At 47.3% G+C, this 254,278-nt stretch overlaps 13 protein-coding genes, 2 long non-coding RNA genes and 3 pseudogenes across 32 annotated transcripts; 6 read left to right on the top strand and 12 right to left on the bottom strand.

The window, feature by feature from the left end:
• Window positions 1-1,887: 1,887 nt before the first annotated feature.
• Gm4553 (predicted gene 4553) lies at window positions 1,888-2,943 on the bottom strand. Its single transcript, NM_001378683.1, has one exon. It carries the CDS (start codon window positions 2,879-2,881, stop codon window positions 2,027-2,029), a length of 855 nt encoding a protein of 284 aa, NP_001365612.1. The 5' UTR covers window positions 2,882-2,943; the 3' UTR covers window positions 1,888-2,026.
• An 8,780-nt stretch (window positions 2,944-11,723) lies between these two features.
• Window positions 11,724-13,197, bottom strand: Krtap5-2 (keratin associated protein 5-2). The gene has a single exon (NM_027844.4). It carries the CDS (start codon window positions 13,131-13,133, stop codon window positions 12,030-12,032), a length of 1,104 nt encoding a protein of 367 aa, NP_082120.3. The 5' UTR covers window positions 13,134-13,197; the 3' UTR covers window positions 11,724-12,029.
• A 25,358-nt stretch (window positions 13,198-38,555) lies between these two features.
• On the top strand, window positions 38,556-40,207 carry Krtap5-3 (keratin associated protein 5-3). The gene has a single exon (NM_023860.1). It carries the CDS (start codon window positions 38,620-38,622, stop codon window positions 39,688-39,690), a length of 1,071 nt encoding a protein of 356 aa, NP_076349.1. The 5' UTR covers window positions 38,556-38,619; the 3' UTR covers window positions 39,691-40,207.
• Window positions 40,208-49,008: 8,801 nt separating this feature from the next.
• On the top strand, window positions 49,009-50,273 carry Gm7579 (predicted gene 7579). Its single transcript, NM_001347555.1, has one exon. It carries the CDS (start codon window positions 49,051-49,053, stop codon window positions 49,780-49,782), a length of 732 nt encoding a protein of 243 aa, NP_001334484.1. The 5' UTR covers window positions 49,009-49,050; the 3' UTR covers window positions 49,783-50,273.
• On the top strand, window positions 60,713-61,955 carry Gm19094 (predicted gene, 19094; annotated as a pseudogene).
• Krtap5-5 (keratin associated protein 5-5) lies at window positions 65,987-67,163 on the bottom strand. Its single transcript, NM_001037822.1, has one exon. It carries the CDS (start codon window positions 67,101-67,103, stop codon window positions 66,378-66,380), a length of 726 nt encoding a protein of 241 aa, NP_001032911.1. The 5' UTR covers window positions 67,104-67,163; the 3' UTR covers window positions 65,987-66,377.
• On the bottom strand, window positions 66,348-78,305 carry Gm40460 (predicted gene, 40460). 2 transcript variants are annotated; one of them, XM_030243138.1, is made up of 2 exons: window positions 77,535-78,305; window positions 66,348-66,376 (listed from the first exon to the last, which is right to left on the bottom strand). In XM_030243138.1, exon 1 carries the CDS (start codon window positions 78,268-78,270, stop codon window positions 77,536-77,538), a length of 735 nt encoding a protein of 244 aa, XP_030098998.1. In that variant the 5' UTR covers window positions 78,271-78,305; the 3' UTR covers window positions 66,348-66,376; window position 77,535. The 2 variants fall into 2 exon arrangements, with proteins under 2 accessions (XP_030098998.1, XP_030098999.1); XM_030243139.1 differs by lacking the exon at window positions 66,348-66,376 and having other exon boundaries at window positions 76,947-77,954; window positions 78,105-78,305.
• A 6,787-nt stretch (window positions 78,306-85,092) lies between these two features.
• On the bottom strand, window positions 85,093-92,476 carry Gm46022 (predicted gene, 46022). 3 transcript variants are annotated; one of them, XR_001778358.1, is made up of 4 exons: window positions 91,174-92,476; window positions 88,811-88,933; window positions 87,515-87,548; window positions 85,093-85,638 (listed from the first exon to the last, which is right to left on the bottom strand). XR_001778358.1 is itself a non-coding variant. In XM_030243198.1 (3 exons), the coding sequence occupies exons 2-3, from the start codon at window positions 88,677-88,679 to the stop codon at window positions 88,014-88,016; spliced, it is 600 nt and encodes a 199-aa protein (XP_030099058.1). In that variant the 5' UTR covers window positions 88,680-88,933; window positions 91,174-92,476; the 3' UTR covers window positions 87,580-88,013. The 3 variants fall into 3 exon arrangements, 1 of the variants encoding a protein (XP_030099058.1); XR_003946898.1 differs by lacking the exon at window positions 85,093-85,638 and having other exon boundaries at window positions 87,447-87,548; XM_030243198.1 differs by lacking the exons at window positions 85,093-85,638; window positions 87,515-87,548 and adding an exon at window positions 87,580-88,499 and having other exon boundaries at window positions 88,566-88,933.
• Window positions 92,477-94,838: 2,362 nt separating this feature from the next.
• Window positions 94,839-95,572, bottom strand: Gm2431 (predicted gene 2431; annotated as a pseudogene). The gene has a single exon (NR_163798.1). The product of NR_163798.1 is annotated as a predicted gene 2431 (transcript).
• A 15,383-nt stretch (window positions 95,573-110,955) lies between these two features.
• On the bottom strand, window positions 110,956-111,555 carry Gm4559 (predicted gene 4559). The gene has a single exon (NM_001199309.1). The coding sequence runs from the start codon at window positions 111,553-111,555 to the stop codon at window positions 110,956-110,958; it is 600 nt and encodes a 199-aa protein (NP_001186238.1).
• Window positions 111,556-117,393: 5,838 nt separating this feature from the next.
• On the bottom strand, window positions 117,394-118,131 carry Gm10013 (predicted gene 10013). Its single transcript, XM_011242029.2, has 2 exons — window positions 117,504-118,131; window positions 117,394-117,466 (listed from the first exon to the last, which is right to left on the bottom strand). The coding sequence occupies exons 1-2, from the start codon at window positions 118,129-118,131 to the stop codon at window positions 117,417-117,419; spliced, it is 678 nt and encodes a 225-aa protein (XP_011240331.1). The 3' UTR covers window positions 117,394-117,416.
• A 2,274-nt stretch (window positions 118,132-120,405) lies between these two features.
• Window positions 120,406-126,946, top strand: Gm45889. Its single transcript, XR_870059.2, has 2 exons — window positions 120,406-120,658; window positions 125,260-126,946. It is a non-coding gene; the product is annotated as a predicted gene 45889 (long non-coding RNA).
• B130016D09Rik lies at window positions 120,655-126,946 on the top strand. Its single transcript, XR_003946899.1, has one exon. It is a non-coding gene; the product is annotated as an RIKEN cDNA B130016D09 cDNA (long non-coding RNA).
• A 6,622-nt stretch (window positions 126,947-133,568) lies between these two features.
• Krtap5-1 (keratin associated protein 5-1) lies at window positions 133,569-134,326 on the bottom strand. Its single transcript, NM_015808.2, has one exon. The coding sequence runs from the start codon at window positions 134,259-134,261 to the stop codon at window positions 133,569-133,571; it is 693 nt and encodes a 230-aa protein (NP_056623.1). The 5' UTR covers window positions 134,262-134,326.
• Window positions 134,327-140,693: 6,367 nt separating this feature from the next.
• Window positions 140,694-141,695, top strand: Krtap5-4 (keratin associated protein 5-4). The gene has a single exon (NM_015809.2). The coding sequence runs from the start codon at window positions 140,787-140,789 to the stop codon at window positions 141,456-141,458; it is 672 nt and encodes a 223-aa protein (NP_056624.1). The 5' UTR covers window positions 140,694-140,786; the 3' UTR covers window positions 141,459-141,695.
• A 1,306-nt stretch (window positions 141,696-143,001) lies between these two features.
• Window positions 143,002-143,744, bottom strand: Gm5054 (annotated as a pseudogene).
• Window positions 143,745-163,026: 19,282 nt separating this feature from the next.
• Ifitm10 (interferon induced transmembrane protein 10) lies at window positions 163,027-210,971 on the bottom strand. 14 transcript variants are annotated; one of them, XM_011242002.2, is made up of 4 exons: window positions 210,768-210,971; window positions 208,050-208,502; window positions 187,602-187,698; window positions 163,027-165,883 (listed from the first exon to the last, which is right to left on the bottom strand). In XM_011242002.2, the coding sequence occupies exons 1-4, from the start codon at window positions 210,768-210,770 to the stop codon at window positions 165,735-165,737; spliced, it is 702 nt and encodes a 233-aa protein (XP_011240304.1). In that variant the 5' UTR covers window positions 210,771-210,971; the 3' UTR covers window positions 163,027-165,734. The 14 variants fall into 14 exon arrangements, with proteins under 14 accessions (XP_011240304.1, XP_011240310.1, XP_011240312.1 ...); XM_011242008.3 differs by lacking the exon at window positions 210,768-210,971 and adding an exon at window positions 209,358-210,208; XM_011242010.2 differs by lacking the exon at window positions 210,768-210,971 and adding an exon at window positions 209,147-209,341.
• Window positions 210,972-213,101: 2,130 nt separating this feature from the next.
• Ctsd (cathepsin D) lies at window positions 213,102-225,019 on the bottom strand. The gene is made up of 9 exons (NM_009983.3): window positions 224,929-225,019; window positions 222,651-222,810; window positions 220,610-220,733; window positions 219,784-219,902; window positions 217,958-218,184; window positions 214,525-214,647; window positions 214,218-214,362; window positions 214,025-214,123; window positions 213,102-213,930 (listed from the first exon to the last, which is right to left on the bottom strand). Exons 1-9 carry the CDS (start codon window positions 224,994-224,996, stop codon window positions 213,763-213,765), a joined length of 1,233 nt encoding a protein of 410 aa, NP_034113.1. The 5' UTR covers window positions 224,997-225,019; the 3' UTR covers window positions 213,102-213,762.
• Window positions 225,020-254,278: the final 29,259 nt, after the last annotated feature.

The following is a 254,278-nucleotide window of genomic DNA, read 5'->3' on the forward strand; positions in this document are numbered from 1 at the left end:
CCAGGACCACTCCTCTAAGACCCTGGCTATGATTCTGGCCACACCCACTCTCTCCTTGGTGACCTAGATCCTACCTTTAGCCTCCGTTGCCCTGGTTCCTGTGATCCTGTCACAGCAGTGAGATCTATGGGAAAGAGTGAGCCCGTAGTTGTTGAGAATACTGGTCCCTCTACAAACGGACTAGTCTATACTGTCAGTGGGAAAGGTGAGTTCTGTTCACTTCCGGCTGGGGAGTCAAGTCTTATAGGACAGAGTGCCAAATGGGACTGTTTTTCCCTTTAGTATAGGATACCTTCACGGGGATGAGATGGGTTACCTACCCAATCTTGCAGTTCTCCATAGCCACCTGAACAGCCTTTAGATGCATTCCCCACACTTCCCAGATGCTTGCCAGTGAACACTGGGAATCCTGCTACATTCCTCTGAAAGAGAGTGAAGCTCCTCCTAGGCCCACCTTAAGCTGGGCAGACTCTCCAGCCCACCACGTGAGTTCTTATGTGATGTGTATTTTTAGCTCTCTTTGGTAAACACACAAGAGCTGATCACCAGGTCCTAAAGTTATGTTCTGAACTTAATACTTGGAAAGAGCCAAGTTGTCTTTTAAAGTTCCTGCCTGCCTTCTCATTCTTACCAGCCAGGCATAAGGCTATGACTACGCCTTGACAACACTTGACCTCTTTTTTTTATTTTTTCTTTTGGCCAGCAGTCATCTGAGGAGGTGAGAACTAGCTTCTACCTGTAGTTTTGATTTGCATTGTTCTGATGACTGATAGTTCTGGGTATCTGTATGAATTACTTTTCTGTTGCTGTGGTAATGCATCATGACCATGGCAACTTTATAGGAGGAAAGGTTTATTTGGGCTCACAGTTCCAGAGGGATAAGAGTCTATTAAGATGCAGAGACAAGGCAGCAGGCTGGGGCAAAGAGCCGAGTGCTCACATCTTGAGCCACAAGCAGTAAGCAGAGAAGCAAACTAGGATTGACACATTAAAACTTCAAAGCCCAAATATTTAGGAGGCAGACGAGGCAGATCTTGGTGTTTCAGCTAATCAGGTATACAGAGAGAGTCCCAGGACAGCCAGGGTTACACAGAGAAAAAGTAAAACATACTAAAAGAAACAACAACAAGAACAACAACAAAAAAAAAACCCTATCCCCAAACCATCGAACCTAAAAGCACACTTGCCCAGTGACATGCTTTCAATGAGGACTCCTAAGACTCCCAAAACAGTGCCACCAAACACGGACCAAAATTTAAAACATCTGAACCCACAGTGGACAGCTTCCTTCAAACTGCCACAGAACTTCCCCAAATCTCACTCTCCACTTGTTCTCTGATGTGACACAGTTTCATGTTTGCTTCCCTTAGACTCTCAGCAAAGAAGGTGGTCTCTGTCCCACTTTGTGTCCTGGGTCTGACCCTCACTCTGGTACAACATGAGCACACTGACCAACTAGACCCCTTCCTCAACACCGTCCTACACTAAGGACCCCATCCACTGATAGACTCACCTTAAATGGTGAAATCACCATCGCTGGATCCTATTCTATTGCCCTTCACACTTAGGAGCTGTGACTCCTCTGCACATTCACTCAGTCCACGTGCATCACACATTGTAACAACAGGTTTTATGCATGGTGCTAGCTTGGCATCCATCTATAAGGGAAGGGGATCTGGGGAAGATGATCGCTTTAACAATGAGACGACACTCTGAGACTGAGGATGGTGGGGGAGGATTTATTTAATAAATTTTGGATACATTTCAGAACTTCACAGATTATCTTTATGATGGCAAGCCTGGTTAGACATAGTAGGGAATGTGAGAAAGACAGGTTAAAGAATCTGGGGACTAAGTTACAATGTGAGCCTGTCAGGGAAGCATCAGGGCAGTGATTTGCTCCTTCCCATCAAGGGCTGGAGAAGGAAGCCTTGAACTTGAGTAGGAAAGTCATTATAATCCCACAGCTTCCAAAGAAGGTAGACTACAGAAGTAAAGGAATAGTAGAGGTACTTCTTGGAAAGTCTCAGATCTTACACTGGCAGCATACAGGAGCACAGCAGCTGGACTGACAGCAGCAGGGCTTGCAACAGCTGGACTGGCAGCAGCAGGGCTTGCAGCAGCTGGACTGGCAGCAGCAGGGCTTGCAGCAGCTGGACTGGCAGCAGGAAGACCCACAGCCTGAAGAACAACAGGGTTTGCAGCAGCTGGACTGACAGCAACCGGGCTTACAACAGCTGGACTGGCAGCAACCACAGGAGCCACAGCCCCCACAGGAGCCACAGCCTCCCTTGCAGCCCCCACAGGAGCCACAACCACCCTTGCAGCCACCACAGGAGCCACAACCACCCTTGCAGCCACCACAGGAGCCACAGCCCCCACAGGAGCTACAGCCTCCCTTGCAGCCCCCACAGGAACTACAACCACCCTTGCAGCCACCACAGGAGCCACAGCCCCCACAGGAGCTACAGCCTCCCTTGCAGCCCCCACAGGAACTACAACCACCCTTGCAGCCACCACAGGAGCCACAGCCCCCACAGGAGCTACAGCCTCCCTTGCAGCCCCCACAGGAACTACAACCACCCTTGCAGCCACCACAGGAGCCACAACCACCCTTGCAGCCACCACAGGAGCCACAGCCCCCACAGGAGCTACAGCCTCCCTTGCAGCCACCACAGGAGCCACAGCCCCCACAGGAGCTACAGCCTCCCTTGCAGCCCCCACAGGAGCCACAGCCTCCCTTGCAGCCCCCACAGCTGGAGCAGGAACAGGCTGGCACACAGCAGCACACAGGCTTGCAGCAGCACACAGGCTTGCAACAGCTGGAGCCACAGCCCCCACAGCTGGAGCCACAGCCTCCTGAACAGCCACAGCAGCTCATGGTTCTGGTATTGGTTTGAGGGATGAGTAGGTCAGAGGAGCAGGTGGAAAGGGAAGATGTGTAGGTTGGAGGCTCCTGAGCCTGGGGCTTTTATACCCCTGCCCAGGTCATGTGGAAGGCTGCATGTGGTCACTTCCTAATTCCTGTTTGTTCCATTTCCCCCAGGGAAATCCTGTTTGTTTTCATTTCATGTTGCTCTACTTTTCCACTCTTGTTAGAATTTCCTGGAAATGGTCTCCAAAATGGAAGCTCATGTGTTTCCAGTTCTGAGTGTGAGGGCACATGAGGCTGAGGTATGATTTAGGTTTTCTCAGACTTCCTTTGGCAAAAGCACCCCAGGCACCCCAGGTGCCGTGTTGTACAGACAGCGCCCGGGCTGTGAGCTCCCAGTATCCACCCCTGCTGGGGCCAGGACTCCACTTGCATGCTGGCACACTGTCTCACCCCAGGATGGAATGCTGTCCTTGTCCTCCAAGATCATGTCTTCTTCCCAGCTGGAGGAGCGGAACACAGCCTGACCCCCAGACACATGCTTCCATGCGGGTCCCCTATAGGTCCAGCCCTCCTCAGTCAGCTATCACTCTCTTGACAGGAGGCATGTGTAGAGGTACAGGCCTGTTCTACTTCTGAGACCTGTTCAGGTAGAGGGCCTAGGGAGGCCATGGTCTTGGGGATTTGTGTAAACAAATGACCAAACACTGGGCTAATGAAACGACAGAATTATATTCTTCCCCAATCCTGGAGTCCAGAAGTGAGGTGTCAAGGTTTCGATAATGCTTTATTTCTTTTCAAGTCTTTTCTGGTTTCTGGTGCTTCCAGGCTTCTCTTGGTATCCCTTTGATCTCAGTTAGGGTTCTTCTTGCTGTGAGGACACACCATGACCACAGCAATTCTTACAAAAGAAAATATTTAATCAGGGCTGGCTTACAGTTCAGAGGTTTAGTCCATCATTGTCATGACAGGAACCATAGTGGTATGTGGGCAGATATGATGCTGGAGAAGGAGCTGAGAGTGTTATAACTTGATCTTCAGGAAGCAGCAGGTGGCTATGTCACACTGGTTAGATGAGCATACAGGAGACCTCAATGCCCACTTCCACCCTGAAACCCTTCCCCCAACAAGGCCAGGCCCACCCCTGAAGGTTGTACTTCTGAATAGTGCCACTCCTTATGGGACATGCATTTAAACATACAAGTCTATGGGGGCCACCCATTCAAACCACCATATCTTAGTTATGGCTGTATCCCTTCAACCTCCTATCCATGTTCTCTGAATGTTGTCACGTAGGACTCTGATCTTTGAATCACCTCACTCTCTTCACTGGTAAAACCATCCTGTATTTTAATAGGATCCCTGATGTGTAGATGTTCTGTATAGTTTTACAGTAGCTTGACACAAAGGAGCTAACCCCAATTGAGAAAATGCCTTCATAAGATCCAGTTATAGGGCATTTTCTTAATTAGTGATTGGTGTGGGAGGGCATAGCCCATTGTGGGCGGTGTCATCCCTCCCTCAAAATAACCAAACAACCAAACAACAGAAACTATCAAAACCTAAAAGACAAACAACAGCAACAAAAAAACCAAGCAACAAACTAGAAAAACAAAAATATACAATTTCTTTATATTTTCAGTCTTTTTTCTCAAAAAATGTTTTAATTAAAAATGTATTTTCTCAGGGCTGGAGAGATGGCTCAGCGGGTAAAAGCACTGACTGCTCTTCCAAATGTCCTGAGTTAAAATCCCAGCAACCATATGGTGGCTCACAGCCACCCGTAATGAGATGTGATGCCCTCTTCTGGTGTGTCTGAAGACAGCTACAGTGTACTTACATATAACAAATAAATAAATATTTGAAAAGAAAACAAAAAATATATGTTCTCTCATAAAATACACCCTGACTACCATTTTCACTCATTTCATTCCTTCTAGCACCCCATTTCCTCCTTTGCCCTAGATCTATTCCTCTCCATTTCTTTTAAAGAAAAGCAAAAGCCTGGAAGATACCACAGTCAGGAGGACCAAACAGTATACAATAAGACAAGGCACAAGCCCTCATATGGAGCCTGCATAAGGCAACTCAAGGAAGAGTTCCAAGAGCAGGCCAAAGACTCAGAGTCATTTCTGCTCCCAACGTTAGGAGTCCCACCAAGCTAACAGTCATAAACTACACAGTCGGTCTGGTGCAGACGCACGCTGGCCCATGCCCGCTGCTTCCATCTACACCTGGAAATCCTGTCTTGAAAAAACAAATAAAACCAAGCCAAACAAAACAACAAACAAACAAAATATAGGCCCCCAAAAGCTACTTCCTCAGTGGTACATTTCCTCTAGCAAGGTCCCACCTCCTAAGTCCCCATAAACAGTGCTGTGTTGGGATGTATTTTTGTGACGATTGTCTTTGTTTATTCAACTGTTGATTACTGTACTGGCAGAGAGCCAAGTACTAGCCAGAGCTTGGTACTGTGATTTTCATGGCCCATCACCAGGCTCCTATTTTGTAAAAACATCCTTTCTCCCTCATGTGTTGATTGACTTGAAAAAGAGCTAATGGCATTAGCTAGGCAAGAAAGAGAAGGAAAGGACTTCTGTTCTGAGAGAGGATCTCTGAGAGAAGAGCCAGACAAGGGGGAGTCACCAACAGGACCCAGGTGCTCAGATAAACTAGGACTGAAAGAGAGGTAAAGAACCACAAGGCAGGCTGTAGGCTAGAATAATAAGATTAATTTAGGTGAGCTCGCCGGGATGTAGCCCAAGCTAAAAGCATAGCTGTAATAAATATTAATAACTCTATGTGTCATGACTTAACCATTGGTGGGTCTAGAAAGGCCTGTTATATTTGACACTCAACATAGGGGCAGAAATGCAAGCCTAGGACATTAGATTCAAGCTTAGGGCCTGAGAAAAGTTTCAAGTATGGAGCTGGATGTGGCTTCCTTGCAACATCAGTCTCTCAGGCAGGCCAGGTGCTGGCAGCATGCAGAGGCATGGCCCCTTGAAGAGACCCTACCGTGCAGCAAGGCTGGCCATCAGGGCACTTGCGTTCTGCCTATAAGAAGCCAGTGTAGCAGGTGAATGGAGGGTCTCCTTTGAAACAGAGACAAAGTCTGGAGCAGGGACTGAAGGAAAGGCCATCCATAGACTGCCCTACCTGGGGATCCATCTCATATAAACCAGACACTGTTGTAGATGCCAACAAGTGCTTGCTGACAGAAGCCTGATATAGCTGTCTCCTGAGAGGCTCTTCTACTGCCTGACAAATACAGAGGTAGATGCTCTTAGCCAACCACTGGACTGAGCACAGGGTCCTCAATGGAGGAACTAGAGAAAGGACCCAAGGAGCTGAAGGGGTTTGCAGCCTTATAGGAGGACCAACCAGTACCCCCAGAGCTCCCAGGGACTAAACTACCAACCAAAGAGTGTACATGGTGGAACCCATGGCTCCAGCTGCATATGTAGCAGAGGGTGACCTTGTCAGATATCAATGGGAGGAGAGGTCTTTGGTCCTGTGAAGGCTCAAGGCCCCAGTGTAGGGGAATGCCAGGACAGGAAAGTGGGAGTGGGTGGGTTGGTGAGCAGGGGGAAGGGGGTTTTCAGAGGGGAAACCAGGAAAGGGGATAACATTTGAAATGTAAATTTAAAAAATTTAATAAAAAAGAAAGAAAGAAAGAAAAGGAGGGGCTTCTTTAAGAGTGAGCTGGGGTGCCAGAACCTCAATGCATGTCCTCCTCAGTTTCCTGGGCCTCTGGAGCTGCAGCAGGTGCCCTCTGTGAAAGCCAGCAGTCACTCAGAATCATAGGGGCTGGTAGACAGTGGCTGCTGGCAGTCAGTGACTGCAGTCAGAGTCAGGTGGAAGATGGAACCAGTAGGGCAACCTGCTGAACCTACAAGAAGGGGCCTGCATCATTTGCCATTGTCATGTACTGGTCAGAAAATCACTACAGCACGCATGAAGGCAGACTGAGATGGATGCGGGAAAATGTGCTTAGGTGCTGAAGAAAAAAAAAAACTATGTATAGACAGTCATACGAATTTATTATTTAGTTTGAAAATAATAAGGTGAAGTTTTTGAAGGGAGGAGAGTTAGAGATTAAAAGAAAAATATTTCTTTTGTATGTTAAAAAATGCAGAATACAATGGCAGAGGGCAATTGAACCCATAGAATTTTGTTTCGATTATTAACATAGAAAAAATTATATGTTTGGCGATGATTGAGATTTTGTATATCCTCTTTAAGAATAAAGTAGACTTAGATAAGGAGAGGGCTAAATAAGCAATAGAACAAAAATTAGAAGATCCTTGAAACCAGAATAATGAACCTTCTGAAGAAACCAATCTAAAGCCTACAGCACCACCTTATGGCGAGACTGCAGAATGGCAGCCCATAGAGATGCTATTTGCTGAATTAAGAATACAGAATCTGTTTGATGGAGCCATTTTAGAGCAATGTCATACAATAGCATACCATACAATTTCAATTTGCACAGTTTGGGCAATTAAAGTATGCAGGTATGTTATTATATCATACAATTGATACCTATTCAGGATTTCAGTGGGCTTTTGCCTTAAATTCTGAAAAAGATGATCTAAAATTGCACATTTATTAGTGGTGATGACTATATTAGAGATGCCATAGCAGAATGAAATTGAGGATGCTCCGGCATATGTATCCAATAGAGTACAAGTTTTTAGACAGTATGACATAGAACATGCTACAGATATATCTTATAATCCTACAGGTCAAACACGTCTAAGAAGATTTAAGTACATTTTAAAGGAGATGTTCATAAAACTAAAGGGGGATATGGAATCTTCCAGAGATAGATTAAATAATGCTTTATTGACTTTAAATTTTTTAAATGTCAATGAGACAGGTAGTACAGCGGCTAAGGAAAAAAAACAAAAACCACGGTTGGTGAGATGGCTCAGTGGGTAAGAGCACTGACTGCTCTTCCAAAGGTACTCAGTTCAAATCCCAGCAACCACATGGTGGCTCACAACCACCCATAATGAGATCTGATGCCCTCTTCTGGTGCGTTTGAAGACAGCTACAGTCAACTTATAATAATAAATAAATCTAAAAAACAAACAAACAAAACAAAAAAAAACAAAAAACACTGGATTTTAGAAAGAACTGCCGAATTAAATCATCCCATATAGTGTAAAGATGTGTTAACTTCAGAATGGAAATGTGTTCCATTGGGGAAGAGGATTTGTTCTTGTTTCAACCAGAAGTTAAAAGCTGTGTAGCCCATTCAAAGTTAACTGAGATTTGACCAGGGGAGACATCCTGAAAATCTTGGCTGCAGACATGAAGAAAGAAGAAACAGAACAGTAGAACAAATCAGGTGACATAGATGTTTATCCCCTTTCATGGGAACAGCTCATGAATGCCTCCACAGTAGCCAACGCATCATGTTGGTCTCAGAGTCCCCATGACTTACTATTACATGCCATCCTTTCAGGTGGCATGGATGGAGATTTATATTTTGCAGTTCAAATGGACTTATAAAGTTAGTAGATGCCTTTTATCTGCTCAAACACAGAGCAGAGAAAATCATTAACTAAATTGTGTACACCACACATTCCATACATGTGTTAATGCAGAAATGTCCCTACAATATTATCTTTAAAAATCTGTGTGTTTTTAGGACAAAACGGATCAGATGCCAGTGAACACAAAATAAGTAGCCCAGGTGATTCAGCCCCACAGGCTACCTCAGTTATTCTCTCCCCAAAAATGGTATCCATGACAACTTAAAGAAGCTAGCTCAGATGGTCCAGCCTCACAGAATGCTTAGCCCTGCACTCTCCTATCACACAGACACAGGACAGCAAATGAAACAGCTAGCTCTCCCAGAATGTGGTCAATATCCCAATTTTTCTACTGTCCCCCAAAGATGTCATCACCCCCAGATAACAGGAGGCAATTTAAAGAACACGACACTTCCATTCCCAAGAGGGGAGGTGGGTGGGTTTTCATTGTTTGGTAGGTTATGGATGTTTGTTGTCATTTAGGGGGTTGGTTACAAGTTGTTACTGGTCTTGATCAGGGAGGAAACAAAGTAAAGGAGGCTAGACATGGGGATGTCTTTCTTTATCTTTCCCTCTATCCATCTTCCTATCCTATTTAGAGTTAGGGGATAGAGGGGAAACGGGGGAAAAATAAGAAAGGAGGGGGATATAGTGATGACAGGGCGAAAGGTGGAAGGGTAGATTATTGAATCTAGTTTTAGACTAGAAAGCAGCAAGAAGTCTCGAATATTTTACATTGATATGGATTTTTGCATATTAATAAAATTTAATGTTACTTTTGTTACAATATACTGTATATATGTTTCAACTCTTGTTTTAGGTATTGTACATATGCAGCTCACTTAAAATTTGATGTAAAGTTATAGTCCTTAGGAAAGGTGTATTGTAAACTGTTTAGGATAATTAAGAAATGCAGGTTAGTAGTAGTTACCTATGAATAATCAAACTTGTAGTGTTGTTAGGCAACAGTTTAGTTAATTACAGAATAAGCTTTTTTTAAAAATCTCCTATATATGTTTTCAAAGTTAAGCAGATAGTGAATAGCTAGAAAAAAAAACAGCATTTGTCTATGCAGATATATTTTAGAGAGAGAGATTGTCTCCAAACACTTCAAGGATCTACAGAATATGACATTTAAGATGTTTTCATAATAAAAGGCTTTTCATGATAGTAAGACACTTCAGTTCCTGGCAGCACCCTCAATCTACTTCAAAGAAGATAATGGACATGAAGAACCACCACATGGAGTTGGTTTCAAATGTGGCAAAACTAGGTACTGAGCAAAACCTGCCCTTACCCGTGACTGCTGACAGCATGCTCTCTAAATTGTGGACAGACAGGACACTGGTAAGTTGACTGATTAACTTTGCTGAGACAAGGCAAGCCAATCCTTCAAAATTCCTCCTTCACAGAAAAGACTGGCAGATATTCTGGGCCTGTTGATCTAAGATCGATGCCCCAACAATACAAAGGAAACTTGGGTGACTGTTATGGGTAGCTTTTCCTACCCAGCCTAAGCTCTATGAATGGACAACACTACCAGCCACCACCCAGAGAATATTGGCACTGTGGGTGAAAACAAAGACACACATTTTGAATTGAAGTTGTTCAAACTCAAATTGTAGGATCAGCCACAGGCCATTGCTCTGTCTAAGATCTCACATGGATGGTCACCTTTTATCCTTCAGAACATGGCAAACTGCATGGCAAACTCTGTCTCTCCTCTCCTTGTGTCTGTCTGTCTGTCTGCCTCCCTCTAGGGGCCTGGAAGTCCCACCTATTCCTTCAACCCAGCAATTGGCCCATGGCTTATTTACTGACAGATCAAGAACCAATTGGAGAACAGGACCTAAGCATCAGAACAACCCTTACAGGATTTTGTCCAGGCAGCCAGCAGTCTCTGTCCTGTCTATAGTTTCAGAAGCTGCTTGCTCTGCACTTCCTTTTTCCTTTAAGTATTATTTGTCCTCAGATCTCTGATGGTGTTGAAGGGTAGATAGTTATAGTCTTACAGTTTTCCTTATTAAAGATTAAAGACTTAAGCTTTTATAAGCTTACGTTGTTTTGGATCTAAGATTTGAGGGCCTAAAAGGAGGTCTTTAGGTTGGTAATATGTTATGAAAGTTAGAGGATATAGAAGCTTAAATAATGATAGAAAATTATTTAGGTATAGAACTTTGGACTCATCAAGATAGGATAGATAGTGAAGTTCTTTTTCTGGGTTGACAAATATAAAAGGACTGGACATCATGAATGTAATTCTCACCTGATAGTTCTCATCACTGTTCATATTGTACATAGTTTATTGATGTTATTGCTAACATCTATACTTATTAGACTAAAAGGGGGAGATGTTGGGGTGCACTGTGTGAAGGTTGTCCCTGTAAATTCAATCGTTGATGGCTGTACTGACAGAGAGCTAAGTGCTAGCTAGAGCTTGGTATTGCTATTCTTATGGCATATCACCAGGCTCAGATTTTCTAAACACTCTTTCTCCCTCAGATGTTGATTGGCTTAATGAAAATCTGACGATATTAGCTAGGCAGGAAACAGAAAGGGAGACTTCCAAGCTGAGGGTGGGTCTCTGGGAGAGATGCAGGGAATTAGCCAGCAAAGAGACAAATGTTCTACATACCATGACTGAGAAAGAGGTAAAGAACTAGCCACCTGTCTGGTTGTGGTCTAGGATAATAAGATTAATTAGATGAGCTTCTTTAGGGTAGCCCAAGCTAAAGACCTAGCTATAATATATATTGATGAGTCTCCAAGTCATTATTTAACTGCTGGTAGGTCCAGAAATTCCTGTAAAAGTGCCACCCAAACATGAACTAGACATTCAAACATCTGAGCCCACAGGGGACAGCTTCCTTCAAACTGCCACAGAAGCCCCCTAAATCTCACTATCCACTTGTTCCTGATGTGACACAGTTTCATGTTTGCTTCCCTTAGACTCTCAGCAAAGAAGGTGGTCTCTGTCCCACTTTGTGTCCTGGGTCTGACCCTCACTCTGGTACAACATGAGCACACTGGCCAACTAGACCCCTTCCTCAACACCGTCCTACACTAAGGACCCCATCCACTGATAGACTCAACCTAAGTGGTGAAAACACCATCCCTGGATTCTATACTATTGCCCTTCACACTTAGGAGCTGTGACTCCTCTGCACATTCACTCAGTCCACGTGCATCACACATTGTAACAACAGGTTTTATGCATGGTGCTAGCTTGGCATGGATGGCATCCATCTATTAGGGAAGGGGATCTGGGGAAGATGATCGCTTTAACAATGAGACAACACTCTGAGACTGAGGATGGTGGGGGAGGATTTATTTAATAAATTTTGGATACATTTCAGAACTTCACAGATTATCTTTATGATGGCAAGCCTGGTTAGACATAGTAGGGAATGTGAGAAAGACAGGTTAAAGAATCTGGGGACTAAGTTACAATGTGAGCCTGTCAGGAAAGCATCAGGGCAGTGATTTGCTCCTTCCCATCAAGGGCTGGAGAAGGAAGCCTTGAACTTGAGTAGGAAAGTCATTATAATCCCACAGCTTCCAAAGAAGGTAGACTACAGAAGTAAAGGAATAGTAGAGGTACTTCTTGGAAAGTGTCAGATCTTACACTGGCAGCATACAGGAGCACAGCAGCTGGACTGACAGCAGCAGGGCTTGCAACAGCTGGACTGGCAGCAGCAGGGCTTGCAGCAGCTGGACTGGCAGCAGCTGGATTGGCAGCAGCAGGGCTTGCAACAGCTGGATTGGCAACAACAGGGCTTGCAGCAGCTGGACTGGCAGCAACCACAGGAGCCACAGCCCCCACAGGAGCCACAGCCTCCACAAGAGCCACAGCCTCCCTTGCAGCCCCCACAGGAGCCACAGCCTCCACAGGAACTACAGCCTCCCTTGCAGCCCCCACAGGAACCACAGCCCCCACAGGAACTACAACCACCCTTGCAGCCTCCACAGGAGCCACAGCTTCCCTTGCACCCACCACAGGAACCACAGCCCCCACAGGAGCCACAGCCTCCCTTGCAACCCCCACAGGAGCCACAGCCCCCACAGGAACTACAGCCTCCCTTGCAGCCCCCACAAGAACCACAGCCCCCACAAGAACTACATCCACCCTTGCAGCCTCCACAGGAGCCACAGCCTCCCTTGCAGCCTCCACAGGAGCCACAGCCTCCACAGGAGCCACAGCCTCCCTTGCAGCCCCCACAGGAACCACAGCCTCCCTTGCAGCCTCCACAGGAGCCACAGCCTCCACAGGAGCCACAGCCTCCCTTGCAGCCACCACAGGAACCACAGCCTCCCTTGCAGCCCCCACAGGAACCACAGCCTCCCTTGCAGCCTCCACAGGAGCCACAGCCTCCACAGGAGCCACAGCCTCCCTTGCAGCCTCCACAGGAGCCACAGCCTCCACAGGAACTACAGCCTCCCTTGCAGCCCCCACAGGAGCCACAGCCTCCACAGGAGCCACAGCCTCCCTTGCAGCCTCCACAGGAGCCACAGCCTCCCTTGCAGCCACCACAGGAGCCACAGCCTCCCTTGCAGCCCCCACAGGAGCCACAGCCTCCCTTGCAGTCCCCACAGCTGGAGCAGGAACAGGCTGGCACACAGCAGCACACAGGCTTGCAGCAGCACACAGGCTTGCAACAGCTGGAGCCACAGCCCCCACAGCTGGAGCCACAGCCTCCTGAACAGCCACAGCAGCTCATGGTTCTGGTATTGGTTTGAGGGATGAGTAGGTCAGAGGAGCAGGTGGAGAGACAAGATGTGTAGGTTGGAGGCTCCTGAGCCTGGGGCTTTTATACCCCTGCCCAGGTCAAGCAGGAGGCTGCATGTGGTCACTTCCTAATTCCTGTTTGTGCCATTTCCCCCAGGAAATCCTGTTTGTTTTCATTTCATGTTGCTCTACTTTTCCACTCTTGTTAGAATTTCCTGGAAATGGTCTCCAGAGTGGAAGCTCATGTGTTTCCAGTTCTGAGTGTGAGGGCACATGAGGCTGAGGTATGATTTAGGTTTTCTCAGACTTCCTTTGGCAAAAGCACCCCAGGCACCCCAGGTGCCATGTTGTACAGACAGCGCCCAGGCTGTGAGCTCCCAGTATCCACCCCTGCTGGGGCCAGGACTCCACTTGCATGCTGGCAGACTGTCTCACCCCAGGATGGAATGCTGTCCTTGTCCTCCAAGATCTGGTCTTCTTCCCAGCTGGAGGAGCGGAACACAGCCTGACCCCCCAGACACATGCTTCCATGTGGGTCCCCTATAGGTCCAGCCCTCCTCAGTCAGCTATCACTCTCTTGACAGGAGGCATGTGTAGAGGTACAGGCCTGTTCTACTTCTGAGACCTGTTCAGGTAGAGGGCCTAGGGAGGCCATGGTCTTGGGGATTTGTGTAAACAAATGACCAAACACTGGGCTAATGAAACGACAGAATTATATTCTTCCCCAATCCTGGAGTCCAGAAGTGAGTTGTAAAGGTGCTGATAATGCTTTATTTCTTTTCAAGTCTTTCCTGGTTTCTGGTGGTTCCAGTTTTCCCTTGGTATCCTTTTGTGTGTGTGAGAGCAGTAAACACTCTTGACTACTAAGCCATTTCTCTTTTGTAACCCCTGAATTACTTATACTAGAGAGATTTCAGTGTTGTGTACAGACATTTTGCCTCTGTGTTCCTTGCCTCCCCCCACTCCCAACCTGGTTTCTATTGAGTCCAGCAGCAAGCCCAGGGCTCCCTCTCCTCTAGCATTAGAATGGCTATCTCCCCCTTAATGAGGACATTCTGAGGTGACAGCACAAGATATCCTCCCTGTCTTCGTGTCTCCAAAAACCAACCCACCTCCTGATAAGTAGCAGAACTCACCAGGTGCCTGTCCTTGAGAGCTTAGAGAAATAACAAATTCAAGGGAGATCAGAGGTCAGGTCACAGACAGTTACGACTGGACATAAAATTAATCCCTGAACAGACACCTATTAACAACCCCCTCAGTACTATTCCACCAAATGATTACAGTCCTCTACTCCCCTTTTCTGTGAACATTCACACTATTCCTAAGTATACTGTATATAAACCCAGTGTTTTCTGGACTCAGGGTTGCTTGCCAGCATTCACAAGGTGAGTGCGAGGTGGGCGATCTGAGTTCGAACTTGAAACAATAAAAGACTCTTTTTCGAGTTGCAGAGGACTTCGAAATTCTTGGGCTCATCTGGGTTTCCCGTGGACTCAGGGCACAACATCTCCATTCCCTATGCTCCAAAGACAAGAGTGCATTTCCCTTCTTCCTTCTGCAACTCTTTGGAATTCAATGTTCAGAGGATGAGTCTGGAAGTGCCCCTTCCTATTCTGTTTTCTGAAAAGGCTTAGAAATTATTAGTGAATTCACTAAAACCACTATGTCACATTTTGGGGGAATTTTTACTTAGGAAACTGATTTCAGCTGGATGGTATTAAGTGCACACCTTTAATCCCAGCACTTGGGAGGTAGAGGCAGGCAGATATCTGAGTAGTCCGGTCTACAGAGTGAGTTCCGGGACAGCCAGGAATACACATAGAAAACCTGTCTCAAAAATCAAAACATACCAACCAACCAAATAAACAAATATCTAATTTCTTAATTTTTTCAAAACAACTATTTTTACTGAAAATAGATTCTTCTCTCATACAATAACCCTGACCACAGTGTCCCTTCCTCCACTCACTCCAGGAACCCCCCCCCCCATTTTTCTTCTCCCCCAGATCTGCTCCCCCCCCATTTCCTCTTCAGAAAAGAGCAGGTCTACAAGAGACCACAGTCAAACAGGAGTATACAAATAAGACAAAGCAAAATCCCTAATATTGAGAATAGACAAGGCAACCCAATAAGAGGAAAAGAATCCCAAGAATAGGCCAAAGAGTCAGAGACAAACCTTATTCTGCTATTAGAAGTCCCACAAAACACCAAGCTAAGAGCTATGATATATACACAGTTGACCTGGTGCAGATCCATTCCGTTCCCATGCCTGCTACTTGAGTCTCTGTAAGCCCATGCGAGCATCCGCTTAGTTGATTCTGTGGCCTGTGCTCTTCTGGTGTCTTCTATCCTCTCTGACTCCTATAATCTTTCATCTCCCTGCTTCCATGAGGTTCCATGTAACTGTGGTCTTTTCTACCTACACTGTAGTTCCTGAATAATGATCCAAAGGCTTATTATGTAATAATAAATGCCTAGGCCTTAAGCTCGCTTGTTCCCTCACTAGCTCGTATCCCAGTTATCCTGTGTATACTATTCTAGATCTGCCACATGGATTCCCTCTCCTCAGTTTCATAGTCTGACTTCCTCTGAGTCCGGGTGGTGAATCTTCCATGCCTGACTCTTTGCCAGAGTCCTCTCTCTCTGCTGGATGTTCTACATTCTAATCAGCTTCAGCTTATTGTCCAACATCAGCTTTTTATTTTTGACCAATCAGAAGGTGCCTTAGGCAGGCAAGGGGGCAGAGACACATCTTCACACAGTGCATATAAATATTATCCCTACATTCCCCAACTTCTTAGGAGAGGGGCCTGATGGAGACCTCCAATTTAGATTCCTTCTCACCATAATGTCTGGATCTGGGTCTTTGCACTCACTTCCATCTGCTGCAGGAGGAAATGTCTCTGATGATGACTGTACAAGGCACCAGCACACTCCCCCGCCCCCACACCCTTTTCTGTGAGTACAGCAGAATATCATTTGGAATCATATGATTTTTTTCCCCCAGTCATGTTGGTTCTATCCTAGGTCTCCAGGCAATCCAGTTTTGAGGAGTTCCTAGCCATCCAGGCAGTACAGGGTATGAGATCCTCTCATGGAGGGGGCTCAAGTTAAACCAAACATTAGTTGTTCACTCCCACAATTTCTGTGCCATCATTGTCCCAGCACACCTTGCAGGCAGGACAGATTGTAGGCCAAGGGTTTTGTGGCTGGGTTGGTGTGGTGGTTTGAATAAGATTCATGTGTTTGGAATGCTTGGCCCATAGGGAATGACACTATCAGGAGGTGTGGCCTTGTTGGCAGAGGTGTGGCCTTGTTGGAGGAATTGTGTCACTGTGAGGGTGGGCTTTGAGGTCTCCTATGCTCAGGCTAAGCCCAGTGTGGCACACAGTCTCTTTCTGTTTCCTGAGGATTAAGATGTAGAATTTTAGGCTCTCCTAGTACCATGTCTGCATGAATGTCACTATGCTTCCTGGCATGATGACAATGGACTAAACCTCTGAAACTGTAAGCCATCCCAGTTAAATGTTTTCCTTTATAAGAGTTGCTTTGGTCATGGTGTCTCTTTACAGCAATAAAACCCTAACTAAGACAGCTGGTGTCTAGGATTCTCTTTCCATAGCCTGCAGAGTATCTTCTCACACCAAAGAGACTAGAATGTAAGGGTGAAGGCTCAATGCAGGCACCAGCACAGCCACTCTATGCGGAGTGAGTTTGTGGATGTTGTTCCCAGCAATGTCAGAGCAATCTTCTGTTTTACCACTAGCCTGGGTTGTTTAGAGTTATCCATGCCCCCGCCCCTTAGCCAAAAATTCAACCGAATGCAACCTAGTCCCATCACTGGAAGCTTGCCTGGCTACAAAAGATGGCCAGTTCAGACTCTGTATCCTCCATTACTAGAAGACCTCACTAGGGTCACTGCCATTGATTCTAGGAAATTTCCACTGCACTAAGTCCCACATGCCCCAATACTCCCTAATTCCAGATGTCTCTGCCCATACTCTCTCCCTCCCTTTCTCCCACCCCTCACCTGCTCCCTTATTCTCCCACCCCTGTTCACCCCCAGTCCACCTGCAAGATTTAATCTATTTCCCCTTCCTAGGGAGGTCTATGCATTCCCCCTAGAGCCCTCTTCTTTGCCTAATCTCTCCGGGTCAGTGGGTTGTAGCTTGGTTGTCATTTACTTAACAGCTAATTTCTACTTATAATTGAATATATACCATATTTGTCTTTCTGGGTCTGGGTTACCTTACTCAGGATGATTTTATTTACTTCCAACCATTTGTCTGAAAACTTTCATCAAATTTTTTCCCACTCTACCCATCATCAAAATTTTAAAACTTTTTGTAAATTTTTTGGGAATTTCACATCATCAACACCAATCTCACTCATCTTCCTATCTATTCATATCCACCCTACACCCTTGCAGTCTCCCCCCCCCCGCAAAGAAACCAGAAGAAAAAAAAAACACCAAAAAACCATCTTGCCATGGAAGCTGCAATGTGTCACTGTGCATCATATGGTACACCCTTTTGCCCAAACGGCCTTGCTTTCAAATGTTCATTACTGTGAGTCATTGGTGTGTTTGAGGCCTCTGGTTTCAATACCATCACTATTCAATACTATCAATATTCAGTATTATCAATACTATCAATATGCTATCAATACACTATCATTAGAAAGAAATGTGCTGCACTCATTTCAACAGACCTTAAAGGAGTTGGGGACTTGAAGAGCATTTTGACATCAGACATGGAGATGCTGAACTTGGAGTTTGTCCAGTTAGTTTTTAGCCTTGCTTTGGTCCAGTATTTCCTCAGTATGCTCCCTTCCCTACATTTTGGAATGATAATGTATATCCATAGTGTATAATGTATATTCAATACTATTGACACATTATCAATACTAAATCCTCACCGGGACTCTTCTCAGATAGTCTGCTGTTGCCACATGTTGTAGAGATCCTGCAGCTTTGGTTCTGTAGGCCTGGCCCCTTCACATGATCCAGCAATTCATAGGTAGGGTAGATGGTGGGGTGGATCGACTCGAAGCCCTGGATCTGGGCCTGGGTGGTGGCTGTGTTATTCAGCCTCCAGCTTTCCTGTGCCCATCCCACCAAGGCCAGCTCTCCTGCTTTGCTCAGGTGAGGAGCAGGGCCTGCTCTCTTGCTTGTGGAAGCCAATAAAAGGAGGGACTGGCTGTCCCAAGCTCATGCCAGGGGTGCCAGACAGCTCTGAAGCACCATCTGGCTAGGGGCAGGGCCAGCTCTTCTTCTCTCACATCAGGGCCATCTCTTCTGCACGAATGCCAGCCATCTGGGGCAGCTCTCCTAAGCTGTTCAAGCAAAGGGTGGGACAGACTTTCCTCCTGATGCAGAGATGAGTGTCTTTAGGGGTGGGAAGTTCTTTTACTGTACAGGGTTGTTTTAGCTATCTCAGTTTTTTTTTTCATTTTTCCATATAAAGTTGAGAATTGTCCTTTCAAGGTCTGTAAAAAATTGTGTAGGAATTTTGATGTGGGTTACATTGAATCTATGAATTGATTTTGATTGAATAGTCATTTTTATTATGTTAATTCTACCCATCCATGATCATGGGAGATCTTTCTTCTGATGTCTTCTTCAATTTCTTTCTTCAAAGACTTGATATTTTTGTCATACAAGTCTTTCACTTGTTTGGTTAGAGTTACTCCAAGATGTTTTATATTATTAGAGGCTATTGTGAGGGGTGTTGTTTGTCTTATGTCTTTCTCAACCCATTTATCATTTGTATATAGGAAAGCTACTGTTTTGTTTTGTTTTGTTTTGTTTGTACTCAGACACTTTGTAAATGTGTTTATCAGCAGTAGGAGTTCCCTACAGAATTTTCAAGGCCACTTATGAATACCATTCTATCATCTGCAAACAGCCATACTTTGACTTTTTCCTTTCTGATTTGTATCCCCTTGATCTCTTTCAGTTGTATTATTGCTCTATCTAAAACATCAAGTACTATATTGAATAGATAAGGAGAGAGCATACAACTTTGTCTTGTTCCTTATTTCAGTGGAATTGCTTTGAGTTTCTCTCCATTTTATTTGATGTTGCCTATAGGCTTGCTGTAAAATGCCTTTATTATGTTTAGGTATGTTCCTTGTATCCCTAATCTCTCCAGTATTTTTAATATGATGGGCCATTAGATTTTATCAAAGGTTTTTTCGGTTTCTAATGAGATAATCATGTTGTTTTATTTATTGCAGTTTATTTTTATGGTGGATTACATTTACTGATTTTCCTGTGTTGAACAATTCCTCCTTCTCTAGGATAAAGCCAACATGATCATGGTGGATGATTGTTTTAATGTGTTCTTGTTTTTGTTTGCAAGTGTTTTATTGTGTATCTTTGCACCTATGTTCATGAGGGAAATTGGTTCTTTGGTGAGTATGTGGTTTGGGTATCAGGGTAACTAGGGACTTATAAAGTGAAACAGGTAATGTTCCTCCTGCTTCTATTTTGTGGAATAATTTGAGGAGTATTGGTATTAGCTCTTCTTTGAAAGTCTGGTAGAATTCTATGCTAAAACTGTCTGGTCTTGGGCTTTTTTTTTTTTTTTCTCTTTGATTGGGAGATTTTTAATGATTGGTTCTATTTCACTAGGGGTTATAGGTCTATTTAAATTGTTTATCTGATTTTGATTTAACTTTGGTGAGTAGTACCAATTTAGAAAATTATCCATTTCTTTTACATTTTCCAATTTGGTGGAGTACAGTTTTGTTTGTTTGTTTGTTTGTATTTTATTTTTGTTTTTTTCTCAGGCAGGATTTCTATGTAAAACAGCCCTAACTATCTCGGCACGTGTTTTGTAGACCAGGCTGGCCTTGAACTCAGAGATACACATGTCTCTCTGCCTCCAGAGTGCTGGGATTAAAGGCATGTGCCACCACAACCAGCTTTCAGCAATTTTTTGTTTGTTTGTTTGTTTGTTTTGTTTTGGAGTACAAGTTTTACATTATGTCCTTCTGGTTCTCTGGATTTCCTTGGCCTCTGTCGTTAGGTCCCCCTTTTCATGTCTGGTTATATTAATTTGGATATTCTCTATCCATCTTTTAGTTTGGATAAGGGTTTGTCTATCTTGTTGATTTTCTCAGAGAACCAACTCTTTGTTTCATTAATTCTTTGTATTGTTCTTTTTGTTTCTACTTTGTTGATTTCAGCCCATTTATTTCTTGTTGTCTAGTCCTCCTGTGTGTGTTTACTTCATTTAGTTCCAGAGCCTGTGGGTGTGCTGCTAAGTTGCTAGTGTGATATCTTTCCAGCTTTAATCCATGGTGATCTAATAGGATTCAGGGAGCTATCTCCTTCTTTTAAAAATCTGTTGAGACTTACTTTGTGTCTGAATATGTAGACAACTTTTGAGAAAGTTCTGTGAGGTACTGAGAAGAAGGTATATTCTTTTGTGTTTGGGTGACATATTCTGTAAACATGCTAGGTTCTTTGGATTTATAACATCAACTATCTTCAGCATTTCTCTGTTTAATTTTTGTATGAATGACCTGTCTATTTGGTGAGAGTGAGGTAGGTACTGAAGTCTCCTACTCTCAGTGTATATGGGATCAATACGGGTTTTAAGCTGTAATAATGTTTCTTTTACAAAAGTGGGTACCCTTGTGCTTGAAGCATAGATGTTAAGAATTGAAATGTCATCTTGGGGAATTTTTACTTTGATGAGCATGTAGTGTTTTCCTTACCTCTTTTGATTTATTTTGGTTTGAGATCGATTTTGTTAGATATCAAAATGGCTATAGCAGCTTGCTTCTTAGGTCCATTTGCTTTTGATACCCCTTTACCTTAGGGCAACATCTACCCTTGATGTTAAAGTTTATTTCTTGGATGCAGCAGAAGGATGGAAAGGATGGATCCTGTTTTCATATCCATTCTGTTAATCTATGTCTTTTTATTAGGGAGTTGATGCTATTGATATTTACTGATACCAATTGCCACTGATTGTTAATTCCTGTTATTTTTGTTGTTGCTGGTGGTGGTGATGGTGTGGTCTGTATGTGAGTTTGTGTGTGTTTCCCTTCTTTTGGTTTTGCTGATGTGAGATTATTTATTTCCTGTGTTTCTGTAGATGTAGTTAATCTCCTTTGTTTATATTGTCTTAGTTAGGGTTTTACTGCTGTGAAGAGACACCATGACCAAGGCAACTCTTATAAGGACAGCATTTAATTGGAGCTGGTTTAGAGGTTCAGAAGTTCAGTCCATTATCATCAAGGAGGAAACACGGCAGCATCCAGGCAGGCATGATGCAGGCAGAGCTGAGAGTTCTACATCTTCATCTGAAGGCTGTTAGCAGAACACAGACTTCCAGTCAGACAGGATAAGGGTCTTATAGCCCACACCCACAGTGGCACACCTATTCCAACAGGACTACACCTTCTAATAGTGCCACTCCCTGGGCTGAGCATATATAAACCATCACAGTATTGTTTAAATTTGACTTTATCATGGAATATCTTATTTTTCCATCTATAGTGATTGAAAGTTTTGTTGGAGCTGACTGAAACAGCTGCAGATGCCCACAGCCAAACTTTGGATAGAGATCAGGAATTCCTATGGAAGAATTGGGGGAGAGGATTAAAGGCCCTGAAGGGGATAAGAACTCCACAGGAAGACCAAGAGAGTCAACTAACTTGGACCCTTGGGAGCTCTCAGAGACTGAGCCACCAACCAAAGAATATGCACAGGCTGGACTGAGGCTCCCAACACTTATGCAACAGATGTGCAGCTCAGTTTCTACGTGGCTTCCCCAACAACTAGTGCTGGGCTCTCCCTAAAGCTGTTGCCTGTCTGTGGAATCCATTCCTCAATAGGGCTTTCTTGTCTGGACTCAGTGGGAGAGGATGCACCTAACCCTGCAGAGACTTGATGCACCAGGGTGGAGGGATACCCAGGAGGTTCCCACCCTTTCAAAGGAGAAGGGGAAGGGAGTGGGAGAAGGAACTCTGAGTGTGCTGGTAGGGAATTGGAGGGGTTAGCAATTGGGATAAGAAGGAAAGAAAGTTTTGCTGGGTATAGTAGTCTGGACTGGAATCTGTGGTCTCTTAGAGTCTGAAAGCACAGCTGTCTAGGCCCTTTTAGTTTTTAGAGTCTCCATTGAAAAGTAAGTTGTAATTCTAATAGGTCTGCCTTTATATGTTATTGGTCTTTTTCCCTTTGCAATTTTTAATGTTCTTTCTTTGTTCTGTACTATTGATTATTATGTGAAATGGGGACATTAATTTTTGGTCCAATCAATTTTGTGTTCTATATATCTCTTGTATCTCCTTCTTCAGGTTAGGAAATTTTTCTTCTCTGATTTTATTGAAAATAATTTTTGGGTCTTTGAGCTGGAATTCTTCTATTTCCTCCATTTTTCTTATTCTTAGGTTTGTTTGTTTTTTTCATAGTGTCCCAGATTTCCGGGATGTTTTGTATCAGGAATTTTTTTAGGTTTTTCTTTGACAGATGTATCCATATCTTCAGTGCTTAAGATTCTTTCTTGTATTCTGCTGGTACAGCTTGCCTCTGTAGTTCTTGTTCTCATTTCTACATTTTTCATTTCCAGAATTTCCTCAGCTTGTTTTCTTTATAGCTTCTATTTCCATTTCCAGGTCTTGAACAGTTTTATTCATTTCCTTTTACTGTTTGTTTGTTTGTTTGTTTGTTTGTTTTTTCTTGGCTTTAAGGAATTTATTCATAGCTGGGCAGTGGTGGCACATGCCTTTAATCCCAGCACTTTGGAGGCAGAGGCAGGCGGATTTCTGAGTTCAAGGCCAGCCTGGTCTACAGAGTGAGTTCCAGGACAGCCAGGGCTTTACAGAGAAACCCTGTCTCGAAAACAAAAACAAACAAAAACAAAAAACAAAACAAAACAAAAACAAACAAACAAAAAAAGGAATTTATTCATTTCCTCTAGTTGTTTGTGTTTTCTTGAATTTCTTTAAAGGATTTATTAATTTCCTCTTGAAGGACCTTTATCATCTTCATATAGTTGGTTCTAAGCTCTTTTTCTTGTGCTTCAACTATGTTGGAATATTCAGGGAATGTTGTGTTAAACACCTGAGTTCTGTCGATGCCATATTGCCCTGGCTGTTATTGATTGTGTTCTTAGGTTGGCATCTGGGCATCTGGGTGATTGTATATAGGTCTCGGTGCTGATTTCTGGGTTTGTCTTTGTTGGGTGGATGTTTTGTTCCTTGGTTTCTGTTTTTTCTCTGGATTTTCAGAGAGTACGCTGGCTGTGTGTGGCCTGTTTTACTAGCCTGCTCAGTTGGTGTGTTCATTGGGAATGCTTGCTGAGGTTGGAGGTTAGGAGGAAGCGAAGGCCAGGAGGAAATGGGAGCTGGTCTATGGCAGTGTCAAGGGCAACCCTGAGAATTATGTCTAGGGATACAGAGAGAATGAAAAGGTCCATAGACAGCTTACCTGGTCTTCTGGCAGGTGTGACCTGTCATTGAGCAAGAGGTGCCAGCTCCAGTTCAAGACTGGGACACAGCAATGAGCTGGGGAGGGAAGGCAGGGTAGATGAAGGGCAGGGCCAGGCTATGGTCTGTGAGATCCACAGAGTCATGGACTGGGAGAGGAGAAGCTGCAGCTGGTATTCTGTTGCAGGACTAGGGGCAACCTTGAGAATTGGGTCTTAGGGAACAAAGATTGGGGGAAGGTTTGCAGGCAGCTTTTATTTATTTATTTATTTATTTATTTATTTATTTTATTAGATATTTTCTTTATATACATTTCAAATGCTATCCTGAAAGTTCCCTATACCCTCCCTCTGCCTTGCTCCCCTACCCACCCACTCCCCCTTCTTGGCCCTGGTATTCCCCTATATTGGGGCATATAAAGTTTGTAATACCAAGGGGCCTCTCTTCCCAGTGTTGGCCGACTAGGCCATCTTCTGCTAAATATGCAGCTAGAGATACGAGCTCTGGGGGTACTGGTTAGTTCATATTGTTGTTCCACCTATAGGGTTGCAGACCCCTTCAGCTCCTTGGGTGCTTTCTCTAGCTTCTCCATTGGGGGCTCTGTGTTCCATCTTATAGATGACTGTGAGCATCCACTTCTGTATTTGCCAGGCACTGGCATAGATAGCCTCATACGAGACAGCTATAACAGGGTCCCTTCAGCAAAATCTTTCTGGCATTGTGCAATAGTGTCTGGGTTTGGTGGCTGATTATGGGATGGATCCCCGGGTGGGGTAGTCTCTGGATAGTCCATCCTTTCGTCTTAGCTCAAACTTTGTCTCTATAACTCCTTTCATGGGTATTTTGTTCCCAATCTAAGGAGGAATGAAGTATCCACCCATTGGTCTTCCCTCTTCTTGATTTTCTTGTGTTTTGCGAATTGTATCTTGGGTGTTCTATGTTTCTGGGCTAATATCAGCTTATCAGTGAGTGCCTATCTAATGACTTCTTTTGTGATTGGGTTACCTCACTAAGGATGATATACTCCAGATACATCCATTTGTCCAAGAATTTCATGAATCCATTGTTTTTAATTGCTTAGTAGTAATCCATTGTATAAATGTACCACATTTTCTGTATCCATTCTTCTGTTGAGGGACATCTGGGTTCTTTCCAGCTTCTGGCTATTATAAATAAGGCTGCTATGGACATAGTGGAGCATGTGTTCTTATTACCAGTTGGAACTTCTTCTGGGTATATACCAGGAGAGGTATTGCTGGATCTTCCAGTAGTATTATGTCCAATTTTCTGAGGAACCTCCAGACTGACTTCCAGAGTGGTTGTACAAGCTGCAGGCAGCTACTTTTAATTTGTCGTGTGTGTGTGTGTGTGTGTGTGTGTGTGTGTGTTGGGATGGGGCAGTGCATATATATCATGGCACATATGTGGAGGTCAGAGAAGTTGCTTCTCTCCTTCCTTCCTTCCTTCCTTTTTTCCTTCCTTCCTTCCTTCCTTCCTTCCTTCCTTCCTTCCTTCCTTCCTTCATGTGTGGCCCTGGTTTGGCAACAAGTGCTTTTACTTGCTAAGCCATATTGCTAGCCCCAGAAATCCAATTTTTAATAGTTACAGGACTATTAAGGCGTTGTGCTTCTCTTTGAGTGAGGTTTTGCAGTGGCATCTTTCAAACTGTAAATCTGCTTCTAAGATACCAAGTGTATAACCCAGCAGTACACACTCCCTCCTTCCCACACTAGTGTCTATACTCCTTTCTTCTCGGTCATTCTGGTTAGGACTTGCCAGTTTTACTGATCAGTTTAATGAACTTCCTTTATTTCTTTAGCATTAATTATTATTATTATTATTGATTTCAGTCTCATTAGCTGTGTCTCAGTTGAGGAAATGCCTCCATGATATCCATTTGTAGGGCATTTTCCCAATTAGTGATCATTGGAGGAGTGCCCAGCCCACCGTGGGTGGTGCCATCACTGGGCTGGGTTTTATAAGAAAGGAGGCTGAGCAAGCCATGGGAAGCAGGCCAGTAAGCATCACTCCTCCGATGGCCTCTGCATTAGCTCCTGCCTCTAGGTTCCAGCTCTGCTTGAGTTCCTGCCCTGACTTCCTCCAGTGATGGACTGTAATCTGGAAGTGTAAACCAAATAAACCCCTTCCTCCCCAGTCTGCTTGTCGGTGATGGTGTTTTGTCGCAGCAATAGAAATCCTAATTAAGACAAGCTGTGACCCAGTATCTATTACTGTTTTCTGTGTACTTTCGATTTGCTTTCTTTTTCTTTTTTTAGTCTTTAAAGAGGGAAACTTGGGCTACTTCATTCTTTCTTTTTAATTAGATATTTTCTTCATTTACATTCCAAATGCTATCCTGAATGTCCCCTATTCCCTAACCCTGCCCTGCTCCCCAACCTACCCACTTCCACTTCCTGGCCTTGGCATTCCCCTGTACTGGGGCATATAATCTTTGCACATTTGATGCTATGAATTTCCTTTTAAACATGGCTTTAGCTGCCCTTCCCTGAGATGGTTTAGTTGCATGCTCATGTCTTCTTGCTTTTCCCCACAACCCCACCAGCCTCTCCAAGGCTTACCCATCCATATCTGCCCTGTACCAATAAGTCAACATGTCTGCTGTTATCACTGGGTGTCCCCAACTCTACCCAGAGCTGTGCAATGGATATGCTCTGCTTACTTCTGACTTGGGCACCCTGTGGATTCAGATCTATTAAAGAAACAAACTAGGGAGATTTTGTGATAAATAGATAAGGGCAAGAATGCAAAGAGAGAAGAGAGCTGGAGTGTAGGGCCTGGTGAATATTTTCTAATAGAAAGAAACCTCAAAAGAACAAGATTTGCCAAAGTGGGAATATTTATTTATTGATGCTGCAGGGTTGACAGGGACTTTAATCATATGCTTTAATAAGTTTCTCTTTCAGCAGCTCATGGGTGGATGTGTGTGTGTGCCAGGGGGTGGCTGATCTATGGCCATGGTCACCTCAAATACAAGTGGGTGCTGGAGGCTTATATATCTACATGTGGAGCCTCATATTTTGCACTGGCAGCACACAGGGGCACAACAGCAGGGCTTGCAGCAGCTGGACTGGCAGCAGCAGGGCTTGCAACAGCTGGACTGGCAGCAAGATGATCCACAACCTGAAGAACAACAGGGTTTGCAGCAGCTGGACTGGCAGCAGCAGGGCTTGCAGCAACTGGACTGGCAGCAGCAGGGCTTGCAGCCCCCACAGGAGCCACAGCCTCCCTTGCAGCCCCCACAGGAGCCACAGCCTCCACAGGAACTACAGCCTCCCTTGCAGCCCCCACAGGAGCCACAGCCTCCTTTGCATCCCCCACAGGAGCCACAGCCTCCCTTGCAGCCCCCACAGGAGCCACAGCCTCCACAGGAACTACAGCCTCCCTTGCAGCCCCCACAGGAGCCACAGCCTCCACAGGAACTACAGCCTCCCTTGCAGCCCCCACAGGAGCCACAGCCTCCTTTGCATCCCCCACAGGAGCCACAGCCTCCCTTGCAGCCCCCACAGGAGCCACAGCCTCCACAGGAACTACAGCCTCCCTTGCAGCCCCCACAGGAGCCACAGCCTCCACAGGAACTACAGCCTCCCTTGCAGCCCCCACAGGAGCCACAGCCTCCACAGGAACTACAGCCTCCCTTGCAGCCCCCACAGGAGCCACAGCCTCCACAGGAACTACAGCCTCCCTTGCAGCCCCCACAGGAACTACAGCCTCCCTTGCAGCCCCCACAGGAGCCACAGCCTCCCTTGCAGCCCCCACAGGAGCCACAGCCTCCACAGGAACTACAGCCTCCCTTGCAGCCCCCACAGGAGCTACAGCCTCCTTTACAGCCTCCACAGGAGCCACAGCCTCCCTTGCAGCCCCCACAGCTGGAACAGGAACAGACTGGCACACAGCAGCACACAGGCTTGCAACAGCTGGAGCCACAGCCCCCACAGCTGGAGCCACAGCCTCCTGAACAGCCACAGCAGCTCATAGTGTTTGGTCGAGGATGGAGTAGGACAGAGGAGCAGGTAGAGAGAGAGAAGGTGTGCAGGTGTGGAGCCTTCTGACCCAGGGGTCTTTATATTCCTACCCAAGTCAGGTGTGAGGCTGCTCATGGTCACTTCCTGATTGCTCTTTGTTTCCTCCTAGTGCAGCTGCATGGCAATGTAATAAACATTGCTCTGTCCTGCCACTTCCTTCATATCAGTGGTTTCCTACGTATCTTCAGGATTTGGCATCTCAGGGTCTTGTGTTCCTGGGCACAGAAGAGCTTCACCCATCCCTGCCCAGAGCCCTATAGCCTGGGTGTCTCACAGCATTCAGGAGTTTTCTTTGTGTTTATTCATTTCTACTCCATTGTCTTGTGGAAATACTGAGCTCTGCTGGCTCTCCATTCAAATTGGACAAGATGGAGGTCCTGTTCTAACCGTGTACCAGAGTGGAAAGTTCAGAACAAGTTACCTGGCTCTTTCAGGTTCCTTGCTCAGCAGGCTTCTTGGAGTCTGTTTCCTCCTTGGCTTGTCCTGTTTCAGATCTGGGGGCCATTGTTCCCAGCTGATGCTCTCACCCAAGCTTACTTGCTTTCCTTCTTTCTTTCCTTTCTTCCTCCTTCTTTCTTTCTTTCTTTCTTTCTTTCTTTCTTTCTTTCTTTCCTTTCTTTCTTTCTTTCTTTCTTTCTTTCTTTCTCTTTCCTTCCTTCCTTCCTTCTTTCCTCCCTCCCTCCCTCCTTCCCTCCTTCTTTGCTCCCTCCCTCCCTCCTTCCCTCCTTCCCTCCTTCTTTGCTCCCTCCCTCCTTACCTCTTTCCTTCCTTCCTTCTTCCCTCCCTCCCTCCTTCTTTTCTCCCTCCCTCCTTCCCTCCCTCCTTCCTTCCTTCCTTCCTTCCTTCCTTCCCTCCCTCCCTCCCTCCCTCCTTTCTTCCTTTCTTTCCTTCTTTCTTTCTCCTTTCCTTTCTTTCTTCCTTCCTACCATTCTTTCTTTTTGCTGTTGTTTTTATTTCTTTGTTCGTTTCATTTGTTTTCTTTTTTATTGAGCAGTTCTCTTTTCTCTTCTGTCTACTCTTGCTCACCGGAATTCCTTAGGTTTCCTTCAGTCCACTGTGGGTTTCTCAGAGCTTCCGGCCCACCCTGTTCCGAGGTGCCCTGAGCCCAGCAGAAGCTTCACAGTCTCTCTGCATGATGAGCCTGCTTCTCAAAGGCCCAGCGCACATCAGGAGCTCAGCCTCTGTGTCAGCTCTTCCTCAGGCTCTGGTACTACCTCGCATCTGCACACATGCTGGTGTCCCATGCATTCAGGGGCTTCTGCCTACCTCTGTCCAGGAGTTCATCTTTGACCTTCACCCCAAAAGGAGTGGCAGAAGGCACAACCCTTTCTCATGTGAAAGGCTCATTACTTTCTGGAGATGATAGATTTATTTTTGTTCTTGACTCTGGTGGATTTTTAAAAAATGCCTGTGCCTTTGTAGGCTTAAAAAAAGTAAGTACATATGGATTGTACAAAATAAGGGGCTTTGCCTTGATGCTTCCATAAGGCACCCACTACACCTTGATCATATTCACCTTCTCTATTGTCCTGTTTGGGGGAAAAATGTGTACATGTGTGGTGTGCATCCGTGGAAGTGTGTGTGCTTGTGTTTGTGTGTAATTGCAGGTGCTTGTGCCAAGGTGCCCTGTGAAGTTAGGGAACAGCCTCAGGTATTCGCTCTCCACCTTGTTTGTGACAGGGTCTCTTTTTGCTGCTGTGTCACAGGGCTGACTATCCCATGAGCCTCTGGCAAGTCCTCTGTTTCTGCCTCTCATCTTGCTGCAGGGGTGCTGAGACTATAGAGATGGCCTACTGTGCATGGCTTCACCTTCACATGGTGTCTTAGTTGGGGTTTTTCATTGCTGTGGCAAAACACCAGGAGCAAAAGCAAGTTGGGGAGGAAAGAGTTCATTCCGCTTAAACTTACACATCCCCATTCGTCACTGAAGGGAGTCAAGACTGGAACTCAAACGGAGCAGGAGCCTGGAGGCAGGAGCTGATGCAGAGGCCATGGAGGAGTGCTGCTCACTGGACTGGCTTGCTCCTCGTGGCTTATTCAGTTTACTTTCTTATAGAACCCAGGGCCATCAGCCCAGGGGTGATCCAACCCACAATGGACTGGGTAACCCCACATCAATCAATAAATAAGATAATGCTCTACAGGCTTGCTTACATACAGCCCAGTCTTATAGAGGCATTTTCTCAATTGAGGCTCGCTCCTCTTTGATGACTCTAGCTTGTGTCAAGTTGACGTAAGACTAACCAGGACATGTGGGTTTGGGGATCTGAACTCAGGTCCTTGTGTTTGCACAGCAAAAACTTTACCCTCTGAGCATATCCCTAGCACTCTTGTTGCCTGCCTGCCTGCCTGCCCTTCTGCCTATTGTATGCTTTTCTTTGTTTCTTTATGTCTTTCCTTTCCTTTCCTTTCCTTTCCTTTCCTTTCCTTTCCTTTCCTTTCCTTTCCTTTCCTTTCCTCTCCTCTCCTCTCCTCTCCTCTCCTCTCCTCTCCTCTCCTCTCCTCTCCTCTTCTTTTCTTTCCTCCCCTTTTCTTTCCTTCTTTTTCTTTCCCTTTCATGACCTTTTATTTCCCCCTGGATCCCACTAATGAAAGAAAGCATATAGCATTTATTCTTGTAAGGCTAACTAATTTCTCTTATCAGGTGTATCTTCTTTATAGCTGCATAAAGACTCTATTTTGATTACAAGCCATATATCCTTGTTCATCTGTTGATGGACATATAGGCTGCTTATGTAACATGGAAACAGAGACACAATGCAGAGAATCCGATGTTTCTGGAACGTTCTGAATGGTAATTTTGGATATAAATCAAGAGGTAATATAGCTCACTCATATGGTGGTTCTGTTTTCAGGCTTTTGAGAGATCTCTATACCGATTTCCATGGTGTCTGAACTAATTTAAGTTCCTACCAATAGTGTGAAGGGTTCCTTTCCCAATATGTCCTTGCCAGCATCTCTGGTTTGTTTTCTTAGTAGATCCTCTGACTGGGACAAGTTAAAATCTCAATGCAGTTTTGATATACATTTCCTGATGCAGCATTGACCAGCAACCCCCTCCCTGTGTATTATTTAGGCATCTGTACTTCTTTTGATGGACTATTCTGTTCATTTTCTCATTTACTGATTGAATTATTTGCTCTTTTGATGTTCAATTTATTTTAAGATTTATTTATTTTATGTGGATGAGTGTTTGCCTGCATGTACATGCATGCATGGTTCCCACAGAAGTCAGAAGAGGGTACTAGATACCCTAGAATCGGGGTCACAGATAGTTTATGAACTGACATGTGGGTGCTGGGAGCTGGATCCAGCTCTCTGCTTTTAACTACTGAGTCATCTCTCCCACCCATTGGTGTTTACATTTTTAAGTTCTTTATAAGTTATTAGTCTGTATTCTAATTTTTACTGGGTTTGAAGAAATACAGTTTTTAGCTTGGCTAATGTGCACTAAAGGTGTTTGCAGAACTTCTCCCCTTCCCCCTGCTGCTTGAAGAATTTTCCCTTTCCCTGCCAATATAAACAAGTTCAAGATCACTCGGCCCCTTCCCCATCTGGAAGGACTGACTAGCGGTCAGGATGACCATAGCTGCCAGAGCAAGATTAGCAGTTCTCAAGAATTAGCCATAACAAAAATAACAGTCCTTGGGTCCCCTGCCTCAGTTTGAATTCTAAGATAAACCAACCTTGCTGACAAAGTTTATGGCACATCAATAGCTGACCACTAAAACTAAAAATATACTTTTGCTTTGCTAGCCAATAATAATATAGCTGTGTAACCCCCACCCCGCAAAAGAGTATAAAAACCTGTACTTTTGATAATCGGGGTTGACTCTCCCTGTGAGGATGAGCAACCCCACCCGCGTCGGAATAAAATCCTTTTGTCATTACAGCAATCGGTTGTCAAGCTGTGTTTCTGGGGATTGCGTTCTCAACACTTGGGCCCCTGGGGGTCCAAAAGGTTAATAGCTGGCAATATTTCTCTCCCATTCTGCAGCTATCTCTTCATTCTGAAAGTGTTTCTCTTGACATTTAGAAGCTCCTCAATTTTGAAGCAACCCCGTTTTGTAGTTTCTTGCTATTATTTTTTCATGTACTATTGGAATCTAGATGAGTTTGATCCCTGGAACTCACATGACGGCAGTAGAGAACTTCATCAGGCAAGTTGTCCTCTGACCTCCATACATATGCCCCAGCATGCATACACATAGTCTCCTAATAAGTAAACTGAAAGAACCTAATGGGGAAACCCCCACTCAACTCCCGATTTGGTGTGTACCCGAGAATCACGAACAAACAGACCGTCTTGATGTAAATACACGAGGTAGTTTAATGGCGGGGCTCCTGGTCGAAACATATCTCACTCAGGAGACAGTGGATCCAACCATGAGGCTTGGAAGCTAGGGGTTTTTATAGAAAAGGGGCTGGGGCTGGGGGAGGAATTGGTGTGGTTTCACATGATTGGTTCATTTAAACATCAGCAGACTGTACATGCAGATAACATTTAACTTAGGTCAGAAGGGCGGAAGATAGGGAGGCGCAGGGCCAGTCTGTACATGTCATTCTCTTTATCTTTATGGCCAAGCAGCCTCAGGGATGTCTTAACACGGGCCTGCCTGGGCATGTCCTGGCCTGTTCTGCTATGTTCTAAGCCCCAGGTTTCAAAGTTCACAAACAACTTTCTGGGCTATTTGACATAAATTACATGAATCACAGGTCTCAAGTTTTATTTTCTTTCAAAACAAATGTGTGTGTATATGTGTATGTATACGTATACATATATGTATATGTATGTGTGCATGCATGTGTGTGATTTTTGAAAAGAAAAGGCATCTGAATGGAAGTATTTCTGTGTGTGAACCACACTGATCCCTGAAGACATGGCCTATTAAATGAAAATCTCAGTGGCTGGCTGGATATCTGCTTATAAGTTATTAGTCAGAGAGGTCCCCGAGGTCTCCAAGACATCACAGGCTATTGCCATTTCCCTTGGTTACCTACTGTACTCACCTGGTAAAGTAAGACCCTGTTTCTAAAGGCATGATGCAGTGTCAGGAGCCATAATAGGACAAGCTAATAACTAGCAGGTGATCTTCCTGAGATGGTCTGCTTCAGATTATAATACAATCTGTGACATATTTGCTCTTATGAGGCAAGGCACTAAGAGAATTCATTTTAGGAAAGATTGCTGCTATTAATATGCTTTTCCTATTATTATTATTATTAAACATATATAATAATCACTAGATATTAGCCCTAGTTATGAAAATGTACTGTCATGTAGTTATGCTATATAGACAAATAGATGACTTAAGTCTTTTTTTTTTTGGTTTTTTCGAGACAGGGTTTCTCTGTATAGCCCTGGCTGTCCTGGAACTCACTTTGTAGACCAGGCTGGCCTCGAACTCAGAGATCCGCCTGCCTCTGCCTCCCAAGTGCTGGGATTAAAGGCGTGTGCCACCACGCCCGGCTGATGACTTAAGTCTTAATGATGATCCTATAAGAATTCCTAAAATTATATCAGTAATTATTAAGCTCTTTTATAGTGGGACTGATATTAGGTCCTTTTCTGATATTCAAAACTGCAATGAGAACTCTGCCACTCTTCCATATGTCACCAGTTAATTGCTCTTAGGTAGTAACTAGACTTTCCCCTACCCAGACCACATTCCAAGAGGCTGTAAAACAATTAACCAAAGATCATAAAAAGGGAACTAATGATTTATTATATGTTCTAGGACAGAAGATAAAATATTGACTGGGTTTATCTATACAAAACTTCACTAATAACTTAGTTATGGTCTTAAACCTTCAGTGAACCTGTGGAGCTGAGACAGGTGATGGATGTTTAGGCAGATAATTACTCCTAATAGATATGCATGTAAACATTCTCTGTTGTAAACTTCTATTTCAATTTATGATTTGATTTTTTGTGTGAACTTGTGATGAACGCTTTAACATGTGATTATGTATCCTGAAAGATGTATAAGTACTGAGGACAAAGAGATGAGAAGAAGAGAGAAGACATTTTTTCCCTTTCCCTACTTAGAATTTTTCCCTTTCCTCGCTTAGGATCTTTTTGCTTTTCCCCTGAGATAGCTTTCATAGGAAACTTTACAACTTGGTAATAAACACTACAATCACTTTTCAAAGTGTTCCTTTTTCTTCCTGTAATTTCTGATTAGCAGGCTGAAAGTTAGAGCTCCTGCTGAGACAGCACAAAGGCAATTTACTTACCCTTTGCTGTTTTAGGAAGAGGTGCTAAGTGCCAGAAACTGTAGTTTCTGACCTCAGAGGATCACAGAAGGCAGGTCAGCTACAGTAGAAAGGTAACTTAGACAAGTAAACTTTTTATTATTATTCAGCAATCCTAAATATCTCATAAGACCGGGCTGGAGAGATGGCTCAGCGGTTAAGAACACCAACTGATCTTCTGAAAGTCCTGAGTTCAAATCCCAACAACCACATGGTGGCTCAAAACCATCCGTAATGAGATCTGGTGCCCTCTTCTGGAGTGTCTGAAGACAGTTACAGTGTGCTTACCTATAATAAATAAATAAATCTCAAAAAAAAAAAAAAATCTCATAAGACCAAGCCTTACACTCTGCTGACACTCTTCCTTCTCTGCTGCCTCAAGAAGAACCCACAAGAAAGAAGACTCCTGCTGGGGCTGGCCACAATGCAGGACACAGAGACAATAATCTCAATCCAACCAGGAAGATTCCTTCCTGATAGGTAGCTTTCATAGCTGGAAGGTAATATGCAGGCTGTTGGGGGAGAAAAGTTACCATGGTCTTTCCCATTGCTGGATCCTGCATGTTACATACTGACCTTCCATGCAAGATCTGCATGCAAGTGCAATTGCTATTTGATAAGAATTGAGAGCAGCCCCACAGGAAGAGGTTTCTATAATCCTGGTCAAAAGCCCATGGCTGGAGAAGTCATGATCCTTAGGGTAGACCCCACTACTTTTATTTTTGTCTAATTGCCCTCTAAATATGTGTGTTTCTGCCTATGGACCTAGGCTACTCTTAGGTCAGAGGGGCTTCTTTTGTGGTGGGCAGCTGTCAGTGGAAAGATCCATAACTGGTCATAGCGCTAGAGAGAGTGCTACTGAATAATAGACTATAGACAAGGAAAGTGGAAAGAATAAAGCAAATCCTCTCTAATCTAAAACAGAATAGTAGAATGAAGACTCAGTACAGAATTTGTCACATAGAATAAGACCATATCTCAGAAAATGGGAAAGATGTAGGGACGAGCCATTAGAGAGAAAGTGGGAGAGTTAGTGCAGACATCCATTGCCAGAAGAATTTAGCATGTGAGAAAGTTGGCATGGAGAGAATAGAACATCACCTGATGTTACTCAGCAGTCCCTAGCACCAATAGACACAGTGTGTAGGTTCATAATCTTCACCCCCCCCCCATGTCATAGGTAAGATTGCATGATGACCCAGCAGGGCACCGCAATCACAGAGCAGAGATCTATTCAAGAGATCCTTGAAGCTTCTAGAGAAGGAGGGGTGGATCCCTCCTTCCTGGAAGGTGAGGGGTGAGACACTCTGGAATGCTCTGCAGTAAATATGACATAAACACGAGGAGGCTGGGTGTAGTTGCACATTCCTCTAAACTCAGTACACAGGAAGCAGAGGCAGACAGATCTAAGCTTGAGGTCATTCCAGCATACTTTATCTCAACCAACCAACCAACAACCAACAAACAAAATGAAAAGAAGGAAAGAAAAAAGGAAGGAAGGAAGGAAATAAGGGAGGAAGCAAGGAAGGAAATAAGGGAGGAAGCAAGGAAGGAAAAAAGGAAGGAAGGAAGGAAGGAAGGAAGGAAGGAAGGAAGGAAAAGAGGAAGTAAGAAGGTAGAGCAATTTGGTCTCTATTCTGGGAAGATTTTTGACCCAAAGTTACAAGTCAAATTTCTGGATCAGAATTAAGATTTTTTTCAGATACACCGATCTTCAAAGGATGTGTCTGCCAACCTTTCTTTCCTAGGACACTCATGGTAGGTGTCATATGAGCAAGGTAAACCAGGGAAAGCCTCTGGCTCTGATGAGAAGTTCAGAGAGGCAGCCACAAGCCTTGCATGCTCAAAGAACTTCTCAGGTGACAGCAGGCTCAGAGGCAGAGGGAAAGTCCCCTCAGAGATCATCATCCTGGGAGAGACACCAAGACCAGCAGGACTGCAAGACACAGACTTCTGGGACCACAGAACAACTGGGCAAGATAGCCTACAGTGCTGAGACTATGCTGAGAGGAAGCCTAGGGTGGATGTTGAACCCTGATATTGTGTTCTTCACTGAAAAGCCCTGTTTCTAGTTGTGGTGTTGCTCAGCCTAGGCCTAGTCCTGAAAGCTTCTAGACTCTGTACAATCTTATCTAGGCCTAGAATGTTTCCAGCCTCTAAGACTTGCTGCTGAACAAGCTCACGCTTTCTAGTTCTTTCTGAGCACTTGCTGCCTGGTCAACTCAGCTGTTCTAGTTGAAACTCCTCCTCTCCAAGATGACTCATTTAATCTGGCTTCCTTCTCTCTCTCAGCTTCTCCTAAATTGCTCTGCTTAGCCTCAAACTAATGCTAACAATCTGTTCTGATCTTCTGGCTCCTCATCTCTGGCTCGTTCTGTCCTCACTGTGTCTATAGCTTGGTCTCTCTGCAACCTGCCTCTCTATAACTGTCCCAGTAAAACTCCCCTTTCCTCTCTCTCTCTCTCTCTCTCTCTCTCTCTCTCTCTCTCTCTCTCTCTCTCTCTCTCTCTCTCTCTCTCTCTTTCTCTCTCTCTCTCTCTCTCTCTCATCTCTCTCTCTCTCTCCTCTCTTAAATAGCTTTCCTTACCTCTCTTTTCATGAGAGTTGGGCATATCTTATTCTGTCAAATCGTTCTCTTACTTGTCACTTTGTCTTCCACTCAATTAGACATCACTTTCAAACACTGCCATGACCAAAGGTAACTTGTAGAAGAATTTATTTTGATTTATACAGATGGAAAGTCTATCACGGCAGAGGTATGGCATGGCATGGCAGCAGAAACAGGAAGCTAGCTAATAGCATTTCATCTGTACATAGGAAAAAGAGCATCAACAGAAAGTGGGCTGAGGCTATAAACTATCAAAACCTTCTAGCAGTGACATACTTCTTCCAGCAAGGTTCTACCTCCTAAACGTTCAATAACCTTCCCAAACAGTGCCACCAATAGAATACCAGGTGTTTAAATAGATGAGGGTAGAGGGGACATTTCTCATTCAGATTACTATAGTAGCACCAAGAAACCAGTCAAAATGTCTAAATTTGGGATGGAAGATTGCTTTTTGGTTTATTTCTTATAATAAACCCATTTAATTTTTTTGACAACTTTACTGCAGGATGGTTAATGTTCAATGTCAGTTGACAGAATCTAGATTCCCCTGGGAGGTGGGCCTCTGGACATGTCTATGCGTGATTATCTTTATTTCATTACTTGAAATAGGATGAACTATCCACTGTGGGTGGCACCCCACTTTGGCTTTGGTCCTGGACTGTGTAACTAGAGAGAGGGAGCTGAATCCATCAATCTCTGCTCCCTGACTGTGGAGCTGCTTCAAGATCTTGCTATCTTAACATCCCTGACATGATGGACTATACCCAGGAACTGTCAGCTAGAATACACTGTTTCCTCCTTAAGTTGGCCTTTGTCACAGTATTTTATCACAATGACAGGAAAGGAAACTATGAAACATGAGTAAAGCAGACAAATATAAAACTATGTCTGAGAAAGGGAGGGAGGAAGCAGGAAGGAGAGAAGGAAGGAGTGGGGAAGGAGGAGAGGGAGGGAGGGAAGAGGAAAGGGAAGAAATAGAGAAAGAAAAGGAATGAGGGAGAGAGGAGCACGGGGGAGGGGAGGCAGGGAGTGAGGAAGACAAAGAAGAAGGCAGAGAGGGAGGCAGGAGGAAAGACAGGGAGGGAGGCAGGAGGATGGCAGAGAGGGAGGCAGGAGGAAAGGGAGGGAGGGAGGCAGGAGGAAGGCAAGGAGGAAGGTAGGGAGGAAGGCAGGAGGAAAGAAGGTTGGAAGAAAAGGAAAGAAGAAAAGAATGGGAATAGAATAGAGGAAGGGGAAATGGAACAACAAAGGAAAGGGGGAAGTAGAGGGAGGACAGACGGAAGAATTGGATGCATTCAAACATTAACATGCATTACAGAGCAGCAATTATTGTGAAAAGATACACATACAGGCAGATAAGAGTCCATTTTTTATGTGTGAGTGTTTTGCCTGCATGTATGTGCATCGTGTGCAAGCAGTGCCCTCCTGAGATGATACAGCAGATACCCTGTAACCGGAGTTACAGGTGGTTGGGAGCTGCCATGTGGGTGCTGGTAAGTGCACCAGGGCCCTCTTTGAGAGCAGGCAGTGCTCTTCTTAACTGCTGAGCCATCTCTTCGGCTCCAGGAGAGTCTGTGTTTCATACAAAAAGAGCTTTGGAGCTCATGTAAGTAATTTCTCTCACATGCCATGCAAGCGATCCTGAGAAAACTCATGGACACATGGGCACTGAACATAGAAGGGGCACTAACTAGGGGGAGGAAGCTGATCATTGGGAATGGAAGATGATGAAAGTGGTCAATGGGGGAGTTGAATAGAATACAAATATATGTGCATGAAAGTGTGTGTGTGTGTGTGTGTGTGTGTGTGTGTGTGTGTGTGTGTATGCCTAGAAAATCCTAAGTGGACAGAAAGCTCTATCTCCACAGGGACAGGGAGATCAACACATGGGGCTTAGAGAACAACAGGGGAGGAGCAAAGGGAGCCAAATGTGGCTTCTGTTTTGCAGTAGACAACAAATGGGAATTTCCCAGGATCGCTCCTAAACACACATAAGGAAGTGACCATGTGCTCCAGGCAGCCAGCACACAGAGATATAAGAGTTCCTGGAGGAGAGGTCACCACACTCACACACCTTCACCACCTGCTCCTCTGACCTGTTCCACCTCCAACCAATAACCAGAACCATGAGCTGCTGTGGCTGTTGTGGAGGCTGTGGCTCCAGCTGCTGCAAGCCTGTGTGCTGTTGTGTGCCTGTCTGTTCCTGCTCCAGCTGTGGGGGCTGCAAGGGAGGCTGTAGTTCCTGTGGAGGCTGTGGCTCCTGTGGGGGCTGCAAGGGAGGCTGTGGTTCCTGTGGAGGCTGTGGTTCCTGTGGGGGCTGCAAGGGAGGCTGTGGTTCCTGTGGAGGCTGTGGCTCCTGTGGGGGCTGCAAGGGAGGCTGTGGTTCCTGTGGAGGCTGTGGTTCCTGTGGGGGCTGCAAGGGAGGCTGTGGTTCCTGTGGAGGCTGTGGCTCCTGTGGGGGCTGCAAGGGAGGCTGTAGTTCCTGTGGAGGCTGTGGCTCCTGTGGGGGCTGCAAGGGAGGCTGTGGTTCCTGTGGAGGCTGTGGCTCCTGTGGGGGCTGCAAGGGAGGCTGTGGTTCCTGTGGAGGCTGTGGCTCCTGTGGGGGCTGCAAGGGAGGCTGTGGTTCCTGTGGAGGCTGTGGCTCCTGTGGGGGCTGCAAGGGAGGCTGTGGTTCCTGTGGAGGCTGTGGCTCCTGTGGGGGCTGCAAGGGAGGCTGTTGTTCCTGTGGAGGCTGTGGCTCTTGTGGAGGCTGCAAGGGAGGCTGTAGTTCCTGTGGAGGCTGTGGCTCCTGTGGGGGCTGCAAGGGAGGCTGTTGTTCCTGTGGAGGCTGTGGCTCTTGTGGAGGCTGCAAGGGAGGCTGTAGTTCCTGTGGAGGCTGTGGCACCTGTGGTGGCTGCAAGGGATGCTGTAGTTCCTGTGGAGGCTGTGGCTCCTGTGGGGGCTGTGGCTCCTGTGGGGGCTGCAAGGGAGGGTGTGGCTCCTGTGGAGGCTGTGGCTCTTGTGGAGGCTGCAAGGGAGGCTGTGGCTCCTGTGGAGGCTGCAAGGGAGGCTGTAGTTCCTGTGGAGGCTGTGGCTCCTGTGGTTGCTGCCAGTCCAGCTGTTGTAAGCCCTGCTGCTGCCAGTCCAGCTGTTGCAAGCCCTGCTGCTGCCAGTCCAGCTGTTGCAAGCCCTGCTGCTGCCAGCCCAGCTGTTGCTAGTCCAGCTGCTGCTGTCCTTGCTGCTCCTCCATGACTGTGGGTCTTCATGCTGTCCAATGAGCTGCTCTCTTCCCATTTACTGCCAAAGGGAGATTTGAGATTCTGCTCAGAGGTCCAAATCATCCTATCTGTTTGAGGTTTCTGGGGATGAGTCTAGACTGCACCTCAAAGCCCTAAAGCTCTAATCTCACTTTGTGATCCAGAAGGTGTTTCCTTGATCTACAAAGCTGGACATCCATTTGTCAGGCAATAGAGGAGTGCACAGTCCTCCTGCCCATCACCTCTAATAGGAAACCCAGATCCTTTTCGATGCCACCTAGGATGGCAGTACTTTTCTCAGCATCCACAGGCCCCTTAGAGCCCCATCCATTCTTCCATGCCAATAGCAGGAAGGTCAGCCCTACCATAAGGTATGTTCACCACAGGCTTCTATGTCTGCTTTCTTTCTTTTTGCTTTTCTTTTCTTCGTTTGGCCCAAATGGGACACTGCAAAACATTAAATAAACAAATAAACGCCCTTCTTGTGTACATGATACAGTTCTTACAATGATTTTTTTAAACCATCTTCAGCCCAACAAATGAATCCACCTACATCTATCCCCTACCACTTCCCCCTACACCTACCCCCTACATGTTATTTATGTATTCACTTGAAGAGCAATAATGACTGGTAGATGTGCCCCAGGAAGCCCTTGGGGCCATAGATGCCAGGAAATCGTGGCACTGCCTTTTCAAGGAAATGAGAACTGAGAGGTCATACCAAAGTTTAGCAGGAGAGGACAACACGGGACCAGAACCTTCAAGACTCCATTCAGGAGCTAGTGTTGGGAATGAAAGAGGAGACTGTGCACATGGACACCAGGAGCAGGGTGTCTAGCGTGCTCATCTGCAAGACAGGAATATCTGTATCCCCATGATGGGTGCAATGGTTTATATATGCTTAGTCCAAGGAGTGGCACTATTAGGAGCTGTGGAGTAGGGGTGTCACTATGGGTGTGGCCTTTAAGACTATCATTTTAGCTTCTTGGAAGTAGTCTTCTCCTGGCTACCTTTGAAAAAGAGGTGGAACTCTCAGCTCCTCCAGCCCCATGTCTACCTGGATGTTGCCATGTTCCTACCTTGATGATAATGGACTGAATCTTTGAACCTGTAAGCCAGCTCCAATTAAACATTGTCCTTTATAAGAGTTGCCTTAGCCATAATGTCTATTCACAGCAGTAAAACCCTAACTAAGACAGAAGTTGGTCCTGGGAGTGGGGTATTGCTGTGATAGACCTGACAATGCTTTTATTTGGAAGAATGTAGATTTGGGGTCTTAGGATTTGGGAAGCAATGGGATGTTTTAGGTGGGGCTTAATGGACCATCCTAGTAGGAATATAGAAGACTTGGTAGCTGAGAGTGATTTGAACTTTTCAGATGTGGCCTAAGAGGTTTCAGTGGAGAAGAATTTCAGTATATGGCATAGAGACGCCTTTTGTGGTATTTTGTTGAAGAATATGGCTGCTTTTTGCCCTTGTCTGAAGATTCTACCTGAGGTTAAGGTAAAGAGACTTATATTAATTGCATTGGCAAAGGAAGTCTCAGAAATGCTCATCATGTACTTTGTTCTCTAGTTATGTCTCATGAAGAGTGCTTTGAACAAGCATAGCAAGCTTAGAAAGGAAAAATAAAAGGAGACACTAGGAAGTGAAATGGAGCTGAGTCCTGTGTTCAAGGATATTAAATTGAATTAAGGCAAGATTCCACCTAGCTAAATTTAGGTCCAGGCACCCTTGTATAAGCCTTTAATCCCAGGAGGCAAATGCAAGCAGGTCTGCAAGTTCAAGGCCAGCCTAGGACAGAGCAGAATAGGGGAAGAAAAAGTTTAAGTCCCAGCATGGTGGTACACACCTTTAGTCCCAGCATTCTGGAGACAGAGCCATTCAGATCTCTGAGTTCAAGGTCAATCTACAGAACAAGTTCCAGGACAGCCAAGCTTAGGCAGTGAAGGAATTGGAAAACAGAAAGCTAGTGATAATATAACAGAACAAGGGGACTATGTTGCAGCTCCAGTAAGCAGGAGAACTTGGCAGCTTCAGACATGTAGTTCTAGCTTTAGAGTCAAGGATAGAAGAGACTACTGGGACAATTAATGCTGGTTAGCTGGAGCTAAGAAGTTAGTGGTGATTAAAGAAGAGACCAGCATCACTGAAGTGAAATCTGGGAAGTGTTTTCTGAGAGCACAATGAAGCTGTGTTCCAGAGATAGCCAAGGTTGTACCTCGTGCTGCAGCTGGACTTGGTAATATGTAAGAATCACCCAGGTGGTACTGATTTTGAAGGTATGGAGGGGTCATGGAAAGCAGCAGAGTCTTGGCACTGTGAGAGGCCAGGAAAGGGCATTGAAGAAATTGCAGCCTCTGTTGCAGTTGATGGCCCAGTAACTGAAGGGGTCATACAAAGAAGTTGAGGCTTGGCATCATGAAGAAAGCCTATAAGAGACTATTGGTGAAGCCTAGCTGCAGAGGAAGACCCCATAGTATTGGAGATGCCAGTACCATGGGATGATCACCAAGAACAGCAGCCGTAGTGAAGTGGAGTCAACCTGAGCTTAGACTGCTACCGAGGCCAGAGCTGGAGAAGTGATGCCTGCCCTTTGGAGGCACCCAGAAGCTCATGTGTGGATCCAGGCATTGGAACAAGAAGCTGTAAAGTTGAAGTTGCCTTGGAGACCCTAAGATGTTAAAGATTCCAGAGCTGTGGGATATCTGCTGAGGAAAGCTACTAACAGGGAGTGGATCAACCCCAGGAGAAAGAAGTTTGTTGCAGTCAACAAAGACGAAAAAGAAATTGGAGTGCTTAAGACTGCTTTGCCATCAGAAATGGAGATGCAGAGTTTGGAGTTTGCCCTGCTGGTTTACTGTCTAGCTTTGGGGATTACAGTTAGGTGATTAGATGAATCTCAGAAGAAACCTTGAATTTTTAACATTGATGAGACTGCTATAGACTATGGGGACTTTGGAAGTTGGACTAAATATACTTTTTTTTTAAATTATGCTATGACTAGGTATGGCCCCCATAGACTCCTATGATTGAACAAGCCTATGGGGCCCAGGGAGTGGAATGTGATGGTTTGTATATGCTTAGCTCAGGAAGTAGCACTATTAAGAGGTGTAGCCTTGTTGGAATAGGTGTGGTCTTGTTGGGGTAGGTGTGTCACTATGGACTTGGTACCCTCATCCTAGCTCCCTGGAAGCAATCTTCTAGCTGCCTTTGGAACAAGCAGTGCCATGCTCCACCTTGATATTGGACTGAACCTCTGAACCTGTAAGCCAGCTCCAATTATATATTGTTTTTTTTTTTTTTTTTTTTTTATAAAAGTTGCCTTGGTCATAGTGTCTGTTTGTAGCAGTAAAACCCTAACTGAGATACTGGGTAAAGATTAAATGCCTGAACCATGCAGAGTATGTAGCATACGGATGTAGCACATAGGCACATGTGAAGGACATGGGACATAATCAGCACCACTGAAACCCTGGCTTGAGTTAAGTTATTTGTTATAGTATCAAGTTCCTCATTTTCCTGAGAGTTGTCTGCCAGTGACCCTCTTCATCAGCTGAAGATTCCTTGTCCTGTGAGCCATCCTCAGCATCTTCTTTGGCTGCAGGGTCTCTCTGACATCTCTCTACAAAGCCTTTGGGATGGTGGGTTTTGATTGTCTGGATTCAGATGCCCAGGCTGGGTGAGACACAGGGAAGTTTCAAGAGAGGGTTGATGTGGAGTAATGATGGGGAAGGGGGAAACATGGCCTGAATGTGCATGCTACTGTTCAGTGGGCTCCAGGCCTTGATGGAAGGGAGAGAAAGAAGAGGGAATCAGTGTGTGCACACAGTATGTGTGCAAGCTCAGTCTTTTCCCTCAATGAGTTCATCCTTAGCTGCCATTGCCATGGCCAGACTCCAGGTTCTTCAGCCTTTCACCATGGACTCAACACCAGTGACTCTTCAGGGAGGCTCCAGGCCTTCAGCACTTGACTGGGGCTATATCAATTGGTCTTCCTTGTTCTGCAGTATCTAACATCTTGGACTGATCAGCTACTAGGTTCTCTGCCTCTCCAGTATGCAGAGGGCCATTGTTGAATTACCCAGCCCCTGGGGTGTAAGCCAATTCAATAAATTCCCCTTTATGACAAATATGTGTTATTCTAGTTCTGTTTTCCTAAACATTGCCAACTAATACTGCCACAGACTTACCCCTTTTTTGGGTCTTCTATCTGAGCAGAACGGGTCTCTGGTTGCAGATGGGTGAAGGAGTCGACAAGTGACAAACAGAGATGATACAAGAGAGCATGTTGAATCTGAGTGTATTGTCCAAACGACTTTTTTATACAGAAGAAAAAAACAAGAAAAGCCAGGCAGGACACATTCACCCCAGTTACAGTGACACAAAACAAAAGGAGTGTATACAAAAAAGATAGTGGGGACCAGGCCGCTGTTTACCACTAAGAAGGGAGCCAGGTGTAATGCTAGTCTATCGCTAGGCCCACCACCAGGGGTTCTTAGTAAGTGCCTGATTATGCTGTTTCTTTGGGCCTAGTGAAGAAACCTGTCTCAGGGGGATTCCCTAACTCTTTCACGGTTAACCCACCTGTTCACTAGGCCATTGTGTATTCCCTTGTTTGGGTGAGACTCAGCTACTGTCCTAAGTAATCACTCTGCAGACCAGCCCTGAGCTATTCTAGCTCCGTTCTTTGTAATGCCTAATTAGTTTCACTGTCTCTACTAGAAATGAATTTGAACGTTACTGAATAGGTAACATTCTTACTGAATTCCAAGCTCATCAGCTTTAATGATTTTCTAGAACATTGGAACACTGGCAAAGGCTTAGCTATGTCAAGAAATCAATCCTTAAAGGCACTTATAATAAAACAATACTGAAAGAGAGCACGTGGATCCATACACCAGACTAACACAGGGATAGAGTTTGAGTATACGGGCTATGGGAATGTCAAGGTTCCAGGAGGCATAGTTTCCTTGAAACTCTTTGCCTCATGAGTGCTTCCAGGCCTCTTGGCCTGTCAAGCAGACTTCACTGGAGTGGGTGTAGCATAATACACCTATTTTAGAGCTCACCTGATTAGTCTGGGACCACACAGGACAATGTCCTCTTGGGTCAGATCCACTAACAAAGGGTCTTAATTATACCTGAAAACACCCCTTTCTGACAGATAGGCCACCATTCCATGAGTTCAGTCTCTTCATACCACAAGTTCCAGTCACACATAAGGGAAATTGATATAAAACATGATTAATTTTTACAACTTTGCTGTCACAGGAAAGACATGTTATATTCATAGCATCAGTGGGACATCCAGATGGTGGCATCCAAGAGAAGTCAGTGTGCTGATCTGGAGGTCAGAACACTCATACATACAGAAGTTACTAACTCAGGCAATAGCAACAATAGATAACCAAAGCCCTTAGCAGGGACTGTACTTTTCATCAGCATGGAAGAAATGACTGAAGGCAGCTCAATAGCCTTCAGTTTCCCCCAAAGACTTCTGGAACAACAGCTCTTGGGAGCAGGTGAAGAGTGAGGTCAAATTTACCACATGAGAAGAGATGGATCAGTGGTAAAGAGCACTCACTGCTCTTCTAGAATCTCTGGGTTCAGTTCCCAGCACCCACATCAGGCAGCTCACAACTGCTTGTAACTCCAGCCCCAGCAAAACTCAGCTCTGTCTTCTGGGGGCACCAGAGCACACATATGCACAATGCATATGTACATGAACACATACATAAAGATGAAAAAAAAATCTTCACAAATTACTGTGTGAAAGGATTTAAAGAAATAGCTCTGCAGTTAAGAGCACTGGCTGCTTTTGCAGAGGACCAAGGTTTGATTCCACAAGGTAGCTCACAATCATTTGTAACTCCAGTCCCAAGACATCTGTCAAACTTTTCTGGCTCCACAGGCACAACACATGTGGGGTGTGTGTGTGTGTGTGTGTGTGTACACAAGACATCCAAACACATTAAATAAATAATTCCTAAAAATTATTAAAAGGGTACATTTAAAAATGATCACGTGAAAGAAACCAGTTGGCATAAAGGTAGATCGAAAGCGCTCCACCAGAGGCCAGCATGTATCAGAACATACACAAAAACATAGGCCATACCAAAACCTTGGAAGGCCCCAGGCTGAGAAGAGTGGACAGATACCCTGAGCTTCTAGCCTATATCCCAACTCCTGTCCTCATTTGCCCTTGGAACTGCACTTTTTTTTTTTTTAATGAATTATCCCTACTTCTAACCGCTATACACATCTCCATTCAGTTTCTTTTCTTTAACTTTTTATTGATTCTTTGTGAGTTTCACACTATGCACCCCAGTCTCACTTATTTCTCCTCCACCCTTGCAACCTCCCCCACCTAATACACAAACAAAAAAACCCAAACAAAGCATAGAAAACATCTCATCATGGAAGCTGTAGTGTATAGTGTGTCCCACGGTACACCCCTCTCTCCACACATCTTTATTTCACATTGCAATGAATCATTGGTCTGGTTTGAGGTCTCTGGCTTCTGTGACACCATCAATATTGGATCCTCACTGGGACTTCTCAGGGTTATCCTGTTGTTGCCCTGTGTCATGGAGATCCTGAAGTTTTGGATCAGCAGGACTGGCTCTTTCATGTACCCGAACAGTTCACAAATGATGTAGATTTAAGTGTGAGTCAACTCAAAGCCTTGGGTCTGTTCAGCCCACTGGCTCTCACTTATTTGTACCACCAGTGGGAGTGCTCCAACACTGCTTGGGCAAATTCACTCAATGCTGCTACAACAGGCAGGGTTAGTTCTGTTCTCATGCCCTCAGGGAAGGCTCCACACCTACACCTTCAGAACCAGCTCCACTGTGCTGCCCAGTGAGGGTGGAGGCCCCCACTCTTCCAAGTGCTACAGCCAGTGAGGGGCAGGGCCAGCTCTCCCGCTCTCACATTCTGGGGGGCTGACTCACCTGTGCCTTTGCCACAAGGACCAGCTTCACTGTGTTACTCAGGCAAGGTGCAGGGCCCACTCTCCTGAGTGCTACAGCCACTGAGTGGCATGGCTAGTTCTCCTGTGCTCATGCCCTTGGGCTGGGGCAGTTCACCCATGACCTCTACTGTGCTACCCAGGGGAGATAAAGGGCCTACTCTGGTAGGGGCAACTTTTCCATTCTCATGTTCTTATGACTCCGGGGGACAGCTTTCCCTACTGTTGGAGGTGGTGAGGAGGGAGGAGAAGAGGGTGTATCTCAGCGACCGCACCACTCCACAGCAGATGTCCATTTAACTTCTTATTGCAGTTCACAAGAACCTGGCAATCTTGTTAGACACCTGCCAGAATCTGATACTCACTGACATCAAAGAGTTGCCAGTTAAAAGGTAAGCTTATATTTTTGATCTCTTGAATTATTCCACTAATTCTGGGGGCATCTGAAAGAATGCATGTCTCAACAGCCAATTTTCCCCTTCCTTCCTTCCTTCCTTCCTTCCTTCCTTCCTTCCTTCCTTCCTTCCTTCCTTCTCTCCTATCTTTTTTCACTTTCCCTGGGAGTACAGGGAAACATTTGGCTCAGGATGGTAGACTCTCAGCCCTCTGGGACATATGCCCCAATTATGGCTGTGTTCACACACAGAGGTAGCCAAGATATGGTAGCACTCATGTGGTCACAGCCAAAATAGCTCTGATACCATGATAGCAACACCCTCATTATTGCCCTGGGTCTGGGACACATCTGGCTGCTTGATCTCCCAAGCACCTGCACTTCCTAAGATGTTTTCTGGTGGCCAGAGCTTTGCATAACTTTCCTTTCCCATCCTCAGAGCTCCTTGTTAACTTTGCTCCACAGAGCTGCTTTGCTTTGTGTATTTCCGGTTCATCATACTCTCTGGCTCTGGATCCTTCCTGATATTTTACTGCATTAGGGGTGTCCGACTTTCCAATACTAAGAAACCTAACCATCAGGGAGGAAGCCTCTAGATCAGCAGCAGCTTGATTTTTCCGTATGATACTAACAGTGTATGTGGTGTCTTCAGCAACAGTGTCTTAAACATCAAATTCTTGTAAGCAATCAAGAGCAATGACAATCGCTTATACTTGTAGAAATATTTAACCTCAATCCAGGGCTTCTACTTCACCTTTGCATATTCAGTTCCTGAATCACACACACTCACACACAAAACCTTTATATTTATAATAAGCCTTAATCAACACTAGAACTGGGCAGATATCTACCCTCTATGCTATTATGACTATTTCCCTGCCAATAACACCACTATGTGATTTGCCATGTTTTTACTGGGCTGCTCTTAACTCCAGGTAAGCCAGCCTGCATGGCCATTATTTTAAGGTTCTTACACCAGGGCGTCTTTTCCTCTCTCTATCTTCCTTTCCTCCGTGATGGTCTCTTCAGACTCCTAAGCCTGGGACCCCAAACCCCACCTATGTCTCTTCTGCCCAGCTATTAGCTGTGGACATCTTTATTTAACCAATAGTTTTAAATTAAGGAGCAAAGTCCTATTGTACATGAGTATTCTCTCTTTCCTGGGGGCAAAGGGGACAACATTTAGCATTACAATACAAGCAGCTGCAGACCAACCTACTACAACCTTGTCTAAGGGGGTGGGGTCTCCTGGACACCTTGAACCAAGAGCTAGAAGAGAAGAATACTACACCTGGCAGTGGGCTTTTTATTTGACAACCCATGGCTTCTGGGGGGAAGGAACATTATCCCCTGTTTAGGGGATAACTATTTTGTACAAAGCTTATAAGCTCGTAGTGTCTAGGATATATGATTTAAAAATAAGCAGAAGGTTATGAAGAGTTAAGACCTGTAGTGTATTAATTAACAGATTGGGTGGATACTTACCATCTTAAAAAAGGGTGCTATTGAACAGTGTGAGCAATTTCATGACTGATTATTTGGAACTTCAAAGGTGAAGAAAATGGATGGAAAGTGACCACAGGAGAACTTTGAATGATATCATTCCACCTGTGTAGATTCTTCCCAGCGGCTGCAAACTGCAGAAAATTAATTTCTGCCACCCAGCAATGTACCATAGCCATACCAGAACCTCAAATTGGGTAATTGAAGGTTTAGGGATGAAAACTGTATGTGTAGGAAGTATGTCACAAGGTATAACAATGTTTGTGTTACTTTAAATCACAGGCAATGTCCCTGTGGATAGTATAAAAATAGACATAAGGAAGAGACCGTGGGCCAATCAGTCAACTAGGACAGGGATATAAAAGCCCCAGGCTCAGGAGACTCCACACCTGCACACTTCCTCTCTACCTCCTCTTCTGACCTACTACATCCTCAACCAAACACCAGAACCATGACCTGCTGTGGCTGTTCAGGAGGCTGTGGCTCCAGCTGTGGGGGCTGTGGCTGTTCAGGAGGCTGTGGCTCCAGCTGTGGGGGCTGTGGCTCCAGCTGCTGTTGCAAGCCTGTGTGTTGCTGCAAGCCTGTGTGCTGCTGTGTGCCAGCCTGTTCCTGCTCCAGCTGTGGGGGCTGCAAGGGAGGCTGTGGCTCCTGTGGGGGCTGCAAGGGAAGCTGTGGCTCCTGTGGGGGCTGCAAGGGAAGCTGTGGCTCCTGTGGGGGATGCAAGGGAGGCTGTGGCTCCTGTGGGGGTTGTAAATCCAGCTGTTGTCAGTCCAGCTGCTGCAAGCCCTGCTGCTGTCAGTCCAGCTGTTGCAAACCCTGCTGCTCTTCAGGTTGTGGGTCTTCTTGTTGCCAGTCCAGCTGTTGTAAGCCCTGTTGTTGTCAGTCCAGCTGCTGCAAACCCTGTTGCTCTTCAGGCTGTGGGTCTTCTTGTTGTCAGTCCAGCTGCTGTAAGCCATGCTGCTGTCAGTCCAGCTGTTGCAAGCCTTGCTGCTCTTCGGGTTGTGGGTCTTCTTGTTGCCAGTCCAGCTGTTGCAAGCCCTGCTGCTGCCAGTCCAGCTGCTGTAAGCCCTGCTGCTGCCAGTCCAGCTGCTGCAAGCCCTGCTGCTGCCAGTCCAGCTGCTGTAAGCCCTGCTGCTGCCAGTCCAGCTGCTGTGCTCCTGTGTGCTGCCAGTGCAAGATCTGAGGTTTACAGGTTACAGTCCTCCACTAATCCTGTGGACCAGCTCTCTCCAGACAGGGACAAGAGCAGCAGCCCTGAACTCTGAGGTTCTCTCCTGGGTCTTTATTCTTTGGTCTTGAAGCTGCATCTCTAGACTGAGGAGGTGAGTCCTGGGGTGGAGAAAAACTCCTCTTGCTGGAAGCTCTTTCTTCATTCCACCCTCAATGGATCAGATCTTCCTCCACTTCCTTCTCTCCAGTCTGCAAGACTCTGACCTCTTTGGCACCTGGCCTCACCTGGAGGCTACATGAAGACCACAGGTAGGTGTCAGGCTATGGAGTTCACCACAACTTGGGGCCCCAGGGAGCTGTGGATCCTTTCCACCAAGCACTGGCCAGGCCAGGCCCATCTCTATGTGACCTCCCCTGGGTTTCCATTCTTTCTGATTCTGTCTGGGTGAGCACACTGTGCCTTTGATACAAACATCCTTCAATAAACATTCTCTGCCCACTGTATTTCTCATGTGGTTTTTTATTCTACTTACTGACCAGCAATATGCTCCCATACACATCTTCTGCCCAGTCCTCCTCTGAGCCTCCTGTATTAGTCCCTAGTGCAGTGTGCATCATTCTGTCTGCTCTGCTCGTGAAGCCACTCTGAGCACACCCAGCATGGGGCAGTGGAGAACCAAGGCAGTGGCTTCTTGGGTAACTTTGAGAATCTGGAAAAAAAGACAACAAAAAGCACACAATACAGTTGATATGGCTTAGCTTAGTTACACCCTTGCAAAATCAGAGCTGAGCTGCAGAGGACTTCAGCATGGGGAGAGGCTGGGGCTCTCGAGGCCTTTAAGGGGTGGGCCTGCTTGGAGTGTTCAACACAGGAACCTGCCTTGTTATGGGAGGGCCAGGAAACAAGCTTGAAATACTTTCTGTTCTCTAGGTCCTAAGAGCCTTGCGTATCACACCAAGATGTTCTGAAAACTGATCTGAAACTCATTCAGGGTTGCTTGAGCTGCCTGCAGCAAGGGATAAGGAGACGTGATCAAGCCTCAAGTCATAAGTTCTCTCTCTCTCTCTCTCTCTCTCTCTCTCTCTGTGTGTGTGTGCGTGTGCGTGCGTGTGTGTGTGTGTGTGTGTGTGTGTGTGTGTGAGTCCAGACAGCTCTACAGATGGGCATCAGCTGGAAATTGAAGGCAGAAGGTAGGTATGGCACAATGAAAACCAGGCAGGGAGGCAGGGAAACCAACTAAAAACAGGGAGTAGGAGGTGCTTGCACCCACACACACTGTGTTTGTATACACAGACATACTTTATGTATACACTGAGTGTATACACTACATGTACAGATATGCACACACTTTATATCTGCTACAAATGCACTGTGCATGATGCATACATTTTTTCATACCTGTACAAACTATACATGCATACAAGCACACAGTGACCATGAGCATATTGCATCATGAACACCATATACACAAATATTCGCACACACACAACACATTCTACACATATCAAGGGTACAGATACATTGCCCACATAAGTCATACACCTGGTTTTCATGTGAGGTGGGTGGTACAGAGTTGACTTACATGTTCTAGGCATGAGCTAGGCAGTTTCTCTGAATCTATGTCCTCATCTGTTGTGGGACTCTGAAGTCCACACACAGGTGCTTAGGAAACCAGGATCATAGGCTGAGCCCACATACATGAATTGGAGGTTCATGAGGATGGGCTGAGGCAGGTGTCCACTTCTACTGGGGATGAGGCTCCTGTGGAAGGGAGGGCTCCTTGTGACAGATCTGGAGGCACATTCTTGGCCAGGGGTCAGGAAAGTTAGACAGACAAATCTTTAGCTACTAATCCACAGCAGCAGAACTGAGTTAGTAGGACTGTGTGAATGTGTACAAAACCACAGGCTGAATGAGTGAGTGGGTCAGCAACCCTGCCTGAGCATGATGGATGTATGTGTGAGCTACAGGGAACTGAGCAGGCTGATGACCATGTGTCAGGTCAGTGGCCACAGGTGTGAACCACAGGAATGGGCAAGCAGCTTGGTGACCGTGTGTGTAAGCCACAGAGTGAGTTGGCAACCATGGATATGAGCTGCAGAATGCCCCAGTTTCTTTTTTCCACCCACCATCTCCTTGTGTTCTTCAGAGAACCTGCCTCATGGCACAATGCACTGGAACCATGCAAGAAATGATATGGTGCTGATATACCCAGAGGACAGACAGCACCTCTGCTGAGCTATAAAGATTTCTCTCTACTCTGGTCCATCCTTATGGGTTACCCATTTCCCAATATGTATGGTTTGTGACTGTCACCTGTTATTAGACGCGTTCTCACGACCGGCCAGGAAAGACGCAACAAACCAGAATCTTCTGCGGCAAAACTTTATTGCTTACATCTTCAGGAGCAAGAGTGTAAGAAGCAAGAGAGCAAGAAGCAAGAGCGAGAGAAAACGAAACCCCGTCCCTTTTTAAGGAGAATTCTCCTTCGCCTCGGACGTGTCACTCCCTGATTGGCTGCAGCCCATCGGCCGAGTTGACGTCACGGGGAAGGCAGAGCACAAGTAGTCATAAGATACCCTTGGCACATGCGCAGATTATTTGTTTACCACTTAGAACACAGCTGTCAGCGCCATCTTGTAACGGCGAATGTGGGCGCGGCTCCCAACATCTCCCCCTATCCTTTTAATAAGAGCAAATAGGCCACCCATATTAATGAGAGTGGAGATAGAGGTCAAATCCCCAGTGTGTAGGTAAAGGAGCCATGTACAGGATTAGCTCTTAGGCTCACAGGCTTTTACCCAGAGCAACCCTGACCTGCTCCCGTGTCGTTTTGCCTGGGGGAAGGGAACTAGGACACTGAACCTTCATGAAAGATGACATGTCTCCCTAGAATAGGCTCATATATGCCGCAGAGCCTTTCCATTGCAGTGCTTAGCCGTGCAACTCTCTCGGGCTGCTGAAGCACACTCACTCTATCCCGTGCAATGAGTCTAGCCTCATGGGATATAAGAGCTGAGTGGCCAGCGACCTATTGCCTAAGCATAGATATATCATATATCAGGGGGAGCTCCATGTTCTAGTCCTGCAAGCGCCTGGGCAATAACCACCTTGTCTCTCCTAGTTTGGGCCTTAAGCTTACAGACCAATCAAAGAAGCAACACTAATCCACAGCAAAGTGTATCTCCAAATAATATTAATCCCACCCATTTTTTAAAGAAAGAAAATGCTGAGGAGATCCAATTGGGTAATCCTTTGGTCAGCGACAGGTCCAAGCGCGTGGAGTTGACCTGAAGTCTCAATTCCCGAAGGATCTGTTCAAATTCAGCCATCCAATTCTGTAACATATACTGAAAAAGACTTTTTGACAATTTAGCTGCCCTAGTAAATTTCTCATACTGAATGGAAGTAACACACAATCTCGGAAACTTTTGTTTACATCCCAGCTGAGCTATTTGCCATAACAAAACTAATTGTATTTGCTGAAAAATATTGGCAACTCTACTGGAAGGCTTAATCACTCCAGCCACTTCTAAAAGATTTACTGCATTAACCACATAACAGGAATCTGACACAATATTAAGGGGTTCTAAAAAGGTTTTTAAAACTTCTAAGACCACTAAACATTCTACCACTTGAGGTGAATTTTCATTATATTGTTTGGATACCACTTTACCATTAGCCACATAGGCACCTATGCCAGTTTTTGATCCATCAGTATATACCACAATCCCATTTTTAAGTGGGTTTCTTACTGTTATTTGTGGAAACACAACAGATTGATTTTGGGCAAACTGTAAGATTGGATGTTTTGGATAATGGTTATCTATTTTTCCTGAAAAGGAGGTAACTAAAACTGCCCAATCATTAGATGCGGCTGCCAAGGTTTGAACCTGTGCAGCGGTATAAGGTACAATTAAAAGATATGGACTTTGCCCAAAGTGGGTGATTGCTGCTTTTAGGCCTTTAAGGGCAAGCTGTGCAATTGCATCAGGATACCAATCTATTATTTTAGCTGGGGATACGTTTGGATGGATCCACAACAATGGCCCATTCTGCCACAAAACTGCAGTTGGCAATTGTGCTGTCTTAAAGACACACAAACTGAAAGGTTGCGAATCCTCAATACGTTGTAATTGTGCATTCTGTAAGGCCTTTTCCACTTTTTGTAAGGCCTGGTTAGCAGCTAGAGTAAGAGTCCTAGGGGAGGAGATATGAGGATCTCCTTCTAAAATACTAAACAAAGGCCTTAACTCAGCGGAAGGAATCTTTAAAAAAGGTCTGAGCCAATTAATATCTCCCAACAGCTTTTGAAAATCATTTAAGGTATGGAGGTGATCTCTTCTTATCTCTACCTTTTGGGGCACAATCTTATCTGGGGACACCACAGAGCCCAAGAATTGTCCTGTATCAGAAATTTGGACCTTTTCTGTGGCTATCTGTAAACCCCACTGACTTAAAGTTTTAAGTAGAAAAGGATATGCCTTTTGTAGCATGGTAAGGTCTTTATGGCACAGGAGGATGTCATCCATGTAAAGGAGCAAAATTAAAGAGGGGAATTGTTCCCTCACTGGCAAAAGAGCTTCTTGTACATAAAGTTGACACATAGTAGGACTATTGGACATTCCCTGTGGTAAGACCTTCCATTGATACCTCTTATCAGGTTCCATGTGATTAATAGAGGGGATGGTAAAGGCAAATCTGGGCCTATCTCTTGGACACAAAGGTATAGAAAAGAAACAATCTTTAATATCTATAATAATTAAATTCCAGCCACGTGGTAAGGCGGAAAGTACAGGGAGACCCCTCTGTACTGGGCCAAATAAGTTCATTTGCTCATTAATGGCTCTGAGGTCATGGAGCAGTCTCCACTTTCCTGACTTTTTCTTAATTACAAAAATTGGAGTATTCCAAGGTGAGGTAGAGGGTTCAATATGGCCTAATTTTAATTGTTCCTCTACCAGTTGAATCACAGCTTCTAGTTTTTCAGAGGATAGGTGCCATTGAGGAACCCACACTGGGTCCCCTGTTTTCCATGGTATGGGTCGTGCTGCCCCAATGGCCGCTAAGGAAAACCCAGACCCTGTCTGTCTTGGTTTCCATTAGGTGAGATGGGCTCTATCCTTCCCTGTTCTTGATGTCCTAACCCTTTTCCTTCTTTATAACCCATCTTTGCCATGATATTTTTTGCTTTAGTTGAATACCCTCCCGATGGGGCGTTTTCATTGGACAAAATAAGGCCCAAATGCTGCATAATATCCCTTCCCCAGAGGTTAACCGGGAGTGGGAGCACATAAGGTATGAATTTCCCTTGCTGTCCTTCAGAGGATTCCCACGTCAAGGCAATGGAGCTTATAGTGGGACATGATTGATATCCTAGGCCCTGTAATGAATGAGATGACTCTGTGGTGGGCCATGCTTTGGGCCACCAATGTGTAGAGATTATACTTTTATCTGCTCCGGTATCAAGGATGCCTTCAAACTCTTTTCCATTAATCTTAAGGCGGAGCTTAGGTCTATCATTTAAAGATACAACCAAATAGGCAGAATCATTTCCTGAGGAGCCCATTTTCTTTATCTCAGGTCCTGCAGATTTTTCCCTGGTATTATCAGGGAGGAGCAGCAGCTGAGCTATCCTATCTCCTTTACTAATAGAAAAAACGCCTTTAGGGCTTGAGCACAGGACCTGTATTTCAGGGGAATGTTGACAATCCATAACTCCAGGGTGGACTACTAAGCCCTGCAAGGTGAGTGAACCCCGGCCGAGAATAAGGCCCATGGTTCCCGGGGGCAAGGATGGTATAGGCTCCACTGGCACCGGCTGAATACTCATTTGAGGCATTAATAGGAAGTCGGAGGCGGCACGCAGGTCCACCCTTGTGGGTCTTCCTGGGTCGCCTCTCTGACTGCTTCCTGGGTCCTGACAAACCGGTTCCCATATCTTTGAGGGCCCTGGGACCGAGGGCCCGATGACCCGTTTTTTGGCACATAAGCTGATTGACTATCAGGTGGGGGAAGGACTCTGCCCTTTATATCCCTCACAGAGCGACACTGGTCAGCTCTATGATAACCCTTGCCACACTTAGAGCAAAGAGTGAGAGTCCCTCCCTGTTTATCTGGAGCTCTGCAATCTTTCTTAAAATGCCCAGGCTTTCCGCAATTAAAACATGTCCTCTGATCATTTCTGCTCATGGAGCGGTTCTGAGATTGGAGGATGGCGGCCGCTAAGCCTGCATTGGTGAGAGGTCCCCCAAGCTCTCGACAGACCCTGAGCCAGTCTTGTAAGCCTTTGTTCTTTCTTGGGGCTATGGCCGCTCGGCACTCCTTTGTGGCTTGCTCATAGATTAGCTGTTCTATCAGAGGCGCAGCTTGCTCTGACTCTCCAAAAATACGCTCTGCTGCCTCTGTCATTCTGGCCACAAAATCTGAGAAGGATTCCTGAGGTCCCTGGATTATCTTTGTTAACTGCCCAGTGGTTTCACCTGCTCGAGAGAGCGCCTTCCAGGCCCTAATAGCCGTGGAAGAAACTTGGGCATAAGCTCCCCAATGGTAGTTTGTCTGATCAGCAGAATAAGCTCCCTGACCCGTTAACAAGTCAAAAGTCCAATCTCTCTGCTCTGGATTCAAAGCAGCTGCGTTTGCTCGGGCCTGCGCTTGTGCAGCTTCATGCCAAAGAGCTCTCCATTCCATATATTTGCCCATACTAGGGAGAGCGGCTTTTACAACCGTTTGCCAGTCAGCAGGAGTTAGTGCCATGCCGGCGAGCCTGTCTAACTGCACCAAGGTAAAATTAGCATTGGTTCCGTATTTACGAACCGACTCGGCAATTTCTTTAATTTGTAAGTATTCTACCGGAGCGTGGACACGCCCACCCTCGGCTCCTTCAAAGACCGGAAATGCCTGTTGTATTTTCCTTTGTTCCTCTCTGGGAATGAATGAGTCTGCGCACTGCCTCTCTGCGCATTGCCTCTCTGCGCATCTCTCTGCGCATTGCTGACGCACTACGCAGGGCGGGGGCTCCGCATAGGGCGGACCTTGAAGCCGACTGCCCTGAGGCCAATCAGCAAACTGGCCTTCGCCAGCCGCTTTTGGCTTCCTTAACTGATTAGCTAGCACTTTACCTGGCTGGTACCCTTTTTTCTCATAATGAGCTGCTTCTTCCTCCCAGTCTGTTTCTTCAGAGGAGAATTCTTCATCTGCTTCAGAGCTACTAAGAGCTGGCTCCCCGAGCCCATCCAGCGATGAGCACAGGCTCCTTTTCCTAGAGACCTCCGCTAATTGATCTTTCTTCTTTTCCCTTTTTCCTCTTTTTCTTCTAATCTCTCTCCAGGTATTCCTACCTAACCTTAACTTTTCCTCGGGTTCAAGACCCTTGGAAAGGCCTGTATACTTATTTTGTGTACCATATTTTCTCTTTGCTCCTACTCTCTCTCCCCGCTTTACTTCTGATAGCTTGTCCTGAATTTCCTCTAGAATTTTCAGCCCTATCTTAATCACTTGATAACATGTGAAAAGGAACAAAAGGGCTCCTAACACCAGAAAAAATTCAAGGCCAAACATATTCCACTTTACTTCTGATAGACTGTCTTGAATTTCGTTAGAAAGTTCAAGATCAGACTTACCTCGTAAAGCTGTACTCACTGGTACTCTCGTTCCCCAGCTGAAAAGTTCTGAATTCATACAGTTGAATCCTTCTTAACAGTCTGCTTTACGGGAACCTTTATTACCGCGACCCGCAGTTCTGGTTCTGGAATGAGGGATCTTCCTTGCGCCAGTCCCGAGTTTTTTCTCGTCCCGGAATTCGGCACCAATTGTTATTAGACGCGTTCTCACGACCGGCCAGGAAAGACGCAACAAACCAGAATCTTCTGCGGCAAAACTTTATTGCTTACATCTTCAGGAGCAAGAGTGTAAGAAGCAAGAGAGCAAGAAGCAAGAGCGAGAGAAAACGAAACCCCGTCCCTTTTTAAGGAGAATTCTCCTTCGCCTCGGACGTGTCACTCCTTGATTGGCTGCAGCCCATCGGCCGAGTTGACGTCACGGGGAAGGCAGAGCACAAGTAGTCATAAGATACCCTTGGCACATGCGCAGATTATTTGTTTACCACTTAGAACACAGCTGTCAGCGCCATCTTGTAACGGCGAATGTGGGCGCGGCTCCCAACAGTCACCTTATCTAGCAAAAGGATGAATGACAGTACTGTGAGAAAGGGTCTTTGGACCAAGTTAATGATCTTAAGGTGCAGAGAGGTCCCTGGTTTATCTGTGTGGTCTCCACATGCCACAAAAAGAGCTTTTACAGAGAGCGCAGACAGATCGACAGACAGACATGTGGGAGAGCATACTGTGTGACTGAGGAGGCAAATTGCATTCATTTGATCACAAGTCAGAAAATGTCAATCACCTGGAATGGCCTGTGCTCTCCGGCAGAAGGGACCCTGCTAAACCACAACTTCAGACCTCTGTCACCAGAATTTAGGAGAAAATGTCAAAAGACACAAAGTGCCACACTGGTGTCACTTGTTAAGGGGTCATGGAAAAATCAATGCAAACTTTGGTATCTGGGAGCAGAGGGCTGCTTGGATGGTGTTGGATCACATGAACATGCGATACAGCTAAGATAGTACCTAACCGCACGACTTGGATTTAGGTAATTAGACATGGAAACACATGTAACACATCACAGAAAAGGCCACAAAGTCTGTGAGCCTCTTAGAAACCAGGGGGCAAGCAATTGTGTTATATGCACGTGGTCCTGGTGCCAAGGAGGTCAAGAAGCAGATCTTGTAAGTGGTTAATGTAGATATTTAGCTAAGGATATTTCCAGGCCAAGTATTAGAGATGTGGCCTGTTTTCTCTTTCTGCTTGCAAGAGGTGAAAGAGACCACCGAGGAAGGAGTCACTAAGCCAAACACAGCCTATCAAGACTGCAAAAGATGCTGCGTTATGTTAAAGAAGCATGTCCTGCAGACACAGCCTGATTGATGATCAGCTGCTGACTTGTCTGTCTGGCATGCAATGCACAGAGCTGGTCAGCCTTCTCAGAAGCAGCCTGGAACAGACATGGGGCATTGGGGAATGTTCTAGAATGCTCTTCCTTCGTGATGTGAGTTCCTGTGGTATGCATGAGAAACCCACTTGATTCCAGAGCCATTCACAGTAGGAGGGGTGAAGGTGTGATGGTTTGAGGGAGAAATGCTCCCTCCTGCTCTCCCGGGTTCACAGATTTGGTCTTCAGTTAGTGGTGTTCTGTAGGAAGGCATGGCTTCGTTGGGAGAAAAGGTCACTAAAGGCAAGTTTAGACAGTGTAAAGGCTTAGCCATTTTCAGCAGTTCTTTCTGCTGCTTGTGTGAGCGCTCAGCTTCCTGCTGCTACACCTACTGTTTCCTTCTGTTCCTCGCCTCCATGATGGACTCTGATCTCTCTGGAACACAATCCCAAATAAACTCTTCCATCAGTCACCCTCATAATGATGTTTTACCATGGCAATAGAAAGGCACTTAGACAAAGGAAAATAAAGTGGGGGATATCTGTACTTTTCAGGTAAAGGATAGGCTGGTAGGACTCCTGAGCTGCTGGGGTGCTGCCCTTCCAGAGAGAGGAAAGGGGCTTGAAGGTGGCGTGGAGTCCAATGGGACCTTTGTGGTCTACAAGACAGGGTACCAAGTTGTAGAGTTCTTACCCAAAACTTCAGTCCCTAATTAAATTTGGCTGGCAGGATCTCAGACTTTCTGGGGATAGGCTTCTCTTTGATTTCTTCTATCATCTCCTCATGAGGGTCCCTGTAAATGCCATCTTCTGCTCCCTATCCCATAGAGCACTGGGTGGTTTAGATGGTGACAATGGGGGCTCAGGAGCTAATGGTGGTGTTCTGTACAGATTTGTACTTACTACTGCTGGCTTCAGATGTTGGGGTGGGTGGGTATGATGGTCAAGCTTGCTTGTCAATTTAATGGGATTAAAAATCACCTAAGAGAGGACCTGGTGGCTGAAGGTCAGGTAAGCAATCACCATTATGACCACTGGTGCAGAAGAAACAGGTACTGGGTGGCTGGCAGATCCCAAAGCCTGGGGGTAATCCTGAGTGGGGACAGAGCTGGCTTCCCTGATGACATGGGAACCTCGGGCACCACGCTTCTGTGTGCACCCAATTAGAGTCTGCTGTCCCAGGAAGACCCTGGTGAGGCCTGGTGATCCCCACTATTCAGTGTTTTCTTCTGCTGAAGCAGCGGGGTCACTTGAGCTGTGTTTCTCAAAGTGGAGTTCATGCTCCCAGCCCCACCTCTCAGACTATCTTGTTGGGAGCTATTAAGACAACTCTATTGTCCTGATCTCTGAATTGGGCCCCCCCCAGAAGAAAAGGGGGTCAAAAGCGGGCCACCGACGTACCGTTCTGAGAACAATCACAGAATGTTCCAGCCCTAAGTAAGCACCAGATGTCCTGATCACAAGAGGTACCCTGATACCACCAAGTTCCTGCTTCGCCGTGTAGTTGCCAAAAGAAAAATTTCTGCTGCCCCATCCCTCCTGCTGAGAAGTGCTTCCCCTTTTGCTTGTGCATTTAAGCCTTGAGCCTTGCTGAATACAGTGAGACCTTGATGCTACTCAGACTGTTTACGTGTCCTTTCTCGCACTTGGTTTCTGTCTCTCCCTCCCCCCATTTGGTTCTTAGGAGAAGGTCCCCTCGAGACCCTCGAATAACTGGACCTGCTGGACGGGTCACTTTCTGACTCAGACCCTGCAGCTTCTGATACAGCAGACATCCTCAGCTGTCGGATGGTTTGATGCAGAGGATTGTGCAGGAACCCTGCCATCACGCGACAGAGGGTGCGTTCGAGGAGTGCCTGCACTCTGGTTTGTGGTCTCCAGATGGTAACCGAAAAGGTCTGGGACTCTGATTGTTTCAAAGATTCTTAACGCTTATGACACAATTTTGGTGTCTGATGGCAGGCCACAAAGCAGAAGTGCTAGATATGCACGGACTGATCATGGGCAGCTGCTTTTACACAGCCCAGCAAGAGTCTTTGTACTGCTTTAAAGCCTCTGTGCTGGTATCTATGTTTAGTGGTCATTTCCCTCTAAAAACAAATAAATCCAGGGCATGCATTATTGACTGTGATAAACATTAATTCAAATACACTGGGAACCTCCATAGGGAGGTTCATAACCTCTCCTGCCCTACCAGCAGACTTGAGCCACCCCGCAGGAAGAGGCTGACCACTTTGGCATCCCTTACACATATAACCTGTTTGACTACTTGGCCACTGAGATGGAGACATATTCTTTAAGGCTTCGACAGACTTCTGTGATTCCTATGGCTTAGTTTGCAAGAATTAACAGTTTGGGTTCTCCACTGTTTTAACACATCTGGTGTAAGCTGTGAAAGTAGAATTACTGGTGTCTATGCTATAGAAACTGATGGGACAGATGCCATTGATAAGCAGCCGGGAGGAAGAATTCGTAGTAAAAGCATTTTCAGAAGAGAGGTAGGGAATAATGTTCCATACATTTGGAGCTATTACACAGTAGCTGAGTTGAAGCAAACGATGGATCCCTTTGATGTGTGGGAAGGTAAAGGTGGAAGGTACTGGTGTGTGCCTCATGAGCAGATAGAATGTTGGACTTTGGAAGAGCGGCATTTACCTGGAAGCCTGCGTCATATGGCCCCGATTTGAAAGAGGAGGTTGATAGCTCTTGGTGAAGAAGATGAAGGTGTGAACTGTAAAACTGGTCCTAAGCCAGGCAGATTTTTGGGCCCTTCCACAAGTACCCAAATTAAAGTCAAGAATGCTGCTTCAATGAGAGTGTCACCTGCTAATGCTGCCCAGATCTCCTCTCAGGCTACGACAAACCTCTCTCAAAGAGGCAGCTGCCGCAGAAAGGCTGCGCTCTGTGGCCACAGGGGCGTCTGGACCTGCTCCTGCTTCCCCTGATGCCCAGAGCTCTGAAAACCAAGCCACACAGTCATCTCCTGCCAAGGCTCCTCTCTGACAGGAAGTCTACCACACAGAGTGATCAAGCTGAGGAGGATTCCACTGTGTGTGTGGGGGGGGGGGGGGGGGAGGGGGACTTTCCCTGCCCACCCTCTCAGCAGGGAGCCAGGCTGCCCCTCCCCCAGTGGCCCTCTCCAGAAGCCTTTAGCACTTGAGTGTGCAGATTGAGAACAGGAAAGACCAGCCTGGTGGATAACAGTGGGCTTGAAACGGCCTGTTTGTCCCACAGCTTCCAGCATGCTGATTCCGACAGTGTTCTTGGAAAGGAAGAGCCCATGGATATTTAGGATTATTGCAGGAAAAGTGAGTGCTGGGAGTAGAGACTTTATGGTAACTTATTACCCTGCATTTTCCTAAGGTTGTCTGTGCATGGTTTAATTTCTAGTTTTTAATTTTAAGCTTTATTTAAATGGTTGATTGATATCAAGGCAACCAAGCAGTAAGGAGTCTTTCCTTCTTGCAGCAGTATTAGAGTCTCTTAGTAATGTTACTCCTGCAGGGGAAGGGGTGAGGACTGGGCATAGGTTCCTGTCAGATGGAGAGGGTTCCTGTGCTGGTCACACTGTATGGTGGTCAGGAGAGGTCTCAGGAGGGAGTGTGAATCCACAAGCTGCATGTACTAGTCAGGGTTTGTATTCCTGCACAAACATCATGACCAAGAAGCAAGTTGAAGAGGAAAGGGTTTATTCAGCTTGCACTTCCACATTGCTGTTAATCACTAAAGGAAGTGAGCAGGTCTGGAAGCAGGAGCTGATGCAGAGGCCATGGAGGGATGTTACTTACTGGCTTGCTTCCCCTGGTTTGCCAGCTTGCTTTCTTATAGAACCCAAGAGTACCAGCCCAGGGATGGCACCACCCACAATGAGCCCTTCCCACTTGATCACTAATTGAGAAAATGCTTTACAGCTGGATTTCATAGAGGCATTTCCCCAACTCAAGCTCCTTTCTCTATGATAACTCCAGCTGTGTCAAGTTGACACAAAACCAGCCAGTACACTGTGCATATTCTCCAAAGACAATGTGAAAAGACATGACAGGGAAAGGGAGAGAACATAAATAAAGGTCAGATGTTGACTCTCACTTGAAGGGGACAGTTTCTTTTCTATATTGGCTCCTAACTTTGTTCTGTTAGCAGCTATATCTTTGTATACCACAAGGGGAATGAATGCGGTTGGAGCTGTAGAACAGCTTTTGGAATGGTTAAAACATGTTTTTTTCACTTTGGTGAAGTTTTGAAGTACTTTGAAAAAGAGAAGTTAAACAAGTTTAATGTTTTAACTCAAGTTAGTTTGTTCTAGAAGTGACCACTGATGGGTCCTTCTGATTACACGCTGTTTTATGCAGTTACAATTTCCATATAACTTGAACTTAGTATTTTTAAACAAAATCTTTTGATTAATCTATTTTTTCATGGCCATTGAATTGTGTATGCTTTCCTCTTACATGTTATGTTTGGCAATTGCATGGTACATTTCTATTTCCTGTGCTTCAGGGTTTGTAGAAACAGCTTCATAGAGCCTGGCGCTCCTTACTCAGATGCTGGGCATGGCACTTGCTTTGAAAAAGTGAGGCAGGTGCACTTAATATGTTTCTTTTTAAATCAATAAAATGTTTCCACGCCCAAAACAAAAAACAAAAAACAAAACAAAGCAAAAAACATCTAAGAGACACACTTAGGGGATGTGTGTGTGTGAAGGAAAATTCAGAAAGGTTTAACTGAGGTGGGAAGAACTATTCTGAGTGTGGATGCCAGTATTTATTATGGTCCTGAGCTGAAGAAAAAGAAGATGGCCAATGGAAAGTCCATCTCTTTCTGCTTTCTAGTTGCTCAGCAGCTAAGAGCACTGACTGCTCTTCCAGAGGTCCTGAGTTCAATTCCCAGCAACCACATGGTGGCTTACAACCATTTGTAATGGGATCCAGTGTGTCTGAAGACAGCTATGGTATACTAATATAAATAAAAACAAATAAATCTAAAAATGACAACAACAAAAAGGAATTTAGAGATGCGCCCAAATGGGGATGGTGTTCTATGCCTATAGTTCTGGGGCTCCAAAGATGGAGACAGAGGATTTCTTGAGTTCAAAGCCAATCTGCAATTCTGTCTTATAAAAACAAGAAACCAGGAGCTGGAGAGATGGATTAGTTAGTGGTTTAGAGCACTTGATACTCTTGCAGAGGACCTGTTTTCAATTTCCTGCATTACAAGGCTGCTTATAACCACGTGCAACTCCAGTTCCAGGGGATCCAGCACTCTCTTCTGACTTCTGCAGGTACACAGACATACATGCAGGCAAAACAGCCATAGGTAGGCATTAAATAAAATTACATTTAAATCAACCCCCAGTAGACTCAAAACAAAGAACGACAAGACCAAAAGAGAAATGAGCTTACCTAGAATATTTGGGTCAACCTTAAATCCCATCATAGCCTTACAAAATAGAAAGATAGAGACCCACAAAGGCAGAGGAAATATGACCAGGGAGGGAGGAAAACAGCTTAGAAGGCTGCAACCTCCAGTCTATGTGTGGTGGTCTGAATGAGAATGGCCTCCATATGGGCTGGTGAGATGGCTCAGTGGGTAAGAGCACCCGACTGCTCTTCCAAAGGTCCAGAGTTCAAATCCCAGCAACCACATGGTGGCTCACAACCATCTGTAACGAGATCTGACACCCTCTTCTGGTGTGTCTGAAGACAGCTACAGTGTACTTACATGTAATAAATAAATAAATTTTAAATTAAAAAAAAAAAAAAAAAAGAATGGCCTCCATAGGCTCATGTATTTGAATACTTGATCCACAGTTGGTCTGGGAAGGATTAGGATGTGTGGCCTTGTTGGAGGAGGTGTGCCACTGGAGGTGGGCTTTGAAGTTTCAAAAGCCCTCAACATTCCCAGTTAGGGCTTTTTCTTCCTGGCCATTGTCTCTGGTAGGCTCTCAGTTTCTGCCTGCGGTCTTACTCCCTGCCTTGACAGTCATAGACTCTAACCTGATGTAAGCTCCCAATGAACCTTTTCTTCAGTATGTTGCCTTGATCATGATGTCTTACCACAGCAATAGAATAGGAACTAAGACCCTAAGAATGTCAACATCCACCAGATGAAACACCCGTTCTCCCTCAGTCCAGAGATGGGGGCTCTCAGCTTTTGGCTGAGACCTTGGATTTAGACTCTGGCTTCCCACTTTCTGAGAAAATACATTTCCCCTATTTGAACCCATTCAGTTTCTATAATTTCTTATAGCCGTCCAGGGACCTTAGTTCTTGTAGTAAGAAATATACAAGTCTGGTGCTTGGAGGAGCTGAGTTGGTAGAGCATGTGCTTAGTGCGTGTGAGGCCCTGAACTCGAGGAAGAGAAACTAAAAGAGGGTGAGAAATTATGAGTATGAAACATTAGCTTTCTCATCTGGATGACATGTCTTCTATAAAACTCTCTGATTCTAAGCCCCCCAGTGTCTATCAGATACCCCCAGAGCAATGGGATGTGTCCTGTGCTACTGATCTGTGACTCACTCCTGGGTCACATGAGCTTCTACAGATGAGAAGTAGCCTATGCAACTGAAGAAAGAAATTGTTTTTTAGTTTCTTTGATCTTAACTCATGGTCGCAATAAGAGACCACAGGACATAGACATATGTCTTAGCATGCCTTACCCCACCCCCCCCCACCCCCGAGTAAGCCTAAGTGGATTCTTGGCAAACAAGGCAGGTTTGGATACTCTAAGGAAGGCTTCAGATCACACAGCTAAGTGCAGAAGCTCTGGCTACACCCATGAAAGAAGTATCAGCACCCCTTAGTGCAGTCCAGTTCTTGGTCACATGGCTGCCTTTCAATTGTTTCTGACTCAGTGACTAAAGACAAAACAAATAAAACCATGCACTATGTCATATCTGTTTCCAGATTCTTCAAAGATGCCCAACTCTGAAGGAGCTGCTGGGGACCTAGCCTTCCTGGCTCAGTCTGCTTCATATTGGATGTGATGGGGTTGGCTCTGGTGGGAGTTGGGGTGTGGGGGAAGATGGCAGAAGAGTGCACCATGGAATAACACAAGGAACCTCAGAGGACAAATTGGGTAAGGAGAAAATGGGAGAATTTACTAATCAGTTATGAGAACAAAGAACCACATAAGAAATATAGTGGGCAGAGAACGTTTATTGAAGGATGTTTGTATCAAAGGCACAGTGTGCTCACCCAGACAGAATAAGAAAGAATGGAAACCCAGGGGAGGTCACATAGAGATGGGCCTGGTAGGACCAATGCTTGATGAAAAGGAGTTCATAGCTCCCTGGGGCCCCAAGTTGTGGTGAACTCCATAGCCTGACACCTACCTGTGGTCTTGATGTAGCCTCCAGGTGAGGCCAGGTGCCAAGGAGGTCAGAGTCTTGCAGACTGGAGAGAAGGAAGTGGAGGAAGATCTGATCCACTGAGTGTGGAATGAAGAAAGAGCTTCCAGCAAGAGGAGTTTTTCTCCACCCCAGGACTCACCCCCTCAGTCTGGAGAAGCAGCTTCAAGACCAAAGAATAAAGACCCAGGAGAGAACCTCAGAGCTGCTGCTCTTATCCCTGTCTGGAGAGAGCTGGTCCACGGAATTAGTGGAGGAGTGTGACCTGTAAACCTCAGATCTTGCACTGGCAGCACACAGGAGCACAGCAGCTGGACTGGCAGCAGCAGGGCTTACAGCAGCTGGACTGGCAGCAGCAGGGCTTACAGCAGCTGGACTGGCAGCAGCAGGGCTTACAGCAGCTGGACTGGCAGCAGCAGGGCTTACAGCAGCTGGACTGGCAGCAGCAGGGCTTACAGCAGCTGGACTGGCAGCAGCAGGGCTTACAGCAGCTGGACTGGCAGCAGCATGGCTTACAGCAGCTGGACTGACAGCAAGAAGACCCACAGCCTGAAGAGCAACAGGGTTTGCAGCAGCTGGACTGACAACAACAGGGCTTGCAGCAGCTGGACTGGCAACAAGAAGACCCACAACCTGAAGAACAGCAGGGTTTGCAACAGCTGGACTGACAGCAGCAGGGCTTGCAGCAGCTGGACTGACAACAGCTGGGTTTACAACCCCCACAGGAGCCACAGCCCCCACAGGAGCCACAGCCTCCCTTGCATCCCCCACAGGAGCCACAGCTTCCCTTGCAGCCCCCACAGGAGCCACAGCCACCCTTGCAGCCCCCACAGCTGGAGCAGGAACAGGCTGGCACACAGCAGCACACAGGCTTGCAGCAGCACACAGGCTTGCAACAGCAGCTGGAGCCACAGCCCCCACAGCTGGAGCCACAGCCTCCTGAACAGCCACAGCCCCCACAGCTGGAGCCACAGCCTCCTGAGCAGCCACAGCAGGTCATGGTTCTGGTGTTTGGTTGAGGATGGAGTAGGTCAGAGGAGCAGGTGGAGAGGAAGTGTGCAGATGTGGAGCCTCCTGAGCCTGCTGGGCCTTTATATCCCTGCCCAGGTCAGGTGTGAAGTTACACGTGGTTTCCTCCATGTTGTTGTCTTCCCTATTTACTTGTTTGGCAATTTTCCCTTTGGTCTGTTGACACTCCATGCTTGGAATGTGTTTTTTTCTGACGTAATTTCCTATGGAATTTGTATTGAAGGAAAGCTCTTTTTTGCCTGGCTCATGTTGGAGAGCATGGCCTGGTTGGGACTCCGGCTCTTACACTCTTTTGTCTTTGAGCAGGTTTTATTGTCCCTTTGAGCAGTGGGCTCTTCTACAGAATAGAGCTACCAGAGTGTCCTATACGGTTATGAAGGCTTTGTGAGATAATTTCTGCCTTTTGCCTTCTTAAGCCTCTCACTCCCCAATCTCTCTGAAGAGGGATCCAGCCTTAGCTGGTCCTGTGTGTCTGGGACATGTTCAGACTATGGCTTCCCCTGCCAAGCTTCTGGCTGCTCTCAGATGCCCTTATCCAGAGCCATGTCATCATCTGCTGCTTCCCTTGGACACAGCAATGGTGGCAGGGGTTTCCATTGCAGGGAGATAGGATCTCTGTTTTCCTCTTCATGTTCCCAGGACAGTCTCTGTAGCTTATGACATTCCTAGCAGGAATAAAGATATTCTGAGAGAAATGTGTGCCTGTCTCTTCAATTATCAGACTATTAAGGTCTTCAAAGACCTTAAATTTTCCAGGGAGAAGAAAAGGGCTGAAGCCTGGTGCCAGTGAGAGAGGGAGCTTGTCTCCTAGAGACTTCCCTGAGTTCTGAGAACTTGTCAGACCACCTGGCAGGAGAGACTGGAACTGAGAGTGATGGGTCAGTGATGGGCAGGACCACATCCTGACCAGGACTCTTAGCTCTGTGCTCCTCCTGCCCTCTGTTTAAGCCTGAGCCTCATGTCTGAACCCTGAAGAGGAATTTGGGAGTCACTACACCTCTTTGTCCCTCTTCCCAGTGTGGCTGCACTGAATGAATAATTTTCTTTTCTCTGCCTTTCACTGTGACTTGTCTGTTAATTGGCTCATTGTGAGAGGGGCTGGGCATAGGTACTTATGGATACTGGGACCCAGGCTTGTACCCTAACAACTCTGACAACAATTCTGATGAGGTGGTGGTGTCAGAAACAAGCAAAAGAAACATATTCTAAGAACTACCATTTCATTTTCAGACGTCATTAATCAGAAAAAGAAATTAAATTCAAGATCCCAGGCCCTAGAGGAGCTGGGGACTTCCTTGTAGCAGAACAGCTTCTGCTGTAATCAGTTGTGCAAGCCCAGTCTCAGGGACAACTTATGAAGGAGACAGTTGTCTGATTCCAGATATCTCAAGGATAACTTCTCCATCTTGCTGGCAGGGTCAAACAAGTTCATGTTCCCAGGCCTAGGAATGGATACCTATCCCACTCCTCCAAATATATTCTTAATTGTCTGCTAACCAGTAAGAAATATAGAAATTGCTGCTATCTAAACCAAAGTGCATACGTTATAAAAATATATAACCAATTGCCTGTTATATCCTAATTAACCACATGCAGCTGACCCTTTCCTTTCACTTTTCCTTATCACTTTGAACTCTGGACCAAATGTCTAGGTTGTAGAACTAAGGACCTAGTCCTGGGGCTACTTGTATTTTGATGTTAATTCCAGTCTCCTGGGAGGGGTTTCAAACAAGGAATGAGTCAGTAATCAGATGACTTCCTGTGAACCTTCACCCCACCTTAATTTGTTAAATAAAGGCTAGAGCCTGTGTTTGGGCAAGAGTAGGGAAGGTGGAGCTGAAAGTTTGGGAGAGAAGGGGGGTGAGGGGGAGAGAGAGGAAGACAGGAGAGGAGGTGGAAGGAAAATGGAGCAGAAGCACGTGGCCTGGAGAAACTTCAAGTTATAAGGGATCTCATAGCTGGGAAATATAGTAGTGTAGTGATAGATCTGCCCAGTCTAGGCGTGCAGCTTATATTCATATCAAGTGAGTTGTGTTGTCTTTTCCCAGACTTATTTGGGTTGGAGATTTACTGCAACAGACCTTGAAGCTAGGTACCCTAGATCGGCCCAGTCTTCAACGGGTACTCCCTTGCTTAACCCATAATATCAAAATACAATTGCATAACACTGCATCTCTCCCCAGCTCCCCACTTGCTTTGTGTTCCCATCCTTTAAAAATGAACAATCTCAGCTGAGCAGTGGTGGCACATGCCTTTAGTCCCAGCACTTGGGAGGCAGAGGCCGGCAGATTTCTGAGTTCAGGGCTGGACTGGTCTGCAGAGTGAGTTCCAGGACAATCAGTGCTGCACAAAGAAACCCTGTCTCGGGAAAAAAAAAACAAAAAAGATTAATCATCCCTTAGGGTTGTGGTTCAGACCCTAAACTAGCTGCCTCCCTGAGTGTTCAGAAATCAAGGTTTTCTTTTTATGTTTCCTTATCTGGTCAGTTTTCTTGGCTTCCACCCCCTGAATCCAACAATAATTCGGAGTATTTATTTTTCCTTAGAAAGTTGGCCTAGGATGGAGAGGAAACACTGGGTGGTTCCATAGAGCCCTGGGGTCACTTTATTCGGGGACAATTTCCTTATTCTTCCCTCTTCAGCCAGCATCAACTGATTTCTAGCTCAACCTGGTGAAGCAGAGAAAGGAATGTTCTGGTTTTGTTTTGGACCCTTGACAAAGTCAATTCTTGGCAAGTTTCTCCTTGATCTGTGCCTTTCAGTTTGGGTCCTTTGAGTAGCCTCATGGCTTCTCTGTCTCTTTACCTCTCTTTCTGTCTCTCTCTGTCTCTCTGTCTGTCTCTCTGTCTCTGTCTCTCTCTCTCTCTCTTCATGAGTGTAGGCCTCCAAGCTTTGTTGAACACCTAGGAGGGCAGTTTCACTAGCTTTTAGTTTTAACCTTTGTATATCATTTAGGCTGTACTGGCTAGTTTTGTGTCAACTTGACACAGCTGGAGTTATCACAGAGAAAGGAGCTTCAGTTGAGGAAATGCCTCCATGAGATACAACTGTAAGGCATTTTCTCAATTAGTGATCAAGGGAGAAAGGCCCCTTGTGGGCGGGACCATCTCTGGGCTGGTAGTCTTGGTTCTATAAGAGAGCAGTCTGAGCAAGCCAGGGGAGGCAAACCAGTAAAGAACATCCCTCCATGGCCTCTGCATCAGCTCCTGCTCCCTGACCTGCTTTAGTTCCAGTCCTGACTTCTTCAGTGATAAACAGCAATGTGGAAATGTAAGCCGAAAAAAAACCCTTTCCTCCCCAATTTGCTTCTTGGTCATGATGTTTGTGCAGGAATAGAAACCCTGTCTAAGACATAGGCAAAGTGTAGACATCTTTAGTGGCACTTGGGTGTTTCAAAGGCTTCTTTACACATTTTTCTCTCTTGACCTCACAAAAGTCAGAGAGTTTGTCATGCCTCTGAAGGAAGTTGATCCTAGCCATTGCACTAGATATTACAGGTGTCTCTCTGTTCTTATCTTCTTGAAGAAAAAGATTCAGCCAGAGCATACATAAGACCTGCATAGGTTCAAGCTGACTGGGTCTCAATACTGAGAGGGAGAGTGTGCACAAGGTCCCAACCTAACCAAGATGCTACCAGAAATTGATATCTACTTGTCAATGGAAAAATAAGTGTTTCCCCAATACTCACTGGTACACTCACCGCACTCGAGAGCAGGTCCCACATGGAGTAGTCAGCTTCAGGAGTAGTTGGCCAACACAAAAGAAACTCAGTGGTACTTTTTGTGTACTTTTTGTTTCATTTTGCTTTGTTTTAGCATTTTTCACCTTATGAATCTTTTGCTTGTTTTGATTTTTTTTTTGTTTTTGTGTTTTTGCAGAGAGAGAGTGTGTGTGTGTTTTATTTTATTTTTGAAAGACAGAACATAAAATGAGGTGAGTAAGGCAGTGAGGAGAATCTGAGGAGAACAGGTGAGGGAGAACATTATCTAAATATACAATATACAATTTTTCAACTAAGCCAGGTGGTAGTGGCACAAACCTTTAATTCCAGCACTTGGGAGGCAGAGACAGCCAGATCTCATGAGTTCGAGGCCAGCATGATCTACAAAGCAAGTTCTAGGACAGTTAAAGCTACATAGAGAAATCCTGTTTCAAAATCAAAAATAAAAAAAAGTTTTTTTCAGTTTAAAAAAAAAAAAGAATTCAGCTAAGCAACATAGGTAGTTTGAACAGATGTTTATTTAGCAAAGCTAAGTGAAGCACACGTTCCAAAGAAAGGTTAAGGTGGTTTCCCCAAGGCAGTCATCAATCTGGTAGATTCTGGACTATGGGTTTCAAGGAAGGTTTTATGAATATTTATGAAGTGGGTGATGCATTTATGGAGCTAGGTGACCCTTTCCCTCTTCCAGAATATGGTGAACCATATCTTTCTTGTAGGGTTTTTCTTCCCATGATCCCCCCCCCAAAGGGGCGTGTGTCTGTGTGTATGTACTACAATGCAAGGGATGCTATAATGACATCACATCTTTTGAAGATACAGACCTTTGGTGGAGCACAAGTCTGGATTCTCAGAAGTTTTCACTTCTGGTATAATGTGAATAACTTATCTTTAATTTTAAGAAGGTGCAACCACAAAAGGCCATTGTCTTAGGGTTGACCTGTGGGACAGTTGAACAGGGACTTGAGGGGCCACCTGGAAGAGAATGGGGGAACAAGAAACACACAGAATGGACAGCAAGTCTGATCAAGCTAAAAAACTTTTATTTTTCCCATACAGGCTATATACTCATAGGAGCAGGTAAAGGGGGAAGAGGGGGGTTGCTTTGTCTCTGGGTAATGCACCTGTTACCAGGAACAGAATATTGACTGGGTAAACAGTTCAGCAAGAAGATCAGAACAGCATGGGTTATTAGGCAACTATCCACAAGATTCATAGCTATTTGTTCTCCACTGACTTGAGGATCTATGTCTATTTGTATTCATCTGGGCTAGTACTTTCCCACAGAGGCCAAGACTTTATGCCAGCAAGCACTTAAGGCAGTAAATGTTCAAACAAGGTCGCTCCCAACATCTCCTCTGTTTTTTTAGTATAGAAGGACTGTGGCAATTTTAGTCTTTGCTAAGGTGCAGATAGAGGCCTGACCTCCAGTGACTAAAGGGAACCTTGTAATACTCCGGTCCTCCTGGTTGTTGTCCAGTGAGGCATGAGGGCCATACCTGTCCTGATGTCTTTTTCCTAGAGAGGGAATAGTTTGGATATCAACCCCTTATGCAGTCAGGCTTGTCCCTCAAGGAACTCAGAAAGATATTTTTAGTTTTCACTTTATATTCCCTGCAGAGCTTTGCCTCACAGCCCAAACAAGAACTTAGTTTGCCAGTCAGAGGGGGTTCTGGGTGGCCCCTCTCTACTTGGTCCTGGGGCAGAAGTCCCCCTTATTAGGTGAAGATGGATTTTGGAAACACCTTGGAGGGAATCTCCAAGGGAAAAGCCTTGTCTCGAATCTCTTGGTCCTCCATAGCTAATTTACGATAATGTACCTGGGTAGGATTTGCTGCCAAATCATCTATCTGTCATTTCACAAAGTTGGTAAGTCTGTTAAGGGCCCAGGAACCAAAAGAAATAAGCAAAAACAATCCAACTAATGGTCCCAAAATAGAAGGAAGTAGGGTTGACAACCACGGAAAGGTTGAAAACCAATTTTTATACCAGCTCTGGTATGGCTTGCTCTGGCACCTGCACAAAGGCTGACATACTCTGCCAGTGACTTAGAACCGTGGTGTTTAGGAATATCTTGGCAAATAGGATTGGCATTTTCAAGAGCAAGCTATTTAACAAAGGGGTTCTCAGGCTCTTGGACCCCAAACAAGCTCAGCCGTCTCCGTCTCCATAAGGCGGCTAATGAAAGAATTGTAAGATTTGTCCCCATCCTATAGCACTTTAGTGACTACAGTGGAGGAGCCTGATTTTGGGGGAAGCTTTTTCCAGGCGGCCAAGCTCGCCTGATGGACCTGAGCCAGGAGGCCAGGGGAAAAGAGCCATCCCTCTGTAGATGATTCAAGGAGTACCAAAGTAAAGGGAGCCGTGGGACCATAATTAGACACTGCTGCTTTAAGGTTTGCCAGAATCTTAAACTCTAGCTTAATGATAATGAGAGTGGGGCGGGGCATCTTCAGCCGAGGGTACCACAGGAGTGTCTCGTCCTAGGTCTTCTGTGAGTCAGGCTGAAGTTCACCATCCATTTCCTCCTTTTCCTCACTCGCTCTCTGGCTTTCCTCCAAGTCAGTTTTTGGGGACGGGGAATCTCTAAGGACTGTGGTTCCACTACTTAGGGAGAGGGGGAAAGCTAGGACCTTCTTTTTCTGGTCTTTTTTAGTTTTAACAGAGACCTGAGGCTGCTGTTGTGGGGAAGGCATTAGATCATGCAATTCGGCCTCTAATGACTGGAGGGCCCTAAGCAGTTGTACTTGTTCCTTTCGGGTCTCTATGATATGGTGAAAGACCCACAATGTGAGGACTCACCCCACGTTCTGACTCAGGAGAGGCGACACCCCAAATCACTCATGAGAAATGGTCTTGATGCAAACTGCAAGAGGATTCTTATTTCAAGAGCGCTCTCGGGCCTACAGTCATACACCACACAGGGGTAGAGGACCGTGGTGCCCCAAGTAGCTGGGTAAGGGGGTATTTAAAGGAAGAAACCACAACTCAAGGGGGTGGAGAGGGTGTTGTTGGAAAATACCAAAAATACCAGTTAAGAGTCATGAGGAAGTGGAAAGTCAAGACAGTTTTCTATGAGCCTCTAACAATAGCACATTTGCATAGTCCATCTCAGGGGAGGGGCCAAGGCTCCCAGCAATGGTCAGGGTGGGTCAGGGTGACTTTCTTTGAACACTCCCTGAACCCAGGAAGCAGGTGGGTGGAGGGATGTCACTATCTGTTTTATGATTAGCATGCCTTGGAGCATTGAGTCACAAAGGTCACATTCTCAAGCCTGGGCCTAAAGGCCTAGTTTTTATGTTTTTATGTTACACTTTTTCAATGGCACAGGAATGCTATGTCAGCAGATAACTGACAATGGGCACTGGACATGGCAGGCGGATCAAATACTGCATCTAAAGTCCCATAGGGTGGTGGCGGAAAGAAAGATGGGAGTGCGGCAGTGCATCTCAGGGGAGGGGCCAAGGCTAAAGTGATTGTGACCACTTTTGGTGGATCATGATAGTGCTATGATTCATAACTAGCTGCCTACTCCATGAGAGACGCTTCATTTGCGGGCAGCAGTTCGCTATCAAGATCAATAAGGGAAGGATAAAGGCCTGCCATCTTAATTTCCTCCCTAGATGGGGGAGAAGAAAGATCCTTAACGGGGTGGGCAGTAAAGGGGGAAGATCTGTGACACCATCAGCCACAGAAGGTGGGGCGGATAAAGGTTCCTCTCTTAAAGGGGAAGGAGGTGGCATATGAATTTCTAGGTTAGCAGAAGGAGAACAGGAGTCGGATTCTTTAAGAGACCGCTCTTCCTCGGACACCAAGCGTTGGAGATCTGGCCATTCAGGGGTGGTTTTAAGAATGTTATTAATGAGGGACCAGTAGTTAAAGGCGGTAACAGGTATTTTTGTAAGTATAAATGCTTCATAATAATCTCTGAAACAATCACCAACTCTGTGTCACCTCTTTACATCAATCGTTCCCTCTTGGGGGAACCATGGGCAAATCTCTCCCACAAAATCTAAAAGTTTCTTCAAATCCTTTTTCTTAACCCTAGTTCCTTGCGTTTTGAGTGACTCCTTGGGCCCTGTCACAAAAAGTGACTGCTTAGAAAATGCTTGTCCCATGTCTTACCATATTTCTCCTAAGATCTGCACTGCTTATGTTCTCTCTCCTGGACTGTCTCACGGTTGGGTGGACCAGGGCTTGTGCTGAACCGAAGCTGCTCTCTGGCACTTCCTGACCTGAGATGAGCGGGTAGGCCAACCCTCCAATGGTGAGCGGCTTTCTCTTCCTCAGCAATCCCCAGGAAGCCCCACGTTCTGGGCGCCAGTTTGTCCTGACCCATGGAACAGTCGAACATGGACTTGAGGGGCCACCTGGAAGAGAATGGGGGACAAAGAAACACAAAGAACGGACAGCAAGACAAGCGGTTCTATTCAAGCTGACAATTTTTTATTTTTTCCACTCAGGTTATATACTCATAGGAGCAGGTAAAGGGGGAGGAGGGGGGTTGCTTTGTCTCTGGGTAATGCACCTGATACCAGGAACAGAATATTGACTGGGTAAACAGTTCAGCAAGAATATCAGAACAGAATGGGTTATTAGGCAACTATCCACAAGATTTATAGCTATTTGTTCTCCACTGACTTGAGGATCTATGTCTATTTGTATTCATCTGGGCTAGTACTTTCCCACAGAGGCCAAGACTTTATGCCAGCAAACACTTAAGGCAGTAAATGTTCAAACAAGGTCACTCCCAACATTAGGGTTTCATTGCTTTGAAGAGACACTATGACCAAGGCAACTTTTCTAAACTTAATTGGTGCTGGCTTATGATTTCAGAGGTTTAGTCCATAATCATCATGCTAGGAAGCATGGCTGAATGTAGGCAGACATGGTGCTGGAGGAGCTGAGAGTTCTACATCATGATTCACAGGCAGCAGAAGGAGACTGTGTGCCGCACTAGAGCAGCTTAAGCATAGAAGACCTCAAAGCCGACCCCCACAGAGCACCACTTTCTCAAACAAGACAACACCTACTCCAACAAGGCCACACCCCTTAATAGTGCTACTCCCTATGGCCAATAATTCCAACACATGAGTCTGTGGTAATCTTTCCTATTCAAACCACTACAGCCACCCTAAGCATTAAGAGAAGAGACACCAAGTCACAGCTGCTGTTTTCCTTAGTTATTCATATCTATCTCATTCTTTACCCAATATCATAAGGACCTGTGCAAAGGTAATAGCTGCAGGCCAGGAAGAGACTGCCAGAGACTCTACCTGCCAGCCCTTGATGTTGGCAAAGCCCAGAGAAGGCAATGCATACGACCTATCATGAGTACTGTCGGAGCCTGTGTTTGTGTGTGTGTGTGTGTGTGTGTTTGGCTCCAGGTTAGCAATAAACATCATAGGCAAGAGACAGACATAGAGTCCAGCAGAGAGGTGGAGATAGCGTGAAAGGAAGTTGCTGAATGATGCTTGGGAAAGATTGTAGGGTTTGTTGACAGGTAAAGCTGAAGAGAAGGAACCAAAGATGTTCTTCCTTGTGGAAGGTAGGAAGGTGTGATTCCCTGAACCTGGAGGGGCCCCTCAGATGAACCATGACCCTGTCCTGAAACACCAAAGAGATTACTTTATCTGGGGAAAAGGTCTTTGCAAATATAATAAGTTATAATGGGGTCATAACAGACTATGAAGGCCACGATGTACATGCTGTACTACAAGAAATGGGACCATGACAGAGGCACACAGAGAAGACAGAGTTGGCAAGTTGACAAAGGGCACAGGAGGACAGAGGCCACAGCTACTGCCCTGTGACATCTCAGTTTTAGACATCTGGCCTTTACAATCCTAAGATTATTTGTATTTTCCATTCTTCTTTCTTTCTTTGTTTTGCTTGCTTTGTTGTTTTCATGATTTCTTCAATGGAGCCCAGAACCTCACTTAAGCTACACAGTTATCTACATGAGGCTACAGATATCCAGTAAGACCTTTGTGTTGATTTCATCTTTTAAATCACAAGCTCTACAGATGTCTGTGATGAAACCCTAGCAAAGGGAGTCCATGGGGAGCACGGCCTGAGGGTAACAGGCCTACATGGCTCCCTAATGATACAGACTGAAAATACAGTATACAAACTCATTATACAGACTGAAAACACGGTATACAAACTCTTGGGAGGGATGCATTGGATTTATTTAATGATTCAGGTACAGCATTTAACAAACAGAGAGCTCCTGTTTGAGTTGCAGGAGAGTAATGGGAGAATCCCGTCCCTTGTGATTTAACTTATGGGTCTCCAGTGCCACCATGCCCTGGAGATTAAATTCCAAAGGAGTAGGGCTCAGGCAGCTGGGAGGGGGATGAAGTTGAAGGCTAGAATGACAGGGGCCACTGAGAGCCTCTGTTCAGAGGATATCCAGTCTCAGAATGTCCCCAGCAAGTGAACTGGAGCCTTGGAATCCTTGAAAGACTGAGTGATGAAAGTAGGAGAGAAGGAGAATTTAGGAGTTTGGACAGAACTCAAGACATGATATGCCCCATAACCTCAAGGCTGTAGGCTGTATGCTGATATTGGCACTCCACCGTGGCAAAATTCAGAGAGTAGATGCAGACTTTTTTCAGGATGTCAGGATACAGTTTTGGTTAATCCTTGAGGTCCAGATTTTCAGGAGGTTTGTAGACAGAACCTCAGATCTTGCACTGGCAGCACACAGGAGCACAGCAGCTGGACTGGCAGCAGCAGGGTTTGCAGCAGCTGGACTGGCAGCAGCAGGGCTTGCAGCAGCTGGACTGGCAGCAGCAGGGCTTACAGCAGCTGGACTGGCAGCAGCAGGGCTTACAGCAGCTGGACTGGCAGCAGCAGGGCTTACAGCAGCTGGACTGGCAGCAGGAAGACCCACAGCCTGAGGAGCAACAGGGTTTACAGCAGCTGGACTGACAGCAACATGACCCACAACCTGAAGAGCAGCATGGTTTACAGCAACTAGATTGACAGCAGCAGGGCTTGCAGCAACTGGACTGGCAACAGCCACCCTTGCAGCTCCCACAGGAGCCACAACCCCCACAGGAGCCACAGCCTCCCTTGCAGCCCCCACAGGAGCCACAGCCTCCCTTGCAGCCCCCACAGGAGCCACAGCCTCCCTTGCAGCCCCCACAGGAGCCACAGCCTCCCTTGCAGCCCCCACAGGAACTACAGCCTCCCTTGCAGCCCCCACAGGAACTACAGCCTCCCTTGCAGCCCCCACAGGAACTACAGCCTCCCTTGCAGCCCCCACAGCTGGAGCAGGAACAGACAGGCACACAGCAGCACACAGGCTTGCAGCAGCACACAGGCTTGCAGCAGCTGGAGCCACAGCCCCCACAGCTGGAGCCACAGCCCCCACAGCTGGAGCCACAGCCTCCTGAACAGCCACAGCAGGTCATGGTTCTGGAGTTCGGTTGAGGACGGAGTAGGTCAGAGGAGTAGGTGGAGAGGAAGTGTGATGTGGAGCCTCCTGAGCCTGGGCCTTTATACCCCTGCCCAGGTGTTTGTACTCAGCACATGATCACTTCTTATGTTTACATGTAGACAAGACTTATTTTTAGACTTTGTAGTCCAATGAACTACTGTTAGTTCAAGGAAGGAGGAAAGGAAGGAAAATAGGAATGGAGGAAGGAAGGAATAGAGAAAGGAAGGAAGAAGCAGGAAGAAAGAAGATAAGGACAGAGGGATGGAAGGGGCTGTCAATCTTGTCAGACATTTTAATATTTAATTCTGTTTTTCTTCTGGATGATATTTATTGCTGTCTTTGAAGTCTGCCCATTTTTCTTTCAGCAATGTCTAATATGCTGTTAAATCCATTTATCATAATTTTACTTCACAGTGATTTTTATCTCTAGAAGTTCTCTGTGGATATTTTATACTCTTTGTTGGGCAGAGGTGAAGGCTCACGTGACTGGGAATCAGAAAGGCTCAATATCGATGCCTCAGTGCCAAATGTGGCATCAAGAACATGGCTGGCTATTGGGGGGGGCACCCTTCCTGTGGACCAGTTCTAAGACTACAATCTGCAAATGACAAGAACCTCTCCTGTCTCCAGCCTAAGTCTAGCACAGAGGCAAAACCATTCCCACACTTGAACTGGCAACTGGCGGAGGGGAATACGAGGGGTGCAAGCCAGTCAGGGATGCTGAAGCTGACATCTGACTGTGGATTCCACCATAGGCTATCCTGCTTAGTTTTTCTATCAGCTTGATACAAGCTAGAGATCTGGGAAGAGCTAACCTCCATTGAGAAAGTGCCTCTATCAGATTGGCATGTAAGTCCGTGGGGGCATTTTCTTTTTCTTTTCTTTTTTATTTATTTTATGTATATGAGTGTACCATAGCTGTACAGATGGTTGTAAGCCTTCATGTGGTTGTTAGGAATTGAATTTAGGATCTCTGCTTGCTCTGGTGGGCCCTGATCGCTCTAGTTGGCCCCGCTTGCTCAGTCCTTGCTCACTCTGGCCCAAAGATTTATTTATTAGTATAAATAAGTACACTGTAGCTGTCTTCTAACACACCAGAAGAGGGCATTAGATCTCATTATGGATGGTTTGAGCCATCATGTGGTTGCTGGGAATTGCACTCAGGACCTTTGGAAGAGCAGTCAGTGCTCTTACTCGCTGAGCCATCTTGCCAGCTCTGGGGGGCATTTTCTTGATTGATGTGTTGTGGGAGGGCTCAGTCTATTGGGGTCAGTACCACCCCTGGGCAGGTGGTCCTGGACTGTATAAGAAAGCAGGCTGAGCAAGCCATGGAGAGCAAACCAGTAAGTAGGTAGCTTTCTTCCACAGTATCTGCTTCAGGTCCTTCTTCTAACTTCTTGCCCCGACTTCCCTTCATGTTGGACTGTAAACTCTAAGATGAAATAAACTCTTTCTCCGCATGCTGCCTTTGGTCATGGTGTTTACCACAGCAATAGAAAGCAAACTTGTAGACCCACTCACAGGAGGTGACTACAGCCCCATATACTCCCTGCCTCCTCTCTGTCAGGTGATTTTCTAGTTACTATTTTTTATTTACTTTATGGTTTACATGGTCTTGTCATGGATTCTCAATGCTGTTCTTAATTATTTCCTTACACACACACACACACACACACACACACACACACACACAGCTTTTTAACCAGTATGTGGTGCTGCTGAGGGTTACATGTAGAGGCAAATGGATTCCTTCAAGTTTGAGGCTAACCTGATTTATAGAGCAAGTTCCAGACAGTCCAGGTATATGGTAAGGACATGTCTCAAAATGCAGAGCAGAGCAAAGCAAAATAAAACAAACCTTTTGCATTGTTTTTTAATCAGGGTGCATTTGTTGTCCGAAGTGATGTGTTTCAAGATAACATTCTGTGCATCCATTTAAGTACATCATGTATTGACCACATTCACACCTTACCCTTCTGATTCCCCTTCCTGCTTCCAGATAGTCCCTCCTCTCCACAAGTGGTCCCTCTTCTGCTGTCCTGTCATTAAACATATGCATGGGTATGTGGGTTGCCTCCCCAGTAGCATCCATTTCCCTGAAAATGGCATAATTTTATTCCTTTTGGCTAAAAGCCCCATTGTGTATGTAAACCACATTTGCTTTGGTCTATGGGTGGGCACCCTCAGCTGATCCCATAGCCTGGCTATAGTGTGTGCTCTGTCGATGTGCATTGCTTTGGTTGTCTTCCCAGGAGTAATATGCTGGGTCACATGATAATCCTATTCTTAGTCCTTCAAGAACTTCCATGCTGATTTCCGTAACTGCTTCAGTTTTCCCTCCAGCAGTGTTTGAAGGTTTCTCTTCATCTTGCTCGTTATTTGTTTTTAATGGTAACTATTGAGGCAGAATCTAGTATCCTTTGGTTTTTTTTTCATTTCTTGGATGGTAAGAATATAACTGTCTTCTGAGAGGCATCCAGCAGTTGATGGAAACACATGCAGAGACCCATAGCCAAACATTAGGTAGAGCTCAGGAGATCCTGTGGAAGAGTGGGGGCAGGGACTGAGGAAGCCAGAGAGGTCAAAGCACAAGAAAACCTATAGAACTAAATAACCTGGGCCCATGGGGGCTCACAGAGACTGAACCACCAACCAAAGAGCATACACGGGCTGGACCTAGGCCCCCTACACATTTGCAGCAGATGTGCAGCGTGGTCTTCATGTGGGGCCCCTAACAATTGAAGCTGTCTCTGACTCTGGTGCCTGCCTTTGGATTTCTTTGCCCTAGCTGGGCTGCCTTGTCTGGCCTCAGTGGGAGAGGATGCACTTAATTCTGCTGTGACTTGATGTGCCAGGGCAGATTGGTACCTTCTCTGAGGAGAAGGGGAGAGGGTAATGGAGGAAGAGAGGGGAAATGGGAGGAAGAGAGGGGAAATGGGGGGAGAGAGAAGAGGGGGGCTGTGATCAGGACATAAAGTAAGTGAATAAATAAAGTCATGAAAAAAAGAAAAAGAAGGATGTTGACTTTCTCAGTGTATTTTTTTGTATTTAATTTTTATGAATTTTTAAGGTTTATTTTATTTTGTGTGTATGAATATTTTGCCTGCATGCCTAATGCCATGTGTGCCTGGCACCCCTCAGTGAGCAGAAGAGGGCCTCGGATCTTCTGGAACTAGAGCTGGATGTAAACCAAGTGGGTTGGTTGTAAGCCATCGAGTAGGGCTGGGCACCAACCTGGGTCCTCTGCAAGAGCAGCTGGAGCTCTCAACAGTTGAGCTATCTCTCCAACCCCCACGGTTCATCTTTTAAAAAATCACTGTATCAACTCTTTGAGAATCCCCTGCAATTTATTTAGATAATATTTACCCAACTTCTCCCCTTAACTCTTCCCAGGTTCATCCCTATTTTCCTACCCCCCAATTTTCATGTCCTGTTTTATTTTATTTTGTTGATTCGCTCCAGTGTGAAGACAGCCATTGTTACACTCCCCAGTCCGCAACACTCACTATAGCACCTTTTGCTGGCCTCAACTTATGAAAATCCACCTGCCTCTGGAATTAAAGGGCATGCATCCATATGCCTAGTTTGTCAGGGCCTTTAAAATATAAGATTATATCATATGCAAGATAAATTGACTTCTTCCTTTCTAGCACATAACACTTTTACTTATTTATTTTTTCTTGCTTTATTACTCTGACTTCAAGTCCTATACTAAATGAAAGCAAAGAGAACGAGGCTGGAGGGATGGCTCCTTGGTTAATGGAACTTGCTGTTTTTCCAGAGAACCCAAGTTGGTTACTAGCACACATGTAGGCAGGCTCACCTATAACTCCAGCTCTCCAGGGGATCTGACACTCTCCTCTTGCCTCTGCACTAATGTGCACATGCACACATTCAGACATATATATACTCACATAATGAAAGTAATAAAAATAATAAATATTTTAAAAGGTAAAGAGAACAGAGGCCCTTGTGTTTTCCTGATTTTAAGGAAAATACTTTCCATTTTCTCAAATTCAGTGTAATGTTAGTCACAGGTTGTTACATACAGTCATTAGTATGTTACAGTATGTTCCTTACAGGCCTGAACAGAGAAATGGGTTTTACTAATTCTGAAGAGGTGTTAAGCTTTGTCAAAGGCTTTTTCTGTGTCTGCTGTTATGATCATGTGATTTCTGTCTCTGGTCCTTTGATGTCTAGTGTTTGTTTGTGGACATTTTCCTCTTCTCTTTTGCTGTGGTCACAGAGTTTGGGGAGGGTATCTCTCCATTCTCTGTAGTATTAGTCAGAGTTTGTTTTAGAGGAACAGAGTATCTATTAAAAGGGGATTTGTTGGGTTAGCGTACCTGTTGTGGACTGGGTAGTGTAGCAAGGCTGTCTTCACACCAGAGAGAATGTACAATATTGGATCCAGGATGGGACACTTATAAGCCTTTCTCATTGCTGGGACAAAATACCTGAATCAAAGCAACTTAAGGAAAGAAGAGTTTATCTTGGGTCACAGTTTGAAAATATAGTTCCTCATGGCTGGGTAGGCATGGTGGCAGAGACGGATGTTCCCTCTGCCTTTTTATTCACCCAGGACCCAAGCCTACTGGTTGTTGCTGTCCACTGTCAGAGTAGGGTTTTTCCCCTCCTCCTCCTCTTCTTCTTCCTCCTCCTCTTCCTCTTCCTTCTCCTCCTCTTCTTCCTTCTTCCAAAGATTTTTTTTAAAAATTTTTATGTGTATGGGTATTTGTCTGTAAGTGTGTATGTGAACCCCATGCATACAGTTCTTGAGGAGGCCAGAAGAGGGTGTCAGATCTCTTGAAACCAGAATTACAGATAATCATGAGTTGCCATGTAGGTGCTGGGAATTGAACCTGGGGTCCTCTGGAAGAGCAACCAGTGCTCTCAACAGCTGAGCCATCTCTCCAGGCTTTTCTTTTTTCTTTTTTGAAAATGCTATTCATTTAGTTCATTTAAAAATGTTATTTATTTTTATTTATTCTTGATATTTTTATACATGTGTAAAATGTATTTGATTACATCCACCATTATTTAATTTTTGAGAATTTTATACATGTTTACAATGTATTTGATCATATCTACCCTGTCTCTACTGTATTAACACCAGCATCCTGAGGATGACACTATTATCATATTTTTAACACGATGTTATGTGAAAGCTGAGACAGGTAACTAGGGTACCCTTTATGCTTTGTTGTGACTAATATGAACCCACAGCTCTCTAAAAATGAAGCATTAAACCTGTAAGAAAGGAGTGGGAAGTTCAGAAGAGTTTCTGCTTGCTGGGAGAGTTGATGTTTATAAGTTGCATGACAGTGGGAAGTGGCAATTAGAGAATGCCATCGAGGTTGGGTGTAGCAGCCGAGGTAATAGTTAGGTTAAAGTACCAGTTAGGCAATTAGTATATTAAATCCTAAGTGTATTTCAAAGGTTCAACTAATGAGTGTTGCTTCTGGTTGGACGTGGGTGGTGACACTGAGGAGGCTGGCCTGAGCACTAGGAGGGTGGAGCGACCCATTATTACCATGATGGAACAGGCCAGGAAAGAGCTGGTTCCAAGGCAGATCAATGGGCTGGCTCCAGGACCCAGGCTCATCCATGGGTCTCTCTTTCTCACCCTGTAACCTTAACTTTCTGTCAAAATTTCACCCTCACAGGCCTTGGTGCCTGCTAGTCATTGTCACATATGCCATGTGACACATATCCCACTAAACATGTGTCCAGATGCATAGCCTAGAAGAAGGCCAGAAGATGAGGCCACTGCTAGTCAAGAAGAAATCGGGAGGCCTGAGCTGCCCCTATCCATTCACTTTGGGACAGTCTGTATTTTACCTTGCAGCAGAAACATGCTGGGATTCTCCCTCAGGGCTTGCTCCACAGCTGAGCTCCTCCAGACTGGGTAGCCATGAGAGTCTGATATTCCAGTTTGAATTACCTGTCAGGTTAAAAGCAAATATTAACACATTGATCATGTCTGGAATAGGCCTTCACTCAGCAGTTTATCCATGTACCAATAGCAGTTCTCCTTACAGACACACACAAGGTACATTCACAGATGGGCACACACACATATATGTGCATACACACATGTACACACATGCATTCGTAGCATGCACATACACACATACATGGTGCATTCACAGATGGGCAGATACACACATATACACATATGCATACATATACATGTACACAACATGCACACACACATACACATACATACACATGGATGCACATGTGCATACACATGCATGCACACACACACACTCGTGCATACACACATACTTCAAAACACAGAGGATTGCATGATATCAATGAAAATGGCCCCTCCATTTTTGCACAGGTCTTCTCCTCTCACCACCAGACCTTCAATCATTATGCAAAAGATGATTCCCACACAAAAATGGTAGCGACCACTTTTATGACATCTACCTGTGTCCATGCTCAGCTCACTCTGGAGGTCCCACACTTGTCATCCAGGACATTTCTCTTGCCCTACAGACTGGAGTTCATAGTTTTGACTTTGGCAGTGTTCAGGCACTATTCTTTGGGTCACTTTCCTAAATGTCATGAAAACTTCTGTGCTTTGTGGGATGTGCAGCTTCCCTTATGAGAAATATCAGCATTCTGTTTGTGTGTGATATGAGCAAAGGGTATGTATCTAAGACAGCAGAATCCACAGAGACATGACCACACTTCAATGAAAGGAAGTTTTTCTTTGCTTTCTTCCTGTTTTAGTTTTACTTCTGTTGCTGCAATAAAATACTCTAGCCAAAGGACACTTGTGGGGAAAAGAGGTTTATTTCAGCTTATCATTGCAGACACTCATTGTGAGGAAGTCAAGGTAGAAACTTTAAACACCTAGTCATATCACATGTACAGCCAAGAGCTTGGAGAAGGAATGAATGCATGCGAACTTGTTTGCTTGCTTGCTTCTGCTCAGCTCCATTTCTCAACTCTTATACAGTGCAGGACCCCCTGCCTAGGGAATGGTGCTGTCTGCAATGGTCTGGATCTTCCCACATCAATGAACTTAGTCAAGACAATCCTGCACAGACATGCCCACATGCTAAGCCAATGTAGACAATTCCTCATTGAGACTCTTCCCAGGTGGCTAACCTTCACACTTTCCTTTTCCTCCACCCCTAAACTTTTCATGCAGAACCTGGGCCCATCCTATTTTCAGTGCACCCATAGCAGCAGCAGGCCTTTCTCATCCAGTGGCTGTGATGGTGGGTCTGATCTTGGTCTGTAGGTCTCAGGGTTTTCTGAGCTACAGGTGCTTTCTCCTCCATGCTCCATGGAAGGACTCCTTCCCCATCAGCAAGTCAGATACCTGTAAGAACGGCTAGTCAAGGGTGGCCAGTGCTCATTTCTGGGCTACTGGTTCCTCAGGAGTTCCCACTCTACCATGTAGACGGAAGTATCTGTTATCTGCAGGGGTAGGGTACAGCCTTGGGCAGCATGGAGGTAGGCATTTAAAATGGGTTTGTTCAGGACTGGCCGGCAGCTCCTTTGGTAAAGCACCTGTCATGCACTTTGCAAGTACAAAGACTCTAGTTTCATCACCAGAACCCATGTGAAATGCCAGGTAGAGTCTCAGCTTAGAGAAGACAGAGACAGCATGATCTCTGGCCAGCCAGCTTAGTCTAGGCAGCAAGCCTCAGACTAGTGAGAGACCCTGCCTCAAAGGAGATGAACAAAGTTTCTGATCATAAGACCTGAGGTTGTTCTCTGGACTCCACATATGTTCATATATTGTACTAGATCATTTTATGTCAACTTGACACAAGTTAAAGTCATCTGAGAAGAGGGAACCTCAGTTAAGAAAGTACCTCCTTAAGATCAGGCTGTACACAAGTCTGTAAGGCATTTTTAAAACTAGTGATTAATTAATTGTGGGTAGTGCTATCTCTTGGCTGTTGGTCTTAGGCCCTATAAGAAAGCAGAGTGATCAAGCCACAGGGAGCAAGCAACACTTCTCCATGGCCTCTGCATCAGCTCTGGCCTCCAAGTTCATGCCCTGTTTGAGTTCCTGTCAGGAATTCCTTCAGTGAGAAGCAATGATAATATAAGTGTAAGCCAGATAAATCCTTTCATCCCCAAATTGCTTTGGTCATGGTAATAAAAATGAATTGGTTTCATTTTTTTTCTTAAATTTAATTCTCCTCTGCAGTTTCCCCAAATATCAATTCATTTTCTATCTCTTTTCTTCTGCAAGTGAGGTAATCCTTTGAGTTTCTATCTCCCAACCCTTCACTAACTGCAGCTACAGCAGTCATAACATAGCAGGCATCGTGTTTTACCAACTTGACCCCAGAAGTAAGAGGCTAATAACTCCCTTGTCATTTACCATGCAACCAATAAACCAATGTCACAATTTCTGTAATGAGAGGTTTCTGGGTCAACCCAGATGGACCAATGATGCCACCCAGCCCAGCTACCCCAGCACTTTGGAGAACTTACACACACAGTGTATCCTAGTTTCCTTTCTATTGCTGTAATAAACACAATGGTCAAAAGCAGCTTTGGGAGACAATAATTTATTTTACCTCACATCTAACAGTTTAGTAGGAAGGAGAGCCAGGTCAGAGACTTGGAGGAAGGACTGAAGCAGAGGCCATGAAAGCTTGGTTCTTACAGGCTTCTTCTACAAGGCTTGTTCTACTTGTGTTTTTTTATACAATCAAGGATGACTTGGACGGAGGAACACTGCCTATAGTGGGCAGAACCAGGTCTTTATTTTTTGTGCTTTCCATTGTTTAGGACACAGGCTCCACAGAAGGAAGGTCTTCAATGTCTCATAGCCCTGGGGCCTGAGAGGGTTTTAAAGGACATGCTGGGTGCACAGCTCTCCCCTCAGCCCTTGACAAGCCAGTTCTCCCTTACAAGCAGCTCCATTTTAGAAAAGAAGTATGGCTGCCACCTGCTGGAAGCTCGATGAAAATGACCCATGGGAAAGACTTGAGGGTGAACATGCCTGAGCTCTGAGATCTGCAGGTCACTCACAAAACAAGTAAGAAAATGAGAGCCTTGCAAAGGAGTCATAAGAGGGGTGGGTCTGACACAACCTAGAGCCATCACAGCTTCAGGACCTCTGTTGGCCTGGCAGTCCAGTGTCCCTCTAAACAAATCTAGTAAGCCTTGAATAGAGAGGAATCCCAAGAGAGGGAGGAGACAGGAAGAAGGAGGTGTGAAGCAGGAGACCTTACCTGTCCCAGTAGGCTGATAGAGTCCCACACAGACCTGCAGGAAAATGAGGGAACCATGGAGTGAGAGCCAGGGACAGGATAAATGAATGAGGCATGCTTGCATTGGTCCATGGGATGTGTTTATTAGTTTGTGATTTTCAACTTAAGATAAAGCAGGGATTGCTATTCCTTGGCTTACAAGTCCAAGTAAGTCTGAATGCTCACCTTATTGCAAGAGGTGGGTGAGGGCACTAGAGGTACATGAGTGCAGAGGAGAATTTGTTAGCCCATAGTAGATGAGCAGATGGCCTCTTCATGGCACTCAAAATCCATTCAACTCAAAATCCAATTTTGAGTTGAAGCTGTGGGAAGCAGGAGTGCTAAGGGAACAAGCAGGATAATCAGGAACCTGGAGATAAACTGGAGGCCACAGCTGAGGAAGGTACTTCAGAGGGGAAGGTCAAGATGAGAAGAGTCTTAGATCTTGCACTGGCAGCACATGGGGACGTGGCAGACAGCTTCAGCAGCTGTCCTGACAGCAGGAAGACCCGCAGCCTGATGAACAGCAGGGCTTGCAGCAGCTAGACTGACAGCAGCAGGGCTTGCAGCAGCTGGACTGACAGCAGCAGGGCTTGCAGCAGCTAGACTGACAGCAGCAGGGCTTGCAGCAGCAAGACTGACAGCAGCAGGGCTTGCAGCAGCTGGACTGACAGCAACAGGGTTTACAGCAGCTGGACTGGCAGCAGCAGGGCTTGCAGCAGCTGGACTGGCAGCAGCAGGGCTTGCAGCCTCCACAGCTGGAGCAGGAACAGACAGGCACACAGCAGCACACAGGCTTGCAGCAGCTGGAGCCACAGCCCCCACAGCTAGAGCCACAGCCTCCACAGCTGGAGCCACAGCCCCCACAGCTGGAGCCACAACCTCCACAGCTGGAGCCACAGCCTCCACAGCCTGAGCAGGAACAGACAGGAACACAACAGCACACAGGCTTACAGCAGCACACAGGCTTGCAGCAGCTGGAGCTGCAGCCACCACAACCTGAACAGGAACAGGTGGGTACACAGCAGCACACAGGCTTGCAGCAGCTGGAGCCACAGCCCCCACAGCCAGAGCCACAGCCCCCACAGCTGGAGCCACAGCCCCCACAGCTGGAGCCACAGCCTCCTGAACAGCCACAGCAGGTCATGGTTCTGGTGTTTGGTTGAGGATGGAGTAGATCAGAGGAGCAGGTGGAGAGGAAGATGTGCAGTGTGGAGCCTCCTGACCCTGGGGTCTTTATATCCTGCCCAAGTCAGGTGTGAGGATGCCCATGCTCACTTCCTGGATCCTGGATGTGTCATAGCTTAGGATTCTCTTCTGCATCCTGTTGTCTGGTCCTATGTATTCTGTTTTCCCTATGCCTTTTCCAAGCAGACTGTGACATCTTCCAAGGAATGCTGCCTGTCAGTAAACATAAACAAGTGTCCATCAGAAGACACCCAGTCCCCTTCCTTTGAGCCTTAGGGAGACATGGGCAAGCCTAGCTCCCATCCCATCACTAGCACTTCCTGATGTTTGTATGCCTGCCTCCTGGGTTTCAGGCTCCACTTGCCCACTTCATCACTCACTTTCATTAGTCTACAACATTGGTGGCTTCCTCCTCTCACCTGAACCCTGTGTCTCACAGGTCACTGTGTCCTCTTCTTCACATGATATATGCCAGCCCTGGGTTTCCACAAGGGTGATTTCATGGAATTACCCCTTCTTGTCTTCTCAACATGGCTTACTTTTCTTGGAAAATATCATCTGGTATAAGTGTAGTCTTTTACAACAATGTTTAATTTTCATCTGGTACAAGTGTGGTCTTTCACAACAAAGTTTAGTTTTGCATGGACATGTATGTCTTTAATCCAAGTAGCTGGGAGCCAGAGGCAGACAGATCTCTGTGAGTTCTAATCTAGCTGGGTCTTTATAGAGAGTTACAGGTCAGCCAGAGTTACACAGTCACAGCTCAGATCTAAATCTAGAGGGCAGGTTCTGAATTCCCAGGTTCTTCTACTGTATTCCAGTGAGTTGTATGGACCCATGGGCAGGAAAAGGAAAGGAGGGGATTCATTCCTGTGGAAAATTCTACCTTATGAGAGCCATGAGAATGATGGAGTGGTAATGGGCAGGACCATACTTTGACCAGGACTGCTTAGCTATGGACACCTCCTCTCCATTTAAATCTGAATAGCATGTCAGGACCCCAAAGAGTGGCCCTCTCTGTTCCCACATTCAATATGGCTACCACAAATAAGTCTCTTTTTTTCTGATTTGTGTTATTACTACTCTGTATAACTGTCCTGTGGAGGAAGGGTCATTGATCCTTGATTGTTAGAGATGCCAAGGCCCAAGCTCAGGACCCTAAGCATTTCACTAAGGACTTTGATGGACAGTCAGGAGACCCTCACAGTAAGTTCAACAGGATGGGAGGGAGGTTGAGGGTCTCACACTGCGGCAGAATTACTTTACATGACAGACTTTCTCATCTTCCCCCTCAGCCAGCATCAGTTATTTTGACCTCTACAGGGTACAGCAGAGAAGTTGATGTGAGTTTTTTGAGAGCATCAGCTTTTCCTGGCCCTTGGTGAGCTTAGCTGAGAAGCTTGTCTAAGGAACAAGGACCCTTCCTTCATAAGAGAGCCCTGGAAGCTTGGAGCAGCAAAGGTGAGTGGTTTACACCTTTTCATAGCTGGTCCTCACCCTAGAATAGGTGGCACCCTGGATGAATGCAGAGCACATCTTATAATCCTCCTGCACAGGACATCACTCTCTCCCCTTCATTTTTAGCTGAGTAATCAGGAGGGTACACTCTTAACCAGTAGCTGGTCTCATCTTTCTGTTGCTATGGTTTGTTTTTTTATGAACAAACTCATGTATGAATTCATATCTTCTTTTTTCCTATCCTGTTTATTGTTGAGCTTAGCAGATACTCGATCTTGTAGAGCAAGCTTGGTTGTTAGTAAGTGTCTACTATTAACTCCTAGTTTGGTTGCATGTTAGTGAAAGACTTTGGTGTAGAATGACAGGCGGGGGTCCGTCCTGATTTGTTTTTTTGTTTTTTTTTCTTTATCTGTATGAGGACATAGATGGTCATGCTAAAGAAATGTTTGAATGAATGTTAAATTTTATATCTTATAGCAAGGATGCAGGAGAATTGATGGTCGTCAAAGCAATGTATGTAAATTTATTAAGGGAAAGTGAGAAAGAACTCCCATGAGTGGTAGGGACCCAGTAAGCTTTTCTGAGGCTCATGATGGAGACTGGATCAATGTACTTTGAGATGGGGCATTTTTTTAAAGCATCACAGACTGAAGCAATAATCAATATACACTTGTCATGGAGGCTTCCTCTAACCAGTTCAGGAGTTAACTGCTCACTCAGTGGTGGGTCTATTAGCCTAGGTCATGATACACCAGAGCTCTCAGAGGTCTTACTGTCTAAGAGAAGTTACAATGTGTCTCAGTCTCCAAAGGTGTGTTTAGTTTGGTTTTGCCCTCTGGAATTTCTACCCCAAGTAAGTTTCTCTCTAGTTAGTATACCTTGGGCTCAACAGATAATCAAAGACCAAGGCATTTGCACTTTCCCTAGCAAGTGATCTCCCACCCCCACCCCACCCCCCAAAATTAGCCCCAACTCTGAAAAACAAAGCCTTTTACCATTTAGGAGTGGCCAAAATGGTTGGGAATGAATCCTCTCAGGTCAACAGAGTCCATACCCACAGAAGCTCAAGGTTTCAGTTGTCATCACTCAGGAGAAACATACTGAGCCTATGCAGAAGCAGAGGTATTGGGGAGAGCTCTGCTGTGGCTTGTGAACTGTGCAAATGTCAAGCTTCTGCAGGCTCTGTGCTCCCCAGGAAACATCCAATTATCAGACATTGCAGACTTAGCCTGTGCTAAGGCAAACCAGAGCAAAATGTAACCTACCTGCAGAATGCCCAAGTAGCCCAGCAGAGAATCTCTGGCTCCTTCAGTTGTGTTTGTATTTCTTAACTTACTTCACAATAAACTTCCTTTCTCATCATAGCTGATGTAGTGTGTGTACGTGTGTGTGTGTGTGTGTGTGTGTTTCTGTTACCATGTGTGCACATGTGGGTATGTGGGAAATTGGGAATTGGGGACAGTTTTTTAAATATAATAATTTATAGGACAGTATTGTCTCTTTTTATCCATTTCATTAGAAGTAACTTGTTAAAAACAGGAATTTAATCGTTCACTATAACATTTTGGATTAAAAAAACAAAACAAAACAAAAAAAAACCTATGGGTTCTCGTATACAGCCTTATCTTCAAGAACAGTAAATGGAGTGCCAGCTCGTGATTTCAATTCTGGGTGGAACGGTTTGGCTCTGCTGCTTCCAAATGGAGTCTGAGGCTGAGAAAGCATCACAGGACTTGGACCAGATAACCAGCAAGCATCTTAGAGAAACTAACGAGTCTGTAACAGTTAATTGAGTGTACACTTTGAAAAAAACCATGCTGACTAAACTATAAGGTAAAGGTTATATTACACATTTTTTTTAACTCTCAACAGAGATTTGTAGAGATTTTTTTTTCCAAAAGAAATGCTTCCTACCCAGCATCCCACGCAGCACTGGGATTAGAAGCATGCCCCACCAGTCCTGGCTGTTTTGCTTGTTTGTTTGTTTGTTTGTTTGTTTGTTTTTTGTCTTTTTAAACAGCCTGTTCATTCTGTATCATGGAGCATCTTAGAATTTGCTACATAGACTTGGCAGCCTTCCAGCTCACAGAGCTCTGCCTACCTCAGTCTCAAGTGCTAGGGTGGCTAAGCCTTTTGCCACCGTGCTTGGCACCCCTGGCATTTCACTTAGGTTCTGTAGTGAAAATTAGGTCCTCTTGCTTACCAGGCAAACATGTTCCCAAAAGAGCAGTCCCCTTAGTTTCCCTTCTGTTCCTTTCTGTTCCCTTCCTTCCCTTTCCTTCCCCCTTGCTCCTTTCCCCTCTCTTACCCTTCCTTTACTTCTCTTCTCTCTCCCACCTCCCCTCCCATCCCTATGCCACCCTCTTCTCTCTCCCTCCTCTCCACTGCACTCCCCTCCATCCTCTCTCATCCCCTTCCCTCCCCTCCCCTCCCCTCCCCTCCTCTCCCCTCCCCTCCCATCCCATCCCATCCCATCCCCTCCCCTCTCTTCCCCTTCCCTTTCCCTTCCCTTCCCTGGGCTTCCCTTTCCTTTAATCCCTACATTAACCAAACACACTGTACAGAAAATTACACTCTTCTTAGAGTTACTACTTAGCTTAGATAAGCTTGGATGCTCCTAGATTGTGCTTCCTGCTGGTCAAGGCTGTCTTTGGCATTTTGGCATCTGCATTCAGATGTAGCTGCTTATCCTCAGACAGAATATAAGAGAAGTGAAACAGCACAGAGAACCTTCAGCTGGAGGAACCTCTCACACCGCCACCGTGTGGCTTTCAGAGGAAAAGCATGGAGCTGCTTCCCCTTGCTCTGACCCTGGGCAGGAATCTAGACATATTTACACAAAATTGTATTAAGCTTCAGTAGGGAGCTCAGGTACTACATATGTCTACAACTGGATAATAACCCAACAGGCCTAGAATGTGCCTTATAGACAGAAATGCTCACTATGTGGAGAGGAACTGAGCTCTGGGATCAAGTCTTCTGACAGTGTTTCAGTTCATGCTGAATGTTAGTGCAATGCATTGAGCAGACTGGATGGAGCCCAGCAGACATTAGAGCTGAGCCAGGATCCAGAACTGCAGAATCAGTACCTAGGTCAGACTTGTAAAGGCCATGACCACAGTGCCTGGTCTCTGCTTCAGCAAGAAAGAAACCTCTGGGAGGCAGTGTTCATCCAGGCATGCTGGAGTACACCTGTAATCCCAGCACTGGATAGGCTGACACAGGGGAGAAAGCTACAGATTCCAGGCCACACTGAGCTACATGGTGGTTGTAGGGAAGGTCACAGTTTTCCTTTCTAAACAAAAGAGCCTGCCAAGATGGCTCAGTGGGTGAATGTGCTTGAACTGAACTGGAGGTTGAGCTCCTGAATTGAAGATGAAAGGAGACAAGCATTTCTTGAATCATGTATGTATGTATATGTATATGTATATGTATATGTATATGTGTATGCATGTATGTATACATGTCAATATCACCAAATAATAATAAATTCAATTGCTTAAAGAAAAATAATCTTTCTTTCCTATATAGGTGCCAAATTCAAAGATTGGACCTTAGCTCTCCTAAACTCTACCCCTGAGTTCTGGGCTCCCTTTCCCAAGTGGATCATGTGTTCCCAGTCCTCAGAGTGACAAGAGTTTCACTGCCATGCCTACAAGGTCCTGAGGAGCAGGACCAGGTCTTTAGGTTTTGTGCTTTCTTTTGCTTAGGACACAGGATTCTCATGAAGGATAGTCTTCATGGCCGATAGCCCAGGGTCCTGTGAGGGTTTTAGAGGACATGCTGGGTGCACAGTCCTCCTCTGCTCTTGACAGGTCAGTTCTGTGTCCCTTACAGACAGCTCCATGTCAGAAAAGAAGTATGGCTGCAACCTGATAGAAGCTCAATGAAAATGACCCATGAGAAGGTCTTGGTGAGGGTGGACATGTGTGAGCTCTGAGATCTGCAGGTCACTCACAAAACAAGTAAGAAAACCAGAGCCTTGCAAAGGGAGTCATCAGAGGGCTGGGTCTGACACAGCCTGGAGCCATCACAGCTTCAGGGCCTCTATTGGCCTGGCAGTCCAGTGTCCCTCTGAACAAATCTAGTAAGCCTTGAATAGAGAGGAATCCCAAGAGAGGGAGAAGACAGGGAGAAGGAGATGTGAGGCAGGAGACCTTAGCTGCCCCAGCACCACCATCAGGATGGTAGAGTCCCACACAGACCTGCAGAAAAATGAGGAAACCAGGGAGTGAGAGCGAGGGACAGGGAGGGGTGAATGAATGAGGTATGCTTGCATTGGTCCATGGGATGTGTTTATTAGTTTGTGATTTTCAACTTAAAATAAAGCAGGGATTGCTATTCCTTGGCTTACAAGTCCAAGTAAGTCTGAATGCTCACCTTATTGCACGAGGTGGGTGGGCTATGGTGAGGGCACTAGAGGTACATGACTGCAGAGAATTTGTTTGCACACAGTGGATGAGCAGATGGCCTCTTCATGGCACTAAAATCCAATTTTGAGTTGAAGCTGTGGGAAGCAGGAGTGCTAAGGGAACATGCAGGATAACCAGGAACCTAGTGATAAACTGGAGGCCACAGCTGAAGAAGCAGTTCAGAGGGGAGGGGTCAAGTTGAGAGTTAGATGTTGCACTGGCAACACATGGGGACATGGCAGCCAGCTTCAGCAGCTGTCCTGACAGCAGGAAGACCCGCAGCCTGATGAACAACAGGGCTTGCAGCAGCTAGACTGACAGCAGCAGGGCTTGCAGCAGCTGGACTGACAGCAACTGGGCTTGCAGCAGCTGGACTGACAGCAGGAAGACCCGCAGTCTGATGAACAGCAGGGCTTGCAGCAGCAAGACTGACAGCAGCAGGGCTTGCAGCAGCTGGACTGACAGCAACAGGGTTTGCAGCAGCTGGACTGGCAGCAGCAGGGCTTGCAGCCTCCACAGCTGGAGCAGGAACAGACAGGCACACAGCAGCACACAGGCTTGCAGCAGCTGGAGCCACAGCCCCCACAACTGGAGCCACAGCTGCCACATCCACCACAGCTGGAGCCACAGCCTCCACAGCTGGAGCAGGAACAGACAGGAACACAACAGCAAACTGGTTTACAGCAGCAAACAGGCTTGCAGCAGCTAGAACCACAGCCTCCACAGCCTGAGCCACAGCCCCCACAGCTGGAGCCACAGCCTCCACAGCTGGAGCCACAGCCCCCACAGTTGGAGTCACAACCACCACAGCTGGAGCAGGAACACACAGGAACACAACAGCACACAGGCTTACAGCAACACACAGGTTTGCAGCAGCTGGAGCCACATCCCCCACAGCTGGAGCCACAGCCCCCACAGCTGGAGCCACAGCCTCCTGAACAGCCACAGCAGGTCATGGTTCTGGTGTTTGGTTGAGGATGGAGTAGATCAGAGGAGCAGGTGGAGAGGAAGGTGTGCTGGTGTGGAGCCTTCTGACCCTGGGGTCTTTATATCCCTGCCCAAGTCAGGTGTGAGGATGCCCATGCTCACTTCCTAGATCCTGGATGTGTCATAGCTTAGGATTCTCTCCTGCATCCTGTTGTCTGGTCCTATGTATTCTGTTTTCCCTATGCCTTTCCCAAGCCGACTGTGACATCTTCCAAGGAATGCTGCCTGTCAGTAAACATAAACAAGTATTCAAACTACCACACAAGCCATCATTGCCTTGGTTTCTGCAAAGTGGTATCATCTCTCTTCATAAATCATTTCCTTTCCCATAACTGTCTGAAGGGTCCAACAATTCATTGTAAAAAAAAAAAAAAAAGTCCAGTCCCCTTCTGTACTGGCTAGTTTTGTGTCAACTTGACACAAGCTGGAATTATCACAGAGAAAGGAGCTTCAATTGAGGAAATGCCTCCATGAGATCCAACTGTAAGGCATTTTCTCAATTAGTGATCAAGGAGGAAAGGCCCTTTGTGGGTGAGACCATCTCTGGGCTGGTAGTCTTAGGTTCTATAAGAAAGCAAGCTGAGCAAGCCAGGGGAAGCAAGCCAGTAAAGAACATCCTTCCATGGCCTCTGCATCAGCTCCTGCTTTCTTACCTGCTTGAGTTCCAGTCCTCATTTCCTTGGTGATGAACAACAGTATGGTAGTGTAAGCCTTTCCTCCCCAACTGCTTCTTGGTCATGATGTTTGTGCAGGAATAGAAACCCTGACTAAGACAAATTGGTACCAGCAAAGTGGGATATTCCTGTGACAACCTGACCATGTTTTGGGGAGGACTGTGGAACTTTAAGATTGAAGATCCATTCATTGAGCTCTGTCAGATGTTGTGTAGGAGCTTGGAAGATAATGTTGAGAACAGTGCAGAAGATGGAGGTCTGGCTTGTGAAATGTTAGAGGGAAAATTAAAGACTTTCCAGGGCCATTGTTATTTTGATTGGGAAGATTCTGTGGTTCTGGTTAGCTGGGGCTGAAGAATCAGCTGTGATTAACAAGATACCAGAACTACTAAAGCAAAAACTTTGCGTTACTGGGACTATTGATGCTGGTTAGCTGGAGCTAAGAAATTAGAGGTGATTAAGAAGAGACCAGCATCGTTGAGGTGACATCTTCTGGGAAGTGTTTTCTGAAAGCACAAAGAGGCTGTGTTCCAGAGATAGCCAAGGTTGTACTCCTGTTGCAATGGGACTTGGTAATGTGTAAGGGTCACCCAGGTGGTACTTGTTTTGAAGGCATGAAGGGTTCATGCAGAGCAGCTGAGGCTTGGCACTGTGAGAGGCCATGGAAGGCCATTGGTGAAGGTGCAGCCTTCTTACACGCGTTCGCAACCGGCCAGGAAAGACGCAACAAACCGGAATCTTCTGCGGCAAAAGCTTTATTGCTTACATCTTCAGGAGCAAGAGAGGAAGAGCGCGGCAGAGAGAGGCAGAGAGGAAGAGAGGCAGAGGGCAGAGGAAGAGAGCAGAGGAAAAGACGAAGAGAAAGAGACGAAGAGGCAAAGAGAGGGAGTGCCAGAACCCCCGTCCCTTTTAAGGAGAATTATCCTCCGCCTAGGACGTGTCACTCCCTGATTGGCTGCAGCCCATCGGCCCAGTTGTCATCACGAGAAAGGCAGAGCACATGGCGGGAAAACTGCCCCTGCACATGTGCAGATTATTTACTACTTAGAACACAGCTGTCAGCGCCATCTTATAATGGCAAATGTGAGTGCGGCTCCCCACACAGCCTCAGTTGCAATTGATGGCCCAGGACTGAAGGGGTCATGCAAAGGAGTTGAGGCTTGGCACCATGAAAAGAGCCTATGAGAGGTTATTGTTGAAGCCAAGTTACAGTGGAAGACAGCAGCATTTTGGAGATGCCAGTACCATGAGATGACTACCAAGAACAGCAGCAGCAATGGAGTACAGGTGGCTGAAGCCTAGAAGACAACCTGTGTGCTACAAAGGGCATGGCTGGGAAGTGACCCAAGCCCTTGGAGGAGCCCAGAAGATTGTGAGTTGGATCCCAGACATTGGACAGTTGGAGACTGATTTTTGCTTTTGATTGTGACTGTGCCCTGATAGTTTCCCTCTTGAAGGAAGAAACTATTTTAGTGGAGCCCACAGTTAAGAGACTTTTAATTGTAAAAAGAATTTGGATTTTAAAAGAGATGGATATTTTAAAGAGATTGAAAATTTAAGAATATGTAAAGACTGTGGGATGTTTAAAGTTATTTAGATCTTGGGGATGAATAAGAATGTAAGGGTTGAGGCTTACTTGTGATGTGTTTGTGTGTCAAGTTGACAAGGGGTCAATTGTACTGGCTAGTTTTTTCAACTTGACACAGCTGGAGTTATCACAGAGAAAGGAGCTTCAGTTGAGGAAATGCCTCCATGAGATCCAACTGTAAGGCATTTTCTCAACTAGTGATCAAAGGGGAAAGGCCCCTTGTGGGTGGGACCATCTCTAGGCTGGTAGTCTTGGGTTCTATAAGAAAGCAAGCTGAGCAAACCAGTAAAGAACATCCCTCCATGGCTTCTGCATCAGCTCCTGCTTTCTTACCTGCTTGAGTTCTAGTCCTGACTTCCTTGGTGATGAACAACAGTATGAAAATGTAAGCTGAATAAACCTTTTCCTCCCCAACTGCTTCTCATAAAGTTACAAAGCTTCTGCAAGGCAAAAGACACCGTCAATAAGACAAAAAGACCACCAACAGTTGGGAAAGGATCTTTACCTATCCTAAATCAGACAGGGGACTAATATCCAATATATATAAAGAACTCAAGAGGGGTGGACTCCAGAAAATCAAATAACCCCCTTAAAAGATGGGGCTCAGAGCTAAACAAAGAATTCTCACCCGAGGAATACCGAATGGCTGAGGAGCACCTGAAAAAAATGATCAACATCCTTAATCATCAGGGAAATGCAAATCAAAACAACCCTGAGATCCCACCTCACACCAGTCAGAATGACTAAGATTCAAAAATTCAGGTGACAGCAGATGCTGGTGAGGATGTGGAGAAAGAGGAACACTCCTCCATTGTTGGTGGGATTGCAAGCTTGTACAACCACTCTGGAAATCAGTCTGGCGGTTCCTCAGAAAATTGGACATAGTACTACTGGAGGATCCCGAAATACCTCTCCTGGGCATATATCCAGAAGATGTCCCAACTGGTAAGAAGGACACATGCTCCACTATTTCATAGCAGCCTTATTTATAATAGCTAGAAGCTGGAAAGAACCCAGATGCCCCTCAACAGAGGAATGGATACAGATGTGGTACATTTACACAATGGAGTACTACTCAGCTATTAAAAAGAATGACTTTATGAAATTCCTAGGCAAATGGATGGACCTGTAGGGCATCATCCTGAGTGAGGTAACACAATCACAAAGGAACTCACACAATATATGGTCACTGATAAGTGGATATTAGCCCAGAAACTTAGGACACCCAAGATATAAGATACAATTTGCTAAATGCATGAAACTCAAGATGAACGAAGACCAAAGTGTGGACACTTTGCCCCTTCTTAGAATTGGGAACAAAACACCCATGGAAGGAATTACAGAGACAAAGTTTGGAGCTGTGACGAAAGGATGGACCATCTAGAGACTGCCATATCCGGGGATCCATCCCATAATCAGCTTCCAAACACTGACACCATTGCATACACTAGGAAGACTTTGCTGAAAGGACCCAGATATAGCTGTCTCTTGTGAGACTATGCTGGGTCCTAGCAAACACAGAAGTGGATGCTCACAGTCAGCTATTGGATGGATCACAGGGCCCCCAATGGAGGAGCTAGAGAAAGTACCCAAGGACCTAAAGGGATTTGCAACCCTATAGATGGAACAACAATATGAACTAACTAGTACTACTGAGCTCTTGACTCTAGCTGCATATGTATCAAAAGATAGCCTAGTCGGCCATCACTGGAAAGAAAGACCCATTGGACTTGCAAACTTTATATGCCCCAGTACAGGGGAACGCCAGGGCCAAAAAGTGGGAGTGGGTGGGTAGGGGAGTTGTGGGGGGGGGGGAGGATATGGGGGACTTTTGGGATAGCATTGGAAATGTTAATGAGGAAAATACCTAATAAAAATATTTTTAAAAAAACCAAAACACTTTTTATACCTTGTAAGGGGCAGATTTAGGCAACGGGGCTAGCTGTCTTATTCTGATTGTGAAAGTGACCCTTTCAGGCATTGGTTGGTTTGCATAGGGTGGCTACCTTTGGCCTAGTGCCTCACTCTGCCTGCCCTTATGTTTTTTCTTGGAATTTAGTGTGAGGCATGACAGGAGAATTTTTCTGAGAACTGTTATTTTTGTTATGGTTATTTTTCCCAAGAACAACTAATCTTGTTTTGGTAGCTGTAGACTTGGTCTGGTCATTTTGACCACTAAAACTATATAGTTTGGAAAGTCACTTCAGCAGTCGGGCATGGTGGCACACACCTTTAATCCCAGCACTTGGGAGGCAGAGGCAGGCAGGTTTCTGAGTTCAAGGCCAGCCTGGTCTACAAAGGGAGTTTCAGGACAGCCAAGGCTACACAGAGAAACCCTGTCCAAAAAACAAAACAAAACAAGTCCCTTCAGAGAGGGAAGGGGCTAGGTGGTCTTGAATTTATTTTGGATTCTACACAGACCTCGCCCAAGATGTTCCAGTGAAGTACATAAATATATTGCCTAAAAACAGTATTTGTGATATTTTGGTGGAGACTATGGCTTCTTTTTGCCCCCATTGAAAGAGTCTGCCTGAGACCAATTTGAAGAGATTAAGATTAATTGCATTGATCAAAAACAAACAAACAAACAAACAAACTCCCTAGTTTAGATTTTATCCTTTGGTTCAATCTTATGAGGAGCGTTTTGATCAAGCATAGCAAGTTTAGAGAGGAAAGAACAAAATTTATATTTCAAGTAATAAAGGGCATCAGAAAGTACAATGAAGCTAAATCCTGTGTTGGAGGAGGTGAACAAATTAAGGGAATGATGCCCGTGGGGAAAGATCCCACCCAGCTAATATTGTTTATTTGGCTATTGTTTTCATTTGGACTTTTAATCTGAAATGAGCTACCATACAGAAATGGAAGACAGATTCATTTAATCCAGGTCTTGAGGAACAGTGGCCATTAAAAGCTTAGGCCCAGGCATGGTACTACATGCCTTTAATTCCAGGAGATAGAGGCAAGCAGATCTCTAAATTCAAGGCCAGTCTAGGACAGAGCAAGTTCTAGGTAAAGAAAAGTCCAGGCATGGTAGGATACACCTTTAATCCCAGCATTCAGGAGACACAGCCATGAAGATCTCTGAGCTCAAGGTTAATCTACAAAGTGCCAGGACAGTCAAGCTTAGGCAGTGAAGGAATTGGAAAACAGAAAGCTGGTGATCGATCATGTAATAGAACAAGGAGGCCATGATCCAGCTCCGACAAGCAGCAGAACTCGGCAGGTTTGGCCACATAGCTCTGGCCTTAGAGTTAAGAATAGAAAGGACTACTGGGACTATTGATGCTGGTTAGCTAGAGTTAAGAAATTGGCAGTGATTAAGAAGAGACCAGCATGATTCACTGAAGTGAAATCTTCTGGGAAGTGTTTTCTGAAAGCAGAAAGAAACTGTTTCAGAGACAGCCAAGGTTGTACCCCCTGCTTCAGCTGGTCTTGGCAGTGTGTAAGAATCACCAAGGTAGTACTGGCTTTGAAGGCATGAGGTGGTCAACGATAACAGCTGAAGCTTGTCACAGTGGGAGGCCACGGGAGGCTATTGGTGAAGGTGCAGCCTCAGTTGCAGTTAATGGCCCAGTTCTGAAAGAGTTGTGCAAAGAAGTTGAGACGTGGCACCGTAAAGGGAGCCTATGGGAGGCTATAGCCTAGTTGCAGTGGAAGACTCCAGTGAATTAGAGATGCCAGTATCATGGGATGATCACCAAGAACAGAGCAGCAGCAGTGAAGTGGAATCAACCAGAGTCTAGAGTGCTAGAGAGGACAGAACTTGAAAAATGACACAAGCCCTTTGGAGGATTCCAGAAGATCATGTCTTGATCCTAGACATTAGAGCAAAAGGCCATAAAGTTGAAGTTGCCTTGGATACCCCAAGATGTCAGAGCCATGGGATACCTACCAAGAAAAGCTGCTAACAGTGAGTAGAACCAGTCCAAGAGAGTAAAGTTTGTTGCTGCTGAATGCCAGATCTGCCATTGACAGTCAACAAGAATGAAAAGAGTTGGAAATGTGAAGAGTGCTTTGACATTGGACTTGGAGATGTGGAGTTTGCTCAGCTGGTTTTCTGTCTTGCTTTGGTCCCATATTTCCTCACCATGACATTTTGGAATGGTAATGTATATCCTGCATGATGTTGGAGGTAAGTTGTGGATTGCTGTCTATATGCAGGTGAGGTGAGGTGAAATCTCAATTAGTCAGATAAGGCTAGAGCCTGTGATTGAACAGTGAAGAAAAGAAGGTGGAGCTGAAAGTTTTAGAGAGGAACAGAGAGACAGAGAGATGGATGGAGAAGGGATAGACAGAAGATGGAGGAAGAAGTTGAACCAGACCACATGGTCCTAGGAGCCATAAGTAATTGGGGATTTCTTAGATAGATGATTAAATAACGTAGGGCACATCTGTTCATTCTAGCAGCTTGTATCTATATCATTTGAGTTTTAAGTTCTTTGTGTGGGCATTTTGTGGGTTGAAGATTTACTGTTATAAATCTAGCTAGGAAATTACAAGCCTCTGGAGTTTTCGTTTTAAGGGACTAGGGGTTTAGAGCCAGCGGTAGACAGTCTCTGCAGTCTAGCCGCAGGAAATTGGGCAGACCACCGCTTTGGGAACCACAGGGGCAGGCGAGACCATCATTGCCAGCTTGTAGCCAGCATTAGCATGGATTTTTTTTTAATAACTACACGCTACAGTTAGTGATCTGAGTTTTCATTTTGATTTCTTAAGAGATCACCATTTAGAGATTGCATGAATATCAGAAGAAACTGAACTTTTGACTTTAAACATTGTAGAGTCTGTTGTAAACTATGGGATTTTTGAAGTTGGACTAAATGTATTTTGCATTATGCTATGACTAGGTACAGCCCCTATAGACTAATGTGTTTGAACAAGCCTATGGGGGCAAGGGAGTAAAATGTGGTGGTTTATATATGCTTGAACATAAGGCGAGGGAAGGTTAGGAGCCTTGTTGGGGGAAGTATGTAACTGTGGGTGTGGAGTTTGGAGCTCCATCCAGTGTGGCTACACTTAGGTCAAGAAGCAGAACTCTCAACTGCTTCTACAATATCATGTCTGCCTGGATACTGCCATGGCTCCTGTCATGATATTAATGGGCTGAACCTTAGAAACTGTAAGCCAGCCCCAATTAAATGTTGTCCCTTAGAAGAGCTGCCTTGGTCATGGTGTCTCTTCACAGCAATGACACCAAAACTGAGACAGGTAGGAAATGGGCAGGACCACATCTTCACCAGGACTGCTTAGCTATGTATACCTCTCAATCTCTTTAAATATAAACATCATGCCAGAACCCCAAAGAGGACTGGGTCTCTTTGTTCCTCTTTCCTTTGGCCACCATGACATAGTCTCTTTTCTCTGGTTTTTGTTATTACTTGCCTGTGTAACTGTGCTGTGAAGGAAGGGTGGGTGAGCAAAGCTTGTCAGAACTGCCAAGTTCCAAGCTCAGGACTCTAAGGATTTCACTAAGGATTTTGGTGGACAGTCAGGAGACTCTCAGAGTAAGGTGACCAGGGTAGGAGGGAGGTTGAGGACCCCACCCTGGGGCAGAATTACTTAACCTGACAGAATTTCTCATCTTCTCCCTTCAGCTAGCATCAGTTATTTTGACCTCTACAGGGTAAAACAGAGAAGTTGATGTGAGTTTTTTGAGAGCATCAGCCTTTCCTGGCCCTTGGTGAGCTTAGCTGGGAAGCTCATATGAGGAAGAAGGACCCTTCCTTCATAAGAGAGCCCTGGGGGCTCAGAGCAGCAAAGGTGACATGGAGTAATTTACAACTTTACAAAGCTGGTCCTCAGCTGAGAATGGGTGGCACTCTGGATGAATGCAGACCACATCTTATGATCCTCCTGCATGGGGTATCACTCCCTCCCCTTCCTTTTAACTGAATAATCAAAAGAATACTCCCTAACCCAGCAGCTGGTCTCATCTTTCTGCTGCTCTGGCTTGTCTGTTTGTCAACAAAAACCTGTGCATGTGTTCATCTCTTTATTTCATATCCTATTATTTTCAAGCTTTTCAGGTGCAGGACCTTGCAGGGCAAGCTTGGTTGTTAGTAAATGTCTACTATAAACTCCTAGTTGGGTTGCACATTAGTGAAAGTATTGGGTGGTAGAATGAGTATCTGGAGTCCTGATTTTTTTTTTTCTTTTCTACATCTGTATTTGAACATAGATGGATGGGCTAAGGATAGATATGTTTGAATGAACTATCAGATTTCATTTCCTATAGCAAGGGTACAGGATAAATTGAAGGTCGCCAAAGCAATGAATGTAAATTTATTAAGCCAAAGTGAAAAGAACTCCCAAGGGAGGGACCCAGTAAGCTTTTCTGAGCCTCATAATGCAGACTGGATCAATGTACTTTGAGATGGGCCATTTTTGAGAGCATCACAGGTTGAACAAATCAGCAATGTACACTGGCCATGGAGGCTTCCTCTGACCAGTTCAGGAGTTACCTGATCACTCAGTGGTGGGTTCATTAGCCTAGGTCATGATCCACTGTATTTTTTTGGCCTTACTCTCTAGGAGGAGTTACCCTGTGCCTCATTCTCTCTCTCTCTCTCTCTCTCTCTCTCTCTCTCTCTCTCTCTCTCTCTCTCTCTCTCCCTCTCTCTCTCTGCTTTCCACCCTTCCTTTCTTTTTTTAAAACATGTATTTATTTATTATATGTATATGAGTACATTGTCACTGTCTTCAGACACATCAGAAGAGAGCACTGGATCCCATTACAGACGGTTGTGAGCCACCATGTGGTTGCTGGGAATTGAACTCAGGACCTCAGGAAGAGCAGCCAGTGCTCTTAACCACTGAGCCATCTCTCCAGCCCTTGGGTAAAGTTTCTAAGGGATACTTTATTTATCTCTGTGTATATTCATGTACATTTATAGGCATGCACTTTTGTATGCACACAAGAGCACATGGGTGCCAAGGATCCTGTATGGAGATCTGAGGACAGCCTCATGTGTTCTGTCTTGCCTTCCCTGTCTCCCTCTTTTGAGAGAGGATGTCTTGAAGACTGTTGCGGCCGCCAGCAGCTCGCAACGTGAACGGTTCGACTGAGAAGGCCGCTCGAGCTGTAAGAGAGGAATCTAGACGGGGCGGAAGAAAGAATGTAGCCAAGACAGTTACTTTGATCAAGGCTCAAATTTTATTGTTGCGACACTAGTTATGAAGGAAGGGGGAGGGGACCCGATTCCCGCCGAATAATCTCGGGTCCAGTAGAAAGGTGCACGTGTGTGGCTCCTCAGGTTCCAGCAGTGGGCGTGGCAGAACGAATGAGCAGGAAGCTCCACCCCGAGCAAGCAGGTTTCAGGCTGGGGGAGGGGAGACTACAGAAGACTACTGCATATGTTGGTGGGTATGTAAACAGCTTCCAGGATCCTCCTGTCTCAGCACTGGGATTTCAGATTGCACTACTGTGCCTGGATTTCCTGAGCTCTGCATATCTAGATCCAGGTCCTCATGCTGTGTAACAACTACTGTACCCCTTCATCAAACCATCTCCCTAGTCCATCCAAAAGGTCATTGTTTTTGTATTAGTGTGCAATGTATGTATGTGAGGAGTGTGCTGGTTAGTTTTATGTATACATAGCACAAAGTAGAGCCATCAAGAGGAGGGAGCCCCAACTGAGAAAATGATTCCATAAGATCCTGCTTTAGGCAAGCTTGTAAGGCAATTTCTTAATTAGTGACAAGTGCAGGGGGTACAACCAGTTCTGAGTGGAGACACTGCAGGGCTGGTGGTCTTGGGTTCTATAAGAAATCAGACTGAGAAAACCATGCCATGAGTAGTAAGCCAGTAAGCAGGATTCCCCCATGACCTCTGCAATCAGTTCCACCCTTCAGGTTCCTGCCTTATCTGAGTTCCTGCCCTGATTTCCTTCAATGATGAGTAGTGATGTGGAAGTATAAGCTATATAAACCCTTTCTTCTTCATGTTGCTTTTGGCCATGGTGTTTCTTCACAGCAATAGTAATCCTAACTAAGACAGGAATGCAGGCATTCCCCAGCCTCTGTCTACGGCACTCAGAACAACTTTGTGGAGACGGCCTCTTCTTCCCACTTTTATATGAAGTCAAACTCAGGTGGTCTGCCATCCAGGGCACTTTTAGACACTGAGCCATCTGGTTGCCCCTGAAGAATCTTTGTAACTATCATTGCCAGAAAAAGAAAATGAGCAAATTTCCTGCCACTTGTTACAATCACAGCACGCAGGCACAGTAGGACCACAGCACACACATGGTCACACATCTCTCCAGCACTTGGCTATAAACTTCTTGCACATAAGGATTGTATCCTGCTCATCTTTAGACTCCAAGAGCCTGGGGTGTAGTAAGTGCTCAGTAAAATGTTAAGCTTCTCTATGTTGCCATACCCTTGACAAGCAACTGATATGTACTACGGGGCAGCTACCATATGCCTGAGGACTTTTCTCCACACAGAGAAACCGCAAAGCTCCTAGTGCCCACATAGTCACAGGAACAAATATACGGTGAACAGGCAATGCATTGGGTCTTGCAGGCTTGATTCCATGATAGGAGGTATGGAGATATAAAGTCCAGGATGTTACCCCTGGGCAGCAGGACAGTGGAAGTCACTATGTATTTTCTGCTCTCCTGGAACACATATGGTGGTACTGAATTTCTGTTGTGGATAACCCTGTTATTGATTGTATTTTCATGCTAATTCCATTTTCCCAGGAGGGGTTGTGGACAAGGAGTGAATCACATACACAGGTGATTTCTGGTGAACTTTCTTCCCACCTTAACTTGTAAAATAAATGTTTGAGCCAGTGATCGAGCGGTGGAAGGGAAGGTGGAGCTGAAAAGTTTGGAGGAGAAGGAAGAGAAGAGAGAGAAGAAGGAAGGAAGATGGAGGAAGAGGAAGAAGATCCGGGTTCTGCAAGGCTTTAAATAGCCACAGGTAGCTATGACTATCATAAAAGGATAGGGTAATTGGAATAACTTGTCTAATCTAGGTGGTCACCTTGTATCATTATCAATTGGCTCTGAAATTATTGTGTGGGCATCTTGTGAATTGAGACTTTATTGATATATACATCTTACTGATTAATTATAAGCTTCTAGAGTTTTGATTTACTGGGTTAAGGGGATTTGTGACTACTAGCCACAGGGAGTAGATGGCTAATAAGCTATGAAGAGCACTGAGGCACACAAAGTGGAGCTGCGAAGACCACTGCATAGGACTAGCCTAGAGGCAGAGGGACCGCAGGCAGAGAGTGGCTAGGTATAACGCGAGATTGTGCCATTTTTAAAAATATTTCCCACAACATATTTCCCTTCAAATGGAATGGAAATGGAGCCAAATGACCTCCTTTGGTCAACATGGTCATCCTGTGCTGCAGAGGCCTTAAGAGACTTGTGGCTCACCACACTTGCCATGTGCCTCAGTCTCCAAAAGTGTGTTTAGGTTTTGTTTTGGACTCTGAAATTTCTACCCCCAGTAAATTTCTATTTAGTGTACCTTGGACTCAACAGAAAACCAATAGCTCAACAGATACCCAAAGTGCAAGACATTTGCACCTTCCCTAGCAATGAAGCCCCCCCCCCCCAAAAAAAAAAAAAACCTAAGCCAGAACTCTGAAAGACAAAGCCTTTCACCAAATGGCAGTGGGCAACATGGTTGGGAATGAATCCTCACAAGTCAACAGAGTCCATACTTGGAGAAGCATAATATTCTGGTTGTGTTAACTCAGGAGAAACATACTGAGCCACTGGGGTGAGGCAGAAGCAGTGGTATCAGGGAGAGCTCTGCTGTGGTCTGTGAAATGTGCAAATATCAAGCTTCTGCAGGCTCTGTGTTCCCCAGACAACATCCAAATACTAGTCCTTGCAGACTTAACATGTGTTAAAACAAACTGGGACAAAATGCAACCTGCCCCACAAAGTCCCCAAAGTAACCCAGCAGTGAACTTCTGGCTCCTTCCCTTGTGTGCTTCTTAACTTATTTCACAATAAAATTCCTTTCTCATCATGTCTAACATAAATTGTGTGTGTCTGTGTTGTGTGCATGTGTGTGTGAACTGTGCATATGACTATGTGTGCACATGTGTGGGTGGGTGTGAATGTGGAAATAGGGACAGTTTTCGAACTATATTTATTTATAGGCCAATATTGTCTCTTTTTTTATCCATTTCTTTAAAGTGCCTTGCGAAATACAGTAATTTACTAGTTCACTATAACGTTTGGGATAAAAACCTAAGTGGTTGTTCTATAGTGCTTAAACTACTAGGTGGTTGTTCTATAGAGATTTATCTGCAAGAAAATTAAATAAAATGCCAGCTCGTTATTTCAACTCTGGGTGGAACAATTTGGCTCTGCAGATCCCAAATGGAGACAGAGACTGAGAAAGCAAATCTCATCACAGGACTAAGACCAGATAACCAGTCCTATACAGCAAGCAACTTAGAGAACCTGAAGCATCTAAAACAGTTACCTGATTGTACACTTTGAAAAAACCATGATAATTGAATCGTAAAAATGAAGGACACATTACACAATTGTTTTGAAGGCTACAGAGATTTTGCTGAGAGTTTTCTTCCAAAACAAATGGTACCTACCCTGCATCCTGACCAGCACTGTTATTACAAGTATGGCCTGCCAGTCCTTGCTGTTTGTTTTGTTCTGTGTTTTAAACAGGCTGTTCATTTGCTATCTCAGGCATCTTGGAATTTGCTACATAGGCCTGACTGACCTCCAACTGAAAGAGATCAGCCTACCTCAGCCTCAAGTGCTAGGGTTCGAGGCTTGTGCCACCAGGCTTGTCAACCCCTAGCATTTCACCTAAGTTCTGTAGTGAAAAGTCAGGTCCTCTTGCTTCCCAGACAAACATGTTCCCAACTAAGGAATCTCCTTAGTTTCCCTCCCTTCCTTGCACTGCCCTGCCCTCCCCTCTCCTGCCCTTCCTGTCCCTTCTACTTCCCTCTCTTTTCCCTCCCCTCCCTTAGACTTTTCTCCCCTGCCCACTCCTCCACTTCCCTTTCTTTCCCTTTATTCTCTACACTAACAAACCAAACTGTATAGAAAATCAAGCTCTTCTGCTAACACCATATGAGTTTGGATGCTCCTCGCTTGTGCTTCCTGCTGGCCAAGACTGTCTTTGGCATTTTGGCATCACATCAAGATAGATGCATCCTCTCAAACTAGATAAGGGGAGGGGGTGGTGAAACACCTTAAGGAAGAAGAGAACCTTCAGCTGGAGCCACACTGTGGCTTCTGGAGAAAGAGCATGGAGCTACATCCCCCTGCTCTGAACTTGGGCAGGAATTTAGACAATCTAGGATTTTAAACAAAATTGCATTATGCATAACTGGGCAGCTGGAATACTCCCTATGTCTACTACTGCATAATAACCCAACAGGCCTAGAATGTGCCTTATAGACAGAAATGCTCACTATGTGGAGAGGAACTGAGCTCTGGGATCAAGTCTTCTGACAGTGTTTCAGTTCATGCTGAATGTTAGTGCAATGCATTGAGCAGACTGGATGGAGCCCAGCAGACATTAGAGCTGAGCCAGGATCCAGAACTGCAGAATCAGTTCCTAGGTCAGACTTGTAAAGGCCATGACCACAGTGCTCTGGCTCTGCTTCAGCAAGAAAGAAACCTTTGGGAGGCAGTGTTCATCCAGGCATGCTGGAGTACACCTGTAATCCCAGCACTGGAGAGGCTGAGACAGGGGAGAAAGCTGCTGTATCCAGGCCAGGCTGAGCTACAGGGAGGGTTCATGCTTTTTCCTTTTAAAGAAAAAGACGGCCAAGATGGCTGAGTGGATAAATGTACTTGAACTGAACTGGAGTTTGAGCCCCCAAATCCAAGATGAAAGGAGAAACCATCTCATGAATCATGTATGTATGTATGTATGTATGTATGTATGTATGTAATGTATAAATGTATGTGTGTATAAACATCAATATCACTAAATAAGATTAAGTTTAATTAATTAAAGAAAAATAATCTTACTATCATCTTGAGGTGCCTAATTATAGGACAGTACCTTTGCTCTCCCCAACCCTATATCTGAGTTCCAGGCTCCCTTTCCTAAGTGAATCGTGTGTTCCCATTCCTCAGAGTGACAATGGTTTCACCGCCATCCCTACAAGGTCCTCAGGAGCAGGACCAGGTCTTTACATATTGTGCTTTCTTTTGCTTAGGACACAGGATCCTCATGAAGGAATGTCATCATGTCTGATGGCCTAGGGGCCTGTGAGGGTTTTAGAGGACATGCTGGGTGCCTAGGCCCTCTCTACTCTTGACAAGCCAGTTTTGTGTCCCTAGCAGGCAGCTCCATCTACCTGCCACCTGCTGGAAGCTACATGAAATTGACCATGAAAAGGAATTGGTGAGGTGGACATGTGTAAGGTCTGAGAACTGCAGGTCACTCACAACCAAGAGAAGAAAATCAGAGCCTTGAAAAGGAAGTCATCAGAGGGGTGGGTCTGAAAAACCTTGGAGCTGTCAAAGCTTCAGGGCCTCTATTTGCAGGGCAGTCCAGTGTCCCCCTGATGAACCAAGTAAGGCACAAATAGAGAGGCATTCCAAGAGAGGGAGAAGACAGGGAGAAGGAGATGTGAGGCAGGAGATATTAGCAGCCCCAGCACCACCATCAGGCTGGTGGAGTCCCATACAGAGTTGCAGGAAAAAGAGGAAACCATGAGTGAGAGCAAGGGACAGGGAGGGGTGAATGAATGAGGCATGCTTGCATTGGTCCATAGGATGTGTTTATTAGTTTGTGACTTTCAACTTCAGATAAAGCAGGGATTGCTATTCCTTGGCTGACAAGTCCAAGTAAGTCTGAATATTCACCTTATTGCAGGAGGTGGGTGGGCTATGGTAAGGGCACTAGAGGTAGCATGACTGCAGAGGGGAATTTGTTAGCTCACAGTAGATGAGCAGATGGCCTCTTTGTGCCACTAAAAGCCAAATCTGAGTTGAAGCTGTGGGAAGCAGGAGTGCTAAGGGAACAAGCAGGATAATCAGGAACCTGGAGATAAACTGGAGGCCACAGCTGAGGAAGCAGTTGAGAGGGGCGGGGTCAAGTCAAGAATCTTATATTTAGCCTTGGAAACACATGGGGACATTGCAGCTAGCTTCAGCAGCTGTCCTGACAGCAGGAAGACCCGCAGGCTGATGAACAGCAGGGCCTGCAGCAGCTGGACTGACAGCAGCAGGGCTTGCAGCAGCTGGACTGACAGCAGCAGGGCTTGCAGCAGCTGGACTGACAACAGCAGGGCTTGCAACAGCTGGACTGGCAGCAGCAGGGCTTGCAGCAGCTAGATTGACAGCAGGAAGACCCACAGCCTGAAGAGCAGCAGGGTTTGCAGCAGCTGGACTGGCAGCAGCAGGGCTTGCAGCAGCTGGACTGACAGCAGGAAGACCCACAGCCTGAAGAGCAGCAGGGTTTGCAGCAGCTGGACTGGCAGCAGCAGGGCTTGCAGCCTCCACAGCTGGAGCAGGAACAGACAGGCACACAGCAGCACACAGGCTTGCAACAGCTGGAGCCACAGCCCCCACAGCTGGAGCCACAGCTGCCACATCCACCACAGCTGGAGCCACAGCCTCCACAGCTGGAGCAGGAACAGACAGGAACACAACAGCACACAGGCTTACAGCAGCACACAGGTTTGCAACAGCTGGAGCCACAGCCCCCACAGCTGGAGCCACAGCCTCCTGAACAGCCACAGCAGGTCATGGTTCTGGTGTTTGGTTGAGGATGGAGTAGATCAGAGGAGCAGGTGGAGAGGAAGGTGTGCTGGTGTGGAGCCTTCTGACCCTGGGGTCTTTATATCCCTGCCCAAGTCAGGTGTGAGGCTGCCCATGCTCACTTCCTGGATCCTGGATGTGTCATAGCTTAGGATTCTCTTGTGCATGGTGTTGTCTGGTCCTATATATTACTTGTTTCCCTATTCCTTTCTCAAGCAGACTACCTCATCTTCCTTCCCACAGATGTTCCCATTAACTTGTAAACATTAACAAGTGTCCATCAGAAGATGCCCAGCCCCCTTCCTTTGAGCTGTAAAGAGACATGGGCAAACCTTGCTCCCATCCCATCCCATCACTAGCACTTCCTGCTGTTTGTGTGCCTGCCTCCTGGGTTTCAGGCTCCATTTGCCCACCTCAGCACTCACTCTCATCAGTCTGTAACATTGGTGGCTTCCTCCTCTGACCTGAAACCTGTGACTCACAGGTCACTTGGTTATCTTCTTCTCCTGGGCTATGCCAGACCTTGGTATTCACAAGCGGGATTTGAGGGAATTGCCCCATCCTTTCTTCCCAACATGACTTTCCTTCCTTAGAAAATATCATCCAGTGTAAGTGTAATGTTTTACAACAAACTTTAGCCTAGTGTGGACATGTATGTCTTTCATCCCAGCAGCTGGGAGCCAGAGGCAGACAGATCTCTGTGAGTTCTAAGCTAGCTGGGTCTTTATAGAGAGTTACAGGTCAGCCAGAGTTACAAGGTCACAGCACAGATCTAAATCTAGAGGGAGGTTCTGAATTCCCAGGTTCTTCTACTGTATTCCAGTGAGTTGTATGGATCCATGGGCAGGTAAAGGAAGGGAGGGGATTCATTCCTGGGGAAGATTCCACCTTATGAGAGCCATGAGAATGATGGGGTGGTAATGGGCAGGACCATACTTTGACCAGGACTGCTTAGCTATGGACATCTCCTCTCCATTTAAATCTGAATATCAAGGCAGGACCCCAGAGTGGCCCTCTCTGTTCCCCTTTCAATGTGGCCACCTCTACTAAGTGTCTCTTCTCTGTGTTTTGTTATTACTAGTCTGTGTAACTGTGCTGTGGAGAAATCGTGGTTGGGCCTTGATTGTTGGAGCACCAGGGCCCAACCTCCAGATCCTAAGTATTTCACTGAGGATTTGGGGAGACAGTCAGGATATGCTCACAGCTAGGTGACCAGGGTTGGTGGGAGGTATAGGGACCCACCCTAGGGCAGAATTACTTTACCTGTCAGAATTTCTCATCTTCCCCCTCAGCAGGCATCAGTTATTTTGACCTCTACAGGATAAAACCAAGAAGTTGATGGGAGTTTTTTGAGAGCATCAGCTTTTCCTGGCCTTAGGTGAGCTTAGCTGAGAAGCTTGTCTGAGGAAGAAGGACCCTTCCTTCATAAGAGAGCCCTGGGGGCTCAGAGCAGCAAAGGTGACATGGAGTAATTTACAACTTTGCAAATCTGGCCCTCACCCTAGAATAGGTGGCACCCTGAATGAATGCAGAGCACATCTTACAATCCTCCTGCAGGGGACATCACTCCCTCCCCTTCCTTTTTAGCTGAGTAATCAGGAGGGCACACTCTTACCCAGCAGCTGGTCTCATCTTTCTGCTGCTCTGGTTTGTATTTTGTGAACAAATTTGTGCATGGGTTCATCTCTTCATTTCCTATCCTGTTTATTGTTGAGCTTACCAGGTACTCGATCTTGTAGAGCAAGCTTGGTTTTTAGTGTCAACTATAAACTCCTAGTTTGGTTTCATGTTAGTGAGAGACTTCAGTGTAGGATGACTAGCAGGGCTCCTGTTTGTTTTGTTTTGTTTTGTTTTTGGTTTATCTGTATGAGGACATAAATGGTCATGCTAAAGATATGTTTGAATGAATGTTAAATTTAATTTCTTATAGCAAGGATGTAGGAGAACTGATGGTTGCCAAAGCAATGAATGTAAATTTATTAAGAAAAAGTGAGAAAGAACTCACATGACTGGTAGGGGCCCAGTAAGCTTTTCTGAGGCTCATGATGAAGACTGGATCAATGTACTTTGAGATGGGGCATTTTTGTAAGCATCACAGGCTGAAGCAATAAGCAATGCACACTTGCCATATAGGCTTCCTCTGACCAGTTCAGGAGTTACCTGATCACTCAGTGGAGGGTCCATTAGCCAAGTCATGACCCACCAGAGCTCACAGATGTCTTACTGTCTAGGAGAAGTTACAATGTGTCTCAGTCTCCAAAGGTGTGTTTGGTTTGGTTTTGCCCTCTGGAATTTCTACTCCCAGTAAATTTCTCTCTAGTTAGTGTACCTTGGGCTCAACAGATAATCAAAGACCAAGGCATTTGCACTTTCCCTAGCAAGTGACCCCCCATCCCCAACCCCACCCCAAAATTAGCCAGAACTCTGAAAGACAAAGCCTTTCACCAAGTGGGAGTGGCCAAAATGGTTGGGAATGAATCCTCTTAGGTCAACAGAGTCCATACCCACAGAAGCTCAAGGTTTCAGCTGTCATCACTCAGGAGAAACACACTGAGCCTATGCAGAAGCAGAGGTATTGGGGAGAGCTCTGCTGGGGTTTGTGAGCTGTGCAAATGTCAAGCTTCTGCAGGCTCTGTGCTCCCCAGGAAACATCCAATTATCAGACACTGCAGACTTAGCCTGTGCTAAGGAAAACCCAGGCTAAATGTGACCCTCAGAATCACCAAGTAACCCAGCAGAGAACCTCTGGCTCCTTCAGTTGTGTTTGTGTTTCTTAACTTACTTCACAATAAACTTCCTTTCTCATCATGTCTGGTGTGTATGTGTGTGTGTGTGTTTGTGTGTGTGTGTGTGTGTGTGTGTGTGTGTGTGTGTGTGTGTGTGTATGTACACATGTGGGTATGTGGGGATATGGAAATTGGGGACAGTTTTTGAAATATAATAATTTCAGGACAGTATTGTCTCTTTTGATCCATTTCATTGGAAGTGATTTGCTAAAAACAAGAATTTAATAGTTCATTATAACATTCATTTTGGAGTAGAAATGTATGGGTCTTGTATTGGGCTTTATCTGCAAGAAGAGTAAATAAAATGCCAGCTCCTTATTTCAATTTTTTTGCGGAATACTTTGGTTCTGCTGCTTTCAGAGATGGAGGCTCAGAAAGCAAATCTCATCCCAGGACTTAGACCAGATACCAGTTCTATACAGCAAGCATCTTAGAGAAACTAAAACATAGAGAACAGTTAACTGAGGGTACACTTTGAAAAGAGACCATGCTGACTAAATTATAAGGTAAAGGTTGTATTTCACAAGTTTTTGAACTCTCAACAGAGATTTGTAGAGATTTTTTTTCCAAAAGAACTGCTTCCTACCCAGCATCCCACGCAGCACTGGGATTAGAAGCATGCCCCACCAGTCCTGGCTGTTTTGTTTTTTAGTTTGTTTGTTTGTTTGTTTGTTGTGTTTTAAAATAGCCGGTTCATTCTGTATCATGGAGCACTTTAGAACTTGATGCATAGACTTGGCAGGCCTGGCACCCCTGGCATTTCACTTAGGTTCTGTCTCTCTTGCTTACCAGGCAAACATGTTTCCAGTGAGGAGTCTCCTTAGTTTTCCTTCCCTCCCTGTCAACCCTGCTCCCTTCCCCTCTCTCCCCCTTCCTTTACTTCCATTCCCTCCCCTCTCCTCCCCTCCTCTCCCCTCCTCTGCCTCCATGCCCCTCCCATGCCATGATCCCCTTACAACCAACTGCTAGAAAATGACTCTCTTCTTCCAGCTAACACCAGATGACCTTGGATCCTCCTAGCTTGTGCTTCCTGCTGGCCAAGGCTGTCTTTGGTATTTTGGCATCTGCATCTTGATATAGCTGCTCTTCCTCAAACAAGTTAGGAGAGAGAGAGAGAGAGAGAGAGAGAGAGAGAGAGAGAGAGAGAGAGAGAGAGAGAGAGAGAGAGAGAGAGAAACAGGAGTCAAATAGCACAGGCAGCAGGAGAACCTTCACTGGAGGAACCTCTCACGCCGCCACCGTGTGGCTGCTGGAGGAATAGCAAGGAGTGGCTTCTCTGCTCTCAGTCCCTGCCAGGAATCTAGACATATTTACACACAATTGCATTAAGTGTCTCTAGGCAGCTGGGCTTTCCCTATGTCTACTACTGCATAATAACCCAACAGGCCTAGAATGTGCCTTATAGACAGAAATGCTCACTATGTGGAGAGGAACTGAGCTCTGGGATCAAGTCTTCTGACAGTGTTTCAGTTCATGCTGAATGTTAGTGCAATGCATTGAGCAGACTGGATGGAGCCCAGCAGACATTAGAGCTGAGCCAGGATCCAGAACTGCAGAATCAGTCCCTAGGTCAGACTTGTAAAGGCCATGACCAAAGTGCCCTGGCTCTCCTTCAGCAAGAAAGAAACCTTTGGGAGGCAGTGTTCATCCAGGCATGCTGGAGTACACCTGTAATCCCAGCACTGGAGAGGCTGAGACAGGGGAGAAAGCTGCTGTATCCAGGCCAGGCTGAGCTACAGGGAGGGTTCATGGTTTTTTCTTTTAAAGAAAAAAGTCTGCCAAGATGGCTCAGTGGGTAAATGTGCTTGAACTAAACTGGAGTTGAGTCCCCAAATCCAAGATGAACGGAGAAACCATCTCATGAATCATGTATGTATGTATGTATGTATGTATGTAATATATATGTATAAATGTATGTGTGTATAAACATCAATATCACTAAATAAGATTAAGTTTAATTAATTAAAGAAAAATATTCTTACTATCATCTTGAGGTGCCTAATTATAGGACAGTACCTTTGCTCTCCCCAACCCTATATCTGAGTTCCAGGCTCCCTTTCCTAAGTGAATCCTGTGTTCCCATTCCTCAGAGTGACAATGGTTTCACCACCATCCCTACACGGTCCTGAGGAGCAGGACCAGGTCTTTACATATTGTGCTTTCTTTTGCTTAGGACACAGGATTGTCATGAAGGAATGTCGTCATGTCTGATGGCCCAGGGGCCTGTGAGGGTTTTAGAGGACATGCTGGGTGCCTAGGCCCTCTCTACTCTTAACAAGCCAGTTTTGTGTCCCTAGCAGGCAGCTCCATCTACCTGCCACCTGCTGGAAGCTACATGAAATTGACCATGAAAAGGGAATGGTGAAGTGGACTTGTGTAAGCTCTGAGAAATGCAGGCACTCACAACCAAGAGAAGAAAATCAGAGCCTTGAAAAGGAAGTCATCAGAGGGGTGGGTCTGACAAAGCTTGGAGCTGTCACAGCTTCAGGGCCTCTATTGTCCTGGCAGTCCAGTGTCCCTCTGATGAACCAAGTAAGGCACAAATAGATAGGCATCCCAAGAGAGGGAGAAGACAGGGAGAAGCAGATGTGAGGCAGGAGATATTAGCAGCCCAGCACCACCATCAGGCTGGTGGAGTCCCATACAGAGTTGCAGGAAAAAGAGGAAACCATGAGTGAGAGCAAGGGACAGGGAGGGGTGAATGAATGAGGCATGCTTGCATTGGTTCATGGGATGTGTTTATTAGTTTGTGATTTTGAACTTAAGATAAAGCAGGGATTGCTATTCCTTGGCTGAACAGTCCAAGTAAGTCTGAATGCTCACCTTATTGCACGAGTGGGGGGGCTGTGGTAAGGGCACTAGAGGTAGCATGACTGCAGAGGGGGATTTGTTAGCTCACAGTAGATGAGCAGATGGCCTCTTTGTGGCACTAAAAGCCAAATCTGAGTTGAAATTGTAGGAAGCAGGAGTGCTAAGGGAACATGCAAGATATCAGGAACCTGGTGATCAACTGGAGGCCACAGCTGAGGAAGCAGTTCAGAGGGGTGGGGTCAAGTTGAGAATCTTAGATTTTGCCTTGGCAACAAATGTGGACATTGCAGCCAGCTTCAGCAGCTGTCCTGACAGCAGGAAGACCCGCAGCCCGATGAACAGCAGGGCTTGCAGCAGCTGGACTGACAGCAGCAGGGCTTACAGCAGCTGGACTGACAGCAGCAGGGCTTACAGCAGCTGGACTGACAGCAGCAGGGCTTGCAGCAGCTAGACTGACAGCAGCAGGGCTTACAGCAGCTGGACTGACAGCAGCAGGGCTTACAGCAGCTAGACTGACAGCAGGAAGACCCACAGCCTGAGGAGCAACAGGGCTTGCAGCAGCTGGACTGACAGCAGCAGGGTTTGCAGCAGCTGGACTGACAGCAGGAAGACCCACAGCCTGAAGAGCAGCAGGGTTTGCAGCAGCTGGACTGGCAGCAGCAGGGCTTGCAGCCTCCACAGCTGGAGCAGGAACAGACAGGCACACAGCAGCACACAGGCTTGCAACAGCTGGAGCCACAGCCTCCACAGCTGGAGCCACAGCTGCCACATCCACCACAGCTGGAGCCACAGCCTCCACAGCTGGAGCAGGAACAGACAGGAACACAACAGCACACAGGCTTACAGCAGCACACAGGTTTGCAGCAGCTGGAGCCACAGCCTCCACAGCCTGAGCCACAGCCCCCACAGCTGGAGCCACAGCCCCCACAGCTGGAGCCACAGCCTCCTGAACAGCCACAGCAGGTCATGGCTCTGGTGTTTGGTTGAGGATGGAGTAGATCAGAGGAGCAGGTGGAGAGGAAGGTGTGCTGGTGTGGAGCCTTCTGACCCTGGGGTCTTTATATCCTGCCCAAGTCAGGTGTGAGGATGCCCATGCTCACTTCCTGGATCCTGGATGTGTCATAGCTTAGGATTCTCTTGTGCATGGTGTTGTCTGGTCCTATATATTACTTGTTTCCCTTTTCCTTTCTCAAGCAGACTACCTCATCTTCCTTCCCACAGATGTTCCCATTAACTTGTAAACATTAACAAGTGTCCATCAGAAGATGCCCAGCCCCCTTCCTTTGAGCTGTAAAGAGACATGGGCAAACCTTGTTCCCATCCCATCCCATCACTAGCACTTCCTGCTGTTTGTGTGCCTGCCTCCTGGGTTTCAGGCTCCACTTGCCCACCTCAGCACTCACTCTCATCAGGCTGTAACATTGGTGGCTTCCTCCTCTGACCTGAAACCTGTGACTCACAGGTCACTTGGTCATCTTCTTCTCCTGGGCTATGCCAGACCTTGGTATTCACAAGCGGGATTTGAGGGAATTGCCCCATCCTTTCTTCCCAACATGACTTTCCTTTCTTAGAAAATATCATCCTGTGTAAGTGTAGTGTTTTTCAACAAACTAGAGTGTGGACATGTATGTCTTTCATCCCAGCATCTGGGAGCCAGAGGCAGACAGATCTCTGTGAGTTCTAAGCTAGCTGGGTCTTTATAGAGAGTTACAGGTCAGCCAGAGTTACAAGGTCACAGCACAGATCTAAATCTAGAGGGAGGTTCTGAATTCCCAGGTTCTTCTACTGTATTCCAGTGAGTTGTATGGACCCATGGGCAGGTAAAGGATGGGAGGGGATTCATTCCTGGGGAAGATTCCACCTTATGAGAGCCATGAGAATGATGGGTTGGTAATGGGCATGACCATACTTTGACCAGGACTGCTTAGCTATGGACACCTCCTCTCCATTTAAATCTGAATATCAAGTAGGGATGCCAGAGAGTGGCCCTCTCTGTTCCCCTTTCAATGTGGCCACCTCTACTAAGTGTCTCTTCTCTGTGTTTTGTTATTACTAGTCTGTGTAACTGTGCTGTGGAGGAAGGGTGGTTGAACCTTGATTTTTAGAGCTCCAGGGCCCAACCTCCAGATCCTAAGTATTTCACTGAGGATTTGAGTAGACAGTCAAGATATGCTCACAGCTAGGTGACCTGGGTTGGAGCGAAGTATAGGGATCCACCCTGGGGCAGTATTACTTTGCCTGACAAAGTTTCTCATCTTCCCAGTCAACCAGTATTAGCTATTTTGACTCTACAGGGTACAGCAGAGAAATAAATTGAGTTTTTTGAGAGCATCAGCCTTTCTTGGCCATTGGTGAGCTTAGCTGGGAAGTTCATATGAGGAAGAAGGACCCTTCCTTCATAAGAGAGTCCTTGGGGCTCAGAGCAGCAAAGGTGACATGGAGTAATTTACAACTTTGCAAATCTGGTCCTCAGCACCCTGTGGCACCCTGAATGAATGCAGAGCACATCTTAACAATCCTCCTGCAGGGGACATCACTCCCTCCCCTTCCTTTTTAGCTGAGTAATCAGGAGGGCACAGTCTTACCCAGCAGCTGGTCTCATCTTTCTGCTGCTCTGCTTTGTCTTTTGGTGAACACATTCGTATGTGGGTTCATCTCTTTATTTCCTATCCTGCTTATTTTTGACCTTATTATGTACTCAATCTTGCAGGGCAAGCTTGATTTTTAGTGTGTACTATAAACACCTAATTTGGTTGCATGTTAGTGAGAGACTTGGGTGTAGGATGACTAGCAGGGGTCCTGTTTTATTTTGTTTTGTTTATTTGTATGAGGACATAGATGGGCACCCTAAATGTTGGAGACCATACCATAAGAAAGTAGGCCTTTCAAAGTTTTCCACCCTAACAAGCCAAATGGCCTTGTGCTAAGGAGCTGGTCTTCACCCCCTCCTCCCTGTTTCCTTCCTGGCACCTGAGGCTGTAAAAAGCTGAATTATAGTCCCCTCTTCCTTATCTCTTCCTGACTCCCAAGACTTCAAAGGACATGAGTTACAAGCTGAGCCCAGCCTGACACCCAAGGCTGTTAAGGAGGATTCTACATTCCAGAGATAAGAGTGCCTGGCCGCCTGCAGTTTGAATTAGGCCTTCATGTCCCCAGATGCCCACTTCTTTGTTCTTAGTTGATCCCCCTCAACCCCTCCCTATTCCCCTTAAAACCTGGCATTTCAGCCTAATAAACTGAGACCTTGATAGGAACCCTTCTTTGTCTCTGCGTCTCCTTCCTTTCCTCGCATTTCTCTTCAGGTTTGTGGTCCCCCTTGCACCCAGGAAGAACTGGGTCCTGCTGGGTGGGACAAGTGGCGCCTAACTGAGGTTCGGAGCGTTTTGCCTTAGGTGGAGATTACGGAGTTTGACTCCCCCAGAGAAGTTCGTAGGGACCCCAAGAAAAAAGAAGTGAAGGACTGCTTCAGCAGCTCACCGGAGAGAGAAATCCTTGGTAAGTGATTCATCTCCACTGAGAAATGGGAACTAAGCTTTCTAAAGAGGCAGCCTTTATAAAAGGCTTAAAGGTGGCTCTCAGGGAAAGAGGAGTTAGAGTTAAAAAGAAAGATTTGATAAACTTTTTTATTTTCATAGACCAGGCAGGTCCATGGTTTATTATAGATGGCGCAGAGATACATTGTAAGAAATGGATAAGAGTAGGAAGAGAATTAAGTGAAATTTTGGCAAAGCAGGACCCCGATGCTATTCCTGCAAATATATTTACTTATTGGAGTCTAATCCGTGATTTAATACAAAGTGCAGTTGATGATCCAGAGAAACAGCAGCCTTTGTCAGTGGCAGAATATTGCCTCTGTCCCCTGTCTCTGGAAGCTTCAGAGAGCTCCCTCCCTACTAAAAAGCCTCCAATAGCTGCAGACAGGCCCGAAGTCCTGCAGACTGCTCTCTACCCCCATATCCCGGTAAGCGCATTGCCTGCTGACCCGCCACTGATCAATCTAGAATTTAAAAAATCTTTGGCTGAAAGCCCTTTAATTTCTGGGGACACAGACACTTTAGAGGAAGAGATAGTCCGTCCCCGTAAGCCCGAGCGATTGCCGGGCGCTTCAGCTCCTCCCTGCAATGCCTCGTCCTACCTGCCACCAATCTGCGCTCCCGAGCCGTGGCCCCAGGCGCTGCCGGTCCCTACTCTCATTGATGCTAAAGACAAGCTCGCGTCTCAGGTAGCAGGATTACAAGAAGTTTTAGAGCTCCAGCAACAGTACGCCCGCCTTTCCACAGAGCTCGCTTCACTCCAAAATTCTTTAAAAGAGACTATCCTTGCCCCTCCCCCAGCCTCAGCCTCGGGCGGCGTAAAAAAGAAAGCTCCGCGAGCGGTAAAAACTAAAACATTGGCTTCCCCCGTAATTACTCGCTCCACGAGAGCTGCTAGCTACGACCCGCCCACTTCTACGGCGGAGACACAGCCCCCAGCCACCCGTGCCGAATCTGCTTCTGCAGAAATTGGGCCTTTAGAAAGGCCCCAGGCCGACCTCTCCTCGGACACTAACAGCGAGGGCGGAGAAGATTATGAGTGTGAAAACGAAGTAGAACGTGAGCCAGAGGAACAAATTTCTGCTCCTGTCCAACAAACAGAATTCCGCAGACTACGTTTTAAGCTCTTAAAAGAGCTTAACTCTGCGGTTAGAACTTATGGCCCATCTGCCCCCTACACGCTTTCGCTCCTAGAAGCTCTTCCGGGAGGCGAACATATGCTCCCTAGTGAGTGGATCAAAGTAATCCAAACTGTGTTAACACGCGGGCAATTTCTCTCATGGAAAGCCGATTTCCTCGATCGGTGCCAGACAATTGCAGTGGCTAATCAGAAAAATCCTCGGGCGCCATCTGCTGGCTGGACCTTTGAAAAGCTTTCTGGTCAAGGTAAATACGCGACAGAAGCCAGGCAAAAACACTTCTCTGTGGGTCTTTTGGCTCAGACTGCTAATGCAGCCCTGGGAGCTTGGCGCGGTATTCCTATGAAAGGTTCAGTTATTACGCCTCTAACCAAAGTCATTCAAGGAGCCCAGGAAGACTATAGTGATTTTGTGAGTCGTTTGCTTGAGACTGCAGAGAGGACCCTGGGTCATGCAGACAATAAACTTGTTAAACAATTGGCTTATGAAAATGCTAATTCGGCATGCAAAGCTGTCTTGCGCGGTAAGATTAGAAACAAGGATCTTAATGAGATGATTCATCTTTGCCGTGATGTAGATATGTTCACTCACAAAATGTCCCAGACAGTCAGTCTTGCAATGGGTGCAGCTCTTCAGCCTGTTATGGCATTAGGCGCGGCTCTTCAGCAAGCCAGCCGGCAGAAAAGCTGTTTTAAATGTGGTCAGCCTGGACACTTCGCACGACAGTGTCCCACTGCGCTTTCCCTTAACGGTGCTCCAGCACCACCTACTGACTATTCTTCTCGGCCTACACGGCCCAATTTTCTTTGTCCACGCTGCAAAAAAGGCAAACATTGGGCAAGCACCTGCCGATCCCCAACAGATGCTTCTGGGAATCTCCTGCCTCCCTTTTAGGGAAACAGGTATGGGGGACATCCCAGATTCCCCAAAACCACCCCATTTCTTCCAGCCACAGGGAACAGCCGGCAGACAAAACAGCCACTGGTCTCTCCCGAGCCACTACAGGTAGCGCAGGATTGGACTTGTTTTTGGACTCAGTTTTAACACCCCCCCCCCACGCCCCCCGTGAGAGGATGGCGTTCACATCCTTCTCAGGGGGTCTATGGGCCTCCTCCACCCAATACTTATTTTCTAATATTAGGGCGTGCTTCCGCTACTTTAAAAGGACTTACTGTCCATCCCTCATTAGTAGATAATGACTACACTGGAGAAATTAAAATTTTAGTTAGTGCCTCTCAAAGTCCAATATCTATATTCAAAGGGCAACGTCTAGCACAAGCCCTGCCTCTACCTTTAGACACTTCCTATCCTTTAGACACTTCCTATCCAGCAATGGGCACACGTCGTGGCTCCTCGCAGCCAGGGTCATCAGACCTTTACTGGTTCCAAGCAATTACCAAAGACCGCCCTACACTCTGCCTTAAGATAAACAGCAAGAGCTTTGAGGGCCTCTTAGACTCAGGTGCTGATTCCACTGTAATCTCACAAAGTGCCTGGCCCGCTGCCTGGCTGTTAAAGGCCTCTTTAACTCATTTACAGGAAATTGGACAATCAAAAAATACTCTCCAGAGTTCACAGTTATTGACTTGGGAAGATGGTGAGGAAAACTCTGGCTCTATTCAGCCTTATGTTGTCCCTGGTCTGCCTGTTAATTTATGGGGGAGAGACATTCTCTCTCAAATGAGACTCATTATGTGCAGTCCCAATGAAGTCATTACTCAACAAATGCTCACCCAGGGTTATCTCCCTGGACAGGGACTGGGTAAAAACAGCCAAGGGAGGCCTACACCAATAGAGGCCGCCCCCAAGATGGATCGTGCAGGCTTAGGTTACAACTCCCATTTTTCATAAGGACCATTGCTCTCCCTGCACGCCAGACAGATAAGATTACATGGAAAGATGATACCCCTGTCTGGCTTGACCAGTGGTCCCTCCCTGCAGAAAAATTGTCAGCAGCCATAGAGTTAGTGCAGGAACAGTTGGCAGCTGGACACATTGGATCTTCCACTTCGCCTTGGAACACCCCTATCTTTGTTATAAGAAAACGAAATGGTAAATGGAGGTTGTTACAAGATCTTAGAGCAGTTAATAAGACCATGGTCCCTATGGGGGCCCTACAACCTGGGATCCCCTCTCCAGTGGCTATTCCCAGGGAATATGCAAAATTAGTGATTGATTTAAAAGATTGTTTCTTTTCCATTCCTCTTCATCCTGAAGATTGTAAACACTTTGCATTTACCCTCCCAGTGGCTAATTGTATAGGGCCTTCTCCTTGCTTCCAATGGAGGGTCCTTCCTCAAGGCATGGCCAACAGTCCTACCCTTTGTCAGAAATATGTGGCTGCCTCTTTCCCCCTTTTAGAAACCGTTCCTTATATTCACCCTTCTACCAACGCATCTCCAATGTTTGCTAAACTTCAGAACCTTATTCTTGCTAGAAATCTTCCCTTTTTTTATTGGCCATATTCGTGCTCATTCTGACCTGCCTGGACCTTTGTCTGAAGGCAATGATATAGTTGATCAGGCCACCCAGGTAATAGCTTCTGCTTTGTCTATTACCCCTCTTGCTGCTGCTCAACAGGCCCATGATTTACATCATCTCAATGTCCATACCCTGAGGCTTAAATTTTCCATCACCTGTGAACAAGCTCGACAAATTGTCCAGCAGTGTAAGGGCTGCCTGACCCTTTTACCTGAGCCACATGTGGGAGTTAACCCCCGAGGACTAATTCCTGGTGAACTGTGGCAAATGGATGTTACCCACTACACCCCCTTTGGAAAGTTAAAATATATTCATGTCTCTGTTGATACCTTTAGTGGTTTTACCTGTGCATCTTTACAAACGGGAGAGGCCACCAAACATGTTATCAGCTATGTTCTCTCCTGCTTGGTGGCTGTGCCACAGTCTAAGATCCTCAAGACAGACAATGGCCCAGGATATGCTAGTGCCAGCTTTAAACAGTTTTGTGCTCAAATGGGCATTAAACATATTACTGGCATTCCCTATAATCCCCAAGGCCAAGGTATTTTAGAAAGAACTCATCAAACCCTTAAAAACATGCTTTTCAAATTACAGTCTGGGGAGGGCGGGAAATTCTATATCCTCAGTCTGGTAACTCCAAGACACTTTTAAATCATGCATTATTTGTCTTAAATTTTCTTACATACGACAATGCAGGCAAGTCTGCTGCAGATCGCCTCTGGCATCCTTCTACTGCAAATAACTATGCACAAGCTATTGGAGAGACCCTTTGTCCAATAAATGGCAGGGTCCAGACCCAGTCCTTATATGGGGCAAAGGACATGCTTGCATCTATGATTCAAGAGCACAAAATGCTAGATGGCTCCCTGAGCGCCTAATAAAACCATATAACTGTCCAGGGAAGAAAAACCCTGAGGAACTTTCTAAATGTGCTTCTTTGCAGAAAACTGAAAGCGCCTCGAAAGAAGCCACTCCTGATCATCGAGATTTGGCTGTGTCTTTGCCTGATGAGAAGCAAATCGCCAGTGGTAGGCCAAGCTAAGAAAAGTCCTTATCGACTCTATAATTAACCTGGCTAATCATTAACGAGGCCGGTGACATAGTTAATGCCACCTAATTGAAGGTTCTATCCCATGGCCCATCCTGAGGGTCGATCTTTGTAAATTAGTCCCAGGAGGTCACAGTGACTGGGGAACCCACTCAGTATTCATGACCCAAGAACAAGCTGTTGACAATCCAAGACAAGTTACCTCTACGGCCCCTGGATGTGCTAGCTTAAGTCGTAGGAGAGCACTCGCCAGTGTTTTAAGAAGCTAGGGCCTGTATATTTGTCCTGGCCCCAGTCACAGGAGCCCCACTCTTAATTACAAATGTGGTTTCGCCCCTGATTATTTCTGTGCTTCCTGGGGCTGTGAGACCACAGGAGACACCTACTGGAAACCCACCTCTAACTGGGACCTAATAAAGGTCCAGAGCAGGCCCGATCATGCTGCCTGTGATAGTTCCAACCAAACTTCCTGAGGATGGTGCAACACCTTAGAGATCTCCTTTACTGACTCAGGGAAAAAAAATTTAATTGGGAAAATACACGAGGGGCTGAGTGGGGTTTACGCATCTATAGAGAAGAAAGAGATTTCGGAGTGACTTTCAAAATCCAGTTACTTAAGAACACCCCATCCTTAGGGTGGGCCGCTATAGGACCCAACCTTAGTCTGCATCCCTCATCACCAAAAAGACCAAGTCCCCCACAGGCTGTTACCCTGGGTCCACTTGGGACTACTACATTCCAGCCTACTTTACCTGCTGGATCTCTCTCCTCCTCAGAATTGATTTTATCCTTGGTAAATGCATCAATTGCTACCATGCATGCAGCTAATGCTACTCAATATGAAGAATGTTGGGTGTGCTTTTCTCCTCAACCTCCCTTTTACGAAGGGGTGGCAACATTTGGATCAATTATTGCAATCAATGATTCCAGCAGACTTGGATGGCACCCTGAGAACCATGACGGGCTCACTCTGAGTCAGGTGTCCAGCCTAGGCTTATGCCTTTTGGGGCCTTCCATGCTTCCCCCTCAGGCCTTATTAGAGGTTTGCAATCAGACTTTTATGGTAAATGCCACCTCTCGATACCTTGGGGCACCTAATGGTACTTATTTAGCATGCTCTACTGGACTTACAACCTATGTGGTTACCCAGACCTTTTTAGATGACAGAGATTATTGTGTCTGGTTCAGCTTCTCCCAAAACTGACAGTGCACCATGCAGAGGACCTCCTCCAATTCTGGGAGAGAGGCACAGACCTACCCCGTGATAAGAGAGAGCCTATTTCTGCAGTGACCTTGGCAGTAATCCTGGGCTTAGGAGCCGCAGGTGCAGGAAGTGGCATTGCCTCTTTGGTCACCTCCCAATAGCAATACACTCAGCTTCACCTTGCTGTGGACAGAGATATACAAGAGCTACAAAGGGGCTTCAAAAATGTAAAAGACTCCCTGGTCTCTCTGTCTGAGGTAGTATTACAGAACAGGCAAGGCCTTGATTTAGTGTTCCTAAAAGAGGGAGGGCTATGTGCAGCCCTCAAAGAAGAATGTTGTTTTTATTGATAGCATAGACAAAGTTAGAACTAGTTTAGAAGAGAGAAAAGGTAACAGAGAGAAACAGGAATATTGGTATCAAAATTGGTTTTCTACTTCTCCTCGGCTCACTACCCTACTTCCTAGTCTTTTGGGACCTTTCATGGGTATTTTACTGCTTTTGTCTTTTGGCCCTTGGGCCTTTAATAGATTAACCAGTTTTGTTAAGTTACAGATTGAAGCCGCTTTAAGCAAGCCGGTTGCAGTTCACTACCATCAACTGGATATCCGAGACTCAGACGATGCAGAAAGAGCAGCTGCTGGTTTCCAGGTTTCCACCCTTGCTACAAATGCAGAGTCCCCTTGGTTCCTCAAGCCGTGGAGACAATAGAGATGAGGAGGGTGACCTCTAGCTCCTAATATAGCCTAAGAGCCACAAACTGTGGTGTTACGATTGGCATAATTCTTGTAGAGGCCTTGCTAAATCTGAGGTTGACAATTCTCCTTTGGGAGCTGCACAGGACTCAGAACTGTGCATACTGGTTTGTGATAATATGAATCCAGTATGGGCACCAGCGTGGGTGCAAGGCTAAGCACTGCAGGGGAAGGTCCAACTAGACCGTTTCTGAGTTCCCTGAGAGACACACCTGGTTTACACGGAGGTTGGTATCTAGTTCCAGTTACAAGCAAAGAATCTTTCTAAGGCTCTGCCTCCCCTCCCCAAAAGATACCAAGAGCCATAAGTGTGGGTCGTGACAGCACCCACAGGAGGAATCGGGTCAATGCTCCCCCAGCCATGGTTAATGCCCACTCATCCAAGGATGAGAAGATCATTTAATCACCTCAGTTAAGTGTGGCCTTATTAAATTTAATTCAAAGGGGGGGAGATGTTGGAGACCATACCATAAGAAAGTAGGCCTTTCACAGTTTCCCACCCTAACAAGCCAAATGGCCTTGTGCTAAGGAGCCATCATCACCCCCTCCTCCCTATTTTCTTCCTGGCACCTGAGGCTGTAAAAAGCCGAATTATAGTCCCCTCTTCATTATCTCTCCCTGACTCCCAAGACTTCTAAGGACATGAGTTACATGCTGAGCCCAGCCTGATACCCAAGGCTGTTAAGGAGGATTCTCCATTCCAGAGATAAGACTCAGAGTGCCCGCCTTGAATTAGGCCTTCATGTCCCCAGATGCCCACTTCTTTGTTCTTAGTTGATCCCCCTCAACCCCTCCCTATTCCCCTCGCTGTATGCTTAAAACCTGGCATTTCAGCCTAATAAACTGAGACCTTGATAGGAACCCTTCTTTGTCTCTGTGTCTCCTTCCTTTTCTCTCATTTCTCTTCAGGTTTGTGGTCCCCCTCGCACCCATGAATAACTGGCTCCTGCTGGGCGGGACAGCTAAAGATATGTTTCAATGAATGTTTAAACTTTATTTCCTATAGCAAGGATGCAGGAGAGATGATGGTCACCAAAGCAATGAATGAAAATTTATTAAGGGAAAGTGAGAAAGAACTCCCAAGATTGGGAGTGGTCCAGTAAGCCTTTCTGAGCCTCATAATGCAGACTGGATCAATGTACTTTGAGATGAGCCAACTTTGAGAGCATCACAAGTTGAACCAATAAGCAATGTACACTGGCCATGGAGGCTTCCTCTGACCAGTTCAGGAGTTACCTGATCACTCAGTGGAGGGTCCATTAGCCTAGGTCATGACCCACCAGAGTCCACAGATGTCTGTCTTACTGTCTAGGAGAAGTTACCATGTGTCTCAGTCTCCAAAGGTGTGTTTGGTTTGGTTTGGTTTTGCCCTCTGGAATTTCTACCCCTAGTAAGTTTCTCTCTAGTTAGTATACCTTGGGCTCAACAGATAATCAAAGACCAAGGCATTTGCACTTTCCCTAGCAAGTGATCCCCCACCCCCAACCCAACCCACCCCCCAAAATTACCCACATCTCTGAAAGATAAAGCAATAAAGCCTTTCACCAAGTGGGAGTGGCCAAAATGGTTGGGAATGAATCCTCTCAGGTCAACAGAGTCCATACCCACAGAAGCACAAGGTTTCAGCTGTCATCACTCAGGAGAAACATACTGAGCCTATGCAGAAGCAGAGGTATTGGGGAGAGCTCTGCTGGGGTTTGTGAGCTGTGCAACTATCAAGCTTCTGCAGGCTCCGTGCTCCCCAGGAAACATCCAATTATCAGACACTGCAGACTTAGCCTGTGCTAAGGAAAACCCAGGCTAAATGTGACCTACCCTCAGAATCACCAAGTAACCCAGCAGAGAACCTCTGGCTCCTTCAGTTGTGTTTGTGTTTCTTAACTTACTTCACAATAAACTTCCTTTCTCATTATGTGTGTTGTAGTGTGTGTGTGTGAGCGAGCGTGTGCGTGTGCACAAGTGCAGTTTTCTTCTTCTTTTTTTTTTAAAGATTTATTTATTGTATGTAAGCACAAGCTGTCTTCAGACACACCAGAAGAGGGCATCAGATCTCATTACAGATGGTTGTGAGCCAACATGTGGTTGCTGGGATTTGAACTCCAGACCTTTGGAAGAGTAGTCGGGTACTCTTAGCCACTGAGCCATCTCACCAGCCCAGTTTTCTTCTTACCATGTGTGCACATGTGGGTATGTGTGAATGTGGGAACTGGGGACAGATTTTGCACTATAATAATTTATAGGACAGTATTGTCTCTTGTTATCCACTTAATTGGAAGTGATTTGCTAAAAACAGGAATTTAATAGGTCACTGTAACATTTTGGATAAAAAAAGCAAAACAAAACAAAACAAAACTATAGGTTCTTGTGTAGGGCTTTATCTGTAAGAAAAGTAAATAAAATGTCAGCTCATTATTTCAATTCTGGGTGGAACAGTTTGGCTTTGCTGCTTCCAAATTGAGACTGAGGCTGAGATAGCAAATCTCATCACAGGACTTAGACCAGATAACCAGTTCTATACAGCAAGCATTTTAGAGAAACTAAAGCATGGAGAACAGTTAACTGAGTGCACACTTTGAAAAAAAAAACATGCTGACTAAATTATAATATAAAGGTTATATTTCACAAGTTTTTTTGAAGGCTACAGAGAATTTGTTGAGAATTTTTTTCCAAAACAAATACTTTCTACCCAGCATTGTTATTAGAAGCATGTCGTGGCAGTTTTGCTGTTTTGTTTGTTTGTTTGTTTTTTGTCTTTTGAAACAGCCTGTCCATTCTGTATGATGGGGCAACTTAATATTTGCTACTAGACTTGGCAGGCCTCCATCTCACAGAGATCTGCTTACCTCAGTCTCATGTGCTAGGGTTCAAGGCTTTTGCCCCCAGGCTTGTCAACCCCTAGCATTTCACCTAAGTTCTGTAGTGAAAAGTCAGGTCCTCTTGCTTACCATGTAAACATGTTTCCAATGAGGAGTCTCCTTAATTTCCTTCCCTCCCCTCCTGCTCCCTCCCCTCCTGCTCCCTCCCTCTCTTCCCCTTCCTTTACTTCCCTTCCCTTCCTTCTCCTCCCCTCCTCTCCCCTCCTCTCCCTCCATGCCCCTCACCTGCCATCCTATTCCCTTCTCCCACCTCCCCTCTCTCCTCTCCCTCCACTCCTTTCCTTCCCATCACACCACATCCTCCCCTCTCTCCCTCCTCTTCCCTTCCCTCCCCTCCCACTCCTCCCCTCCCCTCCACCTCTCTCCTCTCTCCAATCCACTTCTCTCCCTTCCCTCCTACCCCATCCCTTCCCCTCCCCTTCTATACCAGCCCCTCTCCTTCCCTTCCCTTTTCTCCCTTAGCCTCCTCTCTCCTCCCCTCACCCCATTTCCCCTTCCCTCCTCTCTCTTTAGCTCCCCTTCCCTTCCCTTCCCTTCCCTTCCCTTCCCTTCCCTTCCCTTCCCTTCCCTTCCCTTCCCTTCCACCTCTTCTATCCCCTTAACTCTTCTCTCCCTCACTCCCCTTTCTCCCCATACCTCTCCTCACCTTCCCTCTCCCTCCCCTGCCCTCCCCTTCCTTCCCCTCTTAGCCCTCCCCTCCTTTCCTCTTTCCTCCCTTCTACCTCCCTCTCCTCTCCCCTTCCCTCTTCTCCCTTCATCTCCACTCCCCTGGGCTTCCCTTCTCTCTATTCCCTACATTAACAAACCAAACTGCATAGGAAATGACTCTCTTCTTCCAGCTAACACCAGATGACCTTGGATCCTCCTAGCTTGTGCTTCCTGCTGGCCAAGGCTGTCTCTGACATTCTGGCATCTGCATTCAGATGTAGCTGCTCCTCCTCAAACAAATTAGGAGAGAGAGAGAAACAGGAGTCAAACAGCACAGGTAGCAGGAGAACCTTCACTGGAGGAACCTCTCACGCCGCCACCATGTGGCTGCTGGAGGAATAGCAAGGAGTGGCTTCTCTGCTCTCAGTCCCTGCCAGGAATCTAGACATATTTACACACAATTGCATTAAGTGTCCCTGGGCAGCTGGGCTTTCCCTATGTCTACTACTGTGTAATAACTCAACAGGCCTAGAATGTGCCTTATAGACAGAAATGCTCACTATGTGGAGAGGAACTGAGCTCTGGGATCAAGTCTTCTGACAGTGTTTCAGTTCATGCTGAATGTTAGTGCAATGCATTGAGCAGATTGGATGGAGCCCAGCAGACATTAGAGCTGAGCCGAGGATCCAGAACTGCAGAATCAGTCCCTAGGTCAGACCTGTAAAGGCCATGACCACAGTGCCTGGTCTCACCTTCAACAAGAAAGAAACCTTTGGGAGGCAGTGTTCATCCAGGCATGCTGGAGTACACTTGTAATCCCAGCACTGGAGAGGCTGAGATAGGGGAGAAAGCTGCAGTTTCCAGGCCAGGCTGAGCTACAGGGAGGGTTCATGGTTTTTCTTTTAAAGAAAAAAGTCTGCCAAGGTGGCTCAGTGGGTAAATGTGCTTGCAGTCAACTCGAGTTTGAGCCCCTGAATCCAAGATGAAAGGAGAAACCATCTCATGAATCATGTATGTATGTATGTATGTATGTATGTATGTATGTATGTATGTGCAGGTCCTTGCCAGCAGGAATAGGCTAGAGGAGAGAGATCCCTGTCCTGCCTGGGTCTCTTCAGGACTGAGCAGATGGAGAGTGTCCTGACCCAAAATAAACACACTAGGTCCTGGAGTCTGTCAAAGCAGGAACTGAACTTTCTGGCATTAGTCTCTCCCTTATGTCAGTTTGGTATAGAGGGAGAGGGATTTTTGATGGGGTAAGATGACATAGAGGGTGGGGAAGGGTGACAGAGGGTATGGAGTAGCTGACAGGGCCTATGACAAAGCTCTACATCAGCAATGGTGGGACAGAGGCAGGAACAAACAGTCACCCAGATAAATAAGGAAGTGTCTGAGACAGGTCTCAAAACTCAGCCAGGATTCTGCTCTCACACAAGGCTGCAGAAACTTGAGCCAGGTTTGGTTTGTCCTAAAGGCCCATACCAGGGCCAAAATGGGGCCCCACATTTATGCATACATGTATGTGTATGTATATGTATTGTGTGTACATGTCAATATCACTAAATAATATATTAAGTTGAATTAATGAAATAAAAATAACCTTGCTGTCATATTGAGGTGCCTAATTATAGGACAGTACCTTAGCTCTTCCCAACCTTATATCTGAGTTCCAGGCTCCCTTTACCAAATGAATCATGTGTTCCCAGTCCTCAGAGTGACAAGGGTTTCACTGCCAAGCCTACAAGGTCATGAACAGCAGGACAAGGACTTTACCTTTGTGCTTTCTTTTGCTTGGAACACAGGATTCTCATGAAGGAAGGTCTTCATGTCTTAAGGCCTAGGGTCCTATGAGGGTTTTAGAGGACATGCTGGGTGCCTAGCCCTCCTCTGCTCTTGACAAGCCAGTTCTGTGTCCCTAGGAGGCAGCAACATCTACCTGCCACCTGCTGGAAGCTACATGAAATTGACCATGAAAAGGAATTGGTGAGGGGGACATGTGTGAGCTCTGAGGTCTGCAGGCACTCACAACCAAGAGGAAAATAAGGGCCTTGCAAAGGGAGTCATCTGAGGGGTGGGTCTGACACAGCCTGGAGCTGTCAAAGCTTCAGGGCCTCTATTGGCCTGGCAGTCCAGTGTCCCTCTGATGAAGCTAATAAGACATGAATAGAGAAGAATTCAAAGAGAGGGAGAAGACAGGGAGAAGGAGATGTGAGGCAGGCGATATTAGCTGCCCAGGCACCACCATCAGGCTGGTGGAGTCCCACACAGACCTGCAGGAAAATGAGGAAACCAGGGACTGAGAGCAAGGATCAGGGAGGGGTGAATGAATGAGGCATGCCTGCATTGGTCCATGGGATGTGTTTATTAGTTTGTGATTTTCAACTTAAGTTAAAGCAGAGATTGCTATTCCTTGGCTGACAAGTCCAAGTAAGTCTGAATGCTCACCTTATTGCAGGAGGTGGGTGAGGGCACTAGAGGTACATGAGTGCAGAGGAGAATTTATTAGCCCATAGTAGATGAGCAGATGGCCTCTTCTTGAGGACGAAAAGCCAAATCTGAGTTGAAGCTGTGGGAAGCAGGAGTGCTAAGGGAACAAGCAGGATAATCAGGAACCTGGAGATAAACTGGAGGCCACAGCTGAGGAAGCAGTTCAGAGGGGCGGGGTCAAGTCGAGAATCTTAAATCTTGCCTTGGCAACACATGGAGACATTGCAGCCAGCTTCAGCAGCTGTCCTGACAGCAGGAAGACCCGCAGCCTGATGAACAGCAGGGCTTGCAGCAGCTGGACTGACAGCAGCAGGGCTTGCAGCAGCTAGACTGACAGCAGCAGGGCTTGCAGCAGCTAGACTGACAACAGCAGGGCTTGCAGCAGCTAGACTGACAGCAGCAGGGCTTACAGCAGCTGGACTGACAGCAGGAAGACCCACAGCCTGAAGAGCAACAGGGCTTGCAGCAGCTGGACTGACAGCAGCAGGGCTTGCAGCAGCTGGACTGACAGCAGCAGGGCTTGCAGCAGCTGGACTGACAGCAGGAAGACCCACAGCCTGAAGAGCAGCAGGGTTTGCAGCAGCTGGACTGGCAGCAGCAGGGCTTGCAGCCTCCACAGCTGGAGCAGGAACAGACAGGCACACAGCAGCACACAGGCTTGCAACAGCTGGAGCCACAGCCCCCACAGCTGGAGCCACAGCTGCCACATCCACCACAGCTGGAGCCACAGCCTCCACAGCTGGAGCAGGAACAGACAGGAACACAACAGCACACAGGCTTACAGCAACACACAGGCTTGCAGCAGCTGGAGCCACAGCCCCCACAATTTGAGCCACATCCCCCACAGCCAGAGCCACAGCCCCCACAGCTGGAGCCACAGCCCCCACAGCTGGAGCCACAGCCTCCTGAACAGCCACAGCAGGTCATGGTTCTGGTGTTTGGTTGAGGATGGAGTAGATCAGAGGAGCAGGTGGAGAGGAAGGTGTGCTGGTGTGGAGCCTTCTGACCCTGGGGTCTTTATATCCCTGCCCAAGTCAGGTGTGAGGATGCCCATGCTCACTTCCTGGATCCTGGATGTGTCATGGCTTAGGATTCTCTTCTGCATCCTGTTGTCTGGTCCTATATATTACTTTTGTTTTCCTCATGTCTGTGCAGGCAAACTGCCACATCTTCCAGCAAGTGCTCCCATTAACTTGTAAACATTAACAAGTGTCCATCAGAAGATGCCCAGCCCCCTTCCTTTGAGCTGTAAAGAGACATGAGCAAACCTTGTTCCCATCCCATCCCATCACTAGTGCTTCCTGCTGTTTGTGTGCCTGCCTCCTGGGTTTCAGGCTCCATTTGCCCACCTCAGCACTCACTCTCATCAGTCTGTAACATTGGTGGCTTCTTCCTCTGACCTGACCCCTGTGACTCACAGGTCACCTGGTCCTCTTCTTCACATGGGCTATGGCAGTCCTGGGTTTCCACAAGGGTTACTTGAGGGAACTGTCCCATCTTCCCAATATGGATATCTTTTCTTCAAAAGTATCATCCTGTGTAAGTGTAGTGTTTTACAACTGCATGTGTGTGGACATGCGTATCTTTCATCCCAGCAGCTGGGAGCCAGAGGCAGACAGATCTCTCTGAGTTCTAGTTCTAAGCTAGCTGGGTTTTTATAGAGAGTTACAGGTCAGCCTGGGCTACACTGTCACAGCACTGATCTAAATCTAGAGGGCAGGTTCTGAATTCCCAGTTTCTTCTACTGTATTCCAGTGAGTTGTATGGACTCATGGGCAGGTAAAGGAAAGGAGGGGATTCATTCCTGGGGAAGATTCCACCTTACAGGAGCCATGAGAATGATGGGGTGGTAATGGGCAGGATGACACCTTGACCGGGACTGCTTAGTTCTTGACACCCCCAATAAGTCTGTATTCTCCGATTTTTGTTATTACTTGACTGTGTAACTGTGCTGTGGAGGAAGTGTCGTTTAGCCTTGATTGTTAGAGCTCCAGGGCCCAACCTCCAGATCCTAAGTATTTCACTGAGGATTTGGGTGGACAGTCAGGATATGCTCACAGCAAGGTGACCAGTATAGGGACCCACCCTGGGGCAGAATTACTTCGCCTGGCAGAATTTCTCATCTTTCCCCTCAGCCAGCATCATCTATTTAGACCTCTATAGGGTAAAGCAGAGAAATTGATGTGAGTTTTTTGAGAGCATCATCATTTCCTGTCCCTTGGTGAGCTTAGCTGGGAAGTCAGTATGAGGAAGAGGGACCCTTCTTTCATAAGAGAGCCCTGGGGGCTCAGAGCAGCAAAGGTGAGATGGAATAGTTTGCAACTTTGCAAAGCTTGTCCTCAGCTGAGAATGGGTGGCACCCTGGATGAATGCAGAGCACATCTTATAACCTTCCTGATCAGGACATCACTCCCTCCCCTTCCTTTTTAGCTGAGTAATCAGGAGGATACACTCTTACCCAGCAGCTGGTCTCATCTTTCTGCTGCCCTGGTTTGTCTCTTTGTGAACAAATTCATGCATGGGTTCATCTCTTCATTTCCTATCCTGTTTGATTTTGTGCTTATCAGGTATGCGATCTTGCAGGGCAAGCTTGGTTGTTAGTAAGTGTCAACTATAAACTCCTAGTTTGGTTGCATGTTAGTGAGAGACTTGGGTGCAGGATGACTAGCAGAGGTTCTGTTTTGTTTTATTTTGTTTTGTTTGTTTTGTTTTCTTTATCTGTATGAGGACATAGATGGCCATGCTAAAGATATGTTTGAATGAATGCTTAAAATTTCTTTCCTATAGCAAGAATTCAAGAGAGATGATGGTCGCCAAAGCAATGAATGTAAATTTACTAAGGGAAAGTGAGAAAAAAACTCCCAAGATTTTGAGGGGCTCAGTAAGGTTTTCTGTGCCTCATAGTGGAGACTGGATCAATGTACTTTGAGATGGGTCATTTTTGAGATTATCACAAGTTGAACCAATAAGCAATGTACACTTTCCATATAGGCTTCCTTTGACCAGTTCAGGAGTTACCTGCTCACTCAGTGGAGGGTCCATTAGCCTAGGTCATGATCCACCAGAGCTCACAGATGTCTTACTGTCTAGGAGAAGTTACCATGTGTCTCAGTCTCCAAAGGTGTGTTTGGTTTGGTTTTGCCTTCTGGAATTTCTACTCCCAGTAAGTTTCTCTCTAGTTAGTGTACCTTGGGCTCAACAGATAATCAAAGACCAAGGCATTTGCACTTTCCCTAGCAAGTGATCCCCCACCCCCACCCCACCCCCCAAAATTAGCCACAACTCTGAAAGACAAAGCCTTTCACCAAGTGGGAGTGGCCAAAATGGTTGGGAATGAATCCTCTCAGGTCAACAGAGTCCATACCCACAGAAGCACAAGGTTTCAGTTGTCATCACTCAGGAGAAACATACTGAGCCTATGCAGAAGCAGAGGTATTGGGGAGAGCTCTGCTGTGGCTTGTGAGCTGTGCAAATGTCAAGTTTCTGCAGGCTCCGTGCTCCCCAGGAAACATCCAATTATCAGACATTGCAGACTTAGCCTGTGCTAAGGAAAACTGGGGCAAAATATAACCTACCCCTATAATCCCTAAGTAACCCAGCAGCCAACCTCTGGCTACTATGTTTGTGTTTCTTAACTTACTTCACAATAAACTTCCTTTCTCATCATGTCTAATGTGTTGTGTGTTTGTGTTTCTGTGTGTGTGTGTGTGTGTGCCCAGTTTTCCTGTTACCATGTGAGCACATGTGGGCATGTGTGAATGTGGGAATTGTGGATAGTTTTTAAACTATAATAATTTATATTACAGTATTGTCTCTTTTGATCCATTTCATTGGAACTGATTTGCTAAAAACAGAAATTTAATAGTTCACTATAACATTTTGGATATAAAAAAACCTATAGGGCTTTATCTGCAAGAAAAGTAAATAAAATGTCAGCTTGTTATTTCAAATCTGGGTGGAACAGTTTGGCTCCGATGTCTCCAAATGGAGACGGAGACTGAGAAAGCAAATCTCATCACAGGACTTAGACCAGATAACCAGTCCTATACAGTAAGCAACTTAGAGAAACTAAACCATCTATAACAGTAAACTGAGTGAACACTTTGAAAAAGGCCATGCTGACTAAATTATAAGGTAAAGGTTATATTTCACAATTTTTTTTGAAGGCTACAGAGAATTTGTAGAGATTTCTTTTCCAAAACAAAAACTTGCTACCCAGCATCCCACGCAGCACTGGGATTAGAAGCATGCCCCACCAGTCTTGGCTGTTTTGCTTTTTTGTTTGCTTGTTTGTTTGTTGTGTTTTAAAATAGCCTGTTCATTCCGTATCATGGAGCATCTTAGAACTTGCTACATAGACTTGGCAGGCCTGGCACCCCTGGCACCCCTGGCATTTCACTTAGGTTCTGTAGTGCAAAGTAGTCCTCTTGCTTACCAGGCAAACATGTTCCCAAATGAGGAGTCTCCTTATTTTTCTTCTCTTCCCCCCCTTCCCCTCTTCTGCTTCCTTCCCTTCCCTTCCCTCTCCTCCCCTCCTCTCCCTCCATGCCTCTCCCATGCCATCCTATTCCCTTTTCAAACCTTCCCTCTCTCCTCCTCCTCCACTCCTTTCCCTCCCATCCCCACCTCACCCTCCCCTCTCTCCCTCCTCTTTCCTTCCCTTCCCTCCCACTCTTCCCCTTACCTCACCTCTCTCCTCTCTACTTCTCTCCCCTCCCTCCTCTCCCATCCCTTCCCCTCCCCTCCTATACCAGCCTCTCATCTTCCCTTCCCTTTTCTCACTTAGCCTCCTCTCTCCTCCCCTCACCCTTCTTTCCCTTCCCTCCTCTCTCCTTAGATCTCCTTCTCTTCCCTTCCATCTTCTTCTATCCCCTTAACTCTTCTCTCCCCAACTCCCCTCTCTTCCCATACTTCTCACCTTCCCTTTCCCTCCCCTGCCCTCCCCTTCCTTCCCCTCTCAGCCCTTCCCTCTCTTCCTCTTTCCTCCCTTCTACCCTCCTCTCCTCTCCCCTTCCCTCTTATTCTCTGGCTTGTTCTGACTTCACCTGTCTAGCTTGTTCTCTGTCTCTGCAACCTGTCTCCCTAGAACTGTCCGAGTAAACCTGACCTCTCTGTCTCTGCTGTGCTCTCTCTTAAGTCATCCATTTCCCCTCTCTTCTCATAAGAGTTGGGCAGATCCTGTTTGCCAAATCTTTCTCTGATTTATCACTTTGTCTACCTCTCCATTTGACATCACTTTCAAACATGGCTGCTTCCTTCTCCAAACTAACTTTACATTCATTGTTTGAGATTAAAGTTTTGTGCTAAGGGTATATCTGTATTCCAGCCAGAGGGATTAAAGGTATGTGCTAAGGCTGAGCCACACCATGACTAAAATCAGTTTTTTTTTTCCATTAAACAACACAATCTTGGGGCTCACAGTGAGGTCAAATATCCTGCAACAACTCACCATGTGTTGACAAACTGCGGCAAAGTGTAACCTGTACCCAGAATCTCCAGTGAACCTCTGGCCCCTTCAGTTTGTGTGTGTGTTTTCTCAACTTGTTCCATAACAAGTAACATTCCCTTTTGGCATGACTAATTTAAAATTGGGGGAGGGGCATTTCAGGGCCAGTTTTTGAACTTTATTAATTTATGTATATTTCTTTTTTTCTCCATTTCTTTGAAAGTATCTACCTAACTGGGAATTTAATAGTTAACTATAACATTTGAGATAAAAAACAGTTGATAGGGCTTTACCGCCGACACACATAAATATAATGCCAGCTAACTGAAATACTGACTTTAAATTTCATTCTGGGTGGAAGTTTGGCTCTGCTGCTTTCAGTGGAAACTGAGACTGAGAAAAAAAAATCTCATCACAGGAGTTGGAGGAGAAAACCAATCGTATAGAGCAAGTATCTTGGAGAAACAAGAAGCATCTAAAATTGATAATAGAAAGTACAGTTTGTATAAAACCATGCTGCTTGCATCATAAGATAAAAGTTCTTTTACAAAATTTTGTATAGGCTACAGAAATGTTGCTAAGAATTTTCTTCTGAAACAAATTCTACCTGCCTAGCAACCTACCCAGCACTGGGGTTAGGAGCATGCCCCCACCAGTCCTGGCTGGGTTCTTGTTGTTGTTTGTTGTTGTTTTTTTTAATGGGTTGTTATTCTGTATCTCGGGCATCTTGGAACTTGCTGTATAGAAGAGGTGGGCTTCCAACTCACAGAGATCTGCCTACCCTGACCTCACATGCTAGGGTTCAAGGTTTGTGCCACCATGCCTGGCAACTCCTGGCATTTCAATAAGGTTTTGTAGGGGAAAATCAGGTCCTCTTGCATATCAGGCAAATATTTTACCACCTGAACTGTCTCTTTAGTTCTCTTCCCTTCCCTCCCTCCCTCCCCTTCCCTTTATTCCCCACATTAACAAACAAAACTGTATGAGAAAATTACACTTCTTCCAGCTAACACCAAATGAGTTTGGATGCTCCTAGCTTGTGCTTCTTGATGGCCAAGGCTTTCTTTGGCATTTTGACACCACATCCTGACGTAGCTACTTCTCCTCAAACAAGACAGGTTGTGAAGGAGTAGAACAGGACAAGCAGCAAGAAAACCTTCAGCCGGAGGAACCATTGCAATGTGAAGCTGAGGGACAGTGGGCTTCTCACACTGCCATGGTGCGGCTTCCGGAGGAAAAGCATAGAGCATCTTCACCCTGCTTTCACCCTGGGCAGGATTCTAGACATATTTACACAAAATTGCATTAAGTGTCACTGAGCAGCTGGGATGCTACCTACACCTACCTACTACTGTGTAATAATCTGAAAACCGTAGAAGGTGCCTTTTATAGACAGAAGTACTCACTATGTGGAGTTGAACTGAGCTCTGGAATCAAGTCTTCTGACAGTGTCTTATCCATGCTCAAAGCTTCCCATGGTGTAATCCCACTCGAGGGTCTGAGGCAGGAAAGAGAGCTGTAAGTCCCAGTTCAGTCCGAACTACATCGTGGGTTCGTGGTCAGCCTGAGATACTTATATAGCTCTACCTACATAGAAAAACAGAATTTTTAAAAAGCAGTCTTGGGAAGAACAATACAAGGGCAGTACTCAAATAAACTAGCAAGTCTGGGACAACTGAGTCCTTCATTCCTGTCTCTGTGCTTTCCTATAGCCCCAAATAAAGGGGGCACTTACCCGACACTTGTTAGTGTTTACAGAGGGGCAGAATTCCCTTGGAGATGTGGCGGTTTGCTCAGGAATCGGGAAAACAGAAGTAACAGATAGGAACAGATAGACCATGCAGAAGAGAATCCTAAACTATGACACATTCAGGAATCAGGAAGTGACTCATGACACCTGACCTGGGCAGGGATATAAAGACCCAGGCTCAGGAGGCTCCACATCTGCACACTTCCTTTCCACCTGCTCCTCTGACCTACTCCATCTTCAACCAAACTCCAGAACCATGACCTGCTGTGGCTGTTCAGGAGGCTGTGGCTCCAGCTGTGGAGGCTGTGGTTCCAGCTGCTGCAAGCCTGTGTGCTGCTGTGTGCCTGTCTGTTCCTGCTCTAGCTGTGGGGGCTGCAAGGGAGGCTGTGGCTCCTGTGGGGGCTGCAAGGGAGGCTGTGGTTCCTGTGGGGGCTGCAAAGGAGGCTGTGGCTCCTGTGGGGGCTGCAAGGGAGGCTGTTGTCAATCCAGTTGCTGTAAACCCTGCTGCTGCCAGTCCAGCTGCTGCAAACCCTGTTGCTCTTCAGGCTGTGGGTCTTCTTGCTGTCAGTCCAGCTGCTGCAAACCCTGCTGCTGCCAGTCCAGCTGCTGCAAACCCTGTTGCTCTTCAGGCTGTGGGTCTTCTTGCTGTCAGTCCAGCTGCTGCAAACCCTGCTGCTGTCAGTCTAGCTGCTGCAAGCCCTGCTGCTGCCAGTCCAGCTGCTGCAAACCCTGTTGCTCTTCAGGCTGTGGGTCTTCTTGCTGCCAGTCCAGCTGCTGTAAACCCTGCTGCTGCCAGTCCAGCTGCTGCAAGCCCTGCTGCTGCCAGTCCAGCTGCTGCAAGCCCTGCTGCTGCCAGTCCAGCTGCTGCAAGCCCTGCTGCTGCCAGTCCAGCTGCTGTGCCCCTGTGTGCTGCCAGTGTAAAATCTGAGACTCTGGCCACAGATCTCAGGCAGCAGAGCTGATTCCGGTACCCTTTACAGCCTGTCTATTCCTCTGTTCTGGGGCTCTATGGTTTTCACACCACAGTTCACCAAAGACACCTCCAACATGGAGAGAAGTCTAGGGTATCTCTTACCAAATGGATGGACTCCACTCCTGGCCCCATGTTCACCTCCTTTGTGGTAGGTTTCCTTTACTGTTTCCTCCTCTTTGTAAGTCTAATCTGAGAGCTGCCCCTCCACCCAGGTTGAGTCTTAATCTTTCTAGCTTCCTGTGGATCAAGTCCTGGATCCCTAAATAAACTGTCTTTGCAGAACAAACTCTTTCTTATGCCTTCTTTTCTCCTCTTATTTTTTGCGCCAAGCCCAACCCATTTTATTTGCCCCTTAGTACTGACTGGTTTTCTGTGCTGTACCTCTCCTCTGTTGGGCTCTAGATACAGAGCCAATTAGAGCTCTGCCCCTGCCCCCATTGACTGTGGATGAGCAGCTGTGGAAGACAGGTGCAGTGATTGCGTGGGGAAGGAATAGGTGGCTGTTGGGGCCACTTGTTGGAGCGGGGGATGTGTAGGCAACTACTGCTCTCTGTCGCATGGGGGTCTCAGAAGCCTTACATAGAGATAGTGTGGCTGTTTTGTCTCAAGGCACTCCAGGAAGTCCCCTCTGCATAGTGGACAGGAATGACAAGTCATTTTTAAGGGTTCACATGATGAAGCTCACAGCTTGGCCCTTCATGTGGGACGTTTCACAAGAGACAATCCTGTCAAATACTGAGAGGGAGCTGTCGCCCAGACAAGGGCACAGACAGGTACACAAGGCGGGTGCCATGTGATGGTGACCACTTCAATAAGGCAAGAAACAAGAAACACTTTATATCTTGGGAGGGAATTGACACTACAACTCAGAAACATGTTTTCCTGTATGAGAGTCAAACCATTTACTAGAACTAATAAGCCAGTGCGGTGGTTTGTATATGCTCGGCTCAGGGATTGGCACTATTGGGAGGTGTGGCCCTGTTGGAGTAGGTGTGTCACTGTGGGTGTGGGCTTTAAGACCCTCATCCTAGCTTCGTGGAAGTGAGTCTTCCATTAGCAGCCTTCAGATGAAGATGTAGAACTCTCAGCTCTGCCTGCATATGCCAGCCTAGACGCTCCCATGTCCCTTCCTTGATGATAATGGGCTGAACCTCTGAAACTGTAAGGCAGCCCCAATTAAATGTTGCCCTTATAGGAGTTGCCTTGGTCATGGTGCCTGTTCACAGCAGTAAATCCCTAACTAAGACATCCAGTGTAACAAGATGGCTAGAAGCAAGACCTACACGCAAACGAATGTTTTTGTTTTTGTTTTGGCAGTGGGTGTAGAACATAGCTCAGTGGTAGAGCACTCACCTAGCCGTGCCAAGGCTGTGGCTTTTGTCTCTAGCACTGCAAACAAATAAAAAAATTAATTGTGCTTAAGTAAATAATTAAGTAAAAGATTAAATTTAAAATAATATAATTAGGATTGCATGAGAGCTACTTTTTTTTTTTTTAATGTTAGCATTTAATTAACCTCTGGTGTGGCTTTTAAGCCACCAGAACACAGGCACCTCCAACACCCTTAATCTTCTCTTCAGCTCTTCTGCCGAAGAATTTGGCCTTCACGATGACAGGTTGCTTAGGGAGCTTTCCCTTGCCCAGAACTTTGTGGTAGCCTGATCATACAACATTAGTGATGGGAGCAGCTCCAGTCTTGTTTTTTTGCTGTATTGACCCGCGCTGCTCGTTGACCAACGTCCACAACTCATCCAGGTTGACAGTTGGGCAGAAGCTCTGGTTGCTCTTCGAGTGGTAATGCCTCATACCAACTTCTCCAAAGTAACCTGGATGATATTTGTCAAAGTTGACCCTGCGGTGGTGCCTGCCTCCAGCATTCCCGCGGCCTTCTGGATGCTTACGGTGCTTACCCATGCGGCCATGGCCGTGACTGTGGCTCCTGTGGCCCTGGAGTTTCCGGATCTTCCTCAGTCTGGATGGCATGGCGGTGGCAGAAAGGGAAAAGGCGGGAGCTACTTTTAAAAGGTGAACATGAATATGAAAGGGGATGATGGAGAAGAGGAAAGGAGAGGGGACTAAGGAAGAATGACAGAGGGGATATGGCACATTATATGCATACACAGAAAACCCTTTACTCTGTAAAGGTAATAACACATCAGTGAAAAGTGACCAGGACTGAAACCATGTAAAAAGTGGCTGAAAACCAAATGTGTGTGTGTGTGTGTGTGTGTGTAGTGTGCATGTATGTGAATGTGTATGTGTGTTTCATATATGTGCATATGTTGCATATGTGTGTGTGTGTGTGTGTGTGTGTGTGTATGCATTAGTTGCTTGTTTCAGACAAGTCCTTACAATGTAACCTTTGCGACCCTGGAATTGCTATGTAGACTAGGGTAGCCACAAACCCATAGCATCAAAATCCCAGGCTGCATCTGATTATTCTTGTGAGCTGATTTGAAGGGTACGTGGAGGGCTGGAGCCTGGCTGAACTCATAAAGTGCCTGCCTTGCAAGCCGGAAGACCTGCTGCAGGCCACACTGGTGATCTTAGTTCCATGGAGGAAGGGGCAGGGCATCCCAAGGGCTCACTGACCTGGCAGCCTAGCCATCTTGATGAGTTCCAGGTCAGTGAAAGACTCTACTTCAAAAAACAAGGCGGATAGCACCCGAGGAGCAATACTGAAGGGTGACCCTTGACTTCAACACACTCATGCTTGTGCCTTGAGACTCTAAAGGCCAGAGGGTGGATATGCCAGATGTCCTGACTGACGGATGGCCAGCCTGATGTAGCTTTGTCCTCTGTGAGCATTAGGGTCTCCATACTTTTCTCTTACATCTAGACACAGGTAGAAGTTCAGCTGTGTCTTCAAATGCCTCATTCCCATGTCCTCCCCTCAAACTGTTACATAGATGCTACAAGAAGTTTTAAACATGACAAATAGATTAATCATATCAAAATGATGATCATTAAAGGTGATATAGAAGTGTTTAAACAAATAATTTTAACTCATAATAAAATGTGTTTTGCATATATAAGTGTTTCTATGTGTGTGTATGTTTTTGTGTGTTTGTGCATGTGTGTATGGTGGGATGGACATTCAGTGTATGTGTATGTGCTGATAACATTTTTCATGTTCAAAATAATCACAAGTTTATCCTGGAGTCAAATATGAATGATCACAATAGAAGAATACAGACTCGTGATATCCCAAACTCCATGTTCTGAAGAAAATCATGAATCACAACACTTCCCAAAGACGTTGGTGAAAACAGTATGTAAGTCAGTCCCAGCCAACCAGGAAGACTTCTGCTGTAGTCCCAGCCAATCAGGGACACTTCTGCTGTAGGTTCAGGTGTTACCTGGGGGCATCCTTAGCTCTGGGACTAGGGAAGCCTAGGGGTCTGTGGTGTGTGCTGTAGGATTTCATCTCATGGTCATAAGGATGTTATGTATGTTAGTTCAGACATGGAGGTGAGCAAAGAATGGCTGCAGTAGAAGAGGCTAAGACTCCTCTGGTCTGTGACATTCTTGGCAGTCACAGGAATTCCAATTGGTTGCTCAGCCTGATAGATTGAGCCTTACACAATCATTGCTATCCACCCTGGCAACCTTAAGTCACGTTTTCTATAGTTTTCTTAAAAGTATGGGGTAGAATCTATTCAATACAGTACTTGAAGTTCTAGCCAGAACAGTAAGACAACTAAAGGAGATCAAGGGGATAAAAACTGGAAAGGAGGAAATCAAAGTATTGCTATTTGCAGATGATATGATAGTATACAAAAGCAACCCCAAAAATTCTACCAGGGAACTTCTACAGTTGGTAGACACCTCCAGTGAAGTAGCTTCAAACAAGATTAATATATATATATATATAAATATATAATGTGTGTGTGGGGGGGGGGGAACAACACCCTTCACACTAGCCACAAATAATATAACTCTAACCAAACAAGTGAAAGACCTTTATGATAAGAACTTCAAGTCTGCCTTCAAGGTGGCACACGCCTTTAATCCCAGCACTCCGGAGGCAGAGGTGGGTGGATTTCTGAGTTCGAGGCCAGCCTGGTCTACAAAGTGAGTGCCAGGACAGCCAGGGCCACACAGAGAAACCCTGTCTCGAAAACCCAAAAAAAAAAAAAAAAAAAAAAGAACTTCAAGTCTTTGAAGAGACAAGTTGAAGAAGACATCAGAAGATGGAAAGATCTCCCATGTTCATAGATCCATAGGATTAACATAGTGAAAATGACCATCTTATCAAAAGCAATCTACAGGTTGAATGAAATCCCCATCAAAACACCAACACAATTTTTACAGACCCTTAAAGAACAATATACAGCTTCATATAGAAAGAAAAAGTCAGGATAGCTGAAACAATCTTACACAATAAAAAACTTCCAGAGGTATGACCATCCCTGGTTTCAAGCTCTACTACAGAGCTATAGAAATAAAAAACATGTGGTATTGGCATAAAAAGACAAGTTGATCAATAGACTAGAATCAAAGACACAGACATAAATCCACACATCTATGAATACCTAATTTTTGACAAAGAAGCCAAGATTATACAATTATACAATGGGAAAAAAAGAAAGCATCTTCAACAAATGGTGCTGATGTAACTGGTTGTCAGCATGTAGAAGAATGTAAATAGACATCATATAGAATATCATCGTGCACAAAATTCAGGTCCAAGGATAAAAAAACCTCAACATAAAACCATATACTGAACCTGATATGAGAGAAATTGAGGAATAGCCCAGAACACATTGGCATAGAACACATTGATGACTTTCTGAACAAAACATACCATGGGCAGTAAGATCAACAATTAATAAATGAGACCTCATGAAACTGTAAAGTTTTTATTGGGCAAAGGACACTTTCAATAGGACAAATTAGCAACTTACAGAATGGGAAAGGATTTTCACCAACTCTACATCTGATAGAGGAGTAATAGCCCACATATATGAAGGACACAAGAAACCAGACATCAACAAATCAAATAATCCAATTAAAAAATGGGATAACAGATCTAAATAGAGAATTTTTAGTAGAGGAATCTCAAATGGCTGAGGAACACTTAAAGAAAAAAATTGACATTCTTAGCCATCACAGAAATGAAAATCAAAACTTACACCTGTCAGAATGGCTAAGACCAATAATACAAGTGACAGCTCATGATAGTGAGGATATGGAGCAAGGGGAACACTCCACCATTGCTGGTGGGAGAGTAAACATATACAGTCACACTGGAAAACAATATGTTCTTCAGAAAATTGAGAATCAAAGCATCAACCTACCTCAAGACCCAGCTACACCACTCCTAGATGTATACCCAAAGGACGCTCCATCATACCAGAGGACACTTGCTCAACCTTGTTCATAGCAGCTTTATTTGCAGCATCCAAGAACTGGAAAAAACCTATATGTTCGTCAATCAAAGAATGGATAAAGAAAATGTGGTATGTTTAAACAACAGAGTGTTATAGTCAGGGTTTCTATTCCTGTACAAACATCATGATCAAGAAGTAAGTGGGAGAGGAAAGGGTTTATTCAGCTTACACTTCCACATTGCTGTTCACCACCAAAGAAAGTCATGACTGGAACTCAAGCAGGTCAGGAAGCAGGAGCTGATGCAGAGGCCATGGAAGGATGTTTTTTACTGGCTTGCTTCCCCTGGCTTGCTCAGCTTGCATTCTTATAGAACCCAAGACTACCAGCCCAGAGATGGCACCACCCACAATGCCCACCCCCACTCTTGATCACTAATTGAGAAAATGCCTTACAGCTGGATCTCATGGAGGGATTTCCTCAACTAAAACTCCTTTCTTTGTGATAACTCTAGCTTGTATCAAGTTGACACGCAAAACCAGCCAGTACACTTAGCTTGTAAAAAAGAAAAAAGAAAAACCAACATGAAATTTGCAGACAAACTGATGGAACTAGGGAAAAAAAAAATCATCCTAAGTGAAGCAACCCAGCCCCAGAAAGACAAACATGCGAACACGGTATGTTCTCACTTATAAGGAGATATTAGCTGTGCAGTAAAGAATAATTGTGCTACAATCCACAGACCCAGAGAAGCTTAACAAAGAGGGCTGGGGTGGGGTATGTGTGCATGAATTTCACTGTGACAGGGAAATACAATAGACTTGGCGGGTGGATGGGGCTGGGTTGGGGGGAGGTCTGGATGGAGGGGTGGGAACAGGAACAGGAAGGATCAGGTTGTTAAAGGATGCAGGGAGAGAGCACTGGGGGAGACAACTGGAATGGGGGATGGGCATCTCTGGGATGAGCAAGAAACCTAAGGCATTGGAAACTTCCAGGAATCTATGAGGGTGACCCTAGGTAAGACTCCTAGCAATGGAAGACACAGAGCCTAAACCAGCCTTCTGTAACCAGGCAGACTCCCAGTGGAAGGATTGGGACACCAACCCAGCTACAAAACCTAAGACCTGAAAGTTTTCCTGCCTACAAGATGTACAGGGATAAAGATGGAGCAGAAATTATGGAAATAGTTAACCAGTGACTGGTCCAGCTTAAGATCCATGCCATAAGAGGGAGCCCACCCCTGATACTGCCTGGAGGGCCAGGAGCCAGAGGCAGAACAGCCCAGAGACCTAGGATAGAACTAAACTGGAAAAAAGTCAATGAAATGATTCCTAATGATACTTTGCTATGCTCATAAATTGGTGCTTAGCCCAACTGTCACCAGAGAGGCTTCACCCAACAACTGATGGAAACAGATGCAGAGACCCACAGCCAAAGATTAGGTAGAGCTTGGGGAAACCTCAAGGGAGAGGTGGAGGAAGGATTGCAGGAGCAGAGAGGCCAAGGACATCACAAGAGACTCCACAATTCATCTAACCTGGGCTCAAAGAGGCTCAAAGAGATTGGACCATCAACCAGGAAGCCTGCATAGGTCTGATCCAGGTCCTCTGCATATATGTTACAATTGTATAGCTTAGTCTCTTTCCAGGACTCCTAACAGTGGGAGCAGGGGCTGTCTCTGACTCTTTTGCTTGCTTTTGGGACCTGTTTCCTCATACTGGATTGCCTCATCCAGTCTTAAAATGAGGGAGGTGTCTTATAGCCTAGTCTTACAAGAACTTGCTATGCCATTTTAGGTTGATATCTGTGGGAGGCCTGCTCTTTTCTAAGAGAAATGCAGGAGGAGTGTATGGAAGTAGGGGAGGACAAGAGGAACTTGGAGGAGAGGAGGGATGGGAAACTGAAGTCAGGGTGTAATATATGAAAAAATAAATAAAATTAAAATCATTAAAAAAAAAAAGAAAGAAAGAAAGGTGTAGGTTTCATAACAAGGTCCCAACACTGAGTGTCTTGCAAGTGTTCCTCTTGTGTGTCCATGGCTGGGACTTGAAGTTGTTCCCTAGACAACACAGAATAACCGTTGATCAACAGTGCTGACATTGCTACGTTTTCCAAGAGAATGGGATGGGTTAAAGTGCACTGTGGGGATGGGGTGCATCCACACCCCTGTAATCCTAACATGAGGAGGATGGCAGTGGTCCAAAGCAAGACCTCACTTCTAAAGTAGAGTAGAATGGAATAATAAGATAGAAGACGATTCCATAGAAGCGCCATCTCCTCGGCCCGAGGAACAGAGCATTCGGCGTTCTGGAGTTCCGGGGACTCTAGGGATGGTGAAGGAAATCAGTATTTCTAGTTGTCTTGCACTGATACTCATTTTTCATGGGAAAGATGGTTCAGGCATCTTGGTAAAACAGGTTATGTTAGTGAATGTCAATGAGATCTTTTCTCTTGGGGAACTAGGTCCTTTGAAATGGAAATAACAGAATCTGGGTCTTTCAGGCTGTCTCTCTCTCTTTTCCTTTTAGGTCTCCTCCTCTTCTCCCTCTTCTTCCTCCCCCTTAACAGGCAGTAGCAGCTTCCTGTTGGGGCCTTTGCAAAAGGGTCTTGAAGAGGGAACATAGAGCTGGGGGGTGGCGGTGGAAGGTTGGTGGGAGCCCTGTTTTGCTCTGAACCCCTGACACACGGTGGTTCATGCATGGGTGGGCTTTAAGTGGTACAAGGCACAAGTGATTATGATTCAACCAGAAAATGAAAAGGGAGGAAAGCTGGGCAGCATCCTGCTGTTCCCACGCAAGACCAGAACTGTCCCTTGGCAGTTTGAGACAGACTATCCCTTGGCAGTGGTTTACAAGACACCCAGAGGTGTGTGTCTTGAGCATGTCAGAAACAGAGATGGCCACATATGTCCTTCCACAGTGTTGCCATGTGTCAATACCATGAGTGTACAAGGTACATTGGTTTCATTGGCTGTAATTTGTCAAACGGTCATGACTTCCTTTGATACCTTGCTGTTGGCAAAGTTATTCCTACCCTACCTACTAAGACATAGCAAGACTCGTCTCAAAAATAATATTTCAACCCAAACAAAAACAAAACAAAAAACAAACCCCAAGAGGACCGACTGGTTTCTGCACAAATATTGCAACATTTACACAAAGGACCAAAGCATACACACATATGCACAAATTTGCTGTTCAATACCAATATCAACTCTCAGATTCTTTACACAGTAATCAATTGCTTTACATATTCATGCTGCTACAAACTGGCAATAAAGAGCTAAAGAGGCCACCACAGAATTCAAGGAGTTCAGAGGGGCCTAACTGAAGGCAGACTCAGAGAGTTGATGGGGAGGGGAGGGGAGGACATGGAGGGGGTAAGGTAAGGAACGCTGTTGGGGAGGACATAACAAGCCTCAGAGTTGAGTGAAGCTGCAGACATTAGGTGCAGAACTGGATCTAGATGGATAAATGGATGGGTGAGTGGACGGGTGTGTGTGTGTGTGTGTGTGTGTGTGTGTGTGTGTGTGTGTGAATAAGTGTGTGTGTGGGTAGATGGGTGAGTGAATGAGTGTGTGGGTACATGAGTGGATGGATGGGTGTGTGAGTGGATGGGTGGGTACAAGGGTGAGTGTGTGGATGGGTGAATGAATGGATATGTGTGTATGTGTATTTGTGTGTGTGTGTGTGTGTGTGTGTGTGTGTGTGTGTGTGTGTGTGTTGTGTGTGTGTGTGTGTGTGTGTGTGTGTGTGTGTGTGTTGTGTATAGGATAATGGATGGGTGAATGGATGGGTGGATGGGTGGGCGAATGGATGGGTGGGTATGTGGATGGGTGGGTTGATGGGTGAGTGTGTGGATGGGTATGGGTATGGGTAAATGGGTATGTGGTTGGATGGGTGGGTAAATGAATGGATGGGTAGGTAGGTGACTGGATGGGTAGGTGGGTGGGTGGGTGGGTAGGTGACTGGATGGGTGGGTGGGTTGATGAGTGGATGAACACATGGCTGGCTATTTAAGTAGGCTGGGTCGGCAGTGGGGTAACTGAAACTCCTGGGACAGTGGAACGTTCTCTTTTCCTTCCTTGCTGCTGAGTGCTGAGATTACAGGTTGGTGAGGCTGTTGCCATCCCAGTGTTAGGTGTCCTCTTTTTTATGGAGTCCAGATGAGACTATTGTACCCTGTCATTAACCTGGTGTGTTCAATAAGTCCTTGGCCCAGCTTTCCTAATGGGATTTTTACTATGCCCCTGTGCTCACATGGTCCCAGACTGCTTTGCTAAGTTTGCAGTGTGGCATCTTTGTACTTTAGAAATAGGTTGCCGGTCTGGGCCGGCGCCCTGAGCAGACCTTGGGCGCAAAATCTATAGCCAGCCCCACAACACCCAGAGGCAGCTCCACTCCCAGGTGCTCTAACACACCCAGGATCAGAGGATCACAGGATTCCAGGAGCTTGGTCACACCAGGATCTCAAGGTCTCAAAGGCAGCTTGACTCCCAGAAGCTCAGACACACCCAGGATCTCATGATCCTAGGATCCCAGAATCACGGGATCACAGAGACAGCTTGACTTAGAGGAGTTCTGACACAACCAGGATCACAGGAAGGACAGGCTCCAGTCAGACATACCCAGGGCAGGTAGCACTAGAGATAACCAGAGGGTGGGAGGCAATCATAAGAACATAAACAACAGAAACCAAGGCTACTTGGCATCATTAGAACCTAATTCTCCCACCATAACAAGTCTTGGATACCCCCAACAAACCAGAAAAGCAAGATTCAGATCTAAAATCACTTCTCATGATGATGATGATAGAGGACATTAAGAAGGACATAAATAGCTCCCTTAAAGAAATACAGGAGAATTCAGATAAACAGCTAGAAGCCCTTAAAGAGGAAACACAAAAAATCCCTTTAAAGAGTTACAAAAATAGGTTGCCAGTTTGTGCTTCGAGGCTGGTGCTGGACAGGTTGTGGTGTCTACTTACAGAGTGGAGTGCAGAGTCATCCTGACTCTACATTTGCACTCAAAATGGAGCCAAATGCCACTTTGTGAAATGGAGTTGCCCAGGGCAGGACAGCCTGAAAGCCACTGTTTACATAATATAGAGCGTCTTAGAGCAGGGTACAGCCTGATCTCAACTCCATCTCCTGGAGATTCCATCGCCCTTGGCAATCAGGACAGATCTGCCCATAAAGTCCTGGTTCAAATAGTGCTGGGACTTCAGCATGAGACCCTGCGGGGTTTGGGAGAGCGCTGGCATCCTCATTTGGGGGCTTAAACTGCAGCTTTGCAGCTGGTCACCTTTCAGCTGGAGACCTCAATCCCCCTGGGAAGACACTTGAATTTTCAAGTAGCAAACATCGCAGAGAATAGCTCCCAGCATGCACTAGAGAATGCAGCCCCTGCTTTAGCTTGCAGCTGGGTCTCTAGGCTGCAGGAGAAGGCCTGGATGCCCATTTGGCTTGAGTCCCATTATTTGGGGGGATGAATGGCACTTGGCAGGTGTGAAACTGAGAGGAGTCAGGGGAGGGTAATGGGGCCAACTATAGTCAAAGTGGCTAATAAATTAGAATTAAAATGTCACAGGAACCCCATTGCTTTGTACAACAGATGTATACCAATAAAAACAAAACAAACCATGAGCCACGGAGATGACTCAGTGAAGTGCTTGCTATCTAAGCAAGAAGACCTGAGTTCAACCCCCCAACGCCCATAGAAAAGCTGAGCATAGTGACAGTGGCATGTGTCTGTCAGAGCATTGAGGAAGCAAAGCAGATTGCTGAGGCTGACTAGCCAGACTAGCCTAGTTAGTGATCCCTACTTCCCATGAGCCTTCTTGTCACAAAACACAGGTTGTATGGCACCTGATGGATGATACCCAAGGTTGATCTCTGCCTTCCTTGTGTGTGTGTGAGAGAGAGAGAGAGACAGAGAGACAGAGACAGAGACAGAGAGAGACTGTGTCCATGTGTCTGTGTGTCTGTATGTGCATGTGAGCATAAAAATACAAAGAGAAATGGTGCTGCACTTGGCTTTTGACTGTCCCAAGTATGTCCAGGCCTGTGTGACCATCTACACCAGAAACCCACAGCATCACCAGGAAAGATGGGCTGCTGAGCTGCAGGAGTCTTTGAAAGCTCTTCTGGCCTCAGGGTCCGACTCTGGATGTAGAGAATAAGAAGACAAGACTTAGGAGCCATCTTCATCAGGACCTTAGCACAGCATTGTCCAGTGCTGATAAACCACTGGCTGATTTACAAGCTATCTGCCTGTAAGAGAAACAGGCTTCCACCGAAGATGGTTTCTGATTTCTGTCTCCATTGTCTACTGAGCAGGTGCCCGACACAGGCCATTTTTCTTGTGCGTTTCTGAGTTCAAATGTCTTATGTGCATGCAGAACCAATATGAGCGTGTATGTTTTCAAGACAGAGGCTCATGGAGACCATGCTGGCCTCACACTCACTATGTAGTTGAGAATGGTCTAGAACTCCTGGTCCTCCTGCCTCCACTCCCAGAGTGCTGGGACTGGAGGAGTGCATTGTCACACCTGTTTTTGCAGTGCTGGGGATAGAACTCAGGACTTCAGGAATGCTAGGCAGACACTCTACCAACTGAGTCACATCCCCAAATCTGTGACCAGCTTTATGGTGGACTGAACTTCAAGGCCTTATTTTTTTTAAGTTAGATTTATTTATTTTATGTGTGTGACTGTTTTGCTTGCATGTGTGTATGTGCACCCTGAGCATGGCTGGTGCCCAGGGTCTTCTCCCCCTGGAACTGAGGTTGCAGATGGTTGTGAACTAACTGCCTTGTAGGTGCTGGGAATTGAAGGTAGGTGCCCCTTATGTCCTCACAAGAGGGGCAGCAGCAGCTCTTAACCACTGAGCTGTCTCTCCAGCCTCAACATCAACACCTGATTGCAGCATTCAGCATGGGTGCCTATATTTGTCTCAGTGATGGAAACAAGGCCGAACAAAATGCCTTTTGCAAGAGCTTTGGGCTCCAAAAGGACCCAAAGTTTCAGGTTTGGAAACTTAAGACAGGTTGTCTGTAGTTGCATGAGATTACCACCAGGTGGCACTGTTGAATGAGAAAACGAACAAGTCATGGCTAGGATGGATAGAGCCCCTCACCCAAGCAGAGCGGTCACCACTCTGAACTGAGTCTCCATGTGAGGGACTCTGACTTGGACCTGCGTTGAGAGGCTCCATTGACAGAACAGTGGGTGACACCAGAATAGTGACAGACACCAGCACGCTGTTCTGGTGGCTCAGTTCTCTCTGAGACGTGAAGACAGTCTGTGGGCCTGTGACCAGTTCTTTCGTTTGTGAGCAGAACATGGCTGCCCATCTCAGGACTCCAACCCTACCACCACACCTTCGAGCTGAAGCAGTGTAGTCTGTGGCAGAAGGGGATGGGGTCCCTGTGTCCCAAAACAGACCTCTTCCATCTATTCAGTACAGCACACTTCTGCCTGGAGGTCCTAAACCTGGCCTCACTGAATGCCCATTGGATGACCCGGGCATCTGCAGGCTGAGCTTGATTGATGTGCAGCATACACACTTCAGATAAAACATGAAGGGGTCCTTTGAACCTTGGGGTGGGCCTGGCTCCCCACAGTCAGATATTGATGGCTGTGCTTAACTCCTGACTTTGTTTTTGCTCCAGGCTTGGAAGTCATATGACAGATGTTCCGGGGCCCTGCAGGGTTAGGGCTGGGGTTCACAGCCTTTGCTACATGCTAAAAAGCAGCTCTGGGCCTGAGGCCTTTTCTATGACGTACGAGCAAGCTTTCCTGTTGAATGTGGGAAGTCTGTGGCCTACCTTATCGCAGGTGTCTGCTCACCCTGGATGACATCATTCCTGCTCTATGCCAGGGGTCAGCAGCCTGGGGACACACACTACGGCCCAGTTAGGCTTCAGTCTGAAAGGGAAGGAGGAACTCACTCCTCTTTCTTCACAGAACATTGGGGGCTAGCATGCTTCTTACTCAATGTGAGTGCACTCAGACCGGGACAGAGGATGTGGGTAGGAGCTCCAGTAAGCAGAAGGTGTCTCCTGTCATTGGGGCTCCCCAAGGCCAGGCCTACCTGGCCTTCACGACAAGAGGCAGGGAAGACCTGGCACTTAGCCTCTGTTGTTGGAGGAAGATCACTCAGGCTAGGGAGGCCCCTCAGAGAAACAGCAGGGAAAGATAACTTCTGCGTAAGCTAATAAGATACAAGGATTCAATATCTGTGCCCAAGACAGATGTCCCAGATAAAGTGCAGCAGCTGCCTGTAAAAGGACTGGTCCTCAAAGGCAGGAGGAACATGCTTGAATATGAAAACTCAGAACTTTCTCGAAGGTTTCCTGAGTCCCTCCCATTCAGACACAAAGCTCAAACTATTGCCACTGTTGGGGACAGCCAGCTCTGTTGTAGGTCTAGCCCACACATTGGGTGAGGGCCATATGAGCCACATGCACACACATCTCCTGCCTGTAGGGGTTGGGGTGGGGCAGGAAGAGAGCATGGCCGTGTCAGATTTGATTTGGTGATCACTGCAGTGCTGATGGCTCTCTGACAGGTTCCCAGGGGTGCCGAGTTTTTGGTGATAAAAGGGGGCTCTCTTAGACTAAGCCAAGTGGCTGCTTACCGCCCTTGACTGATGGCATGCGCCCCATGCCAGCTACTCTGGACTGCTGGCAACCCCGCTGCACTGGTCCTTCCACAGCATAGCACACTCATTAGTGGGTGCCAGCCACGGGCACCCTTTCCTGGTGAGCCTCCTGGGCATAGGATTTACTCATATTTCTGCTAGGCTCTTTACCGTCATCTTTTAAACTTGGAATATGGATAGCTTTTGGATTGGGCATCACATTTTGGGTCTCAGTCCTAATGATCACTTGTCAGCACAGAGATAGTCACAAATAGGATGTGTACAGAGGCACCTCATCTTGGAAAGAACAGTATACCGTCAAGCAACATCCAGCAACGTAGACTCAGGAAGAAAAGTGTGGTACTAGCTACATACATTGACCTTAATGTGTCTGCACTATGTGGGTGACAATGAGCACACTGGTCTGTAGCGAGGACTCATGGGTTAAGAACATTTGCTGGGCTTGCAGAGCCCCTGCACCCACATGGTGGCTCACAACTACTTGTAACTTCATTTTCAAGGCATTCAATGTCCTCTTCTGTCTCTTTGGGCACTGGGACACTGATTGGCCGGTGCATGGATATAGGTAGGAGGAATTCAGAGGGACATTTTACTGTGAGCTTGTGAGTGTGTGTGTGTGTGTGTGTGTGTGTGTGTGTGTGTGTGTGTGTGTGTAGTGTGTAGTGTGCATATATGGCAGTAAAAGAACAGCCCCAGGTGTCAATCCTCTGACACCGTCAACCTTTGTTTGAGACGGAGTCTCTCATGGTCAGGAACTTCATCAGGTAAGCTAGACTTGCTGGCCAGTGATCTGTGAGGGAGGCGACCCGCACCTCGCCTCTGTCTCTCGTCTCATCCACACCAGAATTACAAATGTGTGCTGTCACACCTGGCTCGTCGAACAGATTCCAAATTCAGTTCCCTGTGTTTTGCTCTTGCAAGACAAGCACTTTGCCAACCGAGCCATCTTCCCAGCTCTTGCTGTGAGCTTATTAACTGGCGTATTAGTGCGTGGGCAGTGTGATCAGCTATGCATCCCATAATTAGAGCCATGCGTCAAGCAGAGGGAATAATAGTACCAAGCTGCAGAGTGATGCACCGCATGGTCCCGTAATCTAAAGACAATTCAGAGAGAAGTTAGGAGCCAAGCTTATAGCCTAATCTTTATTTTTGGTTTAAGACATTGATTGTCATGGCAGAAAGTGGATGAGTAAAACCGTACCGTGCCTAATAATTTTTTAAGAGAAAAAAAAATGCCTTGGTAAAGATGAGAACATAGGCTAACAGGAGAAGAAAGAAAGAGAAGCAGAAAGCAGAGAGAGCAGAGGGTTGGGGTCTAGTGTCTGATGAGCCAGGCCCCAGCCAGAGACAAAAGCAAGCTGCATGCAAGGTGGGGCCCAGTGCCTCTGGCAGGAGAAGGTTTTCCATCCCTGGGAGATGGTGTTTACATGTGGGGTAGCAGCCTTGACAGTGCGAATACACAGAGCCTTGACAACAGCACAGCCGAGGATGGGGTTGGCAGAAATCAATTAAACACAAAAGGCTTGCTGCCTTGGGCCATAAACCTCTAAACTGATTTAGCCAGCATATTTCATAATCAAACCTGTGAGCACATAAAGTGCGTCTTCCACGTCCCGTGGGAAGTCCGCTATGCATGAGAGTCCCCTCAGTGCCAGGCTGGTCAAGGCCTTGGGCTGTGCCCTGAGCTCAAGGGTGGCTAGGGCCCCAAGCTGGCAATGGGCAGTGGATGGTGGGGCTGAGAGGCCCTGTCATGTTCTGCTGCAGGGTTGTCAGAGGGAGGGAGGGAAGGAAACAACCACACATTACAGGAAGAGCTCTCTGGGATGGCTCCAGAGGATGGTGGCCGAGGCTAGAGCTGAGACCGTGCAGACTAAGGTGAGGCCAAGGTGGCGTCAGAACCATAACGCAGCAAGAAAGATAGAGCCGCAGATATCTGACTCGGTTCCAGCTCCTGTGACATCAGATTCCACAGCCCGGATATGGGACACTGAGACAGTGGGCACAGAGGACATCACAGGAAACAGCGGTACCGTCACTTAGCATGTGTCACAGCTCACAGCAGCCTGGCAGTAGCAAAGTGTCTCTCCCTACCCAGGAGACGAGAAAGGCACAGGCGGCCACACAAGGGTCCACGCTATTTCCTCACAGAATTTGCTCAGCAGTCGAGGACAGGGAGGCTGAGGGAACTGGTCCCAGGCAGGGACATGCAGAGCTGGCTGGGGACAACAGTCTTTATTCACTGCACTGAATGATACTGTGCGCACCGAGGACACACACTAACAGGTCGAGAAGACCCTGGGCCTACGGTGCCCCGAGAATCCCAGCTGGACTGAACTGAAAGCCTCATAGTGTCTCTGGCAAGGTTTGGTTCCCAGTGACAGAGAGGACTTCTACCTGGCTGTGTTGTGTTGTCCTCTCTGTGAAACTCACAGTTCCCACCTCAAAGCCACTCTCTGCTCTGAAACCTCTGTCTAGGGTGCAGACCGTGTTCTGAGCCAGGAGCTGCTGTCCCCTCTATTCCTGGCTTGGTTTACCAAGCCTCTGGATGTGAGTGGGATGCCAGGACTCTGGGGAGGGAGGGAACCGTGAGTTTCTTGGGGTTACCTCCTGTTGGGACCATGACCTTACCCTGTTATCATCAGAAGTGTTTACTGTCCTGCTGTGAGTGTCACTGCCTTCCTTACACAGGGGACAGCCCTCTTGTGCTGAGCAAGTGCCTGTCTCTTTGTGGTTAAGAGAACAAATAAGAGTGTTTAAGATGACAAGCTAAGCGACAGCTAGCAAATTCCAGCAGTGACAAATGTGTCCCAGGAGGACAGAGTCAGCCTCACTGACACCCAAAACTCTCAGAACTTATTAAGGAGCTAAGCACTCTAGCCAGTAAATCACGGGCAAACTGAAGCTGTGGCCACAAGTATGAACTGCATCAAACCACAGTGAGTAGGGGAGCAGGGGAAGAAGTGGGGGGGGGGGGACTGAGAATAATGGGAAGGAAAGAAGGAAGAAGGAAGGAGGGGAGGGGGAAGTGAGGAAAGAGAAGGTTGTAGCAAGCAGCTGGCATTGGAGAGCTGGCCTAGGCCTTCATCCCTTTGGTGTACTAGTCCACTGCTGCAGTCAGCCACTGCATGGCTGCAGAGTGAACCGACTCCTGCTGTCAGCCGTTGCCTGGGTGCAGAGTGAACCGACTCCTGCTGTCAGCCGTTGCCTGGGTGCAGAATGCTCACTGACATTGTCTGGAAGGTTGGATGTTCTGGAAATCCATCCCCAGAGTCTTCAGAATAGCAATCTCCCTCTCAGTGAGAGCAGTGGTCACAATGTATGGTTGGACTCTCAGGATGCCTCTGACCCTCCCAAAGGGGCCCAGGGAGACCTGCAAAATGTCACAGAAAAATGAAAGGCAAGGAGAGGGAGAGACAGCTGCGGCCTCCTGTAAACAGCCTGATTTCCCAATGCGAACCAGATTGTGGCCTGGGACCTCAGGTAAACATGTGCGTCAGCAGCCCCAGCCCCCCACCGCCCAGGAGGCCCAGGGTCTGCAAGGCCCAACTCTGGGATGCATCACCGTCACCGCCCAGACGGTTCCTAATTAGGCAAAATTAGGCCTCGCATTCCTCCAAAATCCCCAAGATCTCTGCAATTTCAGGTCTTTCCCAAAGGAAAACACTGGGTAATTAAACAGCGTGAGCAAGAATGGTATAGAATGTTCTCTGGCTGAGGAAGCAGCTCTGCTTTCCCACCCACCTTGGCTGGACAGAGGATCTGCTGCTGGGAAGTGGATTAACCATGGCCTTGTTCTCAGGGCCTGGGTGGCCATGGGCCTGGGGGAAGGGGGCAGCCAGCCCTGGGCCTGGATCTCTGCTGGTGGGGGGATGGGGGGTGGGGCTGGGGCTGTTAGGCTCCTGTGGCCTGTGCCTTACCTGTGAGCAGTACCAACAACAGTGTCTTTAACAGCTCACAGCAGGGTTAAGTGTGACCTATGAGGCCGGTGGAAGGGCCCATTCAGTCCTTCCATTTTTCGTGTCCCCCAGGAAGCTACCAGTACAGGGTGAGATCCTGCCCCATTGCCTTCACAAGCCTTGGGTCCTCTTTGTTCCCATTGCTTGCTTTCCATGTTTAGTCTTTTTGCATTTTTTTTCTATCTTTCAAATTATATTCTTTCTGTTTTTGAAGATTAAATGTTAGAATGGCTCCAGAAGGGGCTATCGGTTTCCTTCCATGATCTCTTCCCTGTTTTTAATCTTTGAGACAAAGTCTTACTACATAGGCCTGGATGGCCCAGAACTCACTATGTAGAGCAGGCTGGCCTTGAACTCAAAGCAATCCTCCTGCCTCTGCTTCCTTATTATGAGTGTGCACAACCATGCCTGGTCCTTCTTCCACAAGAATTTTATAACCATCCGACTTAATCTGTTTTAACTTTTCTACAGTGCCTGCAAAGCTAAGCAGACACATATTCTTTCCTTGTCGCTTTCTGCTTACCCACAAGGCGCAGCTGCCTGTGAGGCCTTTGCCACTGGCTGTGGTTTCTGCTTTTGTCTATATTATTTTGCAGGTTGAACCCAGGGCTTCATGCACAGGTGTCACTTGGCTGCCAAGTGACACTCTTAAGTCTCAGTCCTTAAAAAAACATCGCTGTTATGTTATTTCGAGGCCTTGCTGTGTAGCCTAGGCTGCCTCAAATTCACAGTCCTCTTGCTTTCGTCTCCTGAGCACTGACATTCCAGTCCCAGCTCCAGATGTTTTGTGTACGTGTCTGCACAGATACACAGGCATATGTGTGTGTGTGTGTGTGTGTGTGTGTGTGTGTGTGTGTGTGTGTGGTGTCATAGGTCAACATCAGATCTCCTTCTCAAAGCTCTTCATTTTGTCTTGAAGGAAAGTCTCTTGCTGAAAGTGAAGTTCAGTAAGATAGCCAGGGTGGCCATTGAGCCCCAGAGCACCCTCCTGCCTCTGTTTCCTGAGTGTGTGCTGAGATTACAGGCATGTGCAGTCATACCTAGTCTACTTACCTAGGTGTTGGGGATCCAGCTCGGATCCTCACACCTGAGTAAAGAACCTCATACGGGTTCTTTACTGAAGGACCCAACTGCTCAAATGAATTTCTTCAAAAAGAATTCCAGATTCACAGGAAATTCCTAGCACAGCTTGGAGTCCCCACTTGCTGCCACAGCGTTCCCCAGTGTCTCCTTCATACTCTCCTGAGATAAGGCACCCGTGGCAGTGTGGTAGTCTCCCTTATGTGGGTGACTGGCTCTCTGCCATCTTCCAACAGGAAGATGCCTGCAGCTGCCACAGAGACACAGATACACTTCTTCAAAGCACACCTCGTTCCCCTCTCCTTCCGTGAAGTATTCATGCCCTCTCTATCACTTTCAGGGGCTTCTGTCTTGTTACGTTGAACAAAGTGAAGGAAGGGACTGTATGGGGCTTGTTTGAGCCTTTCCCCCTGCACCCCAAGACTCTGCCTGTCACTGAGTGGACAGTTGTATTCCTCATCACAGACTCATAAGCCCACTCCCCCCCCCCAGCCCCACTGAGGACACTTTAATTATTTCCAGTTAAGGTTATACATCAAAGAGTGTAGGTGCAACTGTGTGCGGGCTGCGTGCGAGCACACATGTTCTTGCCTCTGGGCTGGGCGCCCAGGACTGGAACTGTTGGGCTGTATGGTCAGTGTATGTTTAATTTTTGGAGAAACTGTCAAACAGTTTTCCAAAGATGATGTGGTGTTACACCTTCCCACGGGCAGAGCTGGGGGACACCTCGTTCTTCTGGCTCCTTACAAGACGCCATGTGGAACTGCCATCAGTCTTTGCTGCTGAAGGCCTAATGGAGCCTGTGCACTCTGCCAAGAGCTCATTTGCCCTCTCAGGGTCTCATTCTCAGTATGTCTCTTCAAGGCTTCCTAATGGGTTCATTTCCCTCAGCACAATGTGGGGTTTGTGCTTGGTTTTGTTTTTCTGAGCTAGTATCTCTCATGAGGTAGTCCAGGCTAGTCTTAGAACACAGTAATCCTCCTGCCTCAGCCTACCAAGTTCTAGGATTATGTGTGTATACCACCATGCCTGGCTTATACTATGTACTTTAAAATATTTATTTATTTATTTATTTATTTATTTATTTATTTATTTATTTAGTATACAGTATTCTGCCCGCATGTATGCATACTTGCTAGACAGGAGCATCAGATCACAGTATAGATGCTTATGAACTATGTGGTTGCTGGGGATTGAACTCAGGACCTCTGGAAGAGCAGCCAGTACTCTTAACCTCTGAGCCATCTCTCCAGCCCTATACTATGTACTTTTGAGAGTTCCTTTTAGTTTACAATTAAAGCCTTTATCAGGTACGTGTATACAAATCTTTCCCATTTACGGCTCTTTTCCTCTTCATACTTTTTAAACCGGTCTTGCATTGAGTGAAAAATTTTAATTTCAATGAGGTTTAATTGCTTTACTATTTTAGTGTGTGCTTGTGTGTGTGTGTGTATGTGTGTGTGTGTGTAGAGAAAGTGCAAGCATGAACATGGAAGCCAGAGGTATTGGGTGTCTTCTTCAGTCACTCTCTATTTACTGGGGTAAGGTCTCTCATTGAACCTGGAGCTCACTAGCTCAGTGAGCCTAGCATCCAGCCTTGCTCTCAGGAGTCCTGGAATGACAAGTGACTCCTTTGCCAGCGAGGCAACCACTTTACCCACTGAGCCATGACTGTTCAGGCAGGGTCTCTCACTGGGTGGGACTCACAGACTACGCTAACCTTCGAGCCCCCAATCCAGGTGCTGGAATTACAAATGTGTACTGACAAACACAGGTTTTATATGGTGCCGTGGATTCAACTGGGGTCCAAGTTATCTCTCCACCTCCACGGGTCTTTTTCAAACCAGAGGATGGCCAGTGGCCTCAGATACGTACCTAATACACTTTTCCTCTCTGAGCTGCTTTACAGCTTCATGAGAGTAAGGGGACTATGGAGGGGGCAGCTTCCCCTGCCTGTGGCCCGCTTGGCTGTTTCCTTCCCAGGGGGTCCCTTCCATGGGTCACCAGCTCTGAAGCAAGTGGTGAGGTGCCTCCAACTTCACTAAACAGAAATGAGGTCAGCTATTCTAGTTTTGATAAGAACTGTTATGTCTGTATGTATCAACAAAGGAAAAATGTAAAATCAACACCGTGATCGATGGTATTAATGTACTTAGCAGGAAAATGCCAAGAATTTCCACAGAGCCCAACTCCTGTGGGACTCACGTGCTTTTTTCCTCCTGGTCTCTGTTGCCTGTTGATTTGTGTACTTAATTTGGGTCTCAAGAGTAGAAAGTCAAGAGGCTGGAGAGGTGGCTCGGCAGTTTAGGGCACTGGCTGTTCTTCCAGAGGACTCAGGTTTGATTTCAAGCACCCATGTGGTGGCTAATAACCTTCTGTAACTCCAGTTCCAGGTGATCCAACATCCTCTTCTGGCCTCAGAGAATGCTGTACATACATAGTACATAGACATCCATACTGGCACACATTCATACACATAATAGACAATAAAGGATAGGAATCCATAGTTTTATTGTTACAATTGCTAGAAACATTTCTCTCATGAAAAAAAAAATTTTTTTTTTTGTTTTGTTTTGGATCAGGTTTCTTGTAGCCCATGCTGGTCTTGAAATTGCTATGTGACCAAGGATGGCTTTAAACTCCTGATCCTCCTTGCCTCTGTTTCCCTAATACTGGTAATCCATGTGTACAGGCCACCATGATTGGCAACCACATGCCTTCTTTACTATGATTGTCTGTGGAGACATGTTTGATTTTTTTTCTTTTTTTGAAGTCATTTTTTTTTTTTTGGTAGTCTGTTCTCTTGCATGTTCACTGGCTCTCTGTTGCACCCTTCCCATCCCTACCTCAGGGTCCCTGAACCTTCTCTGGATCTCCCTTCAGAACTGGGGTGCTTTTATTGTTCAGTTTGGATTTTGATTCCATGGACTCTATATAAAAAGAACAGGAGACACGGGGGTGAGGATGGGTGGGGGTGGGAGTGGGCAGCAGAGCTAGTCCCGGGCTGATGTGTGTTTGCTGCTCTTGCAGAGGACCGAAGTTTGGCTCACAGCATTCACATGGGCCGTTCACAACCACCTGTAATTCCAGCTCTAGGGGATCTAACAGTCTCTTCTGGATTCTTCAGGTACCTGCAATCACACGTGCACACACCATGCCCCACACCAACACACACACAAAATTAAAAACTAAAAACACATCTTTTTTTTAAAACTAGTTTAAGACTAGAAGGGAATCCTATGTTAAAGTTCTGAGCCCCAGAAATGACCGAAGCTCTCTCCTGAACAGCTGGATGAGAGGGCCAGCCCCTGTCTGCTCAGGAAGCTACACCTGGAGCTAAGGAGGTTCTGACAGTCACAGGCTGCTATGGTACCTTATACTGACAAATCCACCCAGTCCTCAGCAAAAAAAGTCACAGGGACTTCGTGTTCCCTGCCCAAACCCTGGGCTCATGTGCCTCCACAGTGGTATCAAAGACAAATGGGAACATCAAGAAGACTGGACCAGCATCCTCCATGAACAGCCTGGTACCAGAGTCAGACCCAGTAACATACACAAAGGATTAGCTGTAGAGGAAGAACAGAGCTCTCACCAGAAGTGAGAGTATCTGAGTATTTGAAGTCAGCACATTCCCCATATAAACAGACCGGATCCACAGTATTAACAGACGAAAATTCCCATGGGATTATAGATATCTATATGAGAAAAACACTTGAAAAAATAAAAAATGTATTCAGCCTAAGACTCCCAAGCAGCTGCAAGTTCAAAGGCATTTTCTCCATCTGATAAAAACGGCATCTACGAAAAATATGCAGTGGACTCTGTAGCAAGGACTGGGAGATGAAATGCTTCCCTCAGAGATAAGGAACAAGGCAGGAATGTGGTTCCCCGGCCCTGTCTGCCATCCTTCAAGGACGGGTCTGGCCTGTGAGGCATGAGAAACAAGAAAGGCGACAGATTGCAGAGGAAGATGGAAGACAGGCTGCCTGCCTGCCCATGTGGGAATTCTGCAAGGGTCATCAAAAAGCCACTGGGAGCAATGGATGATGGATAAAAGTGCAGCACACAAGGCCACGTCAACAAAGATGGCAAACTCAATCTAAAGGACTGAAGCCACTGTCAGAATGGGCAGGTTCCAAAGAACGTGTGCAGGTGACCAGCATGAGAGAGAAGGGGCTCAAGTTGTTCACCAGCGGGCAGATCAAAACCTTACTGGGAGAGATGGCTCAGCATGCCAAGACACTCGTTGCCAGGCCTGATGGCCTGAGTTCAGACCCAGGGCCCATATGGGAGAAAGGGGAGAAAGGGCACCATCTGACCTCTGCATGCACACTGGCATTCTCTCTCTTTCTCTCATAATAATTTTTTAAAATGTCTCTCTGAGAACGCTAAGGTTACATGGGAAACAGGCAAAGGCAAGCAAATGGAGAGATGTGGACCCTGTGTGGTGCTAGGTTTATTAAACGACAGGGATGCTCTGGAAAATGGCCTTGCAATGTCACTATACACAGACTTATCATAGGCTCCTGCAGCTCTCCCTGAGCACACCATTGAGAAATGGAAGCACATGTCCACATACACTCTGGCTCACACATGGGGTAGGGAGATGGGTGTAGCAGTTAAAGAAGCTTGCCACCAAACCTAAGTTCAATCCCTGGGACCCACACTAGGTAAGGAGGGAACTAATTCTCACAGGCTGCCCTCTGAGTTCTGCCTGCACACCACAGTTCATGCATGGCATCCTCCATAAGTAATAAATGTAAAAAAAAAAAAATCTTTAAAATGTGCACGTTTAGGTCCATAGCAATAAAGGTCCCAGAAGCCCCAAAGTAGAAACAATGAGTGTCCCTCCATGTTTACCTGTGGTATATGTGTGCAGTGGGATTGTATTTGGCTATAAGAAGGGAGACATGCATGACTCTAGAGTGAAGGAGACCAGCCACAAAAGACCACATCCCAGATGAGTCCACCAATATTCAACTTCTATCACTGGCAAAGGGAGGAAGGACAAGGAGATTAGTGGGTGAGTGGTCTTGGTGGAGAGAGAGAGAGTGGCTACTGGCAGTGTCATCTTTGTGGATAGTCTGTAGCAACACTGCCCAGGTTCGTGACTGCATCCAGACCCACTGACGGTGCACCTCACAGTGTGAACTGTGTCTTAAGGAAGCTGAAGGCCAGGAGTCAAGGGTCTGTTTTCCGCAGTTAACAATGCTGAGCTGAGTTCTTCTCAAAGGTGTTGTCTCGCTGTGCCATCCAGGTTCCTTCCTCTGCCTCTCCAGGACTGGGATTGTATGTGTGCCCCACCACACAGGCCCTGTGATCTCTTACATAGCAGATGGCTCCATCACCCTCTGAAAAAAAAACAAGACCTTTGACCTCTTAGACCCACACCCAGCTGCTCCCAGCTTCATTCCTTTCTGCCTGTCTCCTGCCTGCTCCTGTGATTCTCATGGGAAAGTCAGGCTGACAAGCCAGTGCTGGGACTCCAGTCCCCAAGATGGGCTCAGCCCTGCTCACCAGTGAAGAGCGAGTCTGCATCTCCCAGTGTGACAGTGTGATCTCTCTCTCTCTCCCTCCCTCTCTTCCTCTTCCTCTCCCCCTCCTTCCCTCTCTCCCTCCCTCCTTTTTTCCTCCCTCTCTCTCCTCTCTCCTCTGTCTCTGTCTCTGCCTGTCTCTATCTGTCTTTCTCTCTCTCTCTCTCTCTCTCTCTCTCTCTCTCTCTCTCTCTCTCTCTCTCTCTCTCTCCCATTTTTTCTCCCTCTCATTCCTCTTCTCTCCTCTTCAAGGTCTCTCTTGCTCTAAACTGTCTTTCAGGAAGAAGTCATTGCGAAACCTCTTCTTTTTTAAAGCCCTTTTTAAGGGCTGGTGAGCTGGCTCAGCAGGTAAAGGTGCTGAGTTTGGTCCCCTGGACCCACACAGCGGAAGGTGAGGACTAACCTCTGCAAGTCGTTCTCTGACCTCTACATGTGTCAAGTCATGGGACTGTCCTGCCCTGTCACAAGCAAGCAAGCAAACAAAGAATATAGTAATATGGATATTTTAAAAAATACCACCTAGAAGTATCAAAAATGTTAACAGTTTCTTGTAATTTCTTTAACCATATGAGAATTCTGTGGTCTGGTTTCAGGGGACCTGTAGAGCTGACGTGGCAAGGCTCAAGAGTGAGCCGCCAGCCTACTTCTGATGGCCCCCAGGCCCATGTGGCTCTGAGATGGGCTCACTCACAGGTTTTACTCTCTCTGACCTGATTCCCACTCTACTGCTCCTTTGATACAAGCTCCCTGCTGCAGTTAACTCATGACCCTAGAAGACACAAGTGTGACTGACACAATCGTGGTCATGGGGACTTGAAAGTCTGCATGGACTTTCTCCTTTCTATTGTCCCCTTCTTAGAAAGTTCTTTGATTCCGCAGGAATGCTATGCTTTCCTAGTGAGGTGGAGGTTCAGTGTATGGCCCGTGTCCCACAGAATTTTGCCTTGACCCCCCCCTAAGATGCAAAGGTCATCCTGTGTCCCTCTAGAAGAGTGGTTCTCAACCTCCCTAATGCTGCGACCCTTTAATACAGTTCCTCAGGTTGTAGTCACCAGCAACCATAAAACTATTTCCGTTGCTACTTCCTAACTTTAATTTTGCTACTGTTATGAATCAGAATTTAAATATCTGCGTTTTCCTATGGTCTTTTGGGAGTGGTGGCCCACAAGTTGGGAACCACTGCTCTAGAGGATAGGCTAAGACAGGCCTGTATACTTGGGGGAAGATTACAGTTCCACTGTGGGACACCTTGGGGTGAGAAGCCAGAGACAAGCAGGTAGCTAAGGCTAGGGCAGGGACAGAGTCTAGTGGCCTGGAAAGGCAGACCTGCACGTAAGGCATCCACACAGGCAGGCCCTACTGTAAGCAGATTCTCACGGAAGAGCCGTGACCCAGTGGACTTTTCCCACGCCGGAGGAGAGCCGTTCCTAGCTGTGGAGGAGGTGCTGGGCCAGCGTCTGCTCATACTCACACTTGACATGTGCTACAATCAGGACTCCCCAGGGAGCTGGCCTCCTCCAACATGGTCCGCACGCCTTCCGGGCCCTGAGCCTCTATTTCCTTCAACGGGAAGGGAAAGTCCCATGGGATCAGGCCAGCCTCAAAACTGTCCTGGGAGCTGGGCACACACAGCTGATAAGAGATTATCTCCTCAGCTCTCACCTCTTTCCCTGCCCTGTGGCCTGAAAGTCAGTGGTGGGAGAGGCCTCCCTACAGGATGTGTCAAGCAGGATTTGATAAGGCAGTTAATACAGGCCTCATAGGTCTCACACAGCCACAGACTAGAGGCCTGGAATTACTCATTACAGACGTGTTTGTGAGTTAGCACTGGGGCCTCAGAGAATGGGATGTCTTATCAGAGAGGCAAAGGGAGAGCCAAATGGCAGAAGTCACGGTGTCACCCTCTGACTGACATTCCTGGGAGATGGTCCTTTTATGGCCAGCAGTGAAAATTTGCTATGCTCTGAGTGGTGGGCCAGCCCTTCTTGTCCTGTGTCTCCCTTGGCTCTGTCATTTTCTGTGCCCTCCTCCTCCAGGTAACGAGTGAATGGCCACCTAACACAAGGCTTGTCACCTCCAGTGTGTGAATGCTGGACATGTCAATGAAGGCACCAAGAACACATAGGTGCCCCATCCTTAGTCCCTGGCACTAGCTGAGTGCTTACCTCCACACCTGATGCCAGCCCGACAGCAAGGCCATGCCCACCACTCTCTGGAACCATAATGCTCACCTCGAGAGCTTTAAAGTGGCAGCAACAGGTTGCCTGTCCTATGTGTGAGTGCATCCCACATATTCAACATGGAGTCAGATCTGTCCTCACAGCCACAAAGGCAATGTCCACATCTGACCTGCCTTTGTGTGACATGGAAACCATACTGTTTGATATATGTGCGCACGCGTGCACACACACACACTCACACTCACAACTGTGTACAGAGATCTATGTGTCTAAGTCATGAACACAGCCTAGCAAACCAATCCTAGCCTTTCTGGAGAAGGAAAAGGAGGGGACATTGATATGTGTGATATTTTACACCCTTCCTATCTGAGAGAGGGGACCAGGGAGTTGGGGCAGAGCCACACTTCCATTGAAGGGTGGAGCTAAGGTTACAATTGTACTAGGCTGACAAGCAGGGCCGCATGATGGTCACGTTTATCTCATTTTGGGTGGATTAGATTGTCCCCAAAGACTGACATCGTCATCGTCCTTAGCTGCTGGCCCACAAGGAGTATGTGAGTTTTTGTTTTTTTTTTGTTTTTTGTTTTGTTTTTTGTTTTGTTTTTTGTTTTGTTTTGTTTTTTTTTTTACCTACAACTCTCTTTTAATAAAGGAAACTTGAACTCAACTCCAGACACATAGGCGTATACATAGGTATAATTCATAGCCCACTCCTGACAAACTCACCTTAGGCCTGCTGCCAGGAAAAAGCGAGTATACCTGTCAAACATGTACTGATAATGAATATAACATTAATAATTCACATACGTAAATTCATTTGAAAACAAGTCTCTAATATACCTATAATTTTACCATATATTCAAGAGGAGAACACTGCTGGGATGGAGAGTGGCTGAGTAGGTTAAGGAACCTACAGCTCTATATTGGATCCCTGGGACTCACAGGAAGACAGAAGGAGAAAACCAACTCTGCAAAGGTGTCCTCTGACTTCCACATGTGGCCTGTATCATCCCTCAGACACATATTGCACACATACATACATAAACCCACACACACCTACAGATACACATACACACATTCACACACACATACACACACCCACACATACCTACAGACACAAATACACACTCACACACATACACACACACACACACTCACACACATATGCACAGTACACACATACACATCACACACTCACACACAGACAGACCCACATCACAGACACGCCTCACACTCCACCCACCCTCACACACTCCCAACACACATCACACACACATACCTCTATAAATACATACATACATACATATATACATACATACAGAAAGACACACACACATCACAGACACACACACATCACACACACATACACATATCACACATATACCCCACACCCCTACCCCACACCCAACATACACCTACAGTTACATATCACACACGCACACATACCTCTACCCACTACACCTTCACTCCTCCAGACTCCCATCAACATATACAACACATAAGGCACAGGCCACAGGAGCCTAACTGCCCCACCCCACCCCCCACACCCCCACTAGCAGAGATCCAGGCCCAGGGCTGGCTGCCCCCTTCCCCCAGGCCCACGGCCACCCAGGCCCTGAGAACAAGGCCATGGTTAATCCACTTCCCAGCAGCAGATCCTCTGTCCAGCCAAGGTGGGTGGGAAAGCAGAGCTGCTTCCTCAGCCAGAGAACATTCTATACCATTCTTGCTCACGCTGTTTAATTACTCAGTGTTTTCCTTTGGGGAAGACCTGAAATTGCAGAGATCTTGGGGATTTTGGAGGAATGCGAGGCCTAATTTTGCCTAATTAGGAACCGTCTGGGCGGTGACGGTGATGCATCCCAGAGTTGGGCCTTGCAGACCCTGGGCCTCCTGGGCGGTGGGGGGCTGGGGCTGCTGACGCACATGTTTACCTGAGGTCCCAGGCCACAATCTGGTTCGCATTGGGAAATCAGGCTGTTTACAGGAGGCCGCAGCTGTCTCTCCCTCTCCTTGCCTTTCATTTTTCTGTGACATTTTGCAGGTCTCCCTGGGCCCCTTTGGGAGGGTCAGAGGCATCCTGAGAGTCTTCCAGAACCATATGGCCCCTCATGGGGACCCAAAGTTCCTGGCCAGGCCTCAGAGTGGGCAATTCGGGTGAGTGGGCTGTGGAGATATGGACAACCCAAGACATGGGACACAGGCCATGGTGGGCACAGGCCCCAAAGAAGGACCAAGTTTTGTTTCATTCTCATGTCCTCAACAGGGCCAGGGGACTCAGTAGGAACCCGAGCTCTCTGGAATATTCTAGAAGCAGAGACTGAGCATAGCCACAGGGTCTATGACTTGCTTGAATGCTGTCTAGCCGCTGGCCACAGGAGCTGAGGGCCAGATACATTCAGAGCTTCCTGTTCTCAGCAACTCTGTGATGACCTGATGACCCACCCCAGTCTTCCCCCACTGGAGGACAACGCTTCTTTCCTCCTGCTTCCTCATCAGTCCAGGGTCCTCCATTCCACTGGTGAGACTGCCTCAGGGGCTCCTGCGTCCTCTCTCCACATCAGAAGATGAACCCTCAATCCTCACATGAATTCATGTCCTTCAGTGGGGACCCTAAACAAAGATGGCTAACTATGTCTCTCCTTTTCACCTTTGCTGTCACCCTTCAGAATAGGAGTGGGAGCAGAGGTTTTGGCTGGGAAAGGCCTTCCACAAGTTGTCCTTTCTGCCATTGGGTGAAGCCCTTTCAGCCTCAGTATTTCCCGTTTGCAGGCCAGCAGTTCTGTCTCTGTCACCTGCATGTCACATCTGTCCCAGCTGGATAAAGTAGAGGAAAGGGAGAAAGCTTGAGCAAAGCTGGGATGACAGGTGGTGTCCATCATGGACACAGGGACTTGTCAGTGACAGAGGGACCACAAGGAGCAAGATGTTGCAGAAGGAATAGGGGGTAGGCAGAATGGTTTCCTTGTGGATTTAAGTGGAGTATACAGGGGGCAGGACAGGGTCCAGCAAGATCACTGAGGGGCCCAGAACAGTTGGCAATACTCCAAGAAGAAGCTGTTGCCTTCCCAGAAGTCCATGTTGATACCTGAGCCTCTGCCCTGTTTCCCTGTCAGCCTCTCCCTGCAGGGCCTGAATTACGTGAATTACCTCAGGGACTCTTTAGGGCATAGGTCATGGGGGAAAGAATAGGAGACCAGAGCACCTAGCAATCAGGCTTACAAATGGGCCAGTGAAGACCTCCACAGACCAGCCTAAACAAGCAGCACCCTTCAGGCACCCACTGCTGGGTTCTGAACTCTCACTGCTGGACCGGTGGTCCCTGCCTCAGTGCCTTCAAAGCCAGATTCTGTCCTGTCCAGACCACAGGCTCGGAGCACACAGCCACCAGGGGGCGCTCATGCACTACTCAAAGTGCTCTTGTCTAAACAGGTTCTTTGTTGAGCTCTTCCAGAAGCAGCTTCTGCAGACTCACAGGAGGGCCAGACTATGCCTAGGAAAGAGGAGGCAGCAGATGATGGAGACCCAGCTTCAGGAACCCAAGATGACAGGGAGAGGACAAATTGGCCTCTCACAGAGAGCTGGCAATTTGATCATCATGACCTCTGATTTCCAAAGCTCTCCTCCCCATCAAACTGGCTTTAAAAAGTAGACAAGATAAAGTGCCATAGACCTTCTGTGATTGCTGAAAGCCGGTAGTTGGGGAGAAGGGTGCTGGTTCTATAAGAGACTAGACGCTGGCCCACCCGTAGACTCCACTGTAGAAAGAGGTGGGTAGGATGGTCACCGTGGCCTTCTCCATGAATGCAGAGCAATGTGTGTCTTCCATCTGAGGGGCTGAGATGCTCCTGGGGTAGAATGCTGCTCCTCGTCGAGAGCACACAGACACCCTGGGTGGAGCACCCAGCTTCCTGTCTGAGCCCCTCCTAGAAGATAAGCTTCCATTTTGCTCCAGGATCCTCAGATGCAGGCGAGGTCCTGAGTCCATATCAACACCACCACTAGGTTTTTAGTGTATGTCTATCCATGCCTGTGCTCTGGCTACTGCAGGAGCCTACGGACACACCGACAGGGTCCCCTTGACCCTGATGAAATTCTACATATATAGGCACCCATGTACTTTGGCTCTTTCTAGTGTTTACCGGGCTGACCATATGGTGCTTCTCTTCTGGAATGGCCGCTGTCCTGTGCACAGGATGGGGACAAGCCCTCCACCGTTGTGGCTCTCGATGCTCTAGTTACTGTGCTTGCCTGCCAGCCAGCCAAGCTGGTCCCAGTGGCTCCCTGCCAGGTGGTCTGTGCTGTGCCTGCTTCCACGAGTCTCCATGTTTGCCAGCCAACCAGGCAGTGCCATCCGTGACCATAAGGTGCCCTGAATAAACCTGAGTCAGCCAGTTCTGCAGGACCCAAGTTCTTAAGCTTCAGGAGTCCTCCATCCATCCAACCAGAACACCACAGGATCTGAGAAATTCTGATTCGTACCCCGGTATTGATATCCTCTCTGATCCCCAGGGATATGCTAATCCCGAGTCCTGCCCTAATCCTAACTCTTGCCCTGACCTCCAGGCCTGTTCTGATCCCCAGTGGTGCCCTGATTTTGAGTCTTGCCCTTTTTCTGAGACCTGAGCTGATCCTGAGTCCTGGCCTATGGGAGATATAGAGGACAGGACCGTGTGAGGAGGGTCACCAAGACTGAGAACACATGAACATGACAGTATACCTAGCAGTTGCCAGAAGCTGGAATAGGCAGACAGGATAGTCTTTTACCAAAACATGACCCTGTGGCACTTGATTCTGGCCTCTATCCTACAGAACTGTATGGTGGCAGTAGCAGATTCCTGATCATATCTGTGTGTTCATGTGTGCTTGCACATGTGTGGAATCCAGAGGTCAGTGTCTTTATCAACCCCACCTGCCTTATTGTTTTGGAGATGTAGTCTCTCATTGACTCAGGAGCACATGATACCTCTAGTCTGGCTGGCCAGTGAGCTCCCGGGAACCTTTGTGGCCACTACTCTATTAACATCAGAGATCAAAGGCCCTACACTTCACCTTCAAATCAAATAGCCAGGAGTATAGGAGCCAGAGTCCAGGAGCCAGGCTAAGCTTCTGGCCGGTCCCTTTCCTGTGTCCTAGGTTCTGTTCTCTGGTCCTCTCTCCCCCACCCCCAGGTAGGATGGAGATCTGTAAGGCTGGGCTCCTGTTGACCCATACAACTCACTTTACAGCCTTTACCTGCTGCAGCTGAGGGATAAAGTGGACTTGTCTGTTTCCAGTCTGAGCAGAACTCACAAAAATGAGGATGATTATCAAGACAGACAGACTGACTGGATGCTGGGGCTTGTAGTGCTGACCCCTGTGCTGCCCTCCAGGACCCTTAAGACACTATCCTTGCTGTATGTGGCTTTATTGCATTGACCTAATGCTGCAAAGCTGAGCATCCTCCTAGACCAAGATCAAGATCACTCCAGCGCCCTCAAAACACCCCTGTCCTCACCATCCCTAAACATCTCTAAACCTTGAACTCTCCCATCAGGTTGATTTTGGTTTTACAGGGCTGGGGCTGTAGAAGGTTTATCTTATGTACAGGAAGCCCTGGGATCAATCCCCAGCATTACCGAAACAAGATATAGTGGTGCGTACCTGTAATCCCAGACCTTAGGAAATAGAAGCAGGAAGATCAGGTCATCCTACCTACATAACCAGTTTAAGGCCAACCTGGGCTACACAAGAAGGTGTCTCAAACCAAACCAACCAACCAGCTAACCAACCAACCAACCCAAAACAAAAACAGTTAAAAGTAAGGACTTTGCTGTCACTGCTCTCTGCAGGTGCCACTTTTACCTGCCTTTGGTGGGAGCTGGGGTGTGTATGAGGGGGTTGTGGGTAGAGGTCTTTAGCTCAGCAGGACCCAGCCATGCTGTCTCCCAAGTGGTGTAAATCCTTTGCTGATTTTGTTTTTTGTTTCTCTCTCTCTCTCCCACTCTCTCTCTCTCTCTCTCTCTCTCTCTCTCTCTCTCTCTCTCTCTCTCTGTGTGTGTGTGTGTGTGTGTGTGTGTGTGCGTGCGCGCACGCGCGCAATCATCTAGCAGTGCATTGTAGGAACAAAGAGAGCACTCCAGAGAGCAGGAGGAATCTGAGTAATCAGAGCTGGGACCTCCTGCGTGGGAGATGATACTGCAGGAAAATGTACTAATTCGCCTGATCCTAAACTTACCTGGGTGGGATTTTGCCCCAAGGTCACCACTCCCTTAATTCAATTTACCATCCTTGAACACAGGACTCAGCTCCATTTCACTTCCTGGTGCCCCTCATATATTTTATGTCTTTCCTTTCTAAGCTTGCTATGGTTGTTCAAAACATGCTTCATGAGACTTAACCAGAAAATTAAGTTTCTACTGGGCTTTTTTGAGATTTCTTTTGTCAATGTAATTAATAAAAATTTTCTTTACCTTAGCCTTAGGTAAACTCTCCAGACAAGGGCTGAAAGCAGCTACACTCTTCAGCAAAAATATCACAAAAACAGTCTCTAGGCCACCACACACTGAAATTCTTCTCCACTGAACCCTCTTGGGTCAGGTCTGCACAGTTCAAATTAATCTCAGCAATAAAGCCTTTCCTATTCTTACTAGCATAGCCCATTAAGCTCCACTTAAAGCATTCTACTGTTCTCCAAATCCGAAGTCCCAAAATCCATATTCTTCCAGACAAAAGCATGGTCAGGCCTATCACAGCAATACCCCAGTCCCTAGTATCAACTTCTGTCTTAGTTAAGGTTTCACTGCTGTGAACAGACAACCATGACCAAGGCAACTCTTATAAGGACAACATTTAATTAGGGCTGGCTTACAGGTTCAGAGGTTCAGTCCATTATCATCATGGTGGGAACATGGCAGCATCCAGGCAGGCATGGTGCAGGGGGAGCTGAGAGTTCTTCATCTTCATCTGGAGGCTGCTAGGAGAAATTTGACTTCCAAGCAGTTAGGACAAGAGTATTAAAGGCCAAGCCCATAGTGGCACACCTATTCCAACAACACCACACCTCCAAATAGTGCAACTTCCTGGGCCAAGTATATACAAACCATCTCAGTGACTATCACTACTAAAGGTAGGGTGTTCTGAGGACTCAGTATGTTCACATAATCAAGAGACAAGCACAGAAGGGACCCAAGGCAGGGCTATGCCCAATGAAGTTTTCTTGTTCCCTGAAGGCAAGAGTATTCTGATTCTAATTAGCCAGTGAAAGGGGACTACATTTCCCATAATTCCAGAAAAGCATGCACAAGGAAGAGAGTGAAGTTGAGTATTAAAAGATCAAGATATCTGATAAAATCTCAGCAACAGTGGTATACCAGATAAGAAAAAGGAGACACAAATGATCAATATTAGTAAGTGAAGAAGAAATCACTTCAGACCCATGGACAGAGAAGCAGGGTTAAATCAAACTTTAAAATGTCCCTCTGAGGGTGAAGAAATGGCTCAGAGGTTAAGAGCACTGGCTGCTCTTGCATAAGATCCAAGTTTGGTTTCTAGTATCCATATTGAGTGGGTTGGCTTATAAAGGGCTGTGGCCTCTGCCAATACCACACACACATGGTACACATAGCACACACACACACACACACACACACACACACGTGCACACAATTGAAATAAAAAAGTGTCTGTCCATCTCAAGAGAGGTCCTCCAGGGTGGGAGAAGGATTCACTAGCTACAGAGGGCTAACATCCAGGGTATACAAGACATACAGAAAACAACCCCAAATCAAGTAATCCATCCAAATAGGACATTTCTCATGTTAAGGAGGACACGTGTCCACAAACACAGAGCATATCCGTCAAAATGACCCAGGGACCATGTGTGGCACAGTGGTAGGACTCATCTACCCTGCTAAGGGCCATGAGATCCATACCCAGCACTGCTGGGGAACAAACCAACCTACAAGGATATGCTGTTTCATCCTGTTAGGATGGTTAATCAAAATAATGAAGGCAGTTATGAGGTCAACAGGACTCACATACTTAATAATGCTAGCATTCGGTAGGCCGAGACAGGAGAATTGCCTTGAGTTTGAGACCAGCTAGGCTGTAGGGTAAGAACCTACAGCAAAAGAAAAAGAAAAAGCGGTTCTGTTAATGGCATGGAAAGAAGAGGATGCCTGTAAGTTCTCAGTGGGAATGTAAGTCAGTCCAGCCAGTAAGGAGAACAGCATAGAGACTTCCCACAAAATTAAAAATAGACCTACTTCATGATCCAGCTATTGCACGTCTGGGTTTACAGACAAAGGAAACAGAATCCATACACAAAGAGGCAGACCTGTGCTGTCTGCAGTTCTGTTTGTAAAACTTGAGATTCGGAATGGCCCAGGAGCCGGTCGATGGATGGATGGATGGATAGATGGATGGATGGATGAAGAAAAGGTGCGTATGAACACTGGAGTACCCAGGCATGAAGACTGGAGTCAGGCATAAAAAAAAAAAAATCCTGTCATTGGCAGCAAAACAGAAGGAGCTGGAGAGGACTGGGGAAGTGGTTGGGGGACAGGTAAGCCAGGCTCAGGAGAAGTCCCACACTTTCTGTACTGGCTGTTTGTGTGTCAACTTGACCCAAGCTAGAGTCCTCAGAGAGAAAAGCGCTTCCGTTGAGGAAATGGATGCTGTGAGGTCCAGCTGTAGGGCATTTTCTCAACTAGTGCTCAATGGTGGAGGGCCCAGCCCATTGTGGGTGGTAGCATCCCTGGGCTGGCGGTGGTCCTGAATTCAATAAGAAAAAAGGCTAAGCAAGCCATGAGCAAGAAAGCCAGTAAGCAGCACCCCTCCATGGCCTCTGCATCAGCTCCTGCATCAGCTCCAGGTTCCAGCCCTGCTTGAGTTCCCTGTCCTGACTTCCTCCGATGATGGACTATAATCTGGAAGTGTAGGCCAAATAAACCCTTTCCTCTCCAACTTGCTTTTCGGTCCTGGTGCTTCATTTCAGCAGTAGGAACCCTAACTAAGACACCTTCTCATTCAAAGTGGAAGTCATGAACTTTGTAACCGTGACACTACATGCCACAAGCAGACAGATTTCTCCATGAACATGAAACAAGCCAAGATCTGCAGTGACCCGAGCCACCATAAATTAGATGGGCTGAGTCATCTTCTGCCTTACAGTTTAAGAAAAGGAAAGACAAATGCAAAGGAAAGTCCTCAAGGCTGGAACATTCTCACTAGTGAAGTACATAGAGTTGTTGAGGAAGTAATAACACAAATTTCACATCATTTTCCCCCGAAATAAAGAGGAAGGGCCACTTTTAATTTCGTCTCTGTTTTAAAAAGTGAACTGCATAATCAGGACCAAAACCGAACCAAGCAGGTTCAGGCAAGTGAACACTCGAACATGGAGACAGCTACCTGAGGGGAGCTCCCATGCTGTTCCAGCCACATCAGCCTGTGCACCATGCAGGCAAGCATGAGCGTTTCAGGAATGCGAAGCTGGGGGAAACTTGTACATGAACACCATTGGCTGTAAGAAGAGACTCTGAGGCTACTATGGGGCAGAGCCCACCAGACAGACCTCAGCAATATTCACAGGAAGGCAAGGAGCAGACTTCCTTCAATACAGGCCTGAGACACCCACAAGCCACAGCAGTGTGGTACATAGTGACTGAAATGAGGAAGCACTTACCCTGCAGCCAGGGGTAAGACAGGAAAGTCCTCTCTGCCACCCCCCTGCCCCCACGTGGCCATGATTGCTATAGCCTGCTCAATTAGGGCACCTGAGAGCACAGATGCAGAGGGGAGCCCAGAGAGACAGCTTAGTCTGGAAAGTGCCTGTCACGCAAGTGTGACCGACCCCAGTGCGGTTCTCACTGCCCATACAAAGGCAGGGCAGAGTGGCAGGTGCCTGTAATTACAGGGCTGGTGGATGGAGAGAGCCGGGAGGATAAGATACCTAGGCAGTCTAGCTAATTGATGATCTCCAGGTTCAGGAACTGACCCCACCACACATAGAAGGGAAAATGAAAACATTCTGGTCCGTGGGTGCTGCATTTATGTGCGCATTCAAATCTTCTTATGTGTACTGTGCAAGCCTTTGTGAATTCAAGTGCACCACATCTACAAAGTGCCAGAAGAGTGGTATCAGATTTTCTGGAACTAGAGTTACAGATAGTTGTGAGCCATTATGTGGTTTCTGGGGACTTCAGCAAGAGCAATAAACGCTCTTAACTGCTGAGCCATCTCTCTAGCCCTCAGATGTCCTAATGAAGGTGATAAAAAAATTCACATCCTTCCACCAAAACTGCTAGAAATCAAGGTCACAGGGCACGAGACAACCCCCAAGAAAACAAGCTGACTCCATATGAGAGTGAGGGACAGCAAGAGAGCAAACGTATTAGAAATATCATTCAAAATGGCTCCCACACAAATAGGCCACTGAAGTATTCACGACATCATCCATTTTCAGGGACTTACTTCTCACAGTGACAAGGAGGTGCGCTGCACAGCCCTGGGCGTGCAGAGCGAGGACTGGACTGGCATGGATGTGAGCAGTGACAGAGTGAGGACCGGACTGGGACCAGGCTGGTGTGGATGAGAGCGGCAGGAGCTCTCACCTGCAGCTGGTGGTGGGAATGCAAACTGGTTCAGCCAGCTGGTCTGCAAGCACCTCACACAGCTGCGTTCACCCTGTAATGCGTAAACACGTCCGCACACAGCCTTTCGAGTGGGTGTTTGTGACAGCTATAATTGCTGAAGCTCAGAGGCATGCTGGACTCTGCCCTTTAGCGTGTGGATGGATAGACAAACAGGTCTATCCAGACAGTGGATTATAATGCAGCAATAGAAAGAAGTGAACCAGGTCTGGGCAGTGGTGTAGGTGCTTGCCCGGCATGCACCAGGCTCAGGGTTCCATCCCCAGCAGCACAGTGGAGAAATGATCTATATAGAGTTCCTCAAAACTTGATCAGAACTGCCACTTGGTGATTTCAGTGTGGGATGTCTCCCCTAGGCTCTTGTATTTGAATACTTGAGGCCTAGCTGGTGGTGACATTTTGGAAAGTTGTGGACCCTTCAGGAATCAGGGCCTCATTGGAGGAAGTCTGTCATTGCAGGCAGACCTCCGTTTCCTGTCCTCTTTGCTTCCTGACTACAGAGTATTGTTACCTCTCTGGCCCATCACTGTGCTTTGCTATTCCTGCCACAGCATGCTACATCTGCTCGGACTGTGAACCCTTCCTCCCTCAAACCCCTTCTGGTCAGGATTTTGGCCACAGTTACAAATAAAGAAACTAAAACACAATGTAATCCAGGAATCCCATTTCAAGATTTATACCCAGAGGAACTGAAAGTGAGGCGTTGCTGGTGAGCTGTATACACAGCAAGAGTCACAGTGTTGCTCAGAAGTGACCTCAGTGTCCATTAACAAATGACGGGAGCAACAGTGTGGCCATGCACACAGCAGAATCCAGCCATGAGAAGGGAGGGGTTGTGATACCTACTGAAATGGGGGTGGCCCCTAAAGCTACTATGCTGACCAAGACAGGCCTGTCACAAGGGGACACACACTCTTGGGGAATCCCACTCCTGTGAGACCCCAGAGTCATGGTGTCCACAGGCCAGGATGGGCACCAGTGACTGGGGTGGATGTCTATGTTTTGTATCAACAGTTCTTCAGTAGGAGAAGATGAGGAAGTTCTGTGGCAGGTAACGAGGCTGGCTGCATGACACTATGACTGTCCTTATACTCTGAACTGTTCTTTGGAAAATGGGAAGATATGTAGGGAAGGGGGTGGCAATGGATGTGATCAAGATACTTTGTATGTATGTATGCAATTTTCAAAGACTGAGTAAAAGCATTAAGTAAATAGCAAAAATAGGGCTGGTGAGATGGCTCAGTGGGTAAGAAAACTGACTGCTCTTCCAAAGGTCCTGAGTTCAAATCCCAGCAACCACATGGTAGCTCACAACCAAGCATAATGAGATCTGATGCCCTCTTCCAGCAAGTCTGAAGACAGCTACAGTGTACTTATGCATGTATAATAATAAATAAATCTTTGGGCCAGAGCAAGTGGGGTTGACTGGAGTGAGCAGATGTCCTAAAATTCAATTCCCAACAACCACATGAAGTCTCACAACCATCTGTACAACCATCTGTACAGCTGCAGTGTACTCATATACAGAAAATAAATAAATAAATCTTAAAAAATGGCAAAAATAGGAAAGATGGTAAACTTCATGTGAACTTTGCCACAACATAAAGGACTGGAAAGGAGCTGGGGAGGCAGATGGCTTAGAAAACGAAGTGCTTGGCTTGCAAGCATAAGTGCTTGAGTTTGATGCTCATCCCATAAAAAGCCAAGAACAATGATGTGTGACATTAATCCACCTCTGTGGATGCAGAGGCAGGAAGGTCCCCAGGGCTGGCTGCCTAGCTCTTCTTGCTGAATCGACAAGATCCAGATTCAGGGAGAGACCCTGCCTCAAAAGATAAAGTGGAAAGTCACTGAGGAAGATACCTGATAAGGATTCTGATTTATACACACACACACACACACACACACACACACACACACACACACGTATATGTACATACATGTACATGTATATGCACAGCACAGGCACACATGTATACACCACACATACACATGTGTATGTACACACCACACACATGCACACCTGTATACACCACACACATGCACTTGGACTTGCAACTGAAAATTAGCTATGGAACCATGAACAGAGAGAGAAAAAGAGAGAGAGAGAGACAGAGACAGACAGACATCTGGAATGTGTGTTTGGAAGGAACCAATATAAAAAGGTTGCATAGCCAGGCGTGGTGGCACACGCCTTTAATCCCAGCACTGGGGAGGCAGAGGCAGGCGGATTTCTGAGTTCAAGGCCAGCCTGGTCTACAAAGTGATTTCCAGGAGAGCCAGGGCTATACAGAGAAACCCTGTCTTGAAAACCAAAAAACCAAAAACCAAAAACAAAACAAAAGAAAAAAAAGAAAAAAAGAAAAAAGAAAAAGGGTTGCATGTTGTATGATATATCCATTCTGGAGAAAGAGATGTTTGGTGGAGACTGTAAGGCAGTCATGATATTCCAGGGCTGGGGAAGAGGGTGGCAGTGGAACCATCAGGATGTCTAGCATGGAAGAAACGATTCTTCCTGGTACACCAGTAGCCAGTCTCCAGCACCATACACTTATCAGAAGCCATACATGTCTCCCACCAAGACAGTGGGAACTAGGGACCCTCCTGACAAAGGAGCGTCAATGTGACTTGTAGACTGTGGCAAGTGTCCTTCACTGGGGTGGACAGTGATAATGGATGAAGCTGTATGTGGGAGATGTGGATGACTGGTATGTGTGACAGATAGATGAAAGGACAAGTGTGGGGGCAGGCAGGGGTGGGACAAGCGGGGGTGAGGGACTGTGTGTGTACAGAGGGACAAGTGTGTGTGTGTGTGTGTGTGCAAATGTGTGTAGAGGCAGGTGTGTGTTGGGTCTGTGTGCTCTGCTCACATTTGCTGTGAGCCCAAAGCTACTCGGAAAAAAAAATTAAGCCTATGTTTACAAAATCAATTAAGGACTTAGCTATAATTTAACTGCACATGTTCAGAATTTGTTTGTTACAAACTACAAGCTGGAGAGATCAATGAGTGTGAGCGGAGAGAACAGGCCCTGTGGGCTTATTTGGAGATTCAGAGGAGTGATGGCGTCAGGCCCTTCAAACCCAGTTCACTGAAGTTTAATAACACGCTGGTGGTGGAATGTATGTGGAAAGGGGGGAAGTGATATCCAGAGAATTTCTGAAACAAGAAATCCATTGGGAAATAAGGTATTGACTCATATTAAGAGTTTCTGTGTAGCAGCAGTGGTCAGACTGTGAAGTGGGGACAGAGAAGTGGATGTGGAGATCAGGGGAAGGGAAGTGAGTTCAGACACCAATCCCACCACACAATGGCTTCTGAGGAAGAAACAGACGACTCTGGTGAAGAGGAATTTCTGACTTTCTGACCCTATAACTCGGGATACCTGCGTCTGGATGCTTTATGAAGAACAGAAGTTTAGCCCTTATAGTTATGGAGACTGGAAAGTTCAAGGAAAAGGGCAACACTTCTGAGTCCTCACACTAAGGAAGAGAGAAGTGGCCCTGAGCCACTGTCCATTTACACCCACAGCCTTTCTGTAGGATGCAGGTCCACAGGTGAGCATGGAGCCCTGCCCAAGACCACTGCCTCACCACTTACAGCCCCTTGACAGAGATCACACTACAGCATGGACGTTTGGGGGATGTAGTCAGATCCTAGCAGGAACAAGGGTTTATTTCAGTGAATGGATCAATGGATTATCCACTTGTAGTGTAATCTGCCAATAAGCTTCAAGAGTTAATGGGTCAACCACAGATTCACCATACAGTATGCACCCATGCACATGAAGAGAGGGGGTGGGGAGAGGAAGGAAATAAAAGGAAAGGAAAGGAGGGGGGAGGGGAGGGGAGGGGAGAGGAAGGGAAGGGAAGGGAACTAGAAATTGTCTCATAACAGCAGAGAATGGAAAATACCTTGTTTGATCTGGGCTTCCTTAGTGGAGATCGGGCAATGCTCACCTCAGAAAAGATCATGCTGTTGGTGTGACTCAGTTTCCACCTTAGGAGATTGCTACAGAAGGAGCAAGGAATTACATTGAAAGAAAATGGAAGTAAATTGGTAAGATCAGAGTGAAAACCTGTGAAAGGAAGACAGGCGAAAGCAACTTTGTGCAAAGACTGAGCTTCAAGATCCAAAACAGCCGGTAAATTCCTAGATTGTTCAAGGAGAAATAAGAAGTGAAAGAACAGACACACCCTCAACCACAGGAAATGACCATGGACTGGGAAGTGTACGAAGATGTATCCCAGGAGCAGTGGGACTGGCTCAAGCCAGTACTGTGCATTGCTTCAGGTCTCATAGCTCAACTGCTGGGGTCTTCCCCAGGGGCTGGCCCCACAACCCAGGAAGGAAGTGTGCCAATGGGCCTCACATCTCCACAAATAAATTTGGTCTACCAGACATACAAAGAATCCAGCACCAACATGGGGACTCCTCTGCCCAAGGACATTTGGCACTTGAACTAAAGACGGGCAATAAAATATGCAACGTAACAATTTAAAAGATTAAAGGCAAACGACAGGCAATTCCCATCCACAATGCAATTATGCTACAACTCCTTGAAAAAATAATTAGAGAATGTATGTTGGCTTCATATAAGAAAATATCACAGATGCTACAGGAAAAACAATGGGATATGAAATTATTCTTTGTTTGTTTTTTGTTTTTTGAGACAGGGTTTCTCTGTATAGCCCTGGATGTCCTGGAACTCACTCTGTAGACCAGGTTGGCCTTGAACTCAGAAATCCGCCTGCCTCTGCCTCCCCAGTGCTGGGATTAAAGGCGTGGGCCACCACTACCCGGCAAAATTATTCTTAAATGTTGAAATTTTGGCTGGCTTAATCTTGTGTGGATGGCACCGCTGCTAGGAACTGTTTTAACTGAAATCTCAGGCTGAACATGTGAAACAGTGGCATTTTGTGTATGTGTTTCTGTGTGTACAGGTACACATACATGTGTCCGTGTGTGTACGTATATTCATGTATGGGTGGGCACATACATGTGCTTGTGTTTAGGTGTCTAGATAGGTGGGCACATATGTATGTGTTTGTGTGTATGCTCGTGTGAGGGTGGGCAAACATGCATGTATTCATGTGTTTGTGTATATGCATGGGTACACATGTATGTGTGTGGATGTGCTATGGACGCCGAAGGTCAAACTTGAATGTCCTTCCTTCGGCACAGGTCATCATTTTTTCTTCTTGCTCTCTTTCTTTCTCTCTCTCTTTCTCTCTCTCTTTCTTTCTTTCTTTCTCTCTTTCTCCCTTCCTTCCTTCCTTCCTTCCTTCCTTCCTTCCTTCCTTCCTCTCTCTCTCTCTCTCTCTCTCTCTTTCTTTCTTCCTTCCTTTCTCTCTTCTTTCTTTCTTAGCTCTCTCACTGGCCTGGCCTGGAACTCACCAAGTAGGCATAGCCCCAAGGAAATGTCCACCTCAGTCTTCCTGTCCTGAGATTACAAGCACTATCATTCCCAGAGTTCTTTCCACATGGGTTCTGGGACTCAAAAATCAGTATCTGCCACTTGCTTGGAAGGTCCTTTACCCACTGAGACATCTCTCAAGTACATATATTTTTTCCTTTTTACATACGAAAGCAACAAACCAAAATATTTCAACCAAATATGATGAAAATTCTATGTGTCAAAACTGGAGAAATGTTCAAAGAAGAATCAAGAAGGAAAGTGGCTTAGAGACAAGTGTTCTGCCCCCACAGTGACTTTATTTGTCCTCAGAAGCCCAACTGAGGGGAACACCAGGAGGCAAAATAGGCCCCTCAGTTTGCTGTGTGGATTATATGTGTATGTGTCTCTGATGAATAGATACGGTGTGCTCCATCTTAACACCCTGGACATCAGGGTGATTTTAACAAGTGAAAATGTAGGTCACATGCCAGTGCTGCGGAGGGAGATGGAAAGTTAGGGGTGAACCAAGGTCACTGAAAAGTGTCACCTTTCTCTTTACCAAGTTTCCATCAATTTGTCACTGTCTCTGTTGTCTGCTACTCAGTCAATAAACTGATAACACGGGAGCCACCCAAAGGGAGAACAGGAGCTACAGCTGAGAGCAAGGCCTCACCCATCTGTGGTCGACAGCAAAGTGGCGGGAACCCTGGCCTTCTCCCTTAGTGTATGTAAGCCCAGAAGACTGTCCTGGGGTCAGTGAAATGGGGTACATAGCCCAAACTGTATAAATAGCCTCTCCTAGTGAAAAATTCTTTGTTGCAAAAAAACAAAAAGCAAAACCAATGTTTTTTTGTTTGAAACCCATTATGCCTAACATTTCTTTGGAGTGTGTGTGTGTGTGTGTGTGTGTGTGTGTGTGTATGCTTTTGAAGGTCAGAGGTCAACACTGGGTGCCTTCCTTAATCACTCCCCACCTTGCTTTTTGAGACAGTGCCTCTCAGTGTACCTGGAGTTTGCCCACTCAACCAGCCTGGCTGGCTAACTAGCTTCCTGTCTCTCCATCCCCAAGAGTGGGACCACCAGTGCCTGTCACTATGTCCACCTTTTTACACGGGCATCTGAACTCGGCATCCTTGTGTGGCAAGAAGCACTTTAGACTGGGCTGCCACCCCAGCCCCTTGGTAGTTCATCTTGATGGTCAACTTGGCTGTGTGGAGAGCTGCCTGGGGGCGTCAGGGAAGCTCCCCTCTGGTTCATCTGCGAGGATGTTTCCAGAAGCACTAACCCAAAGAGCAGAGAGAAACTCATGAAGAGGAAAGACCTGCCCTTGGTGTGGAAAGTACTACTCAACGGTTTGGGCGCAGTTGTAATAAAAGAAACAGAGGAGGAAGCCAGGCAGTACACACAAGCATGGCTCGCCTAGCTGATTCCATTGATAGACATCAGAATCCTGATTCCTATACTTCTTCTCTACCTGAGCTCACAGGCAGAGTCCCCCACCCCCACCCCCACCCCCGCCGCCGCCGCCGCCCCCACCCCACCCCCACCCCACCCCACCCCCGCCGCCGCCGCCCCCACCCCACCCCCACCCCACCCCACCCCACCCCCGCCGCCGCCCCCAGGGAGCCTCTAGACATCAGCCTCAGGCTGGGGCTGAATCACTGCTCCACCCGGTCTGAGGATCCCCACTTCTTGGCTGAGTGGCTACTGGGTTTTCAGCTTCACCGGCATGTAGACAACGATCACCGGACCATCCAGCTGCCTATGATGTAAGCTAGCCTATAAATTCCCCTTTAGGATCCATCTACACGCATGGGCATGTAGATCTGTGTGCTGAATAGAAAGAAATCCTACTGGGGGACAGCCCAGACTTTTCAACAATGAAGCATCACAGAAGATAGCATGTTTGTCTGTGTTTGAAATAAGAAAAAAGTGAGCAACACTTTATCCCAGGACTTGGGAGGCTGAGGCAGGAGAATTGTATGTTCTAGGCTAGCCTGGGCTACCTAGTGAACCCTTGTTTCAGAAAAAAAAAAAAAGTCAAAGGTAAATCTGGTTACATAGAGTGCAAGGTCAGCCTGGGCTATGTGAGATAGATAGATAGATAGATAGATAGATAGATAGATAGATAGATAGATAGATAGGAGACAGGCAGACAGACTGACAGTCAGTGAAACAGAGAGAGATTAATGAGCTAAATATTCAGTGTGAAATACTTGAGGCAGGATAGCAAAAAGGACAGCAAAAAGAACAGCAACTCTCAAAGAAATTGGAACCAAAACTAACACCTTCTGTATCCATTACCTTCCCCACTACTGGGACCAAATGCTGCAGAAGAAGAAACTTGAGAGGAGGGAGGATTTACTTTGCCTCATGGTGCAATGGGGAAGGCGGGGTTGGCGGGGAGGCCAGGCAGCTGGGGCTTACAGCATGGTTTGCAACATCTCAGTGAATCAGAAAGCAGAGGGGTCATTCTGCCCGGGGAACCAGCCTGGGACCCCCTCAAGCTTCACCTCTGTAGACCTACTGTGTCTGCTGTCTAGACTAAGCCTGTGTCCTAACAGCTCCAGCACTTCCCAGGACAGCAGCAGCCTCTGAGGACCCAGTGTTTATACGTTTAAGCCTGAGGAGGACATTTCAAATGCAAAGCATGACTCCTACCCACTTAGACACTCCAGAGCACGTGGTCCCATCATCTGCTGCTCCAAAGAGCACAAAGACACCCCATTCCCAGTGACGTGCACCCGAGGGAGTGGGAAGAACGCTGCAAGTCTGTCACATGCCTCGGCTTCTGAAGAACAGCAAATATAGCAGTGTTTTAAAAATCCTAATACAACAAAAATACCTTAAACTTGACCCAGACACACAAGGTTGTTTCAATGTGAAAAAAAACAACAAAAAGTATGTTTGTTGTTTTTGAAAACAATCTTATTTTTTTAAGATTTATTTTTATAAAATAAAAATATTTGTGTGTTATGTGTGTATACTTGAATACTTGTACTGCTTACAGAGGACAGAAGAGGGTATAAGATTCCCCCTGGATATGGAGTTACAGGTGATTGTGAGCTTTCCAATTGTGGGTGCTGCAAATCAAAATTGGGGTCCTCTGCAAAAGCAGCTGGCGCTCCTAACCACTAAGCCATCTCTCCAGCTTCTGCTTTAACTTAATAAGGGAGGGGAAAGAAACCATGTAGTCAAATTAACGTAAACACATAAGCACAAATCAGTTAAAATTAAATTTAAAATAAATCTTTAAAATAATCACCTTGGAGATACATTTTTAGATTTACTTGTGTGCATTAATTGCTAAGTAAAAAGGACTTACCCTCAGGGTGGGCACCTTGTAGCAGGCAGCAGAGAGCTGAAGTGTCCTGTGTCGCCAGACAGCCTTTCTTTCCTCTATTCGTATTAGTCAGAGTTCTCTAAAGAAACAGAACCAATAGAATGAATATATATATATATATATATATATATATATGAATATATGCATACACACATACACATACTCACATACACATATACACATGCTCACATACACATATATACTTATATAAAGGGGGCTTATTAGATTGACTTTTAGTTTGTATAATCCAACAATGGCTGTCTCACAGTGGAGAGGCCAAGAATGGCTAGTTGCTCAGCCCACTGGGCTAGATGTCTCAGCAGTCACCATCTGGCACTGAAGGCCTGCGGGATTCCCGAAGAGCTAGCTGTTAGTCTTCAGTCTATGTTGGAAGCCTAAAGACATAGGTTCTAACGTCAGCAAAGACATGTTGCAGCAGCAGCATGGATGAACTTGTCAGCAAGAGTGGGACAAGCAGGCATAAAAGCAAAAGCTTCCTTCTTCCATGTTCTTTATACGGTCGGCCATCAGAATGTGTCTCAGATTTAGCATGGGCCTTCTCAAAGGAGCATCTATCAACTTGGGTTTCAGTTGATCCTAGACACAAGTCAAACTGACAACCAAGATTGGTCATTACATGTCCTTGCTGCTGCTGTCCTCTGCTGACTTCAGACTCCAGCGTCTTCAGCCTTCCAACCTGGCTGAAAAGAACGCTGTTGTGGATATGCCATTCCCCACTGATGGGCACCTTGGCGGGTCCTGCAGCTTAGCTATTATGAGCAATATTGCAGTGTGTACTGGTGTACAGTTACCTCTGTGATATGTGCCCAGGGGAAGTATGAGCTTTGTTATTTTATTTTGTTTATCTTATTTGCCTGGGGGCATAGGTTTGTTTACATGTACAGATGTGTGCGCACATGTGTAAGTGTGCACCTGGAGGCCAGAGGTTGATATTGGGTGTTCTGTTCAGTTGTTCTCCACTTTACCCTCAGAAGGTTTTTGATGAAGCTGAAGCTCCCTGAGTCTGCTTGGCTGGCTGGCCAGTGAGCCACTGGAGTTTCTCTTTCTTTCCCGCCCTAGTTCTTGGGTTACAAATGTGTGCCAGCACCTGGCTTTATGTGGATCCAAACTGAGGTTCCCAATGCTTACAAGATGGACAGCTTACCCACCGAGCTGCCTCCCCAGCCCCAAGCTTATTACTTTTTAATGCACACTTTTAGGCAATGCAAAAATCTGCCCTATCATCTTTGCAGCCTAGCAAGAAAGCCCTCATTAGCATATCATGAATAATAGTGAGCTTCCTTATGCAAATTCAAGAGGACTACAAGTAGCTAGGATAAATATCATAGGAAGTCACGTGGCCTTGAAGGGCTTATCTTTCTTCTGAGGACTCTACAAAGAAAGCCTGCTTTCCCCAACTGTCATGGGACACTGTAAATGAAGCCTGCGGAGAGACAAACAGTCAAGAAAAACTGTGTGCTGATGAGATTGAAGATTCCAGAGCGTACACAGATAAGGATCCATATCTCCGAAAAAATCAAAACAAAAAACCACACAGAGTGGTGTTGACTGGCTACTTGTGCTTTGAGCAGTAGTTATATTTCATGACAACAGTAATATACACTCAGAGAAGAAAATATTTCAGGGTGTGACATTTACAACTACATAAAAGTCCTATGTTTAGAAATCAACCTGACAAACTCTTTGAGTTAGTACAGAAAACTAGGAAGCATTCTGGGCAAAAATTAAAAGAGGCCTAGGTAAGGGCAGCCTACTGCACTCTCGGGGATTTGGGAAATTCAAGGTTTTTCTAAGAATGTAAATTCTTCCCCAGTATATTTATGACTTTAACCAAATCCTCACTAGGCTTTTGTTTTTGTTTTTATTTGACAGATGGATCCTAAAAACCGAACAAAAAGCAGAAGGGGAGTGGTCGGGAGAGTTCTGAAGACAGGCAGCACAAGGCAGCTCTGAGAGACTGTGGCTGGTGCGGGCCTGGAGGACAGCCCAGGAAGACCCTGAAAAGACTCAGGCTGGAAGGGACAGAGAAAGGGTGACTGTCTAGAAACGTAGGCCTGCTTGCTTCCACCCTGCTGGACCTGTTCGTAGGTGTGAAAAAGATCCCAGAAGACACGTGCAGGCAAAAGTGTCAGTGATAGATTAAAAAAAAAAAGCACCTTGGGAAGGGACAGCCTCACAGAGAGGCATGCCACAAGAGGCCTAAACACTACAGTCACCAGAAAAGACAGACTACAGAGCACCTAACAGTGCAAACCTATCCCTCACCTCTCCCTTTCTGTGCTCTCAGAAGGAGGACAAGAGTCCCAGGGTTGGCACAGTGTGTACCATGACAACAGACAGAGAAGGCGTCACCAAAGGAAACAGTGGACTGTGTCTTCAACTTATCCCCAGGCCTTGTGTCCTAGAAACTTTAACACATTTGCCAATATGGTCTGTCCCTTCATGGTCAGTCCCCTGTCACCAGTCCTTGCACCTGGGTCCCTGGCAACCTCTCTACCCGGCCTTCCTCTTATGGACCCTGTCCCTATAGGTTCTCCCCACACCCTTTGTAGATGTTCTAGTTCATAAAAGTGATTATTAACCCCCTCCCCACCTGTTTCTTTTCACAGAGCCAGTTTGTATCTAGACACAATAATAAGTCAATATTTTAAGGTAGTTTTCTCTTTAAAAAGAGAAGATATCACCTGTTCTATGTTGTAATCATTTATGGATCACTTAAAGATGATTTCTGTGATGGTTTGTTTATGCTTGGCCTAGGGAGTGGCACTATTAGAAGGTGTGGCCTTGTTGGAGTAGGTGTGTCACTGTAGGTATGGGCTTTAAGACCCTCCTCCTAGCTGCCTAGAAGCTAGTATTCTGCTAGCAGCCTTCAGGTGAAGATGTAGAACTCTCAGCTCCTCCTGCACCATGACTGCCTGGATGCTGCCATGTTCCCACCTTGATGAAAATGGACTGAACCTCTGAACCTGTAAGCCAGCCCCAATTAAATGTTGTCTTTTTAAGAAGAGTTCTTGGTCATAGTGTCTGTGCTCAGCAATGAAAGCCCTAACTAAGACATCTTCCCTTAGGGAAGTTACTGGAAACTCAAACCAAGATATGTTTGGGTACATGTTTTTCATGCATAAGAAAACATATATAGATGGGTGTTTTGGTTGTCTCATATTTGTAGCATTTGTGAATAACATGCTATAAATATGCACATTGGATGGAAGCTACATAGAAAAAAATCTGTGATTTAAAAATCTGGAAAATAAATGCTCATTTGATCCCCACCAGCACCCCACGAGTGGGTACTTTGATAGTCATATAAGGTGGATTTTCATCCCCATGCCCCCCTTTCTTGAAAAAAAAAAGGAAGAATTATTTCAAAATAATATTTATTGTCTTATTTGCTTGTACGACTATATGTGCACTGTGTGCAAGCCGGAACTTCAGAACCCCTGGAACTGGAGTTACAGATGTTTGAAAGATGCCACATGTGTGTTGAAAACTGCACCTGAGTCTTCTGGAAGGGCAGTGCACGTGTCACTGCGGAGCCACCTCTCCAGTGTGCAGATGCCTTCTGTTGATAAGTTACAGAGGAGAAGCTGTAGTCACATGAGGGGTGTCAGGAAGATGTGGAGAGCGCTACCTGCCACACCCACCAAGCACTGGCTGACAAGGAAGTGGCTAAAAGAACAACAGCCCCATAGGAAGTGGTGAGGACTCTACTAGAGGTGACAAATATCCAGGGTGGTACAAGCTGAAGCTGCCATTGAATCTCACCATGAGCTTGGCAGCGACAAACACCAGGCAGCAGGGGAGGGAGGCATGCAGCCACAGGGGCAGAGCCTCTGATAAAAACAAGAGTGTAAACGCTTCATAACTGGCATCTCCTACCAAAAAAAAAAAAAAAAAAAAGGTGTTCTGGGAACCCTATGGCCTGCCTCCCAAGAACCAGTCCCAAGAAATACATCATTTCCCACAGATGCTAGCTATGCCATCTTTTTTTTTTTTTTTTTGAAAAGCCACCTCTCCCTGCAGCTTTGAAATAATGTGTTGGTCCCCCACCGACCCTCGCTCTGGCTGCTTGAAAGTTTTGCTCAGTGGTTAACGTTCCTGTACTGCTGTACAGCGTGCAATAGTTTTCTTATCTCTGTGCTCAAATACCTGAAGAGAAGCATCGTGATGCAGGAGTGTATTTTGACTCGTGATTTCAGAGTGGAGAGGGCATGACAGAGGGACAGGAGCTGCTTGCTTATATTTCAGTGTACCAGTTGCACTGAATTCCCGGTGACCCTGCGCTGCCCCCATCTCTCATTCTTGGTTAACCCCATCTGGTCAGAACCAGCTCAAGCTTCTGCATCTGGCCAGCCCTCCACTAACCCCACCTACACTCTCTGCCCACAGCCGGCAACGGTATCTGCTCTTGCCTGTCTTCTCCTGACACTCCCGATACCTCCAAGGGTATGATCAGAAACCGCAAAGGGTGCCAAGCGTCCACACCACTGAGCACACCATTGGCCCCTACTAGAGCCCCACAGTATCTCTTTTTTCCAAGGCCAACCAGGACCTCACAGGGTCAGGACTCGGTCCACTCTGTGCACTGTCCTGTTCCTGCCTTCCTGCTTGCTCCACCCTCAGCACATGGGGCAGCATCCTTCTGTGGGCAGCACTACTTCCTAGTGCAGCACAGCTAATCTTGACCTTTGAGCAGCCACCTTCAGTTGACAGACAGGGGAGCCTCTTTCCCCATTTCAGGGGCTAAGTGGATGAGAACCCATCAGCACCCTGTGGGTTTCCCAGGGACTGGCAGCCTGTCCCCAACACTACTGAAGGAAGCTTCTCCTGGATTCTGCACAGGGTGCATGGCTCTGTGAACCCTGTGGGGAGCCCCTCCACCTAACACCCCTCACTTTGCCATCCTACACAGCTGGCCCTCATAAGACCACTTGGTTTCTGAACACACCTCCTACGGAATTAGCTGTGTGCAGGCCCTGGGGGCATAGGCTGCAAAGCAGCACTCCAAACCTCCAAGGGACACCTAGGCCCTGCCTGGCACATGGACAGAGGCTGAAGCTGAGCTGAGCACATGTTTTAATGAAAGTTCACAGATACAAGAGCTTGGAGCAGGGGTCACAGCTTGGAGGAAGTGGGGGGTCAGGAGTGAGGGAACCCCAGGTGCTGGCAGCCCCTATTTCGGGAGCTCCCGTGTAAGCCCTTCTTGCTGGGTGTCAGGTCTGAGGGGTCCAGGATCCTGGGCAGGGTGCATGGGCCAGGGAGGGCAGCCACTGGTCACTGGGCAGCATCATGGAAGGAAGCCCATAGACCCGGTGCCAGCAGGACAGGGGCAGGCGGCAGATAGGGTGGCTGGGAAGAGTGCGCCACTCGGTCGGGCACTCAGCTTCTGGTGACCTTGCTGCCATGCATGGCTCTGGGCCTTGGTGGAAGCCCATTCTGCCCCACAATCTCAGCATCCTGAATCTCAGTGACCATCAGTCTCAGTGCTGTGTCGCCAAGACCCACTGCCTGCTAGCTCAGTAGTCAGTGAGTGGGTACCGCAGGAAAATGAAGATAAGGATGATGCAGGAGGCTGCCAGAGCAGAACTGGTGATGTTAAACAGCCGTGCTGTCTTGGCATCCTCCACAGCTCCATTCAGGTCATTCAAGAGCTTCTTGTCCCGAACCTGGAGACAAAAGGAGGAGGAAGAGAGGGAGAGGTCAGAGGAGGCACTGGAGTGGATGCCAGCAGAGAGAGAGAGAGAGAGAGAGGTTGGCCTGAGGAAGGAGGAAGGAGGAAGAAAAGAGGGAGACGTCAGAAGCCAGCAGAGGAGGGAGGCCAACAGGGAAGGAGACAGTGGCTATCAGAGAAGGAGGAAGAGAGGCAGAAGTCAGGAGAGGAAGCAGGACAGAGGCCACTGGTGGAGGTGGAAAGAGGGCAGTAGAAGAGGGAGGTTGGGATGGTGGGGAGCAGGGGGGTGAGAGTCGAGTAGTCACAGACCTCTGTTCTGTAGGCACCTGCCTCCAGTCTGGTGAACATAGTCAATGAAAGACTCATCTTTCACAGTTTGTAAAGCAAAGGGTGTCTAGTCAGAGAAAAAAAAAGTGGGGGGGGGGGGACACGAGGAATACAGGGACTCTATGAAGAATGCTCAAAACAGAAGTTTTATTTTGTTTTGTTTTGGTGTTTTTGGTTTTCGGTCTGTTTTTGGTTTTTTGTTTTGTTTTGTACAATGGCTCAGTAACTCTGAAGTGATCTACTGTAAAAGGGAGAGGTGACCCTGAGACACTGGATGCATAGTTAATAGGATAACGACACAAGAGACAGTCGATGTGGGGTGTAATGGCATGTATGTGGTGTATGTTGTGACCAGTCCTACCTAGCTAGACCTTAAACAGGAAGCTGAGTGGACAGGACATCCTTGGAAGATGGAGACAGAGCTATCCATTTCTAAGAGGCTACCTGGTCAGAGCAGGCATGCCTCAGGACAGCCCCCTTGAGCTACATCATTCTGTGAGTGCCAGCTGAGCCTGATGCAAGCTGAAATCGGAGCCTAGAAGCAGATGGGGGTGTCGGGTGAGCACAGGAGATGGGGTTGCTCTATTCACAGACTGGGTTTGCTTAAAAGAAGAAGGGTGGACAGAAGACATTTGGACTGGCTGATGCCAGAATGCAGAAAGTGGATACCTGAGGAGGAAGTGTGGTAGGAGGGGGGATGGATTGGTGGGAATGGGAGTACGACTAGACAGAGGACAACTGAAGGCTGCCAGAAGGAGGGATAGTCCTGAGGAGGAAGGAGTTGTAAGGCAGGAACAAGGAGAAGGGGGAGGGAGGTGTGGGATGGGTACAGTGGGCAGAGGGAGCAGGGAGAAGGAAGGATAGGGGTGGGATAGAGTGAGAGGAAGGGAAGAGAGCCAGTAAAGGGCAGAGGGGTGACCAGGAAGATGGGTTGGACAGAGAGCATGTATGAAGTGAAGGGCTGAGGGTCAGGAGAGTAAAGGTGGGAGTGAGACTCTGATATGGGAGGGACTCAACATCTCTGTCACCAAGAAGGAGGCATATCCCCATTTACTGAGCTCCCACAATTTGAGTGAAGTCATTGATAAGGTTTTATAATTTTCTCCAGGAAATTAAATTCTCTCTTCCCCTTGGATTTAGTGGCAGCCCCACTTGTTTGTTAACTCTAGTGTAACATCCTTCCTCTGACTGACGCTTGCAGCTGTGTGGACAGGTGGATCTCTAGCAAGTGAGATTCTGTATCTAGTTCACCTATTCCACTGCAATCATTAGCCAGGTGTTCTCTTTAACAAGCCAGCTGTTCTACTTCCTCTTGCAAGCCTTTCCTCCAAGGCTGCAGATGTGCTGTAAACACTCTGAGCCGGAGTTTTGCCTCTGGGGTACCCACGGGTAACTTCACACAGTCAGTGGGCCCTCTTGCTGCTCCAGGTGCTGGCTTGTGGTGTGGACACAAGAAAGTGTCCACTTCACAGGGCTGGAAAAGGCCTCATGTTTCCAGCACATCATCTTGCCTGTAGGCTCCTATGAGGAAGACAAAGATGATTCTAGAACAATACTGACTAGCAAGGAGTATGCAGAAGAGCCTTGGCTCACCATTGGTCTTTTTATTTTATTTTTTTAAAGAAAATATATATGTTACAATTCTCAAGGGTAGACGATAGCTATACATACAGAAATGAATATCAAGTGAACAGTGGATAGGTGTGTGTGTGTGTGTGTGTGTGTGTGTGTGTGTGTGCCGAGTAGCTAAGGCAAATGAGACCACTGATGTGTTGATGTGCATTAGATGGACAGGAGAGACAGGTAGGTGAATTTTTTCCTATGCTGGCTGAGTGGGTTAGGTACACAGAAGGACATTTGTCAAATGGGAATAACAGGGTAGACAGGTATGAGTAGATGTTTGCTGTGGGGGTTGGCAGATGGATGAGTATATGAATATGTAAGTGTGTTCTAGATGAGAGGAACGGGAGGTGTGAGGAGACAGTACATATATTGCATGTGTGGGATACAGTGGATGTTTGGACTGGCACACTGGGCTATTGTACTGTGTTTCATGTACTAAGGATGGACACACAGTTAGAAGTGTGCCATGTGGGCAGATGGGTTTATGAAGGTGTGTCAGGTGGTTGAATTGGTGTTTGCATGGAACTGGTGTTCTATATCTTTGGGATGGATTCCTGGCATGTATGTTGGATGGGTGGAATGGGTAAACAGATTTAGGATTGCATGTGGGATGGGTGAAGAGAGAGGGGAAAGATGTTGAAAGAATATACCACTGACTAATGAATGGGAGATAAGTGCAGATTCTTAAACTCATCAATCAGCCAGTCAATCTATACTTAGTGCCTACCCTGGCATCCTGGGTGTGTAACTGCAGCTGGCCCTGGTACACAACAAGAAACAAAGAAAAGCCTCTGTCCTCAGGGTTCACAGGCCAGACAAGGACTCACAAGACACAAGGCAAGCATCTCCCAGACAGACTTCATCAAGTGGATGTTTGTCAGGAGATCAGTGACAAGTTTGGTTCTGATGGGGTATGCTCCAAGGGGGGGCCCACCAGGTGTGTGTAGGGAACAGAGATCCATGAGGGGGTGGCTGGAGTCAACCGGGGCCTACTATGGGAGGGCAGAGCACAGATAGGTAGGGAACAAAGGAAGCTGTCAAGAAGAAGTGGGGGCTTTGTGAAGACATCTCAGAATGACATAGAGCCAGAAGAAAGGGAAAGGCTGGACAGATTCTAGCAGAGCAGTTGGCTGGGGATTAAGAACAGACAGGGAGGAGCCAGAGTCTGGCCTGGCGAGAGAAGGCTAATTTATCACATGGCCAAGAGCTGTGGCAATGAAAGTGGACTGGAGGGTGGATCTCTGGAGCTGTGTTCAAGGCAGAACTGACCAGGCTGAGGTCAGTGTGGGAGATGATGATGAGGCGGCCTTGAGGTGAGGTGGCCTTGAGGGTAAAGGAAGAGTTAAGCTGCAGAAGGAAACCCGGGAGGCTCAGGCTAAGGCGCTTGGCGGTGCAGGCCCCGGCACTGGTGAGAGCTGCTTTCTGGACACGGCTAGACGCCTGGAGATGCAATGCTGCAGAGTCAGAAGTTCAGAGGTGAGGTAGAGAGATGAACACGTGAAAGGTACCACCACTCGTGTGATGGCGATGAGATCACATGGGCCACTGGAGGAGCTGGTCCACTGTGATGCACAGTCCACATTCAAAGACCAGTAAGAGGACTTGGGAGAGTAGACAGAGGAACAACCTGAAAGCAAAGAGGAACAAAGTGGGTGGGTAGGGCCGGAGCAGAACACTAGAGAATCCACCAGAGCTGGGAAGACACACAAGGTCCAGTGGGGCCCAAGAAGTGACAGATGATGTCTGCTGTAGGAAAAAGGATTGTAGTGAGGAGACCAGTGGGAAGCTGGGTGAGTCAGTCAGGAAGGCGAGGGCATGGTAGTCTGACAGATAACTCCATAAAGGGAAGGAAGGCAGTGCAGGTCCTCGGTGGGCAGACCAGTGGGTGCTGAAAGGACAGGAAAGAGGAGAGGAGAGGAAGGTTGATGGTGACCAAGTGGTCAGGAAGTGCTATGGGTAGATACCCCATCAACGTACACAATGAAGGTTCTGACCCCCGGAGACTGGTCGGATGTGGGGCCTTTGAGGGTGAGGCCTCAAAGGGCCTGAGGATGCTCAGTGCCCCAGTGTAGAGGAAAGCCAGGTTGGGAGGATGGGAGTGGGTGGGTGGGGGAGCACCCTCATAGAGGCAGGGAGTGGGAGGATGGGATAGGTGGTTTCCAAAGGGGAGACCTGGAAAGGGGAAAACATTTGAAATGTAAATAAAGAAAATATCCAAGAAAAGAAAAAAGTGGGCGGGGAGATCATTAGTGCAAGAGAAAGAGGAAGATGGTCATTGACAGCTAGCTATTAGTCTGTTCCCCACACACCCTTAGAGAGGAGGGTCACTATGTGCACGAGAGTCATGGGATATTTCTCAAATCTGTAGGTGGGCTTGATCCTAGCAGATCAATCTTGGCTTTAGCATAGACTTAGAACTTAGAAGTTTCTTACTAAAATTCCCAAACGAGAATGGACACAAGAAGCCATAATTGGGGGACTATAGATTGAAAAAGCAGCTTGGGGCTCTAGCTGTCTGTGATGGTTTGTATACACTCAGGCCAGGGGAGTGGCAGTATTAGGAGGTGTGTCACCATGGGTGTGGGCTTTAAGACCCTTGTCCTAGCTGCCTGGAAGTGAGTCTTCTACTAATAGCCTTCAGATGAAGATGTAGAACTCTCCGCTCTGCCTGCACCATGCCTGCCTGGATGCTACCATGATGTAGCCCAGTTGATGATAATGGACTGAATCTATGAACTTGTAATCCAGCCCCAATTAAATGTTGTCCTTTAAAAGAAAAAACAAAAGGCTCCAAAAGACCTTTAACCCTTCCACCATGTGGGGATTCACAGAAATGTGAATAGCCTACAGTCCAGAAGAGGGCAGACCTGACCAGAGCCTGACTGTGCTGAGGTCTTGTAAAATTCCAGTCAGCCAAACTGACACTGTGGGAAGTCACACAGTGTGGATACTTTTCACTCATGAGACCAAAGCAGAAGACTCAGATTGGGGAATGAGAGGCTGTGGAGGTGATCCAGCAGGCATGAACACATGAAGGATGGGAAGGAGAGATGACATGGTGGGTAGCCAGAGGAATGGAAAGGAGGGAAGACAGGGTGGGTAACCAGAGGGATGGCAGAAGCAGTATATACAGGAGTGAGGGGAGGAGGAGGGAGGCTGGAGGGCACATGGGCAGGGGTTTTAGAGTGTATGGTGAAACATACAGGTAGAATGGTGGGCTGGGGAGTTAGGCTAGGCAGGGCAGAAAGGAGCTGGCTCACTTACAGAAGAACGGACCAGCAGGGATGGGGAAGAAGTGCTAGATAGCAGCCCAGAAAGGCTGGGGATGGAGTTCAGTTGGCAGAGTGCTTTAGCATGCACATTGCCCTGGGTTTGATGCCCAGCACCACAAATGAACGGGTGAGCGTAGGGGTACACACCAGAAAAGCCAGCACTTAGAAGGCAGAGGCCAGACAACTGACCAACTGACTGACCGGGAGTTCAAGGTCATCCTTGAACTTGAATTTGAGGCCAGCCTAGGCTAAGAGGAAGAGAGAGAGGGAGGGAAAAAGGAGAAAGAAGAGAGAAGAGGAGAGGGGTGGGGAGGGGAGGGGAAGTTATGAGGGGAGGGGAGAAGGAAAGAGAGGAGAGGAGAGGAGAGGAGAGGAGAGGAGAGGAGAGGAGAGGAGAGGAGAGGAGAGGAGAGAAGATCCAAGAAAGGAAGGAAAGGATGGGCAGACAGGGACAGGGGAAGCCCAGAGTCAAATAAAAAACAAGAATTTGTGACACCCTGCTGGTGATCTCCAGGGTGCGCCTTGTAGCACTGTGTGTAGTTTCCCAGTTTTTTCCATGGCACTTACATCACAAGGTCTTGTTATCATTAGTTAAAATATTCAATTTGATCATGGGAGGTTGGGGCCATGCCTGGAATATGCTAAGAGCTCAACCATCACTTGATAGCTTATGGTTGTCTTGCTAAAGGTAAATGGGAGACTCAGGGGGGATAAAGAGTCAGGGTGGGGGAGATGAGGTAGCTAGTAGGTAGGCAGAAGAGAGCAGCGGGGCAGACTAACAGGTGAACACGGAGCAGAGGAAAGAGAAAGAAAAGACAATGTATGCTCCATGACCGGAAATGGGAATATGTGAGTAGATCTAGGTGTGACTGACATTTTTGAGGAAGCAGGCAGCTGGGTAGGACATGAATGGTGGAAGCTCAGGGCACGAACTGGCAGATTCATAGCAGAGATGAAGACCGCTCCTCCCATGATGCCTCACTCCTGTGTGAACAGCACCTGTGCATTTTAGACTGATTGGGTGAGAACAGTCCATGCAAGCATCGCCAGCCTCCTCTAGTTCCTTTTGCCCTGAAGCTCCATCAGGATAGAGTGTTGTCTGGGTCTCAGGCCTGGGAGCTCCTTGTCTGTAGATTCAATTGAGCTTCAGAGAAAATTATATCTGACAAAGTAGACTCTGTACTGAACAAGTGTGGGTTCCCCGCTTCCCTAAGTGATACGGTACAGTAGAACAATAACTGCCCTTCCTTTTAATGAGGTTTTATGTCATCTGGAGAGCATGTGAGCAAGTGTGTGGGATCTAAACAAACACTAGGCTGTTTTAAATAAGGACCTGGGCATCTGTGAGCTTGGGTGTCTGTAGAACCAATGCCCTGTGCATTCCAAAGGAATGTATAACTAGAAGCCATCCTCACCCACCTTTCAGGATCACTTGGAATCTTTTCCCACCTGGGTTCCCAGCCCCATCTCTCTGCATCCTTAGTCTGTCCCCCACATGGAAACTTCATCACATGAACCCACTCACAGTAGATGACAAAACCCTCACTGTGGAAAACAAAGCTATGTCTCAGGCAGGCATGTCTGGTCCCTTCTCCTGTTTCAACCACACAGGCTATGGAACTTTGTCCCTGGGCTTCTGCAAGGACTTTCCCCATCCTGTGACACACACTTCTTCAGACACACATATCTCTGGCCTGGACCACCTTGGGCTTACAGTCAATGCACTTACATGAACTTCTGACTGAGCCCACTTTGTATGGAACAGCAATCCCTGCAACTCTCCTCAGTTTTCACAGCTGACATTACCACCGACATTTCAATGAGTGTTGTGATGGTCTGAGTTCCCTGCCAGAGGGAAGGATCCTATGGGCAGGGACTGCGTGGCCTATGCCTCATCATCCACTGGGCAGTTATTTGCTGCATGTGAAGTGGGAAGTCCAGTGGGAAAGTGCTGGGGCATTCTGATGAGTCGATGACTAACTATGTGGTGAGCTAGACAGTTTAATGAGTGGCCATAATGGTGACATCATAGGAGGGAACAAAAGAGATGACGAGAAGGAGGAGGGCAGTCATAAGCTTCCAGGTAAAGAAAGATGGGGACTTGGGAGATTGCTCTTTTCATGTAAACTGTCCATGCCAAGCAATCATGAAGACCTGCATTTGATCTGAGGAACCCGTATTTAATGTCAACAACAAAAAGTCAGCAGGGTCTGGAGAAAAGTCTCAGAGGACTCTGGCTCAGTTCCCAGCATGTAAAGGGTGGTTCACAACCATCTGTAACTTCAGTTCCAGGGTACCTGACAGACAGCCTCTTTTGGACCTCCTTGGGCTCCAGGCATATGCATGGTGCACAACCATACACGTGAGCAAAATATGCACGCACATAAAACAAAATCAATAAATTTTAAAATATGCTTTTCAAAATTCAGGCCTAGCAGTGCACACCTATAATTTCAGCTCTAGGGAGACAGAGATAGGCAGATCTGTGGAGTTTGATGGCTACCCAGTCAAACTTAACTGTTGAACCCCTGGTACCAGAGTGAGAACTTATCTCACAAGACAAAGTGGAGTTCTGAGGAGATGGCTCAATGGATGATGGCATCTGTTGTCAAGCTGAACAACCTGAGTTCAGTCCCTGTGACCCACGTGGTGAACAGAGAGAATAAACTCCTGAAGGTTGTCCTCTGACCTCCACACAATACATGGCAATGAGTGTATCTTCAAGCACACACAAAAGTGTATATATTTGCCAGGCTTGGTGGTGCACGCCTTTAATCCCAGCACTCGAGAGGCAGAGGCAGGCAGATTTCTGAGTTTGAGGCCAGCCTGGTCTACAAAGTGTGTCCCAGGACAGCCAGAGTTATACAGAGAAACCCTGTCTCGAACCCCCCCCCCAAATGTGTATATATTTTCTATAAATTGGATGAATTCTAAGGCATGACCCTTGAGGTTGACTTCTGACCTTCATATTTGTGCTTGCTAACACACATGTGGATTGGCATGCATACAAATATGCACACACACACCACACACACACACTGTACATGAACATACACATCCAACACAAACACAGAAATGAAGCAAGATGGAGAAGCATGTGGACATAGGGCAAGTCCACAGAAAGAAGAGGATGAGGAAGGGATAAGATAGGGAAGAAAGTACATAGTAGGAGTGTGGGTGACCAAAGGATGGAAGAGGTAGATGGTCGGTGTGATGGTTGGTATATGCTTGGCCTAGAGAATGGCACTACTAGGAGGTGTGGCCTAGTTGGAGTGGATGTGTCACTGTGGGCATGGGCTTTAAGACCCTCCTCCTAGCTGCCTGGAAGCCAGTCTTCTCATAGCACATTTTAGATGAAGATGTAGAACTCTCAGCTCCTCCTGCACCATGCCTGCCTGGATGATGCCATGTTCCCACCTTGACAACAATGGACTGAACCTCTGAGCCTGTAAGCCAGACCCAATTAAATGTTGTCCTTATAAGAGTTGCCATGGTCATGGTGTCTGTTCACAGCAGTAAAACCCTAAGAGAGTCTGTGGAGTAGCAGGATAATAGTGTGAGGAGGGAGGTTGGAAGAATGCATGTGGCGGTTCATGGATGAAAGACAAAATAAGGAAAAGTGGGAAGGCAAGCAGACAGATTGGTGGATGAACCCCAGTAGAATCTGTCGGCGCTTGTGGGCTTTTTCTTTCCCCTCCTCTTTCTTCCTTCATTTCCTCCCTTTCTCCCTTTCTCTCTTTCTCTCTCTCTCTCTCTCTCTCTCTCTCTCTCTCTCTCTCTCTCTCTCTTTCTTAGACAGGGTCTTACTATGTAACTGAGGCTGTCCTGGAACTCTAAATCCTCCTGCCTCTGACTGCCCAAATGTTAGCGTTTCAGGGATGCACCACCACATCTGGCTCATCTAGGGTGTGTCAGTTTCTAAAAATAAGAGACAATGGAGGTGCACCAGAGATGGCTGATGAGCACAAGGCTGAGATAGGAGGTGCCCAACAAGGCAAGCGGGAAGTGAACATGCGCAAGTGTGTTCACATCCACACACAGACCCAGAAATTACTGTGTGATACCGACAGAAAGGGGTGAAGCTGGTGGACTGGAGAGGGTAGGCAGGTAGCTTCAGGAAGAGAAATAAGCACGAGTGTAGTTACTTACATAAGAAGAGTCTCATAGAAGGCTGGGTGTGGTGGCTCACGCCTTTAATCCCAGCACTTGGGAGGCAGAGGCAGGCGAATTTCTGAGTTCAAGGCCAGCCTGGTCTACAGAGTGAGTTCCGGGAAAGCCAGGGCTACACAGAGAAACCCTGTCCAAAAAAAAAAAAAAAAGTCTCATAGAAAGTGTTGGCATGCTCTGAACCATGAACATGTGGGTATGTGGCTGTACACAGAGAATGAAAGAGATGGAAAGAGGGAGGGATGAGAGATAGGAAAATGTATGAGCTGATTGTAGTGGCTGCCTGGAGACCAGTAGGAGTGGGAAGAAGGTGTGAGCAGGAAGAAGAAAAAAGGATGAGCAGAGTGTCAGAGGATGATCACATCTGAGAAGAGATGAATGCTTGATATGTGGATGGATAGCACTCAGGGATGATTGGGAGAAGCAAGGGAGAGGAGGGGGGAGTCTAGTTAGGAAGGAACACAGGTGTGTGTGTGTGTGTGTGTGTGTGTGTGTGTGTGTGTGTGTAAATGCATGAGAGATGAGAGTATGGATAAATTCATGAAAACATGAGGAGGGAGTATGTAAGTACATGGATAAACAAATTTAATTCATAGATCCAGTGAGGATGGATAGATAGATAGATGGATGAGGAGCTCAGTCTGTGACGTTGAAGGGAGGAGAGGAAATTAATGTGGACAAACGGATACATGGGTGGAAAATAGAAAGCGGAGATAGAAGGATGGATGGATGAGAGGGGAAGACTGCAAACGAGGGAAGCCGAGTGACAAGAGGCATGCACAGCTACTTGGTGTGGATGCATGACGGGAAGAAGGGGGATGTGGCAGAGCATGCATCGAGGAAGGGCAGTGAGCATTCTGATCTGGCATGAAGTGGGGGTGTAAATGACATTAGAGAAGCAGTCTAGCGCATCAGTGTCCAGGTTGGTAAGGATGGGATGGGACAGTAGGAGAGAGTCAGCAGGACGATGACTGTGTCAACAGGTGAGGGAAGGCTGGTGCTGTCTGAATGTAGTGAGCAGCGTGGAGGATGGATTGACATAGCCCTGCATCACTTAATGAGGAGTATCTGAGAAACTCCAGTGACCTCATCATCTGTTAACATCACAGAGTATCTACACAAAATCAACTATGACACTACTCGGTGATGAAGTCTTGTGTATGAGACCTGCTGTTGCCTGAAATGTCATATATGATATATATGATATTATATGACATATATTACTGAGTAAATGGCTGTGACAAATGCATACATGGATGGGTGGTGGGTGAGTAGATAGATGGGTGACTTCATGGGCAGATGATTGTGTAAGGAGATAAATAGCTAGGTGTGCATAAGTGTGATGTGGATGGATAGATGGGTACAAGGGTAGACAAAAGCATAAAGAGGTAGGTGTGGTGTGAATAGATGGGTGGAGGATGAATGGCTGACTTGGATGGATGAGTAGATGGGTAGATGAATAGGTGGATGGGTGTGGGATGGATGGATTGATGGATAGATGGGTAGAAAGATGGGCTGAAGTGTAATTTCTATCTTCTTTGGAAAGATAATTATGTCGAATGATGTTTTGCTGGGGCACACAAGTGAAAGGATCTCTCTCTCTCTCTCTCTCTCTTTTTTTTTTTTTTTTGGTTTTTCAAGACAGGGTTTCTCTATAGCCCTGGCTGTCCTGGAACTCACTTTGTAGACCAGGTTGGCCTCGAACTCAGAAATCCACCTGCCTCTACCTCCCGAGTCCTGGGATTAAAGGCGTGCGCCACCACACCCAGCTTAGGATCTCTTGCTAAAGAAAACTCATGAAAGACTTTTCCTGAAGCAGACATGGTGAAAGTATGTTTTGATATAGCAAACATGTGAAAGGACTCATGAGGAAGGGGTATAAACATGGCCCCACAGACAGTGGGAGACGGACCTTGGTTTGGTTTGCTGCACCTCGGTATTCTTCACTAATGACACACATGTATTGGTTGGCCTTACATAGCATTGTTGAGCTCAACTTGTGATAACTCCACCATTGAGAGAAACTCCTTCAAGAACTGCTCATGAGGTCCCTGTGGCAGCTTGCGGCCTCTGAGACCTCACCTTAGGCTGGTTGGTGAGCCTGGCAGTTTCTTCAGGATTGAACTGCAGCTGTCTGGTGTCTGCTTGCTGAAAGGACTTGACTATAGCTGCTAGTTCATGTCTGCTGTCTGCTTGCCTAGAGGACTGGTCTGCAGCTGCTGAATAGTATTTGGCGTTTGCTACGAGACTGATCTGCTGCCCAAGAAGATCAAGCTCACCCCCGAAGAACTATTGCTGAACAGGTCCACTTCCTTCAAATTCTAATAACTTTTCTCTTACACTACCTCTGCTGGTGGAAAGGTTGAACCCTTATTAAAAGTAGGTTACAAAAAACTGATGCCTACAATGGGTAGTTGAATGGATGGGCTGGTAACACTGATATTCAGGAAGGATGAGATGAACAGATATACACATACAAAGCCCAATCAAAGTCTACCCTCCTAACCCATTCTTTCAGGTGTTCCTGTCTCGGGAAGCCTCTATGCCTCCGAAGCTCAGATCAAGCAGCTGCCACATGCGGACTGCACTGCACTATGCTCCCCACAGAGGATGTCCATGCTTGGTGTCTGTTCCTTTCTCCAGGTAGAACTTTGCTTTCATCCATCCTTCAAGACCCAAAGGAAATACTACCTCCTCCCAGAAGCCCTTGCCTGGAACCTTACTTGGCCCCAAGTTCAGTGTGATGTTTTCATCTTCTGAGACAATGGACTATATACCTTCTCTGGTGATATCCTCTGTCCAGCCAAATAATATCCTTAGACCTCCCCCATGATGGTTACCATGCTTTGAACACTGAAATACTGGTCCTGAGGATTGGGTAGGCAGATGTGAAGGAAAGAAGGCCTTAGAAGCTCTGCAGGAGAGACACGGGTTTCATACAAAAGAGGGGATAACTGTGAGCCAGTGTATGCACACAGCAGACAGCCGCATCTCACGCCAGCCCACCTGTGCCACCTGATCACAGGATGGCTTGAACAGCCTCGTCTCTATTTGTGACCAGATAAGGGAAGGGCTCAGCAAGGAAAGGAGGCCGGAAAGCCAGCCCCAAGTCCTCCTGACCCCTGTTCCATCTACTGTCCTTGACCATGCTTGTGATGAGCTACATGAGTGGCAGGTGCAGCTAGTTAGAAGGCTGCAGCTAGATACACAGGTGGACTGCTTCCAGGCATCAGGGTCAGAGTCTCCAACCCTGCACATCCTTCCAAGAAGCCCCAAGGCCTGTCCACTGTTCCCGGGGAAGACCTCCTGGAGCAAAACATGAGAGAGAAAGCGAGCCCTCTCTCCCCTCCAAAGTGTCAACCTCACATCCCAGTACAAACTCATAACCATCCAGAAATGCCTGACCTACCTACAACCCACACCAGATGGGCTACCCTGCCCAGCCAGCCAGAGACAGCCTGAGCCAGGGGAGGAAGGGACAGCTCCCGGACCAGAGCCCAGGCAGCCATGCCCAAACCCTCAGGCTGTAGACAGCACAGGGAAAGAGGGCACCAGGGGGAGGTTATGTTCCACTAGCAACCTGGCAATGGTGCCCACTGCCTGGCACGGCCCCAGAGAACAGAGCTGAGCTGGCCTTAGGACATCCCAAGTCCCTAGGTCTTCTTGTGCTGCCTCTCAGCAGAAGCAGTCACACACACACACAAGCCACACACACACACACCACACACACACATCTGTGGTACACTTATATGCAAACACATGTTGACTCACACATTGCACGCACACACATTATACTCAAACATGTATCCATTCACAATACACACCTATGTGGATGTAGGCATGTGATTAGGCTGGCACTCCTCACATGCAATTAGATATACATCTCTATATACATTCATGCACACTCACACACAGTTGCACTAACATATGCATTTGCTCACACACATGCACATGTGCATGCACATGATTACATGCATAATATAACACTCAAGCATCCACACTCCATATAAGCATTCCCATTCATGCAACACACTCAAATGCACACTCATGCTCTCCACACACACAATGAATTATACAATGTGGGCACATGAGTACATGCATGCAATGCCATGCTCTCACAGACATGCCCACTCATGTACACAACTTCCATGTGGTACATGTAAAGGTGAGGAGCCCAGGCCTGGAGAAAAAGGCATGAAGATGGTATGATATGCTGAGCATGAGTCAGGAAGAAAAGAGGAGAGCCTTGTGGCCAGGCATGTGATGCAGAGCAAGGTGGGACTCATGCCTGCAGATGAATCATGAGCTGAGCTGCCTGGGGACCCTTCCTCCCAGGTCAGTCTCGCCCTCACTTGTAAATCCCTGTAGCACCCTTCTTTCTGCTCTCCCAGCCCCTGGCACCCCTCCTTGCTGGGCAGCTGCGATTTCTGGACTGCATCTGTCTTGGGCCATTCAAGTCTGGGCTCAGGAAGTGATGATCTGTGTAATTGTGAGCCAAGCCCTTCCTTCCGGAGATGCAGGATGGGAGGAGGGCACCCAGGCACCGTTCCTGCACCCTGCTGGTGGGGCTCCAACAGTCCAAGAATGCTCAGTCCTTACCTGGGACACAAGGGCTGAGACACGGAGGCCATCTATCACAGCTTCCCCCTGCCCCTGGCCCCAAGTTGTCTTTGTTTCTCCCACTTTGTCGTGGGAAGGAGTAGGGGTAGGAGCAGATAAGGGGTCCCAAAGGCTTGTCACCCTGCTCTGTTTCCAGCCACTGACTCCTTATACAAAAGGGAGACAGGCCTGGAAGTTGTAGCCACTGTGGGTACAGGGTAGGTGGGGTTAGGACATTTCCCCCAGCCAGTCTGGTCATCAGGCTTCGGCATCTACCACAGACCTGGATGGTGAGTATCAGTGCCTGGCAAATGAGCTACTAGAGATGGGCCAAGATAAGAGGTTCTGCAAGGGCCCTAAGAGCATCCTCTCTGCTTCCCACGGGCACAGGATTTCAAGCCCCCCCCCCCGCCCCCGGCTCCTTGCAATCTCCATCACATTTACCTAGGTGTGGCTACTGGCCACATTGACTCCGAAGGACAGGACCTTGAGTTCTGAATGCCTGTTCTTAAAGACTTAACTAAGCTAGCTGTACAGAGCAGACAACCTTACCCCACTCCCCAAATGGGGTCAAGCTTTCTCAGTTTAAGGAAGGGAAGGGGTGGCCCTTTGCTCCCAGCCCAGAGCCTTGCCTCTTTGAATCCATAAGAGGTCTCCTGGTTGGGCTTGCATGTTCTACCTTGGGCTCCACTAAGTGACATTACATCCTGCTAGATCCCATAACCCTGCCCACCCCCTGCCCAGGCTCACTTTGAGGGAGTAGGCCAGAGCAATGAAGCCCAGGCAACAGAAGTTGAGGTAGACGAAGTTGAAGATGGACCACAGATAGTAGTCGTTCACCTCCGTAGTGTCCGGGTAGACCTCGATGACTGTGGTGGGGTTCGTCATCGTCTTCTTCTCAGCTAAGTGCTTGCAGGCTTGCGGGACACCCGATGCCCGAACGCTGTCAGTCTTGCTGCTTTTAGACTCCATAGGAAACAGAGTGGGTGCCATGGGGGGTGAGGCCGAAGGCTCAGGAGCTGGAGCCGCTGCAGCCTGCAGGGCAGGAGGCTTGGACACACAGGCGAAGCAGCCCTTGGGTGAACCTGCTGGTGGCCTGGGAATCCAGAAGGCCCCGTCCAAGGGGACTCGGGCTTCCTGGGTGCCGTCCGTGGTGCTAGCCGGGGCTCCCAGCAGGGCTGGGCACTGGCTGGGGCCCTGAGCCTGGAGGGAGGGACAGAGTGAGGAGTTGCTGGGCCTTGTGCGCCCAGTAGCACCCAACCTGGAGCCTTGCAGCATTTCCCCTACAGTCCCATAAATGGTCTTTGGGAGATGGAAATCCCTGTGAGGTTGCCAGCTGCCAGTTTGCCTCCCCCACCCAGCCGGCCACAGCCAATACCAAAGCCATTCGCAGTAGTCTTGGCAAGCACATCAGGGCTTTTCATCGCTTTGCCATCTGCGCCTACTGACAACCACACACACAACAGCTCCCCCTCAGCACCCCGAGTGACACCCTGTTGCGATAAGCAGAGCGCCCCGCATCTCCACGCACTCAGGGCATTCAGAGCTACAGTGACACTGCCCTAGTCATTGACTGGCAGAATGAAAAGCGCTCACTGAAGCACATACACACCAAGACGCACCACACACACAATCACCAGCCCAGCTCTCCAGTCCCAGCATACTCCTGCGCCCAGACGCGCCAGGTAAACAATTGCCCACCCAGACACGCAGCGCTACACACCGCCCCACAGGCTCAGGCACATCTCCGGAGGATCCGCGCAGGTGCAGGACTACAAACTCCAAAGCCAACAGAAAGCGGCACTGGGAGACCCTAAGAGCGCACACTGTCACACAGAACCACTCACCTCCCCTCTTGTCCCCACCCCCAACCGTGCCACCAAGAGACCCACAATGACACTCTGCGAAATGGACACTTCCAAGAGACAGCTTGGCGCCGGAGCTCTGCGCCACCAGGCGCACCCGGCGCCGGTGAGGTGATAGCAAGGGGCTGTGGCTGAACTGGGTGGTCCCCAATCTGACCCCGGGCTGCAGCAGTCACCAGTACCGCTCACCTACTGGCGACTCGACGAGTGGGTCAGACCCCTGAACCTAGGAGCGCGCGTCCTTCCGCTCTCCCGCTGTCTGTCCGCTGATCGCGTCCCAGCGGCCCAACCTTGGGGGCGGGGAGCGAGCGGGGCTGGCGCCGCTGCCTCCCCCGCTGCCCGCGCGCGCTCCGCAGCGCCAGGCCGGCCGCGGCTGCAGCCAGAGCCTGACTCACGGCGGCGTCGCAGACACCTCCGCCTCCTCCCTAGGGAGGGAGGGGGCCCGCTAGCCCGGAAGCCAGGACCCCGGGGAGTCGCAAGGCTGGCACCCCTCTATCCCATGAGCTGCATGGCTCTCATATCCACCGACCACCAAGCCGCTGCTACCCCAGTCCACCTGTGCTCAAATTCTCTCGCGGGTCCTCAAGTCCCGGCAAGTCTGTCTGCTGAGCATTCCACTTTATTCCCACGGCTGACCCCCCTTCTCCCTACATTTCTTCCACCTGAACCTTGTTAGCTCCAAGACCTGTGCCTTCAGAACCCCCTTACCTAGCATCTCTTCTCCCTGCCCTGTTGAGTCCCACCTGCCATCCTCAGTCCCGTGGCGGTCCTAGCCTTTTCTCATGAGGCCCTGTCCTGGTATCAGCTTTTTAAGCCCTCACCCACCTCTTCCTTGATCTTGCCCAGCTGGGCTCCAACCTCGCTACTTGCTAAGCCCTGTCTGAGCTGCTCAAGTCTCCATCTCTAATCAGGCTTATTTTGGGAGTCTCTGGTCCCTTGAAGTCTACACACTGCAGATCATAGTTCCCACCTGACTGGGATGCAACACATCAAACCCCAGAGGGACACTCATCTCTGTTCAATCCTGTCTCCCAAGTCCCCAAGGTCAATGTTCAGGGTTGTTTTTTTTTTTTTTTTTCTCCCGAGTCCAAGTCCAGGCCCTTCACCAACAATCTTCAGAACCCTGCCCTGGGCCTCCTTTTTGAAGTCCCTGTCACCCAAGTCTGACATATGTTCTAATATGTTCATCATAACAGGGACTTGAAGGATCTGACCTGTAACAGGCTTGCCTGTCCCTGCTTCACAAGTTTTGCTCTGCCCTCAGGGACAGATGTGCTACTCAGAAGCCTGGGTCCTCTCAGACACCCCTACATTGATTTCCTTAAAGCTCGGTCTGTGTACCCCGCTCATGACCTTTCTGACCCCCATCCTGGGCCCTGACAGTGCTCGGTCCTTACACATGACTTGCTCTAAGCAATACTGTCCTCTAAGACTCAAGGCCAAGCAGTTTCTTCTCTCCCCGCCTCATCTCCTTCCCATCCTCAGTCTCTCTTGGACATTTGTCCTCAACTGATCCCCACCTCCAGAGAAGCCCCAATGGGCTTCCTTCACCATGGAGAGCCCCCAACTGCCCTCCCTCCCTCCCTCAGAACCCCTACCTCACCATGTGGGGGTGGAGTTCTCAGTAGGTCCTCTTCACCCTACCCTGAAGTTCCCCCAACTGTGTGTAAAAGCCTCGTTTTCTGCCTCCCTGGATCCCATTCTCCCTAGCTCTTCTCTGGGACCCTTTCCAGAGAGTTCCAGGGCTGCCTGGCCCCTAGACTTTCTGGTCTCCTGGAACCTTGGCTCTCTGAACCCTGAGTCTTTCTTCAAAGCCCTGTCTCCTGATTAAGCCCCGCCCCATGCCAAGTTCCTCCCTTTCCAGCCCAAACCCCACCTCTGACCCCCAGCACAGCTCATTTCTGCGTGTCAGGAATTTTCAGTGTGAAGTGGATCTTAAGTGTAGAGGAAAAAAAAAAAAAAAGAAAGAGACTCTCCTTGAGTGGGTGGAATTAATTTCCACACTGGCAAGGACCCCTCCCACCGTTTCTTGGCTTTCTTCTGGGCACTCCCTCATGGAGCCTAGCCTTGTTGGTCCAATAAGCCTGGGGGCAAGTGGGCTGTGCCAGGAAGTCAGTTTTCCTTCATCCAACCCCACCACTGCTTTGGATCCCAAGGGCCTGACAACCAAACATGCTGACACTCCCTCCCCAGCCTGTGTGCGGCTGTGTACCACCCAACTAATTACATCCATTCGCACTCCTGACAGTCTGCTTACCACACAACCTAAGTCAGGTGCTGTCCTTGGCATGTCTGGCCTGGGAGTCTCAGACTTCAGGAAGCAGAAGGGTTGGCCCTTTGGCCCTCGGGGCAGGGTCCACTCAAGGTCATTGGCAAGGTGAAGGGTGAGTTGGAATCCTCTTCCCAAGAGTCAGCTTTATGGCTCTGGAGTCAGCGTCCCAACCTTACACTTTAAGCTGGTCAGGGCAAGACTTGGGTATGGTCCAGCCTCACTAATACCCTGGTCAGGGGTTTGAGGGGAGAAACACCCACCATGAGAAAACTAGAGTAAAGCTAGCTTCCCTATCCCTGCCTGCAGCAAGGGTCTTTCTTCTTCCCAGGGCATGAAGGCTGATGTGAAGGTCACTCAGCTAAGAGACTGATGTGAACCCTGAGCTAGAGTCCGGGGTGCTCCCCGGGGCATCCCTGGGTGGTGATGGTGGCATCAGCGGCATCTGCAGAAGCAGCGGCCCCAGTATGCAGGCCTGGCAGCACAGCTCAGCCTCAGGCCTGCAGGGCAGGGAGGAGATCTGTCTCCAGCTTTGGTGCACAAGCCTTTGATAACACTAGTCTCCAGAAGCCCTGCCAGGCCCTGCGGGACTCCCTGCTCAGATTTCAGACAGAGAACACTGGGTACATGTTTACTGGCCTTCTGACAACCCTTGGTGAACATTCTCCAGAAGTAACCTAACAGGGCTCAGGTATGGGACATATTCCCCTGCCCCAAACCCTCCTACCAAAACAATGACAGCCACTGACCAGCAGGCAAAGGGTGCCAGGACAACCCCAGAAAGTGACAGAGGTCACACTTCCCTATATCCTGTACCTGTTAGTGTGGGGAAGGGGCTCTAAGATTCCAGAGCTGATTCCAAAAGGAAGCTCTACCCTACCAGTAAGCACTCGATAACTCCTACTCTATTTAAAAGCCTGCTGGTTGCCTCCACTGTTGTATTTGAAACCTGTGTTCACCCACTTCTCCCGCCCCCTGAAACCGAACCTTCTCACAGATGCTTGTAGAACAACTGTAGTCCGTGGCAGAGAGTTCTGACCTCTCATCTCCAAGACCCCAGGCAGCCGGGCAGGCTCCAACACTGGCTAGACTCAAAAAGCTGAAGACTGCTTCTTGAGCCTGGCAGAGGCCCAGGCAGGGAGACTGCCCAGGGCACCCAGGACGAGCAGATGGCTTTTCTGACCCAGGCTTAAAGGACTGACTGTTGAAAAGGGAATGTATGCAGCCCAAGATTCCCATCAAGGCTTATTCCGTTTCTTCTGGGAATAGGCTGCTTCCCTGGCAAAGCACAGCAGGTGCTGGCCTGGCCACCTCTGAAAATGATTCAACACAGGACCTAACACAGAATTCTAGGCCCGCTCCATGGCCTCCAGCCAAGGCCACATCCGGCCTGACTACTGCCTGAGGTCCCAGAACCTGCCAGTTCTAGTTCAGACTCATCTTGCCCACAAGGCCAGATAGCAAGCCAGAGCCTCAGGAGTCCCCTCTGTTCACTGGCCTGGTGCTGAAAGCCAAGTCTGGGCTCTAGCACACTCCCTACCCCCCCCCCCCCCAATATTCTCCACAGCCAGCGTGTCCCCGAATTAGCCCTCAGTAGTACTGGGTTCTACTGGTCTAGCTAGCTCCGTCGCCAAGGTCCCAATTCAGAAACAGTACAGAGCACACCAATAGAGATCAAGGCCCAAAACAACTTTATTTGTATTTCAACTTTGGCTCCCAGCTGCCTAGCCCAGGATGAGGGCAGCAGAGGCCAGCCAAAACCAGTCAGTCATCCTACCTCTACCCCAGGCTGAGGCATGCCTTCCCAGGAGGGCGGGGTCAAGCCCTAGGTAACCCCCCAGGTTCATAGTTTTGCTTCTGTCCTCTTGCTCCTTCCTGCTCACCTTCAGGCCTTTGCCAGGCCAGAGTTGGAGGGGCAGTAGAACGTGGTGCCATCCCCAAGCTGGGTGATGGGTCTGGGTCAGAGCAGGTTTCTGGGAGGGATCCTAAGACCCATTTGCCTGCTTCAGAGTACTGCCCACACAGCAAAGGGCGGCAGGACAAGACAATCCATCTCAGCAGCTATTAAACCAGTAGGGGCCTTTGAAGGCAGCCTCGTGTACTGGGTGGGCCTTGGCCTCCTTCAGACAGGCAGAGGGCAGCAATCTGAACCCAGGGTGAGGAACCACAGAACAGAACAGCTGGACAAGCTCCAGCCAGGTCTCCCCCAAGGGTCCAGCAACACTAAGCGAGTGTGACTATGTGTGAGTGGGGCAGGTGGAGGGATGGGGCTGGCTGGCTTCCTCTACTGGACTCTGATCCAGTTCCCTGACAGTGGAGAAGGAGCAAGTTAGAGTACGACAGCATTGGCAAAGCCGACCCTATTGTTGTCTCTGTCAAACACAGTGTAGTAGGAACCAATGAAGACATCGCCCAGGATCCAGAGCGGCCCACTGGGAGGGGGTATGTCCATTCCCATGAAGCCACTCAGGCAGATTGTCTTTCCACCCTGCGATACCTGTAAGGCCAGAATGGGCACATGTGATCACACGGTACCCACACTTCACTCAAGGTGTCCCGGCTTCACACTGCCACCGCCCACACCGACTCACCTTGAGTATATACTTGTCTGGGTGTAGTTCATAGTTTTTGCCTCCTAGCTTCAGGTAGACCGTGGGCAGGCTGGACACCTTCTCACAAGGAATCATATACTAAGATACACAAGAGAGAAGAATGTGGTATTGAAGGTATGGTCTCGGGAACCCTCTCTGCCTGCTGGCCAGCCCACACAGGCCAGTAGCTTACCTCACCCTGGATAAGAGGCACTGCCCCGATGGCCTTCTGCAGCTCCTTCACCTCTTCCACAGGCCCCACCAGAAGAGATGTCCCTGTGTCCACAATAGCCTCACAGCCTCCCTTGCACAGGGTCAGCTCATTGCCCACCTCCAACCTATGAGGCAAATATGTATCAGTCACTTTACCCTGTCACAGGTGAGTATAGGGCATAGCTTGTCTAGACCCTGCCTTGGAAGACACCTGCTTTTTTTGCCCAGGCTTCCCGCACATCACCCCTACATAATACTCCCAGCCCCCAGCGACACCCACGACTCACTGGTCCATGTGCACCTGCCAGTAGGCCTTTCGAGTGACGTTCAGGTAGGACAGCTCCCCGTGGTAGTACTTGGAGTCAGTGCCACCAAGCATTAGTTCTCCTCCGGGTTGCCCTTCTGGGTCCCTAGGAGGAAGTAAGTGATCAGCTTCTACCCACTAGTTCAGAAGTGTCAGCAAAGGATCAGACATCAGAAGGAAGGTGATTAAGTGGGGCAACCAAGGAGGGCTCCCCTGCGGAGAGACCTGGGGAACTGTTGAGGACAAGGTGGACCTGCTCTGAAAGGAACGTCCTTAGCCTCAGCTATTCCATTCTGAGTGTAAGTAGCAAAAAGAATGACTCTATTATCTTATTTACACAAGCAAATTCCCACCTCTTAGCGCACCAGGAGAAACGAACTGATAAAACCACAACTGAAACTATCGGATCCTAGCTCGTACAGACTCCAGCTTATCAGTCACACCAGAAATGACAGCCCCCCTCACCTGGGATTTACAAAGGGACAACCTAAGACTGAAATGCAGCAAGCCTACCGACAAGCCTGGTCCAGGAATTCTGTCATTGGCAAAGAACCCTTGGTTCTGTCCCCAGGGTGTAGGCTCAAACAGATTCTCCTGCCTTTGAACTCAGTACACTTCCAAAGTGACCCTGAAAAAGGTCTGTCACCAAAACCTGCAACTGACATTTCTGTGCCTGTGACCACTTCTTATGCAGTTCCCTACTCTTCCCTGTGTTTATATCAGCTCTCTACTTCCAACTTCTATACAGCGTCTCCAGGCTCTGCAGCCCTTTCTTAGCTAGTCTGGAACCTGAACATATAGACAGTATTGGGTGAAGGGTAACATGTGAGCTCTTAGTATTTTTAATTAAGATTTGAAAACTGGCAAGAGAGATGGCTCAGTGGCTAAAAGAGCTTGCTGTTCTTAGAGAGGACTGAGTTCACTTCCCAGCTCCTAGGAATCCAACACCCTCTTCCTGGCCTCCACTGGCAACTGCATTCAGACGAACATACTCCCACGCAGACACACATTTAAAAAAAAATCAGAATAAAAGAATCAGTAATGCCAACGGTTGGCTATCAAATAAATTTGGGACTCCTTGGCAAATTACAGTAAATAAAACGTATTTAGTATGTATAATTCGAGTTAATAAATTCTAACACTGTTGAAAGACAGAAACATGCCTGTATATGTTTCTGACCTGACACATTCATGATGCCCTGCCTGGCCAGGGATAAGCCTAGGGCTCACCCAGCCTAGGGCTCGGATCCTAAGCTAAGTTCCCATTCTGCATCTGCTGCCCTGTTGAGGATCCTTGGCCCTATAGATATAGGCTTCCAGCCCAGTCCCACAAAAGCTGCTGGGTACAGCTGGCCCTTCTCTTCAGGATGTTGGCTGGGGGTGATCAGGGCCAGCCATTGATAGCCAAGCTCAAGGCTGAGAGTCAGGCTGGAGCTGAGGGACAGGGATGCTCTCTGCCTGGCAAAACCCAAGGCAGGCTTCTAAGAGGAAGCCAGGGTCACGGTCCTGAGAAGCTGAGCTGGCTTCAGCCATGGACATAGCACTTGCTATCACTCTGCTTCTCCTGTAAACATTTCTCTCAACTCCCCTACACAATACCTTCAAACAGAACACAGGGAGAGTGGTCTGTACCTACAGCAGTAAATGTTCTTCAGCAACCAGCGAGTAAGTATGCAAGCTTGCCACCTCCGACCTGAGGGGCCTGGGTAATGTGTCACATCTGGCCAGGCATCACTCTGGGGCACGATTACCCAAAGCTGAAGGGAAGCTTTCATCTCAGGAGCTGCCGTCCTGGCAGGCCTCTGTAACCATCTTCCTCCTGGCCCATGGATCCCTCAGCCTCACCCTGTTCTCTTGCCTAAGTCTCCACCTTGGCCTGGCTTTGGCTTGTCATCACCTCTGCAATCCCGGGTGGAAACACAATGGGTACTGGCCCTGCCTCTCCTCACCTCGCCCACGTTCCACCCACACTGCCTGGTCACAGAGCCGCAGCCTCTTTGCCCCTCACTCTGCTGGTTTCACACCTGCCTACTTAGCAGCCACACCTCTGGGTCACCAGCCGGGGGACCCAGCTGGCAGAGTAAGTGCCCTGGGGCCCAGGCTGTAACTACCACATCCTTTCCTAGTTGCTGAGCCTGGGGGGCTCCTCCTAGGAGACAGGCTCCAGCAAGGGGGATGTGTATCCTGAGATCGTAGAACAGAGCCCTGAGACTTAGAGGCAAGTGTTACTTGTGGGCCACTTGCCCCAAGGCACCATGGGACTGGGAAAAGACAGGTCTCCAGGCTTCAACCTGGCCAACTTGTTTTTGTTTTCTGAGAGAACATCTCTTGATGTCTCTGGCTATCCCCGAACTCAGAGAGACCCTCCTGCTTCTGCTGCTTGAGTGCTGGAATTAAAGGCACGTGTCATTACACCCAGACCGCCTAACTTCTGGGCACCTACCTATTCTAGGAAGCAGAGGCCCTCGAAGTCAATGACCCTATTTATTCATCCACACCCCTACCTCTAGGGAGCCACTCTGCCCAGAGCTAAGCTGGGTAGTTACCATTTAAACATGGGAGAAGCAAAACTAGAAGACTTTGGGCTAGCATGGGGCCAGTAAGCCTCAACAAGGGGCTAGGGTTCAGGCCTAGAGAGCATGGGGTGGGCATTTGAAGGTTACCCTTGCTAGACATGCAAGTAAGTCAGCCCAGAAAAGGAAGGTGTGGTCAGCAGCAGCAACTCAGAGCAGTAGGCCACCTACTTACACCCCATCCACACCCAGGAGCTAAACCCAGAGAGTGAGGAGCCCCATACACCCAGCTGCCCATCTTGTAAAGTTCCTAAACAAGACTGTTGGACAGGCCTGCTGGAAGCTCCTTGCAAGGGTGTGTGCAGGGAGGGGGAAGGGTGTGTGTAGGGAGGAGGAAGGGTGTGTGCAGGGAGGGGGTCTCACTTGTACTGAGGAGGGGGGAGATCGCTGCTAACAGAAAAGTTCCCAAATCTCTCAGGGAGCGACACCCCTCCTCCTCCAAGGACACTCTCAATGTATAACCCAGGGCTCTTAGTCCTCCCCAGTGACTCCTGACCTTGTCCTAGGGAAGGTTCCTGGACCCTGTCCCCAGAGCGGTGTCACAGAAAGTTCATACCCATGTCTTTCCTAGCAACCAGCAGCCCAGAGACCACATCTGCTCTCACCAGTGCCTGGATCCCAGCAGCTCAGACTCTGACCCAGGCAACCAGCATCTCCTGACTGAAGTCCCTGGCTCATGGCTTTCTCTCCCAAGCAGGTAAAGTAACTAACTCCTACCTACCAGATACCCTTAGGTCTGATGCCACGGCCAAGCCTACAGCACAGACTCTTAAGTCCCATCTATATCCTTTGCCCTGAAGCAGAGCTCAAGGGAGGGTAAGAGCCACGCCTCTCCTGCTGCACCTGTTCAGGTAGAAGGAGAAGATGTTCTTGTCCACCAGCTTCTGTTGCATCAGGTTGTCAAAGACCGGAAGCACGTTGTTAACAGAGATATGAGGGTAGCCCATGCCCAAGATGCCATCAAACTTGGCTGCAACAAATACGATTCCAGGCTGCTTGGTGGCTTCTCCAAAGATCTGTTTCTCCACCTTGATACCTCTTGCCTTTGACTGGTCAGACTTACATGGAACCTGCAAGCCAGAACATATACAACACAGCTGATATTTCCCCTCAGGGCAGTCAAAAGAGCAGAATGTAGACAGAATGTTTGACACAGCCACACAGCTGAAGACAAGGACACAGTGTTCCTCTCTGAGATACTTAGGAGGACTTTGTGCTAACTAGACACGAGAAGCAGGCGAGAGACGATACTGCCTCAGCTCCCACCTTGCCTACACCCTCCCACATCTATATCCACTAGGACAGTGTAGTTCTTGCCCTTGGACTTGGGGACAAGCCACTGAGCCTGCAGCCTGAGCAGCTGGGTAAACCCACAACTGTCACCGTGAAGCCACACTCTTTCTGCCTACCATCAGCCTGTCCCACAAAGCTGTGGCTGCAGATAGAACCAGAGCAGGAAGTGGAAAGAGCTGCTGCTGAGAACATGTCGGAAGACGGTAACACAGGCGGCTAACATCCTGTGCACTGAGGGGCCCCTGAGAAGTACCACAAGGAACCCTCCACAGACAGGGAAAGGGCAGAGCCAGGTACAGGGTACTACACCACCCAGACAAAGGCCAGGTAAGCAGGATGCTAGCTGGACTCCTAGCCAGGTGACAGGATTTGCAGCTTCCTGCCCCATCCTGGCAGGATTGATCTCTGGTCCCTGCAACCCTGCTGTCCTGATGCAAACCCAGGAGTGAATGGCCTCTCCTTTAAAGAAGGCTAAAACGATAAGATCTTCCTACAGACAAAGAGCCCAGTCCAGACACTCTCCCTCCTGGCTCCTTCACAGTACTTGTTCCAACACAGATAGGGTTTTCCAACCCAACTCAGCCTCAACAAGCTTCGGAACCCTTTCCATCCCCAGGCCTGGCCCCTTGGCCCAGACCTTCCTCAAGGCCTTCTGAAGACAGTATGCTGGCAGCTAAGAGGTTGTGGCACACATCTTTAATCCCAGCACTTGGGAGGCAGAGGCAGGCAGAGCTCTGTGAGCTTGAGGCTAGCCTGATCTACAGAGTCATTTCCAAGACAGCCAGGGCTACACAGAGAAACCCTTCTGAAAAGCCAACAAGAAAGAAAGAAAAAAAAGACTCTGCTTGCACCTCAATCTAAAGCATCCTGCACAGTCCTCCTGAGCTAGTGCCAGTGTCCCCAACCCCAGCAGCTGAGCCAGTGTCCCCAACCCTAGCAGCAGATTTGCTCATGGCTCACTCACCAGGCCAGGCTGTGTCAGCAGTCGTTCAGGGTGGCAGTCCCCACTAGCTGACACTGCATGTCCCACCTTTGACTCTTCCCCTCACTCTGCCAACCCTGAGAACTCTTGACTGTCCCTCCAGCTGCACACATTGAGGCTGCCCAGTCCCATGTCCTTCCCATCTGCTCCCTCATCACTTGGCATGCTGGGCTCTCCTGCTCCAGGGCCTTTGCTCAAACAGCATCCTAATGGTCTAGCCTCTGCTCCCAATCACTCAGCGCTACCATAGTCGTCCCAATTCAGCAGCTATCTTGGGTGGTTGGAGTTGGGCTAGGGACACCATGCCCTCTCCCCTCAGCTGTAGTTGCTCACATGATGAACCCCTTGCCATGACAGGGCCTCTGAGCTCCAAGGACAGGCCCCAGGGACTCACCGATACAGTGTCCTGGCTCAGGTACCCAGAGAGGCTTCCTGAGCCGTAGTGGATGTCAAAGGACGTGCCGTTCTTCACATAGGTGCTGGACTTGTCACTGTTGTACTTATGGTGGACCCCTGCAGGGGAACAGGCCTGTTAGTCTGCTTGCCTCCCCCGGGGTGCTGTGGGGCCAGTAGCTCAGGCTAACTCTCCAATTTGGCCCATGGCCATGACCTATGCCCATACACTGAGGACCCCTGGACCATGGGCTATATATGCAAAGCCTTGGTCTTGGCCTTACAGGCTACCCAGCCCTCAGCTTGTTCTATCATTGACCAGCAAAGATCCCCAGCTTCTATACCAAAGCTGCAGCTGACAAGACCTGGTAAGTGAGTACTTCAGGGCAGAAGAGAAGAACAGGGCCTGTTTGATGTATTGTCCAGGAGGTGGTCTATATCCAGGCACCAGCAAATCGTAAGCCCAACCTGCCTCCCACAGCCTCAACTATATTTCAACTCTCTTTAAAAGTTGAACTTCAAAGGCAGGACTAGTGGTCAGGCAGGCCTGGCCCTCCGCAAGGCCAGCCATGAATAAAGGAAGGCAGGAAGGCCCCTCTGCTGTTTCAGAGTATCACACCTGACTGAAGGATGGGACTAGAACCCCACTCTCTGGAGAGAGGGAAATAGATATTAGCTGCTCATGGATTCTCACAGAAGGGCCTCTGTCACCCTGATTGTTCCAAAGGCCACTGAGCATGGCTGAGAGTGTAACATAGCAGAGCCAGAGCACCCCAGAGCCAGGCATCTCAAAGGGTCCCAGGAGAGAGGACAGCAGAGAGACTCACAGCAGGCTATGTCAAGTATCTTGCAATGAATGGAGGGGACCCACAGGTTAGAGGAGCCAGTATCAAAGACGACTGTGAAACACTGCGGCGGGGTTCCGATGCCGATATCGCCATAGTACTGGGCCTAGGGAAGAAATAATGTTCATCAAGGTAAGAGGAGGTACCTGAGAGGCCTCTGGCTGTATATAGAACACCAAATCTGAAAGGCCCAGGCTGAGGGAGGGAGTGCCCTGGGGTCCAGGCCTCAGCTAGAACATGTATCTCCAACTACTAGACCCCGAATAGGGAAAGGGACTCCCAAGAATAGATTGCAGAAGAGTAGGCCTGAGACCCAGTACTGAACTCCAGGACTCTAGGCCCCTTTACCTACTGTACTGTGGGGCCGGGAAAAACTGGGCACGTGGAAGGTGAGACTAGTGGTCAGGCAGGCCTGGCCCTCCGCAAGCCCAGCCATGAGTAAAGGTAGGCAGGAAGGCCCCTCTGCTGTTTCAGAATGTCACCCTGACTGAAGGCCTTAATCCCTGCCTGGCCCTGCTCTACAGGTCTTAGACTGGAGACTGTCCTGTGGAATAAATGAGAGGGGCCACCATGGGGGCAACACTACTGGCCCCAAATTAGTCACTGCGTCAGAGCAAAGAAACCTGGCCTTGGTTTCCCATTTATTCACACAGACAGCAGAGTCCACCAGGCCTGCCAACTTCAGAGGCTAGGCATGCACAGAGGTTTCCAAATCCTCTGAGGGGAAGCCCAGTTGTTAACTAGTGGTGGTGGGTCATTCATATTCTCTCTGCCCAGGAAGGAGCTGAGCCACTGGTGGATACCAGAACCAGGGTCCAATCCCATTTAACAACAGAGAGTGTCAGAAAACCCTAGAGAAGTAATTGGTGGGAGGGGTACAGGGGGGTTACTCAGCAAACTGTACTTTGCACGTGCGTAAGCCTGTCTAGGAAATAGCTGGCTAGACCCAGACAGATCGACCTTCTTCACGAAGTCACAAGCCTGGGTCTCATGTTTCCTGTCACTGCCATAGCTTGGGTCAGACGAGACAGAGGCACTGCCAATTTAGCCCAGTGGACTACAAAGCCCAGAGCTGCAAAGTCATCCTTGGCTTATACGACTGGGGGTGGGGTGGAGGGGGTAATGGGCGGGGCAGGGACATAAGAGATGCCAGGCTGTGGCCCAGAACCTTCCACAGAGCTCGGACCAGCTCACCATGTGACTTCCAGAAATGTTTCTCCTCGGGGCCTACATTCCCTCCGAGGAGAGTGGGCTGCTGAGCCAGACCTGTAACCTCAACCATTCGGGAGGCCAAGATATGAGGATGGTAAATTCAAAGCTAGCTTGGGCAATTATGTCAAAAGTAAGAAAAAGGAGCGGGTACAGTGGTAGAGTTTGCCTAATATAAGGTACAAGGCCCTAGTCGGTTCAACCCCAGAGAAAGGGGGAAGGGAAGCACTAAAGAGCCGGGGGCAGGTTGATCTTGGGAAAATGGCAAAGGGGATCAGAGACCTCTCCTAGAACTTGTACAGAGGGAGGCACCAGCAAGGTGGACCTATATAGGTCCAGTAACTCTCTCCCAGACTCCCACCAGGCTAGGTTTGGTTCTAGGCTGCTCTGTCAGCATGGGACAGTCCTAAGGATGAGAGTCATTCCCAGCAGTAGCTGAACTGAGAGATCTATGTTCAAGACTTAATGTGGGGCTGGAAAGGTGTCGCTCAGGGACTAAGTACTTGCCTATCCTACAGGGGGTCCCTAGACTCAGTCCTAGCACCACCCCACCCTATTCCCCCTCAAAAAGGAAAAGAATCTCAGACCCAGAAAGAACCTTTTGCAAATACCAAGCAATGCCACCCTAACCCATCCTTTAGTCTGAGCATTTCAGAGAAGCAAGGATTCTAGGATGGCAAGAATGAGGGGCTGTTAAGCAAGGAATGGTGTATTGTGGGTGGGCTTCCATGAAGAACTGGCTACTTAGCCCAGGGAGCTAGCTCCTCCCACACTCACCCCTCAAAGCAAGACCCCAAAATACAACTGCACTCACATCCAGGTAGTTTTTGAGTAACTCTGACACTGGCTCCGTGGTCTTAGGCGATGACTGCATGGAGTACTTGGTGATGGGGCCTTTGAGGATCAGGTCTTCCACAGAGCCGCCCACCTCCGTCATAGTCCGACGGATAGATGTGAACTTGCGCAGAGGGATTCTGTCAAGATGGGACAGAGGTATTAGCACCCAGCTTTGACTGCTGTGTCCTCCAACCTCCCACCCCAAAATACCCCAGGCTGGGCCAGGGCAGCCCTCTAGTACAGAATGACTGCCAGCCAGGCATGCACCTAGGTGCCTCTAGCAAATTAAATATCTCAAAATGGCCACAACATGTCACAAACTCCTGCCCCAAAGCCATAGGCCCACTGGCCCACTGACCCACTGAATCAGCTAAGGACATCCTATCACTACCACAGACACCTCAGGTTCAGTCACAGAAGCTCGCTCCTCATGTCCAAGGATAGGCTAGTGTGCCCACCCCTTTCCCTCACCAACCACACCCCAGTCAGGTGGTTCTCAGTCACCCTAGAGTGAAACAAACAGCACATACTGGGCCAGCTCTTGCTCTGTCTGCCTACCTGGGTTACTGGCTAGTGGGTTCTGTTTAGGGTGTGGCCAGGCACTTGTACCTGGTGCCCTGGTGAACCCAATCCTACATCAGGAGGAGGTGGAGGAGGAGGAGGAACAGGTGCATCCAAAGCAAGGTGCACCATGGGACTCTGGTTGATCCACTGAACCTGGCCCCTAGCCACATCGGTTCCCACGTGGACTCTACAAAAAGGAGCCCCACCAACCACCCCTACCAGGCCTGCAGTGACATTATCATCCTGGACAGTCCCTGGAGGTTCTTCCCCTAACCATCCAAGAGGCTTCAACACCAACTCCTCATGCTCTCCCTAGCCATCCCTGCACACAATCTGGCAACTCTCACCCAAGAAACCTACATGCCCTACCACCACAGACTCAAGGCCCTTATATGCTCCCTGCAGCCCTGATGCAGACAACTAAATAGGGGACGCCACCATTAGATAGCAGAGGGAGAGGGGTCCCTGCCCTGCCCTCCAGGTCACCTCTCCACCACCACCCCACCCCCCACCCCCAGTTTGCTCCTGTTCCCAAGGAGAGCTGATCTGTAATCACTTGTTGAAACTTCTCTGCCCAGGGATTTGTAGCCAAGGTCACAGCTGACCTTTCCTGGCATGCACAGTGCATGCTCTGAGAGACATAGGAGTCTTGCCTAAGAGTAGTGGGCTGGAAGAGGCAGGCTTCTGGCCTGGGGCTTAGGGGAGGCACACACCCTGCAAAGGTCAGGAAACATGCCAACAAGCCTAAGAGTGTGGCTTTGTTTCTGGTGCCTAGTCTCAGGGATCCTGGAGTCCACAACACCTCTTCCCAGAGAAGAGAAGCCTGAGGGCAGGGCAGGCAAGCCCAGGGCAGGATCAAGCCTAGGCCACTCCCTACAATGGCTCCACTGAGGCTACCCACCCACAGCTTGCAGCCTACAGACTGGGCTCCTTCCCACCCAACCCTGGTGCCCAGCCGGCAGAGCCAGCTCTACTCCCGCAGCCTACGGCCTCAGCCACCTGCCACGACCAGGGACTCACAGAGTGGGAAAACACACGGGCTACCACCAAGACCTCATCTAGCACAAAGGCCAAGTCCACGGGCCTGAGAAGGGCCTGGTCCCCAGTGGGGTAGACCTCAGCTCCAAGGTATTTGAACTGGGCCACTCCATACCTTCTCTCTCTGGGACTTGTGCAACTCAGGAGGGAGGAGGAGAGATTCACCACCCAGGACAGGGGGGATCATCTTTGAGTAAACTTCTAGGGCTATGCACCAGTGCACAGCTGTCAAACAGGGTCCCTTAAAAGGAAAGGCCTGAGGAAGTTCAGGGGGGCAAGGGCCTACTAGGTTTTCCAACTTCCACAGCTGGGTTCAACAGAATCCTATCCATGGGGCAGCACTTCTCCTCAGAAGCGGCCGCCCCGCTACACACACACACACACACACACACACACACACACACACACACACAGAGGCGAGGTTGGAGTCAGACCCACTTGTGGCCACCCTACTGTACCCTCCTGTTCGACCATAGGAGTCATAGGAGTGGAGAGGGGCCCAGGAGACCCCTGCCTTTTGAGTGTCTCGCCCCATAGTCTGTGGGACCCTGAGGAAGGCTGCGCTGGGTGCACAGGTGCATTCCAGCACGGCCGGAGCACGCGGCACTCCAGGTGACGAGCCCCGCATCTCCGGACCCAGAGCGGGTCCTCACCTGATAATCGCGAAGGAGGACGAAGCCAGGAGGCCGAGAATGAGCAGCAAGACGCCGGGAGTCTTCATGGTCGCGGCGGCCCGAAGAGAGCAAAGCTTAAAGCCAGAGGTCGCCGGCTTATAGGCAGGATGACGCCGCAGTCCCGCGGAGTCAGCTGACCCGCTTGTTTGGCCCTCAACGGGTCACGTGAGACGCGGGCGAGGGGCGGGGCGACCCGAACCCGCCTCCAACACTGCCCGGGCGCAGGCGTGCCCTACTCCAGGCCTACGCACGGCTCTCGGGAACGCGCCCGCCCACTTTCCTGGGACCGGAGAATGACTGGATACAGGTCACGTGGGGGAAGGAAGACCAGGCAGGCCCGGAAGCATCCAGAGGGGCGGATCCTGCCCTCAGCTCCGCCCCTCCCTTAATCTGTCTTTTTTGCATAATTGGGGTGCCCACTACCAGGATGTGGTCTTTGTCTGATTGGGCCCTGACCCTCTCCTGGATGCCAGCTTAAACCTAAGCCTTTTCTCTTTCAGCTCTGTTCCTCCTTGAGAATTTCCCTGGAGCCTCTCTGGACTCTTGGACCAGCAAACTTCACCCTCTTCAAAGCTCCACTACCTACTCATCTCCCCAGAGCAACACCCTTTTTATTTAAGCTGGAACACCTAACATGCACATTCCATAATGTAGCAATGTTGATTGCAGGCCTAGTCCTGGACTATGCATCTATTGATACAAGGGGTAGGGTGTACAGTGAGATGAGACCAGGGTTGCAATCGCCACTTGGGTCTTAACTACTTCACTCTTTAATGCCCTGCTTGGTGTCAGCAAATGAATTGGGTGCTGTTTGAGAGAGGCAGAGTCCAGCTCTCCATCATGGAGAGCTGAGCCCAGAAAGGCATTTAAGGGGAATGTCCTCTCTGAGAGGTGGTGTCCATACAAGGACAGGAACGCAGAGGAGCCTTGCCAGGGTCTGATCCCGGGAGCGCTTTTGGACATGTTCTACCTGTATTGAGGAGGTGGATGCCTCTAAGTCCACTCTACACATGGACACATGAGCTGTTCTGGTTCCCCAGGTTCAAAGCTACAATTCCCATCAAGTTACATCAAGTTGGGCACTTGACCTCTGCCAAGGCTCTCCACTCAGGGTCAGTGTTAATAGCTACACGTGGGTCACCACAGCCTGGATCCTGCCTCCACAGTCAGCACTCCACACATTGCTTAAAGCTTGGGTGTGAGGGCGAGAGCTGCCCTAAGATCTTGGAATCTGACCCTCTACTCCTTTGAATCTAAGACTATTCTTTGGTAGCCCAAGAGACAGGGTCTGGCCCTGGAGTTGCCATTTGCTTCCTAGAGTTGCTATCTAGAGATGATTGCTGGACCATGGGTGGGCAATGGGAAAGGTCCTCTGGGGCACCATGCTGGCTCTCCCAGCCCTGCCATAAATAGTGTTGCAGGGTGCTCAGGTGCCAATAGAGACATCCATTAGATGTGTGTCGGCATGACTGGAGGCAGGACATAGCGGTCAGCTGTGCTCATGTGTGGCTCATATAAGCCACAGGGTAAGAGACTGATGGGGACCTCCAGGGGCTCTCTGCAGTCCATTTTCTGCAAAGAATTCTAGCTGCCTCTGTCCCTGGGTTTCCCCATATAGTCTGTGTGAGTGAATACCTAGATGCACCCAGTCCTGTAGCTGCTACCCCACTGGACCTGGAAAGCTCAGGGATGAAAGCTCAGGTGTGTGCTTTCTGATCCCCTCACCTGACAGACCTCAGGGATGGGCCATAGTGTCTAGAATTCCTGAGTTCTCCCACCATACTAGATTATACTCTCCCTCTCTGCCTGTCTCAGGCCTCTTGCACCAGGCTTGCTTCTTATACTCTCCAGCCAGTAAAGGGTCAGTGTGTTCAGGCCCTGCAATTCTGCTGTTAGTCATCCACCTTCGGTCCAGGGATCCACTTAGCAGGCAGGGCTCACTTTTCAACCCTTGCCAACTGCGCCATACATTGACCCTGGCGGATTTAGAGGGGCCCATTGACTTAATGACAGAGCAGAGGGCTGTCTTGGGGTTCCAGGTGCACCAGACTAGATCAGCTGCACTCAGTAGGGATACAAGTCTTATCTGGTGCATAGAGTAAGGGGAATAAGGAGGCAGGTGGGAGAAGCCAGCCTAGATATCCAGCCTGGGTACTTACAGCGTATGGAGCTGCCTCCAGAAAACGGAGTGGCCCTGAGTTTTCCTTAAAAGCTAGGCCCTGACATTTTTTCCCACCCGCAAGGTTCTCCTGCCCATTTGACAATAGGTCCTGCTATGATGGAAGGCAGGAAGGGGAGCAGGCCTGTGCAGCACCCTCTGTGTAATACTCCCTTCTCATGGAGACATTCATTGCTTAGAGACCATCCCCAGCCTTGGCTCTGAAGTGAGACAGCCCAGGCCCATATGATTGGAAGCTACCCTGCTAGACTTCCACTTCAGAAATTCCCCACGGGGATCACACAGTGCCTCCTGGGCCAGGCCCCTCTCAGCCACCCAGGATATTGCCACATTCCTCTTGGGTTCCCATTACTACTGAATACCAACTGAATACCAGCCTCTGCTCTTGGTGTCAAAAGGGAACAATGCAGAAAGTCCTGCCTTCCTGGAGTCCATACTTCAGGTAAGGACAGACAAAACAGGAACTGGGAAGTTGGTGCAAAACTCAAAAGCTGGTGCAGAAATGGGGTGCAGGAAGTCATGTGGGGTGTTGCAATTACAGGGGCCTCATTTGAGTGGCTCTAAGGAGGTGGACAAGAGCCAGGGCTACTGGATGAGTAAGAGAAAAGGCTAGAAGATAGCTCAAGTCTTGGTGTATTGGGGGAGGAAGAAAGAAACAGGCCGAGGAGTGGCCAGGGACATTGGGTCCTCAGGAGAGAGAGGAGGCCATCTAGGAGATACAGCAGCTGTCCAGGTGAAAGGAAGCAGTAGGACCTGGATCCTGAGGTGGGGAGAGAAAGGCAGGGTCTGCCCTATAGGAGGGTTTCTTTGTTGGGTGCACAGATGGTACCAGGATTGGAGATCAGTAGTGACTTTGCAGGGGGGCTATCTGAAACGGCTAGACTAGTGATGTCTGACGGGACAAGAGGTGCTCTGTGAGAGGAAGGAGCCTAACGAAGAAGGCATGAGTTCAGCATTACAAGTTCAGGTCCAGTGTGCACCTGCAGTGTGTGCCTGAGGACTGGTGAGTAGTGGGGGCCATTTGAGTTGGGAGTCCAGGAGACAGGGCCACCTGCCGTAGAAGCAGCGCATAGTCCTTATTCAGAGTTTTGTACCAATCAGATTGGGTGAAACCAAGGACCAGGTGTGCAGAGTCTATGCACAGAAGAGGGCTAGAGATTGAGCCCCGGGGCTTCCCAACTTTATGTGGCTAAACCAAGGGGACCCAACAGTGGCTGTCTGGAGACAGAGGCCATAAGAGAGGAGTACCCAAGAACCCTGAAGAAAGTGTCTTATGAGACTGGTCATGGACTGGCCATGAGGTTAGACAGCCTGGCTGATGCATGGACTGGAAGGCAGAAGCCACCATGAAACACTGGGTTGAGCAATCTGACCTGGACAGCAGTCATTTCAGTGAAGAGGGATGAGCATTCTCTTCAGTAATCAAGATGGGATGGCGTTGACAGAGAGTGGGTGGAAGCAAGGAGGAGCATCACCGTGCATGTGCCCAGATGATAGGAAGGGCAGAGAGGAGAAAAGCTACTCTGTAGTACACTGAAATTGGAGTCGTGTTAATGATCCTTCCCTCACACCAAACTGAACAATCAATAAATCCCAGGGGCACTGGAGACCTAGGAGGAAGGACACACAAAGATGGCTTCTCCGTTGCCTGGGAAGCAGCAGATTTGTTTAAACAGCAGAGTGTAGGAAGAGGGTTGGTGTGAGTTCCAGGTTAGTCTGAGCAATAGTGTGGGATACTTAAAAAAAAAAAAAAACAATAAAAATAATAAACAAAAACGGCCAACAGGTCTGAACAATCACTTGACCAAAGATAGAATCTCAAAGGCAATTATTCAGAACAGATGCCTGGCACCTGCCATCACTGGGGAATTGCAGATTAGAACAACAATGAGACACCACCACACGCCTAGTAGGTAGCCCAAATCCAAAAGGGTGACGACATTGGCTTAGGGTAGGGCAGGGAGGCAGTGGGCAGTCCCACTCATTGTGGTGAGGGTGCAGAAATGGTGTAGCCACTTTGGAAAACAGCGTGGAGTTCTCTTTCAAAACTAAATGTTCTCTTGTCATACAATTCAGCAATTGTTCTCCTGGGTATTCACTCAGGGAAGTAAAAGTCTGAAGTGAGGCATGGAGGCTTGTGACTGAGGAGGCAGAGGCAGGAAGGGGAGTTAGAGACCAGTCTGGGCTGCTTGCCTCTGTCTCAAGAAACAGAACAGAAAAGAAACTTAGGTTTGTGCAAAACCTTCCCCACGAAGCCTGAGGGGGCTTCCTTCACAATCGCGTTAACCTAAAGGAACATAGATGCCTTTCAGACAGTGGCTGGATAGAAGTGTAGTATATGTGTCCACAAAGTAGGGTAGGATTCAGGGTGACAAAGAAACAATCTGTGGACTCATGACTCAATGATCCAGAGATGCACATTGCTAACTGAAAAGGCTACAGAATTGAGGTAATGAATGTAGTGAGTCAGGAGGATTGGGAAGGGGAGGCAAATGTGTATCCGAGGGCTTCTTTATGACAATGACAGTCTTTTGTCTAATACTAGTGATGGAGATGTGACATGAGATGGGGAGAAGGAGTAGCCCAGGCCTCAGAGGCAGGCTGCGGGATGCTTTTGGTCTTGTATACCTTGAACTCTTAGTTAAAGGTGATTAGTAGAGAAGGGCTCCCATGCTGTCTGGAGCCCTGTAGGTGGTCTCTAACCCTGAGCCAGTTCCCAGGACCATTCCCTCACTTCCCCAGCTCCATCAGGAGGCTGGGAAATGAAAAGGCCTCTGGAGGTTCCTGGGACATCAGGCCTGCTGGAGGTTGCCTCTGCTTTTGTCAGCTGGCCTAAGTTCTGCTCAGGAGCCCCTATTTCTCACTGCTATGATGCAGGGTCAGGCAGAGTTCAGCCTTGGCTGAGCTTTGGGTCAGCTCACAGCGTTTCTTCTGCATGCTACCTCTTCAAGGTCACACACACACACACACACACACACACACACACACACACACACTCTCACAGTCCCCAGCCCTAGACCCTCCTACTCCCTCTCTTTCTGACTGCAAGGCCTGGCTCCTTTGAGGCCTACATCCCACTCTCTAGAGAGGGCTAGGTATAAACTGGAAGCATCAGGATAGGAAGAGATGTGAGTGTCAGCCTTTAGGTCTTTCCACCCTTGCTTGTTGGCTCTGAGACCTCTGTCCCATTAGCTGTCACTAACAAAAGGAGGAAGCCCAGTTCAGAACCCCTTGACCCCCACAGATCTCTGAGATGACCCTAAGCTCTCTGAGTGCCCGGGGGGGGGGACACTTTGTAGGGGAGGGAATAGAAGGAGGAAATGGAACCAGAAGGTTGCTTGTGGTCCTAATGCTAAGTGGAAATTGGTTTCACCCCAACCTCCAACATTGTGATGAGGTGCTGAGTCACTCCATTCGTCCTCTTCCTTGCCCCTCCCCCTCCTGGCTGAGTCACTGATCCGAGACCTAAAGGCCCAGCTACCCTAAGGCCCGAGGTGGAAGGGGGTGTGGTTTCCTGGCACTCAACAAGTTTTTCAGGGGATATCAAGGGCTACCTGAAACAACAAGCTACCTGGTCAGCTAAAAGGAGGGACCTTAGCTGGTGGGGAGGAGGGCAAGGTTGGGGCAGCTGGCATAGTTAAGGCAGGGTACCCCTTAATACAAAGAAAAGTAACTGAGGCTCTGCCTTCAGCTCTCATGATGCTCTCTGTTCAAGACTTCCAAGGAACCTGAAAGTCTTAGTGATTGTCCTAAATATGAGGCCACCTTGATTTTCAGGAACAACAGAGCCCTGCAGACAGGTCACCTCACAGCAAGAGCAATCACCTTCAAATCACCTTATAGAGCCAGAAGTGAGATACTGGCCAACAAGACCACAGCTAGACCAGAACCAGTCACCTCAGCCACCTCCCACCCTACCCAGTTTCTCCTGTTTAAACCCAAAGCTCTCAGCAGTGCCTGAAAGGAGGATTTCCTATCTTCCCAGCCCGGTTGGGGATTTAGAGCCCTTCTTCCTGTTTTACCATTGCTTCCTTTTGCTGCTTTCTTTGGGGTGGGTGGCCAGAGGTGACATGTTGGCAATCCAGAATTGGACCTCTGGCCTAGGACTCTTTACTGATAGTGTGTAGAGGTGAGTGGAGGGGAATTGGTAAGGAGAAGTTAAGTAACCCAGTGGGCCATAAGCCCTCTGGGAAAAGTTGAGCCTAAGGGTCAAGCCCATCATGTGGCCTTCCTCCATTTTGGCTGGCTATCTATAGGTTGATGGATACCCTCAGGAGCCCACAGACATGTGGCTGGATAGGTGACTTGCTATCTTCCAAGTTGACCACCTTTGAGAATGAGGTTAGGAGAAACCAAGAGAAAAAAAAAAAAAAAAAGGAGTCTGTCCAAGACAGGAGACAGAGGTTGAGATGGACAGCAGACATGGAGGGGCAGAAGTTTTCAGGAGCCTGGCAGATAGGGGAAGTCTTGAGAGGAACCTAGAGATGGCAAGGCCAGCTATGGTGCATGAATGGTAACAGGAAGCTAGGCTGGGGTGTGGGGGACAGGAGGCAAATTTACTCTGCTCCTCTTACAGCCTGGACTAGCCTATCAACTGTGGGTAGATGGAATACTTTCTTGTGCTCAGTGTCTTCTTGTCAGCTCCGGTTGTGATGGCAAATTTCTTGTGTGCCTAGATGTTAGCAGACACACGTCTAGATTTTCCTGTCAAAGTATTTCCTAATGAGATTAACATCTTCCTTAGCAGTTTATGAGAAAAGCACATGTTGTGGGCAGGCCATGTCTAATCAGATCAAAACCTTAGAGAAAAATGCTTCCCCAGGAGGAAGGAGTCCTGCCCACTTCTTGGAGCTCCAACTGCTCCTCAACTGCAGCCAGTTGTTTAAATGTGCCTTCCTCCCTTTTCATATTCCCTGCCTTTGGCTTCTGGAGAACTATGATGAAGACAGGCAGGTTTGAAAGGGAGTCCTGGGAGGCACTTGGACAGTTGAAAGCTGGGCACACAGTTCCACGGTAGGGAGGGAAGTAGGAGGGGCCAGAAGAATGAGACAAAGGTAACAAGAGGCTGGGACACAGAGATGTCACCCTCCTTCCTGCCTGTGCTTGTGTCCTATGGCTGCTGTCATAGGGACTACAAACCGTGGGAGTCAAAACAACACATGCTCATTCTCTTGCACCTCCAGAGTCCAGAAATCCAAGCTCAATGGCTCTCCACTGCATGGTGTCTCACAGGCACGCGGGGCTGGTTCCTGGGAGAGACTAGGAGAGTCTGTTCCTCAAATCCTAGGCTAAGACCCCACCCTCTACCTCCAAAGACTGCTCTATTCCCCACTTCCCCCATCACATCTTGCTGTCTCTGGAGGACCCATCTTTTGCACAGTGAGATTCCATCTTCTTTCCCAGTTTCCAGGAGTCCAGAAGGGGACATCTGAGGATGAGGTGCTATTCTGTCTACCACACCACGGTTGGTGGAGACTGAGAAGGCTGGGTTTGGAGTAGAGAGCATGTGGTATCTGGAAGTTGGATTTGCCACTGGAGTCCTCAGGACCTGCAAGTGAGGTTGTCAAGGCTGATGAAGTTTGGATGAGGATATGATTGTTTTTCCAAGGGGTTTGAAGAAGAGGAAGACTATGAAAGCCTGAAGCCTGGTGATGAAGGGAATGGTAGAGGTCGGGAGTGGGGGAGCAGAGATAAGGTTGGGTATCGTATCATGGGCCATTAAGGGCTGAGTTAGGTGATATGGGCCAACAGAAGGGACAGGTTCTGGGGCAGATGGTTGACTGGATTGTGTATTCAGAATAGTCATACTGATCATCATAGTGACTTAGCAGGACTGGCCTGACTTTTCACTTCGGGGCCACGTTGGGTTTATCAGGTATCTTGGAGCATTGTCTGAGAGTTCCTTATTTTCAGGACAAAGTCATAGTTTTTCTCTGCCCCAAGTTTCCAACATCAACACCGCTGCAGATATTATCACCAACAACATCACTGAAAATAATGACCACAATCAGCATTACCAACAATATAACTACAGATATGGCCACCATCAACATCACTGCATATATGGCCACCTGTCTTTCAGCAGGAAAGAGGCCAATCTGACCTCCATCACCTGCACTGGGTCAGACCTTCTTAGGGGATCCCAACTTTCCTACACGAAGGGACCCAGGCCATCCTGCTCTACAGAGTATGTCCCTGATGCAGAGTGACAGAGCAAAGGTGGCCCAGCCTCTCTGCTTTATGGTCTGTGTTTGTGGTTCAACCCCTTTACCTGGGGCAGGGCCACATCAATCCTGGGATGACATTGTCATGGTGGGAAAAGAGAGCTGATTCCTGGGAGGCCAGGGCAGAGTTCATCCTTCAGTTCTGCCTAGGGAACCTGTTTTGCAGAGGCTCCAGGAAAAGATCTTATTTAGTCTGCCCTCCACCCTCAGCCACAAGGCCTGTTCCCCAGGGTAGGCCAGTGGTGGCAGTCAGTACCTTTCTGACTTTGGGATGCCAGCTTCCTGTGGCACCTGCCCCTCCAGGGCAGCTGGACAAACGGGTCTGGGGTTACAACACCCCCTCCTTTGGAGCAATGACTCAGGAGGAAAGGGAGTGGTGGGTGAGACATGTGTCCCCTCCATCCTGAAACAGCATCCCAGCTTTTCCAGCCTGGATGTCCCTAGTGAAGGCAGCTGGAAGGATGGACTAGTCTGTCCTGGGGATAAATTTGAGAACCTCCACTTCTCACTGTAGAGGGCAAAGCTGGAAGTGACACAAGACTGTCCCCTGAAAGTCCCTGCTTCACTTGTAACATTAAGACAGATGACACAGCCCTGTGGTTGTGGGTGGACCCTTCACCTCTACAGACCTCAATATCACACATGTAGATGCATGTTGGCTGTCAGTTCTGTGACTCTGATGAATGCGGGGTTGGGGGGTGACCTAACCACTCTGCCCCAGTGTGCTTGTATGCACAGAAATGGAACTTTCTCTCCCAGAACTAGAGGAGATAGGCAGAGCAGGTTAGGCCACAGAGGCAGGGCCAGAGGATGTAGCCTGTCCTACCCATAGTGCCAGGAGGGAAGGGTGCCCAGGGGCTGGATCATAGTGTGTGAGTGTTACACAAAGACCAAGGACACACTCAGGGCACAGAAGAGCTGTGGAGGTACAGTTAAACACTTCCCTCCTGTCATAGGGACACCACAGTTCTAAGAAAAGACATTTATTTATTCAACTTCAGCTATATGTAGCCTAGAGCTTTCAGAAATCAAGAGCCTGAAGGCTGGCAGTGTAACTGCGTAGGAACTTGCCTTGTATGCTCAAAGCCCTGGGTACAACCCTAATGCCACATAAACTGGGTGTGGGGCACACATATAATCCTAGCACCAAGGAAGTGTAGGCAGTAGGGTCAGAAGTTCAAAATCACCCTTGTCTACCTAGGGAACTAGAAGTAGGGGCTAGCAGTACCTTCCCTCTAGGGGGATCTGGGACAAACCCTGCTGGAATCAAGGTCTCAGGACAAGAACTCTGGATAGTTGTCACAAAGAGGGTGTAAGGCTTGGGCAATAGTTAACCTTCATGTCTGGACCTGAGCAGGGGCTCTGAATTCCATGTCCTGACTCTGAGAGAGAGAAGGTGGGAAGCAAGAGGTCAGAGGTCATAAGAGGTTCCCAAAGTTCCCGCTTTACCTACAGGAGTCAGTGAGCTGGAAAAGAATGCTGGGTTTCTCCATGGCTGCATCATATCAGGCCTGGCCTTTAGGGCTGTTCTTAGGATGACCTGGAGCCCGATGGGAGGCAGGCTCTGTCTGGGGTTCTATACTAGTATAGCCAAAGTTAGTGTCTCCTCTTTCTCAGGATGGAATGTCTGTAGTAGGGCTTGGGTATCTCTTTGGTTATCCCCTTATTCCCATGTAATATTGGGTGAGCATCCAAACAGGCTCTTGGACACAGGAAGGAAAGCAGGTTGCTGAGCACCAGGACAAGACATAGCAAGAATAGGAATGGGCAGGACTCTGATGGTTTCACTCTTGTGTCCACAGGGTCTTTTGTAGACTGAGCACTGCAGAGGGATGGCCACCTCTGTAGCAGCCCAGGAGAGGGCATGCTGTGGGAGACCTGGCTAAAACAGACCTCAGCAGGAATGGTGATGAGCTTCTAGCCCCAGGGCCTCACACTCAACATGCCTGAGGGCAGAGAAAGGCCACTTCCTCCCTGAGTGTCTGTCATCATGTGACTGTTTCGTCCAGGTTGCTGACCTCTGAACATATGATCAGAGCCCTTCCTGCAGATTTCATGCCAGTCAGCAACTTCCTTCCCTTTCTGGAAGCTACTCTTGCTGCCCTTACATTGGGACAGTCATATGATGCTGTCCTTGGCTCCCCGACCTCCATTCTGATCCTCAGGAAGGCAGCCTCTTCCTTCTCTTGCCCACAGACCCACAGATAACCACTCCACATGTACAGAACTGAATCTTCCTACAGGCCAGAGCCTTTCAGAAGTAATTCCTGCCTAAATGCTCTGCTGCCTGGCCTTTGACCCACGTTCTTCCTGCCTAAGTGGCTTGGTTTGTCAGGTCCTTCCCCTGAAGAGACCAGTGTGGATATCTGCTTCCAACTAGAAAATGTCCCCAAAGATATTCCAAAGGGTGCAGAAAGGTACAGTCATCCTGGCCCTGTTGCCTATGGGTCTGTGATCATTGATATTGATTGTCAATGTGACAGACTAGAATCACACAGAAGTCACAGCTCTTCAAATGTCTGTGAGGGATTTTCTAGACTGGATTAATTGGGATGGGAAGATTTATTCTAAATGTGAGTGGCATGGTCCAGGGTCCCAGGCTGAATAAAAATGAGAAAACAAGCTGAGCTGCAGTGTGCTGCTTTGTCTCCTGTCTGAAGATTCGATGTGACCATCTGCCTCATGCAGCTGCCAACATGCCTTTTCCACAAAGGTAAATTGTCCCCTCAGACAGTGAGCCAGGGCAGAGGGCAGTGGCACATGGCTTTAATCTCAGCCCTTGGGAGACAGAGGCAGGCAGATCTCTATAAGTTCCAGGCCAGCCTGGGCTATGTAGTGAGTTCCAGGCCAGCCTGGGCTACAGAGTGAAAGTCTGTCTCAAAGAGAAACCAAAACCCAAACCAAACCAAACAAACAACTGAATCAAAGGAAACTGTCCCTCTCCAATGTTTGCATTCAGTGGGCATTTTGTCACAGCAGTGGGCAGAGTAACAGGTACAGGGTCTGGCCTGCCAACTTCACGTGTGGACTTGAGTAGAATGCAAGAAGCCTAGGATGAGAGGTGACATTATAGACCCCAGAAGGGACACCAAGAGCTCAAGATGAGGAGCAAGAGTCACCTGTATAAGGTGGCTGCCTGCTGCCTTTCACACCCTTAGACCACACCACAGCCACCAGAACATCCAGTCTCATCCTCACCACCCTGGCCCAAAGGGCAGGCAAGGCCTTGTCCCTATGCCCCAGATGAGGACACTTAGGCCACCCACAGGAGGAAGTTGCTCAAGGACATGGCATCTCTTGGTCTGTTTTTTTTTTTTTTTTTTTTTTTTTTGCCTCCTGTGCAGTTTTGAGGAAGTCCCTGTCCCTATCAGGTTACAGCTAGGCTGTCCCCATTAGGAGCTGTATATATGAGTCAGGTATCAGAATCCCCGATGGGCAAAGGGTTCTGTTGTCATAGTGTAGGATGTCCTAGCCAGCACCCCAGCACAGTGCCTCACTCCTGTGGACACCAGAGTGGAGTTCTCAAGTCTTGCCATGCCTCAGGCAGGAAGCCCCTGCAGATCCTGAGCCTGAGAGACTAGCCCACAGATAACACTCAGCCACAAACCATGGCTGGACAGAGGATGGCCCATGCCCTGAGGCCCGCTGAAGCCTTCACAGTCCCAATTCGGCTCACCCATATGGATATTCACCCACACCTCTATCTTCTATCTCTTCCCCTCCCTCTTCTCAGTTTACCATCTTGTCGTGGGTTGGAAGCAGCCCCAAAGATGCTCAATGGTCCCCAGAACCAGAGGTTAAGGAGTCTGGAATGGGCATCAGACTTGAATTAGCTCTCATTTCATGGCTTGAGCTCTGCCTTCATTCCCATGATCAGATCCTCTCTGCAGTGTGGTGAAGATGGGATCTGATTTATGCAGGCTCTTCTCTACGGGGACTTCCTGTAACTTCCAGGGGTCCTGGAAACAAGAGCCCCACCACCACTGACCCCAAACCATCACAGCCTCAGCCTCCCTTTAATCACTGGGAGGCAGGGACCTCTCTGGCAGGTACAGATCTCTCTGCCCGTCTCACTTTCTGAAGACACTGCAGTGTCCCCCGACCAACTCTCCCACATTCTTATCAAGACATCAGGCATTTTTTTTCTCACCCCTGTTTATAGGAAGTGTTTATCATCATCTATTTTGAAGCCTGACTGTATGTAGTAATCAGAATATGCTGGGGGGCAGGGTGCAGATGCCCGAGACATTCTAGAATGCGCCCGCTGGCACAACCCCCCCCCCACTTCATGCTGCTTCCTCCCTACCCCACCCCAAAGTTCCCCCAGCAGACTCTGATCAGCTTGTCCCTGCAGATGAGTCTAAGTTTTATATAGATGGAGCCAGACATCATGTGTCTGTCCTTGTCTGGCTTCCTGCACTCAGCGTGATTATTTTGAGATGCACCCACACTGCCTGGTACCTCACTGCATTTGTTTTCTACAGCTGCAGTAGCAACTTGCTGGGACTTAGTGGATTAAAGCAATAAGGATGCATTGTGGAGGTCTGAATTCCTAAGGGGTCACTGAACCCAAATCTGGTGTCAACCGGATTATAACAGGAAACCCCCAGCTCCCTTCCTCCCAGCTCCCAGCCCTCAGCATCCCTTGGCTCTGGGCCCAGTCCACCTGCAGAGCAGGCATTAGCCATCGGAGCACTGATGTCACAGGGTCAGATACACCTCCCAGACCTAGACTTCAGCTCTTATTTGCACCCCGTGATTACATTCCTATTCTGTTATCCTTGATAATCTCCCACTGTGAGGTCGGCTGCTTAGGGACATGAATTCCTTGTACAGCTCTAATTCCCAGTCACAGGGAGCTAACACACACAGGTTCCTGGAGGCTGGGGCATGAACCTCCTTGGGGGCCACTCTTCTGCCCACCGCCCTCAATCCCTCATTAGTTCTAATTGCTGAATAGTTTTCCGGCATGCGTAGGCCGCAGTTGGTTTACTCATTGAACTCTCTGAGGTCATTTGTTGGGTCCCAGGTTGGGGCCATTACCGGGGAAGCTGCAGAAGTTTTCACACTCAAGTGTTCTCTGGGGGTTATGGTTTTACTTCTGTACACAGAGTGGTGGGGTTGGGGGACACAGTGAAAGCTTAAGAGACTTTTTTTAAAGCATCCAAGCGGTGTCTACAACACCCTCCTCACCCTTCCCACCACTTTAGTCTGGCAAGTTCGACTCTAGCCATTTTGACCAGTGAGTGTGAGTATCCTTCAGGCTCTAATTTGCATTTCTCTAATGGGCTATCAAGTCATGGGATGCGTTTATTAAGATGCTTCCCTAATTATTTGTGGGGTTCTTTGTCTTGTTACTGAAGGGAAAGAATTCTTGTATGCATCTTCTCCCAGCCTGTGGCTATTATTACTATTACTATTATTATTATTATTATTATTATTATTATTATTATTATGGTGATGATGTTTCAAAGAAGATGTTTTCTTTGTTGTTATTTTTTAGGGGGTTGTTTATTATTTTTATTTTTTTTTAATCTCTGTGGCCCAGACTGGCTTGGAACTCACTACATAGTCATGGCTGGCCTTGCACTCATGGGAATCCTACTGCCTCAGCTTCTTGAGTGCTAGTATTAGAGGTATGAACAACATCCCCGTTTTTTTTTTTAAAAGAAGATTTTATAAATGTGTTGATTGTTTGTCTATAATTCCATTTTATGCTGTATTTTAAAATATATTTTTGCTAATTTCAAGGTAAGTGTCACAGTTAGCTTAATTGTCAACTTGACAGGACCCTGAGTTAACAGGCAAGGCAGTATCAGTGGGGGACTAGCAATATTGGATTGGTCTGGTGGATGTGTTGTCTTGATTAATTGATGTGGGACGACCCAGGCTATGGTGCCCAGCACCATCCATTAGGCAGGGGCTCCTGAGACAAACTCCATGTGAATGTTATCCCAGGTATATTATAGGAGTTGACTTGCTGACCGGACTGGAGAGATGTTTATGCCTCAGACTGTATTGGTTTCTTTTCTTACAGTCTTTGCCTGGCTGTGGAGTCAGTTCAGTGCTGCCCTCTGAACAAGCTAGGAAGAGCCAAGCTCCTCACCTTTGAGGAACAATTCCTTGGCAGTTGCTGCCACACTTTAGGTGTGAGAGGAGTGTGCCTGCAGAGCCTTGAAGGAGTTTTCTCTGTATGCCTGTTTATGTATGTGCAGGCCAGAGGATTCCTCAGGGGCTATCCACCTCCTTTGAAACAGGGTCTCTCATTGGCCTGTAACTGGCCAAGGAGGTTAGGCTGGCTGGCTACTGTCCCAGGGATCCACCTATCTCTGCTTCCCTAGTATGGGAATTACAAACACACACCTGACTTTGTACAGGGTTATCTGGGATTAATTTTGGTTTTTTATTTTTTTATAATGAGCATGATCCTGATCTTTATAATTGTTAGGAAAAAATTGGCTCAGGACCTCCCAAGACCAAGTTCTCAGCACAAGGGAGGTTTATTTGCCCCAGAGGGACAGAGGGTAGGTAATAAGAGACAAAGACAGGAGATAGAGGATGAGGCAGAAGGGAAGGGAGGGAGGAGGGGCATTTGTCCTGGAGTGGAGACAAAGGGCTGCCTCTGGATAGAGAAGGGACAGATGTGGCCCATAGAAAAATGGCAGGTTATAAAGGTACAAGGGGAAACCCTGAATTAGAATGAGGTGTTTAATTTTGTTGATTAGGTGAGCCAAAGGGGGCTTCTAACTGTTGGACTTCAGTACTTTGATAGCTGGACCTTGGTAGTCAGTCTCAGGAAAAGGAAGTAGTCAGATAAAGGAATCGACCTTGGTGGCTAGCCTTAGGAATATAATCTAAAAGGTTTCTATCAAGGCAGAGAGAATTGGGAAGAAGGGCAAGGCCTACCAGAGCCACATGCTCAAGTGGGCGAGTGTCCCTTCAATAATTGTTAAAAAACAGAAGGGACTACAAGAAACCACTCCATGCTCCTGGCTAAGGTAAACCATCCAAACCACTGAGGACAGATGTTGCCCCAGTAGCTTTATGTCCATGAAGGAAGTTGACACTGTACTTAAGAATATTCCTTCAGGACTGGGAAGATGTCTTGGGATGTGAAGTGCTTGCCTCTCGAGGAACTGAGTTCGGTAGAGTGCTCACTTAGGATGCACACAGCCATGGGTTCCATCCTTGGCACCACATAAGCCGGTGTGATGGAGCACACTTGTAATCACAGCACTTGGGGAATAGAGACAGGAGGATCAGGAACTCAAGGACACCCTCAGCTACAATAAGCGTTTGAAGCCAGCCTGGGCTACATGAGATCCTTTCTTCTAACAATGAATGAATGAATGAATAAATAAATAAATAAATAAATAAATAAATAAATAAATAAAATCCCTGACCCTTTCTTTCAACCATAAGTAAGTAAGTAGGTAAATAAATAAATAAGTAAAATCCTAGGTCCCTTTAAAGAAGTTTAGGTAACTGGCTCCATGAGAGTTCCTCTCCAACTTGTACTGAGTTAGGCAAAATTGCACATCACGCTGTAGCTTTGTTTACGCTGAGTTCACAATGCTTCCTGACTTCCTCCTGGAGGTCTCTGGCTCTTGCCTGCTAATCTCCGTGTTACATCAGTGTTCGGCTGCTGTGTCACAAATGCAACCAGACATCAAAGTGCCAATCCACCCATGCTTGTTGCTACACAGTAGTCAGAAGACCAGGCTGGGCTTCAGCTGCCTGTGCTCAGGCCTAGATCATGGGGTCTACCCCCAAGATCTTGTTTGTTTGTGGGTTGAACCCAAGCCCTTGTGGTTACAAGACTGATATTATAATAGACCTAAAAACAACAAAACAAAACCAGGGTACTGTCTGGACAGAGGGCTTAGCAGTTAAGAGTGCTTACTGTGCAGAGTCCATCTCCCAGTACTCAGTCAACAAAGCAGCATGTTGTGTGCCCCAGCTCCAAGGAAGATGGAGACAGAATGACAGCTGGGCTTGTTGGCTTCCACACTAGCTGAGAAAACCTGAGCTTCAGGTTCCTGGAGAGATCATACCCTAAAGAAGTAGGTGGGGGTGACAGAGGAGTCACCGCTCTCCTCTGAGTTCTGTGTACACACACACATGCACACTCATGTACAGACATAATGTGTTACTGTGTTTTATATAAAAAGAAGAGCTGTGTATGTATATGTAAGGTAGATCACATACGCCTGTATTCCCAGCACTGGGAAGCAGAGAAAGGACAGTCATTTGTTCAAGGTCAAGGCCAACCTGGGCTACTTGATATTCGGTCTGCAGAAACTGCACTTAGAAAAAGCTTGTGAGATTAGGCCAAACCACAGATGCCTCTCCTACCTCCAACTCCTGCTTGCTTTGGGCTAATGAATAATGTGCAGTGCTTGCCTAACATGCATGAGGTCCCAGGATCCCCAGAGTCTCCAAATTAATGATTATGAGAATGAAGAAGTGAATTCTGTTCTTGCGGGAGATTCTGTGGTGCTGTGCACTGGCCAGGGGTGATAGAGAGATGAAGTCTAATCCTTCCTGACATGGAGCTGTTGTACTCCTACCATGGAGAGACAGAGCTGAAGAGTTCTCTCACTTCAGACATCCCATGATCCCCCTGTTCACCTCTACCCTACCCCACATTCCACCCCACCCAGCGATGGCGCCATCACCTTGGTTTTGCCTTATGCACATGTCCAGGAGCTGAAATCACGGTTTACTGCCTTCTTTCACTCGGCCGCATGTGTTTCCATTGACTTTCATGACTTGATACGTTATATCCATCATATGGCTTCATCAAAGGCTATTTATCTATTCACTTCATAAAATACATTTTGTTTGGTTTGGAAATATGATAATAAATAAAGAATAAAGTGGCTATCTCATTTCCATTATGACAAAATACTCCCCCCCCAAGGCAACTTGGGAAGAAAATTATTTATTTCAGTCTACAAATTCCAGGTTACATTCCATCACAGCAGAGAAGTCACAGCCTCAGGAGCTCAATAGAGTCCCATCACAATAGAGTCCCATCACAATAGAGTCCCATCACAATAGAGTCCCATCACAATAGAGTCCCATCACAATAGAGTCCCATCACAATAGAGTCCCATCACAATAGAGTCCCATCACATGCACAGTCAGGAGCAGAGAGACATGCATGCGTACATGCCTGTTTGCATGGGCTCATCTCGGTTTCTTCGCTCCTAATTCAGGACGCCTTGCCTAAGGAATGGTGCCCCCCACACTGGGCTGGGTCTTCCCACATCAATTAACAATCATGACAAGCTATCACAGACACGCTCACAGGCCAATCTGATGGAGACAATTCCTCAACTAAGACTCTTCCCAGGAGAGTCAGGTTGGGTCAAATTGGCAGTTAAATTTAAAGAGTACAGGTGCTTTCACCAGGTGTATGCAGATTTCTGCGTGGAGGTCTGTGAATTTGCTAGATGGATTCTATGGTGGTTATGGAAGTTAAGAAATTAGAAGAAATCTCTAAACTGTCTTCCAAATGGGCCTTACTGTTCGGCATACTTATCAGTGGCGAGGGATGCTTTCTGCCCTATGACATCCTTGTCAGCCCTTGGTGATGTCATTGTTTGAACATTAGCTATACTAGTAGGTATGCAGTGGTATCTCATTTTCACTTTGTCATATGATACTGAGCATCTTTTCATATACCTATTTGCCATCTGCATATCTTTGTTGGTGAGACATCCTCCTATACCTTTGTACATATTATAAGCCATCTATAGGTTATGTTAGTGTTTGTAGATGCTGGGCAACTCCTCTCAACTGGGTTATGTGCTCGACCTCACCCACTTGTAATTTGAAAAAGAAAATCTTTATACATTTACTTATTGGAAAGAGAGAGGGAGAGGGAGAAAGGGAGAGGGACACACACACACACACACACACACACAGCATGAGTGGTGGGGTGTCAAAGGATTACTTTTGGGAGTCTCTTTTCTCCTTCCAGCATGAGGGTCTTGGGATCAAACTTAACAACTCATCAGACTCAACAGCAAGTGCCTCTGCACACAGAGTCATCTTCCCAGATTGTTTGCTTGCTTGCTTGCTTTCTTTCTTCCCTTCCCTTCCCTTCCCTTCCCTTCCCTTCCCTTCCCTTCCCTTCCCTTCCCTTCCCTTCCCTTCCCTTCCCTTCCCTTTCTTTCTTTCTTTCTTTCTTTCTTTCTTTCTTATTTATTTTGAGACAGGGTTTCTCTGTGTTTCCTGGAACTCACTTTGTAGACCAGGCTAGCCTCAAACTCAGAAATCCACCTGCCTCTGCCTCCCAAGTGCTGGGATTAAAGGCATGCACCACCACCACCCGGCTGAAATTTTTAAAAAGTGTTGTTTATATACTTTGGAAGTCAAATACATTATCAGATAATGTTTTACAAAAGTTTTCTACCCAGAAACTTTAAAAAAATTTTTAAAGAATTACTTATTGTATGCGTTTGCGTTTGGGTGTTTCTCTGCATGTGTGCATATGTACTAAGTCTACAGAGGCCAGAAGTACATTGGATCCCCTAGAACTAGATTTTCAGACAATTGTGAGCCATGATATGGGTGGTCGGAATGGAACCTGGGACTTCTGCAAGAGGAGCCAGTGCTCGTAAGTGCTGAGCCATCTCTCCAGCCTCTTAGTACATTTTAATGAAACCCGGCTTATCAACCCCCCCTCACCATCAGTATCTTTGGCGTCTTGTCTATAAGTCATAGCCAAAGTCAGCTAACCGGTTCTTCTGAGCTGGTTATCTTGGAGGATTTTGTGGCTTTGTTATATATCCATGATCCATGTATTTGTTTATCTATCTATTATCTGTTTATCTGCCTGTGTGTTTAGTTAACAAGGTCCTGGGATCAAACCCAGACCTTGTTTGTGCTAGTTAGGCCTGTGCCTTTATACTGAACTGCAACCCAGCCCTGGGATACCTTTTGAAGTGAGTTTTGAAGTCACTGCCTAGAATTCTTCTGTCTTTATTGTGTTTTGTCTATGGAAGTCCAGGTGTTCAGCACCAATTGTGAAAAGAAAAAAATAAAAAGAAAGAGAAAAAGAAAAAGAAAAAAAAACCCAATACTCTTCCTTCCCTGGTCAGTGTCCAGTGGATTCTATCATGAGATCTTTCTGGGTTATAGACTGTTTATTGGGCTATTTGTCTATTCTTTTGCCCATACCACCCAATAACTTTGTAGTCTCTTTAAAATGATTTTAATTTTTATTTATGTCTCTGTGTGTATATGCCATGCATGTACAGTGCCCAGAGCAGACAGAAGAGGGTATCACACCCCCTGACACTGATAAAGATGACTGTGAGCTGTCCTGTTTGGATACTGAGAATAAACTCAGGTCTTCTGCAAGAACAGCAAGTGCTCTTGATCACTGAGCCACCTCTCCAGTTCCTGTAGTCAGTCTTGAGGGCAGATAGTATAAGTTGTTAGACTGTATATCCCTTCCATACCGTGTTGGCTGTTGGGGGGGGGGTGTCTTCTGCCTTTTCATATAAATTTTATACTCTATTTGCCTTCAGTCTTGAAATATCTTGCTGAAATTTTTTTATTGTCATTACTTTTGCTTTTTGGATGGACTCTTGCTATGTAACCTGGACTAGACTCTAAGCTCTCTGTCTTAGGCTTCTCAGATGATAAGGCTACAGGTGTCTCCCACCATTCCTGACTTGCCTGCTGAGAGTTTTACTAGTTGGGATAGCATTAAATCTACAGATCAAATTAAAACTAGAAATATTTAAAATATTTGCTTTCTATCTAGGAACATGAACTATCTGTTTAGTCTTAGAGTTACAGTGTTTCTCTCTGCAGCTCTTATAGAAGTTTCCTTATGTTGGGGCTAAAGAGGCTGCTCCATAGTTAAAAGCACTTGTTGCTCTTGCAGAGGGCCAGAGTTCAGTACCCAGTCAGTACCCACATAAAGTGGTCCACATCTGTAACTCCAGTTATAGAGGGTCTGATGCCCTCTTCTGGCCTCGGCAGATACCAAGCATTCACATGGTGAACGGATATGCAAGCAGACTATATATATATATATATATATATATATATATATATATATATATATATGTGTGTGTGTGTGTGTGTGTGTGTGTGTGTGTGTGTGTGTATACGTGTATACGTGTATATGTGTATATATGTATATATACTAAGATTAAAAATGTTCTAAGATTTTTATTCTAAGATTAAAAATAGGAGTGACTAGGAAAACTCATGCTTTGGTTGGTTCAGTCTCTGAATGGGACAGGTAATTGAACTAAGTTTTAATGGATTAAATGGGAGAAAAAATAGTTCTAACCAGTAAACACATTTCTGGGATACAGATGGAGCTCCCCTCCCTAGGTGTTCAAGGAAGATTTTAATATGCAACAGACCAGCTCCAGGTGTGATCACAGATTACTCAGATCTGAGCTCACTTCCATGTGGTCCCCACTTGACCTCAGAGAAGATGAATATGGGAGACACATGTCCCAAGCCTTGGGCAGTCCTTGTGAATGGGAATAAGAGTACCAGAACTGGAGAAGGCTGAGGGCCCCTGTCTCCAGCAGCAACATGACTGGGCTTGAGGCCCTAACTGAGCTGAGAAACAAGAGCAAATGCGGTCTGCACCAGAGATCGTATCTCTGCAGCCTTGCTATAGATGGGCACTTTCTCACACAAACTCGCCAGCCTTCACGCGTGGCCTAGCAGTCTGCGACTCTGGAAGGAAGCCAGGGAAGACATAGCTTTGGCCAGAGAGATTGTATGTGGGTGTGCGTGTTCACTCAGGTGCATGTGTGTGCATGCTTGTGGAAGCCAGAGGACAGCCTTGGGTATTGTTTCGCAGAGGCCAACCACCATGTTTTGAGACAAGGTTTCTCACTGAAGATGGAGCTCACCATGAGGGCTAGAGTGATTGCCAATGAGCCTTACAGATCTGCCTATCTCTGACTCCCCAGTACTTGGATTGCAGGTGTGTGGTATCACACATGGCTTTCTTATGTAGAATCTGTGGGTTGAACATGAATCTTCATGCTTGCAAAACAAGACCTTTACTAACTGAGCCATCTCTCCAGCTCCGTACTCTAGTTCTTTAAAGAAAAAAAATGCTATTACTTTTTAAATAAAAGCTAGTTTTTAATAAAAGCTACCTGAATATGGTGATGGATCATGTCTGAGGTTTAAGAGAAATGGTCAAGCATTTACCCTGTGTCTGAATTCAATAGCCAAGCGGAGGCAAGTGCAGAGTCTTGGGGGAACAAACCATTCATCTGCTGGCAGTCATTGCCAGTTTTGCAACTGTTTCTGCCACAAGACATCGCTGAGCTGAGCTGGGGGGGGGGGTAGTCTAAGCTACACTTGAATCTTTGACTTTTGGGGCATTCAAAGCCACAGAATAAACCCATTCCCTGGGGACAGAGGATGCCTCAAGGAGAGACCGAATCAATGTGTCCTCTCAATACAGGGGAAAGATGAAGCCACAGGTGGTACTTAATAAGAAAGACTAAAAGGAGCACTGCAGGAGGGGGTGAGGCCCATGCCCTGCACACCTCTCCATAAGGCACGTATGAACCACACAGCAACCTTGGAGACTAACCAAGCTGCTTCGTGCTCAGCACATACCAGGGCCTGCTGTGCCTGAATCACTAGGTGTGAGCCTGATGACAGTATTGTCTTACATTATGTTCATGTCACCATCTTGGTATGTAGAGGACCTTCTATGGGAGAGATCTAGTTAATCATTGACCAAAATGGAATACATAAATAGCCCAGAAGATCAGTTTCCCTAATAGCCGGAAGCTTCCAGTAAATAATTGAAAAGGAAATATTAGCCTCTGCTAGCAATACTGGTGCTAATACAAAGCAAGGAAGACAGCCAGCCTCTGATGGAAGATGAGATGTCCATGCTCCTTCGGTTGTACGGGTTGTGTGAGTATGTGTGTGTGTCATGTGTGCTGTGTGCTTGTACATGCAGGCAAGTGTTTGTGTGCATTCATGTATGTGTAGGCCAGATAAGCAACCTCAGGTGTCATTCCTGAGAGCAGCTTTTGTTTGTTTGAGATAGAGTCCTCCCTGGCCTAGAGCTCACCACGTAGGCTAGGCTGACAGGATCTCCTGTCTCCACTTCCTCACACTGAGGTTACAAGTGCATGCCTCCATATTAGGGTTCCTTCTCTATACCTGGATTCTGGAGGCCAGACTCTAAGCCCCCCACACTTGCAAGGGATCCTTCACCGACTGAGCCAGCCCCAAACCATGTACTCTCTTAACATGAGAGAAAATAATACAAAGCAAATAACCAGGAAAGGTGGAGTATGCCTTTAGTTCCAGTCCTCAGGAGGCAGAGGCGGAGGCAAGTGGATCCCTATGAGTTCCAGGGTAACCATGGATCAAAACCAAGTCAAATCAAAAAGAAGGGGGGGGGGGTGGGGATACAGATGTGAATGCTGAGATTCTTCTTGTTATCTGTATTAGTTTAGTTACTTCTCTTTTTGTAAAACACTTGAAAGAAACAATTTAATGCTGGAGGGTTTCTGTTGTTGCTGTTGTTGGTTTTTTTGGGTTTTGTTTGTTTGGTTGGTTGGTTGTCTTTTGTGGGAAGTGCTTTTTGTTTGTTTTGCTTTGCTTTGCTTTGCTTTGCTTTGCTTTGCTTTGCTTTCTGTCTTGTGGCTCACAGTTTCAGAGGGATTGGTCATCACCTTGGGAGGTATGGTAGCTGGTGGCTTCATGACAGCCGTAGCTCTGGCACTAAAGAGAGTGCGGCTAGTCATACCTGGGAACAGATGAGAAGCAGGGACGGCTCAGTCTGGAACTGGAATGGTGACCAGGCTACCCAACAAGCCTACCATACAGCCCATGGCCAGATACAACTTTCTGAAACAGTCAACTGCTAGGCACCACATGTTCAAACACATGGAATGGAAATCCACCATCAGATTTACTGTTGGAATATAAAATGCCGCCCACAGGATCCTGTGCTTAAATCCCTTGCCGCCATGTGGAACTGGCGGTGTGGTCTGTTGTGAGCTGCTGTGGGACTGAACTCTAGTCCTCTGGAAGAGCAGCCAGTGCTCTTAACTACCGAGTTATCTGTTAGCTACAGGAAGGAAACTTTCTTTTTCTTTTTCTTTTTTTTTTTTTTTTTTTTTGGTTTTTCAAGACAGGGTTTCTCTGTGTAGCCCTGGCAGTCCTGGAACTCACTTTGTAGACCAGGCTGGCCTTGAACTCAAAAATCCACCTGCCTCTGCCTCCCAAGTGCTGGGATTAAAGGCGTGATAACAACTAACTGCCCCAAAGTCTATTGGATGGCAAGAGAGATGGTTCAGCGGGTAAAGGCACTTGCTGCAAGCTTGACCACCTGAGTTGGATACCAGGAACCCACATGGTGGAAGGAGAGGACTGACCCCTGAAGATTGTCTGACCTCTGACCTTCACACGCCAGCTGAGGCACAAGTGTGTCCTTCCTAAATAAATAAATAATTAAATAAATATTTCTTAGGGTTATTTCAACCACTGTGAGTAAATATTCATTGTTGAGTTCCAGGTCAGCTTAAGCTGTGGCCTTTTGGCTTTTTGTTTGTTTGTTTGTTTGGTATGGTTTGGTTTTGATTTGGGGCTTGTTTTTGTTTTTTTCTGGGTTTTTTGTTTTGTCTTGTTTTTGTTTTTTGACAGGTTTTCACGGTGTAGCCCTGGCTGTACTTGAAATCACTGTGTAGACCAGGATGAACTTGAACTCAAAGAACTGTCTGCCTTTGCCTCTCTAGTGTTGGGATTAAAGGTGTGCACCACCTGGCTATAACTGTGTCTAAAAATGAAAATGAAAGAATAGAAAGGAAGGAAAACAGGACAGGAATTCCCACACTCACTATTTTCTTCTCTAGTTCTAGTAGAAGTTCAACCAGTCTGGGGGTAGGGGTTAAAAAAAGAAAAGTCAATAAGTAAGAGAGAAATGTGTAAAATAAGTGGGAAGAAAAGAGTTTTATTCTTAGGTGACAAGACTATTCCAGGAAACCCAAGAGAATCTATAGGGGGTGCGGGGGGAAGCAAGAGAACATAGCAAGGGTCCAGGGCAAAAAATAACCCATAGTGCGCGTCAGTTTGGTATGGTGGCTCACACCTACATTTCCAGCTCTCAGAAGGAGACAGGAGGATTTCTGTGAGTTTCAGGCCATTCTAGGCTACACAATTAGACCCTGTCTCAAAACAAATACATTATCAGTAACAATGGTAACAAAAAGTTCCTAGAAATAATTCTAAAGTTCACGTCTGTGGCATTGATGAAGAAAATTATAAACAATTGAGTGGGAAGAATGAAAGGGCCTTTCTTTTTCCTCCAGACCTGTAGCCAGAGCTACCCCAGTAGTGGCAGTGGTTGCCATGAGGGGAAGCCTCATGTCTTCTTGACACTGAAAAGGAAGAAATGATTATGGCCAGAGAGAGCCCTGAAGAGCAGTTGCTGTGCTTTCTTAGGGGGCAGTGAGAGAAAGGGTGTGTTAGACCCAGAGGGTCGGGTGTGTATCTTTTGAGAGGAATCAAGGGCTGTGGCCCAGGGGCAGCAGTCAGAAGGCCTATATCAGGGCCCTCTTAGGCTCCAATCCATTGAGGAAAACCTGAGCAGGCCAGACTGCAGAGTGGTCAGGCAACTGAATGCTTGGGTCAGAATGCAGAAAAGAAGTGGAGGTGAACTGAGAAATCACAAAGGGGCCTACGTGAACAGGCGAGTCTGTGTGTGTGGGTGTGACAGCTCATCTTGCTTTCAACACTGCTGTATTTAGACTCACCTTGAAAGGAAAACTCTAAGCCTGTCTCTGAGGAAGTTTCTAGGTAGGGTTCATTTATGTGGGAAAAACCTACCTTCAGTGTGGATCTTGCCAGCCCATGGACTTCAGTCTAGGCTGAATAAAATGGAGAAAGAGCTGAGCACTAGCGCTCATCTCTCTCTGCTTCCTGACTGCAGATACAATGTGACCACCTGCTTCAAGCTCCTGCTCCATGCCTTCTCCGCCATGATGGACTGTGCCCTCAAATTGTGAGCCAAGGTAAACCTTTCCTTTCTTAAGTTGCTCCTTTTGTTTTTCTGGTATTTTGTCCCAGCAATGAGAGAAATAGCTGCTACAGTCTCCAAACCGGAGAGTCAGAACATATGAACAAGAAATCTCATTTTGAAAGCAGACTTAAAAACATGTCAACTGGGTCTATAAGGAAAGGTAACACTTTTTTTCTGACTGACTTGGGTTTGCCCCATCAGCACAAGAATCACTCGGCGTTGCAGACTCTTGAGTGCTACGATGAGATCAGGGTTGTGGGTGGGTTTAGAGTGGAGCCTTGTTCCAGATAAGCACTGGGTGAGCTCCTTCCAGCTCCCGGGGCTCCCGTGAACACACTGAGGAGCCTCTGTTGACTGAGGAGATAACTAAAAGTGGACAGACAGGTGGGTATTGAGACATCATCCAGGTGTGGTGTGTGTTCTGGATGAAGGCAAATCCCAGCAACAGGTGAGGTGTTTTCCCAACCACACTTACTTCCTGGTGGGACAAATCCCTAGCCTGTCCTCTTTATGGGTCCTGTCTTCAATCTTTATCTCTTGCTTGTCTCCTTGTGTAACAAGAAGAGGGAAGGTCCACTAACTATAAGGTCATTCTTGACCACACTGCTCTTTGATGTAAGTTTTACAAATCCTGCCCTGATTTGGAGAGGGTGAGCCTCTTCTATGTTGAAGGGTTCCGCATCTATTAATTATCTGTCTCTTTGCTACAATAAAATGCTTGAGAAAGAAAGGGTTTATTTGGTTCATCGTTTGAGTGCACCATTCATCATGGTGGGGGAAGCATGGTGGTAGGAGCGTGGGGTGGCTGGTCACATTGTGCCCAGTCAGGAAGCAGAAAGAGATGAATCTTGGTGTTCAGCTTTCTTTCTTCTTTTTGATGCAGTCTGGGACCCCAGCCCATACGATGGTGCCCTCCCCCATATTCAGGGTGGATCAGTTAACCCCAGTCTAGAAACTCCCTCATAGGCATGCCCAGAAGCTTGTCTCCTAGCTTGGCATCAATATTAACCATCACAAGTACTGAAGATACAGTGATCTCATAAAACGATGTGGAAAAATCAGAAGCACGACGTGGTTGACCTGGTTGAGAGTTCTGCTCCTTGGCCTTTTGTAAGAAGTCACCAGGTGTCATCTGTTGCCATAAGAGCATTTTGGGATACGGTCTTACTCTGCTGCTGGTACTTGCTATGTATATGCTGGCCTTGAACTCACAACAATCCCTCCACCCTTGCCTCCCAAGTGCTAGGATTAAAGGCATTCACTGCCGTGTCTCACGTCACCTTTATTTTTTTAATAATTAGTCTATTTATTTTTAGATTTATCTTATTATCGTGTGTGTGGCATGTGGGTGTACACACATGTATGTGTGTGTGTGTGTGTGTGTGTGTGTGTATTTTACAGGTGCCCATAAAGTCCAAAAGAAGGCATTGGATCTCTGGGACTGGAGTTAAAAGTGGTTTGAACTACGGATATAGATACTGGTAACCTACCTCAGGTCCTCTGCAGAGCAGTCTGCACTTTTAACCTTTGAGCCAGCTCTCCAATTCCAATATATATATAAACTCATAAATATATATATTGGGTTTTTTGAGACAGGGTTTCTCTGTGTAGCCCTGGCTGTCCTGGAACTCACTCTGTAGACCAGGCTGGCCTCAAACTCAGAAATCCACCTGCCTCTGCCTCCCAAGTGCTGAGATTAAAGGTATGCGCCACCATTGCCCAGCCCTTTTTTATATTTTGAGACAGAGTCTTTTACCAATTGGAAGGTCTCTCACTTGGATTAGCCAGTGAGCCTCCGGGGTCCCTTCTCTTCACTCCTGCCCTAGTGCTGGGCTTACACATAGAAGCCCTCACGTGGGTTCTGGGGACCTGAAATCATGTCTTCATCCGTATAAACCACACAGTTTACTGGCTAAGCCATGTCCCTAGCCTGCCCTGTATTCTTTTTAATAATACACTTGAATTCCAGTAATGGGTGACTACCTGCTAATTCCATCCTCTCCTCCCTCCCTGTCACAATGGCCGATTTTCCTCTAAGTACAGCTTTATCAGCTGCATTCCTTAAACTTGGACAGACTCAGGAAATATGATATATTTCATTATTGCTCCATTTTCAATTCCACCTCATTTCCCAGATGACTTATTCTTTAGCCTTCAACTGTTTAGAAGGTCTTTGCTTCAGTGTTTCGGTTACCTTCATTTTGGTTTTCCAACACGAGAACACTCTGTTCAGATTGAGATCTGTACGACACAAATAGGCAAGAGACTTGAATGAACGGAAGTTCTCAGGGGGAAAAAAAAGCCACACCTTTGTTAAAGCTTCTACAAGCTGATTGGCTGATAAGAGCTGCTGTGATTGTGGGGAGCTGGAATGCTGCAGATCCAGAGCCAAATTAACTTGGGCAATAATTAGCCTTATAAAAAGCCCTTTATTGCCTATCTTGTGTGTGACCTAAAAATTATTTTAAAATGCACTGACTTAAAGGACCTCTAGTTTCTACTGACCCAAAGGCTAAAAATGTCATCAGATAGCATCTAAGGCTTATAGGAGAGACTCCCCTACTTTTCTGTAACCTGCCTACCTGATGTTTGCATCAAGGTATTTGAAAATGTATTCATTTGTGACTTTCTTTGTTCTGTTACTGTTAAAACATCACCAAACTGTTACCGCAGTGGTATGTTTATAGTGACCTGCATCTGTGTCCCCGGGCCATGGTCACTTATATTTGTCTCTAGAATAAACTGTCTCTGATTCCCTCTGAGGTGAGATCTGTGAGTGCCTGTGTTTCCATGACATTTATTTTACAGTCTTGCCAGTCGTCAGTGGTGCAACTCTAGTCAGGGAAGGGCTAGCAGTATAAACGCTGGGCCCAGGGGCTGTATCAGGCTCTCTGACCAGCTCAGGTTCTAGATACAGCAAATGACTTTTCCAGAACAGACTACGGAGAGCTCAGTGAAGATTCTGGAGGAGAGGCTCTGGGGAGGTTTGTTTTGTTTCGAGAGAGTGTCTTGCTCAGTGGCCCAGTCTGACCTAATATTCACCAAGCAGCTCAGGTTGGCTTCAGACCTGTAGGGGTCCTCCTGCCTCAGCCTGTTGTACACTGCCCCAGCTTGGGACGGGTGGGGTGGGGTGGTGGTGGTGGGGGGGGGACTCTTTAAAGGGATGGGGACAGAGGAAAACGGGCAGGAATGGATGGGATAACCTCTTGGGAGAGGGCTGTGCTTCCGAGACTCAAGTGTCTTGGGAGAAGGGTGTGGGATGAGGAGGAAATCACAAGCAGGAGAGAGCTGCTGGTGGGAAGCCCCAAATCCAAACACAATATTCTCTAAGTGCCAAACCCTGTCTGTAAGCAGGGCCTGCCCAGGACTGAGCCCCAAGACCTACCCTGGGAAGCTGTAAGAGTGGAGTAGGCAGATAACTGCTTAAATTATATATATATTTTTCATGTATTGAGAATGGATTCTTTTCTCATACAATGTATCTTGTGTCCAGTTTTCCCCTTCTCTTCTCCTTCCAGTCCCTCCCCACTTCCCTCCCCTCCAGGCCCACTCCTTTTCTATCTCTTATTAGGAAAGAATGGTCTTCAAGGAGACAACAACCAAACATGACAAAATCAAATATAATAAAATATAGACCATAACATCAAAGTTGGACAAAGCCACCCGACAGAAGGAGAAGAGCCCTGAGAGGTAGACATAGACATTAGAGGGCCTTCCTCCAACAGCTGATGGGAGCAGATGGAGAGACCCACACGGAAACATTAGGCAGAGAGAAAGGGAAAGAGGGAGAGGGAAAGGAAGAGGGAGAGAGAGGGGAGAGGGAGAAGGGGAGGGAGGGGGGAGGGAGAGGAAGAGGGAGGGGGAGGGGAGAGGGGGGAG

This window comes from Mus musculus, chromosome 7, assembly GCF_000001635.26.
Source record: "Mus musculus strain C57BL/6J chromosome 7, GRCm38.p6 C57BL/6J".
NCBI classification, from domain to species: Eukaryota; Metazoa; Chordata; class Mammalia; order Rodentia; family Muridae; genus Mus; species Mus musculus.

Bases quoted from the DNA above. Each gene is read 5' to 3' on its own strand.
- Gm4553 (NM_001378683.1), bottom strand. From the start codon at position 2,881: ATGAGCTGCTGTGGCTGTTCAGGAGGCTGTGGCTCCAGCTGTGGGGGC.
- Krtap5-2 (NM_027844.4), bottom strand. From the start codon at position 13,133: ATGAGCTGCTGTGGCTGTTCAGGAGGCTGTGGCTCCAGCTGTGGGGGC.
- Krtap5-3 (NM_023860.1), top strand. From the start codon at position 38,620: ATGAGCTGCTGTGGCTGTTGTGGAGGCTGTGGCTCCAGCTGCTGCAAG.
- Gm7579 (NM_001347555.1), top strand. From the start codon at position 49,051: ATGACCTGCTGTGGCTGTTCAGGAGGCTGTGGCTCCAGCTGTGGGGGC.
- Krtap5-5 (NM_001037822.1), bottom strand. From the start codon at position 67,103: ATGACCTGCTGTGGCTGCTCAGGAGGCTGTGGCTCCAGCTGTGGGGGC.
- Gm40460 (XM_030243138.1), bottom strand. From the start codon at position 78,270: ATGACCTGCTGTGGCTGTTCAGGAGGCTGTGGCTCCAGCTGTGGGGGC.
- Gm46022 (XM_030243198.1), bottom strand. From the start codon at position 88,679: ATGACCTGCTGTGGCTGTTCAGGAGGCTGTGGCTCCAGCTGTGGGGGC. The intron at 88,500-88,565 runs GTGTGCTGCTGT...AGCTGCTGCAAG, and splicing joins GCTCCAGCTGCTGCAAGCCT to CCTGTGTGCTGCTGTAAGCC.
- Gm4559 (NM_001199309.1), bottom strand. From the start codon at position 111,555: ATGACCTGCTGTGGCTGTTCAGGAGGCTGTGGCTCCAGCTGTGGGGGC.
- Gm10013 (XM_011242029.2), bottom strand. From the start codon at position 118,131: ATGACCTGCTGTGGCTGTTCAGGAGGCTGTGGCTCCAGCTGTGGGGGC. The intron at 117,467-117,503 runs GTTCATCGGGCT...CTGTCAGGACAG, and splicing joins CAGCTGCTGCAAGCCCTGCT to CTGCTGAAGCTGGCTGCAAT.
- Krtap5-1 (NM_015808.2), bottom strand. From the start codon at position 134,261: ATGACCTGCTGTGGCTGTTCAGGAGGCTGTGGCTCCAGCTGTGGGGGC.
- Krtap5-4 (NM_015809.2), top strand. From the start codon at position 140,787: ATGACCTGCTGTGGCTGTTCAGGAGGCTGTGGCTCCAGCTGTGGAGGC.
- Ifitm10 (XM_011242002.2), bottom strand. The intron at 187,699-208,049 runs GTGAGCCTGGGC...CTGTTTCTTTAG, and splicing joins CTCTGGCCTACTCCCTCAAA to AGAACTCTGACTAATACGAA. The intron at 165,884-187,601 runs GTAAGTCCTTTT...TTTTTTTTTCAG, and splicing joins ACAAGGTGCCCACCCTGAGG to AGGGTGATGGAGCCATCTGC.
- Ctsd (NM_009983.3), bottom strand. From the start codon at position 224,996: ATGAAGACTCCCGGCGTCTTGCTGCTCATTCTCGGCCTCCTGGCTTCG. The intron at 220,734-222,650 runs GTGAGTGCAGTT...TTTCTTCCCTAG, and splicing joins TACTCAAAAACTACCTGGAT to GCCCAGTACTATGGCGATAT. The intron at 214,648-217,957 runs GTGCAGCAGGAG...ACTTCCTCCTAG, and splicing joins TTCTCCTTCTACCTGAACAG to GGACCCAGAAGGGCAACCCG.